This window comes from Falco biarmicus, chromosome 13, assembly GCF_023638135.1.
Source record: "Falco biarmicus isolate bFalBia1 chromosome 13, bFalBia1.pri, whole genome shotgun sequence".
Classification (NCBI taxonomy): Eukaryota; Metazoa; Chordata; class Aves; order Falconiformes; family Falconidae; genus Falco; species Falco biarmicus.
The window spans coordinates 23363643-23632462 of NC_079300.1; the positions used below are offsets into that span (position 1 = coordinate 23363643).

At 41.4% G+C, this 268820-nt stretch overlaps 4 protein-coding genes and 2 long non-coding RNA genes across 25 annotated transcripts; 4 read left to right on the forward strand and 2 right to left on the reverse strand.

The window, feature by feature from the left end:
* The first annotated feature begins 5634 nt into the window (after positions 1-5634).
* PIK3CB (phosphatidylinositol-4,5-bisphosphate 3-kinase catalytic subunit beta) lies at positions 5635-106692 on the forward strand. 12 transcript variants are annotated; one of them, XM_056358191.1, is made up of 27 exons: positions 5635-5722; positions 8974-9176; positions 26383-26551; positions 32151-32207; positions 49019-49138; positions 63650-63835; positions 65573-65798; positions 67398-67621; positions 70276-70458; positions 70719-70889; positions 71807-71884; positions 74321-74572; positions 75140-75236; positions 76113-76243; positions 79758-79811; positions 81321-81509; positions 86733-86854; positions 88696-88839; positions 89807-89906; positions 92309-92487; positions 93115-93224; positions 93546-93624; positions 100990-101157; positions 101619-101742; positions 102771-102916; positions 104509-104641; positions 105153-106692. In XM_056358191.1, exons 6-27 carry the CDS (start codon positions 63683-63685, stop codon positions 105288-105290), a joined length of 3201 nt encoding a protein of 1066 aa, XP_056214166.1. In that variant the 5' UTR covers positions 5635-5722; positions 8974-9176; positions 26383-26551; positions 32151-32207; positions 49019-49138; positions 63650-63682; the 3' UTR covers positions 105291-106692. The 12 variants fall into 12 exon arrangements, with proteins under 12 accessions (XP_056214166.1, XP_056214176.1, XP_056214170.1 ...); XM_056358201.1 differs by lacking the exons at positions 5635-5722; positions 49019-49138; XM_056358195.1 differs by lacking the exons at positions 5635-5722; positions 32151-32207.
* On the reverse strand, positions 26340-27399 carry LOC130158000 (uncharacterized). Its single transcript, XR_008825132.1, has 2 exons — positions 27078-27399; positions 26340-26845 (listed from the first exon to the last, which is right to left on the reverse strand). It is a non-coding gene; the product is annotated as an uncharacterized LOC130158000 (long non-coding RNA).
* Positions 106693-119266: 12574 nt separating the features above from the next.
* On the forward strand, positions 119267-167087 carry LOC130158284 (vesicle-associated membrane protein 2-like). The gene is made up of 5 exons (XM_056358893.1): positions 119267-119451; positions 156282-156396; positions 160012-160170; positions 162160-162211; positions 164385-167087. Coding segments are annotated over exons 1-5 (345 nt in total). The 5' UTR covers positions 119267-119449; the 3' UTR covers positions 164402-167087.
* LOC130158285 (uncharacterized) lies at positions 119648-120399 on the forward strand. The gene is made up of 2 exons (XR_008825230.1): positions 119648-120119; positions 120219-120399. It is a non-coding gene; the product is annotated as an uncharacterized LOC130158285 (long non-coding RNA).
* A 22054-nt stretch (positions 167088-189141) lies between the features above and the next one.
* PER2 (period circadian regulator 2) lies at positions 189142-240512 on the forward strand. Of its 9 annotated transcripts, none has more exons than XM_056358407.1 (27): positions 189142-189229; positions 196942-196998; positions 198038-198091; positions 200117-200369; positions 205689-205790; positions 207077-207551; positions 208102-208170; positions 211314-211468; positions 211997-212118; positions 213727-213928; positions 215548-215599; positions 216997-217139; positions 217478-217556; positions 222252-222358; positions 222969-223122; positions 223547-223655; positions 224034-224165; positions 226032-226128; positions 227073-227229; positions 227312-227439; positions 229100-229273; positions 229528-229788; positions 231151-231998; positions 234473-234659; positions 235175-235367; positions 237015-237165; positions 238057-240512. In XM_056358407.1, exons 6-27 carry the CDS (start codon positions 207178-207180, stop codon positions 238204-238206), a joined length of 4044 nt encoding a protein of 1347 aa, XP_056214382.1. In that variant the 5' UTR covers positions 189142-189229; positions 196942-196998; positions 198038-198091; positions 200117-200369; positions 205689-205790; positions 207077-207177; the 3' UTR covers positions 238207-240512. The 9 variants fall into 9 exon arrangements, with proteins under 9 accessions (XP_056214382.1, XP_056214384.1, XP_056214390.1 ...); XM_056358409.1 differs by having other exon boundaries at positions 200203-200369; XM_056358415.1 differs by having other exon boundaries at positions 198038-200369; positions 207284-207551.
* Positions 240513-254991: 14479 nt separating this feature from the next.
* LOC130158327 (transcription cofactor HES-6-like) lies at positions 254992-256710 on the reverse strand. The gene is given in 5 exon segments (XM_056358986.1): positions 254992-255882; positions 255884-256175; positions 256260-256341; positions 256417-256503; positions 256583-256710. Coding segments are annotated over 5 exon segments (690 nt in total). The 5' UTR covers positions 256664-256710; the 3' UTR covers positions 254992-255734.
* Positions 256711-268820: the final 12110 nt, after the last annotated feature.

Here is a 268820-nt window from a genome sequence, read left to right on the forward strand (position 1 = left end):
GTGCAGTACCTAGTACACTGAAATACTGCTTTCCTCAGCATTTGCAACCTGCCTAGGAGCTGCACAGTTCGTGTGCATTTTGTGCAGCTGTAAGCCCTGCTGCCTGTCCCCCAGGGTCCCCAGGAGGGCAGCTGGGCTACCCCAGGTACCGTTCACAGGGGGCAGCTGGGGGGATCAAAGCCAGCTTCTGGGGCTTCCTTCACCAGCCCTTCCCTTTCGCAGGGAGCACACAGCCTCGAGCAGTGCCAGCACGCAGAACCACTTTTGGCCCCCGTACCCAGCCCTGAGGTCTCTCTGTCAGCACTTCTTTCTCCCTCACTTGTTCTTTCATCTCCTGCCCCTGTAGCAGAGGATGCCCCGCTACTGTCTCAGGTCCCTTGCCCTGTTCTGTGGAGATGTGTCTTCCCTTTCCAGCGCTACTTGAGTCACGTACAGCAAGGTGAAGGAACAGCAACGTTTAGCCAAATAAAATATCACACACAGAACTGCACAGAACTTGCACCGTTTCCATCAGCAACTTCTCAGAATATGAATATGATTGTTCAAAAGCCACGTTAGGGATTTTCACAAGTAAGCATTTGGACCAAGATTTGGGACGGTGGCAGATAGCTGTGTGGTTTAGGTCTCTACTGTCTTCAAGGTACTGCACTAGTGTCAGGCTCATCTGGGCCGAAATGGTGGAATTTGCTCCTTGGAAGGAAACCTGCCATCTGATTGCTTCATGTTGTTTTTCATGCACATGGTGTATCTGGAGTGCTTCAAAGTCAGTGTTGTGCCCAAACTGCCCCTAGAGAAGCCTTGTCAAACTTCAGGAAATGTGTCCATAGCAGGATTTTATTTTAATGATTAAAAGGACCAAAAGTTAATAGATATCCCTTAATCTGCTTGCAAGGAACACTGCACCAGGTGAGTGTTAGACACAGGAGGAGTGGGACTGTTAAGGACTGATAGGTGACCAACTTTAGTTGACCAGATTGGTGGGTTTTAAATTGTAATTTAAATTGAGGTTCAAAGCAGGTGTGTTAGAGGTATTTGCTAAGTGCTAGGGCTCAGTAAGTGCTGTTAGTAAGATGAAACTTTGAGTTACACACTTTGAAAGTCGTAACAGGTCAAGTGGCTAAAGAAAAACTAAAGAATGAAGTTAGTGGGGACAAGAGAGCTCCCACCAGAGCAATAACCCAGTCCCTGAAAGCAGCCAGCAGCCTCTGTGGAGGGAGTCAGCGTGCTCTCTTCCCGCTGTGGAAGCTGTGGCTTGCCTTAATTTTCATTTTGTTTGTTGTCAGCACAGGCTGATTTGAATATGGCCCAAGTAAAAACAGTTAAAATCTGAAGATCTGCCTCTGAGAGAGTTTCAGCTGTGTTTGCAGAAGTGGCCGTGCACAAGGGTTCTTCACTTAGTAGTCTTTTATTGCGTAGCCTTGTCTTACTTTTGTACCTCTTACTTACAGAGCAAGAAACGCTGAGAAATCCACTGCGTTCATCGTAGACAAAGATCACTTACTGAAAGGGAAATGTTTGGGAGTAACGTGCCAGTTTTCCCCAGCGTTTCCTTACCTAGGGCTTGGGACTACCAGGAGTTACTGCAAGCTCGCTCTGCCTCTCAGCCTGCTGTCTCCTTCCCTTTGCTCCCCTGGATCAGCTCCTGGGTTACTCTGAACGCTTCTTACAGGGCTGCTCGCTCCCTGAGGCTCACTGCTGTGCTGCTGCTTTACATGGACGGTTGGGTTTGGCTGCCTTCTCTTCCCCCAGGGAAAGCGAAATGCTGGGCACCCCCATTGCCCATTGACACAGGGCCCCACGCCAGGGCAGTGGGACCTCTTGGTGGTGGTGCCAGACACTGACTCGAGCACATCTTCTGGTGGGGGTATGTGGGGGTGTGCGTGTGCTGGTTTGGGGTTTTCTTGAAAGATGCTTGACCTTTAAAGTTATGGTAATAAAAGAAAGTGTCAACCCAAAAAACAAAACCCCACCCCCCATCCCCCCCACATACCAAACCCCCATTTGTAGTCCTTATAAAAAAGAAAAGAATTTAAATGAATAATATATTATAAAATATAATTTTTGTCCTAATGGTTGCATGAAAAACATTTGAGATGCAGCTGTAACCTAATAGTTCATGCAGAAATTAACTGATAATTAATATGAAAATGTCAAACCTTTAAATTCATTTGCATGATTTTTAAATGCTAACTATTGGCAATATCATCTTTTTAATGGCTAAATTCAAGACTACGATACTGTTTTTCCTCCAAATAATGTAAATATGTAAAAGTATGTTTAGTACTGTTAGTATGTTTAATACTGTTCGTTGATTAGAATTGGGTGAACATATGCAGGCAAAAAATACGGAACTACACAAAGTCATTTCCTTGCAGACTTTACAGGACCATCAGGACATTCTCACTGCTTATCAGAAAATATGTAAATAGCTCCTGGCTCCCTTACTTCCTCAGATAGTGAGGCAAGATCTTTTTCTGTAAGCCTTCTTCCAGGAAACTCACCCTCCTCAAGGTGTGTAATGAGATAGGACAGTAAAAAGAAAAAACAAGAATAAAAGGCAAGGCTGGATAATGACAAGAATACAAAGATCCTGGGAAGTGGTGAGGGAGAGGCATGGATTGCCAGGATCTGAAGAATGCTAAATGTGCTGATAAGTGATAGTTGAAGGAGATGAAACTGTGGTCAGGAGTATTTAAGTTAAGCCAGGCAGACAAGCTGTCTGTGGGCTGAAAAATTCAACTAGGCTAGTGGACATTCAAAGTAAGATTTCTTCACAGCAAGGGCAAGAACCTGAGCAAGTCAGTCTTGCTCTGCAGTACCTTAGGACTTATTTTTACCCTTTCAGGTGATGCTTGGGTGCTGCAGCTGTGTTCTGTGCATGGGGAACAGCCTTGGGGAGAACCATCTGTGCAGGGGTGGCTGGTGGAGGGTGGAAGAAGTGAAGCATTAAGCTTGCTCTGGGGGAGGGAATTGGAGATTTGGATTAAGGAGCTGTCTGAGGGACACTGAGTGAAGAATTGGAGCCAGCAGTGCCTTTGCTGCTGGTAGTTCTCTTGGATTTTTAAGTTGACACATTAGCTTCCATGGCGTAGGTGTTCATACCGGCATGTCAAAAGGAAGAGGAATCCTTTCAACATGTGGTTTAACCTACAGATGCCATAAGAGCTGCTGGTAAAGTGCTGTCAAAAGTCAGTCATGGAGATCTATACTTCACTCAAAATCTGCCAGTTCTGATGCAGATATAAATTCAAAACCACCAGTAGCCTCTGAGACTTAGTGGTGGAAAACACTTCATAAGGTCCTGACCAAGATTATTTCTCCTAGTTGTTCCTTCTCGGCTGCTTATAGGGTTTTCAACACATCTGCTGTCGATTTATGTAGGTGTTAGGGTAGGTACCTGAAATTAGATTATTAAACAACCACTTCCAGATACGGAAATGAATACTGGCACTTCTATGCTGAAAGAAACCAGCAGAATATGTTCTTTTTCCTTTAAGAAGGCAGTTGTTAAGGAGAAATCACAAGTACATTGGGAAAAGAAGCAATAAGCTCTGCTTTAGCCTGGGTTAGTTCACTCAGCCCATTTGCCCAGTGGCAAAGAAGCTTGCAACAGTGGAAAGGAGGTGGCAATGCAGAGAGCATCAGTAGTGGGCAAGGGAAGGTGGTGTCTTCTTGTGGTGTGGGTTTATGCCAGATGAAATTTTGACTAAACTCTGGCTTTACTCTTTCTGCAACTCCAGAAGGAAGCTGCATGTCCAGAGCGCCCTGAAGCACTTCTCTGTAGGGAGGGTGAGTTGCAGTGTGGTAAGGTAGTGATGGTAGGCAGTGATGTTTGTTCAAGGGGAGGGGAACCAGCACCCTGCAAGAAATGGCAAGGAGGCTACTGCTAGCTGGATTTTGTTCTCTGTCGGTGAAGAGGGAGGGTTTTGCTCATTCCAGGGGATGGGGAGGCAAGACCTGTGGCACTGAGGATCTGCAAAGCAAACCCATGAGCATGGGCTCCAGAGAAGCCTGGAAAAGGAAACTCCAGGTGGAGGCTGCTTTGCGTTCTTTTGTTCTGTGCCGCTGGCTTTCCTGCCCTGCTCAGACCCTTCTTTGTGACCAACACAGCTGTAGAAGGGAGTTTGGAGTTGCTATTGTTCACTGCAGACTATTGCCCATACCAAGCATTAAAAGAATGTCAGGCTTCACAAATATGTTGCCGCATTTTTAGTGTGTGTTCCAACTTTGTAGGCTTGAAAATTCTCATTAAAGCTTTCTGCAAGTACTAAAATTTGCAAAAGACCATTGCCTCAAGTTCCTCTGCTGATGAACACTATTCTTGCTGCTTATGACAGCCGATAAAACAGGAATATGATGTTCAGCTTGCCCTGCGGGATGTTCCAGGCCTCCTGCTAGGGCACTTTTTTGGATTCATACTTTTCTTAGAAGCCACATTCGCGTTTGCTCCCAGTGATTGAGGCCACCCCTTCTGTGGGGGCTGCTTACTGTCCTTTTCGCTCTAACAGTTGTCTCCTGTCTCCTACAGCAGACACCCCCCGCGGCCTTCCCACCAAACACAACCTGCAGCTCACAGCAGCAAACGTTTTGTGCTCGACTGTCCTCAACCTGACATATTGCCAAACGTGGCGACTGCATCTGCGCATCCGTGAGCCCCACACCCGACGTTACAGGTTTGGACTTATTAAAATACCATTTCCCAAGCGGTGGCCTGAAACCCGGTGGCTGCATGGCTGGTGAAGGTTGGCACAAGATGCTACTGAAGTGCAGAGGAGGGTGCTTTGTGTTCAGGCGTTTTGAGGGCCAGAGGCTAGCAAGATGTGTGTATTTGGCTGTGGGTAGCTGGTTTCTGCTGATGAAAGACATGCAGCAGTACTGGGCTGCCTCGGGCAAGCTGGAGCGTCCCCTGGTCTTGCAGGAGTGTCCTTGCAGGATGGCGTGTGTCAGTCTGAGGGGCTGACAAGGGGCTTCTGCATGAGTTTCTCTGGTAGGCAGAGGCCTGTGGCACGTGTGACATTTGCGAGGAAGGCGGGTACCGTGGGTGGCTGGCTGGATGCACCACCCTGAGACACGGCTGGGAGGAGGAGGAGGAGGAGTGAGATGGCAGGGATGCAGTGCCCTGGGCTGGCCATGGCAGAGCTGGGGCCTGTGTCCCCCATCGGTGTCACCTATTACCTGGTCCTTTCCAGGCCGTTCCTCCGGAGGAATTGCAGACTGGGGTGCGACCAACCGGCAGTTTTTATAGCAATAATCACCTTTCCTGCGGGAAGGAGATAAAGGGGGAGAGAGAGCAAGGAATAGCTGGGCAGCATTTGCATGACTCCGTATTTCACTACCAAGTGTAAAGTCATGGCTGAATAAAACCGTGCTTGAAAACCTTGAGGGCTGGCCCGTTGTCCTGCCCGGGGGAAGGCCAGCCACTGTCCCGGGCGGTCGCCCGGTGGCCGCCTGAGCGGGGCTCCCTTCGGCGGTGCTGACCCGGGCGGGGAGCCAAGCCGGACCGTGCCGAAGCCCCGGGGGGAGCAGGGTGCCGGGAGCCCAGCCCGGTGCACCCGGGTGCGATAACCCCGCGGTCCGGCTGTGCCTGGCTGCGGGGCCGGGCCGAGCAGCAGGAGGAGGAGGAAGAGGCGGCGGCCGGCCCCGGGGTGGGGCGGGCGGCCGGTGCCGGTGCCGCCGTGTGGGTGCGAGCCTGCGGCAGACGGGTCCCCGCCAGCACAGCCGGGTAGGGCCGCGGCGCTTGTTCCTCCTTTCCTTCGTGTCCTGCCTCCCCCCGACCCCTTCCCAGGACCGGGAGCCCCGGGGCGGGCTGCGGGTGCCGGGGGCTGGCAGGGCGGGACACGGGCTCGGCTTCCCTCGGAGCGCGGCTCCGCTCCGGGTGGCTGGCATGGCACGGCACGGCTCCGGGTGGCTGGCACGGCTCGGCTCTGCTCCGGGTGGGTGGCTGGCACGGCACGGCACGGCTCCGGGTGGGTGGCTGGCACGGCTCGGCTTAGCTCTGGGTGGGTGGCTGGCACGGCTCGGCTCGGCTGGGGGTGGCTGGCACGGCGCGGCTCGGCCTCGGGTGGCTGGCACGGCTCAGCCCTGGGTGGCTGGCACGGCTCGGCTCCGCTCCGGGTGGTTGGCACGGCTCGGCTCGGCTCCGGGCGGCTGGCACGTCTCAGCCCCGGGTGGCTGGCACGGCCACGGCACAGCTCCGGGTGGCTGGCATGGCACGGCACGGCTCGGCCTCGGGTGGCTGGCACGGCTCTGCTCGGCCCCGGGTGGCTGGCACGGCACGGCTCGGCTCCGGGAGGCCGAGGGGGAGCACATCCCGCCCCGCTGCCGCGCCAGCCCGGCCGCTGCGGTGGGGGAGCGGAGCTGGCGCTGCCCCACCGCGGGTGCCCCCCGCCCCGGAGGTGCTGCTGGCGGCCCAGCCCGGGCTCGGGGGTGCGATGGGGGGCTGAGACTGGAACAGACGGGGGGATGCTGATGCTGCTCAGAAAGAAACCGGGGGTGGGGTGGGGTGTGGAATTAAAACCGCCGCGGAGAGGTGGCTGCAGAGGCGAGCTCGGCAGCGAGCAGCGGGAGCAGGGCCTCCAGCAGGGGAACCTGGCAGCTGCCGGAGCGGGACGTGTGGCTGGCAGCGTGGCTGAGGCTCACACCTCCTGCCTGCCAGCGTGTGTCAGGCTGCTAGGGTGTTAATGGGAAGAATTCACCGATTGAACATTTCATCTTTTTTCCCTTAAATGTTTTCCATGTGTGCTGTCTTGAAGAGTAACCTCAATTTTTTGTAACGATGTAAAGCATTAGTGTCACCTGTCTTCTGCAGCAAGGTGTTTTCCTTAGCGGTGATTAATCACCCTGTTTTGCTGTTCTAATTAAGCTGCTCACTTGGAGCACCGAGACCATCACTGTCTCATCGGCTAAGCTGGTCTCAGAACCACCAGCAGGTTTGTGCCTCAGATTGAACTCTTGGTAGGCCGGAGGTATTTTCAGTTTCAGGTTGTTGTATTTTACTGGCAATTGTAACGTGCGGGAGGTTGCTGGTGTCGGTGACCTGTTCCAGCATGAGCAGGCTGGGAGGGGTGTGATAAGAGCAGCGCTTGATTGCACACCCATGGGTGCGCTGGGGCTGGCTGACACCCTGCGAGGGCGCAGGCAGCTGCTGCGGCGCCATGGGCCACTCATTGCCCTCAGATCAGAACCTGTGTGAACCGATTGAACGTGATGTTCCAGGAGTAGCTTTTGTGCATTAAACACAGAGCCCAGCCAGTTAATCTTTGACATCGTCAGGGTGATGGGCAAGCTTTCCTGGTGAGCTTAGTCCCCTTTGGCAGTACGAGTGGACCGGTGCTGGAACCCAGTTGCTTGCAGAGGGGACGAAGTGGAGGAGGAGGAGGAGGTAACTCCTTGCAATTCCCAAGCATGGGAAGAGTCTGGCAGTGGCTCCCATTGATGGGGCCTCCTCCATCCTGGTGTAATTGGCTCCATCTTTAGCAGTGGCAGCTTCAAGGGTCCCCAGAAACGGTGAGGAGCACACCTGATCACCAAATATATTATTTTGCATAAAATTTTGAAGTGAGACAAATTACTTTTACTGACACTAGTGGTATATATATATATTTTTTTATTTTTTTTTTAAGTTTTGAATATTTTTGATTGGCAGGTTTGACTCAGCTGCAGACCGACTTCCCTGGCTGGGCTGTATCTCCCTGGTGGTGTCACCACCCCCCTTTGGGTGCTGTCATGCTGCCCGGTGGGAGGTGTGCTCTGGTGGGTGCTGAGCCGCAGCCCCTGTGAGGCACCACTTCAAACCCTAGTTTTTGTTGGAAAACAAAAGGTAGCAGGTCTTGTGGGTTTAGAAATGAGATACTAGCCAGAGTGAATGCTTTTAGTGGAAAGTTTTGGGTTTGGTTTTCATTTGTTTTGGGTTTTTTTGTTTTTTTTTTTTCCCCTGAAGAAAGCCACAATTTCCAGTAGAAAAACATAGTGAAGGGAGTTTTTGGAGCAGCTTCGGGCAGCGGTTATTCAGATCCAATATTAATGGAGGGATGGGAAATGAATGCAGTTGATCTTGTCCGTTTCTTGCCTTGACAGCAACTATGAGTGAAACGCTGACTGCCACGTCATCCCAGTGTGGCACTTTCTTCCCGAAGAGTAGGTGGCCTGTGTAAATCTTTACACTTCGGTCCCAAAGCCTGTGTGGAGTGTGTGGCAATACTAGTCCCTTTCATGCCTTGCTGAATTTTGTACTGTTTGTGCACCAGTTGCCTCCTTCCTAGGCTAACAGAGCAGTGAGTAGCCAGGTTTATTTTCCATGCTTTTAAGGCATAGATGAAAGTTTTTAGGACCTGAGAGTTCTGCTGGGATGCTGTGTGCTGTACCAAGTGTTGTTTTCAGGGAAAAAAGTTCTAAACTTTATGACCATGCATGTCACGTTCCAAGCAGTGGATCTTGTTTTCTACCTTGCATAATATTTCTCTAACTTGGTAGTGAATTTTAGCAGAACTTCTTTGGCCTGTCCTGCAGGAATCACATTTAAGTCTGTCAAACACTGTGGCTGGGAACTTTCCTCTGCAACATCTGGATATGAGCAGTGCTGGAAACAGGATCCTTGGCAAAAGCGAACCTTGCCTCTGAGCCATTGTGGTTTTTTTAATGAGATCAGTTTGCCACCTGCATCTCACTGGGTTGTGACTTAATTTTAGAGATACTGTAAATGTATAAACAACCTTCTGACCTTCCTCACTTCCATCTTTTGCTTTATTCTCCATTTCCTTCTCTTCCTCTTCATCCTCTCTCACAGCCCTGTGTCCTGGCAGGCGTTCCTTATTGCTGGCTTGAGACACGTTGCCAATTGACCATTGTTTCACAGCTACTTCAAACAAGAGGAGGAAGGAGCTTGTGCTGTGGAACAGATTGCCTTCAGCATTTAATGAGCACCCCCTGAGTAGCACAATCAGCTAAGCTCTGGTGTTTTTGGTTTTTTCGAAGGCATCACAGTACCCTGGTCCTCGCCCTCTGACTCCTGACCATTTGCAGTGGCTCGGCAGAGCTCAGTGGTGGAACCCCTGCGTGTATACATCAAATTAGCTTCTTCATTTCTGGATAGAACGGACTTTAAAAAAAGTTGTGAACAGTGTGACCAGAATTCCCCAGTGGCACTGTGATCCAGGAACTCAATTACCCTGTGAGAGGTAGGTTTATTATTATTTTTAATGGAAGTTTTTCAGATATAAGGAATTTATGTGCAAGGCCTAAATATTTGGGATTATATTTTTTTATTAATTGTCATCAGTCAAAACAACATTGGCACTGAAGCTTCTGTGGGAAGGTTTTTTGTGAACTATTAATTCTTTTCAGTCTACCTGGCATAATGTGAAGGGTTATTAACATAACCAGTCTTGCAGGTGATGAGAAATTCAACAAGCATTACTTCTACTTTTTAAAGAGCTTGGGTTTCATTATTATGAATCTTTCACATAGATGCCCTCTTCCAGCTGACACAAAATCCTTTCAGAGCTGACCTAAACCTTGTAATTTGCCAGGAATATGAGATAACTTTTTATTTAAAAGACAATTTCCTCCCTTAACGTAGCGACCAAACCCAGGGCTTTCATTTCATCTTGTTGAAAGCAAAACACCATGACATTATCTCAACATTGCGAAGTTACCTTACCTTCAACTCTGTGTCTTACCAATTAATCTTAAAAGGAATAAATGTCTGTTAAACCACAGGGTAATTTTTGTCATTTTTGTCAATTAAATACCTTCCCTCACCAATATGGTCAGGAGGAAAGTTGTTTTCGGTTGTTCCTGTATATTTACTTTCAATACCGAGTGTATCAGCTTGAATGGCAGAGGTCAGGCTGAGAACGGCCGTGATGCTGGTGAGGAGGATCTGTGCATTTTGGACCAGCTTGTACTTCTGATCTACCTACAGCCTCCTTTGTGGGGTTACTCACAGCTCTGCCTGCCATAGTACTGTCAGCACATGCGTAAGCATTAAATTGCTTTTGTGGCTTTGATGGACATTTGTTTGGGTGAATATATATTAGTTTCTTGCTGCAACTAGTATCCAGGTTGAAATGAAAGACCAGTGATGTAATCTTACTCCTTTTACTGCATGTGTTCAGGTCATTTCTAAGCATGCGTTTGCTGTGCGGTACCATAGTATATTGAACCCATGGGACACCTTAGTAGTCAACGACTTTTGAAAATGCAGCAATAAAACATAAATTCATAAGAAAGTAACAGATAGGCATTCACATTATATATTGACTGAAATGTATGTGTGAGAAAAGTTAGCCTTCTGATAGCCTAAATACAGAGCTACTCGTGTGCATCTGTAGGAAAGAAAAAAAGTTGTTTCCCCCCGCAGTCTTATTTTTATTAATAGTAAATACTTTTACCTTTTCCCTTATTGAGCAGGTGTAGTAATGCTATATCTGTAGTTAAAGGAAATTAATCTGTTCTTGGTTTAGTCGCTTGCTTGTTTTGGGGCATCAGATGAGTGAAGGTCACTTCCCATGGTTAGAAGTACTCTGGTTCTGATGTGACGACAGCATGACTCTTCTGATGAAAACATACCTTTTGGTATCCCACCCTTACAGCTCTTTTATCAGTGACTTACTGAACTGTCCCTAGCCTAAAAAAAGCTTTGGTGCTGCTGTTTGCGTTAGTCATTTCATTGTAGACACAAGTACTTTTTTTTTTTTTTGATTTTTTCAGTTCCACTGAAATCTGCCCTGTGTTGTTCTTTTGATACAGATGGCTTTGTGGAACTTGAATTAAGCTGTCATGAGAAATATTGGTTTTAAACAGAGCCTTAGTGCTTAGAGCGGAGAGTGCAGGCATACCCTACAAGCAGTGATGACATGTGTCATCTCCATATGTCCTTAAGTCTTTTTGCTTCCAGTTAGAGACAGAAATGTGTAGCAATGTACATAATTGCTTATATCCCTCTTTTCTATGTGCCTCCACAATTAAAATGCTGTAGACAAGTAAATATTAAAAAAGAATCTCTATTTCTTGTCTTACTTTTAACTCAAGTAACATTTCAATGGCAAATTTCTATCCTGCCGTTCTCCTTTTGTGACATGGTCCAGCAAGTAAGTGTAAACTGTATTTAAAAATACCAATTCTAAAGAACAAAGAGACGGCTGGGAGAAGCTGGTATTGCCAGTACACATTTCAGGGCTCCTTCAGGAGTACAGGTGACACCAGAAGTCAGCAAAGTGTCCTCTCAACTTTGTTTCCTCAAATACAGATTCAGCTGAATTTCCTTTGCCCGATAACTGAGCTCTCAAGGCGATGGCCGCTTCCTCAGAAGGGCTCCAACCTGAGTTAATACTGTGGGGAACTTTCTTATGAATGACCTAAGTGACTTTTATAGTCCTCCTTTCAATTTTTTTACTTGCTTTTCCCAGCTTTTTCAGCTGCGTGTTTTACACTATTTGCACTCTGGTTTTGGTGAGCAAGGTGGGAACACGGAAACGCCATTTTTCATGTTCCCCAGCTGCACAGCCGGTGTATTACAGTTCCACCTGTGTTGGCAGGAATTTCCTGTTTTAGAAGCTTAATTAGAGTTGAGTAACTCTGAGTTCCTCTGAAAGAAATGGTTTTCCTTGCCTATATGGCAAGGGAGATCACAATCTTCTGAGGCTGTAAACTTGTTCATACCTACCAATGACGCAGCTGTACTGTTTGGAGATGCCTGCCTGCCTGGCTTCAGTTCTGTTCTGGTACATGGATGTAAATCTGAGTAGCTGCTGGGGCTTCTTTTACCTCTTTTAGAGGTTGTTGTCCTCGTAGCCAGATTTTTTTCATCCAGCTAGAAGTTTTCCTCTCACTCTCTCTTTTTTCCAAGGCAAAGGCTGCTCTATCTGTATTTTTCTACATCTTAGAAAACTACTGTCCTGGTTGGCTTCATAACTTTAATTCAGCAAGCGGCACAAAAATGGTTTCTAACATAGCTTCCCAATTTGGATGTCCCGCTGGAGGTACTCATGGGAAACAGTTTCACTTGTGTTTTGGGTTGGGGTTTTTTTGTTTGATTTGTTTTGTTTCTGTTTTTTTCCTTTTCCACTCCCCGCCCCCACTGGTTGAATGGCTAGTGCTTCTGCCTCACCCAGCAGCTTGTCCTGGTCTAGTTCCAAAAGTCAGAGGGTGAGGAAATGGCCTTTTTCCTGGTGAATTTGGCCTGTGACAATTTTTCTCATTCATGTCTACCGCATTAAATTGGCATATTTCTTACCTTGTTATGAAATATACTTGAACATAGCTTGCTTAAGAGAGCTAGATTCTGGCTTTGTACCCATTTTGTTGGGCTGTCGTTGGGTGTGTGGTACCATTTGGTTTGAATATCGACATTTGGGTGCACATCCTCATCCCCTAGAGATGTGCTGCCAGAACCACAGTACAATTAGCCTTGATGTACTGATGTCTGAGGAAGCTGAAGGAGCTGGTAGTGGCTGTGCTCCTGCAAGGCTGCCTGCCTTTCACAGTGGGGTGAGGGCAGAATGTATAAAGAAGGCAGCGCCGAAGCCTTCTGATCCAAGCCTGGACCCAGCAGACAGATGAGACGCATGCAAAGTGAAGCAGCAGGGATGTATGCTGGGCTTGTTTTCTGAAACATGTTGTGGTGATAAGTGAACCAGAAAGAAGGCTCTTTCCACATGGTTCTCCCCAAAGCCCAGCTGTCTACCTTTGCTAGCCTGAGCTGCAACAGAGGTGCTCGGCTTCTCGGGCAGCGGCCGGTGGCAGAGGTGCTGCAGGCAGCCGGCGCTTGGGCTGCCGACCAAAAGTTCCTTCTCTGATGCTCTACAGATCTGTGAAACCACACTGCAGCAACAGAAGCACATGGCATGCATGGCGTGGTCTTATTTTCTTCACCTCTATAATACAAGCAAGTAGGAGTCCTATTGTTGAATATTCCATTACTACAGTTACTATAAGGCTGTTACGGGGAAACATAGGCAGCTTGGTTAAGGTAAAACAACTGTGCCAGAACCTGCAGCCAGGCTGCTGAGTTCAGATGTGCCCTGAGAAGGCGGCCCTGCCCCTCAGGATTTCTGGCATAGTTGTGTAATTATGGTTTCTGCATACTTCCTGGAATAAAAATATTAAAAATAATCTTAGACAGTTTAAGCTGCATCTGCTGCTGGCCTCTGCCAGTGTAACTTCATCATTTTGATCGAAACTGGGAACACTCGGGAAAGATAACACCATAATTTTAAGGAGTTTTAGATTTTACTGTTTGTTTTTGGCTGGTTTTTTTCCCTTCTGTGCTTTTTATTAATGGCTTATTTGGGGGAGGCAAGATGAGAAGGTCTCTTCATAGCTGGAAATTGCCAGATTTCCAAAATGCCAGAACTTGGTGCATCACATCTCTGAATCCAGTATGTGGTTACAAGTGAACATGAAGTCAAGATGCAGTAGGATGGGAAGTGTGGAGAGACAAGGGACAAGAAAGGATGAGAGGAAGAAAAAAAATAATAAAGGGCACAGTGTGTCATCCAAAATGAATAGGAGAATGTGGAGAGAAGGGAAGGAGTTCATGAGGGACGTTGAGATTTTAAATCTTGTTTCTAATTTAGGCACTAGATATAAAAATATATGTATTCATATCTCTCTCATGTGACTTGCTTTGAAGGCTAGTAACATTTTCCATGAATAAAACTCTTTGTTCCTCTCTCTGACCTGCCATGCTTAATCTGTTAAAATAGTTGGGATTTAAAGAAGATATTTGAACTAGTCTCCTGATTCCACCCGAGCATCCAGAACCAACACACCAACCAGTGACTTAGCTGTAAGAAACAAGCAACTTGGTCTGCATGTGCTGTGGGCACACAACTTACTGGAGATGGCAGGGCAGCAGGATGGGATGTTGTCCTGTACTATTTTCAACAGATCTCATCGAGCCCAGATCTAGCACTGTTGATTTGAGACTACTGTTGATGTGAGATTAAGAAAGAAAATGATTCTTAACAAACACTTGGGAAATACTGTTCAAGAGATGTAGTTTTTCTCCCACTCCTGCTCTGTGTCTAGGTGGAATTTTGGCCACAAACCAGGCTTTTGTGTGTTTTTTTCCACCATGCACTTCATTTGTCTCATGCAGTTTGAAGGAGTTAGATTAAAAGATGTTAGCTGGGCTAGAGAGCATTTTTTTGATCTGATGTAACAAAAATAATTTGATACTGATTTTAAAACTCACACTGACAAAAACTGGAAAAATAACTTGACAAATGACAGGCCTGTGCCAAATCCTTTTGAAAAGGTCACACTCAGCCAGCCGGTTTGGAGAAACACTATGGAAAGAAATTGAGTCAAGCTAGTTCTTGAATAAATTTCCCCTTAATTTCATTACAATGTACATCAGATAGGAAAAACTGAAAGGAAAAAGGTGAATCTGAAACCTTGGAAAATCATAGTCAAATGGATGGAAAGGCTATAAACAGATGGGATGAACTGGAAAAGGGCAAAATGTACAGAACCAGACATGCACTGAGCGCAGGCTGGTTTGGAAAGGTGGTTGAACTCGGCAGGATTGCTCGTGTGTGTAAGGTTACGTGTGCGGGTATGTGGAATCGATCACTACAGACCCAGAGTGCAAAACAAATTATGATTTTCTGTCCATTAAGAAGGCAGATTGCTAATTAAGATACTCAGTATCTGTCAAGGAACTCGAATGAAGCAACGCAGTAATGCAGATCTGGCAATAAACTTGCTATACAGAAGTTTGTTGGTCATCTTCTGGCTTTAGTAACCTTAAATCTAATCCTAATGTGTTTGTGTGCTATCAATTGCAAAGTACTCGGCTAATCTGCAGGTTAGTTACTTGCTACTGAGTGAATTGGTCATGTGTATCAGCTGCAAGTGCATATTCCCATCAGTGTGAGCTGCAGGTGGGAGCGAGAGCTGATTTTTAGCGTAAGGACTGGGAGGAGCTGCTGTCAGGATCGCTGAGGTTGGTGACAGTCTGCAGGCAATGCCACGGGTGCCCCCACTGCGCCGTACACTTTGCACGTGCTCTCTGCGCCGGCGTGCTTGAACGTGGTGTTCAGGGCTACCTTACTGGGCAGGTGATTTATTCAGACTTTGCCCAGCAGGATTTATTTCAAAATTCTTAGTTTCAGGCAAGATGTGTAGCACGGGACACCAGCTTGTCCTTTTCAAATACACTACAAAAGCGCCTTTCAGGTATATCTTAGCAGGGCGTGGAAAAAATCAGATGATGGCATTCAGCCTGCTTGCAGTGCTGGAAGGGGCGGGCGTGCGGAGGAGCCCGTACCAGCTCCGGTGGGAAACACAAAGCATCTTTTGTTGAGTCTCCCTATATTATTAGTCTAATTCAGGGTTTACACAGTGCAACAGCCCCACTTCTTTATCAGATACTAATTAAGATCTGTTCATATTTTTTTATCTTTTGAAGGAGGTTATCACCTGATCTTTTAACAACTTGAAATAATCAGTTTTTTAATAGAGTTCAGGTGGCCAAGCCGCTGTAGAACTGCATGTCTGTTCCCTCAGCTGTTGTCATGCGGAAGGAGAGAAAACAACAAAAGAAAATCATGCTGTTTTTCAAGGTATGTTTATGGTAAACAACAATTTAGCTGAGCATCATTAACTCCTAAGTTTGCATAAAATGATTAAGCCACAAAGTGTAACAGCATGTTCTTTGATAGGAAACTTGATATCCTGTTTTTCCATATCTATGTGTATTTCCATACCTATTTTCCATATCTATGTGTATGTCTCTTTAACATATATCTGTGAAAAATGGTAATTTGAGATGTGACTAAGATTAGAAGAGGTGAGGTACATTATTCTCTCTAGTTCTTTACTCAAGACTTTTTCTCAGAAGACTGTTCAGCATTGGAGTCAAGATTTGAAGGTTGACTATAAATTTTTAAGTTAAATTTTTAAAGGAGAGCACTGATGTTAAATTGTAGTGGTTTAAGAGGTTATTTTGGATATGTTATATGAAGAAAATGGCATAGGATGGGTTTTAAGTTTACAGGCCGTATTTCACAGAGACTTTTTTTGCTGCAGTGTGGAGATTTTTTTCTGTGTTGTGGCTGTTCTAGGTATTGGATCCATTTGTTGTTAGTGGTGCTTGAGAGCAAAGATGGCATTTTTGAGGCGCATGAGATCTGATACTTGATACCTTTTGCTGTTGTGAAACACCTCTCTAGTCCACACTATAATTGATTGCCCCTAACTGGAGTTGTACTTGGCAGAAGAAATTTTAAAAATGGTTTAATGACAAGGTAAGGATATGTTTAGAATTTCAGTTTAGACGATTCTGTGTTTGTACCAGTTGTATGGTGACGTTAGAAATGCTGTTGGATTTGCGTGGGAAAATTGAAGGCAGTGTGCTCTCATTTAACGTCATGGCATCACTGCTCTGCTCTAGCAGCTCGCTGCAGTGTCAGGTATGGATCACTGCAGCTGCAACAGGCTTGCCAAAGTCCTCGGCTCGAGGCTCTGTGACTCCGCGTACAGCAGTAAGGATACAGATCTATGGGTAGACAGGGTAAACATCTCAACAGGCCAAATGTGTACGGACTCTTGTTACCGTCCAGTCTTGGCCTTCCGTAGTCATCGTTATCTCCCTGGCGGGCTGCGGTTACGGGACTCATGCGGAGAGGGCACGGAGGCTGCGCAGGGGCTCTGCAGTCTTGCCAGGCACTGCTTTAGAACAAGAAAATGATGGTGGACGTCAGGCTGAGGTCTGTCATTTCTTGCATGTACTGAAAGACAGAAGGCCAAGTTGCGGTGAAGTCGCTGGGAGGTGTGTGTTATCGGGTGGGTGATGTACATCTATGCGTGTGTGCAATGTGCACACCAATAATACCCCTCAGGAAAACCCCTCTCCCCTGTCGGCAGTGCTGCTCCTGCTTTATCCCAGATGCTGCTGGTGCGGAGGCTCCGGCAGAACCTGCCTCTCCCCCGGATCCCTGCAGAGGCATCTCGGGGCACGAGCCATGAACACGCTTCTTGGCTGCAGGTGGTGGTGGGTGATGGGGGAAAAAGGAGAGTGCAAATGCATTTCTTTACCTGTCATCACATTCCTCCTGTATAGGGAGTTTATACCTGAGCTCTGGGGCCCTGGCTGAAAAATCAACAGCTTTTCAGTTAAACAGAATTTCTTGAAAAATCTAGAAGCCACTGGTCTTTCTGAGAGTCCACTTAGCTCTGGCAGTAATGTTCTTAGAAGCCTAGAAAGCTGACATTTTATTAGTCTTTCACCAAAAAAGCTTATTTCATGGTACAAAGAAGGATGAAGAATGCCGTGAGTTACTCTTTCTTAGGAAAGCCGCAGTGGCTAGCCAGCAAAGGTGTTTGTGGGTGGGTTGTTCTTTCCAGTAGTTCCTCTTCTGTGAGGGAACTAAAAGCAGCAGGGAAGTAGCATTCAAAAACCTTTCTTTAAAAAAACACTCCTTACTGAGCACTGGCATTCCTGCGATAGCTGTAATGCAATCATTAACTCATTGCTGTGTTGCTGGAAACAATTTTCTGAGCAAGACAGGCTCATTCTAGCGTGGTTTTTGCTTTGTGCCTGTCCTGATCAGCCCAGACACAGAAATAGGCCCACATCAGGTACTGAGGTGTGCACAACCGTGTTCCTGTTATTGTGATCTGATTTTGTCATGGTGGCCACGCTTTGTTTCCCTGTGCTTTGCTGTCTTTGAACAGCCTGTGATGCCTATGCTGCAGGTACCGTACAGAGGTGGACATCTACTGAGAGCTGGTGGCCTTGGGGTTGGGAGCTGTGACATTCAGCACCATTAACCCATGACTTCTCATCCTGGTGTGACAGATCGGGCAAAAAAAGGCTGCTGCTGTAAGCAGGGGGAAAGAAAGAGCGTGGTAAAGGTTGTCCTCTGGTATGTCTGCTTTCCATATATTGCCCAAACAGAGGCACATTTCTTACTCGGTGCAGTTGGTCTCTGGGAGCAGTCTTGTTGCAACTCCATAATGAAGCCCAAGGAAACTCATCTCACTTTAAGACAGTCTTCCAAAAAGTTGTATTGGAGTTAAATGATTAGTGAACATCAAAACAGGTTATTAATTTTCTGTTCTTTGGGTATTTTTATGTCTTGTTGTGCCAGAAGACTCCACGTGTGTCATTGCTTACAAGCTCCTATAAAAATCACATTGAAACCCAGTGTTAGTTCCAGCTTGGAAGATCAACTGAGCTTTTTCCTTTTCGAGCATCTTTGAGTACTGAGCAAGATTTTATTTTATTTTTTGGGATCAGTGACACCCTTGGTTCTAAGCAATATTTAGCACTGCTGGTGTCATGCCCTCCGCTGGGCTGCAAACTGGATTGCCAGGAAAACGATTCCCTTAGGCAAAGGAGAGCAATCCAGCTTGCCCCACAGCTCTCAGCCCTGTGCAGCTAGCAGGCATTAAAAGACATTTATACTTGGAGAAAGTTGTAGCAAATGCATTATTTTACCTTCCTACTTAACAGCTCTGTTCAAACTTTTCACCCAAACACTTTCCAGAGTGGAATTCGGTGTGTTTCCTAGGAGTTCCTCAGATACATGACCCTAGGTCAGTTTCTCCTACAGAAACCCCTTTGGGAAAGTACAAATTCCAGTGGAAAATCCCAGAAATTTCCTTTGGCAGCTCTCCTTTGGGATTAATGGTTCTCAGTCTCATGAAGGTGATTCGAGAGCCCGTTTTCACCCCAGTGATGCTTTAGCTGTTCAGCATGTCCTGGTGGGGGTAGCTGGCTCTGAGCCACGTTTGCCCCTGTTGCGGAGCGTCGCAGACAGCAAAGGCAAATGAATTACTGGCATATGCTGTACAAACCGTATGTGCCTGGAGCGGGACTAAATTCCAAGGGGATTTCCTCTACCAGATTGAAAAGGGCTGTGGCTTCCCAACACTGTGCTCTCACACCCTTGGGGAAAAATATGTAAAAATACATAATCTCGAAATTGATTGGCCTGGGGAGGGGCACGGAATATTGTTGGACAGTTCATGTTGGGAAGCCAGGCGTTGATAGAAAACATCCTTGGTGGCATGAGAAGAAGCCAACTCGCTTCCAATTGGAATTTGTCATTTGTCCTGGAGTGTATTACCAGAACTGTAATACTTTTGGGACGTCAAATTACCCCATTGCATAGGCTGTAGGGTCAATTAGGGGCTTTCAGAGAAGGACATCTCTGAGTAAGGCATCATTAGATAAGTTTTCGAGGGTTTAAAAGTTTTATTGAGAGATAGGGGAGGAGGAAGATTCCAGTCAGTGACTGGTAGGAAATGCCTCATTAATATTAAGCTTTAGGTGCAGAAGAGCTAAGGAAGTTGTTTTTCCATTATCACAGAGGGAAGCAATACCAGTTAAGCCAAGGTCTGCAGTGGGAACATTTACTGGAAATGTTTACATGTTACTTAATAACTTGACATGCATTATTCAACTTGTGTAATGTCAGCTGGGGTGGAGCAGGGGCGAATGGCTTTGCAGAAGAATTCATTTGCTCCCCATGGAATATTTTCCTGAGCATAGCTACCTTCTTTGGCAATGAGGTACATTCCAGGAATAAAAAAAGAAAAATGCTCTTCAGCCACGTTTTTATGAACTGCTGGAATGTGTTCTCTTGTAAAGGTGACCTAACTGTGTCCAGCTGGCTAGCCCTTCTCTGGGCAGCGATATCCTGTCAGTCTGTCTTCATAGGACAGAACAGTAACGAAAACCTCCTCTGAGCCCCTTCTAAGCAGGAGGGCTAAGCACTAAATGGTGGAGCTGTTTAAATGGATGCACTTCTTGTGTTGGAAATGAACCCCCCCGTTCCCTCTCAGAGGCATACGCAGCAAGCATGCACTCCTGAGCAAACCCCTTAAGCAAGTGCTTCAGTTTTCCTGATGTGTCTAAAGGACTTTCTGAACTGCAGCCAAATGGGCTGCGTGTGCAGGGAAATCAGGCAAGAAGAGTTCGGCTGCTATTAGCAGTGCCACAGTGATACGGCGGGGGAGATGGGAAGGAGGAATAGATTGGGAAGTGTGAACTTCAGCTGGCATCTCCCGGCTTCCCTCTCTTGTTTACTTGGCATCCACAGAGACAGGAATTTCATGATTCACCTGCTGAATGATTTGTTTCGCTGACAAAGCTGTGATAAATAGAGACTTGGCATCATTTGCATAGTTGTTTAATCTAAAGGCGTATGAGTCATATAAACGAAGCTTTCAGACTTGTTGTGATAGATCGCCAGACAGAGTGGGTGAAGCGCACACATATTTTGATTGGGTTTATCAATACCTGGAAAAACTGTTGTAAACAAAAAGTGATTTAGCACAAAGCCTGGAGTTTCCAAAATAGTAAGGCAAGCTTAATTTGTTAGTTTTGAAAGTAATAATAATACACTTTTCCTCTTATGCCACAACAATCTTTTTTTTTTTTTTTAATGGCATCTAGCCAGGTTTAGTAATGTTAACTATTAAGGACTAAAAAAAGATGATGATGCATATGTAGCTTGAAGAAATTGTCTAAAATGTAATTCTTAGAAATAACACGAGTCTTTCTGATTCAGGATGACTGGATTGTCTTGCAACAAAAGGTTGTCTGGAGTATTGCTCCCAGAGATGTACTGGCTTTTTTGGAGTATTCCCAGGATCTCTCCTGCGTTGGTGGTGCAGTGCCCGTTAATAGCACTTTGTGGGCACTGTTCTGGAATGTGTCAGAGTGCTGGATTTTCTGAGGGTGGGACTCATGGCTCCTGATCATGGGAATTTAAATTAATAGAATAGTGAGATGAAAGTGATTTTGTTTGTTCCAGCACAGCACTGAATGTACTTGGTTTTCACTGTGTCTTTAGTGACTGTTTGCACTGATCCTAGTGTAGAAGAACAGTTTTATAGCAAAAGAAACATTGATATGATTAGGTGCTTGTAAATTAATATTGGAGAGGTTTCTAGACACTTGAAACATCCTTAATAAGAAATCTTTAAATGCCTCTCATCTAGGTAGCTGTATTTTTGACAGTTCTTTTAAAAATAGAAAGTCATAAGTAATATTAAAATGGTAACTCATTCACCAGAGGGAAGAAGTTCAAATCTGAGATTTTAAATAGGGATTCAGAATAATTATCCATTTCTAGCTAAGAATTGATATTTTTAGAGGAATGATGTTGCATATAGTATTTGTTATTTTTCTTGTGCTTATTGTTTTTTAAAATATCACATGAACTTTTTCCGTTTGTCTTGATACATAGGTATAGATAGATACAGATGTACTAGCTTTCCAGTAGTGTGTCATAAGCAATGATATTAAAGCAATCATGTTTTCCCGTAGGCTAGTGAAATGTTAATGTGTACCTGTGTTCTATGGTAGCAGCAATATATTGCATTTGCTTTTCTCTCTTTATTTGATTTGCACGTGACTTATAACTTGCGTGAGATAAAGATTTATTTTTGAGCAAGTCTTTCATGGTTCGCAAATGGTACGTGACCAAAATCAGAGGTGATGTTCACTGTGTACTGCAGGTCAGTAAATGTATTTGACTCAAAGGATAACTACATCGGTGTGATTTGGGGCTAAAGACTCGTGTTGTTTTCTCTCTTATGGCAGTTCTATGCAAAATGAAGTCTTGCTAACCCTGACTCACACCGTTGTGACTGGCCAGTGAGGTTCTCTAAGCAAACTTGACAAACCATGAGTTGAAAGTCTTCTGCAAGGCCAAATCCAGAAATAATATAGTGTATTTCATATCCATAGTCATTAAAAAGTGCGGTAGGCTCAATAGTATTCATGATCGTGATTCGTTTTCACAGTTGTTACATCTATTCTGTTATCAGAATAGCCTTAGGAAAAGGCCAGCTATAAAATAAATATGTAAAGGAGGTGGGAGAGATATGGCTTGCTTTAAACCATTTGTGTTCCAGTTCCCATAATGAATCTCTTTCTAGTCTTCGCCTCTGGCTGAGAATAGTAATATACCATTAACCCAAGAGATGTAAAACATGCTGTGCTGTGCTTCGAAGGGTGTCAGAAACTCTTCCTGTAAGGATGAGAAGGTATTTTACTGCCTTTTCAATTGTTGGATAGTCTAATCCTAGTAAGCATTTTAGCAAAATGGAACTACTAAAGTAATTGTGAAGCCTGATGTTTGATCTTCATCATCAGCATCTTGCAAAGACCAACTGGTAATAAAGCTGTATCGAGCCAGGTACGGCAGCTATTACACTTGAAGTGCTTTCTAACACATTACAACCTGCCGGACATTGAGGCCTATTTTTAGTAAAAGAATAAATAAGCCAGCTGTGCCCTACTTTTTGTCAAAATGTGTCATGGGATCTTTATATTTGATTAGAAAAGTCAGCAGAAATAACACAAGGGAACTCAGTGCCTCATCTAAAAACTGGCAGTTCTAACAACCCAATGCTGCTCTTTATTACAGAAATGTGTTAGTATTGGGTGTGTGAGGTCAGACCCATAAAGTGGGCAGAGGAGAGAATAGCTGGTGGGGTACTTGCCTGTGTGGTGAGTGACGTTACATGTGGACAGAAGTCCTGGTTCTATTAGGCACCAGCTATTCACGATGCTTTTGATGAAACAAGTTGTTTTGTATTGATGAATGGAACTATTTTTGCAAAATCTGTATTAGGAAACTGGAAAAATGAAAAACTGTGTGGACGTATTTATATAAAAAGAAAGAACATTGCAGCAAAGTCAGATGGACTCTTCAGGATGCTCTTGATCTTTGTAAAGACCTAACTCTTCCTAATTCTGGGCAATGTTTTTGATCTTCATTGGCTGATACAAGGTGGGTGTCCACATACCTCGGGAACAAGCTGAGGCCGTATGCAGAAACCTCTGTTTGTCATGAGCAGATGCAGAAAATAAGCAACTACATATACAATTGCTGTAGTATAGAATTAGTGACAGCAAAGTGCTTTGAACCCGTTTCTCTACAGATACGTGATATAAAAAATCGGCTGCTTTATTACAATAGATTTGGCATAAAGTGATCAAGAATGTCGCCATGCCTAAGAGCTCCTGATGGTGGAAGCAATATGATGATGTGTCTTCCAGGTGTGGATTTACAGGGTAGGGTAGGCAGGTTCAGCTCCCAGCTCTTACTGGCATGCTTGCAGCCTCCATACAGAGGGACTCTCCAGTTCCCCCAGTCCACAACCCAGATTTAGGGAGCCTGAGAGAAGCAGCCATGCTTGGTGGGATCACAAGCAAAGCTGGTGCTCCAGAAGGAGAGCTTTGGTCAGTTAAGGCCTCTCTTCAGCATGGCCCTGCTGCTGCATGCCAGCTCACACAGCTTGCCTGAGCAGGGAAAAGGGGAAGGAGCTCAGCCCACTCATGCGCAGCAGCGGGGCTCTCTCTGCCCTGACTGGTGAATCAGCTGACGTGCTGGTACTGCTGGTGTGTGCAACGGGCAGCGGAGGTCAGGGAGGCTGAGGAAGAGGCCCTCTATTCCAAGTGGCGTTACGTCATTTACGTTAGGCTTAACATTTTAAAATGAGAGGCCTCAGACACCAAATTCAGTAGGGGGAACGGAACAGTGAAGTGGCAGGGTGCTGAATATTTGGGTATCAGTGCTGCTGGCTGTTTGAGCTGCTGCTGTAGATAACAGGTTTGCCTCTCTGGCTCCTGTACGTATGCCGTAAGTTCTCAGAGAACTTTTCCACTGAATTTTACGCATACCAAATCACTCGGTTTAGCAAAGCACTGTTAAAAGCTGCTTGTTCTTGCTGCAGGCTGTAGCTTCATTAGCCAAATTCAGCATCCGTTTTGTCTGACATCTGCATTTGCAGTCTGGTACTGAATGTCACTCAGTCCATTATTTGCTGCTGCCTCCCCCTTCACCGGAGTCAGTGTGGGAAACAAAGAGAAGCTTATTATAGACACACATGCTGGTGCAAGCGCAGGAAGAGAGACCAACACACTGTACAGGACACGTTTAAGGGAACGTTATGTTTACAAAATTGAGCCAGAGTGACACACCGCTTTTTTCACCATGCCATTAGCACTTTATCAGTGCACCTTGAGAGGCCCTAATGGCAGTGGCCAGCTTTACTTTCACAGCTTGGTCTAACATCTGCAGAGATGGGGAAGGTCCAGTCCAGCAGGCCAGCTTCTATTTATCAGCTGAGACTGTTGTAGTGTCATGCTGTCTGCATACCATATCTTCTCTGTCATATCACTCATGTATGTTGTAGTATTTTAACCTAATGCCTGAAATCATGTATAGACTTAGTAAATGTATTTTTAACAAACAAAATTCCTTGGGAATCTCTTAGTGATTCCTTTTTAGGAGATGAAATACAACTTTGAGGTATAACCTGATTCTTGTGGTTTATTTTTTCTAAACATGTTGGCTTGAAATAGTCACGTCAAAAATATTTGCTTGCTTATTAACACCTCTTAAATTTCAGTGACTAACCAGCGATTCTGTCCCCCAAATGGTAACAACTGACACCTTAGGCAATGGGACATTTTTTTTCTTCTAGTACAGATAAAGGAGGGACTTCTTCATCTATGTGAAGATGAAAGTTTTGTTAATTCTAGATAAGCTATTTTTTGAAAGTTATAATCCAAACCGGCTTTCCTTTAGTGACTGCTTAGGAGGCTGTCATGTTATTTTTCATACACAAGATGTTCTAAAGCCTTTTATTCGGATGACAGTAGGCAGCGTGCTGACAAAGGAATGACTGCATGGTGTAAAGTGGCCATTCTTCTTTCTACCATTGCTCACACAGTTTTCATGTATTTTTTTTTTTTTTTAAGAAAGAAAAGAAAGACTCATGAGAGATTCTCATCTTATTTTGTATTCACCACAAAACATTCCTGTGCATTAACTACTCCAAGCTGATTTGGTTTGTAGATGTTGCCATTGTATCACTGTATCAGACACTAGCAAGTTGCTACGAACATTTACATTTTGTAATAAATGATTTCTAAGTATCTCCTCCCCAGTATTCAGCTGTGCTCTGGATCACTGTGTTTTAGATTTACGAACTTTAATTTTTCTCAGACCAGCTTTTTCTATTTTAGGCCAAACATCCTTCATGTGGCATTTCACTTGAATTTTCTTTCTCCCTCTGTCCGGGTCTGCTGCCACAGTTCTGTGATGTCTGCAGATACGCAGACAACTTGAGCGTTAGTTCCTTTCTTCTGATCACTGCAGTGACACAGGGCTGAAATAATGTAAACCCAGAATGCTGAAAATGACACATTTTCAAGTGACCAAGAATGTGCCCTAGGTGTACAGCTGTTTCACATGCAAAGACATGACTCAGATACAGCCTTACAGCCTTTTTAGACAAAACCCTTTTGTTACACTGAGAACACATGTAACAATAGCCGGGGGAGGAGGGGAGAGAGAGAATAATAGAACATTGGTTGTTTTGTGAAGGGAGGTAGGAAGAGAATCTAAAGATAAGGAAATTGAAAATTAAAATTTTATCTAAAGTCTGTTGTTTTTTTTTTCATTGCCACGTAGGTATCAAAACATTTAAGATGTTTCAAGACAAGTTCCTTATCCCTATTGCACACACTGTCCATAGTAACTCCATGTGTGACAAGAACATGAATATATCATGCAAGTGGGTCAACTATAATATGAAGTATCTTGATAACTACTGATTGAGATCTCTTTACTTCCACTGCTAAATACTGATATTGTTGTTGCAGGCATTAAGACACAAAATGGAAAGGAAGTTTGAAGCCAGGGATTACAACCCTACAGGAAAACTCTGTGTGGGCAGATTTTGTTGAAGTGCATTCATAGATATAGCAGAAGTTGTTTATACAAGACAATTTTTAAGCGCTTGGGGCTTTATGCATGACAGACACTTCAAAGTATCATTATTAAATTGAAAAGATGGCAGCACAGACAGATTTTCAAGTTTCTGGATTGTAGCCCTCTGCTCTGTCTAGTAAATCACTCACATCATAGTTAACCTACACTTCACAAAGACTGCACTGGATCTAGTAGAACAGCAACATAATGTTGCAAGATCCAGAGTCAGTACCTCTTTTTCTAAAAACAAACCCATTATCTAGCCTTTCCAGGCACAGACACATTTGTCATCAGTGAGGCCACCTAGCAAGCCAAGGCTTGAATGTCTAGGCCCAGACTATCTGGAATATTTAATGTCAAACCCACAAGTATTAGGATGGTTTGAAAAGTTACATATCTGGGTCTTTTTGCACTACTGGATTTCATTAATACCTTATTTTTTCATATATATATATTTCAGTAGCAATAAACTCTAAACAAAAAGAGACAAGTAGTTCAATGTGTTGAACTGAACTTCACTATATAGGACATGATCCACAGAGATGATACTGTCTTTGTATGATCTGTACGCTTGCCTGAGAAACCGGTTACTTTCATTTGAAATCAATTGGCTTTATTTTTATTTTTTTTCCAGGAATAAGGGAAATCAAGTGAAGTTACCACACTCCTGCGGTATGAAGCAGCAGCATGACGTTCAGCAACAATGCCTGTAGTACTGAGTGGCCTTAAAAGAACTGGCTAAAAGCAGGAAGGCGAGCTGTTAATTGAAACAGGCAACAGGCGGGCTGTGGAGGCAACTGGCGGTAGGCAAGGTTTCTCATTAACTTCTGCCCTTCCACTGAGATTTGCCTAGATGCTCTATCCCGTGCTCACCGTTCCTGAAAAAATCCCATTTGCTGAAGTAAGTGGGGAGATAGCTGTCCTTCCCACGGATCCAGTCAGTCCACGTTGTAGTTGTTTGGAACAAACAGCTAAATATTCTCTAGATGTTGTCTAATTCAAATTTAATGAATTTTTAGTGCCTTGAGAATCGGCAGGCAGATGAAGTTGATGAGGAAGTAGATCTATCCATCTTTCTATTGTCAGAACTGGAATAACTGGGAAAAGGAACAGAGTACAATAGACAAGAGTAATAACACAGCAGGATTATTAGCAGAGGGATGTTAAAATAGGCATAACGTGATCACAGTCCCCCGGAGCGCGGGCAGGGATGGGGCGCTGGGCCCCGTTCCCTCACGGGCGGTGGGGACGCTGCTGGTTTCAGCCGGGGGGGGGGGGGGGGGGGGGTGTGCGGGGCCAGCTGCACCCCAAAGTCAGTGGCTTCATTACCGGTTACATTCCGCCTTCCTTTTCCTTGATTGCTACTTTTAACCCCTGGAAACCCGCCTGTTTTTCACGCGTGCTGGTTTCGCTGCAGTCACTCCCGACAGCTCAGCGCCGAGGCCTCCCCGCGAGGGCGCAGCACAGCGGCCGCGGGCCACGCTGCTGCCTTCCCACCGCCGCTCCTGTGCGCACAGGCAGCTCGTCAACCGGCGGGGCTGGGCGGCAGCCGGCCGGGCCCCGCTGGCGGCGCTCCGCGGCACGGCCCCTAGGGCGCACGGCGGGACGGGCCACTGGCCAGAGGCGCAGCGGGTGCCCGGGGCAGGGCCCCTCGCGGGCCAGGGGGCGGGGCCGCGCGGCGCGATTGGCCGCCGCCCGCGATTTGATACCGAAAGCCGCACTCGGGTTGGCGGCCCGCGGCGAGGGGGCGGGGCGAGACCCGGGGGTGGGGGGCGAAGCTATTGCCTAGGTAACGCGCGGCACCCCCCCGCGGAGAGCCGGCGGAGGAGGCGGCAGCGCGCGGCGCGGCGCGGCCGTGGCCGGTGGCGGCGTGAGGGAGCGGGTCCCCGCTGGCGCCGGCGCCGCCGCTCTGGCTGGGGGCGGCGCAGGGGACGGCGCAGGGGACGGCGCAGGGGACGGCGGCGACCGCTGCCCGGGCAGGTGGGTGTGCGCGGGCGCGTTGGGCGGCCCGAGCTGGTGGTGCGGCGGCGTGCGCGCCGCGCTCTGAGGGGGACGCGACGGGGCGGGCGGGTCTGCGTGGCGATGGGGGGTGCGGCGGGGCTTCCCCTCGGCCAGCGGCGGCGGCCCGGTTTGGTCCCTCCCCGCCCCGCGGCGCCGAGCCCCGCAGGAAGAGGGTACTTCTCGGCTGCCGCCCGTTGCGACACGGGCAGTTGCTCAACGGGGCGGGAGGCTCTGCCCGCTCCCCGGCGCGGGGGAAGGGCCCGGCAGGGGCGGCCGTTCTGTCAGCGGAGAGGGGCGAGGGGCCGGGGGCGGCGGGGGCCGCGCTCCGGTCACCGGCCGCCTCGGCGGAGCGGGCGGGAGCCTTTGTGCCGCCCTGCCGCCCGCCGGCGCTGCGCAGAGTGCGCGGCGGGAGCGGCCACCGCAACAAGTGGCCGGCGCGACCCCGGGGCTCGGCAGGCGATGGGCCGGGGCTGGCCGGGCGGGCGGCGGGCGGCTCGCAGGGCGGCCCCTGGGCCCCGCGGGTCGGGTGCGGGCTGTGTCCCCTTGTCAGAGCCCCGCGGGGCCCCCCGCGCGGCCCGGCCCGGCGGCACCTGGCAGGGCTCGGCGGGCCCGCGGTGCCCCTCCGGGGGGCTTCCCCGGGCAGCCTGGGTCCCTGCGCTGTGCCTGGCGATCTTTACGTTTCTTTTTCCGAGGTGAGAGCTCTTAGCGATAGCTTTGTGATCTTTGTGACGTTTGCATTTACTCCTGGCTGTTTTCAGCCAAGTTTCGAGCCCTGTTTTCCTCCCGAACCGCAGGAATGTCCGCGGCGAGGCAGCGCGCCCGAGAGCGGAGGCTCCAGCCCGCTGCGCCGTCCCTGCAGCCCAGGGGCAGCGCGGAGCCGCCTTGGCAGGCAGCTGTCATCGTGTGCTTTCCAAAGGGACAGCTAAACCCTTCCCCAGATGAGGGACCTGTGTCTGTGTTAGGGGGGAATCAATCTTCATTAGTCTCAAAGAGTTCCTAAAAGAGAATCGGAAACTTTTTGTGCCAGAATCGCTGGTTTGTCTAGCTCCAACGCATGTGTGCTTACAGACTGGTGTTGGATACCTTCCAAAATCAAGAAAGCTTTCAGTTTGGTTTTTTTCTTTTTTTTTTTTTTTTCCTCCCAGAGCTTTCTGCGTTTACAGACTTTTCTTGTCACCAGATAGGTTGATGAGTTTTGTTCATTTGGAACTGACGGCTGTAGCCAAAGCAAATGTTGTGCACTCTCTTAAGTCAACACTGCTGTTATGCTGTTGATACTGAACTTTATTCAGGCTTAAGGAAGTTTTTGAAGCTGGGCATTACTAGAGACCCCAGTAACACACCATTTATGTTTTCAGGACTGTAGTTTAGCATTTCAAGTTATGTGAATACATGAAGGGTGTCTTAGAAATTCGATCAGCCTGTGGTTTGCAGTATTGTCCAGGGACTCCCACAACTATAGGTCTTCAAAGGTTAATTAAAAGGCAAAATAAAACTTTATAATACACTTGCTTTTAGGAAAATTGCATATAAAGAAATACTGAATATCCATGCACTTGCTGAAGCGTTGTGAAGCCTAGTGGAATGCATTAAGGTGGCTGGGGAATCAAATCACCAGGTCACTTGGAAACTTCCATCTAGAAGCTTCAGTTCAGACTGATGGTTTTCCAGACTTGGGAAGTTTCATGCCAGCAAGCAGCGCTTCCCAGACAAGTGAGAGGAAGAAAAGGTTTATTGAACAGAAATTCTTTGGTAACTGGTTTTTTTTTTTAGCCTTTTAAAAAATAATGTTAGGGATATTGGTAATGTTAAAAATGTTTTGTTGTGGATTGATTTGGAAACATGTTTGGGTGGGGTTTCAGCTTGTAATTCAAAGTTTTTGAAAAAGTTTTTTAAAAGGAGCTTCCTTCATATGTGGTCTTAAAACATTTTTGTTGATGCCATTTAAATACATGTTTTTTTTGAATAAAATTCACTTCCGTTAAATCAGGTTTCACTTCCTTGGAATATCTGTTGTCATAAATTCACCAGTTCTCCAATTGTCTGTAGACTTGGCAGAACTCCAAATTCTAGTGTAGGAAAGCCTTCTTAAAAAAAAAATAAAATTCTTTGATTCTTGTGATACAGTAAAGAGAGAATGTATCCTGCCTCTTCTACTCTACAACTCCTTTCACTTTCTTGGAAGTTGAAGGTAGAGTCAATAGGCTTGTGAAATGTGCACGCTTTTTTAAAAGTTCGCAACTGACTGCAATATGTTCTGTTTTGCAAATGTGAAATTTAAAACCAAAATCCAGTAAAAATGCAAGCCGTCGTAATGTTATATGTACAAGAAGGCTACAGGAAAAATACTAACCGTTGTAATTTAGAACTCGGGTGGAAATGCATGCTCGTGTTTTGGCTGTTCAGCTGGAAAGTTGGTATTGTGTTTCAGTGACAAGAGCCACAGAGCTCAAGTAGCTTCAGTGTTTTTTCATAGATCTAGAGATACATATGGAAGCTTTGCCCTTGGTTCTTGAAAAGGTGCCACCAGTTAACTTATCTGAAAATAAATACTTGGGTTGTTGGGCAGTGGAATGTGGCGCATTGTATTTTATGCAAAGTCCATAGGGTTGCTTCGGTTTGAGGTGGGCTTTCTGAATTGCCACACTTGGTAGCAGCAGACCATTAAGTTATGAAGTTAACCCTTCTTCACAACTGGCGGTCTCTGTGAAAGCAGTCCAGGAGCAAAAAATCTGAAATAAGTACTATTTAAAAAAATTACATAGAAGAGCTTGCTTGTTTAGTTTTTTTTTTTTAGTAAATGCGTGTTTGTACTCAGACTGATACCCTTGGAGCATTGACACAGTGTTGCGTACTACATCTCAGTTATTTGCCTCAGAAAATGAGGACTTTGAATCATGGAGGGCTAAAAAAAGTTCAGTTTCAGCATCTGAGTTCATTAAACACTTTGTTTTGTGGCAGTGCTGTTACTCCTCACAATCACTCAGCATGTGAAACTTTCAGTGTGTTTTGTTTTGGTAACTGAATGCTATCTGGTGGTAGAAATTATCATGCATTAGAAATGTAAGGGGTTTTTAAAAATTAATTCTTAGAAATCACAGTAGTAACTTGTCAGCAGCCGGTTTTGCTTCAGGTTGTTGAGGTGTATACTTAGGGTCCAGAGTTAACAGCAGGTAAGATGGTTCTGTCAAAAATCACAAATCTGAGATTCTGCAAGGTTAAGGTTACATGTATTGTATTTGTATAATACCTGAAGTACCGGTTAGTTATGTGCAACATTGACCAATCTGTATTACAATCTGTCAAATTTACATGGGTAAATTTTTGTATCTCAGCCTTTGGTGGAAGTAACTTCAGGAATGGGGTTTCATTTACATGTATTAGAGCTGCAGAGTGAGGCCTTCATGTGCAAATGCTTGTGGATATGTAGCTACCAAAATAATTGAATTTACATACTGGCTTCAGAAGATTAAAGAAACAAATAGTGACACTGATGTGTCAAAAAAAGCTTCCTTGGAAAAGTAGGATTGGAGCAATTATACTGTCTGCCACTGATGATTTTTTTGGGGGGGCTGGGGCATGCACATTGTTTATTTGTTTTGGTTTTGGCAGTTTTAGGTAGCCAAAGTTTAATTGCTAGTGTGCTACAAAATACAGCCTTTTGTAGATTTGGTTGTGCGCAAATAGAGAACCCAGACTGTCCTCAGGTACCATCTTTGCTACTTCCACTTCAGAGCTTTGGCTGTTGGCCATGGGGGCGGGAAATGCCCCAAATCTTTTTCACTTGTATTAAAAAGAGAAGGGAGGGGAAAAACCCAAACAAACCAACCAGGGAGAGGGCAGCTCTGAGAACTCTGATTATTCAGTTTCTGACCTTAGACACTCTTGACTTAAAATTGTGAATTAATTGAACTCAGGAGTAATTTTGTATCTTTGGAACTAAATCTAGATATATAGAAATACTTTTTTGTATTTACTTTAAAAAGAACAAAAGAATTATGAGTACTATAATTTTTCTCTTGATGCAAAATATAATTAATACAAATTTGCTACTCACAGCTTGCTTTTGTTTCTTTCAAAATTGTCAAACTTGCATGTTTTTGATAGGTGCTGTTGCATTCCATTATGAAGCTCAATTTAAGGAGTGCTCTTTTGTTTCCTGAATATTTTGCTGCTATTTGCAGTAGTTATTCTGATTTTTAGAATAGCTCTGTGAATTCTGCATCAAAATATCTTACAGGAGCTCCATCGTATATATCAGTGTCTATAGTTTTATGTTTGTGTAACTTAACTCTCTCTGTTGCTGTAATACTGAACTGTTTTACTTCCCATGTTAAGTAAATGAACGATCCCCAGATTTTTTACTACTTCACTTTATTTTTTCCTTCTTTTTTAAAACAGAAAATTTGAAGAAGTGAGGTACAGTTCCTTGGGGCAGCGGTGGACTGAGTTGACCAGGTGGGATAGATCTGTCTCTAAAAATAAAGTACTTCTAAGAGATCATGAAGTATTGTGAATATTGCACATTAAAAAAAGCTGTATAAATACACTTTTTTTTTCTTCTTCTGGAAACGATGATGATTGAATGGGAAAGATATGCCCTGTAATGGAAAAAAAAATTGCGTTGTGGGTTTAATTTTTGTGCCAGTATGTGATGGTATCTTTCTTTGCATGAGTTTACATGTAAGAGGGGAGGAGGCGACCATCCTGTGATTTCTAATTTGTTTTTACAAGACCCAAGTAATCAGTGTCTGCGTGGTACTGTCTTTTGAAGTTCACTTTTGGGGATTACTTAAGGTTTGGACTGGAGAGTTTAAACTTCCTTTCACAATGTTCTTCTGAGGCTTTTGTTCCCAGATTTCTTGTATCCAGAGCAGAGGCTTTTGTTCATGTGTTAATTTTGAACCAATGAACATTTTTGTCCATTAGGAGCTTGCACTGTTTGCTCTCCCTTTGGGTCATTCCTGTCCTCCGCTTGCCCCCAGTTTATTTTATTTTAATCCACTGGATTAAAAAAACCTGAGGGGATTCAGAGATGAGTTAGATGATGTAAGTTTTGAGTTCACATCAACTGGCAGCATGTGTGCAGTAGCTTGTTTGGTTAATAGAGGTAGATAAATGTTTTTGTGGAAGTCATGGGAGTGTTTGTCAGCTTTGTGTTGTCACTTTTATGAAAAATAATAGTGTGCCTTTGGTTTTATGATGTGGTATTGTTATGAAGTGTTTGCTGATATTCAGTGTTTCTGAGAGTCCTTTGTTGTCTGAATGCACAGAAGGTATCTTTAAGAAGGCAATGAAATATTTAAAAAATAAGCATAAGAATAGTCAGTTGTTCCTAAAAACTTTTGTGTGGAATGTGCAATAGATGGTGTTCTGTAAGACTTGACCTGAGATGGCAACAGGCTCACAGCCCTGCTGTCAAGTGGTTTTGTGACAGATTTAATGTGGAAGACTTGTGCTTGTATGCAGCTACAGAGTACTAGAAGCAGTTTTAAAAACAGAGTAGGTAGATGGTTTTGAGAATCTTGTAAAAAATCTCTAAAAAATAGAGTAACTGGTAACATTTGTAGTGTTCTTGAGGTTCCTGTGGTAGTTATGTATTGAGCAATGCCTTTTTTATCTTTTGTAAATAAGGTGCTTGAGAGATGGATTTTGATGTTGTTGCATCATTTTATTTTCTGAGATTGAAAGGTGATGTTTCAAAATGTGCTAGGGTCAGTTAACAATTTGACGTTTATCAGCGTAGAATGTTAATAACAGAATAATCTACAGCATATCTGGTTTTGAAAACTGATTAAATCTGTGTCACTACAAATAACCCCCAGAAAGACTGCTTTCGGGTGCTACAGTATGATGGTTTGTGTCAGTGGTGTAGTGCTGTGCCCTCCAGAAGGCTGTAAGTTAACCTGTGGTCTGTGTATATGCACACAGGTACGTACGCACAGAAGAGAACCAGGTAAACAAAGGTAAATGTTGTCAGTAGAAACTCAAAGCTGAGTACAAAGTTGATGCGGTAGAAAGAAACACATAAAATGTTATTTAAAAATTGTGTCACCTTCCTGATAGGCTTCATGCCTCAAATTCCTCTGGTTTTGAAAAGCCCTTTGGTCCTTACTCCTGTACTTTTTTCCACTTTGCCTACCTTTCAGTATTCCTGCGCTTTTACTTTTTTCCCCTCCTCCATCTTCTTGCAGTCAATCAATAAATTTACTGCTCTTGGCTTATTCCTTCTCCCCAGATCCCCCATTATTTCCCTCCCAACCCACAATGAAACTAAGACCTGTGTGTTAACCAAGTGTGAGTCTTCACTCTGAGTGTCCTGTCTTTTTAGAGTGCTGTTCCCGGAGGCATAGGTTAAGGTTCCTTACAGTGCTCTGTGGAGTTCTGTGGTGAGGGGGTGTATTGGAAATAATTTATGCTTTACAAAGTGTAATATTCTGTAAAATGGAATCTGCAGAAGCAAGGACTCTGGTGACAGCTGTAGGAGGGAAGGGAAGCAGTAGTCACAGATGATGTCCAGACTGGGAAACCAGTGGACTGCTATGGTAAGGGCTCAGCAGTCTGAGGCTAGAGGTATACTGGGGAGGTGCAGGGGCTGGTGTGGTGGGAATTGTGATACTGGGTGACCTGCTTTTGGATCCTCTATGTTTCAGTGTTTAAAGATGGCTGGCAGTAATGTATGTTTTCTGCTGGCATGTTGTATGGTTTCTTTTTATTTATTTATTATTTTTTTTTTTTGTCCCTTTTGGACTTAAATGGGTGTTGCTAAGGTAGCCAAAGTCTTTGGGATTCTCCATTGTGTGTGGTGCTCTGAAAATCGTGTGGGTTTGGAGTGTTTGTATTTCCAGCCTTTGGTGCTTTTGTTTCAGCTGATACAGAGGAGGACCTCGGAATTTACTGTCTAGTTACCTATATGCCCTCCTAAGGATGTAACTCAACACATCTGTGAAGATATTTAAGGAGGATTGTCTGAGTAATAACTGGGGATCCTCTAGGCAAAGAACAGTTAGTAGGTGGTATATAGACAGCAGTAAACCACAGATATATGTGTGTATATGTGTATGTCGTATCCATATAGGCACATGAAATGGCTGGATATCAATGAGACACAGTAGGATGTAAGTCCTGTTACTAATGTATGGAAATCGGCAAGAACAAGAAATGCAATAATGAGTTCAAACCTAGTAGGAAATAAAGTTGGAAATGTAGCTTTGCAAGTACCTGACGGGAGGTTGTAGTGAGGTGCATGTTGGTCTCTCTCCCAAGTAACAAGCGATAGGACAAGACAAAACAGCCTCAAGTTGTGCCAGGGGAGATTGAGATTGGATACTAGGAAAAATTTCTTCACCGAAAGGGTTGTCAAGCATTGGAATGAGCTGCCCGGGGAAGTGGTTGAGTCACCATCCCTGGAGGAATTTGAATGACATGTAGACGTGGCACTTAGGGACATGGTTTAGTGGTGGACTTGGCAGTGCTGGGTTAATGGTTGGGCCCTTTGTCTTTTCCAACCTAAACAATTCTATGATTTTATTCTTTCAGTTTTCTTATGTCAGGTTTGCATGGAAGTTTCGTGTGCACCATGACATTAGGATTAAGCCATAATATCAGGAGGTGAAGAATGCTTGTCTGTGTCTGTTGAAGTATTTTGAATTATTTACTTCTAGTAGTAATTTAAATGTGAAGAGTCATGTGTATGTGGGTGTGGAGAGGAGCTGTCTTGTTTTTCTTTTCATGGGAGGACTGTATTCCAGAATCTGTAATAAATGCTGACTGGAAAGTGAGTAGCAGTTTCTGAACCCTCTTGAGTGAAGAAAAGCATCATTAGTCTGGCAGGTTGTCAGCAGCAAATGATACATTAATTTTTGGCCCGAAACTCATGGTAGCAAAAGAAGAGAATTTCCTTGCTGCTGTTAATAATAAAAATAAGAAGGAACTGATTCTCAGCAGGCAGGTATTGTTCAGCTTCTTTCTAATATCCACGTAAGAGAGACAATGCTTTTGATAAAGTCCTTTTATATTTTAAAAAATACTTCCTAGTATACTGATAATCTGCATCCATCTACATAACTAAACTTTTCTTTAAATAATAAATCTATTATGACATAAACTATTACAAACTATGTATAAACTATTGCAAAATTTCAAGTGTTATTAAAAGATAAAAGAGATACCACTATTAAGATGTGTATTAAACTGTATGGAATATGGTAAGCTGTTATCCTGGGAGCAATTTTACTTCCCCAGTGCTTCAGAAGTACTGTTTTATGTCTACTAGTAGTGGAAATAATATAAGGAAGTCATATTTTTAATAAAAAAATAATTGTTTACCCTTGAATTAGGTGATCTCTAGCTATGTCAAGTTTTACAAAGCTTGATGATTTAACTTTATTTTTTTATCTGAGTAATAATAAAAGCATTTGTCTTTAGTGAATTGTTGTTTTAAGTGTTAGGGTACCATTTTCTACTACTAAATGTGACTCTGCCTAAGTTCTTAGAGCTCTGATAGCACAAGTACATAAAGATTGTTTATTTTTATATGGCAGTCTGTTTTGATAACTATAGTAAATTCTGCTTCCTTTAAGTGCTATAAATAAATCTGGTGTATGAAGAGCTACAGTGATTAAGAATAGCGATAAAGTATTGCAATAAAAAGGAGAAGTTATTAAATAGGAATTGAGTTCTTCAGTAAAAACAAGATTTGCAAGAATGTGAAGATGAAATTTTAAAGTTAGAAGTGATGTTAAGGCCACAGTCAAGCCTTTTCCTCCTAATTTCTGGTCTGAATTTCTAGTGCTTTCATCAAGATTTGCAGGAGCTCCGTATCTTTTGAAACTGAATGTGCATATTGTATGCTTTTATAATTTCTGACACTGCAAATGTGCTGGTTTACAACAAACTTTGTTTGATTTGCTGTTCACCACAGAATGACAAAAGGCCTTATCTGTTTCTGCTTTTTAAATAAAGAACTTCTATTTTTCCTTTACTCCATTTTCTTAAACTTGAAAGCTTCAACTTAATTTATTTGGGTGAGAAGTACTGTGGGTAGAGCACTGGCTGGGGATTTCTAATAATTAGATCCTGTTTCCAAGTGTGTCACACGACTGCTGTTTGAGTTTAGCCAAGTTTGATTATCATGATATATCTATGTGTTGGGGATGGGGTGGTTACTTTTTTGTTCATCGGTGTCTTTGCTGGATAAACTTTTGTGTTTATGTCATTGAATGTCTATAATGTCATCTGTCATCCCTGGAGGTATTTAAAAGATGTGTAGATGCCATGCTTAGGGACGTGGTTTAGTGGTGGACTTGGCAGTGCTGGGTTAACAGTTGGACTCAATTACCTTTAAAGGTCTTTTCCAACCTAAACAAATCTATGATTCTATGCTAATTCAGGATAAATGCAAATGCTTAATTGAAAAATACTTTGTAGCAGCTATGGTTGTTGAAATGAATAGCAGATAGGTTTTATGTGCTTTATATTAGGATGGAGAAAAAGCAAATGTATTTTTAAGTGGCCTCATTTAAAAAGATCCATTTAAATGGCCACATACAATCGTCCCAGCTGATGTACAGCCTTGTGTTGCCTAGTATCTGTGAAAATGCTTCTGTTGAAAGAAAATCTCCGTTACTGTGTTTTAAAAAAAGAAATAAGAGAAATTACTCATAAAAAGTAGGTAGCAGCAGACTGTAGTACAGCTGCTAAAGTATTTTCAAAGCATCACATTAAAAGATTAGCAAGTTAGAATCTTTAGTGTATTGTTGTCATGGGAAAAGAACTTTGAATGATTAACCCCCTTCTATTTATAGCTGTTTTCTCTGAGTTAATATTCCCATTGCAGTTAACTTCTAGGTAAATTTTATGAGAAGGCAGAACAATTCTTGCCTTAGTCTATCACTGCAGCTAATCATTTTAGTGTCCTCAAGTTACTTTTTTTAATGTGAATTTCAGAAATCATGTCGCTGTATTTTCAGATTTGTAGTTTGGTAACTTGTCAACTTTTATTGCATGCAAGTACAGAATTTAAAGAGGCCTTCAGCATTTGGTGGCTCCTTTGGTCCTCCCATCACTGCTTGATGGTTTTTAAAATACTGGTGTATCACCGCTTAAGACTGATCTTGTGGGGTTATTGGCTGATGAGAACGAGAGGTGCAGGCTATGTGTGCTATACTAATATGGATCGAAAGAGCCAGACCTAATATATACCAGTTATTATGAAAATTTTCCACCCTCTTGATGCCAAAAGTTCCTTCTTCATTGTTAATTTAGTTGGGGCTTGTTGGCCAGGAAAGTAGCATGCTACTTTTACACTGGTTTTTAACACTTCTTTGTGGGGTAATAAAGTGTTTCTGCCTGTGTAATGGTGATTTGCTTGAAAAACAGGCAGTGAGATTGGTCAGACCCCTCCTGTAAGAAGTCTTCAGAAAGAGCAGCTTTCCTGAAACTTTCAGCTCAAGCTTCTACAGTTTGGGGATTAACAGTTAACGTGAAGAAAGATTTTTTTTGGGATGTGCTGGCAAATGAAACTGTCTCAGTGTTGTTTAATTTTCTGTAATTCTGTGATGTATTATTTTTTCCTGTAATTTACTTGTGAGAAGTAAAATAGGATTATAGAGGGCCTTTGTTTTCTTTCTGGCTTATCATGGGAGAGAATTTGAAAGGAGTTAAGGCAAGTATTTTTTGAGTCTTTACTCAAGATTGCACCCCTTGGCCAATCACACTTTTGTTGTCAGAGGTGATGGTGAGAAATACTGAAAAAAAGCCTTTGCTTTCATTTGCAAGAGCCACCTTTCTGATTTTATGGCATGATTTTAAGAATAGTTTTCTTAACTACAGATGATGCTGCTCCAGTGCTCTTCTATGTGCCCAGGTTTATATACCTTGTATACTATCACTGCTGTTATTTGGAGGTGAAGCAACATGCAAAAGAAAGTTGTTCTGATGTGAAGTGGTTGTCAAGGTCTGTAGTGGTTCACTGTGGAAGGAGGAGGAGCTTATTCTCATTTATCAGAAGAGCTGTTTTTAGGTGCATGCTGCCAGAAACTGATGTAAATATTGATCTTGTAATTCAGTGGTAGCAGGGGGATAAAAGCATTCTCCAGAATGCATCTGCTCCTCATCTCCTCAGTCCTTCCACACCTTGCCTGGGAAAATATCAGAAAATGTATGATTTTCAGTCCAGCCTTTGTCAGGTTCCTCTTTTGTGGTTTAAGAGGTGTTACACAGAAGGCTGACGGCTGTATTTTATTGTCCGTCTTGCTGTTCATGGTTCATCTCCGTGTCAGGAATCGCTTTGCAATGTGAACATGTTGAATACAGAATGAAGCTGGTTAGAGCAGTTCTGTTCACCATGGCATCTACAATACTATGGGTAAAAAGGCGTTCATCTATGTTAGAGATCTGCCAAGCAGATTGCTCTCTTTATGGAGGAAGCGTATTCCCCAAGTATTTCTGTGCTCTGCCAGTGCTGCTATCACACGGGGTCATAGCTGTTGCTACTCTTTGTGCAAAATTGGCTGAGGGGAATACACATGGCAATGCACCCAAAAGGGCACTTAGAGCGAAGTTTCAACTCTAGTAGTACTTAGCTCTGTTCCCTCTCAGCATATAGAGGTGAATTTCTCATTGCGTTGTTCCCTGATGCCACAAAAAGCTTTTACTTCTGCCAGAAATAAGCCTGTAGAAAAGAGAGTTCTTCAATGTACTGAAACCTTTTCGTTAATGAAGGAAGCTGAAAAAGGTCATATAGTCTAAATTACCATGTTGAGCATTGCAGCTGATGAAAACCGGGGTTGGTTGGTTGGTTTGTTTCTTACATCAAGTGTTATAATTTTAGGTGATATGTCTAAAGGCAATGTAAAACACATGAATGCTATTCAAACCTGGTCTTTGGATCCAAATCCAGATTTGAACTGTTGATTTGATGAGAGGAAGGTTGTCTTTTGTGGTTGGTTGGTTTGTTTTGCTTTTTAAATCAAATACTCCCCTGCTCCTAGCCTGGGAGTAGTGCAGATTTAGGGTTCTTAAATTATGCAGTATTATGAATGGTCATGCTGAAATTACACTTGATATTTTTACATATTTTTTTTCCTGAAAAACACCCAACAACCAAACAACACCCAAACCTCAAAATACCCACCCAAACCCCAGCTAAACTTCCACGAGCAGAGCTGGGTAGCTGCATACTTGTTGAGTTATTCTTCCTGTTCTTGATACGTAGTGACTTTAATGAAAAAACACAATTAAGCTTAATATGGAGGGGATTTTTTTTTAAATAAAATTTGTTGGTGATGCTAGGGATTATCAGCTCTAAGAAGACAAATCTTTGATCACCACACACTTTTTCTTGTTAAATAATGGATGTACCAGATGATTGAGAAGGTTGTGGAACTTTTATGTAAAGACGCGTTTAAGAAGGCGGTCTACCAATATGTATCAGATTGCAGCTTTTATTATATTGAAGAAAAAGTAGTTAATTAAAGGGATGAAATAGTGTTGCTATAACTATAGATATTAATGTGAGAGGTTATATTACAACCTGGGAATATCATTGTTTAATTTTATATTAGAAAATTTGCTCCCAAATTACTCCCAGGTACATTCTATATTGTAAACTGTGCACTGATGGCCATTGCACCGCCAATCTTAAATTCATACATAAGGACTAGAAGGAATAGGGATATCATAAAGCTTCTGTCATTTCAATGTTTCAGAGGAAGTGTAAGAATTGAACCAAAAGCCCAAACTTTCATTCAGGCTTGCTATTAGTTTTCTGTTCAGTTTCCTTGTTTCCCCCCCCACCGTTTAAATGCGTATCAGGCTTGCTGTTGAGCAGCTAGTAGGAGCAGGAGCGCGGCTGCCCTTGCTTTCTTCTAACTGCTCATCTTGCTTCCACGTTCCCCTAGTGATACTCTCCCTTTCTGTTTTGTAACACAGTTGAGGTTCTTGAAGGGTTTCCATACACACACTGAGAACCTGAATTTGTACGTTCTGGCACAGAACATGCAACTTCTTTGCTAATACCCTGAGTTTTCAGCACTGGAGCATGAGGCCATAGAAGTCTCACTACCTGAGAAAGAGGGAAAAGAGGAGCAAGAGCAAATTAAGATGCAGTGTTTCATTACCTAGAAGAGCTTAATAGATTTGCTTTTGAGTGTTGGATATAGCTGAAGGTAAACTGCTTTTGTTAAATGCCTGAATTTTTCCTTCTCCAGCACAAGGAATAGTGATTACTTTTAGTTTCAGATGGTATTTACTGTATACATGATGTTAATGATGAAATACTGTTGATGCTTATCATGTGGTGATACTTGGAATCAAACCAAGTGGGTAAGTGGGACCACAGCAGCATGTCTTTGAAGTACACTTAGCTGGATGCTGTTGTGTTTGTTCATATTCTTTTGCAATCCATGCTTTGGAGTTCATTTTTTTTGTAAAGAACAAAGCCTTTATACTGGTACCTGGAGCGGAGTGGGAAGCAGCTTTGCAAAATGGTTCGTAACAATTAATTACTGAAAAATTGTTTATTAAACTCCACTAATAGTTCTCATTTATATAAAATTAAATGTGCACACAACAAAAAGCAGAATTTGAGAACTAACTAGAAGTAAATTGGTGTAGTTTCACCATATTCGGCATCTAACAGAATGTAAATGGGAAGTGAAACATCAGCATGTGAAAGTAGCGAAGAAAATAGACTACACAGAAGGGATCACAAGAAACAGAAATCACGAGTAATCCTATTAGTAATGTTTTGAGTAACTAATTAATTGTGATGAGATCTTTGCAGAGCCGAGATGAAGACTCACTGTTTTATTTCTGTACTTTAAATACAAGGAAATATTTATTCATTTAGTAACTTTTGGGTGGAACCAGTAGGGTTTTTTTGCAGTGTTTTTGCATCTGACACACTAGTGAGTAGTAAATGCATCAGCAATAAGGGCCATATTCATGTATCCTGAGTTCTGAGGAAATGCCTGGTCAGTGAGAGCTATGCACCTTAAGGCTTTCAGAGTTTGAGCCAGAGGGAGATCGTGGAGAAGGACTTCTTCATAAACTTCAGCATGTCTGAAAATGGCCCTGAGCTCATTAAATCAATATAAGATTTCTTTATCAAAAAATAATGGCATGGAGGTAATTTTATTCCTTAGCAATTCCTGGTGTTCTGTGTTATGCTGAATAGTTAACTTAGCTTTGAAAGTAGGCTTTAAAAACAAAGTATGGCGCATAATTGTGGTGTGATACAGGACCAAAAGAGCCAGTGCCTAACTGACATTTCCCAGGTACAGCAAATGCTGTGCTGCTGGTAATCAATGCCCCCCTCCCTGAGGCTTCTGTTTTGAAATACTGTGTTAGATGTAGTGAAAACCCATGCAGAATCAAATTCTTTATTATTGCTTGCAATCCATTTCAGTATTCAGAAAGGTGAATTGCAGTAGTGTGACTGCTGAGGGAGCACAGTGCTTGCTGACCAGCTGAGTGGCCGTTCATTAACTGTTGCAAACATCTCTGTAGATATCACAAGGTCTTGTGCGGGGTGGTGGGTTTGTTTGCACCTGCCTGAACTACTGTGCAGCGGTTGTTAGCTCAGCCTCCAGCCTTTGAGCTTCACGCTGTGTGTGTGTGTGCATGTGCATGCACGTCTAGGTATGGATTTCTTGGGAGAGGAGCACTGCTCTGTGACCATGGCTTCTAATTCTTTACTTCTGTGAACCAAGTGTAGAAAAACTGCAGCACTGCCTGGAGGTGCAAGTGATCTGTGGGCTCTGAGACAAGGTGGACAACTATCTATCTACAAATCAACCTTAGCTGTTGATTTCTTTGTCACCAGCTTTGGAGTTTCTGAACCAGTTGGGTAATTGCTTATGCACCCAACGGGAAATGAGTTGGAAAGTGCTACTCATTTGACTCCATGTTTATGAATCAATGTAAAGCAAATCTAAGCACTTGTTTGTGAGTCATCCGAAATAATAAAAACACTGCTGTTTTTAGAAAATAGTCACATGCAGCCTAGAACTTTGTGCTTTTTGAACTATAGAGCAGCCTCGGATCTAGTACATTCTCCAGCCTGGAATCTCTTCTAGGATGTGTGGTATTTTGCAGTTGTCACTGTAAGTTATCAGCATGGCAGCCAGCTCTCTAATGCTGAGCACATTTGCAGGGTTTCCCCACTTACAGAGACTTTGCTAATCTTGATTTCAGCACACTACTCTCAAATCGGGGAATGTTTGTTTGACCAACAGAGTGAGAGGAAAAATTTGCCATCTACTAGAGTCTTTTTTTGTTGTTAAGCTTCATGAACAGTGATGTCTTTCCGTTCTGCTTTGCCCAGAGGCATTTCTTTTGAAGGTGGCAGAGTGGAAGAAACATGGCTGAATCATTTGGGGAAAATAAACATGAATTATTTTTGTTTAGGTTTTTGTTGTTTGATCCTGACTTGTGGAGGTGATGATGCCTTGTCATCTGGAAGCATCTGTGCTTTGCTCCTTTAGTTGCAAGTCCTTTATTTTCCAGTGCCAGTAAGAACTGTAAGATTGTCATTTGCCTCACAGTTTCAACGATACCGAGATCTAAACTACAGTGGGTAGGAGGATTAGTGGGTTACTTAACCCTGAGCACCATCAAGATACATCACTGTGAAAGAGCGATTTGCTTTCCCCACACCCTCCCCTTAAATTTCCATGTCAGTAACTGACACGCTGTTAGAAATCAGTGTCAAAATAAAGAGTTGATGAAAACCTGCAATGTCTTTTTAGTATTGTCTTACAGTTCTAAAGTGAAAGGAATTCAGCAGCGTGTGTAACAAAGTAAAAAAATTTATTGTAAAATTGATTTATTGTAAAGCATATTAGTATGTGCTTGTGTGGAGTATAAATTTCTTTTAAACAAGCCTGTTGGACACTGCAGGGGATTTCACAGAGGTGAGCCATAGCTTGGTGGGGCTGGCTCTCTGGGAAGAGTGGGCACGGCTTCGTTAGAGGGCAACTCATTGCAGTGGAGTAAAGAGCTCCTACTCTGAATCACTGACTGGATAAATGTAATTATGATATAGAGTTCTTAATGAAGACGTGACTGAATTTACATGTTTCTAACTGTTACCTGTTTAACTTAAAAGATGTGGGTCAGTGTTATTCTTTAGTTATTCATGAAAATGCTCTGTGGTCTTTGTTTTGTCCATCTTGAGAAAAAAGAAAGGCTGTAATTTGACTTGTAGTTCTGACGTCGATCTCTCTTTGCAACTCATTTGGCTTAGAGCTTGGTTTTCAGCAGTTTCTGTCTCTGCTGGGGTTTTCTTTGGTGGTGTGGTTTTTTTTTTGTTTTTTTTTTTTTTTTTTTTTTTAAATTTTCTGTGGGTATTTGTACGTGATGAGAGCTTGTAGCTATATGCCTGATTTGTTTTGGTTGAAAAGATTTTATACGAGATACGTAGGTTTTGTAGAGCAATTGTGTTCTGCATTTTAAAGTGACACATTTCAGAAAAGGTTGAGGCTTTTTTTTAAAAAGGGTATTACTGGTTTTTGACCAACCACCAACACCTGTGAAAGTAGAACGTAAGGAAGAACACTGCTGTGCGTACACTGTGCATTAGCAATAAAATATTTTGTCGCTTGATATTACTGCAGAAATATATGCCACCTTTAAAAGGTTAAAACTGGTCTCTGTTGTTGATGAGATTATGGACACTGCATAATTAGGGTGGTGCTTATGTATAGTTCTACTGTTTGGATCAGTTTGCATGCAACACTGCAATATATAGGAAATAATTTTTTCAGATTCAGGGTTTAACTTGCATTTTCAACATTTACGCCAAGATGTACAGTATGTGGAAGTCAGAAGTTGCTGTGATTTAGTCAAATGTGCATGGCGGCAAGTTCTTTTTCTCACTGTTTTCTGTTTCTTTCTCACTGTTTCTCACAGGCTTAGTTACTGACAGTGAAAATTCTTGGAGAATTTTGTGCCTATTATTGTTGAAACTTAAGACTGTAGAAGGAGGGAAAAGAACGTTGCTTTATATTTCTCAGTATTTTTTTCATTTGAAGATATTTAGTGTATTTACTGACGGTTAATCCTCGTCTTGTCTCGGACTTGGTGAAATGGTGAGTTTCTTCATTGCTGAGTGGATGCTACAGCAGCTAATTCAGCTTGACATTTGCTTGTCCATTCTTCAGTGCTATTGAGAGCATGAAATGCATGAGACAACTTTGAGGTAGCTGAAGAGGTGAACCAAAAGCTGTGAAATACCCTAGCTATACGTTTCTCTATGTGTCGCTGTCCAAAACATCTGCTAGTGTTCTCAGTGCTGTTCCTGATGTCTTCCTCAATGCATTCTTCCAGAGTAGATTTATTTGCAGAGAGGAAGATACTCAAGAAACTGCTCTATCATGTCATTCAACCCACTCAGAGTTCCTTATCCTAAAGCAAACCCAGAGCATCCTCTCTAACGAACGGTTTCTTTGTCTGCTTTGGCAGAATTCACAGAGGAGCCTGGCTGATGCATCTGGGACTTGTTATAGAGCAGAAGACCACAGGGCCACAATTAGCCCAGTAATTTCTATGTGGCACCTTTATATTGTTTATTTTTCTTTTTTGTTCCCGCCCCCCCCCTTTTCTTTGCAAGTGGCCTACTTCCCTGGCTTATAACTGTTCCTGTTTTACATTAGATGCCACACAGGAATTTCAGGCAAAGTTTGTTGTACGTTTTCCCCCTTTCTTCCCTTGTGGTACAGTATTTTTGGTCATACATTCATAACTGTTTTTGGGGCCAGAAAGAAGTATAGAGGGTGTAGAAAGTTTTACTGTATTGCCACAGCCATTTTGATTGCCAGCAAACGATTTTATGATTCCTGAATTACTTTGTAGGACTTGTTCCCCCCCCCCCAACAGTTATGATTTGCATGAAAACGGTATCTAAGTAATAAAGGTGTACTGAAAGGAGTCACGAAAATGATTATTCTGCACAATACAACTTCTTATGCAGAAGTTGCAAGTTGAAATGGAATAGAATTTCTGTTAGGTCCCTGGTGGCACTTTCTGCAGTAAGTGGTATGGCTGTGGACCCAGGGGCAGGGGCCCAAGGTGGTTCTGTGTGATGCTTTTGGCTGAGCTCACTGTCAAGAGAGACCCATGAAGGAGGCCCTGCTGGTACCATCCAGGTGACAGTTCTGCTTTTCCCGTGTTGCCCAGAAAGATGCAGTGGGGAAAAGGTGTGTGCTGTTTGTGTTCCCTGCTTGAGGCAGTTGCTTCAGGTCTTTCTGATCTTTATTCTGTTCCCAGAGGTTATTCTTCTGTATTTCTTGTAGTTGGGCGTTCTCACTACCTGTTTATGGTAGTTAAAGGGCCAGCAGAGTTTGTACCTTGGTCTGTTAGTCAATATAGCTGCCAGCCTTGGAAAAATGTTCCACTCGTGCTTTGAAGGCAGCAAGTGTACTGGCATATGAAAGGTTGACCGTGATGTGATCTGCAGTTACATGATAACCATCTCTCCTAACCTCTCTTCTGCTGGTTTGAAAAACAAGAAGTGTTGATTAGCTGGAAAATAAAGCTGCACACTGTCATCCTGTAATTATTTGTTTCTAATGCTTGAATACAGTAGCAGGTAGTTTGTATGCATCAGAAACGTTTGAAGGTCTGGAGGGCTAGCCATTCCCCTGGCTATCCCCAGTGTACAGTCGGTTGCAGAGGACCAGCAGGAAGCCTGTTGTCAATGTCACGTTGGAATTGCAGTGGAAATGCAAACTACTGTGAGAATAGAGGGGGGGAAAAGGACAGAGAGCTGTAGGGAAGCGAGCAGAAATCTGGCAGGAAAGAGACTGTGGAGAACACAGGAACTGATAAACTGTGACAGGAGCTGTTCACGATGTACTGACTTGTTAAACATGTACAATTTAGGGACCCTGAGTATTTTCTGGGCTTTATGCTTGTGCCCAGCTCTTGTATCAGACACCAGTGCATTGACCACTGTGCTAATACACGTTTCTTTTATTTCTTAACCAAATTCTGAGTAAGGCATGAGGACCATTAGCTCTCCTTGCCTTGCTAATGTCTTGGAGATGCATACAGCGCAGGAGGTTGACTGTTTAAGATGGGGGTGATTTGAAGCACGATGGGAACCAAGCAGCTGTCTCCTGTTCCAGGTCACAGTTCGCCCTATGTGGTGTGAAGAGAAAGGAAAGAATGAGACAGAAGAAGGCTCGGAGCAGAAATTTCAGTGCTAATGTGACTGCCTGCTTTCTCCTCTGGTATTTACTTCACCAAGTGCATTTCATTTTTTCTAGTGCCAACTCTGTGTGTGTGTTTCAAATGCACTTTTAGTCAAGAAATCTGACAACACATCTGTGTTACATTTTTCCCATTTATGAACTTAATAAAAAGGATAGATAGTATGGTATAGGGAAGGAATAGGGTCACAGTTTTTTCCAGTGTATCAGTGCTGACATTACAAAATTAGCATTGTACATTTTGCCTGTGATTCCCGTGTTTCATTTGGGAGGGTCCTCTGTGGTTTGCCAACCTCTATGGATGTGGTTGACTGGTGAGTGGGAGAGTAAGTTCATATTGTAATACCAGCAGTGGCATATATGCACTTTCAAAACGCTGTTCTTTGCTGTGCTGGTAGGTTTCTCGTGAAAGGTTTCCTGTGAATTTAGAGTGGTGTGTTAGGCTCCCACCATCTGACTTGTCATCACATGACTAGTTAGCCACAGACCTCTAGAAGATTGGGATGTCCAGTGTTGCGTTAAAATAACATCCTGCTTCTGCCCCATGTTATGGTACTTCAGACATACACTGTGTCTCCCTCCCTCCCCTCTCCTCCTTTGAGGGGCCACAGATCATAAAAGATTGCTTCCGCAGGTGGAAGTTCTGGAAGCAATGACTATTTATCTTCTATCTATATAGTATGATGCGTTTCACACCCTGTCCCAAGCGCCTGCCTTCTGGCCACTAGCTTTTGATTCTGATTTTTCTGACTCCATAAGCACAAGTTTGACATGGCTGTCAACATTAATGCCAGACTGGTACTTCAGCATTGGTTCTAAGAAATTCACACTGTTCCTTTGTCCTTGCAATTTCTAAATTGTGTAAGGCTGCCTTCATTTTTCTCTAGTCTTTCATTTTGTCTGTTGCCTGCTGTAGGCTCCTGGGCTTTAATCGTGAGAGGTTTCTGAACTGGTTCATACCTTTATGTACCACATTGTTGTTTTCAAAAGGTTGTGCGTGGTGCGGTAACAATTCTTTCAGACTTAAACAGATGGGGCAGCAACTATTTTCCCCTCAAAGCCACTGAATAAATATAAGTTGCTTCACAGTGCTCTACATGCTGATCCACAGAGAGGTTCTGCTCCGTGTGGGACGGAGGGAATGATAGTTCCTGATCGCTGTATGGAATTGTGTCCCTACAAGCACTGTGTGGACTGCTTGGTGTGGTTTAGAAAAAGAATTGTTTGTAGGAGGAGGAATGTAGTTACATGCCTTGTGTTTTGTGGCTTAGCCTACAAACCTGTAGATAATATCAGTGCAAACTGATAGCACTACTTTGTTCTCAATGGGGTTTTAAATTATTTTTTGTTTATTTCAGTTTGGTGAGAGTCTGGTTTGCAAGGTAGAGTTAAATGGAGATGATACCTTGGCTTTGTGGCTGCATTTTGTCCTGTACATCTGCAGGATGTTGGTAGGGGGAGATGTGTTGAACCTTTCTCCTGCTGCTTCACAAGTTGAAATCTGAATAGGAAGATGGGATCACTTGTGTCATCAACTCAGATTCTCCACAATAGAACTACAGATGGCATTACACTTAAAAACCCACACCAACAAACAACCAACAAAACAAAAACCACCAAAAAACCCTCACCAGCTTACAGCCAAGTGTAAAAGAAAAGATGTGGTTAGGAGAGCAAAGGCAACTCTGATTCCCTTTCTTTTGTCTTTAATTACAGTGGATGTCTGTTGATCTCATCGACATTGAGCATACAAAAATTTACAAATATTTGTGGCAACTAAAAAATGTTTTTGGCTACGTAATTCATGATTATGATGCCTGTATTGTTAAAATTACATATTTTTTTCCTTTTTTTACTTTCTGGTAACTGAGTGAGTATTTGACATTCGTTTGTTAGATTGTGTAATGTGAATATGGTACTGTAGTATCCAAAGATTAGATATTAGAGTTAATTAGACACTTCTGCACGAAAAAGTTTATGGAGCTATTAAACCAACTATAAATTGCTGGTTTTCTTATTTGGTTAATTACATTATGTTGTGTTTTGCTTCTTTAGGTCACATTTAGGTCACCTTGCAGAACCTTCCGAGAAAACAAGGGTTATAGTAAGAAAGCGATGTTTAATAGCACTATCTTCACTACACAGTCAGACTGAAACAGGAACAGGTTGTCTGGAGTAAGTATTACGGGTTGTGGTTGGCTGTTTTGGTGGGTTTTTGTTTGTTCTGGGTTTTTTTTTTTTCTTCCTGTAAACTCAGTAGCATAGTTATTAGGCTATTATTGTATTTAAATTTGTTATAATTGCTTTTAAAATAAATCCATCAGTGACTCCATACTTATTTCAGTTGATCAGCTGGTAATGGACACTCTTTTGGACTCTTAGTGAAGCGTCTCCCATCTTGAAAGCAATTGTGTTTTATGAAATTTAGATGGGCTTAGGATTTTTCTCTGACTCCTGTGTATTCTGGGTATGGTTTTGAGCGGGAAGCAGCCTAGTGTCGATGTACTTACATATAACCCCAGATTTGCTGGGAAAAGTTAAAGCCCTGCCTGTATCTTCCAGGGAATTTGAAAATATAGTTGTTTTTTTGTCAGTAACTTTTCCCTCCTGGCTCTTCCTGTGTGACATTCATATTTTTGTTGTCTGTTTGTCTTGTATTGCAGTTTCATCATCCATCAAACTAGGATAAGTCTTTAGTTATGGATCTCAGATGTGTCTTTTCTTTGCTGTTTGTAGGTAACTTGTAGCTTTTGTAAATTCTAGACTGTGACATGTCTGTCTCATTTATGCTACATGAAGCTTAACTACCTAACTCGGGGACTGTGGATTGCATCTTTTGGTAGTAGATACCTAAACATTTATATACTGACGCAGTGTAATTCTTAATTTCTTTGTGCTTCACTTGCTTGAGATGGGATATGTTATCATTTTTCTGTCACCTAGTTTGCATCAGATTGTAAAATGTTTAAACATTCTCGTAGGGGTTAGAAACTGGGAAAAATCTGCAGCATTTTCTGTCTGATGCAGATTTTACCCATGCTGTGTGATACATTCATGTAATTCTGCAGGAGTCATTGGAAATGTACTTGAATGCATAGTTAGGAATGAAAAATATCTGGCCATTAGAACTGAAGGGGAGTGGAAGATGGTTTTAGTGTGCAAGAAGTATATTTTGACATATTGCTTTATTGCCAAGAGGAAATGACTCTTCTTAGCTTCTTCTTTAAAAAGGGATGTGTACATGGTGTCATAATTTGGGCAGAAAAATGTCTGTGAAACCTAGTCAGACAAGCTAAACTTCCTACTTGGTATTTTTCCAAGGTGTTTTTAACTGGCAGGTTTGGATTTATAACTTTTTTTAAAGGCAGGAAATTTTTATAAAATTTTAATTAAATGTGGATTTGAAGAGGTCAATGTGTGTGCTAGTTCCCTTTCTGTAAGTACTTGAAGCAAATGCTCCAATTTTAAGTCAGCACATGTAAATTTGTATCGGTTCCTGATCTAGGCCATATGTCAAGTGACAGGTAAATATACCGGTGAGAGGTTCTTGTAGCACCTGATATTTGAATTCTGGCTTCTGAAGTTTTCAGAAACTGTGTTTTGTGAAGTTATTTGTCTTTAACTGACTCACCAGACAACACAGTAGAAATACAGGCACCTGTTACAATGTCCTAATAAAATAACACCTATTTGCTCCTTACACACTATTTTGAAAAGTTAATTCTTGACTCCAGTAATCAAGTTACTGAAATGGTTGGGCAATAGAGTTGAAACTGAGCTATTCAAACAAAGGAAATTAAAAATGTCTACTGGAGGCAGCATTAGTCATATTAAATAGTCATATGCAGGCTTATTGCAGGCACAAAACTTGCTCATGGTTTTAGCGGCCAGTGAACTTTTCAGATGCTGTAACCTAAGATTGATTCTAATTTTTCCTTTTTGCGGAAATATTTTTGAACCCTTTTTGTTTGTTTGTTTGGATTTGGACATTTGAGTATGCTTGTACAGGTTTCAGTCATCACAAAGTATTTTGCGATTGACATCTTTCATTGAAGTAGTAAAACAATTAAAATAAAGTCTGAGTAGTGTCTATATTCAAGATAAAAAGCCAAGTGGAGTTCTCACAGTGTTTTAAAAGAAGGAAAGGAGACAAAGATCTTTTACTAGAGATTTCCACTGCCTGAAGGAGGCTGATTATAGAGAAGATATGGCCACGTGTCTGCAAGGTGGAGGGAAAGATAGAATGCAAGTGGCAGAATGTGCAAGTTGCAACAAAAGAAATTCCAGTTGCACAGGAGGAAAAAAAAAAAAATCACTATGAAGGTGGTTAAGCACTGGAGTGGGTTGCTCATGGAGACTTTTAAAAATTAACTGTGCGAACTCTTAAGCAATGTGCTTTAACTTCAGTGTTGAAACTGATCTTGGGAGCAGATGAGTCCCACAGGTCCCTTCCGACCTAAATTAGTCTGTGATTCTTAGATAATCTTAATTATTTTTGGTCCTTATGATGAATCGCCAGGACTACTTTTGACTTTATTACCATTAACTTCATGACAAAAGCATTGTTTGTGTGCAGTTTTTAGGATTGTTCTTTTCTACCAAATGGCATTGTATTTCAAGTTGACTTATAAATAAGTGTAATTAAAAAGGTGTATAAAATATGTTTAAATATTTGCATTAGACTTGAATTGTTGGCTTTCTTTCAATGCTTGTTCAGCATTAAACAGTCCTGTTCATATAACAAACAGCTGTGAAACAGCCACCTCTGAATCTGTATAGTGGGTGACATTGAAGCTGGTGTTGGAAGAAAACTAAGTGCAAAAATACAGACCAGATTGCTCTGTGTAAGAAACCAGCCCGGTCAGGAAGAATGTCTGATGGAGGATGTAAATTATTATTTTATTTTTTCCTTAAAGGGCATCTTTTTAGCTTTTAATATCCATAGCATCTCTGTATATGAGACTTAAGCACAGTCTGCTTATGTGACGGCTCTGTGTTTTGGTCTGTGTGCTCTCCTTTTTGGACAAAATTTCACTCCTCGTTAGTTTTCCACTCTTTAATTATTTCACTTTTTTACCTCTCTTTCTAGATGCATACAATCTGTCTGCTGGAGAATAACCCTCTTTCCTAGAGGTTTTGATTGAAATATCAGAAATAATTGAAAAGTGAATCTTTTAGTCCCTGTGTGAAGAAGTATCTATATATAGGAAAACCTCAATTTCTAGTCTTAACTTTTTTTATAGTAGAAAGTCATTAGCTCATAATTTAGAGACTTAACATTTTGAGAGCTGAAAGAAATAGTGAGCTGCTGGTAACACTTAATGGTCTAAGTCCCTTTGTACAATTCAAAAGGAGAGGAAATACTAACCATACATTTATGTATTTGAATGTATTGTGAATGGAATATTTCCTTGTCTTTTCCTCTGTGTTTACAGTGGGACAAGTAATTACTCTTGAGTGGTAGAACAGATGAGAAAATACTGGGGAGCAGAACTAATACTTATTTAGTATTTCCTAGTTTTTTTGTTAAGACTATTAAGAATTCCTGTATAATTATTTCATAGCAATGTGGGGAGAGAGACCCTACAGTTTACTTAATACAGTAAATCAATAAGAGCACAACTCCAGATAATTAATGCATCTTTTCAAATTCATGACAGACACATTACATGCTTGAATAATAGCTTGAGCTGTTATAATGCCAGGCCTTTAGGCTGTAGTTTTACCTGCATTTGTTAGAATGAGCTTAAGAACTGTAAAGTGGCAACCCAGCCCTGGGGGCTGGAAGAAGCTGTCACTCTTCCTCCACCACTCATCCTGCTTCTATTTACATCTTCACTTTGCTGGCACAAGCAGTTATGCAGCTTTGTAGGAAATTGTCTGACTCACCTGTGTTAAAATGACATCTTTATTTTTGGTTAAAAGGTTCTTCTGGGCTGAGGTTGAGCTCTTTGTCCTCCTTTCCCTTGCAGTCTGACTGTCCAGTCCTCTTTCTTCCCTTGTGCCAGCTACATTCACCTTTTTTGTTAAGCTTGATTTTTTTTTTATTGTTTAAAATATCCATGTGAGCATTCCATCATTGAAATGTTTAGTAGAACCTTTTTCTAATATTAGAACTCAACATATCCTAAGATTTCATGCTAACTTTCCCCTAGTACATAAAATTATCTACAGTGATCTGGATTATCAAAAGCGAATTATCTAGGTTGTGAACTAACCCGGTCTAATCTTCTCTCAAATCATCATCAGTCTCACTTTACTCTCCTGGAGCATGCTATACAGAATGCATTGGCCTTCACGTGAGATCCCACTCTGCCTGCTGCTATTTAAAACCTGCCAAAATATCTAAGAGAGCTGTTGACACATTTTCCTAGAGGTGAGCATATGAGATGTTCTCACAGCCCAGTTGACGTAGAATGCTGAATTACTTGACTTCTGCTTCATTTGAGCTTCTTTCCTTCTTGTCTCCCTGACTCTGTTGGTTGAGGTGTCAAATTAACTGTTACTTACATGACAGTGCTCTTATAATCTGCTGTTTTCTTCCATTTCTTTATATTCTTTATATTCAGAACTGGAATCCATTGAGCTGAAAGGGGATGTTTTCTTATAGTGGCCCCAGCTTCAGTGTGATCCCTGATCAAAAGCTTCTAAAGACAATTTCAGGCAGTAGCATTTAAATGTGAAAGAAGTCTTTATTTCTCCTTGCCACTCACTTTAACAGTACAATACAAAAAGATGACCTGAACTCCTTATTTTTATGTATGTATTTCAGGATAGAGCAAAGGATAGTCATGAACTGGCTGTGAGAAGCTGTTATGTTACTTTCGTATTTTGTGTTCCTTGTGAATGATGTGCTGTCTGAAGCCTATCAGAAGCCTGAGCTTAAGTTTTATTAGTTTGGTTCATTGAGAATAATATCTGGAGGGAGCAGGAACTGTGTTTAGTTGCCTGAGTATAAAGTAATGAAGAGTAATAATTTCCTTTTATCCTTGTTGTTCAAACCAGTTCTGATAAGTCTTCTGAGCCTGGACTACCAGTTTAATAGTGTTGTTTCCTACCTGTAGACTTGTTTTGCAGGAAATTTTTTTCTGAAGACGATAATCTCATTTACAGCTAGTTTTAAAATTACACTTTAATTGAATCATAGAATAATTTCCATAAGAAGGGATGACCAGAGGTAATCTAATCTAACCATGTGCTCAAATCAAGTTGCTTAAAATTGAATTAAATTTTAATTTGAAACCAGTTAATGTTGGCATTCTTTTCATATCTCTTTTTAGTGGCATTAATATCAAAGTAGAAACTCCATTTATTGTGGTTTTAAAATTCTGGCTTTAGTTTTTAAAACTTACTCTGCAATTCTATAGGTACAGCAGAGGAATAAAGCTACAGAAGATGAACAGGCAAAGTAATCGGGGACCATGGAAAAAACCGTAATTTAATTCTTTGTGGAAAATTAGCTGTATTTCATGAGGAACATGAGAGAATTGAGATTTGAATGGCTGAGAGACCACTCTTGGTACCAGTCTGAGCGTTGTGAGGGATTCACATTTAAATAAGTACTTTCATGTTTCCTATGCATAGATATTTTTAGAAAAATAAACAGCGATATTTTTATTCTGATTTCTGCAGGAATCCTGACTAAATGGACACTTAATCTTCCATTCCATAGGGCCAGCTCATGTGGCAGTTGAACTAAACTGCTGGGAAATATTTATAGTACCACATGATCTTTAAAAATAACTTTCCAGGCTACACTGTAGATGTCTTGAATTCTTAAAATCTTTGCTATTGTAGATAGATAACTGTGACATTTCTGGAGTGGGAAAACCTTAGCTTTGCTGATATAGGCATTTGTATTTATAATCAAGTTGTTTGTATTTATTTTTAAATTAGTAAGCAGTTTAGATTGAAATTCACCTGTGCAGCTGTAGAAGGCCTTGAGTGGGTTCATTTTTTAGGACAAAACAGGAATTTCAGTGGCATGGTATGAAATGACATACAGCATAAACTTCAAGTGTCATCATCATACACTAAAGTGTATCAGATCCCATGTTTAGAAGAGGGTCAGTACTGATCCTGTGTGAACTGTGAGGTCCAGTGAACAGAAAATACAGTTTTTAGTAGTACGTGTGTTGCTTAGCATAGGTGCTTTCTCTTGTCATGCTAAACCTTTAAACAAAACCTAGGTTGTAATTCTGCTTTACACCTGACTTCATCCCTGTGACTGGTGCTGGAGGGTAACGGCAGTGTTGTCACCTCAGCAGCGTTTTAGATAGGATACCTGCTTGTCACAGGGTGAGGCAGATCGAGGCCCGAGTTGGTGGAAGACTAGTAATATTTGTTCGTGCTGGTTTTCCGTTGTGTGGCTAGGCAAGTGGGGACCAGCCAGGAAGGGGAAAATCGTAACAGTGCTGCTTCTCCCTGTGGGCTGCCCTCAAAGCGAGCTACGGAGAAGGTGAAACGGCACGCAGGGAGCGGTGTGGCTTACGAGGGTCAAGCCAGTGTCTGAAGTGATGCTGTTGCAGATTATTATATGTATAAATAGAGCAGCGTCAGCAGAGTGGGAGCCCCTTGCAACCCTGAGGCTGCTGCCAGTGTGCTGACTGCAGAGCGGTCCTGGGCCTGCGAGCGCACGGGGGTGCCAGCAGCTCTGAATTTGTCACAGGTTTGGGAACAGAAGAGGATGCAGCTCTACAAAGCCATGAACTGGCACACAGATTTTAGTGTATGTACTCTTGAATTCAGAGCCTTCAGAAGTCTTTTCAGATACTATGAAGGAGGAATTTTTCCTTTGATGTTTTTTTCAAGTGTCTGCTAAGTTGCATAGGACATAAACCTGCCTGCGTATTTTGACTCCTTTTCCATCTTTGCTGCTAGATTCTTTTCCCTTATTTGTTCTCAAATATTTCCTTTATAGCTCGCTCATCTTTTTATAGTTCTGGATGTTTGCGTAGTTAGAAAAACGATTACAATGATTTTATTGTGTAAGTGCTTAGTGTTTCTCCTACTTACACGATGTGATATGCTGCTGCTGTTTCCTAGAAAATTACTGTGGTCAGATTGTCATCTAGTCTGTTCTGGACAGTGAGATATTGTTTAAACAGTGTTCTTGTGTGCCTGGATAGGGTGGCCTTTTTCAACTGCTTTCACTGCTACAAGACTTTTTTTTTTTTTTTTTTTTTTTAGCCCCTTGACTGCCACATGACAGAGCAAGCAGTAGATAAAGAGCTGTATTGATCACAGTGATGATCTCCTCGAATGTGGTGCTTAACAGTTGTATTAACTTATTATATAAAGCAAAAATCTGGATAAGCAGAATACTCTTAGGTTTTGCATAATCAAAACAAGCTAGTTTCTGAATATTTGTCCTTTATGTAAATATTCATGTTTTTAGTGAAAAGAAAAATAAACCCAGGTTTGTATTTAACATGCAGAGCTGTAGATACTTCTGTGCCCTTAAAATGCAACTTTGCTTGAAAGAGGTCGTGTAAAATAAACTTAATTCTTAAGGAAATGGACTTTTTCATACACATAATCCTGCCCCCCCCCCCCCCCCCCCCCCCAATTTTGCCATCTATTTGGGATAGCATGCTTACTTCATCCTGTGGATTGTGACCACATTTCAGGGATAAGTGACAATTTCAGATGTCTGAAGACTGGATTTCCTTGGTGCTATGAGGCAGCCCAGGAGATGCTATGAGAGGTAACAGGGCATCAGAGTTTTCCTCTAACACTTTATTATATGGGTATTCATATTCACCAGCTTCCTTGCAGCTTCTTTTACTTGTCTTTTATTAGATTCTTTTTAATTATGCTTCAGGATAATAGGTTGAATGTTCCATTGGATTTTACATTGACATTCTTTTAATAACAGAAAAATACACCTCAGAGGATGAGTGTTAGGAGATTTGTGGTGAGTTCACAAGTAAAGGAGAATTTCTAACTTAATGACACAGTGTGAGATTTCAGAGTTGGTGCATTCTTCAAAATAATGTTTGTTTCGGAAGAACTTACCTGACAGGGATTAATGTTGGGTATTGATAACAATCTATGCATATTTGTGAGTACTTTTTAACGTCTAAGTCTTTTGCTGAGATGATAAATTAGTTTCAAAGGGAACTTCATTGCATTGTTATTCCACGTCTTAATATTTTGCAGTACCTCCAGACAGGCTCGCTTTCTCTGCGCATATTCTTGTTGAGCTCTTAATTTGAGGATAACCTTATAAAATCTCTCCTGCGCTTCGTTTCATCCTTCATACCTTCTTGGTCAGTACTGTTTCATGTCAGATATTTGCACCTTCTGGATTTAATTCCTTTACATGAGCAAGTTAACTACTCGACGCAGGTAAAACTGAGTTTACCAGCTCTTGTAGCAGTGGTGTTGAAGCCTGTGCAGCTGGGTGGACTTTCATACTGCCTTGTCCTCAAGTAGTCGTGATGGAATTGAGTGTGCCACAAACTGGTCTTGCCTGCCTTCTTGGCAAAACGGGATTAGCTTCTGAGTGGATGGCTTAGTAAGGCAACTCGGCCCCAGCTTGTAACCACAGCTTCTGAAACCCTCCTGATCCTTTAGTCTAAAAGAAGTCTTGTAACTCTTGGGAATGTTGTGAATGCCTGGGTTCTGTAAATTTATACCGTGTAATGTTCTGGTGGTTCTGCTAGTAACTGGCACTGGCTGGAAGTGTTGCCTATATTGTTTTACAAGCTGCTTTTGTACCTGCACTGTACAGCCCAGGCACGCATGGTTCTAGTTCCATGTTTTGGTTAGGGGAAAAAAAATGAGTGGGCTGCAATTCACAGAAAAACTTCTATAGCTTACTTTTGACTTGTCATCTTTCCTGAAACCCTTTTAGGAATCAATGAAGAAGCAGCCTGCGCCTGGTAGTCCTTTTTTTTTTTTCTCCTGTTTGGTTAGTTTTTTTCTGTTTTTCCTTTATTAGTGGTCTCTTTGGCTAGATGATGAGAGATACTTTTGTTGGGGGATGGAGAGGAAGCTACAAGGTCTCTTTTCTTCTGGAATAAGGCTGCTGGAACTAGAGCAAATTTTTCTGTCTGCCTAGAGATGGTTAAGTCCTTTAAAAAACAAAACGCCCCCCAACAAAACAAGAACAATAAAGAACTCTGCACCTGGGAACACATAGCTGTTCTCAGTAGCTGTTCAGGGGCTGTGGCCTGTTGGCTGGTCTCTTCTGCTTAAAATATCTGATTATTTTATGATCAAGGTCACAACACAGAGGAAAGATGAAAGTTAAATTCTGTAACTTTCACATTGGTTTCACAGAGGAAATTCTCACTCTCTGCAGGAATCCATAATGGAGACAAAAATATGGTACAACAGGCTGGTCCGTTGGTGAAGCAGTTTCAAGACAAGTGAATGTTTATGGAAGACACCAGTGATGAAAATCTATGTAACTTATTGTATGGTTCACAAGATTCCTCCCTCCCCTTTTACCGAGCTGGAACTGTGTTATTATGTGAAGTACGCATTTTGGTTTAGGCATTTAGAGTTTTAATTGTCTTTTATTTGGGCATTCTTTCTTTCTGGTGAAAGCAAATGAAAGTGTTATTTCATGTGTCGCTTCAGTTGTTCAGAATGCAGACTGCTGTCCGAAGGGATGCTCCTGCCCTGCTCCCAGCTAAGTGTTACCACCACCTTCTTTCTGTGTTCATGCAGCCTGCCTGCTTGGAAAGCTGTTTACTGAAAACTGTTTTTAAAGAAGAGAAATACCTAAAGTCTCAGTTGGATCAGTACTCTTACCACGCTGACAGGAAGAGCAGTGTGATCTGCTATCAGTTTTAGCCCACTGTAGAGCTGCGTTTGAGGCCCTAGTTACCTGAAGCGCAGTGACACAACCTGGGGCCTTGCTGCTGATGGGAAAGTCCTGCTTCCATTCCTCTCCTTTCAGAGGCTCTGGCACTCTTCAGATCCTTCTGTGATTTACTTCAACTAGATAACGTGAAGGAAAATTACTCATTGACTCCACCTGGATGATAGGCTGATACTGTTTGTGAGGTGTGCTGGGGCAGGACGGGGCAGCCTGGAGTAGAGGGAGCAGAAGGGGGGAGGTGGGCATTCCCCTCTAGCTGTCGGTGGGCCGGGCGTTGGATTGCGTGGCTCGCTTGGGAATGTGTTAGGAAAACCGTATTATGGTGCAGTGTGGAGGCTTACAACCTAGATGTTGACAGCTTGTAGTGATAGTTGTTCCACTTCAGTCTTAACACTTGGTGCACACCAGATGTACGGGTTTATAGACGTAAAAATTGCAGGCAGTTGTCTTGGTTTGAGAAATCTTGTAGGGCTTCTTGTCTGTGTATATTAAATATAAAGATGAGTGTTAAAATTTTCTTTCTGTCTTTCTTGTTCTGCAGATGTTTTGTTTCTTTCCATTAGTCTAAGCAGCTCTTTTGGACCTGATAAATTGAGCAGTTTTGAGATTGTGTGTGTGTGTCACATACATATATATGAATCTGAAAATAATAAGTCAAAGTTTAGAGAGAATTTACAGCTTACATGGGAATGTTTGAATGCTGTCTGTCAATATTACATACCTGTGACTTAGAAGAGCATTTAATATTTGGCTTAACTGCTATTAAATGCAAATAATCATTGATTAGATACTTGAGTAGCCAAGATTAAGTACTCTTTTAATTACTTCCTCCTTTTGTATGAGAAGTTGTTTTTACCATGACAGTAGGCAAGAATAGCTATGAGGTTAACAGCCTGAAATAGCTTTTTATTATTATTTTGATTGTTCGTTTTTTCCTTTAGCTGGAAGTTGTTTAAAATGTCTCCGGTGCTATTGCTCCCAATCCAGATGGCTTTCTGCCTTTGTTTCAGTTACTAGATGTCAGATTGTTAGTCACTAGTGCCACCACACATTTTACAGTTTGGCCCGTGACTCATTCTCACAGCCGTCTTATGTTGGCAATCAGTGTTATTCTCAGTATAAATACTTGTTCTCTCTTGACCCCTGTGATGTCAGCTACTGGTGGAAACTGGGTGATGACTGTGTAAGACAGTAACCTGTTTCCTTGAGGAAGGAAATATTGAGTAAGTGTCTGAAAGCAAGAATAGTTTCCCAGCATGCTCAGATTGATGTGATGATTTCTCTTCCCTTTTTAGTTGAAAATGGAAATGTAATTTTAAAAGATTCTGATGTTTGTTTTGGAAATCCATAATTATAAACAAGTGTCTTACAAGAAGTTTATAACTCTGTGCGTTGCGGTGCCTAGGTTATAGGGTATGTAACAGCATTTTTGTGTTTTGTTTCTTAGAACGTTTTAAAATTTTGCTGATGCGCTAAAGTGGTTTCAACAATTGCAAATGTGCTGGAAAAACATCCAAAAGAGGATGAAAATAGAAAAGGTCTTGTGCTGAATTAAAACAGAAATGATAAACAAAATATATTCACCTGTTCCTTGTAGTTTTTCCTTGCTGCTGTACCTGTTAAAATAATGCTTTATAACGGTGATACTGCTTTATTTTACCATGATGACCACAGATAACTGAAAATATAGTATGTCCAAGTATGAAAAATTTTTAGTTTTAGATAATTCACATGATTTTTTCTGTGACTACTGTTGTCAGTTACAACAAAATTGCAGCCAAGATGTCACGGGTAGAAGTAGCTGGATGAAAGAAAAGAAATAGTTTCATATTTAAGTAGTAGCTTGTTAAAGGTATACTGATTGATAGTGAGGAACTATGCGTTTTCTCTGGACTTTTTGGGTAGATGCTATGTTATTCTAATAGTGTAGCCTGTGTTGCATGATGGGGTTAAATTTTATTTCTTTTAGACAATTTAAAGGGATCATACACCATGCTAAACTTTCCATGCCCATTGATGGGTGAAGGATGGATGGATTTGTAAAGATCTGGTAATTAAGAAAAAATATTTCCATATCTGATCTGTTGTTTTTACCAGGGCCGCAGTCTCACCTCCAGTTCTTGTTTTGATTCAGTCTGGTGCAGTGTAGTAGATTTTATTTTTGGGGGTGAGGACCCAATGGTGATAAACTATTATTCAATAATGACAAAGATTGGAGCTCCCTAATTGTTGCTTCTATTGAGTAAAAATATTTCTCCTTATTTTATGCTTTCTGAAAGTTAGAGGGGGTTTGTTTGCACTTCATTAAATTTCTACTGTATTTTTATCTAGTACAGGCAAAAAATTAAGTGAATGCATATTTAGTGTGGTAACAAGTTGTGTTGGCAGCAGTCATGCTTGTGTGGGTCCTCACAACCTTGCTAAGACTGTATGGAAAGGTTTTGAAATGACTTGGGTCTCATTATTCGGTGTATTTACGTGGCAGTTAGAGGTGAGACTTAAACATGTTCTCTCATACCTAAGGCAGCTTTGGACTAGCAAGCCAATAGTAGCACAGCTGTGGTACCGAGTAGCTGCTTTGAGTATTTAGCTGGGTTCCATGGGCGTGTTGGACTTGCTGTGCCTGGTAAGCCTTAGGACATTTCAGTCCTTTGTAGCCAACCTTCTTTCTCTACTGAAGATTTTAATCATCTGAATTTTTCTAAATGTCAGGTGAGCGATTTTATATATTTATGGTAACTGGAGGTTGGAAACCAGTACTTAGGAAGCAGAGATGGACTGTGAATATTTTTAAATGGTCATTTAAATGATACTGTTTGTTTAACAATGATGATCATTAAAAGTTGGCACTGAACAGCTCTTTTTAATATGCACAAAATGTCAATAGCTTGTTTGTCAATAAAAAATTAGTAATTGATTTTTGTGCTGCTGGCATATTCTGTTACTCATTGTAGGCACATTTAGCTTTCCGCTATGCTTTCTTGTTTATTTATTTCATTGCAAGCTGTCGGTATCGAGCAAGGGATTACAAAGAGACTTTCTGAAGTACCACTTCTGCATTGCTGTTGTCAGTTAAGGACAACGATGCATATGACAGTGAATTGTTTGGTTTAAAAGCCTACCAATTTACAGAGTTGAATTTTTGTGAAATAGGAGTATCAAATAAATTTAACTCAAAATAAATGATGCATTAACTCCTGCATATCGTAAAGTTTGGATTTAGTAACTGGCAGTGTGATTTTTTTCCTAAACTAAGCTGTTCTTTATAAAGAAAAAATGTAAGCTGGAGATGAATGAAACATCTTTCTTATGATGATGTAGTTGGTTTCCTGCAGTTTTGTGGGCGGTTCAACTATGGTGCACTATAAAAAATTTCCTCATTGCTTGTTTTGGGGACAAATAGTAATAAAGTGCTTTGGGATTGAACAGCTGTGTTCATAAATGCATATAAATTTGGAAAGTTTGCATACAGTACTAATTGCCTGTAATTCAATGGCATGACCAATTTAAGCAACGTAGTGCAGTATACCCTTATAAGTTTAGCATCTGTAGAAAGCATTAACCTTTGAGAAGGGATTTTGCCTAGTGTCTTAACAAAGGGGAAAATACTGTGTGTCAAACATTTTTTTTTTAAACCACGTACCCAGCAGTAGCAACTGGATTTCAGAAGGCTGTTGTGCTACATCTTTTTCTTTTTCTTGTTTGAACCTGCTCTGTGATGTATAAAGCATCCTACAATACAGCAGCCCTGTGTATTGGTTATATCCTGCTTTTTCTACTGGTGCTGTAATAGGGGAAATACATTCAGTTAAGCAGAACAGGCCTATTTCAGAGCAGGAAGGGCATCTAAAAGAGAAGGGAAAGAGTGGTAAATGTGGTGGAAAGCTGTAGCAGTCGTGGAGTTGCACATACTGGCTTTTTTTTTTTTTTTTTTTACAAATGGTGACTTCCCACATCTTGTGATGTCTTAGAAGAATTAAAAAGGTGTAGGGATAATGTGTCCTTAGTGGAGGAGTGCTTTACAATAGTGTTTTACAACACTTCCTAGCCCTTTGTCAGATGAAGAGGAAGGTAAATACTTCAGTGAACAGTGAAGACACATCTTTAGAGAGTGGTAATCAAAAAATAAGTCTTGGAAGGTCAGAAAGCCTAGTGGTAGAATGAAGAGTAAATAAAAAAGTCTTGAAATACAAGGAAAAGTAATCGGGAAGCCAGTGTAGTGAGTTGAGGTAAATCACACAAAGGGTTTCCTCCTACCCTGCAGTGGATGTAGTTTACACAGTGCGTTGAATTCATAGGAGGTGATCTTTATTTAAGGGTGAAAGCAAATTGCAATGAATGTCACTTTGTAATAGAGTTGAAGATGATTTTCCTGTGTTAATCTAGACTTTCAAGTTGAATATGTCACTTTGGCCACATTTATGGAAAACTAATGGGAAATATGCAAAAACAAAATTAGGAAATTCATCATGTGTTTTCATATTAAATGTTGCCATGCTTCATCCAAGAAGGTTGTTTTGATTGTATTTTATGAAGATAAATTGTTTTAGAGAAAATCTAAAATGAATTTCAGCTAACCTCTAATTAATTATTTCTGTTCTCATATCACTTTATCTTAATGACATAAGCATCTCAACAATAGTGCTTTACCAGGCAAGTGCTTTTATTACGCATTAATTCCATTTAGTATAAAAACTATGCTTATGTGTTTGCAGTATTGGCATTTGAGACCCCAGACTTGCAAGCTGAGCTGTACAAGCAGGCTTATGTAATCTTTCCAAAGGCTTTAAAATGTGTGTCTAATTATCGAAGGTTAAATATACTGAATTTTAGTATTTTTTTTTCCCCCTAAGGCCATGTGGTTATGATATTATTGAGATTCCATAATGCCTCCTGCCGTGACAGACAGCCTTGACATCTGGGCGGTGGATTCGCAGATTGGTGCTGATGGCTCAATATCTGTGGACTTCCTGTTGCCCACTGGAATCTACATCAACCTGGATGTCCCTCGAGATGCCACCATATCTCATATTAAACAGGTAATACCAAATGGTCAATTAACTTTGAAGTTAAACTTATATTTGGAATGAGTGCTGTTTCTGACTTTTACGTGCTTTTTGGAAAATCAAGTGTATTGAATGTGCACGCATAGCAGATTGATTAATAAAGGTGTATATGACTCTGGGGGTTTGGAATGTTTTTGGGCAGATGGCAAGGTTTGGAGAAATTGCTTCTTGCTGTTGGTTACACTTCAGCAGAAACTGTTCTAATAGCCCTGTATTAATACTGTGTTGCTACATCTAAGCCTTATTTTAACACATTGATAGTATGTTGTACATTGATTTAACATGTCTCTAATTAGTGTGCAAAGAGAAGACACTGTGCCTGATTTGATTTTTAATGGAGAAGTCACAGGTTGTGCTCCTGCTTCTTTTAATTGACACCAAAGATGGGTACTTTAATAAAAACGGCGTATGCCACTTCTTACAAGTTGTGCACAAGTGCCTTGTTAGGGCATCACTTAAAAAGTGAGGGAATACTCAAAGCAAAGGAAGGGGAGCAGGAGGTAAGGAAATAACCACAGATACTAAAGAGTAATCTACTGACCTTTCATCAAATAATGGCCATGTGAGAGCATTTAACGAGGGTACTGTGGAATTATGTACTGGGTGAAGTACAACACAAAGTAATCTGCTCCTTAAGCATAATAAACTTCTAAAAGAACATAAAGCGTGATTTACTTGCATTGCCTGGTAAATAAATACATTGTTTTTAATTCCTATTCAATCTGACAGTATTCACTTGTTTATAGAAATTTTCTTTGTACCAGTAGTATAATTTATTGTACTGTAATTTGAAACTTTCTAGACACTGAAGTATTATTTTTTTTTTTTATTCCGTGGACCACTTAGTGTTTTAGAAGAAGTGAGAGTGCCACTAGAAATTGAAGTGATCCAAGAAATAAGTTATGTGCTATACGCAAATACTTGAAATGATTCTAACTGGAAAAATGTTAATTGTTCTTTTAGTAAAAGGGTAACCTAGGCAACTACAGGTTAATTGGTGGGTAAGATAATGGAATAGCTGATTGTGATTTCACATGATAAAGAATTTAAAAAAACAAGTGTGTAAGTGACAACAATAAGGGACTTGAACTAAGCTGTTTGGTTTTCTTGATGGTTTTGGCACATTAAAACTTAATGTGCTATAAACAGGTACTGTTGATATTTAGCTCTTTTTCAAAGAAAAGGGATGTTGATTATAACTACAGAGGTCTTTCACAGAAATCACTGTATTTGAAAACAAAACAATAATGAAGACTTTGAGGGCAATACCGGATTAGTAGCTTTGCTCCCACCACGTTACTGTGACAAGCCCAAATTGGATGTATAAAAAGATGACTTGATAAACTTGTTACTGTAGGGACAGCCGCAGTCCTGCAACTTTTGCTGCAAGTAGGACTATGTTGGGTCAATCCCAGGATAAGCATCAGGTTGAGGGTTAGTGCTGCCCTTCTCTCATCACCTCATAGTACTTGTCCCTATGTATTTTTTACCCCTGGGATATTTATGCACACAAGTTGCTGCTTAAAAGTAACCTCAAGGTAGGGCCTCCAAACAAGAAAAAGTAAATATGTAACCATATATAGGGATAAAAATGAACCAAATTAGGCAAACATGTTATTCTTACATTCTATTGGGAATGTAAATAGAAATTGATGTTACCTTCAGTGCCATAAGATATGTCCATGCTTTCTTTATGTACTTTCTTTGCAGCTGTTATGGAAGCAGGCACATTCCTATCCGCTCTTTCATCTCCTCATGGAGATTGACTCTTACATGTTCTCATGCGTGAATCAGACTGCTGTACATGAAGAATTAGAGGATGAATCACGGAGACTTTGTGATGTTAGACCCTTTCTTCCTGTCCTTAAACTAGTGACGAGGAATTGTGATCCAGGAGAAAAGTTGGATTCCAAAATAGGTGTCCTTATAGGCAAAGGTAATTACATTTGATTATTTTGAAAAACAAAGGTAAACTTTGTTTTGTATTGAGGGTCTTAATAATTGGGCAGGGAACATTAAGTATTTCCCTGACAGAATTTCCCTTTCTTTATCTGATACTGATGTAGTTTAAAAGAATTTAAATACTCAGGATGAAACATTTGAAAGTTGTTGAAAACTACTTTCTCTATTGTGTTTTGGCACTGAATTGTATTACTACATCAGACAAGAGCAAATTTTATCTTACTAGTTGAGGGAGAAATCTGTACTGTTATTACCAGGTGAAGGAAAGCATAATCCCTGAAAAGTGTTGTCATAAATAGCCTAATAGCAAACTGAAGGCACAGAAGAAACTAGAAATTATTGTGGGTTTGTTGTACATGGTTTCTGAGTTGGTTAACAATATGATTCTTGTTTTTACTCTCAATTGTGGTGCTGATTTTCAGCAAACAATGAAAAGCTATTTTTAAAAGTTTCACAGTAACTTGTTTTTGATGTTATTACAGAATTTTTAGCTTCTAAATCTACTCTGCTTGGTTATACAATCAAGATTGACAGGGTCGTGTGAGGTCATACCTCTTGTTTTAAAACAATGAACCATTGTTAGCTCTTTTATAAAGACTGCAGGTTTTGTTTAGATTTCAGTAGTACACTGTCTGCCTATTTGTTAAAACTGACAATGGAAACAGTTAGCCAGTTTAACCATTCAAACATATTCTGACAGATTCTGAGAAATTCACGTACTTTAATTGAGTATTTTGCTTATTATAGCTGTGCGAGATCCTTCCTTAGGCAGCCCCTCTTTTGTACCTTAGGAGTGGAAAAAGTGGGTTCCTGTCTAAGCTTCTGAACTTAGCGGTTTGTTCTCAAAAGGTGTTCAGTGCTTTGTGTAATTTGGACGATGTCCTTCAAATTTCAAGAGAAAAGCAAGAAACAGCCACTTGCAGGCCATATACTCCCTTAAGTGCCAAAGAATTGCAGCTGTGTGGACTCTCCACTGTGTATTCTCTCTTGATGTGTTTTGGAAAAGGAACTTGACTGGTCTTGAATTGGTTGAATTTTCAATCCTGTCATTTTGCCTTGAGTAGAAGATTTTAGTCACAAGGAATATTCAAGAACAAACGTATCTATTTACAGTCCCACTATTGCCCTTTTTTGTCTTTTAAACAAATCAAAAAAGATTGTTGGCTTTCTGTGGAATTAAAAAAAACCCTCGTTTGCAAACACTTAGTCCCCTCTATGGTCTTTATGATGCATTTGCTCGTGTGAGGAGAGGCTTAAAACTTTCCAAACTGTCTTGAACTCAGGGTGGGGTTGGCTTTTCCGTTTAATAGTCCCTAAGAGAGGCATTGGTTCTTGCTATTTGAACTAAACTCTCGTGCCAGGTTGCATGGGAATTGTGCAAATAACTTTGCAAGTCCACTGATGTACAGGACACCATAGAACCCAGCTCACTTTTGAGCACCCATTTTGGATGTGATATCTGAAGAAAGCCACTTCTGTAACCTTAAAGATAATAAAAGTTTGAGTGGGGTGGTAAATAAATGGGCAGTGTTTGTCTAGGTAGGTATCCTTTTGCTTGCTTGAATTCTTTCAGGTCTCCATGAGTTTGATGCCTTACAAGATCCCGAGGTGAATGACTTCCGAGCTAAAATGCGGAGAATCAGTGAGGAAAAGATTCAGTCGCTTGTGGGTCTCTCCTGGATGGACTGGTTAAAACACACTTACCCACCAGAACAGGAGCCTGTTATTCCAGAGAGCTTCCAAGATAAGCTCTATAGTGGAAATCTTGTAGTGGCTGTTCATTTTGATAACTGCCAGGTAGGAGCGGTTGTTCATCACATTTCCTGTGCTGTTCTTGATCCTGATCTGAATTAGCATGTGATCGATCAAGGACGTAATGAAATAAAATACTAACATTAATGGTGTTTGCTTTAAAATGCAAATTCTTTCATCAGGATCCTTGACTCTTGAAAGAAAGTGAGGACACAAACCTACAGTTGTGAACTGAACTTCTAAAGTCAAATTACAGTTCTGCTTCTAAAGTCAAAATGTGTAACCTGTATATTCTATATTATTTCACATTTGTTTAAATGTAAAGTGTAATTCAAAATTGTCAGGACTTTTTTTGCCAGCTGTTACTGTGTTGCTTCGTTAGCATTCAGTTTTAGGCTCAGGGGATGCCGGTGAATTGGGAGGCACCATATTCAATGCACTTTCTGTGATGCATTGTTGAACATCTTTGGAGTTGATCTGCTAATGAGGTTGAGGAATACATTTTAAAAAAAGAGGAATTAGTATTCCCTAGACTAGACATGCACATAGACAGATAAAACAGTAGCTAAAACTTAGAGGTACCTTTTTGTTTTAGCTAACAAATTCCTAGTGTATTTTTAAAATAAAAACACCTGTGGTTTCCACCTGGAATTATTTAGTCTCAGGTTTTTGGTATTGAAGAGGCTATAATTCAGCACCAGTCCAGATTCCCAGTACTCATTTTCGCACTGTATTCTTTTGGGTAATGGTGAGGGCTTAGCATTGGAAACCTTAACATCTCACAGGTGTGTTAATATCTCAGTCTATATTTGGTGTCCATTTTGACCCAGGTGCTAGATACTGATTTACTAATGATTCAGCTGATTTTATTTACAAAACTTTATTATTTCTGATACTATCTTTTTTAAAAATTAAAAAATAAAAAATTCCAAATAGTAAAATCATACCTGACTCTGGAGACACTTAATGCAGAGGTGAATGCTGAATTTGGTCCAGTACCACTAGCTGATGTTGGATGCATAGGTGTTTTTCTGACAAAACCTTTTTCCAGTCCTCTTGGGTTAACAGAGGACTTGTAGCTGTTCTGGAGTGAGAATATCTGTGTTTGTCAGCTTTAGATTAAAGTATTTAATGTGTATATATATGCATATGATAACAGTACAAAAGCAGTGAAAAAGTTCGTGCTGGTGCAGAATGTATTTGCCTGCCGCTGTAATAGTTTAGGCTGCTGACATTTCAAATGTTTCGAATGCTTCTGCTGCCAGTTCTGACCTTCAAAGCTATTAACAGTTCAAATCTGAGCTGCTTTTTAGAGCAGTAAACTCCGTTCCAGAGTATTAGAATCATCTGAGTATCAGAATAGTCTCACAAGAATTAAATAGGAAGGTATGGGGGACTGTTGTGTTCTTTCAGTAGGAACGCTGCAAGATTGAGAGAAGGGAATATTAAAATATTTTTTATCTAGGATGCATGAGTGAGCTATAAAAGCTACCTGATCGTCTCTGGAGCAAGAGAAAGAGACTGATCCCCATTTCTGTGACCTAAGTGCAAAGACCTACAGTTTGGAAGTAAGGCAGCCGTCATAGCTGTCCCCAGCTTCCTGGGAAGGAAAAATGTCATTCCCTGTCTACCCACTACCAGTTATGACAGGAGAAGAAAGCCTTCGCGGTTTGGCAGCTTTCTGAAAGGGGGAAGCTGTTGTGAACCATGCAGAACCTGAGAAAATAACATACAAAGTTAGATTTTTCCATTAGGGCAGCTTGGCTTCTTACTAGTAAACTTCTATATAAATAAAGCACAAGTCAAAAGAATGTAAGCCAGACAACACTTCACGTTTGTAAATGATTGCTTTTAGAATACTTACATCTTCAGGAGTGTGTCTGTGTGTAAACAAAAAACCAAAATCAAAACAAAACCCCAGAACTTGCTGGATCAACCTTTGCAAATAAGCATGTGCAGAGCATAATGTGGTAGATTAAGGGAGATAAGTTTTCACAGAAGAGCTTTTACATTAGAAACTTCAAATTAATTTAAAGCTTTTTAAAAAAAATTAAAGAAGAATGTAACTTCTTACCTTTATCTTTTTAGAACACATCAAAATTAGAGATACTTCTGGAAATATTTAGATAGTCTCTAAAGGTCTGATTAAAAATTTTCATTGAAAATGCAGCACCTTTCCATGCTGTATTTGGAATGCTACAGGTATTGGCTGCTACCCCTCTTTTCACAAATCTCCAAATAAGATGGTGGTTTTGTACATAAATCACATTAACGGTTTCTTCTGCTTTATTACCTGAAGCTTTCTTTTTCTTCTGAGTACAGGGGTACCTAGAAAGAGGATAACTTGCTAGTAGCGAGAAGGAAGAAAAATTTACACATCTAGTACAGCTAAATACCTTGACATATATGCATGGTTTATTGTCTCACTCATGCTCATTGTAAAATACAGGCTCCTAGATCAAAATTAAGTTCTGTTTTCTTTGAAGTACTTCTGATACCATAAAAGTTTGGGAATTTACCCTTTTGCAGCTTTTAGGGTGTCTGTTGCTCTGATTGCACTGAAGACGTAGACATTAACTGTGAGTGTTAAAATAGACTTTTTAAGTTAACTACTTCTGCCTATTTTATTGTGTGTGCTAGAATTTAAGCCTTGTACATCTGACTACGGATATTCAGTATTCCTGTTTGTGTTTTGTTAGGATGTATTTAGTTTTCAGGTGTCTCCTAACATGAATCCCATCAAGCTGAATGAGCTGGCAATCCGAAAACGTTTGACTATCCATGGAAAAGAAGATGAGGAGGTTGATCCTGCTGACTATGTGCTGCAAGTTAGCGGACGACTGGAATATGTTTTTGGTGATCACCCATTAATTCAGTTTCAGGTAAATAAAGGTCTTTGAAACTTATCATAACAGTTCTCTGGTGCCTTGGCCAAAATTGGACCTTGCTTCTTGTGCCACTGAATGGTCACCTGTGCTGAACAGTAGTATACTTCCTTCTCATGTCTGCAGCCGTCTCCAATTGTAAAATACATATACACGATTTCCTTTGTATCTTTGTAATACATTATGTTTCTTTGACTTGAAAGTTGCCATAAAAATAGTCTACTAACTGATAACAACTGTTTCCCATGGGCTTTTAGTATATACGCAACTGTGTGATGAACAGGACTCTTCCTCAGCTGACTCTAGTGGAGTGTTGCACCATAAAGAAAATGTGTGAGCAGGAGATGATTGCTGTAGAAGCTGCCATAAACCGCAAATCATCCAACCTTCCTCTTCCTCTGCCACCAAAAAAAACAAGAACAACAACTGTAAGTTGATATACGGAGAATATCTAATACCCCAAAGAAACAGTGACTTGTGGAATATAAATCACAGTGCCTGGGATTTATGCTACTACTGCTGTTTTCCAGTGTAGGTCTCCTGGGTCTCCTTGGAGCTTTCTGTTGCTTGTGAGGTTTGCGTCAGAAATAGCAGAACTTGAGGCTTTTTGGAAACTTCTTACCTTCCCTCACCTCATCCATTCTCCTTCTCCCCGCACAGTCTCCTTTCCTATTGATTCTGCTTTTAATCACAACCCAGAAGAGCTGATCAATGTAACTGATCAATGTAACAATGATCTGTTACCACCAACTGGAGAAGTTATTGCAGAGAACCTGGATTCTGCAGCCTCCCTGCAATGTGTAGGCTCCACTAGCTTGGGTAGTAGTGGTCCGATCTTACACGTTGTGCCAGATACCTTGCATGGTGTTGCGACTTCAGTGATGGCAGCTTTTGCCATAATACACATCTAACATCTTTTAACATAGTGCTTCCTTTATTGCTAGACTTATGGCCTTACAGCACAGTTAGGTTTTATGTACTGTCACTCGTAAGAAATGTGGACAGACTTGGCTCTGTTGTGCACGCTGTATATATTCACAATGAATAATAAACTTGAAGAGTTATTCAGAATTGTCAGCCAGTAGTACTCAATGTAATTTGCCAGCCCCACCCCACTCACCTTTCAGCTGAGCGTTTTCTCCAACTTTTTTCCCCATTAGGGCATCTTGTATACTCTTGTATTTATGATAACTGATTTATTTTTTAACATTCCAAACTTATATTTTTAAAAATGCATCTTCTTTTAGTTGGTTTATGGCTTTTGCTTAAAACACTTGGCTTATAAAATAGGTCTGAATATGTGGCATTGATTAATGATGAACTTGTATCTTTGTTTCTTTCTCAGAGTGTATGGGATATTTCCAACCCTTTCAAGATTATCCTATTAAAGGGTAATAAACTAAATACAGAAGAAAATGCCAAAGTAAGTAACTATGCCTAGTATCAGAAGATATTTTGTTCACCATTTTAATGATTCATAATTTTAATGATTTTCAATGTTTAGCGAACTCAAAATCATAGATTTCAATTTGAACAGGTATAAGCTTTTTTAGTTATTCACAGTTATATTGGTCGCATTGGTTAAAGACTTGCTTTATTGCTAAAGTTTTGCTTTTTTGTCTGAAGTTGGGTATGTGTATTAGAACATTATCAATAATTATGGACAGTGTGATGTGAATGTTCATATGGTACTGGATCTTATTAAGATGGTATCTGTAAAGTACTGATATTGGTGTGAAATAAGTTTATTTTAACTGAACTGCTGTAAACATCTGACAAACAGATGTAGATTAAGTACTAAACATTTTTCAATGGAACATAAAGTATTTTTGTAGTCCAGAATACACTCTGTGTCTGTCTAAGATTGGACTGCATGCCTCTATACAATCTGTCTTTTATTTTCTAAACATGCTGAACACACACAAAAAAAGCTGTAGTATCGCTTCCTGTAAAAATGTACATGACTGGGCTTCTGACTGTTTCACAGACCACAGGTTGTTAACACATGGGAATTTGTTACACAATTACTTTAAGACCTTGCAGGACACTTGCTTGTGAGGTAGCACATTAATTTCCTTTATTTTGTTTGGCGATCAATGAGCTATATAGCTTGTCATGTAGATTAGGAAGAAATTTAATTAGCCATTGAGGTTTGCTGTTCTGATGCTTTATTTGGGATACTCAGTGCGTTTTTTTGCTTTCAAAACTGTTGTTACAACCTCCTTGTATATTAGCAGTACTACATTTTACTGTCTAGCTAAATGAGCCGTAGTTACAATTTTACTACCCGAGACATCATGACTGTGGAAATGGATGCCTGCAAAACCAGCTGTTTCCCTTTTCTTTGTCTAAACCATTATTTAGCTAGGTGTAATATCTTCTTAAGCCTACATTCTGTAGACTCTTAAAGTTTTCAAAAGAAAAGGGAAGGGAAAAAAGAAGGTGAATTCCAGAAGCTTTCAAGTTTGTGGGTTTTTCTTCTCCCATATTTACAAAAAGTGAAGTTTGGTTAATTGCAGTATGCTTCTAGAAGAAAAAGAAAATATGTTGATTGTAAGCTGGAGGAGAAACAGGAAAACCTGACAGTTCTTTGGTATTGGTGCCAGTGGACACTATCTAAATATTATTTAATATTTTGAATGCTTTTTAATCTTGAAAACTTTAAAGTCCTGTAGTTACCAAGAATGCGTGTAGTAACCTTCCAAGCTTGTGCATGTTTCCCTGCATTGTCTGTCTACGCTATTATGGAATTGTCACTATTGAGAACGTATTTGTTTCCTAGTCCTGACTCTAAGGCTGTTTAATTCACTGCCATTGTTCTTTTAGTTTCATTGTGCTTTGGGTCAAGCCAATATTCATCCATTTTTGCTGAAACCACCAACAGGGTTCATAAATGCAGTGTTTGTAGTAGGAAACAAAACATTTGTCAGATGGATAGCACTCCACTGATGTGAGCTCAATTGAGTATTTTCACCTAGAGCACAAGTGACTTCATTCAGCTGTCTAACACCCAACCATATACATGACATTTGAAATTGCTTTTCCTTTTGTCTTGCTCTTTGGCTGCACCGTTGGTACATACCATTTCATTAGTAAAAGTGGAGTGTCAGAGTGAAAAGAATAACAATAGGATCCAATCTCTGACATGAACAGGATGGGAAAACATAGAGTTAGAACTAGCCAAAAGGCAAGCAAACCAGCGATGTGTTCCAACAATACGATGCTTTTTTTACTGTCAAATTTTACTTGATCACTTACGCTTTTTGTATTAATGAAGTATGAGAAAAGTCAGGGAAGTGTGGTGGCGTATAAAGTTATATTATGAGATGAGAGCAAGTCAAAGAACAGTAATCAAAATTATGCAAGTGTGAATAAACCCCTGATTTAAAAAGAGGAATCAACAGGCAGAGTTTAGAAATCGGTTCTACCTGAAGATATGAATTTGTATCCAGAAAACTAGTCTTATCTTTTTCATTCTGCTTAGTTCTTTGTTTCCTACAATTTCATTTCCTTCTGTGTTAAGTACGTTGTCAGAAGCAATTGTGTATTCTATTTATTACTACAAATGAGTTGTTGTTATTATTAGTCATATGTGATAGTGTAAGTAATTCAGTACTGAAAAAATTGGTAGCCAACATTATTTAAACAAATATGTTTCGCTTTGGCCAGGAACATGAATAGCAAAGTAACAAGAATTTGTTCTCAAGAATTGTTTTGTTAATTTTAAAACCTAAAAATTAGTATTTCTTTTCAGAAAGAAACATTGATGTAATGCATATATGTATGTTCTGTATAATATTCTGTGCAGAATTCTGTAAGTTCTGTGGCAAGCTTAAAACTTCTCATTTCTTTATTGCAGGTTCACGTTAGGGCTGGTCTTTTCCATGGTACAGAGCTCCTTTGTAAAACAATTGTAAGCACAGAAATATCTGGAAGAAGTGACCACATTTGGAATGAAGTACTAGAGTTTGAAATAAACGTCTGTGATCTGCCGAGAATGGCAAGGCTCTGCTTTGCAGTTTATGCTGTGATGGATAAGATGAAAACTAAAAAGTCAACTAAGGCAATGAATCCTTCCAAATACCAAACCATTAGGAAAGCAGGAAAAGTGGTAATTATTTAATTTTTTTTTTTCTTGAGCGTACCTCTGAAGTATATTGAAACGAGTATTTGGAAACCTTCAATTGACCTCACTTTAGTGTTCAAGAATGCAAAATGAAAAAAAAAATAGCAAAAAGAGTTATGTATCAAGAATTGCATGTCTTTGTTCGAAAAAAAACTTCATACTTCTCAGACACTGAAAAAGGCATGAAAATTTGGGTTGTAAGCCAGTTGGCAAACGGCTATTTAAAAAACTGTGTTTTAAAAGCTTGGGTTTGTTCTGAACCATAGATGAGTTGTAATTGTGAAAAGATGAAAAAATTGGCATCTTGGCACACATTCAGGGAACTATGTATTTTTACCCTGGCAGAGTGACACCCTTAAAATGAAGTTTTACTCTCCTCAGTAGTACTGGAGTACATACTGAAAACTATGGATGTGTTTAGCTGCTTTTCTGAAAGGTATCACCATCTAAAAAAACCCACCCCTCTCAATTGTACTTAACATTGTAGTGCTTGCTGCATAGTAATGTTCACTGGCATCTTAATTTTCATGTAAAAATTCTTGCCTTTAACAGCATTATCCTGTAGCCTGGGTAAATACCATGGTATTCGATTATAAAGGACAGTTGAAGAATGGAGAACTGGTGCTGCACAGCTGGTCATCATTTCCTGGTAAACTTCAACTTTTAAGATTTAGACTTTTAAATAGTTATAAGACTGAAGAGGAGAATATATACTGTATGCATGTCCAGTTCTTCTGTCATAATCTCTTTACTGCTTGTACTTTTTATGTGGATGAATATATATCGTCTTAATCTCTTTTCTGAAAGTATTGAGTGTCGGGAAAGAGGAAGGGCAAGAGTCTGCTTGGAAATAGTACTCTAAAAGTTTCATCTCTTATGGAAAGAAGATGACATAAAAGTAGATGACACGTTTATATCTGGTGTACCCATTTTTAAGATGCAGTTTAGGTTTCATTTGATTTCCCGTACTATGCATCCTAAACTAAATAGGTAAGCTATAATGTTTTGCCAATGCAAATATTGTCACATACAAATAAATTAATTTTTTTTTTCAAGTCTTTCTTCCCTGGCATTCAGATTTATTAGTAGCAGTGTCTGAAATCTCCATTTCACTCTTCATTCCATCGTGAGAAACACTGTATCGGCTTGCCTGTAGTGCTTAAAGAAATCTGGCTCAAAACTAATTTTTTTTTCCCGTACTATTTGATACAGAGGCAGTGTGTGTACTGGTTTACAGGAGCTGCAGATCTTACTGGGATTTGGTTCATTATAGGGATATCCTGGCTTCCCTTGACTGTTACATTTGTTTTGGAAAGAGAAACAGTTTCTCACTGAGTGATAATCCAACACTTGTGAATGTAGGTAGCATGGTAGTTTATGCTGGAAATGCAGTGTGGTGCAGCAAAACATGTTATCTGTCCGTTGTATACAGTAAGCAGTTTCTTATTGTGTCTTTGCCTTTCAGATTTTTTAATTTTAATGCATGCCTAGCCTATGGTATTAATTTCTCTGTCTGATGTTTCAGATGAACTTGAAGAAATGTTGAATCCAATGGGAACTGTCCAGACTAACCCTTACACTGAAAATGCAACGGCTTTGCACATTCGATTTCAAGAATATTCAAAGCAGCCTATTAATTACCCTCCCTTTGATAAGGTAAGGCATGACATAAAGAGCAGTCATGAAAGCTTATGTGTAAATAGCTATTTCTTCTTTCCTTTCAACACTGGTTTTCCTGCTGAATTCCCCATTTCCTGCCTTTTAGTTAACACGCTGCAGTTTTTTAAACGTGCATTGCATGAGAGTGCCAGTGCCCTGACTTGAGGGTCTTCAGATAGTGTTTTGAAAATGTATGCTTTTAAAATACTCTATACATAGTCTCTTGAGGGTCAGAAGCATGATCATTTTCCCACATCAGTGGACTTAAAAAAGCTAAATTTATCTTCCATTCTGGAAACCTTAAAGCTGTGCTTGCCTGTGATCTAGAAAGATCTGTTAAGCCTTTGTACAAATGTATCTTACCTATCTTTGGGACACTTCTTTCCTCTATGAGGTAAAATCCTTTTAAGGATAAACAGACTTGTAATAATATACGAAAAGGGATTTCTGAAGGTCTGCTCTTGAACTAAATCCACTTTAAGTTGTCCTGCACTTTTCTACAGATATGGATAAGCATATCTGTCTAGAAAGGAAGTATATATTTGGAATGCACATGGTAATGTCTGTAGTGTGAACGCTAGACAGCAAGTTGTTCACAAACCAGCAAATAAAGCTAAGACCAGGAAGCAAGTAGGAAAGTAAGTGTTAAAACAGACAGCTAATGATGCATCAGAAAACCAAAGTTTTAACTTGTAGATACATTAGTCTGAATTTTGTTTTGGGGAAAGGTAATAGCCACTTAGAGAATTTACACACACACACCCCCTACTTTTTTTCTTTGAGGGTTTTGCACCTTTGTGGGGCGTGAACAAAAAGACAGAAACCACCAAGCTTTCAGTTTGATCAAAGAGGGATTTTGGATTTAAGGTTCATCAAAATGAAATCAAATAACAAGACACGTTTTTCAGTTTTGAATTTTTGGTGTTCTGGGCCTCGTCAGCATAGTGCTTGTTCTTCTATTAAAAGAGGGTTGGAAATGCCTTAAGAGCTAAAACAGTGCTGACTAATTGCTGCCTTAACTATGGTTGAACCAGCTGACTCTTCATACGGGACATTAGTTAGGTTTTTTTACTGGTTTATTTGTAATGCTTGTAAGTTTTTTACTCATTACACTATATGTGTTTAATTTCTAAAGAAAAACACTGCTTTTATGTGCATATTACAAACATGAAAGTATGCTTCTTAAGTAATTGTCTATTTGTTCTAGCTCTATTGTTCCTTTTATTTGTACCTGTAATACCAAGTTTGCAGTATGTTAAAAGCTGGGGTGAATACAGACAAAAGATTTTACCGGGTAGTCACTTGATATATTGACATTAAGGTAGTGTCTGATGGTCTTTACCATCCCTTGTAACTTTAGTTTGGCTGCTAGCTTTTTCTATTTTGTGGCTTTGCCCCCTTCTTGAACTGTACCTGAGAACATCCTGTGTATCAGATAGAGGAAAATCCCAGAGCATCTTTATAAAGTGATTGCAGAGCTGACGGTGAAAGCACTGAAAGCATTCAACTTTGAGGAAATGCCACAAAATATGCTTTTTTTTCAGCAGTTCTTAGTTTTTCCCAGTAACTTTTGCTACTTGTTATTCCCTAGAGTTAAGAAACTGTTTTGCAGTATCACTGGGAAAATTGGAACTCTAAACTCTCTGATAATTTGTTTCATATATGTGAAACTGGCATTTCTCTCCCAGAAGAGTCAGATACCTGATCTCTGAAAGATTCTCTTGTTGAAGGTCTTGTTGAATCAGGAGTAACATGGTAGCTGCTTGAATTCTATCAGCTGAGAATCTTGTTTCTCAACATTGTCCAGCTGAGATGTGCTTAGTGTACGGCTGCTTCTAATTTTCCCAGTGTTTTAGCTTGTTTCTGCCAAGAAAATGGACAATTGGATGCCAAATCTTTTATTTTAAGAAACATAATGTGCAAAAAGATTAATCTTTTCAATCATAGCATCAATCTACTGGCAGAGAACAGCTGTTTGGGGCTGAGTGGGCAAAAGTGCTTTCACAGTCAATAAGAAAACTGTTGTCTAATGCAGGAGCTGTATATTGGGCTGGTTAATGATCAGTGCTGGTTAATGATCAGTGCTGCTGACACTGAACGGCTTGTGGTTCATTTGAACAAAGCTGGACACTGACAGTTTATTTGCAAACCAGTAACTCTAAAAAGCACAAGGAGGCAAGCATCAAACATATAATTGGGACATACTTGTTTTGTTCATGCATGTTTTTCATGCACAGTATGAAACAAACTTTGTAGCCAGGCAGCAGATGTGATACATCATATTAATAAGTATTTCATACAGACAAAGAAATAAAACAAGTTAGCATACCTTTTTAAGGATTTTAGCTGCTGGGTATTTATGGTCTGATTATTGTAGTCTTTTGTTGTTTCTCATATTGCCTTAGTAAAGACAATACAAGCCTTGCTGGATCTGTGTCTGAAGGTGGTGGTATATTCCTGAGTGATGAGGGAGGTGGACCTCTAAGGGAAAGGATGTGGTGAAGTTCCTTTGATGACTTTCTTATTTGATATTTCATTTTATGAATTGTTTCTCAAAGCAGCAGCATCTCACAGCTATGGGTATACCTACTTGACAAGTTCAGCTGGTCTAATTAGCTTAGGCGCTCACCATTCTAACACATCTCTGTTGGTTGAAATTGTGTGCAGAATAAAGAACTGTATTTACACCTGTACTTAACTACCTATCGTGATTTATTACATGAGCTTCGAAAAAGCAGCAGAATGTTCAAAAGGGGAAAAAAAAAAGGGCAAGCGTAACTTGGAGCTAAGGAAATGTTGCCTTGCTGTTAACAAAAGTAGCAGTCCTTGTTGCTGAGGGTTACGATGTATTAATTGCTGGCAGCTTGTTGGTGGAATATTCATGTTACCATTAGAAGTTCTTGTTGGAAGCTGATTGTTCATGGTGTTACACAAGGGAAGATCCTAGATTTAGAGAAGTGACTGGAAATGGAAACGCTAATTGAGTTCATATCAGCGATCTAAGGGGATGGTGTAAGGAGTAAGTTTATGGATTTGTAGTGAAATAGAGAGCTGGAAGTATGGATCTGTGCATAACAGGTATGACTTTTGGAAGCAGTGCCATGAGAAACAGCAGAAGGAGAGATGAGAAAGCAAAGGATGATTTATTATTGAGGAATTGGTTTGCTGTACTGAAAAATCTGGAGGAAACAAAAACAGAAACAGAAAACTGTGCTATAGGGAAGACCATTTAGCCCTAGCCCAGGAGTGGTGAAAAGGAAGAAAACTGAGGTAATCATGAGTGCTCCTGTTCTTGATATCCACAGTCCTGCAGATTAGAAAAGGGACACAGTGTAGAAAGTTCATGTTCTTATACCACTGTATATACAGTGCTGTATATATATAAATAGTGCTGTAATTACCTAGAAGATAGCAAAATTTCCTTATCTGGTTCATTTATATAGTATTTGTTTTTTTCAAAGCTGTCAGCTTTGTTTTTAAATCTTATGTATTTAAAAACATCTTTTTGCAGATACTTGAAAAGGCAGCTGAGATTGCAAGGAACAGTGACAATGCTGCAATGGCGGTAAGCATCTGCTAAACACCATATAAACAAAAAAAACCCCAGAGAATATTTATTAAATCTTCTACATCAATCTTTAAATAAATAAATCACTGCTCCGATAATGACAGTTCTATTGACTCTGTTTTTTAATCGGTGACCCACCTTACAAATCAGGTATATATCCTCCTTTTCCAGTATATTTTGGACTTAATGGCTTTTTATGTTAAAAAGCACAGTTGCAGATGTGGAAGCCGGGTAAGATTTATATTTGACCTGGAAAACATTCCTAGGGTCCATAAAATATTGCTGGAAAATTGCACGGTTTTATTAACTGTGATCATTTGCTTGTCAGATATTTCCAAATAAGCGCTCTCAAAAATGGTCATTGATCTGTAAGATGTTGTTTCTTATTTAAGAAATGATTATATGCACTTATTGAGGAGAGGGATAGTTCTAAATAGATAGGACAAGTTTTGAAAAAATCACCAAAATCTGAAGGTGTTTTCTTTGTATTATGTACAAAAATACAGAAGATTGCAATTTAAGATGGTGAAAGCCCATTGGGATCAACAGTAATAACTGCATTTGAGAATAATTGAAATTGCCAATTGAAAAATGTGTGAGTTATAAAACCAAGTGCCTAAAGTGCTCAGGAAAAGTAGAAACTCGCTGCTACTTTGGGTGCAAATAATCGGAAATGTTAAATAGCAGCATGCCAACTTGACACTATTGTGAATTTGAAAGCTTAACACTTTCAAATACAAGAATCACCTTATTGTCCAGACTGTTCACTTATTTTGGTACAGAAACAGAGCATGTGCATAGTTGTTATAACTAATTATTCCCTGCAACTACTGCCTCCTTACCCAAAAGCAGCAGTTTCTTTTGCCTCCCTTTAATTTATGGAATGCTATTGTTGCCGGTATCGTTGCTTTAATTTCTGCCCTTGCAGTTTGCATAGGGGTGTGGCTGGGAACGGAAGGCTTATTCATGCAAACTGATTTACAGAATCAGTGCTAGTGTTAATGTTTCAGAGGTATACAATGGAGCAAAGTGTCTGGAAAAGACAAGTCTGGATTAATAGACAAAAAAAATAGGTGTTTGTATATTCGGCAAACGTACTTCCCTTTGGTTATTGTTGGAAAAGTACTTTTTGGCTTTTAATAATTAAAAAAAGTATTTGTATGTGTAACTATTAAATCTGATCACCTGAAAAACAAAAAGAGAAAGTATATGCATCATAAATGAAAGTTCTCCATGGTAGTTGGAAAATAGAATGTTGCCATCTAGTGTCATTAACTCTGAAGTTTAGTTACTTTTTCAGAAAATTCTATACACTCAGTTTTGAATCTGTTAGTTGCAGTTCTTACAGCGTAAGAAATCTGAAAGAAAGGCATGGTAGTCATTCCCCCTGTGTTTCATGAGTTTTAGATGGTATTCTTCCTGGTGTAGAATTTCTAGTATTTGAGCTAAAATGCAAGAGCCTTACTACTGAATATATCAAAACAGTATACGTTTCTTATTTTCTAGGGTCGAGGTGGTAAGAAGTTTCATGCTGTGCTAAAAGAAATAATGGAAAGAGATCCTTTGTCTCAACTCTGTGAAAATGAAATGGATCTTATTTGGACTTTGCGCTATGACTGCCGTGAAAATTTCCCACAATCATTGCCAAAACTGCTGCTGTCTTTAAAATGGAACAAACTTGAAGATGTTGCTCAGGTAAGGGAAAACGCAGTGATGGTGGGGAAAAACACTGGAGCTGAACCACGAGTAAACAGGGTTTCTTTCCCAAGTATAGACATTCTGAAATGGTACTATCTTATAAACCAACGTTCATTGTATACCTTCTGTGGCCTGGACATATAAGCAAGAACTTACTGTCTTAAAAAACCTGCAAAACAAAAACAGAATCCAAAATACCTATCAGAGTTCTCTGAATGATGAGAAAATCACAACAATTACTTATGCAGGTTAATTTTAAAATGTTGTGCTCAACTTCTAAATGCAAGGAATTTCACAGTCATTTGCGTTGGAAGGGTGTTCCTGAGATCTAGTCGAATGCCTGTGTTCAAGCACAGTCAGCTAGAGCAGGACTGTCCCGCTGAGTTTTGAGTATCTCCATTGATGGAGACTCCACAATCTCTCTGGACAACAGGTTCCAGTGTTTGACCACCCTCACAGTAAGAACTTCTTCTATAAGGTTATTTTTAAAAAAAATAATAAAAGTTTTAAGTTTGTAAATCAAGATCTGAAATAAAGCTTCTTATAAAAAATGTTAAACTGTTCAAATACTGTAAAAAAAACCCCCACATCTCAGGCTGGGTATTTAAACCTCGTTGAGTCAAACCATTTTCAAAGAGCTATGATACCCACTAGTGCTACAAGATACTTTATTCTCATCATGTTGACTGAGCAATTAGTATCTTTTTAAAGTAACTGTAAGTAGTTAAGGACTTGAAGACTGGTGCTGTGATACAAGATTACATTTTCATTAAAATTGTATCATTTGTTTGCTGTATTGTTATGCAAGGTTATTTCATTATACAGTAAAGTAGTTGGTGTAGCTCCCTTTTTCTGTACTTACCCAAATAGAATCCAACTGTTGTGATGCTTTTTGGCAATAGGTGCAACTTTGATATAGGAAAACTTATATGAGTTTATAGTGAGACCATTCGTGCTCCGTAGGCTCACTTACAGGTAACAAAATGACAGATTAGTATTGAAACTTTTTAGTCTGATTGTGTACGGAGCAGATGGGCAAAACTATGAAGTCCAGCCGGTGTTAACGAGCACACAGTACTCTGAGGGCTGAACCCAGACATTACTGTGTTCATCTGCTTATCCTGACAGAATTGCATATTTAAATGACACTCAACTTCTTGCAGACTGTTACACTGAGATAAGATTTATGTCTTTCCATGACACTCATTTTTTAAATTGAGAGCTATTTTTTTTTTCATTTCATTTTTAAAAAACTTTGAGCTAAAAAGCATTTGCTGTGAAGGATTATGATGGATAGTATAAATTTCTATTCTGGCTTAGTATTCTGACCTTTGCATGTTACAGGCTAGGTGTTCTTGGAAGAAAAGGAAACCACTCCATGAAAACTCAACTTCCATCTAGTCATCGTGTGATTTGTGTGTGTGTGTGTGTGTGATTATCCAGCTAGTCAGAATCTTGGTTTGTCTCCAGCACAGGTTATTTTCTATTATATCCTTCCTACCAGCTAGATGTATATGTTCTGTGAACTTGTAAAAATAAATGCTCATCCTAGCTCATTCTCCATGCCATGAATGCTACATAACAAAATGTAGCACCCACACATTCCTTGCTCACTTGTATTTTCACATGCAAGAATCCTCGTTCCTTAGTATTTCCATTGTGTGCTTCTGAATTTAATTTTAAAAAGTTATCTGGAAATCCAAACTGTAGAAATATAAGCAGGTATTTGTTTACTTATTAAAATATGTGAAGGTAAAGGCATTCTGATTGCTTGCTAGGGGCTTTGAAATATGGCCTTTGGTAGCAGAGTTTTGGGAAGGTGTGTGGAGTATGGATATTAGCTGACAGCTCAAAATCCTTTAAATTTGGAAATAGTAAAAAATATGTATAAAGCATAATATTTGGACAGATGGTTGAAAATACAGTCATCTTGCTTGTTACTGTGTACTTTTTGGAAGGAATGTAGTATTTATGTTTGCTTATGTATAGAAAATAACGTGGTTTATATTTTAATACTGTTTTTGGCAGCAAGAATAGTCTATTTGAAAAACGAGATCTTATTCTTAGCCATGCCAAATATTTCTTTAGTACATACACATGTAAGTATTTCCAATGACTTACCTTTGCAGATAAGGCAAGACAGCATCATGAACTTTATGAATCCCAAAATTAGCAGGGCTCATAATTTACTTCTCATTAAAATTAAATATATATAGTGCTAGCTGTATGGTGCAATATTTGTGCTGGTACAACATGCATGCTGTGTGCCAGACATTTTTTTAAGGCCTATTGTTAGCTGTGTTTTGGTAAGTCTTGACACTTAAGGCAAATGTTTTTAAAAAACCAACCAACCAAACAAAAAAACCCCAAACCAAAAACGCCCCCCAAACAACCACACACCCAGCTATTTATAAGAAAAATGAAGTAAATAACTGTATTCCTGTTTCTATTAATGCAGCTCCAAAGTAGTAAGGTTTTTTTTGGAAATGGGGTATTAGACCATCTTTAATCTATTAGTTCAGTGGTCTGTAAAGTAGTGTACAATGGATTAAAGCAGCTTTCTTGTATTATTTACCATATAGATTTTGTCCAGGCTCTCATTGCAATATATTAGTAGAAATTTGCACTGAAGGGATTCTGAGGTGTTTGCCTTTACTGCTGCCATAACCTCCGCGCTCAGCAGAATAGTGGGGGGGGCAGAACTTGTTAGCAGGAATCACAACAAGTATTTATTCTCAAAGCAGAACTTAGCCATTATTTTTTTTTTTTAAAAAAAATCCACCCACTTTCAAGTGAAGTGATACCATCACTAATGAGAACTAGAGAAAGGACAGCTAATCTAAATACTTGAAGTAACAAAGGGGGGAAAAATAGTGTTCTTTGCTGAATTGCATCATCTCTTATAGTAAACTTGTTTTGTTAATTATAGTTATTTCTTTAATGGAAAAATATTGATACACTGAGACCAAACTTGAGTTTTCTCTGATAAACTTTTAGATGGTTGTTGAGATTGCAGTTTCTTTTCTCACTGCTTCTCAGGAGCTGCAAACCATGTGAGAGAAATACGCAATATTTCACGTGTGTGGCATTTTATCATGTTTGATATTGCAGATAAATTTTAAGAACCGGAAATGCCTCTTTGAAATGTAAAATTTCGTCACAAAAGAGAGGTACTTGGAAGTTCTTCTTGGCCACTTGGAGTGACCTTTCTGTTGCCAAAGCAGATGAGGGCATTTCATGATGCATGTTTCTTTGGTCCAAATGCAACAAGTATCTCTGAGACCCTCTCCTCCTCACTTTGAGAAGCATGCAGTGCGCCGGGGGTGCGCAGCTGGCTGGACTGTAGGCACTTGGGGAAACTTTCTTGGCTGTGTTCATTGGTCATTTAGATCTTGCTTTCTCTAAGCTCATACCGCTTAACATTTTCTCGTTGTAATAACCTCTGAAATAATTTCAGCAGTTAAAGTGAGGAGGTCTGTATCTTCAAATACAAACTTCACAGTTGATGTGCAGATTCATTGCCTGATATGTGGGGTATGTAAGGCCACTTTGACTCGCCTTTTCAGACTGTATTTCAGGCTCTACGTACATTTTGATCATTCATTAGTAAAAAAGTTTCTATATTTTTGTTGGTTTCTGCACCTGATTTGAAGTAGGTTGTCTAGAAGTTCTGATATATTTGTTTTGAAGTTTCTTACTGTGCCTGACAAGCATCGTGGCCGCTTGCATTTTCAACATCTGTTTTATGGTATTAAGTATCTGCTCAGTATTTCTTTCAGAATTTCATGATTATGTGTTTAAGCATTCATGATACGTAAATGTGGATGGCTGTAGTTCTTCTTGACGTAAGGATGGGTGTCATTGACCCTTACTGGGCTATGGATTGGATAGATTTTTGCCTGTGTATTTTTTGTGGGATTATGACATCTACATTTAAAAACATATTTAATTTTATTTCATATCATTATGAATCTTGTATATGTCATACCAGTATTTGCCCGTGAAAACCGTTTAATTGATTCTCCGGCTTCTGGAATTGCAGCATGGCCACTGGCCTTGCATTGTGATTGATCTGTGCCCGTTTCTTGCTTTCTGAATTTCACAAAACTGCACAGATGAACTAGTTCAGAATATGACCCCCTAGGTGTTTAAGTAGTGTTATGACCATGCCTGTTAAATGCAGGCTGAGACTGTGAACTCAGATGTGTTTGTCATACTTGAGCTGGATGCATTAGTTGAACTATGACATATAGTAGAAATACAGATTTTTCACCGTCGGTGTAAAATGATTACGAAATCAGGAGGACAATAAGGTCTTCCTAATCATTCAAATTTTCTAAGTTGTTATTTAGATACGAAATACCTGTATTATCTAATTTGTGGGAAAGGGTATTTTTATCGTGACTTGTGACTTGTTCCTGTAGAGAGGAAAAATTTTGTGTTGTCAATACACTGCATTTATGCATTCAAGTTGGTTTATTTTGAATAATAGTGTACTGTTTTAGTCGTACAACTATATACATATTATAAAAAATATACTCTCAGTGGGTAGCTTCATTAAAATGCAGTAAAACTAGTTTATATTGTGAGACCTTTAGATGTTGTTCTTCCTTGGTAGTCCTAAATAATACACTAGTGTTTTCTCAAATTTTTTTTCCAGCACATCACTACCTTCAGTATTGGGATTTTTTTTTTTTTTTTTATATCTAACCTGAATAATTCTTTTTGCAATTTAAGCTCATTACTATTCACAGTGCGTGTGAGAAAAGGCTCCCTCAGTTGAGCTGGATAAATACTTTTGGTAAAGATCTCTTTCAACAATGTGTTTTAATGGAAAACTTTTATCATTACCAAAGTGTTTATGTATTTATGAGAGCACTTAGAAAACAACGTCTCAATTTTATTGGAACCCTTTCTAAACCATACATTTCTGGGGCTAGCTAATTGTTTCCTGTGCACTGTGTCTGTATGTGAAGAAATAGATTTTTCACACTAAGTGTAAACGAGATCTGGTGCTAAAAAACCAATCTGGATCATTGTAAAGGGTAAGAAACTTAATCGGGAGTGGGCCCATTTTCCAGAATTACTTTTCGCTCTTTCCCCCTCCCCAAGCAGCCTGTAACCTCCTTCTGTTAGTATGAACACTTTCATGAGCAGTTATACCCATCTGTTTTCTTCAGTTACTTTATCTGTAACTTAATAGTTGTCTTTTTGGAACAGCTTCAGGCTCTCCTGCAGATATGGCCCAAGCTGCTGCCTAGGGAAGCGTTGGAATTGTTGGATTTCAATTATCCAGACCAGTACGTCAGAGAATACGCAGTGGGCTGTTTAAAGCAAATGAGGTGAGTATATTATATTAAGTGTGCATGGGTTTTTGAGATGAAAAACTGCGTTCTGTTTGTTTATAGTTATAACAGAGGGAGAATTTAACAATAGTTGTATACTATAAAAACTGACGTCCAGCTACCTCATGTTCTATGTCAGGTATCGGCTCTATTACTTAACAGAAATGTAAACTGTAGCATACAATAAACGCCCAGTTTTTCACAGTAGGCTTTGTTATCTGCAGTTCTTCCTTTATAGGCTATAATTTTGCTTTTCACTGTAACCTAGGGCAGGATTTGTATAACATTATCATTTGCAGCATTATTGCATATTTCCTGTCCTTGAATGCGAAATTCTCTGTGGTGAATAGTTTAATGATTAATTTTTTTAAACGGTCAAGGCTAGACTTTTGGGGTAAAAAAAAAAAAAAAAAAAAAAGAATATTTTGACTTCTTTCAAATGCAAACAAGCAATTTAGCTGCTGGGCTATCCTAATATTACTGAATTGCTGCATCTGGAATTATGTTGAGAATTCTCAGTTCTGGCTCTGAAGCAAAATAGTGTTGGGCTGGATGTCAGAAATCAACTTTCAGCCTTTTTTAAGTCTGATGAAGGCAGCTGGTAAAAACTGTAACTTAAAGGTGATCCTGTTAGCTGAAATAAAAAAAATAGGTGAAAATAAATACAACACGGCATAATTGAAAGTTTTTACCTAGTTACTGAAGTTTTCCAGAGTAAGAGAGAAAGAATTAAAAGAGTTCAGTAGTTGCATCTCTGAAGTCTTCAAGTGATGGACAGAAGAATTTCTACTCTTTTCCTTCTATCTTAGACAAAGAATTTGAATTCTGCAGGCCTTTCATAGGAGAAAAGATACTAAAATGTGTATAAAAGATACTAAAAAGTCAGGGAACATTCACATTTGTTCTAGAGTAACATAATTGTCAAGCGTGAGAGGGTTTTGTTGGGAGATGAATACAGGATTTTATAGAAGATTATTCGGAGTTTTTTTTATTATGTCAGAATATTACTTGAAGTAGTTAATTAGCATAGAGGCTTTTCAGAGGTACGTTTATGAACTGTGGCTAAATACTTAAATTGGCACTTTGAAGTAGATGTAATTTGGGCACTGTTTGGTTTCTCTGAGATGGTGTGTTTTCCCTTATCTTCTCAAAACCTTCATGTTGTTGGTATGATTTAAAGAAAGAAAACAAACACAAAACCTCAATCAAAACATTTTGGCTAAATGGATCACTTTGTAGCTGTTTCTTAATAAATTAACACCTATTAACCGACAGGTAGTAACTTTTAAAGACAGGTCAATTGAATTGCTTTTGGTGGAACTTCTCCCCCTTTGTAAGCTGAGTGACTTTGATAGGTATATGCAATTAGTGACTTTGATAGGTATATGCAATTAATCACTGTTCTTGTCCATGCCCACCCAGCTGCCTGCCAGGTTACAGGCGTTCTTTATGTGGTTCCAAAGATCCAGCACATCAGTCAGAGGCTGAGCGGTCAGAGGGAGCCAATATCCACTTGGAAATAATTGAAAATAATTAATCTCCCAGATACTTCACTCAGACTGAGATCTTGATCTTGTAAAAGCCTGTGACAGAACAGCAGGTTTTTATTCACAGGTTTGAGGGCCTTAAGTTCTGTTAGAGATGTAACTTATGAATTGATCAACCTGGCATTTGCACTAAATTGTGTATTATTGTCCTCCTCTGTGTGACTGAAAAATTGGGGGACACTCTTGCTGTTGAAACAAATCTGTCATCGTTGGATTTGTCCTGCGTCTGAATTTCTGGAATATCACGATCTAGTTACTCTGTTGCTGACTGCTTTTATGACCTCATTCTAGTGATGAAGAGCTCTCTCAGTATCTTCTTCAACTTGTGCAAGTCCTGAAATACGAACCTTTTCTCGATTGTGCGCTCTCCAGATTTCTTTTAGAGAGAGCACTCGCTAACAGGAGAATAGGACAGATGTTGTTTTGGCATCTAAGGTAGGAGGTTTTTTCCTATGTCTTTTTGAAACGATTGAGCCTGATTGGACTTTCAAATATGATTTCTTGAGGGTTCTTCTAAATGAGCCATCATTGTAGTCCCCTACAAGTCCTCTCTGTTTCTTCAACTTTGGCATTTATACATCAGAGCAATCAAAAGATATAATCAAAAGATATATTACAATGGGTTTTAATCTACTGTTAGAGCTGAAGTCAGTTTGGAATACTTTCATCAATCTGTTAAGTTAGGTTTGAACATAACCTTAGTGTTTGTTTTGGCTGTGTGTGCAGTAAAAGTACAGTGTTTATACCTCACAGTTGGGAAAAATGTATATTGCTGAGAGTAACACAAAATAAAAGCAATTCTGTGTGTGGTTGCTACTTTTGATGACCAGTTCCATGAATTGCAGAAACCTTGCAGAATGGGCTGTAGGCTGATTCTGTGTCTTCAAAGCACAGTTTATTTTAATATTTCTAAATAAAAAGAGCAAGTATGTTATATAAAAACTGTTTTGGAGGGTAATTGGCTCTGATATAAGGTTCAGTGGTTTGCTTCAAAGTGTTCCCCCCTCAGGCAAATACTGGCTTTTCCCTTACAAAGGTTGAGAACACATGGTTTAACATCAGCCCTGACTGTCAATATCATCTTCTATGACTTAGCAATACTACTTTCTTGTATAGGAGGAGTTTTTGAAAACAGATAACAAATTGCTACCTTTCAACATTGCTTCAGAAGTGACAGAACATTCTGGGACTGTTCTGAGGAAGTAATCTGGCTTTTTGTTTTATCTACATGACCACGAGGTGTTTTGGTGTTTGGGTTTTTCAGTTTGTTCTTTGGGTTTTTTGTGGGTGTGAGGGTTTTTTGGTGTTTGGTTTTGTTTTTTTTTTAAAGTTTAATTTTAATGACTTGGAGAATGCTAATCTGTAAATGCTGTGGTCTGATGAGAAGCTTTTCTCCATATAGGTCGGAGGTTCACATACCTGCCGTGTCTGTACAGTTCGGTTTGATACTTGAAGCTTACTGCCGAGGAAGTGTTGCTCATATGAAAGTGCTTGCTAAACAGGTATAGACTTCCCTTTTTCTTTAAATCTTGACCTGTCCTAGCTTGTAACTCAGATACTTATTCCATTGCTCCTATGGGGCATGTTGGTTACTTTGACAAAGTCCATCTGTTGGGGAGCAGGGTTTGGAAGGAAGGATGGGGCAGAGAAATAAAAGGGCTAAATGGAATGATGATGGAGCAGTCCTCCCTGGCACGGAAAGCAGCTCATGCTGAGGGCTCAGAGGTAGGGAGCTGTTTTTTCATGGAGTTGTGAGATGTGTGAGATACTTTCAGCAGTACACATACGTTCTGAATGGAACAGTACAGTATCTGGATTATTAACTGAAAAAGGGTTTCTGTGCACTTAAAACTTGTGACCATTTTTCCCCAGTAAGGGTGGCTTGTTTGATACAAACTATTACCTTTCTATCCAAACTTTATCTAGATGACTCCAGGACTACTTTCTGCAGCTTTGGCTTTTGGTAAAAGGTGATGCACAACCCCCTGAAGTTGTAGTATAATGTAGTACTCCCTGGAAACAGAGGTGTTGAAGTAAACCAAACACTGGTTTTTGTGTTAATATAGGTATGCCATTTGAAAAAAAAAAAAAAAAAAAAGTTTACTTTTACATACCCTAGTGAGAGGTTTACCTTTAAATACACTAAATCTATAAGCAGATCTTCAACAGACACTCACAAAACATGTTTGAAGTCTCTAATGCAGTTTTAGCAAGTTAATTCAGATTATGACCATCGAAATCTCTGAAAAATGATCTCTGGAATGAATGTATTTGCTGTATCAGGCTACAGACTAACTCAGTAGGTGTCTGTTTGATGAGTGTTATTTCTAACAGTTTTGATACGGTCTACATTGAAACTACGCTTTGAGAGGCACATGGAACAGGAATGTACTGTTGTGCTCTATTCCTGCAGTTCACAGGACATTGAAAAAGACCCATCTCTTACACATGTGTGCTTGTTAGCGTTGTCAAAATCATAAAAAGATTAGGTGATGAAATGCTTTAAGCAATAGACCTAAGGTCAGTAAAGTTTTTGCGCACTTCACAGGAAACAAATGTCAGTACAATCAAAGAAGGGGCAAAAAAATTCCCAACTGTGCAAACACGGAAGAAATTCATAGTAGAAATACTTCAAAAAGTTCCTGTTTGTACAACACAGGTTCCATTTTGTTCCCTTGTCAGTTATGTTTGTACAGCTCCTAGAATAGTGGAAAAGCAGAGCGCTTTTGGTTTTGACAGATGGCTGACCTGGCAGGTCTCCATTGCCTCGGTTTTATAATCAAACTGCATACAGTTTCCCCAGCATCCTGCCTGACGGGGTTCTGTCTGTCTGCAGAAGTGCTAAGTTTTGACTCAGCACCTTGTAAGTTAGACTGAAGCTTCCTTCTATAGAAATCAACTTTTGTAATTATTAAATTGATGCTGTTTGCTAGAGAATATGTGTGTTACTGAGTGTAGTAACGGTGGCTAGTGCAAATACAGGTGATCGTTATAACAACTATTTTATACCTGGCTAACAAGTTGCTTAGATGTAGATGTAGAAATTCGTATTTGTTGTATGTACTATCTAGGTTTGTTACTGAAGGTGTTATGTACATTCATTCACATCACTAGTTTACTTGTTTTCTTAGAAATTGTGCCAATAGAAAACTTTCCAAAACCGGAAAAGGGAGAGAAAAAGGGTTAAACCCACCTGTATTGATTGCAAATAATTGCCTTGCCTTTTTACACATTTTTAAGGTAACTATTGCTTAGATGAGAGATGATTTGGAACCTCTTCATTGATTAGAGCATTTACCTCACACCTAACTTCAGCAGGATTTTAATGAGCAAACTCTGCTCTGTAAAAGTTGACGATGTCTAGTTAAGTATATGAAAATTCTCTGCAAGTAGTCACGTGGCCATTTCATATTGTATGCAATTAAGTGAACATGTGCAATGGAAGTATCTGCATCCATAGCTCGTCTCGAATAATGTTTGATTTTGTTAGCAGTATGAAGCACTCCTGTTGACTTCTGTATAGATAGAGGCACCTATGTTAGGTGCTTTGTTGAATTAGCAGACAAAAGTTGTGTTTTAAAGAAGGAATTTATGTAAACCCATCATACATTTAAATGCCTCATTAATTTTTGGAGATTTTAAGTCATGCTTTAAAAAGTGATTCGACGCTTAGGAGCTTTCATCCCATCAATGGCTTTGTTACTTATGACAGTGGGATTTCTGGGACATGAGCAAATTAAAAAAAGGCTATTCTCATATTTTTTCAGGAATGCCATCTTAATTGGCATTTTCCAGTTCTAGAAAGTTGTAGAGTTATTTGTTACTTTGTTGTGTTTTGAAATGGGATTTTGCATTATGTATAAAATCGGAGCAATAACTTCTAAAGATAAAATATCTCTTTCAGGTGGAAGCCCTTAATAAAATGAAGACTTTAAATAGCTTAATTAAGCTGAATGCCATGAAGCAAAGCAAAGCAAAAGGAAAAGATGCAATGCATACGTGTTTGAAACAAAATGCTTACAGAGAAGCACTTTCTGACCTCCAGTCTCCTCTGAATCCTTCTGTTATACTTTCAGAACTACAGTAAGTTGAGAATGAGTGAATAGAATGTCACTGTAGCTTTTGCACAGAAACAGTAAAGCAGAAATGCATACTTGCTTTGACTTCCTTTGGCTGTATTGTTCAGCAGGTATGCTGTCAGAGGGAACTTTTCCTATAGCGAGAGAAGGTCTGTTGGGAATCTTCCTAAGGTTAAGGTATCGGTTAAGTCAGAAGATTCTTGTGATCTGCCATGAAACTTAATACTCTCTTAGCCAATGCATTACCATAGCTTAATATGTTCAATTGTAAGCCTAAAAGTGAGTTAGACTGCATTCCTGGCTTCTGTTTGTAACTGTAAGCACAAAAGCCATTAGAACCTTTAACAGCACTTAGATGATGGGAAAGTATATAAAGAAAACTTTTCCCTGAAAATGCAGGTGCTTAAATTAAGTATTACATATGTGCATGCTAATCACGGTGTCTGTAACAGGTTTGTTCATAACTTGGTATGTGTTCATAGCGTAGTAGCAGGACAAAAGCAGAGATAACTTCAGAAGTTTTAAGTACTTCCAAACTGAAGCGTATGTGTTCTGTTGTGTTTTGAACAATGTTTAGACCTTTCCAGTTGGATTATTCTTATTTGACTAAAACTTTTGTATTTTCTTCTAGCGTTGAGAAGTGTAGATACATGGATTCTAAAATGAAGCCCCTATGGATAGTATACAACAATAAAATGTTTGGAGGAGATCTTGTAGGGATCATCTTTAAAAATGGTGATGGTAAGCAATGCTAAAAATTTTTTAATATTTCCTTTCCTTTCTTCACTCCCACGCTTGCACTTAAGCTATGTTGCTCTGTATTGCCACAATACAAATGTGGTTTACTCTAACATCGGTAAACAAATTGAGCATCATCTTCTAACTAGGTTTCAAATTATAGACATTATCAGCCATGAGGATGCAATTATGGTTAATTCCACTTTAATCTTTAGGCTTGACAAATACTTTTAGATACCTTTTCCTGAAGGCCTTTTAAACATTATAAAGTTTGTCTACAATACCCTGAGAAATTGAAGTAGCAGTTTCATCCTTTCATTACAGATCTGCGACAAGACATGTTGACGCTCCAGATTTTGCGTTTGATGGACATACTTTGGAAAGAAGCTGGTCTGGATCTCCGGTAAGGATCTTGAGGGCTACTTTATTTGGGTGGAGAGTCCACTTTTAGCAGTAAAGCTTTCCTGTTTTTTAAATACCTACCCTGCTGTCCCCTTTCTAAACATCTATATCGAAGCCCAGAAGTTTCAGTTGTCACAGCCAAGGTGAACAGGCTGTAGAAGGCAGTTGCTTTAACTAATTAGATGGCTTCTCTTTGCACTTCATTCCTTAGATGGCCCACAGTCCAAAAGAATTTAGCCTTAAAAAGAAATAATGGAAGAGGTGAAACTTTGAGATTATTTTTTTTTATTATCAAGCAGCATCTTTTTCCTGGTGCCCCCTGTCTCTTGTTGTTTAAGTCGGCATGCTGATTATAAATTCCACTCTTCTCTTACATAGTTTACTGTTTTCATCCTTTGGAAAGCATCTAGATAAAAAGCATCTATGAGGTCGGGAACCAGTTCTTGAGTTAAGGCTCCAGCAGGCAGGTTTTGTGCCTTTTTATGTTTGTGTCTGTGACCTTCCCAAACGGAGGCGTTTCATAAATTCCTCATGTAACCAACTTACCTATTAATGGTCACTGATTTTCCAGGCATGTGCAAAAATGGGACTTTAATGATTATGGGAATTACAACTCTTAAGGTCTAAGATACACATGTGCAAGTGAGGTACAAACATAGAACATGTATCTGCTGGTCAGGTATTAGCTGCTGAGGATTGCACCTGGAATGCACCATCAAGACTCTCCAATAGGTAGAACTAATAGGCAAAACTTCTGTAGAAATTAGTACTGGTAATTTGGGGGTTGGGGAATAGAGGGCTTGAGGTTCTTTATAATAGAATTTCATTGTATGGTTGAGAATAATCAGATTTGTGGAATGCACAAACACAGGTTCTTCTTGTTAACATTTTCTTATTTCTCTTGATCTTACTTGTTAAGGGCATGCATGGTTTGTGCTGCCATAGCCACAAATTAACGTATTAACTCTCCAAATAAATTTTACACTTGTGATCTATTTCCTACAAAATTTAACAGAAGAATATCTGTCTTGTATTAATTAGATGACAAGCCTCATGAAGATGAGGGTCTTGGGAGAGAAGTTAGTTACTTGTGCTTCTCTTCTAGGAGAGCTGTTGTGCAAAGAAAATGATGGTGATTGAGAACAGTCGCTATGGATTTACCAAGGGTGAACCATGCCTGACTAATCCAATGGCCATCTTTGAGGGGAGGGAAGAGTAGTGAATGTCCTTACCTTGACTTTAGCGAGGCTTTTGAGTCTGACTCCCATAATAGTCTTGCCTCTTGAGTTAGGATGTTACAGTCTGGAAGGGTGGACAATTACAGGCTCTTCTACCTGGAAGCTGTTGCCAAGTGGCTTATCACTGGATTCTATGTGGAATTTTGAATGAAATTCATCTATATGTGAAAATCTTAGCCTTGTCAGTATTCTGCGGTGGAAGACTTTTATTATTGAAGTATGTATGTAAGAAAAAGTACTGCCATCTGTTTTATGCTTACCACCCACTAATGTTAATAACACTGCACGGTTTCAGTTGTATTTTTGAATCATGATAAACGGTGCATAGTCAGCAGCAAGACAAGATTCTGTAGTAAGATGAGGTTGACAGGAAAGGTGTTATATTTAGAATCAATACTATAGCGGGGGGGGGGGGAAATATGTTGCAGTTCCCTTGAAATTTTCAATGCCATTGCAATGAAGTAGTTCTAACCAAGCCATTATAAAGACAGTGGAGAAAAAGCATGATGTTCTGGCGCATTTGTACTGAAGTACTAAAGACGTGTTTATGGTGTTGAACTCACTTGTGTTTCATGCTAAAACTTCCATTTCTGCTTCCTTTAGGCAGGTTTTGTGAGGTTGTCGAGTGCCTGATTTGTTTTCTGTTAAGACAGAAATCCTGTGTTTAGAAAGAGTCTTCTCATTTGCTCTGCTGCTTCTGCAAAGCCACTTCTTTCAAAATGAAGTAATAAAACCTTTCCAAGATGCCATGAGCACAGGAGTTTCCAGCATGTGGAAAACTTGTTTCATAATGATGAGGAGGGTTGTGGGATTTTCGTTTGTTACTAGTTTATCAGTCAAGTCTCCAGGGTGATATCTCTTCCTATGTAAACTAGTCACTTTTAAATCAGCAAGTAGCAATGAACTCAGCTATTCTTTGTAGTAGCCATTTTTCCTTCCTTCCGCGAGCAGCCCACTGGTTACACCGAGACTGACGGTCATTGTGAACATCAACGTACACTCTGAAGTCCCACTTTGCATTTTTTTTCTTGATAAGACACTATTTGGATGTCAGAAAACATTCTTCAGACCAGAAATACCTTAGTATCTTCCAAAGTCTGTTGCAAAGCTGAGATAAACATGACTTCTTTCTAGGAATAGGAGAGCATTCCAAAGAGCAACAGTATTGGGCATTGTTCAGTGTTACCATGCAACCCTCTGGTTCTATGTAGGGAATTTTCCCAGCCAAATCATGTGCCAGTTTTAGCTGATACAATTCTCAAATTCTAATTGTTTTTAGGAGAATAGTTCTAAAGAAGATACTGGGTGTCACATTATTATAAGCCATTAGGAAGCCATAAATTCAGTCTTGTATGCCTGTGAAAGAGCTGTAATCCTTTGTGTTTAAGTGTTGTTTATAAGGTTAAAAGTACTTATTTAAATATTACTTGAAATGCTTCATTTGGATTCTTTGAGCTAGTTTCAAATTTTTTGTGGTTCGAATGTAATAGTGGGAGCTTCGTATCAGCCTGCACAGATAAGTAAAAGTATAAATTTGCTACTTACGTTGCTTAAGGAAAGATTCCTCTGAGTGAAATATGGGATGAGGGAATTAGGAATGTGAATAATAAATTGTTTCTGGAAGTGTATGTTTGTGATGAGGTGGCTGAGTGTGTGTTAAGTTGAACGATGATTGGAAGAAACTTCAGATAATTTATGTCATTATAAACAGACTGCGAGGAGACTGATCCAGCATTTAGGAGCAAGGACAACCTCTGGCAGCTGTGGAATCCCAGATGAGGCATACTTGTGCTGCTGCCTTCCCAGAAGCTTAGGTTGTGGTTCTAGCCTGGGCCACACACTGTGCCTAGCAAACAGGAATAGTGATAAGGAGACACCAAATACGCTTTTCTTGACTAAGGCATTTTTTTAAACTCAGCAAAGGAAACCAAAAAAATAGCTTGTCATGCCCAAGATTTCTCTTAAAACTCTCAGAAGAAAAAAAAAAAGTAGAAAGGGGAAGTTCCTGGTGAGACTTGAAGTTCTATAATTGGCCTCTTCCATTTATCTACTTAAGTGGCAGCATTTTCCTTCCATTCATCCTTTCATAGTTATGATTATGAAATAAAATGCTGGGATTGAGGCAGGTTTATAATTCCATATCTGACAGAGAGGTGAACCAAGAGAGATTGCCAAGAGAAGGCTTGAAATGGCCTTAATTGAAAGGAAAATTTGACAGAACCACCACTCTGCACACCTGGAGCACGAGGATGCAGCTAAGAGGGTACAACTTTGTGATCTCTGTGTTTACGGTCTACTTGCCTCTCGGGAAGAGATAACTTCAACATCTATGAATTAGCAGCAGTGTTAATGAGTTCTGTTGCCGTGTGTGAGTCGGGACTTGTTGGCTTGCTTCTTTCTGCTTGGGTAAGAGGCATGGTGTCAGACAAAAAGGTAGTGTCAAATCGATGTGCCTTCCTGAAAAATACAACTTCATACGTCCATACCAATGAGTGAATTCTTTTCTTCTCACCCCGTGTCGTCCTTGGAGGCTTTAGTTTCCCTGAAGCTGTTGCTTCCTTTTATCCACGACAGAAAGTCTGATAACTCCATTCAGGCTTCTCACTTGTTTCACCGGTGTAAGAGCGGAAGCAGTTGCTGTTTGCCTCTCTCTTCAATCAATAATACCTAGCCACCAGCAAATCGTACAGCTTCTGTGAAGCACGGATCAAATGGCAACCAGTATGCTGCCATTGAGGAGTTTGGGGTGGGATCGGTTTCCTTATAATTGCACTGCAATCTGCAGTTAGTTATTTAGTAGTAATTTAAAATGAAATCTTAGCCCAGTCCGTGCCTAAAGCAAGCACAATATTCCCAGTGGCATTCCTCTGCTCTGGAGAGGAACACAAAATATATATTGCTTTTGAGATCTCCAAAGCTGAAGAAGGAGAAAGCTTGGTTGGTTGGTTTGTTCGTTTAATTGTCAACTGATTTGTCTCCTGGGTAAATCACACATGCTGTGTTTTGTTGTCTAGGTTCCCATGTGTGCGTTCTGACTAAATACCAGAACAAGATCAGGATTTGTATCAGAAAAGTAAATATGTGTAGATGAGAGGACACAGCCTTGAACTGCAGTAGGTCCTTCGTCCTGGGCTATCGCTGGATGGACTGTGGAGTGCTCGACTGGGTAGAACTCCAGATGTAAATTGCATCTGCTTCTCGGTGCAGACCCGGCCGTTAGACAGCGGACGGTCACCCAAGACGAACACAGCTCTGTCATTTAGAGAAGTCTCATTCAGAGTCAGGTTCCTTAGACATCAGTTGTTCAAGTACCAGAGAGAAATGAGAAAACCAAAAAAGGATATTCTTTAATTAATCCCCATACCTATTCATTTCTAAGACAAACTACTATCTGAAAATTGAGCAGGAAATAGTTGGCCTAAGACATTACTAAGTACACGCAGGCAAACTTCCTCAGTTCTTTCTGTAGTTTATCTCTAGTTGTTCCTTCAAATATGGGCAATTGTGGAACAAACTTAAGTCAAATGGTATTTATATTGAGGTTGCATCTGCAGAGAAACAAAAAGCCTTTCAGAGATTCAAATTCCCACTCTTCAAGTTAATTTGCTTTAAAAAATTCTACCTCCGAAGTAATGTGTATGGACATACTCCTAGTAGATTAAATAACTTTCTGTTATTTCAGTGAGGACTGTTTAGATATTACAAATACGTGTCACAGCAGAGAAGCATAACATCTGTCTTCCTAAGCATGCTGCGGGGTCTGCAGCGTTGCACCTCTTAGGAGAGCGATCCCGGCATCAAAAAGAATTTCCACTGCTTTACTGATGTTATAGCATTGAGATGGTGTTAAGGGAGAAATTAGTGAAGTAACAGAGCAACAGAAAATCCCAAGTCAGAGGAGTTTAATCTGTGTTGAGTGACCTCTGCTGTGGTAAATTGTCATAAAAGTATTTAGTACATGGGTACTTTTTGAACAGATGGGGGGAGTTCCCCAAACTATTTAATTTCACTGCCTATTTATAGTGAGTTTTCATTTTCACCTCCCTTAATACGTGTGAAGTTTGATGGTAAGCGGCTGTGTATGAATGAAGTCTGAGTTCACAAACACACTGAAAAATGTATTCGTTACAAGTCTAAGAGATGCCATTATTTTTCATTAATGCCTGAAGTTACAGAGAAGATGTTGATAAATTGCTAGAGCTTGGTGTTGTATTTGGAAAGATACTACTTTGGAGAATTAAAACTCTTGAAATCAAGAACAGTATTAAATGGAGCAAAGAAGAAAACTCCCTGTCCTGCCCAGGACTGCCGGTTTGATCTGTCTGTGGTCTTTACTGGCATTACAAAGCAGGGAGCATATCGTGCTGACAGATGTTGAAGTCAGAAAGACCAGGATGAGATGGAAAGGGCCCAGAGGATTTGTCCCTAACTTGACTCCTGTCAAACTGTCTCTCTGACAAGGATGTTTTTTCCTGCGGTTGTAAGCACACGGCCCTCAAGGGGCTGAGTGCTTTCATCATTGCTTGCTTTTGAAGGGGAAGTTGTTGGACATGTGCCCAGTTAAGCTGTGAGTAGGGTGGGTTGAAATGCCATGGAAGAAGGCCAGCGTGCACTTTAACCTAGCAATATTTGGCTTACATTTGTCGTGTCGTGATAAGGATGGGCAGTGCTTCCTTCTATCATGAACGCTGGTGCTCGGTAATTGCAGATACCTTTGTGGTCATTGTGAGGAGCCTCTGCTCTGGATTTTAATCGGGGAAGTAGATTAGAATAGACGTGGGAAGAAGGTTCCAAATTTTCGCTTCTTTTTTTGTTTTGAAGTTGAGTGTTCTCTAAATACTCTGTTGAATCTGGGTTTGAGTTTGCTTTGTGGCCAGTAGAGAAGAATCCCCAACTATACAGTTACTACTGCCTGTGCTGCTTCAGTTGTGTGTTATCACTGAGGTGGAGAAACTGTCCAGTTATCTAGTAGCTGTTATGTCAAAGAGCTTGTCTGCAATCTCATTTATTTTTCTTCTGTGGCTTGGGATAATAGGCTGTGTCAGTAAAGAGATGTGGTTCTGCTTTGTAACAATCAAGACTTAATACCTGGTTTATGTATAAATAACTAACTACTCCACCAGCAGTGGGGTTTTATATATCTATGTCCATATATCTATACACATGCACAAACACGCAATTTTTTAGTATGTCCTGCAATTTTTTTGTACAGCTTTATAAGTTAATGAGTGCTAGTCTATAGCTTGTGTACCGCAGTTAGATTTGCACAGGCATCCATTCTTTAGTACGTGAATTCATGCCCAGAGTTGAGGTAACATTCCTGACCTGAGATGCCTGGCGTGAGGGTAGGCACCTCCCGTTGTGGTGCAATGCCTTTGAAGAGTTTGCTTTAAGTTCCCATTGCATACGTTGAGCTCCCATCTAAGTTGCCATTCTGTTTAGCATCTGGAGTGAGGAAATGTGTTGGAAAAACACTTACCTATTTAAACATCTCTCTCCTTCATTCCTGTCTTTAACTGTGTCTTATTTTAATGTAGTGATACTGGTGTATATGTTTTTACTAGGCTTAGTGTATGAATGCACAGGAATATTCTTAAATATCAGGTGGGTTAAAAGATGTACTCCTGGTTTTCATTAGGTTTCAATGCTTAAAATCAGTGAGAGTTGGAAAATGTTATCTCATGCTTATATTTATAAGGTTTGCTAGCTTTTTAAGTTGAAATAGGAAGAGTGGGGGAAAAGGATAAGATCCTTTTTCTCATTTACACAGATAATTTAGTCCACAGTGAACATTAGTGTCACTTAGTGTCTGTTTAGCCAGTAAATTAACAAATGAAAACAAAGGGCTCCATCTACGGTTTCTCTTGTAAAATTACAAGTAAATGTGTTAGTAAAAGGGAAAAATTAGGATTGCTTGTAAGTTCTTTTTTTTACATAGATAATAGGAAAAATCAATGTTTTAAATGTATTGCTGCTATTTGGACTTTGCAAGCATTATCTGTGTGTTAACCTTTGAGAGTTTAATGTTCACGTTAGCACGAGTATTCAGCCTGCTCAACATATTGCTACACTGAAGAAACATTCTTAGTGTTTTTTTGGTTTTAACCTAAATCTGCGTTTTGTTTCAGGATATTGCCCTACGGCTGTTTAGCAACTGGGGATCACGCTGGCCTTATCGAGGCTGTGTCTAGCTCAGAAACCATTGCTGACATTCAGTTAAATAGTAGCAACGTTGCTGCTGCTGCTGCCTTCAACAAAGATGCTCTCTTGAACTGGCTGAAGGAATACAATTTAGGGTAATTTCTACAGTTATTTGCTCGTAGTGTAAGCTACAACGTTCCTGTAACTTTCCTTTTCAGTTTTGAGGAATGTGTGCCTCTTCTGGCTGGTTTGTTACTAGTTATTTTTCTAGTATGTCACATTCTGACTCAGTTTCATGGTGCCAGTAGAATTCAAACAATGATTGAGCTGAAATTCTGCCATTTGCAGCATTTTGACTGCATGTTGTTAAGTTTTACTAGATTTGGCAAAACAAAGGAACCCAAGAAAAATTTCATAACATTTGCATTTCTCCTATTCTCCCTTGTATAATAATAATAAAAAGAGTATTATTTTTTTTACAGTATTTTCTCTCAAATAAGTCTAGTTTTACAGCATCCTAATGGGTTTCTGGTTTAAACAAGCAAAAAATCCTTATTGAGGCACGACATGAATTACCAGTAGCGTGCACTAATCTTGTTTGTCTTTGTGGTTATAGAGATGACTTGGATCGAGCCATTGAAGAATTTACTCTGTCTTGTGCTGGCTACTGTGTAGCTACTTATGTATTGGGGATTGGTGACAGACACAGTGACAATATCATGGTCAGAAAAAATGGTCAGGTAAAAATCTCTTCTGTAAGCAAAATGACTGCCGTATCTGTTGTGCAAGAATTATTTTGAGAACTTTTGATTTCTTTAGTGTCTTGGTAAAATCAAATCAACATGTTGCAACTGATGTCTTTGTTTACTGAGAATTGGAGGGAGCTTCAAAGAAAGGGAATGTAAGACTAGTGGAAGGTCCAACCAATGCCTGTTTCGTAAGCACTTTGATATCAAGTGAGGCTGTTCTGTAGAACTCTTTTCAGAACATCCAGATGGCCTGTTAATGGTTTGGATTCCTTGAGTAAAAGTAGTCATTTGAGCAGTGTAGTTTTCCTGGAGTGAGTCTTTGCAGCCCACCTGTGCAGGCATTTTCGATACAGAGCTCAGTACCAGCGTGATGCTGTGACTGAGTTTCAATGCCTAGAACCTAGGTAAACTTAGAAATGTATTTTCCTGTTTAATTGTTACTTTCTACTGTAACTTGTCTCATTTTACTTAAATTATTCTGCCTATTAAACTAGCAAAGATTATGAAAGTGAGAGGTTTATAGATATTTGCATTATTCTTTTAAGTTTTTACCTACTAGAAGAAAGCTGAAGTGCTCTTTGACTGTAAAATGGGAGAACTCTCACAAGTTTCTTGAGCTTAACTTAATTTCTGCTAGCTTTGTTCCTGTCTTTTATGTAGGAAGCCCTTGGATATGATGTTGAGCCTCAGGGGCTTATTGTTGGGCTCATTGTTGCTCATTTTTCTACCTAATGTTACCAGCAAAGATGTCTGTTGGCAGACATCAAAAGCTTAAACCTGAGATAATCTTTTGCATGCAGATTTGTAGCAGTGGTCCTTGTAAGACTGTGAATGTTATCACTGATTTAAAATAAATTTTGAAATGTTTTAAAACTAAACACTCCCAAGGGGTTGAAACCATGGGCTACGGAGAGTAGCATTGTGAATTAACTGTTCTTGATACCAGTATCAAATGGAGAAATTAGAAAAGTGAAGCATTTTACAGAGGAAATTAATTTTCACTTCTGGTTGCTTTTTAGCTTTTTCATATAGATTTTGGGCATATTCTTGGAAACTTCAAGTCCAAGTTTGGAATTAAAAGGGAACGGGTACCTTTCATACTCACCTATGATTTCATTCATGTTATTCAACAAGGGAAGACAGGGAACACTGAAAAATTTGGTCGGTGAGTGTTATTTCAATCTCTTCCTTTTGTAACCAAGATGATCTCTGGTGATAAATTCCAGCCCACCCAGGAACCTGTCTGGGTTTGGTTTGACCATTTGTACTGGTGTGGGAGTGCGCTAATAGGCGTTTAGAATCTACTGATTGCATAGACATATGCATATACAGATGCATGAACGTGCATTTGGAATTTACTATCTGCTTCTCTGCCTGAGCTAGAGTATATACACAAATTACTTCGTACAACAGAGGTTGCAGCTCTGCAGTGGAAACATAGAGTTCCTTTTTATCTCCTCTGGCAGGGGATGGCACGTTCTTCTGGGCTCATCTTGTTTTACCTTCAGCAGCACTGGGCACTAGGGAGGGATTCCGCAGACTGTTGTTCAGGCGAGATGAAGCACTGGAGCTGGGAACAGGCTCCCTTCTGCCCTTTCTGCACATCGGTGCACATCCAGTCTGCTGATGGATCCCAGCCTTACTTGGATGCTTTGGCACATAGAGCCATGTGCTCGTAGTCCAACACTTTGACATGCCCCTTCCCATCTTGGGTTAGAGAGCTGCAACAGAACACGAAAGGGAAAACTACCCTCTGTGATCCCGCCTGTCGGGGCAGATTTTTCTATTTCCTTTCTGTGTCATTCTCACCAATGACGGGAGGGGCATTCTGAATGTTTTGCTCTCACTTTGCTATCATTTGCACAGGAAGAATTTATTAACAGACATATGGAATGAAGTACCTGGGTATGGCTTGATAAATCTTACAGCTGCTTCTGGTGGAAGAAGCCTTACGTTCGTTTGTAACGGTGTGCCTAGTAAGAATGGAAAGCAACTGCCAGTGACTGTGTCTCTCCTGGAGAGTAAGGAAATGACCCTGTGGCTCCATTTTTAAAACCATGAAGTAAAAGCTCTTAGGTGACTGTGCTGCTGCAAGAGCTGTGGAATACGGAGTACTTTAAATGGCAGTAGGATTCCACTTTCACTTGAAAAATTCCTCAGAAGATAGTTGATTCTTTGAAGTATAACTTGTCATCTTAGTCTGAAGGGGTTTTCCCATTTCCTGTGGAAATCTACGGATCTGACAGTGGACGATGGCACATTTGGGGGCACGGAGCAAGTTTTCAAATGTCTGCACAATGGGTCTTTGCGCTAGATGTGGCTGTCGGTTCGATTGTGACCATGTTTGCAGGAAGGAATTACATTACAGAGACAGGCTGGATTGGTAGGGACTGCTGGAGGTTTTCCTTCTTCCACTGTAGATCCACCATATGGAATCATCGGGGCATTTCACCTAACAAATTCTCAGGGAGGCAGGACACTGGCATTACCTTTGCTATTTTTTTGTTCCTTCTGAAGAACAGTGGGGTTTTTGGTCTCGAGTGCTGATGCTTTAAGGACTTGTTGGAGAGGCAAGGGATATTTTGGTGAGAATACACTGGAGGTTCCAGAGACATCTCTGTCCCTTCTGTTACTGGGTTCCTATGATGTATGTGTTAGACCAGATAAGAGTTGTTGGAAATAATTATATGTGTTTGTCAGCTCTGTAAGTTCTCATGTGTTGTCTTCATTGCATGTGCTTTGTGGGTGAACGTGAAGGTTCCGCCAGTATTGTGAAGAAGCATACTTGATTCTGCGAAAACATGGAAACCTATTTATTACACTCTTTGCACTGATGTTAACTGCAGGGCTTCCGGAGCTAACCTCTGTCAAGGACATCCAGTATCTCAAGGTAAAGTAAGATGTACAGCTCAGCAGGACCTGGCATCTCTCCAGTATGTGAAATTTGATTCTAAGACGAATACGTTTTTATTGTTGCCCATTTCTGTCAAGATTTTCCCATAGTTCTCAAAGCTTTCAGCTCTATAGAACAAGGTCTGTGGTCAGTCCTGGTGGTCAAAGGAAACTATGAATGTATGTTCCTCTGAGCCATTCTGTAATGAGTTTAGCATTCCTGCATCTATGCTATGACTGTGCTATGACTATAGTCATTTCAGGGTGTCTTATGTCCTGGCTCATGCACAAGCACAGACCTGTAAAGATGAAATTTATTTGCTTAACTCTTTAGTTTTATATTAAACCCAGAAAATACCACTGATGTATCGCTTGATGAATAATAAGTGAAAAAGTGTCAAAAACAAAAAACCCCAACAAAACAGAATGTGGTTTATGTGGAAAGGTGAAGGAGACCTTAACTGTGGCTTTCAGAATTCCTAACAGTACTTGTTTTCCTGTCATCTTAGGACTCTCTCGCCTTAGGGAAGAGTGAGGAAGAAGCACTAAAACAATTTAAGCAAAAATTTGATGAAGCACTCCGTGAAAGTTGGACTACTAAAGTAAACTGGATGGCTCACACTGTTCGAAAAGATTACAGATCCTAGAAGATTTTTGCATTTGCACTAAGCTGAATGTTACCTTGATAAGTGTTTTTAAGGGGGGTCTGTAGCATGGACCAACAAAACTTATTTTAAACAAGAAAGAAAACAAAAGATCAGCAGAAAGAAATAGGCTGAAATAATTCCTGAGTCTTTTGCACTCTGCTTCTGAATGCTTCATTCCAAGACTGTCTCTACAAATATTGAACATCCTGGATAATCAGTTCCTGCTGACTTTGCACGCTGAGAGCTACTAGGCATTTTTAAAAATTCTCTGGTACTTTATGGAGGTGTAAATATTTGGTTTTATACGTTAGGGTAATGTGCTCTAACATACTCGGGAGGTTTGAAGACCTCGAACAAAACTGTTGTTCGTTTGAAGTTGGGACTTGAAGAGTAAATTTTTTTTATATCCTAATCTGGCTAAAAATGACCATATTGTGTATATTTTTCATACGAACCCTGCCCTACTGGCACAGATGCATTAATTCTACTGTAAATAGCAACCACAGTATTGTTGTACTGCAGGGAGCTGCTTAATGTCTTACGCTGCTGCCAAAAGAAGGGTGGGTGTTCGGAAGATGTGAGCGGGGGACGATGTCACCACCAACACACCTTTGAACATGATGCAGCGTCCAGATGTTCAGGGTTGTGGGATTTTGTTCCTGTGACACACACACACACAAGAAGCCCTTCAGTGAGAGGAAAATTAGGCCAATTCCAAATATGCCTGAGAATCCCTCATCGGTAACACTCTCCCGTTTGGCCTCTGGGGCTTTGTTTTCAACTCCTGAAGAGACACAATTATTTTGGGTTCAGCAAGAAGCTCCTTACAACCTTACGTTGGAATTCATATCTCAGATTAGTTGTGCCATGCAAATGTACTGACTTATGTATGGACAAACTTTCATTAAATGTACCACACAGAGTGATTTTTAGAGCAAACATACCAAAACCCCCAATTGTTTGGAAAATGAAGTGTTTATGGAAAAAAGATCATTCTATAAAACACCAGTGAGAAGTTAATTTTTTCTTTCTGTATTTATTAAAAACTTGCAGTAATGTTGCTTTACCAAGATATATATGTTGAAGATGGTTGCTGAAGAAACTGGATTTGTTTTAATTTATTTAGTGAGGTACCAGGCTTTTAGGTGCTTAAATGGAGAGCAAATTTGTGACGTGCAATAGGGAACTGCTGGTTAAAAGATGTAACATACTGTTTCTGAACATCAGCAAGGCAGACTTTAACTACTGCTTGTTCTCCAAGGAACACTGGTAGCTCTCAATTCTTGTTGACGTTTGAAAGAGAATTAAACATATATATTTACTTTTTGACTAAACAGTTGTTTTGCATAGAGATGTTGTTTTATGTAGGAATTTAATTAAACGTGGTTTTACTTTGTTGAAAGTGATTTATTTTTGTTGTTTCTTTTAAAGGTCAAGAACCTTATCTGGAGCCAGGAAAGCATTTTATGCAGTGGTTTGGTTCTTTTGTCCTCAGCCTTTGGGCTAATCTCTCTGAAAAGATCTCTGCTTCTAGAATATTGTGAAAGAGGTTTGATTTTGGGTTCTGGTTTGTGGCTTGTTTGCGTTTTCTTTAAAAAATAATACAGTGGCATTTAAGGTGTGGCATGTCCCCCTTTTTAATTTTTGTATTTTCCATTTTTAAAGCAGGTGGGAGGAAGGGTAAAGAAACCTGCCTTGCAGGTGACAACTCAGAATGCTTTTCCAGGTTCACCTCTCAGGGATGAGCCTTACACGAAGCAGTGTTTATAAGGTCACGAGGGTTAATTTTGTGATAACTTCATGTTGGAGTACTGGTTTGCTGAATTGTATTAGTAAACAGATCACCACTTTCCCTGGGTTTCTATCATCTGTGCTACAGCTTATGGCACACAGGGTTTCATTCAGAAAATAAATAAATAAATAAACTGCTCTGTGTAAAGTAGGAGGGAAGGCCTGTTCTCCGCAGTGTCTCCTCCAAGAGGAGAACGCTGGAATTCTGTCATGTGAGCCCGTTAATTATTTCTGTACTTACTTCCCAATATCCAGCTATACTGTTAAAATGGTAAGTTAATTTGGGCTGAGTGGGATTGTACTTTTTTTCTTTTAAGCCATTAGTTTAGACAGTTTGCAGAATTCAGAAGGCATCAAATGGTCAGATTGTAATATGAGAGTTTAAAGACTTTCTTCGTAACGGTGAGTAGAAACATAACCTTTTTAAATGTGGAAAGGATGTAGCTTTATGCAGGTGTAGAAAAGAAACAAAAGTTATAACTTTGGTCTAAAATACCTTCAGTTGAGAAGGTCTTGCATTACATTAATTACTTCTAATCTAGACTGCGCATTTCCTTGGAAAAATTACCTTTCTTAAACCAACTCTGCTCCTCAAGGCCACCATTGTACAGGACAGGGGGAAAAGATACCTAGACTGCTTTAGAAACAACAACCGAAATTTGGTATATGTAGTGTGTATATCGTATACATTATTTTATTAGTTTTTTCTTTTGATTGCATGATTACTTGATGGGTTTGCTTTCTTTACCTTGTGTCGTGTGATTTGTGACAAATGGTGATGACTGCTGCTTTTACAGTCCTGCTTGTCCTGTATTTGATTTCCAGGGAAAGAGCTCCTTGTGAATGTGCCCCTCACCACTGGAGCGGCTTGCTTTCCCTTTGATGCTTTTATCAGTTTTATTGATGATGTACAGATTGCCAAGTCATTCACGTTGTAGCGAATGCCTTTGACAGAGCCTATTCATATATTTTATATAATAGAGTCCAATATTCCTCTTTAATCTCCTAGAGCTATTGAAATTGGTTAATTAAATAGTACAGGCTCTTAATAATTAATATGTCAGGCTATGATCATAGCTTTATTCTTTAGGAATGATTTCAAGCCTAAATCTTTCAAGTATGTAATCAGTATTTCTATTACTTTTTCACAATATATTGTATTAATATAATAATTATGTGTCTGGGCTGGCTTTAAAATCTAAAACTGAAATTCTTTGCTCACAAAATGCCCTCCAGTTGGCAAGTTTTCTTAAAATAGTTTGTCTGGCATAATACTGCTGAGAGGCAGGGGAGTGGAGCTGTCCTGATGGAAAGCAAGTTTTATGAAGTGCTGCCATACGAGACGGCAGGGCTGCGTTGCTGTTGGACCTCACGGTTTGTATGTGCCTGTGGTGGTTGGTGGTTTTGGTTTTTTTTTTAATAGACAAATGTGCCTCATTCTGGCTTGGCTCACGATAAAAGTCAGATTGAGCTCAAGGTAGTGGTTTATTGCCTGATTACAGCACTCACTGATGACTATTTAATCGCTTGAGGCACATCTGCCTGCTGTTGGCTGGGTGGGTATCATCTGGGCTTGCGGTTAGTAGTGAAATTGTTTCTCTAACTGGAGTATCTTTGCAGATCAGTCACGGTAAGATCATAATTGTAGACTCTCCAGTGGTTAAATGGACATAGGAACTGCTAGTCATTCATGTTTTGGCCTGTCAGTTTGGAAAACCAGCCTTGCCTTTCCTTAGAGAATCCGTTCAGGTGGCATGGATGCGAGAGCTGACGCCGTCTGTGGGAGCAGCGTGTGTAACCGTGCCCACACGGGTCACTGCCCTCGGGGGCACAGCCCCGTACCCCTTAGTTCAGGGGCTGGTGACTCAGCAGAGCTGGGGTTTCTAACGTTCCCATGGGGACGTTGAGGATTTTTTTTTTGTGTAAAACCGAGTGCACAGGTGGAGCAAGAGTGGTCTCAGGAATACGCAGGACCAACCAAATTTTGTTAGCTAGCCCAGGAAAGATGCAGTAATTTCAACAGCTAATGCTACTGAGGAGACCTGAGTACTGCGCTGCTTGCGCTGCCTCCGCGCATAATAAAAATCTTGTCGTTATTCCTTCCAGGCCTGGCTCCACGACTGACCAAGAAAAGGGTATGTGCTCCTGCTGGTGCTGAGCAGGGAACTGAGGTGCCTTGCCCACGTTACTAGCTGTGCTTCAAACAGCATTACGGCAAAATAGCACGAGCTGTTGGTGAAGCCAGAGGAGAAGGGTTTCCCTTTATGAGCTGGGTGTCCATGCTACGATTATTTGGGTGCCTCTCCAGCCCAACAGCCCACATGAGGAACTTGCTGTCTGTCCTCTTGCAAACCACAGGAGGGAATTCTGCCCGTTGGATGCTGTTAGAACCGTGCTTGTGAAGTCACCTCTAGAACACTTGGCTAAAAGCCGTCTCAACTGTGTAACCTGTTTTAGCAGGATTTACTGGATTGGACTGTCAGATGTAAAATAATGCTACTGTGATGAGTCCTTTGTCCTTTCGGTCTGTCACCTTGCTTTTCCTCAGGGGGGTATCTGGGGAAATTTCCCTTGGATTGCTTGATGAAGAGGGATGGGAATGAATATGTATTTATTAATTCTTATTTCTTAATTTTTATATCTAAGAAATATACATTTCTTAATTTCTTATTCTTGGGAAACCTGTGAAGGGTCACAATTTCAGAATAGCAGTCAGAGAGAAATGAAAAAGGTTAATTCTGATTTGCCAGGCATCTTTTGGCTTTTATGAAGCAAATGAGTGGAAGCCACAGTCAAGCCCCATGGAAACGTAGCGCAAGGATGTTGGTGAGAGGTAATGTTAATGTTTGGCTTTAGAAGTCTGTGTTTGGGCAGGGCAACTGGGCACGTGCTGCGGGTGCCCAGAACCACCCAGTCTGGGCAGAAGTGGGGAACCTGGTAGTGGTTTCCGATGGTGAATCCTGCGTGAGGTTTTCTTCTATGGGTCTGACCTGACGGGCTTTGCCCCGTGAGCCCTCTCTGAGCGTGCATTTGCCATCTGACCGCCTGTGTGACATGGGCAAAGCAGCTCATTCTTGTTTCTGAAATTGTCTCTTCATCTCCCTTGCATAAGGAGCACTGGGTGTCCTTTTGACATCCCACGGGGGGAGCTGGTATTGCTTAGGATACTGCGGAGTGTGGGAATGTTGTGTGCACAGCTCTGGGTTCCTCCTGTCGAAACCCTTTTCCAAGGGGAAGTGCAAAACCGCCACACAAGAATGGATGGCGGAGTTGAGTTAAAGTGCTCTCTAGGGACAGAAAAAATACAATTTGGATTCCAGTTCCCTTACCAAACATTCATTGGAACAAAAATGGAACAGCGCCAAAAGGGGAGTGGGGAGGACAGAGTCCTTTCCGTTGTGGACTAGTGGATTGGGAACATAGGAAAAGGAGTGGTGAAACAGAGGTCCAGACTCCCCGGCACATGTTCTGTCTGCTTGGCTAAATAAAAGAACCGTTAATATTAATGTCTGTGTGAGATCAAGTCTGTTTAGCCTGTTCCTTACCAAGTAAGTAGCCAGGAATTCACCCTGCGTACGGAGTCGGGCCGGTTGGCCTGGGAGGAGAAGATGCGTGCTGCTAGGCTTGGGGTGACCCGCTGCAGCGGCTACTTCCACCCTTACCCTTTATGGATTTTATATGGAATTTATGGATTCTATAAAGGCAAATAGTCTTGTGTATGCCTGGACCTTAATGCCACCTACCGCTGCGTGTTGGCTACTCACCGTGCTGGGCAGGTCCTTCCATGCGTTGGGAAGGGAGTGGGGACAGACACCTCAAGGTGTGGGTTCCACTGGTACGCTTCGACTTCCAGCGCTGTTCTGCTTGGTGCTGTACTACACAGACCTTAAACCCAAAGAAAGCTTAAATACTTTGTGAGCTGTGATCGTTACTGCTCCTTTTAAGGAGAGGTGCTGGATCGTAAGTTAGGAGTTGAAAGTCTGTAAAAGTTCAGAAGTTCTAGAAGGGAATTTGAATGTAATCTACAATTTTTGTGGCTAGGATAGCCTTTAAAAGCCCCCTTCTCCCATCAAATGCCATACCAGTGTTAGTTCATTTAAAAATAAACAGTTTAATGTTCCAGAACACAAACAACAGCAAAACGTACCTAGACATCACAAATAAGCGTAATGACCCAGTGGTTCTGCATTTAATACTCACTTTCTCTGTTGCAGCTCAATGGGATAATCTTGTTTCCTCAAGAGGAAAAACAAAACTCTGGAAATGTTTCTGAAACAATTCCCTGTTCCTAATAGCTCAGAAACTTCTAGCTCCTACTTACAGATCTTTGTTTGCAGAGTTTAAGCTAGCTGAATTAGTGATGGTACATCTGCTACATAACTACAGCATCGTTGTAAGTGCTGACGCACACAGGTTGCACAGACCAACGATCCAGTCAGCCTGAACGGATCCCAGCTGTAGCATTTTGGATGTGGTCAGGGACCAGCAAGACACGCGCAGCAAACCTTTAATCGCCTCTGCATACTCGACTCTCTGCAACCAACATACTGGAGCCAGCGTTGTCTCCTCTGTCATAATGGTCGAGCAGGCTGTGGGCAATGAAGCTGCTTTCTGAATGCAGCGTCTCGCATTTCTGGCAGACGAGGATTTCACATTTCGGACACATTTTCCCAGAGGGCGGGTGCCTTAAAGAACATATTTCCTCCCGTGCTGGCTTCAGCTTTTTGGAACCTTTCCTGTGTAAACATCTCCTCTTGTCTTCAAAGAGCGGACTTCTTCCCTGAGGCCTAGAACAGTCGGAAAGGTGAGGGGTTTAACCTGTGCGCTCCCTAGATGGATGAGATCAGCAGGAGCAGCTGGTGTGTGAAGTGTGAGCCCTTCCCGAGGCTTTTCCTGGGACAGGAGGAGCAGGTGCAGCCTGTGGGCACCCCCAGAAAATGGGAACAGACAGGAAAAGGAGAGTCTGGCTCTGGTGCTCTGATGGCAGTGACAGGGCATTAGTTTCAGAACAGGGTTAAAAGGATTGTCACCGTTTAAACAAAACAGTAAAAAAAAATTTAAAAAAAGTCATCTAGCTAGGTAGGAGCTTTCTACTCTGTTCTTTAATGTACAGCTTTTCTCTGGCTGATCGTGGCATGAGCCTCGTGTGTTTGCATGAAGACAAATTTCATACAGCTCTGTGTGTCTGAATTACAGGCTTCTGACCAAGTAGGCTTCACCTATGCGATCATAAAGGTTCTTTTTATACTTGTCATGCGCTAATAATTATGCTGGCTAGTAGATAAAACCCTGTATTACACTATCCTTGAATAGAGATGGAAGGGTTGAAAGGAAAGCACTCTGGATAGAGTTATTTACCATTATATTATATAAAATCACAGAATGGTCAGGGTTGGAAGGGACCTCTGGAGATCATCTAGTTCAACTCCCTGCTAAAGCAGGTTCACCTAGAGCAGCCTGCAAAATAGTATGTCAAAATCAGACACTAACCTACATAATCCCTTACAAGAGCTCACAAATTGGTGCTGAACTGTAGAGATTATCTGATTTGGCTACAGCACTGTGAAAGTTGTAGGCCCTGATGACTTAATGTTTATAAAAAACAACTGCTATGCAACATCTGTGGAAATACATCCAGCAAAGTCTGAAGACTGGCTGACTTTCCATTAATGTGAGTGTACCATGGGACAAGGATGCTATGTTACTGTTTTGATTTTTATTTTTTTTTAATCAAACTGGGGAAAACCTGCATTCATCACTTAAGACTAAGGATCAAGGCCTAGAAAGCATGATTTTACTGCTTTGTTTGCACTTGGCTGTCTCCCAAATGTGTGCTTCAGTAAAGTTATGGACAACAGGGAAAATTCACAGCTGTAATTCACTAATTCCTTGGATGTTTGACTATGTTTCCAGTCCAGTTCCTCAGCAGTGCAGCAAGATAAATCCCAAAGCAAAGCCCTTGGTATTGGTTGTTCTGCAATTGGATCAGTCTGAGAGAAGAATGTGGCGCTCAGGATCATTTCTGGCTAGCGTATTTTAATCTTATGTTGAGCTTGTAACCAGCTGCTGTGGCTATCAAGCTTAATGTAGTTAGCTGAGTAATTGCTGAGACTTGCATGTACTTCCTGCTAAGACAGTAATTTCATGATAATTATCAAAGACAGACTCCTTTTTAGGAGATCTGTGCAGAAAACTGCTCTTGTAATGGATGAAAAAAGGCATTTACTGGAAAACTACTCCTGATCTTAGCATGATGCACACACCAAGTTTACCTAACGTTAGGGAAGAATAATATTAAGTACAAAGACCCAAGAAAAGAATTTCAAATCCCGTAAGAGTGATGGTGATAGCTCAAAGCTAATACATGCACAAAGTAGTTAGCTCAAACTCATTTTTGCTTTGCTTCATCTGGTTAAAAAATGAATAGTTTTGAATTGCTTGTGTCTCGTCCATCCCCCCATCCCTGGTCCCCCTTCTTCATCTATCTGAAAAGTAGTAAGCATAAAGGCACTATTACAGGAACATAAGCAATAATTATGTTCTGGTTCAAGAGAATTGGTAGTACTAACTTTGTCAAACAGTGATTTTTGGCTGCTGCCCATATGTTGCTACTGCCTGTTACACCCTGGAGCTGGGTGTACTGGTGCCACTAACTGCGGCAATGTTGTTCCTAGAAAATTGTCCTGGGTTGTCACACCTGGCAGCGCCTGTGTGTATGCGGAGGAATAGAGATGCTGCCCCTCCAGATTTCTCTTGCTGGGTGGGAGAAAGCATAGGGAATTGGTTACATGATAAAGATGTAGACACACAAGGTCTGGAGACCTGGATTTCATACCTACTTCTGCCAGTGACTTGCTAGTTTTTTAGGTTAAGTTATTTAATTTGCCTGTAACTGTCCCCTTGTGTGTGGGACAGCTAATCCAGCCTGGGTGACAAAGGGATCTGTGGCTCTTTGAAAGGTGCTCTGGGAATACTTACAAAATTTTTGTTAAAAATGTATACAAAACTTAGCCTTGGGTGTACTTACAGTTTATTCTTAGGAGACCCAGAGAAGAGGCTCAGTCCAGAAAATCTCTTCTTAAATAGCCGTGCTCGCTTTTTTTGGCTGTGCTTCCCATCTCCTGTGCTTTCTTCTGGGAGTCCCTTCTTTCCCTTGCGCCAGCTCGTTTCATCTGCCATAACAGCAGCACCTGCTCAGATGAGAGCAGAAGTCCGAGTAGCTTTTCGAAAGCCTCTTTCTAACTGTGTTGCGCCTGGTGACGTTTGGATCTGTTCCTCTCCAAACCTGGAAGTGTCCAGAGTTACGCAGAAGGTTTAGTCAAGATCAGTGAGCAGCCGCTTTCTGTCAGATGGAGCAAATACCAGCTTTGGAAAATCCTGCAGATACAAGGCGACTCTGGATATTCTTTCTCAACCACTGTTCCACGTAATTGGAGAAAGTAGGCTTGGACATTAAATACAATAAATATTTCCCTCTACGCGCTCACTTTCATGATCAGGCTGGTTGCTGAAAACGAACAGAGGCGGTGGCTCATTTGGGAAAAGCAAAGAACCAGGAGCCAGTGAAACAGTTTTGTGCAGAAAACAGAAGCAGTAAAACAAATGTGAGATGAAGCAAACACTGCAAAGCAAAAACCAGAACCCTTGAAAGATGAAGAACCAACAGGGGATTTTAGTTAAGGCTTGGAAATTATTTCCTTTTTCTTTTGATAAAGCAGTTGATTAGTCTGCATTTCCGCCTTGCATTGCTTTGTCTCCAAGAATTAGCCCGTTGGCCTCTCTGATTGAATTAGTCTCTCTGCTCTACATTCGATACTTGCTAATTGCATTAACTTTTGGTTGCTTGAGGTGGAGGGTCACGTTCGCCCCCTCCTAATGACTGGAAGTGGTTCTCTGTTGCTACCTGTTCAAAATATTTTCCACAAATCATCCAAAACAAGTCACACAGTGTTGGTATGCTTAAAAACAAAATTGGCAACCGTTCTGAACTATGCACTCTTCTGATTTTACTCTTCATATCCTCCTCCCCTCCCCAGCCTTTTAAGAACAGTTCTCTGACCAGTTCTTACAGCGGGACATACAGAGGCCGTAGGGACTCGCTGTGCAAATGCTTTGCAGGATCAACATGTTTTGCATGAAACAGTTTCTCATTGTGTTAAAATAATTTACCAAAACCGTATGTTGACACCTATTAAACAGAAACTAAAATACCTCGAAGGAACGGAGTGACACACCTTGCTACTCCTGCTTGGTAACAGGACAGCCAGCTTTTTAAGAGAACCTAGGTAAGCTGGACCTGTTTATCCCACAGAAATGCCAGAAAAAGGCTATTTATGAAAGAAATTACAAACAGTTCATTGACCTGTAAAAGGAAGCTGTCACTAAAGAATGGCTGTGCTATTAGAGAACGAATAAAAGTTGTGAATGAAAGAAAATGACACGCCTCACGATGCTAGACTTCAGATTTTAATTTGTGACGAAACGATCTGCAAGTTCAGGACCCATTTTAGGCACACAGTGGTGCTGAGGTGAAGCTTTGCAGAACAGAGCAACCTGTAGCTAATAAACCCTGCAACCGGGGAGGCAGGAATCCTCCTTGCCTCTGCCAAGTGAGCTTCAAAGGCGTCTCCTCACAGATCTTCCAGCAGTAATTCTGCTTGTCTAAAAGATCAAGAGAGGAAAATGTAATGCTGAAAGTACATGTGTACATACGCGGAAACTGGTGACAAAGAATTGAAGGTACACAGAAGGGGTTGTTTATGCAGCCATTTAGTCAATTTTTTTTTCCAAAAAATTGTACTTTGGACATATATTGTATAGTATTTCATTTCTCTTCTTTTAAAGCTGAAGTTGTCTGGCTACGTTGGGTTTCCAGCATAATTAATTCTAATGACATAGGGGGAATTCCTCCTGTACTTGAACCCTATGCTTAAATGTGTTGCCAGATCAAAAGATTTGAATATCCAATATTTGAATAATTAATTTATTTGCCTTGCTTTTCTTCTGTGCTTGAATCTGGTGAAATGTGACTACTGTTGCTTTCAGTGCACCAATTAATTGCCCTCACCTTTCTCACTTAACAACAGCAATAGTGCTTTTTTGTTTTGTGAGCCAGGTTAACCAGTAACTGTTGGTGTGGTTAGCCTTGAGATTTATTGTATGGTCAGTCTGTTAAATTTACAGATTACATAACAGGTCTTTAAAACAGGAATCCTACTTGTAGATCTGGGACAAAACAAGTTTCCTTCAGATGAAGATTGCACAGAAGCATTTTCAGGAACCTCAGCGTTGTACATGCAGGTTGTCGCTAGTTAATTTTAAGCAAAATCTAGTACCTGCAAGACTTCAGATGTCAAAACTGATTTGCACTGATGCTTGCTGTTGACGGCTTTTATCCCTGGACTATCTGAGCAGTGTATTGGTGTCTCTGTGACTGCCGTTATATTTATAAAGATGACTTCAGGACAAAGTATGAATTGTGGATGGGGTTAGAAACACCCAACAATTTACAGATGGGACTCACAGGCTAAAGATGCAGGAAACTTTTTCAGAAACGGACCGTTTCCACAGCCATCCCTCCAACTGCAGCAGCACACAGCAGCCCTGGCCGGGCTGATACCCCTGGGGTAAAAGAACCAAACAGAACAAGAGGTAAAATCTTTGTGGCAGGGACTGTCATGCAAACACACAGGGTAAAAGATGTCAGACAGGACAGGAGGTCTGGAGGGAGGAAATGACATGACTAGCAACTTGGGAAAGATTTCTTTGTCCCCAGGATGCAGTTTTTCTGATCCAGTTCTGTGTCTTAATTAAATAAAATTTGTTTGAACTAATTCTGATTATATTATTTTTCCCACCACAGGGTGTCTCTGCATCTCTTCTTACACCAAAGGCTTTGGTAGCCTTTCATGGCAAGCCGTGATCTCAAGGGAATGTAGGGTTAAAGGGAAATGTCCCCCACTTTAACTGTGGACTGACTTCAGGATCGTGAGCCGCCTTGGATCGGAATGGTGATGCCTTCATTAGCCGGCAGGAAATTCTTCAGCAAGTAAGGTCTTAGTCCAGTGATGTTATTTAATTTGGTTTTGAGTGCTCTCCTGTATCAGATCAAGGCTGTGGCCATATGATGTGGTGCACTGATCTAGCTTAAGTTTGTTCTGCATTACATTCACAACATTTGAAGCATTATCCCTGCACTGGCACACTTTCACTAAAGCAGGCGATGCCTGTCTGCCACGTTACCTTTATGCTTACGTGGGTATTTTTTGTTCTCCTTCAACTGGGATAAAGCTGGCATGAAGCCAGCATGAACACTGGATCGTGTGCTCTGGATAGTTTGTATATTTAAACCGTTTCATGTTGGGTTTGGGGGTTTTTAGGACTTCCTTCAGTCTTACAAGCTTTGGGCTGGCATCAGTAGTTACTTGTTCCACTCTCCATATAGCAGGGACGTGAAGCCACACCGCAGGAAGGTCTGGGCAGTGGGTGCTGCTGTCCCAGCAGCTCCTGGCCACACCAGCCAGCCATGGCTCTTCACTTCCTCGGGATTCCAATGTGGTTTGGGTTTGAGGAGTAAGGAGATAGTAAGTAAGGAGTAGCAGGTGCTCCCAACGTTGGGGTTAAGTCTGTGTGTGGTTGTTGGCGTGGCTGTATGCTATAGGCACATTATGTAAACATATCTTTGTCTGGGAGGTCTGAAAAGTAAACCATCCTCAGGAGGGAAGAGTTACGGAGGAATTCCAGATGGGAAGTGCTGAGCTAAGCGGTCTGTGGATGGGTATAGCTTAAAGCTAGTCAGGAATCTTCCGATTGTCATCAGGGCATGTCAGCTGGTTGAAACTCCAGCTTTTTGTAGAGAAAATCCAGTTTGAAGTGTTTTTTACTGCCATTGGGAAACGTTTCCCAGGGCCAGGCTGTTATGAGTGCAATATGTGAGCAAGCCCTCAGCGATGTGGTCGAATGTAGAAAACTAGAGCTCAAAGTGCTGCCCTAAGTGATATTTATTTATTCATGCAAATAATTAGCTTCAGTGGAAGAGACAGAATCTCACCCTCCAGTGGCAGTAGGTATGATGAGTCTTCAACGCAGTGAGCAAGCTCTGAGTTGGCAGAGGCAGAAGGTCCTTGTGGCCCCGCTGCTCTGGGGTGTTGCACCGCTCCAAGGGGCTGCTTCCCCGTCTGCGCTGGTGGCTGGGGGCTCGCACCTGAACCAGGCCGCGACAGCACCTCAGCCTGGATTTAGGTAATAACCAAGTGTCTGGTGGCTGGGCTGTGTGCCACTGCTGTGGGTGCTGTCACACGCGCTGGCTACTTTCTTTTTCCATGAAAATACTCAGCTGGTTGATGATACCCAGTTTGGAAACCGGGGCTGATGCGCCGCTCACCCCTAACGCCTGCACCTTTGCCTGTTGCTTTGAGGAGTCATTGCACGCAGAAGACACAGATTTGATGTGATAACGCAGATGCATTTATCCCCAACAGGAATCCCAGGATCTGAGGTCCAGATACTTGCAGAAGCATCTGTTCTGGCTGTGTTCTGGGTAAGCTCTCGCCCTGCTTGGGTGGATGCCTGGTTTTAAAGTCTTGTGCTAGCTGTCACTGAGGCTGGCGGAAAGTTGGGGACAGCGGTGACCGGTGGAGTGTCTTTTTACAATTAAACCGAAGCAAGGTGTCACTGCGGACAGCAACAGCAAGGTCCCACTTCTTGAGAAAATGACGGCGTAGGCTTGCTGCGTCCTTGGTGTCTGGCTGGAGCCCGTGATGGCCGCAGAGGGGCACGTTCTGCCTCGGGTGTTCGGCCCCGCACCGGGCCGGGGGCGAGCGAGAGCAGCGCTGCGCTAGCCAGGGGGCTCGGGGGAGCTGGGACGTGGGGGCTGCGAGGAGCCCGAGCCAGGAGCGCCGGGCCGGGGCCAGGGCGCGGTTCCGCCCGAGGGACGCCCCTGCCGAAGCACCCACGGCTGCCCTCGCTGCCCACCCGCCGCCGGCTCTGCCCCGCGGTACCCCCCGTCACGGCCCCCCCGCCCTCCCCCATCCCGCGGGGGGACCGGGCCGGTGGCTGCAGGCACGCACGAAGGTCTCCAGCTGGGACCCCCGGCGGGATGGCCCCGCCGCCCCGGGACAGCTCCCGCCCGCGGGGGGGGGGGGAGGGGAGGGGGAGGGGCGGCGGCGGCGCCCGTCCCTCCCGGACCTGCCGGGGGTGGGGAGGGGGCCCCGCCGCTCCCCGCTCCGTGATGTGCGGCGCAGGCATGCTCAGTAGCCGGTGCCTACCCCTCCTCTCTCCGCCGCCGCGCCGACGGTGCTAGGAGGCTGCCGGCAGCGGCGCCGAAAGCCATCTTTGCCGGAGCCGCCCGGCGCCCCTCGGTCGCCGCCATGTGAGTAGCGGGGCGGCCCGGCCCCCCCCCCGGGGCGCGGGCGGCCGCGGGGCTGTAGGGCTCGGGGGGCGCCGCGGGGCGCTGCCCTGCTGCTCCCGCAGCCGGGGGGGCGGCTCCGTGCGGCGGGGGGCTGGGGCTGGGGGCGGGAGGGGGCTGCGGCGCCCTGAGCGGGGGTCCCGGGCGGGGCCGGGGGTGTGCGGTGCCCGCAGCCCCGAAGTCCGGTGTGGTGCTGCTGCTGCCAGCAACCTGCGAGCCTCGGCGGGTCTGCGGGGCGTACCCGCCCGCCGGGCAGCGGGAGGGGGTGGCTGGCACGGTACTGACCCGGGTCGGCCCGAGGGGCAGCGCGGGGCCGAGACCCTCGACAGGTCCGAGGCAGCGATGCAGAACTGCCTGAGTCACCCGGCGGAGCCACGGCCAGCGGGTCCTGCCTGTCCTCGCTGTTCCGTGAGACGTTCCCTCCCCAGGACTGGCAGCCTGAGCAGCTCAGCCCCATCCCCAGCACCCACGGCCTCCTGTCAGCAGCGCCGGATAATAATCCGTTTCTTCTTGCTTGCATCTCTTCAAATACCTCTCCCGAGCCCTTACGTTGAGCATCAACGCTTTAATTAACGCTCTCTGCTAGGCAGTGCTGAACCCCCCAAAGTCAGTGCTGAAACAAGTGTGCTGAGGTAAGTAGGGGCGGATCAGCCCCCTGTTCATTCACAAAAGAATTCAGGTGGCTTGAACGCATCATTTCACTATTGTCTCAATTCACTGTGCATTCCCAGTGACTCCTAAGGGACCGCCAGAGAAGATGGCTAAAGCAAAGAGTCACTCATGTGCTGGTGTATGGGACCAAATATCTGCTGGTTTTGGGTGCTCTTGGAAGAACTGGAGCTTGGTTGATTCAGAGAAGATAAGGAGTGGAAACAGTCCTGGCAATCTGTGATTAAATTACTATTAAAATATTGCCAGTAACTAACTGTTCTTCACGAGGGTTTTTCAGAATAGTCTACCATCACATATTGTGAAATGTTTGCTTTTTTCTTTAATGTTATTTCCTATATAATATCTCAGACAATAAGCTTTTGTCTATGTTGTCTAAAATGTTTCCAAAGCAAGGAACTCCTTGGAAGGAAAAAAAAATAACTTATCTAAAAGAAGATTCCTTAGGTAAACACTGAACTCCATCTAGCAAAAGGCAGTTCATTGTAAGCTTCTGTTGCCTAGTTGTGCTTATATCAGGAGCCAGATGATGACATCAAATACTTTTATTTATATGTGAGATTTTTTTCTGTGATTAATACAAGAGTTTGCTGCTGCGGTATTATACGATCGAAGCTGTTAAGACACAAAGCAATAATTCAGATAATGTTTAACTCAATCGGTATAGGTTTTGGTTTTGGCGTGTCTAGGTCTTCAAGAGAGCATTTCTAAATAAAGCAGAAAGGGTGACACTAGTAGAACTTGGTCATACCTCTTCTATAGGGGACTTGCATCAGACTTCTGACAAAAATCAGAAGAAAAGAAGGCAGTTTTTGCCTACTTTGGCCATATAGACTTCCAGTCTGATAATTGAAACGAAGCCAAGACAAATAAGCAGCTTGTCATTGTCAGTTGGCTTCTGTTTCATTGCCAGATATTGTAATGAAAACTTTTTTTTTTTAACATCTGCATGAATATCATGTCCCAGTACCTTCTGAGTTACTGATGAACAACAGAGATAATTGTGTATTAGCTACTGACTTGTAGCAGCAGCTACAGTTGTAGTTCACAGGGCTGTAGAAGCCAATTGCTAGTGAGCACCAAATACTCTGCAGAGGTTACTTCTAATCTTACACCGATAGAGTATTGCAAACACGGACTCTTCTTGCGTGTATACAGACATGCGCATGAGACATGACGCTGTGTCTTCAGCGTGTGGGATCTAGTGTCAGTGAAGAACTCCTTTGCTGGGTCAAGTGACAGATCCATCTCTCCTGGTGTGCTGTCCTCTGAAGTAGCTAGCAGGGAGTGCTTAGGGGAGAGTACAAGAAAGCAGTGGGTATGCAGTGGTATTCCCAGAATTCTTCCCCAGCTGCCAGGCATGTAAGGCTTGGGGAGTGTCCAAACCTGAGGAGAGTTCTTTATCGTTCCTGACTCGCACTGGGTTTTGTTGTTCTTTCAGGAAGGTGTCCAGTTGCTCCATTTGCAGCGTACTGTGGCACAGAGCTCCACAGCTGGACTGGGCCGGTGCGAAAGCCACGTCCTATTGTTTCTGAGCTAGCAGGTAGCAGGTTCTGCCTGACCTTACTCTCATGTTGGAGATCAGAGAACAGTATTCCTTATTCACCGTCTTCTCTGGGGTTCATGATTGTGTGTCACCCCAGCAAACCTGCACTGATTTACGTGAGGTGGGAATCTGTGGTCTCTGTTGCAGTGAGTACGATCCAGGGCAGGTAAGACACGTTCAGGTAACAGACATCTTTCACCTTGGTGCAGGCAGAGGAGAGGATGCTGTGGCATAAGAAGGTTGAATGAAAAGATATAAGAGGGATCTAAAGCAAGAATGGAGATGGGTTGGACCATACCAGTGCTGCTAGGAAGATTGTTCCAGGTGTAAGGGAGAGCACGCAAACTTACTTAGAGGAGATATGAGGAGCAGTGAAGGGAGATGAGGAGAAGAAAACGGTGCTTAAAGTTGGGGCACTTATAGGCTTTGTTCCTCTCTGGAAAACAGACTGACAGCGGCAGGTGAAGTATATTGGTTTGTTTCTTTTACAATGGTCACATCTCAATAGGTAATTATATATAGTAGAAGTTCATGACATCATGGCATCTGTTGTTTACAGATAGGTCAGTGAGCAGACAGCAGGGTGCCTTTGATTACATTAATCCAATACAAATGTGCTCTATGGCAGGGTACAACTTTTGTGAGACAAGGAGCAAAGCAAAGCACCTGGCTCTCCCCCCGGTGGAATTGCCTTGCTGTATCTCATTCCTCGGGTAGCAGTTAGAGCTTTCTGAAAAAAAAAAAAACCAAACCACCCAACCCTTCTGCCTATTTTAGAGCAGCAAGGAGTAACATCCTGGTGGGGATGGATAGGATTAAAATGGTTCCAGCAATTGTAATGAGTCTGTTCTGGTTGAATGTCTATTTGGTTTCTCTGAAAAGAATGGCATGGCCATGGTCTCCTGCTGTTAGTAGAGCAGTACTTAGCCCTGGTTTTGTGGGCATAATTTTATGAAACTCAGCAAAATCTCCCTACCTTGCCCTTCTCTTGTACTGATCAGCGGAGACAAACCAATTTAGTACAGCTCTCTACCCAGTCCTGACCCCCTGCTTTTGGGGAGCTCGGTGGCTTACAAAAGCGAGTGCAGCCAGTGCATGTCCTAGGGAAGTATAACTAGCGTAAAATGGAGGGGTACATTTTCTAAATGGTACATCTGTTCTGTGCTGCTAAGTGTCTGTGTTCCCTTAGAAATATGTTCTAAAAGAGCTCCGAAAATCCACGGTCGCAAGAAGATTGGCATCCACTGGAGCTCTCAGGGTTTTACATCTGGTGGCCAGCTGCCTCGGACCCGGACAAGCTACAGTCAGTCTTGACGTTTTCTGACTGCCTCCCCCATCAGCCAGAGGGACCAGTGGTTTTGAGAGTCCTGTAGTATTGGTTCACACAAGCATAGTTGTGACCGAGTGGGTGGTTGTTCTCATTTAAAGGATGTAGTGGAGCTTGTAGTGAAAATAACCAGGCTGTACTCGGTGGAGCACAGCTGTGTGCAGGAGAAGAGGATGCTGAGGGGTGAAAGGGCCCCGTTTTCAGCATGGTTCTATTCTGACCCTTGTTTGCTGGTTCTAAGACTCACAGCTCTGAGTAAGAGCCTTGAAGTAAGGGCGTTAGGAATAGGAGCTGTTGTTGTTTGCCACTTTAAGACCTCAACAGAGGGATGTATGTGTTGTGTTCATTGGTTTTTTCCCTTCACTGGCTCTTTTGTGGCATCATGCACACAGGCATCTTCTTTCTGTCTTGCATTAGAAATAGATGCTTCCAGCCACATGTTAAGTGTTATTCCTTATACGCTTGCCGTTTGAAAGAAGGGTGGCCCAAGCAGGTCATAAATCTTTTGGATATTTGGGTAATGAGTCTTTTAAAATGTAGAGATCAAACTGAATGGTGTCTTGAGGACCTCAGTGAAGAAAATAATCCCAGAATGGGCGCAACTGGGAATTACGTGTGACAAGTACAGACAAAGTGAATGTCACAATAAACATTCTTCAAAACAGGCTAACAATGAGGTGCATGAAACCCAAATATATTTAGTCCAGTGGTCCCTTTCCTTGTGACTTGGCGCTCATTCATTGTGTTATGCATCAGCCATAACTTGTTGCTGTTGACTTCCAGGCATTTTGCATGGATAGTTCCAGCTGTGGGGTGACTTACAGGACACTTAATGTGGCTGTAGTGGAAGCTGAACTGGTTAACCAGATGAGCATTTCCCCTTTTTAGATGCTATTTAGATAATCAATGTCTTCTTGAAAAATCAGTAATTAGGCTGTAGAGCACCAGGCACACCCATGTTTGTGTGGACGGCTTGGGGTGAAGAGGCATGGCTGAAGAAAGGAAAGCGATGTATGAAACATGTTTTCCCCTTCCGCTGCTGTTCTGCCACCGTTTGTAGGATGCAGAACACATGGAGGTTTCTCACTGACAGCTTTAGCCAAATGCCAGCGGTGCCCTGGAAGGGCCAGTACAGGCTGTCCCAAATAAGTTCAAATTGACTGAACTGCTCATTTTAGGCAATTACGACTTAAAGAGAATATGCTCCCACCTACGTCATTCAGTGCTCTCTACTGTCATTATTTGTAGTCATTACCAGCAGTTAACTAGGCTGGTGTTTTGTAATGATGCAATTCCTTTTTCCCTGATGTTTGTACTTGAGCCCTCTAAACTCTTTTCCATTATCCACTGAACACCCACCAAATGATTGCAAGGTGGTGTTTTGGTTTTTTTTAACTGCTAAGTTATGGCAACCTGATGTTTTTTCTGTGTAAAGTAGTAACTCATTGAAAAAGATCTGTCTGTACATTTGCAAGTAAGTGTTTTGTCAGTTGCAATTATATTGTAGCTTCTTGTACTGGGTGAAATAATTAGAATGAAAGTTCCTGACCAAATGATCTGAATTATCTGATCAAGTTCCTTTATCTCTTCAGATGCAAAATTCAATGAGAAATATGCAGGAAAATGCAAGTATTTCTATTTCAGAGTAAATGAGAAAGAAATTTAATTTATCATGTGTTACCTTACAGCTGCTTGAATCAGTATCGCAGGGTCAAAAGGAACTCTTCTAGAAAACAGACATTCTCCTACGATGGCCTTTTAGAAGATAAACCCCACATTGTTTCAGGAATTGGGGTGGTGGGGTGTTTGTTGTTTCTTTTTTTTTTAAAGTACATTCTCATCTATTGCAGCAGTCTCTAAATGTAAACTGGTAAATGTATTGGAATCAAGTGCTTTCACTGCATGTTTATGTATCAGAGCCATAGCTTGCTTGCATGTTGGAAGCACCAACTAGCTGACAATTTGTGTTTGTGAGGAGTCAGTGCTTCACCAGAGTTTTTATTATTATGAAACACGTCAATACCATGCAGAATTGAGACAGCCTTTGCAAGAAGCTGGAGACAGAAACAGCACTGGTGGGAATACACCGAAGGCTGTGATGTGTCCTGCTTCATCAAATGATGTCCTTGTGCTGGAGTCTAAGTAGGAAAGGAAGTGTCCACAGATTCTACAAAACTCCTTACATGGTCCAGAAAAGAGATTAAGAGAGGAAACAGACAGCAATAAGTGCTGTACTGAAGTGTTGTTAGTGCCTGATACTGGATAGATGCTGATTTTCTTTTAAGATGCTCACACTAGATCCAGATGGGAATTTATATAATGAAATTGAAAAATTGAACAGTATTAAAAATGCAGTCATTGTAAGGAAATGCTTCTTATGTCCCGTTCAGGATGCAGCAAAATGTGTGTTATATTACAAAATTATCAAGACTACTTTGCATTGTTTGAAGTTCAGTTGCAAAATTTTGTTTTTAAATAGCTTCTTAAAGGACTGTATTGCATCTCCTGAACAAGGAGAGATGTTTTGTGAAATGTTTTTGGAGGGATTAAAAAATCTGACTGGACAATGTCCTAAGCAACTTCATCTAGTGGGCCCTGCTCTGAGCAGAGGGCTAGACTAGATGATCTCCAGAGGTTCCTTCCAACCTCAGTGCTCCTGTGCTACCATTTGAAAAGGTCAGACAAAACTGAATATGTTGAAGTTAATTAAACTAATGTTTGGCTGTATTCCAAGCGTCCAAGATACTGACTTTTCATCCATGATAACTTGGTAGCACTTTTATCTTCAACCTGTTGGTAGTGTATGCCACAGGAATACCTGTAATAGAAGGCGAAAACATGGTATTTGGGAAGGGAGGAAATGTGGGAGTTAAAAAAAAAAATGCAGATCCCTGGAATGCATTATTAAATTTGGCTTGAATGCAAAAGTTTGTATTTCTCCCACAGGGAACAAAAACCAGGTTTCTTGCAAGTGAGCTTTCTCATCTTTCATATTCCATGCAATCTTCTCTAGCTTGGTGTCTGCTCCCATCTCTCTACACCATGTCTTGCAGTAGCTTGGTAGTTTGCAAAAAGCTATTGTTCTGTTGCCCTGTAAATGCTGTTCTCAGCAGTGCAGAGCGCACATTTTAATAAAACCATATGTGCTTACATAAAGTTAGAGGAGAATCTCACAGTCGCATGCAGTGGACTGGAAGAGAGAGGAATTGCTGGTAGTAGGCAAGGTTACGGATTTGTGGTGTGCTGACCAAGACAGGAGTTCTGACCCACTGCTACAGAGCTGTGGCTTTTTCAACTCAGTTTGTAACTTCTGGAAATGGTTGGTTTAATCCCTGGTGTATCTACCAGAATGGTAGCTGATGAGTTAGCACAAAAGACTGTGTTGCTTCAGGGCATGGCTGTGGCGGGGGATCCTTCAGCTGTGGAGCGCTCCTTATATCCATGCTGGCAGCAGGTATCTCTTGGGTTTGGGCTGTCAGAAGCAGGACAGATCCTTAGCCCAGCATCCTCCCTGCCTCTCCAGATCTCCTTCCTCAGTCTAGATTTCACGTACCTCTGGAGAAGAGCGAGGAGTGAGCTTTCCCAGTAAGCCCTGTGAACTGCAGTTCTTGCTGGAATCAGTCTCTGAACTTCCAAGTGAGCCCCAAAGTACTCTGCTCTACTGAAACATCGTTGCCTCTGTAAGAGCAAGCGTGGACCTGTGAAGGAAAGGACTTAAGAATTGGCTCTACAGGCTTCCCAGCATCTCCTCTGTACCTGCAGAAGGGCAGGGGTCTGGCTCTGGGAGGTGGGGGTGTTGTAACGCACTGGTTGCCCTTTTAGACACCAAGGTCCTGAGTCAGGCAATGTGCCAGTGTTTTAGAAATATATGGGTTCTGGTAAAGCTTTCCTAGAAACAAAGAAAATCATTAATTATCCCTAAACCCACTTGTTACCTGCTTCAGGAGGTTAATGGTTAGAAATTACATTTGTTCATTTGAATTCATATACAAAAATAGCTCCTCTTTATCATGCTAGTGAATATGGCCCTGCTCAGGGCCCTAATTACCGTGTGCTGCAGGAAGGTGAAGGGCACGGCTGCTTCAGAGCATAAACCTGCAGCTGTTGGCACAGGCTGTTGCATGGGATAGTGCTTTTTTGTGATAGTTTGGGGTTTAGAGGGGAATTCTAAGACTGGACATTTCTTCTTGTGCACTCACTCTCTCCTTAAGTCGATCTGTGGGAAAGCTTGCTGAACTCCAGCAAGGTTTGCCAATAGCTCTTATAGAGAATGGTCCCCCCCTTCTCTTTCTTGTGTCTCCAGCAGTATCCATTTCCAGTGTGTGCACAGAGAGAATAGTTGCACTTAACAGCTGTCACCTATGGTGACAATTCAGCAGGGGAAAGGGGAGGGGAAGCAAAGAAACAAAGAGCTTTAATCAATAGCAGCAAACCCAAAGTTGTCACCTAACCCTGAAAAGCATGGAGCACTTTGTGCTATCACCGAGCAGCTAAACTGACTGGCATGGCACTTCGTGCTGCCAAACATCCTGAGTGGGGTCGGAACTTACCAAACAGTTGCCACAAGATAGTTGGAGCTACCTCTTGGTAAAGATGCCAAGATTCCTAAATCAGCATCAGATCGAGCATCAATAAGCAAAGCTCTGGCAGAATGACCTTGCACCCCTCGTTCAGGGTGAGGGCGGTGGGTGCTGCAAGCTGGATTTGCTAGTCCTGGTTCTGGGCAAGTACTCGTATTTGCAGAGGACAGTTCTGTATAAATATAGCTTTGTTTGTTTTCCATCACAACTGCACCGAGTGACCAAACAGTCCTTCCAGAAGGCTTTGGGTAGCTGGTTGCTTCCTACACTTCAAAAGCTGACCGAGATTTGATGATGACTTATAGCCCATCAGCTTACTTGAGAATTTCAAGGCAGAATTCTCTGGGCTGGTGTCAGCACTGCGGTTGAGAGCCTTTCTGCTGACTGGGATCCAGGGAGAGCTCAGCTTGAGAGCAGGTACTGCCAGGATGAATCAGCAGATATCTTCCTGGAAGCAGTCAACAGTCTGGATATCCCAAGTGTTTAGCAGAGATCCCACCAGGCTATAAAAGTCTGCTTCTGAAATGTATGACTACTTGTTTCCAGCAAGGAGGTGTACAGTCATTCCCTGACAGCTGTGATACTGTCTCCCACACATACATGAAGATCACACGGTGACATTTTTCAGCAACTTTGTTTACTAGATGATATAAACACAAAAATATTTCAAGCCACTGAACGCTTTGATGCTTTTTTCCGTTGAATGTTTCAGGGAGACGAGGAGAAGGGAATGGAAAGGTGGAGTGTGCCCTGTGTGTCTTGGCGTGTTGACACTGACCTGCATGTTTTGCATGTCAGTTCTCAATTGTTTCACGTATGTGAAGCAACATGGTCTCTTGTATTTCGTCTTTGTAACTGATTCATGGCCACAGCAGCAATGTTAAAGCGAAGAACCTTGCATTAGCATGTTTGTTGCCCTTGTGACAATTCTGTGCAGTTAACCCTAGGAGAGAATGAGGCGGATTTGATTTTAAGTTCTGTGCAGACACTGAAATGCTTTAGCGGTAGAATGATCTCCTTCAGAAACCACAGCTGACAGGTGCTCTTCTTGTTCAACTCCGACCTGACAAAGCCAGTTACGAACTATGCAAGTTAGTATTTTTCTGGTTGCTGACTCCCAGATAGCTGTTTGAGGATCTCCTTCACCACCACAGTTCTGGAAATAAAGCCTGTTGTCAGTCCCGAGCCCCTCTCCCAGCCCTTCCTATTTCCTGAGCAGTCTGGATGGTGAAACTTGTTAGGCAGGAAGAAGGCACTTAGACTTAAAACATAACAATTACAGAATCAAACACTCTCTATACCTGGACAGAGGAAAGAGCTGAACCGGTCGGATAGTGTGTGTGTATGAAACGAGGGGGCCTGCACCTTGGGGAAGGGAGCATTGTGCCCAGAGGGAAGAGCAGAGTTCCTGTCTCAGAAATACCTCGTTCCTGTGTGTTGTCAGTGAACAAGAGGTACCCAGATTTCCAGGTAACTTGCCGTAGTCTTGGAGGAATCCGTAGTGCTTGTAGCAAGGGCAAGAACTTCAGAAAACCTGAGTTTGATTGCACTGAATGGTTGCTGGTATTGAAGTCCCTTAGAAGATGAAGTGCTACCCAGCAACGAGAAGAGGAGTCTAAGAGGTCCTATCTGTTTAGGAAGTTAAATCCAAAATCCTCAGAGGCACCGTGGCTAATGGCTCTAGATCAGGCTCAGCTCAGAGCTAAATCACTCTGTACAAGGTACTTTCACTCCAAGATGCTGCAGTAGCATTGCACAGCTTGAAGGAAAACATTTTAAAAAGTAGAAAACATGTAGTTCAGAAGGTAATGCCTAGCAAACCAAGCATTATGTACTTTGCTGAGTGAAACTGAAAAATCCCCAAATATTGTAAAACATTTAACAAAACTTAGCCAGTGACTACCTACATGTTCATTTAATGTAAAAGTGCGCCTTTTGGTTTTGATGTTTTTTTTTAATAGTTTGGTGATGGTGCTTGTCTCTGGGTTTGTTCTAGCATTGTTTGTCTATAGGACTGAATCTGTTTTACAGCAAAGGCAGCTGTTCCCCCAACCTGGACCAGAGTAGCTGTGCTTCAGTGTTTGGATATACACAACCATTTGCAAAGCTCCTCCAGTTGAAAGGACTTTTTTTTTTTTTCCCAAGGGTTTATGTTTATTTCTATAGTCTTTGGTTTGCTTTGAAACTGATTGTGCATGTTGCTTATAGGATTATGCATGTAAATAGCAAAGGAAGGTACTTGATAAAGATTTTTCAGATCTTTAAAAAACTTGTCATCTGGGATTTAGGATAGAAACTGAGAAACTCCTCTTATTTGGAGGGTGGTGGGGAAGTATTGTGAGTAACAGGCAAGGGATAGCAACTTGGTGAGTGATGGGGAAGAGGAGACAAGTGTAGGTGTTTACCCTTGCGGCTTGCTGTGCCGAGCCGCTGTTAGTCCCTTGGCAGCTCAGACACAGAGCAGTGGCGGCAGCCAGGTGTCTCCGGCGGTGACTCATATGCCCAGTACAGGTTTCTGTTGTTTTCACTGTGGTCCCTTGTTAACCTGCAGCTGGTCTCTCTTGGAATCTGCCTTCCCCTGCAACTTCCCAGTGGTGAATGTGAATGTCCACCCGTATTTGAGACATCTCCCTTCCTGAGGTGGCTTGGTTACAGGTAGGTTATAGATTCACCAGCCAGCAAGCGCCAACTACAGCTCCACGTGCCAGAGGCTCCTAGCCTGACTGCCCGTGGAAATGGCCTTCCTCTGAATCTCTGCTGGGACGGTAGAGTGTGTTGTGGGGCTCTAGCAGCACAAACACATCAAACAGGCTGTCAGTGGTGATAGAAGACAGAATTGCAGAAATTCCCTTGTGTTGTTAAATAAACAAAGGGAATCCCTCTGCTCTGAGCCACAATTTCCTTTAATTTGGTCAACGTAGAATAATCTGAGTTTATTCTTCTTGGCTGTCTCTTTGAGCGAATAAACTAGGCAAACTTGGTTGCATTCTTTCGTAGCAGAAAAGACTTGTAGGCTGAGGACAAAAGAAGATTAATTTAGAATATGTAAGGAGTTAAGGTGGGGGCCTTGACTCCTTATGCCAAATAGAGCTTTTGCATTTTCTGTTCTGCCAAGCGCCAACCTTGTAAATCCTTTTCTCAGGAGCAGTATAGAAAAATGAGAATTGTCAGGAATGGAGAAGGCTTCTTTTACTTTAATCTTACATCTCAAACAGCAGCATCGTGGATGCCTCAGACATTTGCAAAAACACTAGGCACACGAGAGATGGTGAGACCTCTGAGCAGATCAGCCCAACAGTCCAATAGTGTTTCGTAATGGAGACTTGGCATTTTAAGCAAAGCTTTCTCTCTCCCAAACTCTTCTAATTAGCTAGTAGAATTCTAGGTATTCTTGCTATGTACGTGCAGAAGTAGAGAGGTGGTCGTGCTAAGCCATCCTTTCCCTGTTTCCAGTTAAAGAGCTTTTTGGACAAAGGCTGACTGGCTTTATACTGAACACATAGGCTGGGAGTAGAGTGAAAAGAAATAGGATCTCTGTCCTGCTAAAAACGAAGAAACAAGATAAATCTCCCTACGTAGTATCCATGCAGGAACTACTATCTGGGCAATACCATTGCTTCTACTGCTAACCCGTGTCTGTCAATATAGCAGGGCTGAATCAGGATCATGTGTCTTTGGGATGGAAGAAATTGCTTCTGATTTCTTTCTATTATAGCTACAGAGAGACTGAGCAAAGAGGACACAAGGACAGGCTGGGGGGCATAGCCCACTGCTACATTAGACATCACACCGCCTCACTGTTGCACAGTGAAAAAAATTGCTGCTGTCTCTGTCCTCCTGTCTTCAAAGTGGAACAAAGGGAAGATATTGTGCTTCTCCCTTTTAAGTCTTTTTGGACTTAAGGACTTTGTTTAGTTATCTTTAGTTACTAGACCTCTGCCCAAGTAATGAGGGGTGTCTGGAACTGGGAATTCCTTGTAGTTACTGCCGTAACCAAAATAGGGCTGTTCTTGAGAAGCTTTTACTTTTCCAGAATGTAGTGTATTTTGTATTTCCAAGTACAATATAGATTTTATATAGAACTTTTTCTTGGGCATATTCAGGTAAGTGCTCAAGATGCTTAACTCAGAGATCAAAAAGCCAAGTAAACTGACCTTTTTGTAGGATCAACTTGGGGATATTAATGCTCCACAAGTGTGAGATTTTGAGGTGAGAAGATATTCAGCACAGGAACAAACACCTCTGACTAGGAGCATGCAGAATTTTTTCAAATTGCAAGTGTTTTAAATGACAGCTGCGTTGTGCAAATGTGTGTAGAGAATGCTCAATTTAGGTGTTTCCATGATGCTGTGCAAGAGCTATTCTGCATATAAGCATAATGATGCAAAGCATGTTCTGTTTGACATCTCAGTGTTTTGCTCTGTCTTTAGAAGTAAAATCCTGAGAGGCTGGTATTTTTTGCATATGTGTGCATTAGATGGGTTGTTTTGGGATAGGCAATTAGTTTTGTTTGGGTTTGAAACTATCTGAAATGGAGAAGTTGTTTGACAAATTAAAATGTTGGAATTCAGCCTCTTGTTTTGGGGGCCTCATCTCCGGTCCACTGAGGCAGCTGCTGTCCCAGTTCAGGCAATCTGCCTTGGAAGAGTATTTGTTTCTTCCGAGTAGTACTTTGCTTTAGACAGGATGTGTTGGTGCTTATCTTCTCTACGTGGAGGTCTCCGTTACAGCAAGTTTAATGACAACAAGACAGCAAGAACTATTCGAAGTTATGTCCATAGCATCAGAGTAATAGAGAATACATTTCATAGAGGGACAGCGTGTGGCTGTTGACTGCACAAGAACTAGCCCTGTTCATAAAAGCCAAAGGTTGTGGACTGTGTAATACCATACTCGGTAGAAGAGGATGCATCCAGCATCTTGCTCATTCCTCCTTGTCCCCAGTCTGCAACATACATGTAAGTAAAGCAAACTGATTCTTGGCATATAGCAATAGTCCTGTCTTAGCCATATACAATTGGCTGAAATAAAGAGGAATGTGTAAATAGCTCCTAGGCCCTGGCTGTCTTACATCTGGTACCCCAGGGCTGAGCAACAACATGGAGCAGACAAGCTGGCAGCGATTCGAAAGTTCAAGAGAATGCATAAAGCTGAAAACTCCTTGAAGAGATGGGTGAGAGATTTCCCTCTAAAACTACTTTTTTTTAAGTGGGGGAACAAACAATGAATTTTAATTAGGATAATGGTTTTAATAGGCTAAAACCAATCAAAATACCCCTCTGTGTCTTAAAGACAGTGGTACTGGCAACCTCGGCACTGCACAGATTTACACTATATAAACACTGACAAATGAACCAAAGAATTCAAATTTTGTTGAAAAGCTAAGACAAATACAGCCTTTTTATATATTATATATGCCATTTTTTATATATGTATGGATTTTTTTCCTTCAGAATTAGCAACTGTTAATGGGAATTGGGAGAGAAGATAGAATATCCTGGTTTAAATGTAGTAGCGTGAATAAAAGTGATTTATATAGTTCTCTTACATGCTTATGATTGTCCCAGAGCTTTAATGAACATTTGCTGATGTCCTCCAAATTTGTCTCACAGGATTGAGTTAGTGTGGGATTTTGTCTGCATCACAATGCTCCAGAAATTGACATTTTAAAAGATTTTAAGACTTCAGTCCTCTTCCTTTGAGAGTAACTTCTCTCAAAGTACTAGGAAATAAAACAGCCTGCCACAACCCTTACTGTTTGGCTGGGAAGGTGGCTTTTGGGGTGTTGGCTTCTGCTATTCATGGTTCTTTGTATCCCCTGCAATGTGCTGGTGTTTGGTGATACATATGATAGTAAGTACCAGTGAAGTGATGAGTGAAATAGAGGAATAACAGGCTGTAATAGCACGCTGCTGGTAGAAGGAAAGATGTTCTGGTCCAGTCAGCCTCATGTGAAGTGGGTTACTGGGTAAAACATAACCATCCCTGCCTTGCCCTTTCTTTTTTGCCTCTTTCCTCACCTTTGATCTATGACTAGCTCTGACTACCTTTGACTATCTTCTGCTCCGCCTTGCAAAACCTTTTGTGGAGCGCATTTGCTCCAGCAGTGTGTGAACAATGTCTGTCTCTTAGGTTTTTTTCATCAGAGGCCACATCTTGTACCATCAGGAATAAAATTGCCTGGCTCACTTCTGATTTGAAATTTGATTTCTTAAATGTCATTAAATTTAAAAAAAAAGGGGGGGGGGGAAGCAGTCAGGCTGTGACATGTGAAGGGAACAGAAGTTATGGACTGGGGAAAATATCTTCTCACTAGAAAAGATCTTTGAAGAGAGAAAATAAATTCCTTATGGAAAGATCAAAGCACATGAAGGTGATGGATTATGACAAGATAAAAAAAAACACCTGGAGAAAATGGTAGGTTCAAACATAAAAGAGGGAAATAGGACAGTGTGTTTTTTTGTTGGAGATAAAGGATAGTTAGATGGCTAGCTAAGGACTTGAGATTATATGTTGTAGCTAAAGGACTACTAGCACAGGAATAGGGATTTCTTTCTTCATGCCTGGCACAGCCTCCACTTAGGTGGCGTTGAGGTAACCTTGGAGTTGCAGTCCTGGATTCCTGCTCTGCTGTGGTGCTCTGTGCTGGGGACTACAGCCTAATGCACTCTGTAGTGCAACCAGACCTTCTCAGACTGATGTAATCATAATAATTCTTAAAGTCACTTGAATAGTCTGATTAGGTCCTGCTACGGTCAAAAAATAGGAGGAGTTAAAGAAAAAAAAAAAAGGCAGAAACCCTTCTGGTGAGCTAGGAAATGTTCACAGGTGAATAACTCTGGGAAAACTTTTGTTCAGGTTGTTGTTATCAAAGGTCATCTGTACTGCTATAGGTATCTATGTGCTTTCTTCATTGCTGCAGTGTGTGATGCCTCACAATCATACAGAAACAGACAACTACAGCTAAGGCACAAAGACAGATCCTCAAGTATCTTGCTCTGTGGCATACACATCTGTGGGAATCGGACGTTTGAAATGCCTCTCGAGAAGCTAGGATCAGGTGACTTTACCCAAGGCTGTGCTGGGTTTCTGTGGGAAAGCAGAGGCTGCACCTCGCTTCTCTTATTTCATCACCCATCCTTCCCCCAGTCCCACCACAAAGCAGAAGTCCCAGGGGACTTGTGCTGGTGCTTTACATGCACCACGAGGTTCACCTGCACTAATTGCAAAGTTAAGTGTTGGACCTACTGAGAGTTACTTAGCCACCCACAGCTATCTCTAGGTGTTGCTGTTTGTCCTTCTGGTTTATTTCTTGGTATGTTTGAGTAGTTGGATCTCCACAAACCTGCCAGTTGTTTCCTGGATCAACAGTGATGTCTACGTTGAGTGAGAACCCGGCGTTTGTTGCCTGCCCCTCTTAGCAACACCCACTATACCCTCTGGGTCAGTTCCTCATTTTCTTTTTCACAGTTCTTAAGAAACAACCTGCCTCTCCAGTGACTGGAGGCAAGAAACGTTTGTGTATGTGAGACACCTGCGTACTGATGATCTGGTGGAGAGCTGATCAATACTGGAGTGTATTTAGAAGTGCAGTGTCTTGCCTGTGACTACATGCTATGGGAGAGGTGTTGTTACCAGACGGGGCAAGGGAGGGATTAAGACCCGGGTAAATCCTCGTGTCCCTGACCTCCCTCCTTATTAATACTGCCTCTGCTCTATGATATTTATTATTTTTTAAACTTCCAAGAAGTGGTTGAACTGTGTTGCTTCCAGCTCACAGGCAACTTCAAATTAAATATATTTAACTTAATTAAAAATAAAATTGTCAGCTTTTTGTTTTGTTAGACAGCTTCACATTAAACTAGAAATACTTTTTCCGTTTCTAGCAGCTGTGAGAACAGTAGTCTTTCTTGTCTGTCCCTATGATGAGAAACAATTACAAAAAGGCATAAATTCTAGTGGGTGAATACTCCAGAAAGAGTAGAGCAACATGAGTACAAAATTCAGTTATTACTGGCAAAACACTTGTTTCATCTATTCTCTTAAGATCTTGTTCAGTGTAGTATAGGCCAGAGAAACAAAAAACTAGGTGCAGCAAAGCTGGGTTGGATAGAACAAAGGGGGTTTGATTAGAAATGTTATTACTGTACCCAGCAAGAAATGAGAAAACAAGAGACCTAGACCTGAATATCTGATATTAAGAATTCTTGATAATAGGACAATAATAAAATATAGAAGCAGTAATTGGACAGCTACCATTGAGTAACTTATGCAATATGTCAGTAACTGTTACAGTATTGAGGCCTTTGCCAGCTCCGAGTACGATGTCCATGTTCCATTCTCCTAGAAAAGGTGAGAGAGTCTGTTGTATTCTTTTCTGTGTCATGAGAAAATTGTGCACTTTATGTTATGGCTGGCACCACAGTTGTATCTTTTGCTTTTATTATCTAAAATAGATGTTTGGAGTTGTGGATCTTAACCAAACTCTGCAGCAATTGCGGCTTACCACTTACATTCTGGGCCTACACAGATGTTTGTATATAAGGGCTAGTAGCTTGGCACCTCATAATTTGCAAATTCCTTAATTTCTTCAAAAGCAATAAACAAGGATGTTGAACAAAGGCTTTTTTTTTTTTTTTTTTTTTTTTTTTTTCCTCTTTCTATTTTCTTAATCATGGTGGTGCCCTTCTGGCATGTGGTGTTCCAAGTCCAGAGCCAACTGACCTGCTCTGTGTAGTAAATGGGGTGCTATTCCCAAAGATCATTCACGGGTATAAATGTGCAATGCCGCTTCCTCTTCCATCTCTTCATTTCCCAAAGTTATGTATGGCTTCTCTTCTGTACATTGGCAATTTTACCACTAATCATTTCTGTTTCAGTGCTGAAGTATGATAGATGATAACATACAAAAATTGCTGCAGTAGGGTACTACTATGAGATGATGCTGGCAACACATGCAATTAGCTATATTAATCTCTTATCTTTTAATAGCTGGGAAGAAAACGTATGGAATTAGTGAGCAACAAAACCTCAGTTTTCATTTGAAAAAGGAAATAGAGAATGATTCATTCTAAAACCATACGCTCCAAAGGAGGAAGGCTTGAATTATTAACAACATCTCTAAACATGATGGGTGCTGACACCTTTTATTTTTACTGCCATGGTTTTTCTTCACATGCAGTGAAAGAATTTACACTACAGGAAGTGTTAATGGTCTCATGCTTCCTACCCATTTTTAGCTGCCTAATTTATGGAAAGCCATTACTAGGTGAGTCACTGCTTTCACAGGATTAGTGTGGCTGAGATAGAGCATTAGGTGTTGCTTTAATTTTCATATTTTCTTGAAAGGAACAACAGATCCACATTAAAACTGTTAGTGTTTGGTATTACAGTAGCGTTCAGAGTCTCTGCTTTTCTTGATCATGTACAAATATTGCAAGAGATGCTCCCTCTCCCTATAAGCTAACAAGCTAAACAAAGATACTTATCTGTGTTACAGATGCCATGAACCAGAGGGTTTCATTGTTCAGAAATTGTGCCTAATTGGATGGGAGTTAAATACTTGCAAAGACTGCAAACAGAAGCAATACTAGGACTCTCACTACAAAGAACTGTTCATCCTGCAATAGCTGTTGCAGAAGCACATTTATTCTCTTGTTGATCTTAAGAGGCTTTGGTTAGACATTCACAAGTTCCAAAAACTAACAGCCAAGCCTGAGAGGACCAAGGTTTGCCCCTAACAGTAAATGAACCATGGGTCAAAATACATTTGGGCTGTCTTTATCATGAATGTAACAGTAGAAATGGTGTGTAAAATATTCAAGCACTGAATAAGGTATAGCTTTCATAGCCAATACTCTTTGTAATAAATAATTCAGAAAGATTTGCTCAATTTAGAGAATGGTCTCCAGCAGGCAGTTACAGATGAAATTTGAAAAAAATCCTGAACTGATTTTTTAAACTAGTTTATTTTTCTATAAACCTCTTGTCACAAAAGACATGTGTTGATCTGTTATGAGTATTTCACCCAATTAAAAGTACTTAAACATCTACAAAGTTTTTTTTCCACTACAGATTTTCTGTACAGGTCTACCTCCAGAGGCTGTTTGTGCCAGTTACGTGTAGGCTGCTTCGTTAAGGAGCCCATATCTCACTGTACAGCACATACCAGGGAGTGCAACTACCCATCTGTAGCTTCCACATTTGCCTTGCTCAGAAGTCCGTTGTGCAATTGACTCAATGTGGACCTGCGGCTGGGATAACTCTGAACTACTGTCCTAAAGAAATTATAGTTTTTGGATGCTATCTGTAGATAACAATGAAATGAGGCATCACTAGTTCTCCCCCTTTGTTTTCCACTGAGAGTCTGTGGGGGATGAAACTAGAGAAATGATGTTACAAGTAATTTATTGCTCAGGGTTCTTTTTCTCTCCCTAATTTCTTTCTATTCTGTCAGCTTCTTTCTTTTCTCATACCAATTACTTTGACTTAAGAAATTACAAAGCTTTTCTTAATAGTGCTTGAAGATTGCTATGTTTTCTGTATAAATTCTGAGGCAGATCTCCAGTTGCTACAAAGTGAAGTAACTCTGAAGCCACAACCTTTTTTTTCCAGCTAAAAATCTTCTGTATATGAGCTATCCACTTCTTTCTAGGCTGGAAAGGTTTGAAAAAGGAAAGGAAAAAAGTAAAATAGAGAGTGATACATATAAGGTTGGGAGACAATACTGGTGGCTTGTTAAATGCCAAGTTGCAGAAACTAAATATAGATTACATTAATGGATTGGTGTATGCACATGTCTATGCGTGTACCCCTATGTTTAACACTTTTGAAAGAAGTGATAGAAAATAAATCCTAAATGACACTTAAAATCTGTCATCAAAGTGATCATATGAGAATGGTTAATAAGTAATGTAGGCAAGTACAATACAACATTCTTCAACTACTGTTCTGCAGAATGGGTCTGTGGTTGAGACAGAAGGCAATTGGAGTTGACTTTTCTAAGAAGATTTTTAAAGTACTTTGAGTATTTAGAACTGAACTGTTCCGTCACGCTCTTCCAGAAGGATTTTTCTTAATGGATATGTCTTTGGACTACGTATTATTATTCACTGGCCAAGTATGTGGATTTTCAGACAAAAAATATTTTTAATTTTATTCTGAACTGAAATCAATACAGACATTTGTGGTGGATGCTTTTATTTCTAGTTTCAAAACACTCCACATTTTTCATATTGTTCTACTCAGGGCAGTTGAGTGACCGAATACAGAAGAAAAGAAGAAAAGTGAAAGCTGTATGATAGCCTGCTCATTTGTTATATAACTTCTACATAAAATGAACAGTGTCTTCCTCTACTGGAGAGCCACTGACGTGACCGAGGCACAACACATGTTTGAATAACAGTAACAAAAGTAGAGGTTAAAAAGAGGTGTCTACATGCAAGGCTTTTAAACGGTGCTGGCTTTGTTCTGCCTTTCCAAGGAAACGCAGTTTGTGTCGTTGCCTCTGTATTATTCTGCTAAACTTGGTAGCGTGGTTGGGAAAATATAAAATCTAAAACCTCAAAGCTGTTGGGAAATCAGTGGTTAGGTGGAGATGAGGCCCAAGTTATTGTTGCCAGCTGAGGAAAAGTTGGTAAGAGAAGCACAGGAGCCGTTAGTTACTGTGGTTGGCTGAATGCAGGGATGGTCCAGAATTCACCACACCAGCAAATGCTCTGATGCTCAGTAGAAGGGGAAAGGGTGGAGGAGAGCTAGTGGATGGGGCAGGAACTGGAAGTATTACGAGGTAGCAAGTCTTGCAAGATGGTAAGGGAGGTAAGTTCAAGGTATTTTGGCTACTGGGGAGTCATGTAGCAATTTCAGGTATGAGGCCAGGCTTTATTGGTTTGGTTACTCATGGAATAATTCATCATGCAGTCTGCAAAGGTTGCTTTTTAATGAATGACGTCATAAACCAGGGAATAAATGGAGTAATTCTGAATGTTGCTGGTGTTTTAGACGAGTAGAAGGTCTAAGACTCAGTCTTGGTATCAATAAAACTCGTTGGGGACCCTAACCACAGAAAAGGCAGAAACTGTATACAAAGTGTAGTAGTCTGATAAGATACTGTGAGCATTTGTTCTGTAAATAAATAAGCTAGTGGACTGAGTATTTCTTCTGTTTTGATGCATTTAATTTCCAAGCAAACTAACACACAAATGATAAAAATAAGGCAAGCCATTACTAATACACTTCTTTTGGCACCTTTACTGAAATCTATGTTTCATTCTGTGGTGTGTACCACGGAGAAATTTCTGAGTGAGTCCAATACATATCTTCAAAGTAATAGCTGACAAATCAATAAAAGAAAGGATTAGCAGACCCAGACCTGCCTCTTCTTTCTTTTGACTCAATACATTCATACAAGGTTATACATTCTGGAAAGTGTGTTTAATGGATACAGTCAGAATAGTTTAATGCCTACGTATTTGCTGCTTCTTGTAACTGAACCAAGCAAAAATATTCTTTCCTTTTGGACGTTGACAATTGTCCCCAGTTGTACCACAGGACATCCAAAATGGTAAGATGGAGCTATACCCTACGATTAAAAGCTCCTTGGACATTGCCTGATACATTGTGGAGTTGTGACAGTAATATTTTACTATAATTGCTTTCTTAAGATGATGACAGAGTGCTGCAAGTGCAATCATTTTTTTCAGTATGAGTTAAACCAAATACGTGTGATTCAGGCATATTCACTTGACAGAATGCTCTGAATTTACATGATTAGAAAGCTCTTCAGATTAAATGCAATTCATCAAGGCATTTCTCACAACTAAAATACCTGTGTCAGATTGGCCATTTTTCCTTTATGATGGTAGGAGAGTAATCTTACTGAATTCAAGAAAAACCTCTGAACTACCTGCAGATGCCATCAGGTAGGCAGGTAAAAAATGTCTCTAATTAGTTTCAGGTGTAAAACTGCATGTGCAAGATTGATGGCTGAATTGAAGTTCTTACAAAAAAAGGAAAAAAAATCCAAACCAGTACAAAGTAGTACTGCAAACTTCTGAAATAGTCTTTTCCAGAAAATCAGGCTCTGCAAATCTACTGAATCTCATAAAATTTTAGTCAAAATATTAATAAGAAAAAATGCTTAGCAAAGAGTGTTAGAAGGTTCTCTATCGTTGCAGTATTGTTCAGAAAGATTACATATAGAAGTATGCAGCAGGTTTTCTGGAATGTTGCCATAAAACATAGTTATGTGGTCTCAAGATATCGATAACCACTTACAAACTGTTCTCTTACACTAGTTTCGGGCTCCTTGCAGAAATACTGGTATTAATCCACATATGCACAGGTAGTGCGTTACTTACAATGGCTGCTGGTAACCATGTAAATGCAGCACGACTGTTGCAACCAGTAAGAACTTGCATTCATTTTTAAAAAAAGCTGTTGTGCTGTGCAACAACTCAGATGTTTCAACATTTTTGAGGTCCTGATTCTGCAGAAAACTTACTGGAGAGAAACAATGAGTTTGGTACAGCTTTGTCCAGAGAACATTATGATAGAGTGCAAGAGTGGAGTCAAAAACTATCAGGTTCACCCTCGATAAAAGAAGGTGGATCATCTTTTTTTGTTGCATTTACTTTCCTATATGAGCACAAAGCAAAAAATAGATCTGCTTTAACTACGCTTGGTTGGATGAGTGTTGCTGAGATTGTGATGATCACTGGTTCATTATTGGATACTGTGCTGTTCTTTTGACTCATGAAAGACTTAAGAATCTCTGTTAGTGTTTAGTGACTTTATATAAAGAGTATATGAGCAAAATAAATAGAAAGAAAACCTTTAAAATAAGCAATGCCCCAGAAGATGACATTGTTAACAAAATTGGTTTTTCTGCATGTTACAGATTAAATTTAATTTTTCTTAGATAACTTGGCTGTAGCAGTATGGTGAGATTAGCATAATCACCAAACATATGCATATACTTTATGCTAAATTTGATTTAGCAGTTATTGGTAAAAATAAAATTAATTGAAATAGAGGGTTGTTGGTTTTTTTTCAAATGAACTGCAGCTTGGAGCACAAACTAAAGCCAAAATTAAATTTTGACTTCTTGTGTCATATGGCTATACTATTTCACAGTTTACTTTTTTAATCCATTAAGAGTTTGAATTACAGCAAGGATTGGTTTGATGATGTTCAGGTTTTTAATTTGGAATCTACCTTTCATTTAACCATTTGAATTGATAACCCTCTAATCTTAGACCATTATATTTTGGTTTGCTAGACTGAAGAATTTAGCATCTTCTCCCTGAGCTTGGATGGTACGTGGTTTTGATGTTTTGAGATACGTACACACATAATATACACATGTGGAATTACTTCAGTTTCTTTTAAATAGCCTGCATAACAAAGTCTTGCACTAGTAACTTTTATGGTTTTTGAAGTGAATCAATACTTCACATGTTATTATTTCTTTGATTTTTCCATTTGGAATTGCCTATGAGAAATCTGAGCATCTAACAATTTTTCTTAAAAATAATTTGAAAGTAATCTCTGAGAATTTTTATTCAGTGGATAACTCACATGCTGTATAGTTGTTTTTGCTTGAAATCTGATGGAAAAAACTGAAATGATTTGTTCATTTAGACTAGACTAATTCTGTAATTTTATCTTCAATTTGAACACTAGAATCAGGCTTCAAAATCTGCTTTTGCAATAACATTGTAGTTTATCTTTCTGATAACATTTGTCTCAGTTAACTCATCTAAATATTCAGAGACAGCAGGTACTGAAAATTTTATTTTTATGAGTATATTAATATTTTTAGGAAGTTACCCAATTCTAATTAAGACTAGGAAACTGAAATAACCCAGTTTTAAAGAGATCAGGCAATGAGAGAGCTCTGCTTTGACTTAAACAGGTCCCTTTACAGTTTAAAATGTATTTTGCAAAAAGATTTTGTAGATGCTTCCTCCACAGCCAATGTGATTTCTGCCAAACTTAGCAAGGAAAATTATTTCTGTTCATTTCTTGTACTGAATTGCTCTGTAGATGTTCAGCCACTCTAGGACTTCACGGATAAAATAAAGAGCTTGCTGTTAAGGTTTCCATGCAGGCACACAGATTCTTCATATTCACAGCTTCCAGCTCTTTCTTCTCTAAATCTTCTAGTCCATCAGCTGATTCACGATTGAGGGACCTATGCTACAGGTACGTTTTGGCCAGCCTTTACTTAGGGGCCCTAAGACTAAATATTGCAAAGCCTACTTGCAGGGATTAATGGCTCTGTCTGGTGTCCTAGGAGCTTTGCTTGAGGTAAAAGCACTAAATGAACCATGAAAATATCTGATACAAATATTACTGGGGGGGAAACCAGACAAGGCTGAGGCAGATGGACCTGTTTCAGACCTGAAGGAGAAGTCCGTCCTGCCTGGAGATAAGGCAACGGTCAAGATAACTCCCGAGGCCTTTTCCAGATAAATTTTCTATTTTTTGTTATTCTGCTAGGGTTTGGGGGGGAAGGTAAAACTTCAGTCAAAAGGATGTCTCCTGCCAGAGACACTCCCAGTTATGTCAAAATCTGTTGTTTACATTGGGAACTGACTGATCTTGTGTGATTGTGCCCCACTTCCCTTTTTCTTAGTTCCCAACATTTTTACTATCTGTCCAAAGCCTAAGGATTTCATATTGCAATCTAAATAAATCTAATGTAATTATTGGCTAATTAACTTTAAGGGAATACTTTATTGGTATGGAATGCTTAATGCTACATGTTGACTGTGCATCTAACATAGCAGTCTTACTTCTAGGCTAACACATCTATTTCTGAGAATGATAAGACATGACTCCTAATTGTATCCCTTTCAAGCACTTATCATTTATTAAATTTTGCTGCATTCAGGGACCACGTTGGTTATCTGGAAGCACAATGATTCTGGGGCTGTGCATTGTCAGGTCACTAATCTCCATCCTGCGCTCAGCCTTTCAGCCACACGAGGATGACTCACTCCCTGCAAACCTCCTGTTGCTTAGTAGCTGTTCGTAATGTGAAAGAGTTGGGCGAGTAGCAGTGAGGTAAGAGGAAAAGGGCTGGGAGGCAGTGTGTTCCTGGCCGCCCAAAAGGAATTTGTGAATGAGGGTATTATTTGACCTTCTAATTGGTGAGGAATGTTTCTGTTTCCGCACAGATACAAGGTGCATGAATTTACATGCTGTGCCCCTTTCTATTCTCTGTAGGATCTAGGAAAGTTAGTCATGCTGGTGGGCCCTTATTGTATGCATTTATTTATTTACCACTCTGGTGCCACTTTCTCTTTTAATAGTATCTCTTTGTTACCTAGGGAACTGGTTACAGCCCTGCACATTTCTTCCTGTTTGGTGCATCATCGTGCTCCCGTATGCCATACACAAGGTTCCCGACACTGCCTGAAGAACTGTATGTCTGAAACCTGTTGTGCCAGGCCTGCGTTGCAGCACTGGCACCAGCGTGATGACTCAACTAGGAAAGGATACAGGAGCCAAAGAGGAAGGGGGGGGGGGAAAGAAAGAAATTAAAAAAAAGCAATAGCTCTATCAATGCATTGAATCTTGTTGTAGGTAGGCTGAATTTGGGGTGGACAGGTGGATTTAATTCCTAGTGTTTAGCTGGGATAGCTGTAGAAAGTTATTTAGCTTTTTTTATAGAAAAACCCTGCACTAATAATATTTCCTTCTAAACTAAAGTATGTGTTTGTATCCCAGTCACAATAGCAGGAGGTAATACTTTGCCCTTCAAGGGATGTAACACAGGTGGAAGACTGAGAGCGCTTGGAGAATAGCTTTGAGGGCAGGAAACATTAGCTATGGGAATGCTTCAGTGATCTGGCTTTTTCTTTGTTAATATAAACAGGACTTTATGGTTGATTTTAAATGGATTGCTTTGTCCAAATATGATTCTCACCAATTTCTTCTTCTCACTTGAATAACATGGACAGTTCAAATTTTGATTAAGTCTTTGACTTTTAAAGCATAGCAGGTTTAAATTTCAAACATTTCTCTTCAGTCCTAATGACTTTGTTGTTTTCAAAAAGGAGATGAGGAAAAAGTGGTTACTTTTGAAGTATTGTAAAAATAATTGACTTCCAAGTTTCAGATGAATGCTAAGCACAATAGCAATACGCACTCGGTAGACATGGAGGAGAGTGTTTCCATTTATCTAGCGAGCCCCAAGGGCTGCTTATAATGATGCAACTCACAACAGATTCTCAGGAAAGCGTCTAAGCAATTTAATAAACAGCAAAAGACAGTCTCTTGAGTGTAACAAGACTAAAAGATAAAACCAAGATAAACTGGTCTTTACTGAATTAGTAGAAGTTTATGGATTTATTTGGGGAAAAAACCACAAAATCGAAGTTCAGTTTCTGGACTGTAGCAATTTGCAAGTGTACAGGTGTGCACAATGTTGATTTAAATACCTCAACTAAATTAGAAAATCAGATGCCGTATCTCAGCCTCAGCATTGATCTACAGAGTATGTCTGTAAGCTTCTGAAATCACACTAAGGGTTCTGGAAATGTGATTTAAACATAGGTCTTTCCATAAAGTAGAGACAGTCATTAAAAATTTTTGAGGAAAAGACAGATGGTAAGATAAAGATGGGAGCACTGTCTAAGGGGAAACTATGAGGTATGCTCAATGATTGCATCAGGATAGGGAGTTTGAAGAGTTTAGGAGAGATGGCTGTGATGACATAGACAAATGTTATTTTACATGATTAAAGTGCTCAAAACATGTTTCAGTATAGTTTGTATAATTTTGTGTTAGGCAGTATTTAATGAATTCGCATTAGTTTCCCAAGTGCTGTATTTGGCAAAGTAGTCTTCAAGAGTTTCTTTTAAAAGTTCTTGAAAATTCTGGTTTTGTTTGATTTCAAAATGTTCTGGGATTTTGGATATTTTTCATTCAATCAGAGTATGAAATGAGAAGTTGCCTTTTATTACTTTGATTGGTTAAATGGAATCTAGTTTCTTTGATGGATGTTGGAACTGGGAGAAAATATTTTGCATATGAATCATAATGATGTGGGAAGGTGGAGCACCTGTGATAAGGGCATGGTCACTTGCAGGCAGTAGCTGCGTTTCATGGAAGCTTTTCAAGAACTGAACATGATACTTCGTGAGAAATAAGGATGAAAGTTTGGCTTTCTGTAGTTACTTTTGCTATTCTCTCTTTAACACGTGTACATACTGTGTGACTGCTGTTTAAGTAATGAATAGGTGGGATAAAATGTTCACTGTAGTTCTCTTGGCCAAGTAGTTAGAGAAGATTTAAGCTTAATAAGCCTTCTGATAATTAAGTTTAAATATAGGTAAGGGTGACAATTATCCTATAAAATTCAGTTGTGATGAAACCACCAATGAATAGATGTATATAGCAAGGCTACAAGACCATTTCACTACTGATGGAAATGTAGCTTTCAGCTGGTTTCTTGTTGCTGGGACTTTTCTAAACAAACAAACAAATAAATAAATAAATCATGTTAATAGCTGATTTCCTTCTGAAGTGCAACAAGAATGCTGGAAAGTGAATTACAGGCAAATGGAAATCCCCCAAGCCTCCTAGGTTTTCATTTGGGTTTCTCAAAAGACAGGTACAGAAAACATCTTTGATCCAAAAAATGTTACTTAAAAGCAGGGAGAGCACATCAATTCAATCCTGCCGTTCCTTTGAGAGTCTTCCTTGCTCCTCTGTATCAGAGTTAACTTTTAACTGACTGCAACCAGCAACAAATTACAGCAGTTTCTTCTGCACCCGTACATGAGTCAGTGAGTAGGGGATGGCTGAGTCAAACTCTGCCCTCCCACTCCCTGCCCAGCTGTTGCCTGTTTACTCTTTTGGTTTAGCCCATGATCCTGGAAGCCTACACAGAAAGAAGCTGGACATAGTGGACGCTCTTACTCCTCCGCATGAGAAATATAGGTGAAGTCTAACCACAACATACCATGTGAGCATGAACTTGAAGTACGTCATCTCCTGTTCAGAAGTAGGACTTGGGACCTTAGTTAAAGCTGACCATTTCCACTGAACTGTGTCCTTAGTGATTGCTCTAAATGTCAGAAGCAGAGGTTTGTGAATCTGAAATACGTACCCGACCAGGTTGTTCAACATCATTGGCCTGTTCAAATGTGCTCTGGCTTTAGAGTACTGAATTTTTGAAACATTTCTCTAGCAACATATTTGGTATTTACATATATTTCCCCTATAGTTTCCAAGACAGATTGTGTTTCTTCTTTTTCTTCCAATATGGAGAGGAAAATGACAGCAATGATACTGACTGCATTTTCAGTGTCTGTATTGATTTATTCTTGAGCTGTTTCAAACATATCTTACTAAGGCACTGCGTGAAGTTTTATTCTGTTGGGCTTCCTCTCTCCCACAGCCTGGTGTGCTTTGGTGACTTTCTGCTTTAATCCAGTGTTGTTTCAGTTGGCGACTGTTTTTTTTCTCTCCCTAATTTCAGGTCAGTAACTTAGAATAGGAAAAATAAATGCTTTGTGTTATCCAGGATTTGATTTCTCTGCTGAATCTCTTTTTTGTGTGTTTTTATTTATTTATTTACTTTTATGCCCCGTAAAAGCACTCTCCTATTTATAAATTAAATTCCTTTAATTAAGTTTTCTAGGGAGAAAAATGCAACTCTTCCTGTAATGGTCAGTCTTTGTGTTATTTTTCCAGATGTGTAAAGTAACTTCCAAATGTGTAAGACAGAGTTGTAGTAACTGGAGAAAGGCTGCTACCAATGCACCTTGCAACGTCAAGAGCTGTCAGGGTTGGATTTGAAGATGACATCAGCTCAAATAGGCTAATTAAGATAAAAACATACGGGACTGATGGAGCATAAGGAACTTTTTAAAAGTGAAATTCTGGTATTTTCTTGTAATGGTATGTACATTAACCTACCCCTTTGAATTTATTTGAAATTGGCAACCCATGCTGAGTGCTAGATTTAATCTGTATTCAACTAACTTGAAATAGTGACCATTCTGTGACAAAATCAGATCACAGAACTGATCTTTGTGCCAGTTTGATTGCTGTTAGTCCACATCGTAACCCGGACACTCAAAGTTAATAGATTGAGAAATGTCAAAAAAACCCCCCAAACAACCCTCAAAACACCCCAGCAGCTTGTATTCTCTCAGTTAATGAAATTACTGTAAGAGCCTGAAACCTGCTAATTCTGAAATTTTGTAAGAAGCAACAGAAGGTAGTCAACACTACCTAGGAAGCAGAGATAATACTTTCTTTTAAAAACTGACTTGAAGTGCAATACAGTGGTTTGGTATTTTTCTGTGTAGACATTGCACTGAAGATATTTTTTTAGTTATTAACTGCCACGACTATTTCACATGACAGGTTTACAACATTTTTTTACTAAACTGTAATTTTTATCCAAAACCAGCCTGATGCAAATTAAGAATTTAAACAAAAACAAATTAGAAAACAATAAATTACATTTCCCTTTTTTTCACAACAGTGTTAATGTCAATATAAACATGAAGAGAAAGATTTTATAATTGCTTACGCTTGTATTTACTTTCATCCTCTAATTAAAATAAACCTCATTTAGTAGAAAGATTGCAGTTAGTTTCAAATCAGCAACTAGTAAGAATTAACCCTTTTCTAAGAAAAAAAACACCAACATGGGACTAAAATTAGCTGAAGTCACTGATCAGTCTGATGAAATGACCTCAAAAGGAGATTATTTACTTTAGAGTTATTTAAGTGTTTCAGTTCTCTGTGTTTAAGTATATTGATTTGCTGTCACTGTAGTTGCAAAAAAAAAAAACCAAAACCCAAAAACCCAGAAGTTACCCAGATCTGTAGCTAGTGTAATGCAGAGGTTTGTTAGGGGCAACGTCCGCTGCTGCTATGAGCAGGGCAGCAGAGATTCCACATGCAGCGAGGTGCTGTGGGCTGCCCCACCAGCTAACCAGCTCCCTTGGGTGCTCAGTAATACGGGGGTTTTCCTTCCCTCCTGCAGTTGTTCCCAGAGTGACCTAATTTGCTGCTTTGCTCCTCTGGGAAGAGATGAGGAACCCTCATCACTGCCGCTGCTTTTGGAGAGGCAAGTGCTATGGTGCAAAAATTAAAACCCGTATCACATGGTGTTAGAGCTCAGATTTGGTTAGTGTGGTCTGGGTCAACACAATTCCTAGCTGTGATGTAAGTAGCAGACTGAGCTTTTTTAAGTGGATCAGGTATGTTAAGGTTATAATGGTAACTGTCTACTTGGTTGTCTGCTTTGTTAGTTCCATATGTTTTTGTTAAACCTTTCTTCTGTCCAGTTAAATGTGGAGATGAGACTGGTCAACTGGGATCTAAATACACAATAGAATGAGTATGTACATGCAGGTACGTTTTGGATAGGTGATCACTTAACACTAGCATATGTTAGACGATTGACTTCTAGAGCGTAGTTCTGAGTTCTTAATCTGTGAATATAAAATGCGTACGCTAACGCCCGGAGTCATCTAACCCTTCATCCTCCAAGCAAATCCATGGAGTACTCTGCAAAGTGGGGTCAGTGGTGAACACAGGAATCAATATCCCTGCGTTGTGTTGACTTGATCTTACACCGCAGCCTTTGCAAAAGATGACAGCAAGGGGAAAGAAGGACCTAAAAAGATCTGTAGTGCTGATATTTCAGAAAAGGAATCCTGCCTCGTGTTCCTTTTCTGACTAACAGAAACCCTGCCTGAGTCACTGCAACTGGTTGTTGTGAAGAGTACAATTTAGAGAAATTACAGAAATAATGCAACTCTTTCTGGCAAATTCTTATGTTTGTCACAAAAATAATTTGGCTGAACTAATTGGCTTGATTTAGAATTCAGGTGCTTTAGGCCTTGTAAGTAATACTTATTTGGCTTGAATAGAAGATAATGGAGAAGATAAATCAGTCAGTCATTACTAGCATAAAAAACGATGATCAAATTAAAGATGATGTCTTAAGGTTCCTGTATTTTTCCTCTGTGTGCATATTTAGCACACCAGATGGTTAATGCAGCCATAATAAACTGGTGGGAATATTTAATTAAATGTGTTCCCAGGACATTAAATGTAGGGTATTATTCTTTGGCTGATGATCAGAGTAAATATTTTGTAATAAGGGTGAGTCCTTGCAGAATATTGCTAGTAGTATATGAAAATCACATTTGGGAACAGAAATGTGTTCAAAGCAGAACTTTCTTTACAAAATTAAGACATCTGAAATGCTAATTCCTTTTATATTTTTTCTACCACGAATTCACTATTACTCATTACTACCCAATTATTACAAATGGCATGAGAAATCGTTTTAAAATTGATAGTAGTAGAATGGAATGAGCCTAAATTAAAGTCTGTAGCCATTTAATTGGCAATAGTCACATTTTTACTGAATACTGGCGGGCTCGGATAGAATGCTGGAAAGCACAGCGCAGAAGATCTGTTAAAACGGTGATAGTTCCCTGGTACTGAAGGAAGCCTGTTTGCTCTTATTGGGAGTTAATTCTGCTCCCTCAGTGAAATCTCAGAAGACCGAAAACATCTTTCTATAGTCTGAAAACCACTCCTCCCAAGTAGGCAAATGTCCACTAGCCCAGCAGTGATACTCTTTTTGTCAGTAACCTAATTATCTTTTCACCCTAATTATTATATCATCATTACTTTCTTTACTGTCATAGAGGAGCCAATTTTTTTCCCAATGAAAGTGACATTAGTAGAACGAAACCAAGGATAATCTTGTTAAAACTTAACTAACTTATAATAGGTTAGTTAATAACTGGAGAGGGGAAGATCAGCTAGAAATCTGAAATACGTACAATTAGTGGGCAACTGAATTGAAAAGCAAATTACCTTACTGAGTGCATCTGTCTCAGAACTGGGTAGGTCATGCTCTCTAGCCAGGGTTTTCTTTTGAAGAGGTCCTCTCGCTTTACAGGCAGAGAATATAATTATCTACTTGTAAGAAGGCTGAGAACCTAGTTCTGAAGGCCACTCAATTTTATGGGGACATTGGAAGGAAGTCATCTTTTCTCTGAAGCTCTCCTGACACAATTAGTGTGTGGCTTTGAAAAAGTAACAGGATCTGCTGTTTGACACTATCCCATTTCACTATGGGGAAAAGCAAAAATTTGGGTAGGAGGTGTTGGGATGGATGGCTAATGTCTCTTGATTTCTAGATGTACACATCTATATGTTCCCAAACAGAAACATCATTGTCCACACACAACTGTGTTTAGGCCTGTACTATTGCTAAGTTTGTACACTTGCACACAGAAGTCTGGAAGGCCCAGAACTTTAAGGAATTTAGATATCAAAGGTATCAATTTCTTTGAGAAATAGCATGTAAACAGGCTAGCACACAGTTTTAGCCTGGCCTCTTTAGTTAGACTGGATTTTGTTAGGACTGTGTCAAACTGCCTATAGCTAGACTGATTGTTAAGAAAGCTTTTGTGCTACTTTAGCTAAACTGACTTTCTAACAGAAATAAAATCCTATGTGGTAGAATCCAATTAACAGGAAACTGGGACCTAGCAAATCCCTCCAGAAAGCAGACGACTCTACGTGTTATCAGTAAAAGTCCCCCTTTGCAAATTAGCAGTAGAAACATTGTTTTAGCTATTACTGCATAGGTATAAACAAAGCAAGTTCAAAACTAAGAGCAAACCCCCAGTGCTATAAAGCTCCTTTATTTCCTTAGAGATCCTCTCTGCCTCAAAGTTTTCAGATGCGTCTAAATCCACATTTATTTGTGAGAGATGAACACTCTCAGCACCAGGGATAATGTGAAAGTGGTTTGTTTCTACAGATACTGTTAGGTCCAGAATCTTCACTGACATCCATAGTCACCAAAGTAGTATACGAGTTTGCATTTTTAGCTAATTTTAATAATTGTTTTAGAGTTAAATCCCAAGAGTACAAAGGTATGGAAGCGTTCTAATTTATTCTATAATGAAATAAAATTTTGTGATAGTAGGGGTTTTTCTAATGCCTTTGGAACCACAGACTGTCAAACCTCACTTAAGCATTGAAGCCCAAATAGGTAGCGTAAGGGTCCAAATGAAAGAACAGTGTCTTAAATGTACATGCTTGGTTACAACGGTAGATATTTACTACATAAATATTTACCTGGACAGTAAAAGAATGAAGGGGAAGAGAGGCAGTGCAATTTTATGTTATGTTAGAACAACAGGGAAAGGGTTTGAGGAAGGAGGAATCAAACTGGGATTTGTAGAAAATTGCCTCCTTCATTTCACTGTTTATAGAGATCATTAGTCAAATCTGCTGCTGCATTGATGCACTTTCACTTTCCCCTCCCCTGAGCTTTGCCAGCTGATACCAGCTAAAGCTGTCTGATGTAATTCTCACTTTCCTCATGCTGTAACCTTTAACTGTGTGTTTCTCGCTATTTAAGTCTGAGGGTTAGAAAATAACTCCTGCTATTAGAAATAGGTTGTGAGCTTTGATTTGGAGTCAGTAGCTGAAGAAAAGGGGAGCAGAAGGTTGACAATGAAGAGGCCTGGGCTGCTTTGCCACAGGCTTTCTGTGCCACTGAGCAAGTCACTTAATCTCTCTGTACCTGTTGCCCAGCCATATGCTGGGATAATAGCTTTTCCTTAGCTTATTGCAGTATTGTCAGGATAAAGACTTTGAAGGGATTAGGTCCTGTAGCTGGAGGCTTTAAAGAGCACTTCGAATGGATAAAACAAGCTGCTGAAAGCAGCTATTGAAGCCCTAATGTAAACTGTACCAAAGTCGCGGTGGTGGCCTGGCATCCTCCTGGTATTCACATGTGCATCTCCCTTCCCTAGCCTGACTAACACGAAGTACGTGTCAGGCAGCTTCCCAAAACATTAGATACACAGTCATCCTTAATGTTCTTTCAGCCAGTGCTGCAAAGGAAACAGTAACACTGGATCTCTCTAATTCTCTCTTAATTAGAGTTGCAGCTCCCTTTAACTGTCAGAGCTAGGTAAATTGCTTCCAAAATAATCCAGTTGAGATGAAAAATCTCTTAGTCATGATTTTGACCTACCAGTTTCAGGCTCAGCAAGTAACCAGAACAACTGAGGACATCTGACTCAGCTGAGACCATTTTACTAAATTACTAGGACAGTCCCCAAATGTTTCTTTCTAGGTGGCTGCATACATACACAGGTCTAGCACCTGCTTTCAATCAGCCAGATTGCTCATGTGCTAACTGAAACAAAATCTGATATGGTGGGGAGTGAGGATGTCACCAATGTTATATGAAGAATGGCCTAACTACTGAGACTCTAAAGGTGTGGTACAGTTGTCCTGAAGTAAGTGTACTCATCACTTTCCCAGAGTGTACCCCAGTGCTCTGATACTGCAGCGTGGCTGCTATTTAGGAAGAGTTGCTAGGGTTTTATAACCTTTGTCACGACCGATAACGGAGCTTTGTTCCCCTTCAAAATTAATTTGACCTGTTCTTAGGGGTGAAGATTCTCAGCATCAGTGGTAACTTTTTTCTTTTTCCTATTAACAAAACAAAAACAAACAAAAAAAGCACGGGTACACAAGTCTGATGGCTAGAGGCCTAGTGATGGAGTTTTTATATTGATTTTGCATTCTTTCGTAGGTCACCAAAATCTTGCCAGACTGTGAGAAATTGGACTATAAAGTTATGTTGCTTCATGTATTTCAAAAGAAGGCCTTTCTAATATAGTGCTAATGTTTTGCATGACTTTCTTTGAATAATGCTTCTGAGAAATTGTAAGCTGATATGACGTAGTGCAGAGGCAATAATAGAAGAATTATGTAAATGTAAGTTGGACTTCCATTCTAGCATTTTTGCACCAAGATGTTCCAGAGAATACTGGTGCTTTCCAGTGATGTAGGTCTTCAATTCTCTTTACTAGAAAACTTATGTTCAAAGACAAACTCTTTAACAGATGCCTTGTGGCACTGGAGTCATATTAGCTCACAGAGGTACTACCTTCTGCCCAGCCAGGATGCTTTCTGTAGAGCTCAGACATGGGGTAGGGCTGAGCCAGAAGCATGGAGACCCCTCTGTCCTGTTCTGAAGTGCCTTGGGAAGCTGGAAGGGGGAGAGGTGATGCAGGTATCTTAGCGCTGGTTTTGGATATTACACGCTGCCTAATGACAAGAAAGGGCTCGTGCCTTGTTAACCTGCAAGAGCTGCTGGTGGCATTAAAGTCATGTGCTTAAGGACTGACTTCCTAGAGCCTCTCTGGGAACCTGTGCGGTCCCCTCTGTAGCAGGTGCTGCATCTCTTCTGGCGAGCGCTCTGCTTGTGGCAGCTCATTGCTCTGACCCATGAGGCCATCAGCAAGGCAGCTGCTGTTGCTGTGTAAAGAAAGCGCAACTGCAGAGACAAAAGGTTTTGAGAGAGTAGCGCTGCACTGCAGGCAGCAACCAGCTCTGGTTACTTTTATATTAGATTTTATTTAATTAATTAAGATGGGTGTGTTAATTACAAGCTTGCTGTACCTTGCCATAAAGATTGCCATTTCTCTTTGGTAGTTACTGTAACTCCTGCTGGATGGTCAGGGCAGCTGTAAAAACAGTCATTCTTCCCATCCATTCCCTCCTCACGCAGGGAGCAGAGAAGCCCCAGGAAACACAGTTGAAATCAAATTAGATGGCAGCAAGGATGCTTGAAGAGAACAAACTGGGAAGTATCTACTTTATGCCAGATCATTTTAAGGACAGTTTGGGAGGTGCAAAAAAAAAAAAGAGGAAAATTACTGGGCGGAAAAGGTATATGGCAGAGCACTGACCTTCTGAGTTAGCACATAGCTTTGACCAGGAATACTGCTGCACTTAGAAGCGATACTTACCAACGAAAACATGTGGCCAGGAAAAACACTTCTCACCTGCTTCCCTTCTGTAGGTCTGGGATGCTAACAGTACATAGCTCAAGTGGGGGAGCTCTGTTGAGGTTTGTAGTAGCGAACAGTGTGACACAATGTTTCCACAGAAAAAATTCTGTTCGTGTTGACTGGGAAAAAGAGTGTTTCCTGACTGCAAAGAAATTTTACAATTTCAGTTTTAGCTCAGTTGTTGTACCAGGAACTCCTTCTGAAGTCGTTCATGCTCTAGGGAGATCTTGCTTTGCTTTGAGTCTGGAGTGATATCCTTTGTGATAACAGCGTAAACTCGGAATAAATCCTGTTGGGATTCTAGCCCATGGCCCTTCAGTGAAGTAATTCCATTGCAGGTGGCAGCATCACCTGGTCTTTTATGTAATCAGTAGTGGCTGTGAGGTCCTCAAAGGATGAGCAATTTGTGTATTGCCCAAGTTCTTTCCTTTTAACTAAAATTTGATAATGACATTTCACCCACAGTTGAAAAACAAAACAAAACAGAAGGGTAAGATAGAGCAGTGCTCCGGGTCTGCGACCAGCTGCTCCATCACTGGAGTCTGTGAGGGTCAGTGTTATCTGTAGGGATCTCAGCCCACAGGCAATACTGTCAGACTGCATTTTGCAGCTTAAGGTACTTTCAGGGAATTCACTTTAGTGCCCCTAGGCGGTTTGACAATGTATTAATGAGCCCATAATTCCAGCAGTATTAATCAGACCCCAGGATGTAAAAGGGAGTGATTCACAGAGAAACACTGTGTTCTTTCAGTCTGTCACTGTGGGAAGGCATTGGTAATGCATGAGTAGGATTGGTGATATTTTTCAGTTTACATGCTTAGGGATTTCCTCTGCAGCTTCAGGAAGGGGTTTATTTCTCTGCAGGAAGAAGTGACAGGGGTCCTTTGAAAGGAAAGGTAAAGTTTCACAGGTTAAAGTATGGGTGTGAAGAACGACTGGCTAAGGTTGAGGGATACTGTTCAGGCCAGCAGGGCGACTTGTTTGCGCAAGCTTGTGCACTGAGACAGACTGAATTTGTTGTTGGATTTTAAGAAACTTTTGTTTTGTCTTTTGTTTTAGAGCAAGCTGGGGAAAGCCAGTGTTGATGCTTAAGAGAAGAGCTAATGTGCAGGAGATCAGGGCTCTGTTCGCAGCATTGGTGCAAATATTCATCCAGGGTCTATAGCAGATGTTTGACCCTGGCCAGCTGCTCCGGTCGGCCATTTGGTGGCCATCAGTGGGGTGGTTAAGCATTGCTGAATACCTGAGATGACAAACCCTGTGCTGTGTGCAGTTCTCACCCCCATATCCTCCTCTATTTCTTTCTCTTCTCCTTTTGTTTATCTTTACTCGGTTAACTTCCAGCCAAACTCCGAGAAGCGGGGAGTGTGTCACTCAGCACACAAGAGGAAGGTAGCGTCACAGCCCTGGCTCCTATAGCATCCCCACAAAATACCCAGAGCAGTCTGTTTCCTTAGTAGGACATAAACTTTGCCCTGCTAGTCAGGCCTGAGATTGATCAGTTTTACTATTGGCCTAATTTAGGGTAGATAACTGGAATTGCTTGCTGTTTAAAAAGGCAGCAAGGGAGGGAAAGAGTTAATATGGTTCTATCAAAAAACAGCATGAAAACTAATTGCAGAATGGGAGGGAGTGGGACACTAGGATTGTGATTCAGGAATGGAAGATGTGGACTTTGAGACAATGGAAAACTCCTTTTAAGAGACAGGTACTTTTGACTTGTTCCAGAAAGGAAGTAGTGAACAAATAAGGATGGTTTCAGTCACTTCTTATGTTCTCTGGTTTTGATCTAGGTCTGCTCCAGTTCCTACCCAAGGTCCCCCCAGTGCTGGGGCTGCAGGGCCATCTCCTGCTACCAATGTGTCAAGCAACAAACGGCTGCAGCAGACACAAGCCCAGGTGGATGAAGTAAGTGGCTCCAAGTGATTTGTTGCTCACCACAAGAGTGTTGATGTGTTGGGTCTTTTGTTTTAGTATTTTTGCTCCCAAGTGATCCAGCAACTCCTGCTCATCTGAAGGTAGCGGATCTAGGAAACAAGGCTTACCAAAGGATAGCATTTATGAGGTGGCAGATGGTACAAGAGAGATTCTGGGTATGAATGTCTTCACATCAGTAACACTTCTGCAGGATAAACATGGGCATTAGTGCCAGTTCAGGAATTCATCCTAATCAGTCAGGTTAGGAGGAAATGTCGTAGTGGAACGAACTCTTTTAACATGTTCTCTGCATTTCTAAAGGTTAGACACTGATCTTGCAGGCTGTTTCACGGGGACAGACCATTGGCTTCTCATAGATAGATTCGAGCCATGAGAATTGCACAGCTGAGGGCTGTGTTCAGTAGCCAGAGCTCTATTGATTATCATTATAATTTATCCCCAAAGAAAGGCACCCACACATGACGTCATAGCAGCAGCATCAATAAATCCACACTCCTTTCATTGGTCTTGTTCCAGCTTGGATTCTTAAATTCTTGTAACATACAGACTACTCTGCCACCTCAGCTGTAATGCCAGTGTCCGTCTAACTGCTGCGATAATGGGAGTAAGCGGGCATGCCACTGTTCATGGATGTAGTCCCTGAGCACACCGGCAGTACAGTAGCAGCTGCAGCGTCCTTGCACACCTGCTGTGCAGATTTGTGTGCTGGGTATTTATGTATAGTTTCGCTAACCCCCTACAAAGACTTAAGTAACTAGTTGCTTACTGTCCTTGAGGGAGTGCCCAGGCTTGTGTGATTCTTTAATGCCAATTCAATAAAATACACATAGGAAACAGCTATTTACATGCATGAAGACCGCTCTTTTCAAAAGCTCCAGGAATACTTTAAAAATAATAGAGAAGACCTCACAAAATCAAACTCAAATGCATTTTTTTAAGATGAATTAAATACACCTGTCAAATCGAGATTTGTCTTTTTGAGAACTTTTTCTTTGCTGAAGATCTGAAATGAGTCTTTCTGGCCTCCCCATTGCTGATGCTTGGAGCTGATCACAAGAACATCCTCTGGCTGCAGAAATGTCTGCAGAAATTTCTAGGCTGAGTTCTCTCATTACCGCTGATTTTCACATCACACTAACTTCATTGACATTAGTGGAGTGTCTCTTGCAGTGGGGAAAGGAATATTACATTTCAGCTTTTATCTTGGGTCAGAACAATGAAATAAACTTATTGTCCTGAACATATTACATCATGATGGTGCTGTAATTGTTTATGTGAGCTACAGCAAAAGTAATTCTCCCTAGAAGATGAAAAATAATTGCTAGTTATTGTCTAAAACGAGCAATGCAGGTCAGATACATAGGGCTCTTTGAGCAGATCAATGGAGATGGCTCCAGTGAGGCTAGTGAACCCCCACTTTATGTTTAAGATACTCTGTATTCTGAGACTTTTCATCAAGCCTATGCAAGTTTATCATTCTGTGAAGCATGATGGTGTAATTTTTGCAGAAACCCTTACCAGTATGAGGGGAAAGCCAGTAGCTCTTGGATTTAAGATTTATGTGGGTGATAATCAGGATCTAAGTTTTTTTCACCTCCTGTTTGAGGGGGAGGCTGAGGTTGGTATGGGTTTGAGAGGATAGCACATGGTCAGCGGATCCTTGTTTACCAGGGAAATCACAGTACGAGAATAGCCATGGGAGAAAAACACCACTGGTCTTTCAGCACGGTGAAGCCACTTGGGTGAAAGTGGTTTCTAGCACCTAAGGATTTGATCTGTTAAGCATTGCTTTGACCTTCCCACAAGCATTACTTCGTCCTTCCGACTAGATCTTTGGTTGTTTTTCTTCCGTGTCTTGCGGGAAAGCAATCTGTAGGTGGCACCAAACACCGCGGCACAGCACCGCGGTCCCCTGGCCGCTCTGCTCCCAGCGCTGCTCTGCGCAGCACTTCACACTCAAACCCGAACCTCGGCCACACCATCACCGCTTTGCTTCCGAGACAATTTTTGGTCTGAGTAAAACAACTTCACTTAGTATTTTACTATACAATACAATATTATTTTTAATATTTTAATATTTATATTTTTAATACTATGTCAATGCTGATGTAGTATTTCAGCTATATCCATGTTGGGTTTTCCCCTCTGACTTCTCTAGGCACGCTAGAGCTTATTTCCTAAGGCCCAGATTCTGGGTTTAGTCTAGACAAACATTGATTTCTTTGAAAGAAATGCAGTCTTATCAGGACAAGTGTTGACTGCAGTCAGGTTAAATTCAATAAATAGTTCTGGGGAAAAAATGAGAGAATGGGTAGGAAATGTTGCAGTATTTTGTTTCAGCATTTTCAAACAGTTTCAAATTTTCACTATGAAACATTGTACCAAGACAAAATTCAGCTAAATACTAGCTGAAAAATTAAAACAAAAGGTTTATTTATTTATGTAATATGAATTTAAATGCTTGGAAGGTTTTTAGTTTGGAAAAGCAACCAAGAAAATTTGGGTTGCCAAAACATTTGATTTTGTTTTAGGTTTGGTAAACAAATAAAACAAATCTTTTGAGTTTTGGAACACTATTTAGCCTTCTGCCAGATTTAACCTTATGCCAGTCCTTTCAAAGATTCGTTCATTACCAGTTTCACCTCACTGTGTTTAAATACTGTATGTTTGTAATAACTCTGGTTTTTTGCAGGCTGTAGTTAAATTACATTAAATACAAATAACATGGACTTCCTTATTACAGAGTATGAGAAGTAACAGACCATATTCACTGCTAGTATAAGTGGACACAACTTTACTGAGATTGGTGTACTGTTCAATTTTTACATTAGTGATGAATTTGAACAGGATTTCTATTTAGAGTTACTGGCTTGCTAGAAGAGGATTTTTTGCCTAATGCAATGTGTAAAATATATGCACAGATGGGCCTTACCTCGTGTGTAACACTTTTTCACTGAGGCTGTGCAATGGAGTGGCATGAGCCCCCTGCTACACTTTCTCAGGTAAAATTTTCTCCTCCTCCACTTACAAGCAGGACTTTAAACTATGGCTGGGAAGTCATCTTGTCCAAGAAAGATCTGCAGAATGAGTAAATTCCTTGGTCAGGAAATACGTGCAGTTCCCTTTAGAATGGCCTTTACCTAGCCAATTTCTCTAGTTCAAGTAAGGAAGTTATAGTAAACGTATAAGAAAAATAATGGCTTGGTCTTAGTGATGACTGGACGAATGTCAACCAAATTGTAGTATAGAGGTACTGGTCTCCATCATTTTTTTGTATCTATAGTAAGTAGCTAGTTGTAGGCTAGAAGAAATCAAAAGCTTTAATGTAACTAATTATGGTATTTCATAATGTCCCTTTTTCCCTTTAAGGGCATCTAAGCACAGTATAGCTATGTTCATCTTGTTCTTATTGTGTCTGTTTCCATAGGCATGGGTTTTTGAGGCACTGGCCGGGTAATTGCTACCACATACCAAAATGGCAAATGGCTGGTTCCAGTATGATATGTGATATTCCAGAGTGTGGACGTATGGGTGGCCTTCACCTTTCCTGTGTGTGTCATCTGACGTGAGGCTGTACCTCTGCAGGTGGTAGACATCATGAGAATGAACGTGGACAAGGTGCTAGAAAGAGACCAGAAGCTATCAGAGCTTGACAACCGGGCAGATGCATTGCAAGCAGGTGCCTCACAGTTTGAAACCAGTGCAGCCAAACTGAAAAGAAAATACTGGTGGAAAAATTGCAAGGTAAGGGTTATAAATTCTTGTTAAGAATCGCTTCATGGCACACATTACTTTCACTTGCATTTAATGGGACTTTGCTTGCAGGATGGCATCTGCAAGTGGTATCTTCTTGTCAAGGGGAGAAAGAGATGCCTTGCCCTCTAGGTTCCAGGATAATAAGTCAAGCAACTATGATATTTACCGGAATCTGTTCTTTAGATAATTTCTGCACTACATAAAACGTAGATACAAATTTTGATGCTTCAGTCAGTGCCTGCAGATAGGATTGGGATAGCATTCCGTGTTAACTAATGTCAGTTCCCTGGGTGAATCACAAAACCTGAACAGGTGTAGTGAATATTAGTAGTGGGAGAAAATAAGCTTTTTCCTTGTGGGAGATCATCAGCCTCTGGACCTTTCTTTAGGATGGTAAGCTACCAAAAAAAAATCTTGGTTTCACAGACCACTGTGAGAAGTGAGGAAGTTATGGTAGCTTTTAAAGAGGGGCAGATTAGGATAGAGGAGGACTTCAATCCACCAGCTTTCTCCTCTTCTGTCTTCAGTCTTATTCTTCTCCACAAGCAGATGGAACCTTGCTCTCCTTTGCTTTTTCAGACCTCCTCCAAGATTGTCTTTTCTGGACCCAGAAACTTCATCTCCTCTCATGCATAAAAGACCACATATCCTTGCTTCTTTCTACTTGTGCACCACCACCATGAACACTGTACTAAAAGTTCAGCTCCATTTCCATTTCTCTTCAATACCATCTTTGCTGTTGCCCATTCATGTCCACCCAAATAAAACCACCTGCTCCCAAAGGAGAATCCCACATATATCCCTCACCAGTTTGTTGCCTGCTTTGCCTCTTCAGTTTGCAGTGCCATGAAATGTAAAGCAAGGCAAAAATATTCTGGGTAAACTACATATACAAACACTCCAGAAATAAGTGGATGTAGGTTAGAATCTCAACCGAGCAGTTCCTCTGTGCCTCTTCTAGCTGTTGCCCGGTTGCTTTGCCTGACAGCGCAGGAAGCAGGGCTTTTGGGAGCTACAGACACAAATTTTGAGTTCGGTTCATGCACGCTGACTGCAGGTACCATAGCAACCTACACAACATTAGACTTTCAGACCTACTCTCATTTTCCTTTCCTCATTGTCCCTTCCTGCTTTACCCTGGCAAACAGAATTGCCCTGTTCTTCCTCTGGCTCCCAAACCATGGAAGGAGGGGGAAAAATAAATATATCTCCTGCAAGCCCGTGGCTGGCTCTGTCCTCCAACATATGTTGGGAGGAATGACGTGTCCACGTTTGTTGTTTTTCAGTCTTTCCATTCTCACTGGGGTAGTGATAGGAATTGGACTGCAACATCTCTGGTGGCCTCATTAGCATTCAGCAGGTCTCATGTGGGGGCCTCTACCCCACACAACTCCATACTGGTATGGACTGTGCACAGCTGGCTCTGATGTATCTGTTCCTGTGGGAACAGACTTCAGCTTTGCAATGAGCTATTTCCAGGCTAACATGTTAGAAACCGTGCTGGCTAGCATGGGCTACGTAGCTCTCTCAACAGCACAGGTTCACAAAGCCAGCACAAGTAGCTGCTAGGCATTAGACATCCCCAGCTGCCTCTTCCCTTACTATGGGAACGTGGTGAAAAGTGATTAAGTCACTCCAGTATAAAGTGGTACATGGCCATGTGTGAATCCAGCCACTTCAATCACCTCTGGAGTTGTTTTACTTTGGAAGTTTACTTTTTCTTTGCTGGAAATGGGTGAGGCCATCTTAGCTGATGGGCAAGAACTTGCTGGCTTTGACAAGAGGTTTGACAAGCCCATTGCAGGTTGTCAGCCGTTCCTAAAACTGACACTAAATCTGGGGCCTTAACATGTCTGTTCAGTGAGTCTTTGCAAGGACTAAAGTGCACTAAGTAAAAGCAAAAAAAAGAGGGGTTAATGTCTTTCATGTGAAAACCTGACTTTCTCTTTTTTTTTTCTCATAACTTTCTTTTTATAGATGATGATCATCCTTGGTGTAGTATGCGCAGTCATTCTCATTATAATTATAAGTGAGTAATTATTTTTTTCTTTTGTTTCTGATCTCAATAGCTCTGTGACTTATAAAGTGCTGATATATTAGAAAAACAAAAAAAAAAAAGGCTGTAAAATATTTCAACTGATTAATTTGTGAAATTCCCCTTCTAGTGTCATGCTGTTATAGTGAGAATTACTGCAAACTCTCTTGACACTTCTATAGGTAGATTTGTTGACATTTAATGTATTTCACATTAGCACATTACATAACTTTCCCTAGGATTAAAGAATTCTCCCTTTTCATATTTATATAAATTTTTGTGCAGTCTAATATATCTTCCTTTCATTGCAACCAGTGCCACAGTCCTGGTGTTTTCTAGTGAGAACAGCAATGCCTGCATTACCTTATGCCTATAAAAAGAGGGTGAAGGCCCACATGCAAATGGACATCCAGTTAATTTTTTAAAAGCATGTAGATGCCCTCTTCCCACCAAATCAGCTGGAATTTGAGATGGTGCTTCTGAAAATCCCTTTGCATCCTGAATCCCTAAAAATTGTTAAAAGATGGCCCAAAGTCTTACTGATTCTTGTCTCAAAAGATCATCTCATTCCAAACGTTTCTTACAGAAAAGACAGCATATGAATGAATAATAGCAGTCCTGCTGGTTGGGAGCCAGGGATCTTGTAATGACAGGAACTGAACATTTTATTTATGTAACCTCTGTGTTAACAACAGCCATTATGTGACATAACTGTAACATGGCATTAACTGCTGAAAGGGAGATTTCTTGAGTTAGACAATCCCGCTAGTAACCCAGAAGAGATTCACCAGGAGGCTAGACAGTAGATGTGAATTAATTCCCAGCTCTCAAATTACATGCCTTGCATTTGGCATGTTTCCATTTTCCTCTGTTGCTTCTGTAAAGAAGGCTTACAGAATCACCTGTAAACATGACTAAATGGATTGAGATATACATGCGGCAGTTTATTAGTCTTATGAATGCTGGCACCAGAGTGACCCAGAATAATTCTAGGGTTTCGTAACACTGATACGGCAAGAGTGGGAAATGGCTAGATATTAATTAACTATATTAACTGGCTTCAAGGGAAAGATGGGCCTTTGTTCTGCAGCCTGGGAAGACAGATGTGCAGCCATTGAACTGATTGCTGTGTATATATGCATCATTGAGCATTATGTGTATCTTAACATGAAAGTAAAAAAGCAGACAAGATAGCTTATAATTTCTCCTTAGAAGTTAATTCTGAAATTGTATATATTATATAATATATTCAAAACAATGAAACACTGTTTCCCTCCTGGTTTTAAATGCTGAGAGCCTGTACTGGTAAGTTTAGAAAAAAACATAGCAGGTTTGACATGGCTCAGGTTGGGTTTAGGGTATTTAACCACAAACTGAGTGTCACATCATCAAACCGAGGTCATGGCTCACCACAGTGAGATCTAGTGCAAATTTAGTGAGATTTAAATGTGTCTGGATCTTATATTATTTTTTCAGTCTATTTGATCCTTCTGTAACACTACCTAAAGGTTGCAGCTTCAGGAAGGACCTTGTGTATTGAACTCGAGGATATATTTATTTACAGTAGCTCTGAAGTATATGTATAAATTCTGTTGACATCAAGCGTCCACGTGCTGTCACAGACAAGGCCTGCATGGCTTCTCCAGTTGCTGATTTGAATGGGAACAAGGTCGTACCCTCTATGCAGGGCTGGCTACAGATGCAGATAAATTGGGTTGTTCCCTACAGCAACAAGCTGCTATGGGTGCTGAAATGGCCCATGCCAGGCTATCATCCTGCTAGTGGGGCCCTGGAAAAGCAGGCTGGCTTCCTGCTGAAGGAAGAGTTAAAACATGTAGGACTGCAGGTATTGCTGGAGCTGGGGATAGTGGCTAACACCACTATCAGCCCTTGCCCTTTCCATCTTTTGAGCTGCAGTCTCCCCTGTTTTCCACTCCGGTTTCCCCCTCCAAACTCCTTTTGACACAGGAGGAGCATCACCATTCCAGCTAGGAAGGCATACCTTGTGCAAGACATGTCACACTCTTTCAGCAAAGATGTGTGAAAGGTGTTTGCCATTCTCTGACAGCACATGCTTCTGTGAGATAAAAATGCAATGGTAACTCTGTAATAACTGTTGGTTTATGTATTTTTTTTTCTCCCCTCCACCTTCTGCTTCCTTTCCCAGTTTATTTCTCCACTTGAAAAAGCAAAGAAGGAAGACTTGGCACAACTTTGTTCATATCAACCAACAATATCAGTGTTCCTTTGTTGAACTCCGCTTTTTAATTCCCAGTGTTTTGGGATTTTTGCTTGTAATAATCCATAAGCATTCAGTGTGGTGTGTTTTGGAATTCTGTTGTTTCCACAAGAAACTGTACCAGCTAAATACTGCCAAGTAGTTCCATACACTGTCTTATCACTGTGTCTTAAAATATGTACGCACTGACCTTCAGAAACTGTAGTATATGAAAAGTATCCTAAACATCTGAGAATCAGAGAACGCAGTTATGGGGAAACTCCTGCTTAAAGGGACACTGTCAGGTGGATTGGACCCAAACCTAAGGTTGCAGCAAACATTAGGGCCAAAATTCTCAATCTGAGCACCTAAAGTTAGATGGCAAATCCACTATCAGATCTAACTTTTTGAGGTAGTAGCTGCTACTCCCATCGAAGAAAGCGGTACCTACAAGTATTCATGTAATACATCTTAATTCAACTTAGCCAACAAAACACAGATTTTTTGAGATTAGTTGTAGTATCTGAGTCTAAAAACATTGCCTGCAGAAAATAAATAGGGCTGGATTATAATTCTTTATGGATTTAATTTTTTCCTTATGAGGTGTTCTGTACAACCAGGATGGCGCGGTATGAAAGCCTGAAAGAAACTGTATGACAACCAAAAAAGCATTAGCTAGCACAATCTTGAAAAAGCCAAGTGAAATGCAAAAATGGTAATACAAGCATCATAAGTAACCAAGATACAGACTCTTGCTAAAACTCAACGCCTGTTTGTCAGATTTCATGGATCTCTCTTGAATGCCAATCCCCAATACTTATGGCCCTAACTTAAAGCACATGAACAACTTTGATGATGTCTGTGGCTTCCCAACACAATTGTAGGAAGCTACTTCTGCATCATTTTGCAGAAATGGTCCCCACTGTGAGGATCGTTTAAAAATAGGAAGAAGCAGGTATGGGTAAATAGAGGGAACAGTGGAGAGAGGCTGAGAAGGGGAAGGGTGCCTAGCAAAGCTTTCCTGGAGTAGAGGAAGGCAGAGAAACACTGTTCCAAAGTGGTGGCATTAAAATGCTTTTAAAAAATTTAAGTTGTGTATGTGCGTGTGTATAGTTCATAAACTATAGTGTAGTCTTTGTAAAGTGTTCAGCTGAGATATTTTTCATACTCAACTAGTTTAACATTTGATGTAATTAAGAGAATTTATGTATTGTGGTTTGAGAGAAAGTTCTTGTACGCTGTTGTTGTATGGTTTCTCCCAAATGTTAAATTCCTTGGTTTTTCTTATTTAAACATTGAATAGTTTAATCATAGTTAACCAATCTAAAAATGAATTATCAAATTTTGAGTCAGGAAATTCTGAAAGTGTCTTTGTAGTATAACTCCTTCAGAATTTCTAAGAAGAATTCACAGAATTAAAAAAAAAAACACATTTTTTTTTTTGTTTGCAATTTCATTAGGGCATGGAAATGGTGATAATAGTAGTGTAAATATTCCCACTGTGGAGCATCTCTCTTGATACGGTTTTAGATGAAAAAAACAGAGACCCAGACCAGTTTGTTGCAATGGATGTATATATAAATTGTGTTTAAGTAGAATTTTGCAGAGACAATAAGCAATGATCATTTGAAAGGTTCCACTTGCATTTCCCCCCCTATTTATTTCTTTATATTCACATGTACTGTTTCATTATCATTAAGTAGTAAGTGGCCACAGTCTTAATGAACTTATCTTTCAAAGTTACTAATGTGCTACTGAACTCCCCGTTATGCCCTGTTCACTTCAGTCCTTCAGCTGAGTGGGTACATAAACAGTTCTTAAATCCTCACGGGCCAGACACAAAACTCTGCTGTCATAATGGGCCCGACTCCATGAGGTGCCACAACCGAATGCTCTGTATAACTGAGCCTATGCTGGAAGAGGAATGAGCCATCCAACTTCAGGACCCTTTTTAAACTGCTAAGATATCTGGCTAGCTGACATGAAAGAATTATCTCCTAAGAGTGAGACCCTGCCACCCATACCCGTGTTGAGCGTGGCTTGATCCTCGCAGGGCTTTTCTGCAGGAATGCTGAAAGGACTCAGGAAACGAAGACAGCTTTCACTGGAGATGGTACAGTCAGTAAGGTTATACGCTGATACAGATCAGATCTAGAACAGATCTACAGTGTAGATAGTGCCTTCTGCTATGGGAGTCTGAACTGACTACTTCACTTTGAACAACTGCAAACACACAGCAGAGTTTGAGTCCTTGAGCTACAAAGATGCAAAGCTTCCAGATGAAACTGCTGTAAAGATGCAAAGCTTACATCCTCCTAGCTAACATATCTCAAGCAAGTTAATAAAGTTGGGAGCTTTAGGGGAGAGTGGAGAAGAGAAACTGCTGGTTGTGGAAGCGTACTCATTCTCTCTCAAAACAGTAACTAGTGGGGAATACTGCTAAAATAATAGTGAGAATTTGCAAGGAAGAGTTTAGTCAAGAAACCTAGCCTCTAGTGGGTAGCCAAATGTTTGTGAAGAGGCAGTTTCCTCCCTGTGTAATGAAATATGCTAAATTAATGTGTTTAACTCTGAAGTTGTTTGCATAGAGTGTGTTTGTGAATGCTCAGTGTTTGCTAGTTGTGCTGTGCTGGTTGGTTGCAATTGGCAAGATAAGCCATGTAACATTTTTAATTCAGCTGGGGAAGCATGAACAAATATGTCCTTCCCTGATGCACAGACCCAGAGTTGAACTGCTCCTGCAGAAGGTTAATTCTTCTGCAAGGAGCACATGGTAATACAGGACTGTGCAGGATCATCGATTGTGCAACATCATCACATATAGGTAGACTGAGGATGATCTATATAAACACAGTTGGAGATCTTATTTGTGTTGAAGCCAAGATCGATTGTTTTCCATTCACTGCCTCTACGTTTAAAATGTCCATGTAGTTACAACTGTCTACTTGTAATAGTACATTTCCCATGAAAAGGTTAACTCATTCTTGTTTATTTAGCAATGTTTAAAGATTCAGTTACTGGGTAGGATTTCAACTACTACTCTTCATCACTAGCTACTGCCTAGGCTTTTACCTGGGGCTGCTGAAAAGGCACAGAAGGGCTGCAGGTCCAGCAAACCCTTGGGGAACTGCAAGGCTGATTGCTTTCTGACTGATATCCTGGGGACAGAATGGAAGAAGAGATTTCAGTATCTTTAGCTAGAGTTAGACATTGTTTGAGGCTTGCATATTCTATCCTTGTAAGAAGCGCTTACTCTTTTTCTGCTTTCTGGGCTCCAGCTGTGCAGCTGGGATGCTAGCATGGCATGCCATTCAGGAACAGCATCGCTGAAATGGGATTGTTAGGAGCTGGTCTGTGCTCATACCACGGCTGCTGTTTGGCTTGCCAATGAGTGCACGTCAGCTTCTGAGGCTGAGGAAATATTATTCGCAGCCACTATCTACAGGCTGGTAAGGTCCTGCTTAGGCACTACAAATCCTTCCCTCTAATTTTTGCAATAATATAAATGTGGCTTGAAACCTAAACACATTGGTACACAGAACTTGGCAGGAGCAAGTAGCATGGAAGTCCAAATGGGGCACTCGACCTGATTTTCACTTGACAATATTATGTAACAGCACAGTCAATCCAACATAGTCCAACATAATCCAATATTATTAGAAGGAGGAGGGGAGAATCTGATAGAGATTCTGAATATAACCTAGGCTCTGTAAGACTAGAAGTGATTTAGAAATGTAGTTAGTTTGATTTTAAAGCTGGCACTGTAATTCTATTGGAACCTGCAGGAGGTTAGCCCCAGGAACAGTTCAGGCAAGTAAATTACTTGGCTTTTTTCTTTTAAAATAGTGATCTGCAATAAGTGACTTAAACACAGACAATGATGGAAGAACAGGACAGTATTAACTGTGCAAGGAATTAATTAAATAGCCACAATCTGCTATGTTTTTGTCTGGGTAGCAAGACCTTTTGAAATTCTTCTGTTTCTGTGTCTCATTTCTGTCACTGCTCCTCCGACAGGGCTTCACATACCTTCAACTTTATGAACAGCTGAGCTACTTCTTTTCTGAGCACAATAGGCTTTAGCCCTTAAAAGCAAATTCATGACTTAACATCTGAGTTAAAGCATACCTGTAAAACTTTCTCAGAAGTGCAACTACCATGGAAGAATATGACTTAAGGAACTTTTAAAAGCTCAGATGTTACTCAGTTCTTTTTCATGCTTTTACAGAGCGAATTTTTCTCTATTCCGTGGGAGGTTATCCACCCAGTGGGAGTATGTATAATCTACCATTTTTTAATGACATCGCCTTGATCGCACTCGTCGCTCTAGACCTTTGCAAGAAAACTAGAGAGTGCTTGGGTGTGATCCAGGATTTAGATCACAACCCTGCTTCTCCTGCCCTTTAAACAGGGAAGAGGGCTAAACCAGTAGCCATGTAAGGCACTGGGCTTGCTCCCAATATACACAGTAAGTATTGGAGAAAGACCTCGAAGAGACCAAAGTCTCTTTGGTCTTGATTTGTGTCCTGACCTGAACTGTAGACCCGTAACAGATCATAACCTTTGGGCTTGCTGTGTAGTCAGAAGACTGAGATGCTCTTCCAGCCAGTTCTTCCTCTCACCCAATTTATGTTCCTCTTGTTAGACAAGATACATTTAAGCATGTAAGCATGTGTTTCTTCATGCAAGAGAAAGCACAATCACCCTCAAATCACCTTCTTTAAAAGCAAAACTGAAAAGGCTGAAGAATGTAGTTTGAAAAAAATGAATTGTATCTAGAGAAATTATTGGCTGAAGATTTCTCTGAGGGTGATATTAATTTCAGGAGAGATACTAGATTGGAATGTATGAAACAATCAAACCAGAACCTCACATCAATTTTTCTTTCTCCATCTGGTCTCCTTTAGAAACACTTCTGTATTCTGCTTCAAGAAAGGATTTTGTTTTCCTCTTCAACTACTTTCTCTTCCTTATTTCATTAATGTATGTCTCCAATGATGTGCTCAGTAGCCTTTTTTTTCCGTTAAGACCGTCTGCCTTTAAACACATGCGTAAAAAGAGATTTGAGCCATCCAAGGAGTTTACCTTTCTTCCTGATGCACTGACATTTAAAAGCTACATCTTACAATAAAGCAGAAAAACTGTGGCAGTCCGGTTACATGCAGTTTTGGTGGAGTAAACACTTGATTATTCAACAATGAGTCATTTCTGCAGTAACCTCATTCTGTCATGACTGTATCACATCTACTAACTCTCCAAAGCAAAAATCATAACCTGTACTGGTTTAAAACATGAATACAGCCTCGTGGTTCATACATAACACTCTATTCAACCAAAGAAACCATGCACTATAAGTTTAAAAGGGCAAAGTACTTGTTCTCAAAGAGAAAATATCATCGAGAACAACAAAGGTATTTATGAAAAAAGCTTCTCCATTCTTCAGTTCTTCTCACAGTGTCTGGCTTCTCCATTATTCTTGAAGTCTCTCTTCATTCTCTTAGAAAGCCTTTTTGTTTTGGAGCGTAGTGTATTTGGAACATAGCATATTGGGGCTAGGGTTGTTCTGCTGCCCTCTGAGCTGACCCCTGCCTTCTGCCGTATGGTTCTTGTTAACCCCAATCAGAGCTGAGGCAGGCCTGAGTGGAGCTGAATCTCCTCCCCGTAATGCCCTGCTGTCCACAAACCAGCCTCCACCGATGGGACGAGAACACTGGAGGCAGGATATAGCTCCTGGATCTTCAGTTGTTTCAAAATGATGTAATACAAAAGAAGGCTCCTTGACTGCTAGACAACAGCATTTTTGCTACACTACTTCAGCTGCAACACTGGACTTTTAAAGTATTTAGCATTTCTTGTAAAAGATGTTTCATCAAATTTGATGGAAAAGAGAGGATGTGACAAATAAGGATAAGCGTGATAATGACAAGATAGTAAATTGGGAAACAGTTTATGTGAAATGTAGCCAACATCCAGTAAACTAATTTTTATAAGTGTCTATACCTAAGAGCACTTTTCGTACATTAAAACTAAGCAGTGCTAGTGTATTGAAGTGCATATGGACTACTACTTAAAATGAACTATGACAAACAGCTGAATTTACTTCCTTTCACTTTTCTCTTGGAAACACAGGAGAGAGATGCAGGAAGGATGAGCTAGTATTTTTTGCGGAGTGCACCATTTGGGGTATACCATCCAAAGACATTCTGCTGTTGTCAGCTGCAGAAGTGGTCGAGGACTTCAAGTCAAATACGGGCTCCAGCATGCTTGCTGCAGTAAAGATATATGCCAAATGCTGGCTTTCTTGTATAGCATTTTGGTCTCAGTAACAAAATCTTGACGCAGCATCATTGTTTCACTTACCCTTGTTCCACTCTAGCATCTAAGTATCTCATATCTGAATGGTCTAAGGAGAGGATGGAAAATCCATTACATTCCTGTCGTGTATATGTGAACACACGGTGGTGGTCTGAGCTTTTATAATGAAAATAGTTTAAAAGAATTGAGGTCTCAGTATTTTAGTCTATTCTTTAAAATTAGTTTCTCCCCCTGATAAGCTGTTTAAAGGGTCTATTTTAAATAAGAGTAAATAATGGCAGCTGCTGCTGTTTTCTCTGTAACATCAGCGTTTGAGATAGTGCATGTAATGGAGCTATAAATTCATAGATGCACAATGCATAACTAATTTCAGAAGTTCAGCTATTAATACTTACAGTTTGACCTGACCGTTTGCAACAATTTCTCCATTAGTCATACTAGTGTTGGCTGAACCTGAAATTCAGTGGTCAGCGTGGCTACCGTGCAGCCAGCAAGATACAGTGTACTAAATAATGAAAGTTCAGCCTTTCATGAAACTTAAATGGAAAAAAGATTCTGAATAGCAGTAGAAATATATAGTAAGGGCCATGGGTATACAGTTTAACCATTCCTTATTAAAGTATTATTTATCTATTATTTAAGTGATTAGCAGCTATACAAATAGTTGAATAATTAGCTTCCAAAGCCTATTTATTGATGAAAGAATGTTTTTTTCTCATTAGAAATGCTAAGTTCAATCTATGTTCCATTTGCTTTTTCCCCAGATTGGAAATAAAATAAAATGCTATTGTAGCTAAGACACACAGGTCTGCACAATAAAATGTTACTGATAGCCCACCACTTGTCATGAAAAATATCATTACTTTGTCATGGAAATGAAAAGTCTTCCCTCCCCCAACCACATACGTGGTAAAATATTAGTCACATTATGTATATCAGCAGCACTGAAAGATTAGAAATTAGTACCTCCTACTTAAGAGCGGGGCTTAAAAACATCCTTTGTTGCAAAAATACATTTTGAGGGGGAAACACCAACTGTTGTAGAGGTTAGATTTTTATTTGACAATTCCTGTTCTCTTTTCTTCCCCCTTTCCAAAAGAAGTGATTATATACATAGACATTCATTTGCCATTTGGGTGATACGTTCTATTTCCAAGTATGAAAGAGATAAAACATAGCCAGTATCTACTGTGAGCAACCTTTAGTTTGTTTTGCAGCATAAGAAGTTCTCTTACTGGCAACATATGAACTCTTATTATAAACTTGTTTTAGTCATTGCAGGAAATGAGTTTGTAGCCAGGTAGTTAGTACTTTCCTTAATGACTTATGCTTGCGTCTTAACACAGAAGACCAGCCTCTGGAGGTGCTATCCAATCAGTTCAGCACTGTAGACTTAAAATGAACAGATGGTTAAGTATTTCACACTCTCCAGCCCAGAGTGAAGAGCAAAGCACACCCTGTTCGGGAAGCGACTTCAACATGTGCCTAAGTATATAGAGAATTTCCATTTTCTGAGTAGAACAACAAAACCCTCCTCATTTGTCCTTACTAAATCCAGGCCCGATATGGAATCTGTGCTGTGTTCTAATTCAAGAAAGGAAAAGCCTTTTCTTTGAATGACACAAAAATTAGGTTGAAAAGAACTCCTGGGGTTTATCTAGCCCAATCTCCTGCACAAAGCAGGGCCACCTTTGATGTTGGATCAGGTTGCACATCATTTGTTTCGATGAATTTTGAAAATCACCAAGGCTGGTGATTCCACAGTGAATTTTGCCATTGGATATATTCTCTGCCCTACCAAGGCTGATAAAAGTGCATTGCATCTTCATAAATGCATGCAGTTTATGGTTTTGCCTTTATTTTTTTCATTCACTGATCTTAGAGTCAAATTAAGAGCTAGTGGGATTATGTGCAACCCCCATTTTTCAAAGAGCTTCCTTGACATCAAGAATTTTTCTTTCTTTCTTATTTACACTGGAGTAAGCCAGATCTGATCAAGCTGAGGGTATCAGTGCATTCTCTCCCCTCTGTGCATGTGAAACTGGCTCCTCTGACACTGAAGACTGGTACAGGATCAGATTCAGGACATCTAGTAAAGTCTAGTTCTGAGGTGAGTGTCAAAATCTTGATTGGCTACTAAGTTACTAGACTGGCCCCAAATAAAGAAGCGGATTTACTGAGATCACTATTTCTCCTCACAAGCAATGCCACCCCTCTTTCAAAAGGTGCTGGAATGGCAATACAAACAAAACTCTTCCCTCTACCTCTTTCCTTTTAATTCTTTAAGCTTTACTTCCTCTAATAGGAATAACCAGAAGTAAGTTTTCAGTTGCCCTTTTAAAAAGTAAACTCCAGATCAAGTCTTTAATTGCATCCTTTTAAAGGCCACACAACAGTGTTAAGCTATGTAGTAATGCACTCAGGACCTGAAAGTCTGTGCTGAGAACAGCACCTCTCACCTCATAGACTCAGCTGTACTAAGCAAGAAATCGTGAGTTGTGCCTCTACAGGAAACATTCCATTTGTATCATATTAGAGATACCTGGGGAGGAAAAATAATGTGGAGACCAGGAAATTTCTTCAAGTGCTTTCTTTACCTGGAGGTCAGTGGAATTCCATTTATAAATAATGAATGCATGCATTTTGATGCGAAAATTGTGATGACTTACACAGTTTGATATTTCTGTACTTTTCTGTGGACAGTGATTTTTTTTGAAGTGGTGAACATATTTTCCAAGAATATCATAGACATTTGTAACATGTATGTTTGTGCCAATAAATCTTGTTTTAAGAAGTTGCTTTTTGTATCATATCTGTTCCCAATACACACAGTTTAAGGACAGTGAAGTAGCTTTCATTCCCTCTCTGTGTAACGTGCTAAAGACTTCTGGAAAAAAAAAGATTTTCTAATTCACACTGAGTTTTTACATATTCAGTCCAATAGAACAGAAAAAAACCACTTCAGTTGTATAAACAACAATGAACTCCCTACAAAAAGGCAAGAGGAGACAGTGGTACAACGATTAAAGAACTATGAAGAGGAGCAGATGGGAGAATGTTTAGTGCATTTGACCTTATTTTTAACTTTCCTAATGGTAACACAGGAAAGGAAATTTTCCGTTTAATAGGGCACAGTTAACTCAGGGAACTCATCGCCACAAGATACTGTTAAGTCACAAATTTGGTGTACTTTGGACACATCTTTTAAATGAAGAAGGATTCTTTGTGAGAGGGGATACAGACTCTCTTGTGGAGTCATCTGCCTCAACTTTAAACAGCTGATACTGGCCACTGGTGTCATGGCTTAATGGGGCTTGGTAACTGCTGTGAACATTATTCCTAATAAGTAATTAAGCTCACCGAAGGGACAAGGGTTGGAAGCTGCTTTTCTTCCCCTCCTAGTGACTACACCTACATTTTTAAATACATAAGCATCACAGTAACTCCTGACTAGCTCTGCACCTTCATGTATATGAGGTTTCATACATTTCAACAGCTCTTCTAATTTTGTTGCAAATCAACTCTTGGCACATATAAAGGGTGCTATATCATATCTCCCCACCCAAGCACACCAAAACCAGGTAATGTCAAGATACTTTCTTGTATGACAGTGCTTTATTAGTAAGAGTATAGATTTTTCCTTGGTAATTCTTAGCATACTTGGCAATAAACTGGGGGCAATTTGAGTCTATAAGGAGAAGCTGGGAAAAAGCAATTATTGATTTAATACAGTGCATATTCTGGTCTATGTAAAATAGCAAATAAAAGACTAAGTGAGAGGGTGAATTAGGTTGATAGGCGCATATGAATGTGATATTGAAGAACACAGGAAACTGATCAAAGCCAAAATGAGGCTTATGCTAATAATTAAGAGAGCACAATGGGCTAATACGCTGTTGGCACTCTTACAGCCAGGTTGCGTAGTTAGCTCTGTTTTGTTGAAACAGAATGTCCTGGTTCCTGACTTTCAAGCTTACAAAGAATTCTAGCAAATTATAAAACCAAGTTAAAAAGAAATTATGTGTAATGTAATGGAGAGATTAACGTGGACATGGCAGAATCGGTAAGATTACATGACAAAACTAATGTATTTTTGCATGCTGTTCAGATAGCAGATTTGCATAATTCATGGAAGTTCAGGGAGCAAAAAGAAGGACGGCTGCTTAGGAGTTACCAGATTATGTGGAGTGAAGAGCTCTGGGAATATGCTTTGGAAAATCAACAGGAGATAGTTCAAAGACAAAAAACCTTGACGTGGCTGTCTATATACTTTGCTTTGTGAGCTGAAGTACACAGAGGTAAGTGAATGAATAAGATGCTTTTAAGTGCTCCTGACAGATGTAAAATTTCAAAAAAATGTCTCGGATGACTGAAGATGGTCAGAACTGCATTCTGAGAAGCAAAGCAGGTAATCTTGAGACTGCTAGAGCTCTACATGAGAGAGAGCTAGGCAGTGATGATGACTACTATAAAACCAAACCACCATTTTTTGCTTTCCCAGTTATTTCAAATCTAGAGGAACACAACTTTGTAACACCACCTGTGGTTTGAGCAGCTATCATCAAAAGCTCTTACCATGAAGTGGTAGACAAATGCATGTTACTATAGAATCATTCAGGTTGGAGTGAGAATTTCCTGGTACCAAATGCACTGAGTTATTACACATTTAAGCAGCTTTTAGAATGATCCTGCAGAAATAACACCCTTGCCTTCTCCCTTAGCATCTGAACAGTCTTAATTATAATTTAACAGCCATTAGCTGAACTGCTTTACAAAGGCAAGTAAGCCTGGCTTTTCTACCTTCTGTTGGCCGTAATGCAGCTTTACTATGTTGAATGTAGTAAGTGGATTTGATAATTAAAGTTGTAGTGCTTATCTAGTAACTGGCAGGTTGTTCTTTTTACTAGAAGATGTACAATATAGCCATGTTATTTACATATTCTCTGAGTTAGCCTAGAAAACACCTGCTCTATAGTCCAGCTTCACCAGGGACCTGGAAAGGCTTCCCAACACCACACAGTGCATGCTCCTGTGATATAATCTGTAGTGAGCCATAAAGACAGTGCACTGAAAGAGCTGGATGGATCAAGGGTGTCACCAGCATCATACAGCCCTGCAGCAGCCCAGGCTTTGTTAAACTTCCTTCCTAGTGATCCAAGAAAACTACAGAGGAGAAAAAAACCCCAAAATTCTCCCTAGTTTATGTCAAATGACCAGGGGGGTGGGGAGGAGTTCCTTTTCTCAGCTCAGAATCCAGTGAGTTAGTGTGAATAGGATGCAGAAAGGAAGCGTCTGAAATTAATGCCACAGGGAATACTAGGTTAATAGCACCTGAGTAGCTGGAAAAGTAAACCAGTTTTATATAGCTTTCTAGACAAAGGAAGCCTTGAAATACAGGGTTATTAAAGTGTGCATGTTGTACTGGCAAAGAACTCCTTTCAAACCACTTTGGAGACACCTACACATTCCAGTGACACAGTGCAATTTGGTTTTTGTCACCAGGAACTGTCTGGATTAGTTTTGCCATCCTTTTGCCTGCTTCTCAGGCACCATGTGATAACTGCATACACTCTTGGCCCCCCTTCAGTCCTCTAGAAAGCTCGATCTGAACTTCATTCCTGAGCTGGCTAGAAAACCCTTTCTCATGTCCTGGTTACTATTTGGGAACCATGTATAGTTCTTACTCTTTTGTTTGCTATTTTTATTCAGTTTGAGTAGCCCATGTCCTCCTTAATCATCCTGACAGTCCATCTCTGCACAGTTTCCCCATTCCATTGCTTATGACCAGAGTGGCAGCCAATGCTCGGGTCCACGTAAAGGCTTGCCAAATGCTGAATGTGGTGGCACGAACATATTGTTGTCTGTATTAAAGAAACCTGAAACATCCTACTACCATATTAGTATTTCTCACAACTGCATTTACCCTCCCATCCCCACAGCAGTCATGCAACATCATCCTGTGTTACACCTTTTGCTTTTTTTGATCATTCTCTTATCTCTATAGTTTAGGACCCAAAATATTATCATTGGTGCAACAATAGTAAGGAATATCCTCAAGGATGAATTTGATCCAAATTCTCCTGCCTCTACCACCAAAACAAATCCTATTGATACCTCCAGTGCCTAGCCAGATGACAGCTAGGTGGCCTGAGACACCGCCTATGTCAGGCAATCAATAGTTTCATGTCAGAGTCTTGTTTAAATTAGAATTCTCAAAGTTTGAGTATTTTTCCCCCCCAGAGGTGTTAATATACCAAAATAAAACTCTTGCTTACTGCACTCACCAGCTTAAGCATTTTTTGACTACCCAGACATCTCTGTTCTCGTTGAACACAAATACCAGTTGAAAGCCTATTATTTTTGAGATGCCTAGGGTTGGCAGCTAGGTGGAAAAAATATAGTAGCCGTCTTTGCTGAGGAGAAAAGGTGTCTGTGGGGAGCTGTAAGCAAAAGCAGTATTCTCAAGGTCTGTCTTTAGATGAAGAGCCAGCCCTCACGTTCTTCTACAGCTGAGCCTAGAACTTGAAGCCCTATGGAGTGAGAAAGCCAAGCTGGCTTTATAAAGCAGCATTGCTGCATTTTGGTGATGCTGTGCCCATTATGAGCTTCCCTTGGCTATATGTAGACTTATCAGCCCTCATGTAAGATATTGAAGTGATTTCTGATGCCATTAAGACAATGCCATCTTACAGGTATCCCTGTGTCTGGATATTATTTAAAAAATGGTCTTTGGGCAGTTAGGTCATTAATACATGATTAAGTGCAGTGTGAACTCTTCTTCAGCCTTGTATAGCTGTACAACATATCAGAGACCATGATACGTCTCTGAAAGAGAGAAGAAGCAAAAAGACACAGAATCATTGAAAGGGAGCCTGTCAGCATGTAACTTGTCTGCTCCTATTTGACCCAGACACAAGGGAAGAATCAAACCTCAGCCCACTCAAACTAGCAGCTTCTATTCCTGATTTGTTTTCTCTTTGCAGACCATTGCAGAACCTGTGGGAGCTTCTAGTAGAGATTTGCGAAACCACTCTCCCCTCCTGAAAATGTGTTGACAAGAGTGGGCACATGCCAAAGTATCTGTGATGCCAGAAAGCAGGTTGTCTTTTGAACTTTGTTTTCTCTTAAATCAATAAGTAAATACTTGAAAAGAAATCTTGCCTTGCTTTTAAAACCACCTTAATCGGGGTGGTGAAGACATGTTTTCAGGTTTTAGGTCGCCAGCCCTGCAGCTGCCTGCCTGCTGCAGTGCCTGGAAGTGAGGTTGTGCCAGGCTCAGGAGGCATCTGGCCAGCTGAGCTGCGACCACCCTGCGGTATGCAGCCTGGGGAATGTCAAACAATGGCAGCCGATGTAGGAGGCATCATCCTGCAACAGCATGGGCACCATCAGTCAATGCTTATCATTCTAGTGAATTTATTCCACAAATGATGCTAACATAGACCAAGTGTCAGACTCAACCTCAAATGTAAAACAAATTTGGTGACAATTTGTCTACATGGGGTTAAACTGCATTGTCCATCCTTCGGGTTAGCCATTCTGCTGTAACTGGCATTCATTTTAACAGTTTCTCAGATCTCTTTTTTTTTTTTTTGTCTCCTGTACATCAGTTACTTTAGCCCAGGCTTCAAATTTCTCAGGCATTCTCAACACATTTCTTGTTGTGGTTTTGGCGTTGTCTCATTCTCCCTCTCTGCTTCATCCCACCTGTTCTCTGTTTCATGGTGCTGAATGAAATATTGTTCTCCCTCTTGTCTACAAGGGCTATTACTTCTCAAGTAATTTCATTGAACTCTTACGTTCCCCACTTTCTCTATGGAAAAAAAGAAATGAGAAGATTTGTGTCTAGCCACAACAGTTGTGCACTTGGACTAAGCCACTAAGGTCTTTGTATTCTCCTGATGCTTCCAGGGCTGCTTCCCACACACTGGCATTCTCCAGTTTGGCGTTGCTCAGAGCGGCTGATCACGTTGTCTCATTTGTCCCTAATAAACTCTTACAACTCTTGTTTAAAAAACAAGTATACAATAGAAATGCACCTTTGTCTTAGAAGGAAAGGCTCTAAGTTTCTCATGTGTTTTAGGTCTTTGTTGTACTTTTGCAAGTATCAGAACACACGGCATCAATGTGGAGAAGTCCCTGTTGATGCCTCCATGGAACATCTCTTAAGTCAGGAGCCTACATGAAGCACGTTGCCTGCAGCTGTCTGTACAAAGGCTCTCTGTGTCATGTGCTGCATGGGAATGACCTCACCGGTTGAATAGAGCTACTGAACCAGTTACAGATGTAGTCTGACAGTCATAGAACAAACATGACTCATTTAAGAACATTCCCTACCTTTCCTTTTAATAACTGGTTTTACCAAAGTCAGTAAACTAGAACTGAAGGGAGAACAAAGAGTTCTTCAGTCTGCTCTGCACAGCGTTCTCACACACTACTTGCTCTGCTGCAGGAGCATGTTTGAAACAACTGTCCCTCCACAATTAAGTCTTCTCTGATGATGTCCGAGCTCTCACAATGAAATCACCTCCAGCAGCAGATACCGACATGCCAATACTAACAATACTAATACCAGTACTAACAAACGAACAGTTCTATGTCCTGGACTTAAAACCAAAAAGCTTTAAAAATGCAAAATGTCGGTGTGCTGAGACATCATCATCTGTGATTATGATAATAGTAATTGTGTTGAGATGAGCACAGGGTTCCGCAAATAGGAGATTTATGTGGAGTTTGACCAAGCCATCAAGGCTTGGTTGTGTGACGTCACACCCAAGAATGCTCAACTTCCACACTCAGTTTTCTTAACAAGGTGCTAAGAAATTAATTCCTGCTATGCCTTTTCTTCTCTGCTTTGTGGTATATCAATACTCACTTCGATAAAGCTCTTTTTGAGAAAGTAGATAATAGAAATTATAACATGTCAGTGTTATATTGAAAATATTGAAAATGTGAACTTTTTTTGTGAAATATGTTTAGTATTACTAAATCCTAACTCCACTGATAACAACAAGATCTCAATCATACAAGTGGAACTGAGGCTTCACCTCAGATTAAGCTATTGCAGCATGCAAAAAGCAGCATAATTTTGTGAATGTACAATACATTAGTTTTCATACTAAGTCTTCTCCTGTTGTTTCAATTTGATTGTAGTGGACTGACCCTACATAATTAACTTGCAGTGGCATCCTAAGCTGGAAATAATGGAGTGCATTCACTTATTCAAAAGCCACCAGTAATGGCTGTGTCCAGATGGGCACAGTGCAATTTTCAAGTATATTTTGTTACTGGTCTCCCTATACAATTTGTTGTACTGTAATCCACCACATGGCTGGGGAAAAAGTTTGTCTAAATAGATTTGGCTCCTGTAACTGACATTCACATGAACTCAGTGTGAACTACAAGATGCTCCACCTCAAGATCTAAGGCACGGTTACTTCTAACAGCCTCATGACGTTGTGGAGTGCCATGTCTCTGGTCTGGAGCACTGATCTGCATTTCTGAGGGACCTGAGTCCAAGCTCTAATGATCAAAGCTTGCAGTGAGATAATGGCTTTTAGATAGTGACACAATGCACTTTGACTGTGTTTTAGAGCTTGAGGAGATGTTGTCTCAGCAGCCAGTTAGTGTATGACAAGAACAGTTGATTCATTGGTTATTGGGTTCCAGTGAAGTATAAAATCTGTCATTTTTAAAACTCCCTTTTTTGGTTTGCTTTCTGAAGTGCCTTGAAGAGTAGCACATGTCCTCTCTGACTAGGCCAAAACACCTCAAATTCTGCTGGTGTTCAGACCTACCTTGCTCCTTCTACAGGTAAAGCAAGCAAAGGCTTAAATTGGCCTGACTGATTTTTACATTCTTTGACTTGCAGGTAAGGGCAAACTGATGGCTTGGTTTGAAAATTATTCATTTTTTAGTTTTGATAAAGTTGCTTGAATGTCACAGGAGGAAAATTACCATATATATACTATGCAGGGGGGGTGGTGGTGGTGGTAGGAATTCTGCTGAAACTCAGATTTGCCTTCCATGCTGTAAGAAGAGATGTGCACATGCCTTGGGCTAATTCAGGTTGAGAGCAGCGATGATAAAACTTAGCAACTAACTTTGGTTAACAGTTGAAGTAGATAAGTAGATGAGCCTAGTGTTTAAATACAAGCTATTAAGTTTAGTCAAAACATGTTTTATCACTCTTCTTGACACAGTGAGGTAACTCTGCTAGTGAATCTCAGTTAGGACCATATGCAGACTAAAAAAGGCATGACGTTTTTTTGCAGAGGGAAATTATGCTCCTTCTAGTAGTCACATGAGCAGGAGAACACATAAGGAAATACTTCAGCAAACTTGTTAGGCAGCAGCACTCAGAAGGATACCAGCTGCAAGGGCTGCAGTAGAGAGCAGTCTGCTCAAACCTGCTATGTGCTAACCAGCTGGAGGAACGCCCTAGCAGAATGGGTTAAGTGCCTCGGCACTGACTAGGCCCCTTGGGTGGGCTTTGCATCCACAGAGCCCTGGATCTATCCAGGGAGTTTCCACGATTTTAAAGCTGGCTTGAATATGCCTCCATAGGCTATCCCTACAGTGCAGATGTACTCTAAGGCTGCCCCAAGTCACTGTTTTCCCTGCACTGTGTTCATTTAAAAAAGAACAAGAATGCTATTACTGCATGAGAGGAATTGGCCTCCCTAACTAAGCGCTGCTTTCTGCAGTGTTAAATGAAGCCAGCAAAAGCTACTAGCATTATTAACAACAATAGCTGGTTAGTAAAGCACAGTGAAAGAGCAGGGCTGGGGACACAAAATAATAATTGTAAATTACCCAGATCGATAAAAGGGCTGAAAGGCAGCTAGATATGTTTTTCAGACCCACTAGAAAAAAAGAAACCCTGATGCTTACCCAGCTTTCTACCCAGACACCAAGGAAACCATGAGCCATACAGCATTGTCATAATTGCTTACAGGAGGCATATCTCATGGCTCTGTTTTTTGGCAAGGTAAGATTTCTTTCAAAATTGTTGTTTTGCTTTAACTAACCTTTTTTTTTTTTTTTCATCAAATGTATTTCCTTACCTTTCCGGTAGCACAGTTCTTTAAGATGACAACAGCTTTTCCTCTAATGAGCCACAATTAGCTAATATTACTTAGGATTACTAGTTCCTGCTTCCCTTTTATGCCCTTTAACCTTTCTCTTTTAAGGAGTGTAAGGGGTGTTTTTTCCCCCTTTTGACTGAATTAAATCACTTGTTTATTTTATTGTGTAGTTACACAACAGAAGCATTGAATTCCAAAGTTCTCCTACCACAGTATCGCATGTTACAAGTGGATAGAATGTGTCTCATTATGACAATAAGTACTATATTTTAGTGGTTTTCTATGGAAGTAAGGCTTATGTGATCACTTCGATTCTTTCTGCTGGCATGCTGCTCCCCATTCACCTAATAATTTTAAATTTATTGGCTGCTGTCTACAGATGTGACAGACAGGTAGAAGTCCCAAGGATATTTCAGCTACACAATTTCCAAGAAATTATATACCTGGGAAACCAGGTGGATGAGGAAAGTCTTCCTAGAGCTGCACTGAGGAAAGAGCTGTAGTTAAGCTCATACCAATTAAATACCAGCTAATGCACAAAGATGGGAAAGATTTCTGCCCTCTTTGTTTCAGTCACTGTCTCCTTTAGAGCAAGTTCCCAAAGGTATTTAAATCAAAGGGAGTTATCCTAATAGAATTTGTATCAATCCTTCACTCTTTGGTGCGGTGTATCAACAAAGTGAGCTTCCTTTCTCTTTTTCTTTTATTAAAATTAGAAGAATTTCTGATTGCTTATCAGAAATTTCTAATTTATTTATGAACAATCTGTGAAACTTTATTTACTGAAATATCTTGAATTGACTTAGTCTACAGGGGACTTCTGCAGTGCCTGAAAGACTTATTAAAATCCCTACTTTGTTTTCCAGTAGTGTAGCCGGGTATGTCAGGCTTCTCTTGCTGAAGCAAACTCAGCCGGTCAGCATACACCCTCTCCTGAAAACAAGACCAAGCTTCCACTGACTTCAGTAGCAGCAATGTTCAGTTCAGAACAGCTTATGTGTGAACTAACGCTGGAAAACTAATTGAGGCAGAACAGTAATGGGAAACTGAATCTGAAAATGAAGTGGTTTTAATTAAGAGACACTTCAGAATTATACAGAAAGAGGCTCTTTCTCATTTAAAATTTAGCTCTTCCTTCCTTACCAACTATAAATCACTGATCTATAATTAGTATTCTTGGTAGAAGCAATGCCTGATTGTCTGGCTTAAGTTAGGCCTATGGCTGCGATGGGGAGAGCTGTAGGTGTGCTGGAACAGATTCTAGCTAGTCTGCTACTTAGCATCCAATTTCTTACGAATGTTTCTGTTATAATCTGTTAATGTTATAATCCGTTTCTTAAAAATGAGAACAAATTAAGGCAAAAGTATGCCTCTAGATTCCTAGTAGCTAAGACCAGCAGTATGACTCTGTGGCACGATGACTGGGAGCTTAACTGGAAGGAAGAAAAGAGTCCAGCTCAAATCCCATGCCAAGACCTAGTGCAACATTTTATGTACTGACTGTTTAATAAAAAAAGCATAAATGCTCACTGGTGGGGAAGCCAGTACCCAGATCTTCTCTCTCCGTCCTTATTCTATTTTTAAAGGAAGGTGTGACTCTTACTCCATTTTGTAAGAGACTGATAACACTTCACCGAAGTAGGTCTAAAAGGAGATCATAAATGCAATGGAGGACAGTAAACTGACTCTGGTCAGCGAATATGGAGCTTAAACCAATACCAAAAGCATGCATTGGTGGTTGTGGGGAGTCAAGGGGTGGGATACATAGTGTTACTGGCCCAGCACGAGGTCATAGGCCCGGCTGCTTAGGTGCTTGAGGAGTCCGGGCGTCTCAAGCTATGTGTGGCCATGTTTAATCCAGAAAGCAGTGGAATCCATCAAAAGGTGTGGAAATATTATTCATTGTATCATTGCCTTCAAAAGAGCTTTCCCATGCCCTGTCCATGCTATGCATGGACTTGGAAGCGTACTTTCTCACCAAGGGATCATTCAGTTGCTTGGCAGGCAGGAAACGAACTCAGAAAGCTTTCTGACAGATTGACAAATCAAACTGCTGACCGAGAGGCCAAGTAACTAGCAGCGTGGGCAAAAGGGAGGATTGAGACCATGTAACCATGAGTATGTGGTAGCAAGGTGGTAGTGGTGGCAGGGATAGTGTCCCTGAGCAGCACTGCCCCCCTCTTGATGAAAGCAAAATGTTAGATCAGCTCAGAAGCCTTGTGAAAGCTGCCTTTGTCCTCTAAGTCTGGATAGTTTTGAAATGTGAACCACTTTCTTTCAGGGCAGAAGAGGTTGTATAAATCCAACGCAGGAGGCAGGAATGAAGATGTAATTTTCCACTTGGCACCTTTACCAGCTCTCTTATGCTAGTCTAATGACATGCAAATTTCATTTTAAATGACTGTCATTCCATGTACAACAGGTCATGGACCCTTGCTGCAACCCAAAACCTATTCTTCCATCCTATTTTGTTTTGACTTCTGTGCTCCTGCAGCTGTGATGTGATCCAACCAAAAACTTATTTCATGGGATGTTTTCACTCAAATCAGTTTCCTAATCTGGTTGACAGTACAGTTGCATAATCTCAAGTTTTTAACCTGGTGGACGTGGTAGGACTGTTCCTTTTGGTGAATGTTTAAGGTCTTTGATCACCTTAGGTAGGCTGCAAAATCACAAACTAGCACTCTCCGAGTTATACAAGAAGCTTAAAATCCCTTTTCAGCACTGTGGATTCAACTTCAGGCTCTCTTCAGCCTTCCATGAGGCTGACTGTAGAAAATGAGTTGCTAATAACATTAAACAGCAGGATCCCGGATCTGGAGTGCTTAGAGCTGTATTTTGCTTCTGAATGGACTTGAGGATCAGCATGTGTAGTTACAGTGATGAGATACACCCCTTCCATTTGTATCCTTCTAGTTGTTTTAAAACAGAGCAATTTAGGGCTCCTTTATGTGTCACTTTTCAAGACATTTAGAACTTAAAATTACCTTGAAGTTGCCAACAGAAACTGAATTTAATAAAAATAACTCGAAAACAGTAAGAACAAGGACAGAATGAAAAACTACATTCCCCAGAACGCCTTATAGAAGGTTTTCTGGCTGGGCACAGCTGTACACTTTTGCAAAGGTCACCTGAGCTGCAGCATTCTTCAAGAACTTGCTACTTGAGTTGGAGTTCTTTATCATGTTTCCTACGCTCCTTTACATTCAAATTTTTCAAGACTGTATGGATACTGCTATCTTTCTGCTTTTTTATAGTTGGTTCCTACACTTCGTAATGCTTTTAGAAAAACCTGTCCATATAGTCACTGGTAATGAGGAAAGTGGTTTATTTCTTTCCCTCATGCTTTGCCTCTACAGAGAGTAACAGTGATGCCTTTTGCTCATTAGCAAAAAAGCCTTTCCGGATCTTTGCAAGAATCAATGACTGTCAGCGTCACTCTAAGTGATGAGTAATTAGACTCAGGAAATGAAAAATTAGATGTGGGCTCCAGCTGCAAAATATTGATTTTTTAAATTTTTTTTAAACAATATACAGTTCCATCAGTGCTGTGATACAACTTACAACAGGTAACTTCTGCAAGAGGACAAGTGGGTAGGGAAGCATAGTTACTTGAAAAACATGAGCCCTATTTCTTTAACAGTAGCAAACCCAAGCAAGCAGTCCTCAGGTAGCTCTTCAGGAAGTCTCAAATTCTCATTTTTTTTTCTTTACATTAAAAGACTTGATTATTTTTTTCTCCCCAAGAAAATGTTGATACTGCCAATATGTTGCTGCTTATGAGAACTGATTGAAATACTTTTGTTAAGCAAAACCTCTTTTTTTTCCAAGTATGCTGGGAAAAGTTTTAGCATTTTCTCTGTGCGGGGATGAAGTCTCATAATATTGGAAAGTGGAAGAAGCAGGGGGAGTTTCATAGAAAAAGCTTTTCTAAATGACTTTTCCCCATGTAAAATCCTTGCAGTAAAAAAAAAAACCAAGAAAAAGAAAAAAAGACAGGAAAAGGCCTAGTTCTACCAATTCATCTTTTGTGATTTCAGAAAGATACTGTGCTGGAAAAAAAGCTAGGCAAGGAGGATATTCAATAGCACGTGGAAACTACATATTAGCAGTGCAGTTTGAGCAATGCTAGTTGTGCAGTTAAGAGAAAACAGCAAGGCCCAAACCTGCCTGCTTATGGATGGACTCTACCTAACAAGGCCTGCTATCTTCCATGGTGTTTCATGGAAACCTTTGCCTTGCAAAACCAAATAAGGGAGCCAAGTACAACTTAAAGCAAGCCAGTGCCCCACATCACCAACCGCTTTGGATGAAGGTTAGTGTGAGATGTGATGTTACATGGTGAAACAGATGTATATAAAGGGCTTTGCCTTATATATGAATGACTTGTTCTCACCATGCTCCAAGAGCTACAACTGAACACAAACCCGTAAACAAAGCTGGAAAAAAACCCCACAACCACGTTGTTTTTGTTACAGTCTTTGTGTTCTTTAAAACTTTTTGTCTACGCACACAAAAATGCCTTTTACTCATGCTGCTATTAAAATCCTTATGCCACATCCACTTTACTAGAGTGACCTTAAAATCAAAACAAACAATATTGTCCTGTAGTGTTTTGCAACCGTTTTCTTTTGTCTTGTTTCTTAGCAGATGAGCCACTGAGTCAGTAGTAATAATCACTCCTCTAGAAGCCAAGTGCCTGCCGCCTTCTTATTTCATATTGGTGTTGCCTGGAGTAACTTGAGTCTCTATACACAATTGCAACTTTCAGAAAATGGGCATAACAGTAAAATTAGGACTGAACTGGTTCAAGATGTGCAATCCAATTTGAATAACACTTGCTTCTCTTGTTTTCTAGAAAATTAAATAGAAAGTTGTAAACACTAAAAGGTGGCAGGAATAGAACTTTAAAATTATTCCTGTAAGCTTGATGAAAATAAATGTTTAGTATCCCTTTAAAAGAAGCAGAACTCAAGTAATGCCTCTGGTAGTTACTAGGAAGGAAAAGGCTGTTTCTGGTGGTGGTGATTACTGTTTGCCTGCTAGAACTGGCATGCTCTGCTACAGTGATGAATGTGTCTCCTCTTCTGTTTGTTCTGGAAACTCATCCAGCTCTAGTGCAGTGCCATAGTTTGCATCCAGCTCCTCGTGCTTGTGCTCTGATGGGGCGGGGTGGTGGTGGAAATCCTCAAACTTTTGCCTTGGTTGAAGTGTCTTATTTCTAATCTGTGGTAAGAGGTATAGATAGCCCTTAGCACACAGCCAGAGACTATTTCTGGCACATAAGGTAACAAAAAACATCCCATGGAAACCAAGAATGTCATTTTATGTCCTTCCAACCCAATCAACCCTAAAGCAGAGAACTTAAACAGAAAAGATGATGAAATTTTGGATGTGAAGTCCTAACAGCAACAGCAAGTTGACCAAACTGTACCAAGAATATCTAATTAGGATTAGCCTTTAAATTAGACCCCTCAGAGGAGCGCAAACTAAGAATGGGATCCTGATAAGCTGACTTGTGCATCACAACAAATCCAGTTGAAGAATCTGGTCCTAATGCTTCCGCTGCCCACCCCCTCTCCTCTCCAGCAGTTAAATACTCCACCGTACTTCACTTACGGGCTGTTTCTGTAACAGTCATAGCTTAAATATCTATGTACCTAATGGACTTATCCCTAACACCACAGAGAGGGAGGCAAGCGGCATTAACCTCATTTTGCAGATAAACAGTGGAAGCCCTGATGGCTCTCTACTGCGTTACATCCTATGGAACAATTGCACATACGCAGCAAGTGTAAAAACGCTGTTACACCAGGCTGCTGTATTCACACCAAGACTGGCTGAGCTTCAGCATGTCCTCTGTTCCTTCTTTGCACAGCCACGTATGACTATGAAGATAAATGAAGTTCAGAAGGTGGATAAGTTATCATAAATTTCTCAGCTACTGATTGCTCAGCTTTGGAAGATGTGGAGACTAGGAGAGTGCCACTCGAGGTGCTGAACTGTTCACAGTGGGTAATCTCACTGCTGAACTGGAGCAACTCGAATCTCAGGTTCTCTCCCACCACAAGTCAGGATGGCACAGGGGGCTGAGCAAAACGCTGTGTGACCAATGTGACAAGAAATGTAAAAAGAAGTATTTTTTTTTACTGTAAGAGGGAAACGTCAATACTCTGAATATTCTCCCTGAACAGATGGGGAAAGGGTTGGGGTTTTTTTGAATAAATATGAAAAATTGTTTCTTATACATTTGGAATGGGAAATAATCGTATGGTAACGAGCTTGTCAGAAGCTGGTTTTCGACAAGAGAACAGTACATACCTGCAATGCCTTGGAAACTCAGTCTAACCCTTTTTGCAGTTACTCAGGCTGATGCTAACTGGAGGGTGCTGGCGGGAGGTGGGGCGCCGCTCGCCTCGCCTGCCCTTTGCTTTGTGACCCGGCAACCCCCGAACCTACACGGGAGCAGTTTCGAAACTTCGGGGCGTGCACCCAGCGCGGGCGGCGACACCAGGAAACGGGATACGGCCGCTCCTGCCTTATGTAAGCGAGCCGGGCCCCCGCAGGCCACGGGCCGGCCCCAGCACGGCAGGCTCCGGCGGGCCCAGCTGCGGCCACCGCCAGCGCGTCGATGGCCCCTCAGCGGGGGCGCGGGGCTGCCCCATTTCCCCTTTGCCGCGCTCCGGGCCCCACCCGCCGGTGGCGGCGCTCAGGCCGCGCAAGAGCCTCTGCCCGAGCGGCCTTTTCCTGCCGGCGGGGGCGGCCGCCCCTCACCGGGGCCACGGGCCACGCGCCCCGCCCGGCCCTCGCTCCCCTCAGCGGGGCCGAGCGCGCGCCCCGAGCCGTTGGCGCCCGGGCCGCGCGCACGCTGGCTCGCTAGCTGAGGCGGGGCGGGGCGCGCGGCCGGCCGCCAACGCTCACCCGCGCGCCGAGCCAGCGGGCGGGCGCGCGCTGACGTCACGGGCGGCTCCGAGGGGGAGGGGCGGGAGCCGCTTCCCTCAGGCGTGATGTAACCTCTGCCCTCCCGGCCCGGCGGCGGAGGGGCAGCGGGGCGGCGGGCGGCGGTGAGCGCTCCGGTGGCCGCGCGCGGCCGCGGCCGCATCGGCGGTGGGGCGGGGGAGGGGCGGGCCGGGCCGGCGGGGCAGGCTCGGAGGCGATCGTGGCTGCCGGTGGAAACATGGTGCCACACGTGAGGCTTATGTAAAATGAGCGGCGTCCGGCGCCGCCAATGGGGGACGCGCGCGCCCCGCCCCCGCCCCCGTCCCCCGCCGGCGTCACGCGGCCGCGGCCAATGGCCGTGCGGGCGGGGCGGGCGCTCCGGGCTCAGTCACGTTTCTGCCTGTATGAAGTCGGTGCCGGGCTGCGCCGGGCTGGGCGGACGCGGTGCGCGCGGTGAGTGGGGCTCCGCCGGGCGCTCTCCCCGCGGCCGGCCGGGGCTGGGGGGTGCTCCGCGAGCGCACCGGCGGGGATGGCGCGGGGCGGCGAGCGGCGGCCGCGGGGGGCAGGGGGGCTCCTCGTCCTCCCCCTCCTCCCCCGCCCGCTGGGCCGAGGTTACGTAACCCCCGCGCGCCGGGGCTCTCCCGTTGCCGGGGAGACGGGACGGGGCCGCCGGTGGGGCGGGCGGCACTGCGGGGGTCCGGCCCTCTGCCCCCGCTGGGCAGGGGGGCGAGGGGGGCTCCCTTCAAACCGGGGAGGGGGCGGCCGTGACACGCCTCCCCCCCCCCGCCCCCATCTCAGACCGTAGCGGGGGAAGGGGGTGCCGGCGGCTCGGACTCGCTGCTCGGAGCGGGGCGGGGGGCTCCGGGGGCGCGTGTGGTACGGCTCCCGCCCGCCTCGGAGCTCGAGGGGGCGTCCGGGGGTGGTGGGGGCACACGCACCCCCCGTCCCGCAGCCGAGGCCGGGGCGGGAGCTGGGGGCTCCGAGGGGTGCTGTCCCGCGTTCCCCCAGCCGTGCGGAGCTGGGGCAGCGGGTCCCCGCTCAGCGCGGGGCGGCAGTGCCCCCGCGGGCCGGGGCGGGGGGGCCACCGCTTCCCCGCCCCGCGGCCGGTGGGGGCCCGGGGGCGGCGGGGCCGGGCCCGCGGGGCTCCGGTCGGGCGGCCCTGGCGGTTGCGGGGCGCGGGCTGCGGCCGCGTCTGTGCCAAAGGTCAGCGGCGGGGCCCGGCGGGAGCGCGGAGCAGCGCGGGCAGCTCGCCTGTCCCGCCCGCTGCGCATGGGCCGCCGCCCCCTCCGAGGGGACCGCGCTGTCCGCGGCTGGAGGGTGGCTTTTCTCACGTGCGGGGCGGCGTGGCACCAAGTAACAGCCTCAGCTCGCTGCTGGCTGTGAGCGCTACAGGTAGAGTGGGCAACAGGTGCCTTGGATTTCTTTTTTTTTTGCTTTGCCTGTAGTTGCAAGGACACTTTGTTCCTTGAGACCTTGTGGTTGTGCTGCTGTTGACATTAGTAGTGTGCTATTACATGCGTGATTACAAAACACTTTATGTAAGTACAGTTTCATGCAAATAAGTGAGCAGTATGGTAACAGTGAAGCTGACACTTAGTGACGTTTTGTAATAGGTTAGGGTGGGATATGGCATTTCTCTGGGTACCGCGGGAGCTCAAAAAGCCCCCGGTGAGGCTAGCGTGAGGCCTCTGGTACTTGGAAATTGAAGCACTTTGAAATTGTATTCCAGTAAAACAGTAACTAGCTTTGAGATTGTGCATATGCCTTCATGTTGGTTTATGATTTTAGGCTGTGAGATGTCTGTTGTCTTTTCGAAATGTAAGACTCCGAGGTTTACAGTGTTGTACGTCAGAGACTGAATAGCTGCAGCTCATATACTTGCAAGGGGGAAAGGTGGAAATTCTGTAATGATTCTAGTGGTAAGATTGTCTGGTCAAGTCAAAAGTAGAGTAAAAAAACCCTGATTTAGTATAGTGAGAAACTGTTTCAAGTTGTCAGTATTGTTTTAACCACAGAATTTGTTTGCTGGTAGCAGTTAATGTCAGTTAACATTTTTCAAAACTGCAGCTATGTTTTGGAGAGTTGCCTTTTGGTGGTTTTTAAATTAAAATCTACATTAATCTCGGTGATGGCAGAGAGGAATATCTACTTGAATGCGAATGGTTGGTTTTGATAATGCAGGGTTGTTGGTAAAACTTAAGGATGTCAAGGTGACAGCTAAGGCCTCGATGGTGTGGCCCCATTCCGCAAACAGATCCTATTCTATATTAGTTAGTTTTGGGGCGTTGAACTTCATGCAACTTAAACTTCTCATACCTTCTAGGGTGCCTCAGTGTCTGTGTGTGTCCTTGATCTTCTCAGCCTTGGGCACCGTGTTGTGTTTGCACTTTACACAGTGGCTCTTAAATACAAAATCTGGGAGCAGGGCCTAGAATTTGATTCACGTTAGGGAGGGTGCCCGCATCGTTGTGCTGTAACTTCATCCCTTCTTGCTTATGCTTGTGTGTGTTTGCATGTTCTTGTGATCTTTCTTTTTGCTCTTTCTTGCTGAAACTTGCATTATTTCTGTGAAGTGAGGAAGTTTCAGTGGAGAAGTGGGCCATGTCCTTGCTACATCCAAGGCTTGCTGTTAGCCTTGTGATTAGGACACTGTTCTGAAGTGTAGAGTCCTTATTCTGGACTGTGGAGGGTTCTTGCCTACCTCTCTAGTAAGGCCTGAGGGAAAGAGAGGGCTTTTGGCCTAGAGTAGAAGAAAAAAAGTAATATCCTTCAGTTTTGATAGATTTTTGTCTGTTTCAGTTGTTTATGTCAAGGTAGAAAGGAGAATGCTTTAGTTGGGTAGTTGGTATAAGTGTCCAACACTGCGCAGTGAAGCAGCGTGGCCTGTCCTGTGCTGTGAAGAAACGTACTTTGACTTGATCTAGTCCAGAAGGTAAAGGTATGGAAAGCAGGATTGTGGCTTTCGTGCACTTTCTGGTTTCGTTTATGATCCAGAGACTACATGGTTTTGGTGGGCTTTTTGTGTATTTGTTAGTTGGTAGGACTTGTCGTAGGCTTCCTATACTTGTCTTAACACATGAATGTTATCTGTGAAAATCCAAGTAATCTTAATTTGTACAGTTTACTCTTGCTCCTTTTAGATTTCCGTACAGAGGTTTTAAAGAGAGCATATTGTGGCAGCTCTTGGCGTAATACCCTACTTCACTCTTGCTTCCCTCTGCCCGCTGGTCATAAGGTTAAAATATGGAATGACTTAGTTTATCAAGTAAACTTACTTGAGCCTGTCCCTGGAAGAATCACCCTGTGAAGAATCGTGTTTTTCACATAAACTGAGATTTTGATGGTGTTTAGCCATAGTATGGGAATAGAGAGAAAAGTGGAAACTGATTGGAAGTAAAGTTACAGATTTTCCTTCTATCTCAGACTTTATTATGACCAGGAAGTGTTTGGTTTAGATAGACTGATAAACCAAGTTTCTTTTTCCTGGGGTCTTTCCTCACCTGTATTTCTCCAACGTCTTTACAATATTAAAACGTGTTTTATGGCTTTCTTTAAGAAAAGCTTTTTTTAACCCCTTAAAGTTGCTCATGAGCAAGTGACAGTGGGATGAGGTACAATTGGTGTGGTTTAAAAGCAAGTAGAGTGCTAATAGCCAGTAGAACAAGTAAATTATCACTAGCCTAGATCAACTGTAGTGTTTTATGTAGGGTTGCTATGGCTGGCCTATGTTAAAAGGGAACATCGTGTTCTTAGTAAGGCGTTGTGTAATATTTGGCATGAATGTCCTGTAGACACTTTATTATAATGTTACCACATCATAATTACTAGGTGATCAGGTGTTCTGAAAAGGAATTTTTGTGTCCGGTTTTGGTTGCGTGGCCTAAAATTCCTCTATGAGGATGGTGGGTTACAGCAATTTTTAGCAGGGTTGTCTTGCTGCATTCATACTTTCTGCATCCAGTTATATCCCTGTTGTGCAAGTTTTTAAACTGCTTGAATATTTATTATGTTAACCTAGCTTGTCAAGCATGGAACAGCAAATGGCTCAATATCTGTATTATTATTTGTGATTTAGTTTTATTACTCTGAAGGGCTTCAACTTGCACTTTTGGGTACACATGAAGTTGGATGCAGAAAATGTTGGTCTTGAAAGTAATACCACTGATGTTTTGTGTACTGTGCAAAAGGAGTCTGTCCCCTCCTGCTTTAACTGCTGCCTTAAACTTAACCACTGCTGTAGTCATGGGCTAGGCTGTTAATGTTTCATGTGTTGCTGTAGTAAGGCAAAACTTCTGCTTGCTAGTTGTTGGTTAGTAAAGAATGACCTCGCCTTCTGATGTTTTAGAAGAGGTTTTTGGGGGTTGTTTCTTTTTTAGCTACAGGTGACATACTTCCTTCTGTGAAATATGTTTAAAGGGCATGGGAAAAGAGAAGGCAGCATTCAAAAACACACTTCATGGGCTAATGGTTTTGTGATCTGTTGCTGAGATTTCTTGTGGCCCCAGGCCACTTTTGCAAAATAATATTGCAGAGAAGACCAAAATGAGGAAGGGTCAGATGGTTTGGGGATGTCTGCAAAGGCTACGGAGAGGCTCTGAAGCTGCTCTTTAGAGCACGTTCTGTTCAGGCTGACAGTGAGCTAGCAGCCATATGTAGTAGGAAAGCCCCGAACACATGGGAATCCACATGCCTGAGCATATGCACAGTGATCTGGCACTCTAGTAAGTGGCTTAGTAGATCACCAGGCGTGCTCGTGCAGCCTGCTTGTACTCTGCCTGCCAGCAGGGCTGGAACATGGGCAGATCAGGCTTCTGTGCTTCTATTTTGTATTTCTGAAGTTACCCTTTATGTGTAGACAGGGTCTTTATATCTGAATGCCTGCACTGGACCTGTATGAAGTCCAGTAGAGTCCTCTTACTTGGTTCTCTGGCCTTGAAGATTATGCTGCTACAGTCCTGCAGGGCCTAAGTTTCATGTGAGTTGCACAGGCAGTGGTTTTGAAGAGTGTGCTTTTCCTTGCTTATCCACATATGTGAGAAATTTTTGTGTGTGTGAAAGCTATTGTAAGGTCAAGAAAAGATTTTGTACAGGTGTTTTCAGCTGTGGCTGAAGTACTGTCTGGTGGTCCTAGAGGAGCCTTCTGATTTCACTGACTTTTTTTTGGTAGTCTGATTTAGACATCTTTGCTGGTAGGACACAGTAAAAAGTGAGGCTAAACGTATCATCCTCGAGATACGTAATTGTGGAGTATGATCCCCCTGCCCCCTTCATTTTCTTCCAATAGAAAGCAAAATTTTATTGGGGGTGCTGAAGGGGTAGAGACTCAACGTGCTGCTTACATGACAAAGTGAACTGAAATACACAGGGAATGTGTTTCTTGGGGCAAAAGTACAAGGTTATTCTGAGAATTATGTGAGCAGGCTGCAGAAATTCAGTGCAAGCCGTACTGATGTTCATCCTGAATAGATGTGATAGTGGGAGAGAGTGCTCTTTTGAACATCAAAATCTCTGGGAGACACTTTGGGGTTTGGCTTCCAGCTGTTTTGAGTGTTGGCTTCCAGCTGTTTGGAGTGTACTATAGTAATTCTTAATGCTTGATTTTTTCCTATAGATATAATTGTTAGATATTTCCTTACCTAGATGGCTTTTAAAAGTAGAACTGGCTTTTTGAAAGTAGAACCAAAGCTGTACTGGCTTTCAAGCATCCTGTCCTAAAACAGAGGCACTTGACTGTTAATTAACACCTGTAATTTTTCATAATTGAAGCTTAGGGAGACAAGATGAAGTGGTGAGGATGTCCAGTACTTCTCCTTTTGTTGACCTTGCTTCCTGTGCTCCTTATTCCTTGCAGCTTTTGTATCTTAGTATGCTTTTTGTGCTTGACCTTATTACATGTGCTTTTATGTTTCTGCTACTTAGTGTCTTTAATTGTACAAAGATCTTCACTACAGAAAGCGCTTCTTTGATTTTAATTACATCTCTACCATGGGTTCCTCTTGTGACTTCAGCTCTTATTTCAGTACTAATATAGCCAATTCACAGGGCAAGTACGCTGTGTTTGTTAGGTTGCCACACTTTGTGGAGTGTATTACTGAAGGCAGTGGGGCTGTATTAGTAATAGTCAGAGAATTAACTTGGCATAGAGCCTTCCAGAATGGGACTTTCATTCTGACTGAAATCGTTAACTGGGTATGAACTGCAGCGATGTCTAAAGAGCAGCATTAGCGTGGAACTTTGGTAAATGTAATACCCCATGGTGAAATTCTGCCCCTTTTTTAAGGGAAGGGAACAGTAGGTGTGCAAATATACTCTTTAATGGAGATATCAACAAATATTAAAAGTTGAAATACAATGTTGTAGATATCTTAGATCTAGTTTCACATATAATAAAGGTCAAATATGTGACTGCATGGTGGGGTGTGACAATTTTTCCCTCCTTTTTGTGACAACACTTCCTCAAATGTATCCTTTTTGTTACTTAAAAGGACAGGAGTTCGCATATGCAAATATTAAAAGAGTTCTGACTACTGATCTCCTGCTCAGTAATTTCTCCAGTTCCACTTAAGAGGAGAATAGTGTTTTCTGTTTACAATCAAATGTCTTTTTAAATTCACACTTAATACAAAGAATTTTAGTTCATGTTTAGGAAGGGACCTGTTGTAAGACTGGAAGGAAGTACATCTAGAAGTTTTCATGGGGCAGGTAAAGGAGACAGTGTTTAGTTTCTTCACAAGATGTTTTGGCACAGGCTGTAATAATCTTGTCTGTCAGGGGTGGTTTTTTTCCTCTATGGCAAGTACCCAGCCTGCTGGCAATTAAACTTGGCTCTGGACCATGGCTTATTATTCAAGGTGAAGGAATAAACTTGAGAGAGACAGTTTCTCTTGGCTCCTGGGGGTGATCAGTCCACATCCACTGTGGAGATGTGAGCCCAGGTGGTGGGCTTAGCAGAACAAGGAATAATATACATGAAAGGGTAAAATAAGTGCTTCTAATCTGGCAGAAAAGAGAACAATTCCTGCCAGATAATGGAGGGGTGGCTCTGATTGCTTTTTTTGTGGTGGTGGTGTGGCAAGAGGCTACACTAGTACGTGGCTTCTTATGGTTACAGGAAAGCAAATGATGAATCAGGAGCTAGCCCAGGTTGGTCAGCACAGCACAGGTGAGACTGACCCTCCACGAAGTGAGGTTAAGTTCAACCATGTGCTGGTACTGTGCTATTCATAGTAGAACTGAGTTGACTTTGTCCTGTTACCTCGGGCTAACTTACAGCTATTAGTTACTCCACAGGGAGAATAAGCTGCTTTAAAAACAACAAAACCAATCTAAAACCGGAAATTAAATCATAGCGGTGCCATGGCTGCTTCAGGAATAGAAGTGACTGGTGACATAAGCTTAGGTCCATTTAGGAATCATCGCTTGAGGACCGAGGGATTTATTTTTTCCTGTTTGGCCCTCTGGGACATAGCTAAGGAAGCTTCTTTCTGTGATTTTTTTTTTTTTTCTTTTCTTTTTCTTCTTTAAACAGATGAAAGAAGCATAAGTTTCAGTAAGCTGCAAACACCTTTTGCTTTAAGAGTGCATACTTGTATTTTGGAATATGGAACTAGTCTTGGTCATTATGTCAGTACTTTAACTCAGTTGACTTAGCTGTCTGGGGAGTTTTTTCATCTCCGAAGGCTAATTTGGAATTTGTGTTTTGGTGGTGAAATGTTTTAAGATTGTAATCTGTGGAAAAAGAAACATAACTTGAATTCAAACATGTGATCTCAAATTTTGTGCTAGATAATACTCATTCTTCTGCTTGGATGTGTTCAGTTGAGTGAGTGGTTGATTTTGAAATACTGTGTTCATCTTGGTATTATCTAAATGTTCTAACAATAAATGAAGATCATGGAGATGGAATTTTGGGGGGTGTCATGTTTATAAAGGGAACAGAATTCAGTGAACAGTTATTCTGTGCATTGCTCAAGGAACCAATTTAGAAGTAATGTTTTTAATCAGTAAGATTTCTTGCATTTCCTCCCATTTTGTATTTGTAGTATTTATAACTGTTCTTCATCTGCATTTTACAAGACGAGACTTGTATTGCATTGTTAGATGGACTTGATTGATGTTTCATAAATTTTTGTCTTATAAAACTTGGTGTGTTTTTTTTTTAATAGGAATATATTGATGACACTTTCAGACTTGGAAAGATAACGATTAGTACCTTCATTAAGGTGAGTGTCTGATGCTGTCCCCAAGAAAGTGATTTATAGTGTCGGTTCTTTCTCAGTGAGTCTGAACTGTTTTTTTGTTTTTACTTTGTATGCTTCCTTTGAGCTGTAATGTCAGAGTGACGAAAAATAAAAGATGTTCAGAGCATTAAATTTGTAATGACCTGTTGTACAACTCATGGAAGCACATGGAAGTTCTGCTAAATCTCTAAATCTTCAGGAAACAAATTTAGTGTAGCATCCAGTATCAGGTGCTACATCTGCATTGCTTGCTGTGCAGAAGTTTTTAATACCTTCCCGTCTTTTGATTGCTCTTGCAGGTGTCATCAGAAATTTGAATGATGGTGAAAATGTTGGGGTCCAGAAAACAAAGTAGCTGGTGTTAGATAATCAGGGTGATAGCTCAGGAGAGAAAGGAAAATGTTATGCTTCTAAGGTTTGATTTAGAAAGCAGGTCATAGGTCCAACGGTATTTTTTGGTCAGTTGTGCTCTACTTTCTAACAGGCTGATACTATTCTAATCTCTGAGAAGTTGGACACGGCATCAGAGATACTGACTTATGCATGTTTGTGTGATGTGTGAGAAGCTGACAAAGAAAAAGCTCACTACAACTCAGGTGGGATGTGTGGTGGATTAAGAAAGCAGAATAGATAGTCAGAATTATGGACATATTTTGAAAAGGAAGAGAAGTTGATGGTTATTGGAGCAAAAAAAGGAAACAGCTGAGAGCTTAAAGGAGATCAGTGGAGGCAAATAATCTGTGATGCAAAGAAAACCTATTAAATAGATTTTGTTACGTATGTGATCTGATGATGGGACAACATTGGCCCAAGAGAGGAAAGGAAAGCATAGCAGTTCTGGACAGTACTGTAATACTGCACAAAGATGAAATTCTGACTGAGATTTTGAGGGTTAATACTGTACTGTCTGATTAGTCTAAATGATTGGGGGGAAAAAAACCCCATACTGTGTTTCTAAAGCTACAAAATGTGATCTGAATAGGTTGTTAAAGCTGACAACATTCTCTTTTCAACGGTGTAGGTGTGACTTCAGTTCTCTACAGAAAATGAACTTGGTTGGGCTCCTGTTACACAGGTGTGTTCCCTAAAGCACCTTATTTATTCTTTTCTAATATTTGAAGTCTTCAATGCTTAGAATAGATATATTTCAATATCAAAGGAAATGTTGTTACGAGCTCTATATTCTTTGTATACTGATGAAATTAAACTTCCTTTTGTGGAAAAGACCTCCTTGAGATGCCATACACGAATAAATTCTTCTGGTTCTTTGGGATTTGGGCACACTCAGTTACCTGTAAGTTTCCTCTGATAACTAATAGAAAACCAGAAGATTAGATTTAACTGACTCTAATTCTAATCAAACTGATAAAATACCTGGTTTGAAGGACTTGTATTTAGTTTCAGATAAAAATCCTTTTGTAGTAGATTTGTTTTAGCTTTCAGTTAAAATGTAGAAAGGCTTACGAGAATTTTAAGTAGTTTGCAAGAAGTTTTTTTTTCTTAATGTTTTCCAAAATGCCTAAGTAGGTGAAGCCAATGTAACACCCAATTAAAATGGTACATACTGCTGCTGCAAATATCCTCTTCAAACCTAGACTCTGTTAAAACTTTTTTCACCTATGAAAATGTCATGATGGAGGTCAGCAAACTAGAGAAGTGCTATGTCACTTCATAAATAGTCAGGCAAGACGTTGTGGCTAATTACTTGTAGATCTTGATTAGCGAAGGCAGAAACTTTACACTATTGAGGAAATACAGACTACAGGGAGATGATGTAGTGTAAGGGAATTGGAAGAGCTGTCTTTAAATCAGGATTTAACTAGTGTTGAAAGACATTCCACATTTTCAGTGTCTAAGCTCAAAACTGAAATCTGCAAATAGCTCCAGATATGGCAATTTCTAACAGCTCTTGTGGTCAGAGATAGAGAGCTTATAATTTAAATCCTGTTTTATCAATTTATGATAAAGATTGGTTCTTTAAATGTTTTGCCTCTATGTACACAGATTTTTATCATAATCTGAGACTTGTAGAACTTGTAGCAGCTCTGCAACATTATACAGAATGGAATGTTGTGAATAAATTCTTCCTTAGGTCTGGCCAACACAAATGTACTTTTAACAGTTGGTAGACGTGCAGCATTTTAAATTAAGGCATGTTAACATGGGCTGTCTTCCAAAATGGTTAGCTTGGGATTTGAACACTGTTCCAAACATTTTTGTTCCAAACATTCCTTCTGCCTATTCAAATGAAGCATTTAAACTGACATAATTGTTTGCCACACAAATGTTGATCTTCTGGTTTTTGTTCTACTGTTTCTTTGTGTTACATGTCAGTGGCATGTACCAACAGACTTAGTTTCCTAGACTTAATAAAATAGGTTTCAGATTTTCTTTCTCCTGTTGAAGTTCCCAGTGTCTTTCTTGGGAAAGTTTATTAGGAAGAATAGTAATGTTGATGGACATTGCTAGTACAGACTTCTAAATGTAGTCACTTTTTTTTAAACTGTGAAGGTGACTGAGCATTAGCACAGGTTGCCCAGAGAGGCTGTGGAACCTCCATCCTTGGAGGTATTCAGAAGTCATCTGGAGGTGATCCTGGGCAGGCTGCTCTTGCTCAGTGACCCTGCCTGAACAGGGCATTGGACAAGATGACTTGCAGAGGTCCCTTGGGACCTCAACTTTCTGTGAATTTAAACTTTGTAACTGCCTAGTAAACTCCTTAATGCTCGTACCAAGCCTACAGCTATGTAGATGAGTTTAGATCAGGTGTTAAAATGGTGTTCTAACGAAACTTCTTAAGCACTTGGAGCTCCTATTGACCACATGAGGCATTTTGCTCTATTATCTACTGGAGAGGTTGGCCCTTCGTTCTTGGTGGCTGTGTCAACCCATGCAGACTATGTACATACTACACATGTACACAGCATGATACCATACCGACAGTGAATCGGAAGGGTTATTTTTTTCTGGTGTAGAAGATTCTGTTATTTTAAAGCTCTGTAAGACCTTATTTTAGAACAAAAGTGTTTAAAATGTAGACTTGTATCTGATTCTTCTGCTGGCTGACAGTTTCATGTTTAACCAACATTTATCTGCATAGGCATGGCATAACTCTGAGCATCTCTCTGGTATCTGTTTGAAGAGGACACTGTTGGGGGGCCCAGGTATTTCTTTTATATTTTATAGTTGTAGAGGTGTCCGGACTCTGTAATGGTCAAAGATTTCCAGTGGAAGAGGATGAGACAAGAATTAAATGCATGTGGGAGACTCTGGACCTAGAGACTTCATGCTTTTGATGCTAGCTGGGAGGGAGCTTGATAAACACTTTAACCAACTTTTCATAGAAAAAACAGGTAAGAAACATGCATAACTGTTAAAATTCACGTTAGTAGAAAGGTGCTTTCCCTCCTGCCCCCTCCTAGAGCTTATGTAGAAAACAGATTGTTCTGTGTTTATCTTAGAACTGTGGTTTCAGTCATATATACAAATTCAGAACTATTTTTTGGGTATAAACTGGGAGTTACCTGATTTAAAGGTGAAACATTTTTAGTCTAAAACCGTACTTATTTTATAATTCAGATTTGTTTTTTGTTTGTGTGGGGGTTTTTGTGGTGGTTTTTTTTTTTTTTTTTCTTACTGAGGTAACAATCTGGTTGGAAGTATCCTGACTTATGGATGCAATGGCCCTGGCCTGGTGCTTATGCTGACCTCTTCCTGTATAGGTCTGCTGTAAATTCAGGATGGTGCTTGGATGGCTCTGGACCAGGGCTATGTTTTGATCAGTTCCTCTTGTAAAGTGGCAGCTGTAAGCAGTGGTTAATTAGGATCACCATTATAAAGATATGGCTAACTTTTACTTAAATAAGAGTCCTGTGCTCAGGATTGAACTGAATGGTAAATCCTTATCAAAAATTGTGAAATCAATGCTGCAAAATTCACATTTTATGGAAGCACTGGTGATATTCTAGGTGTTATTGATAGAAAACTGAGTTATACCTCATGCCTTGTTAAGAAAAAGAACAAAACCTGTTTATGATGATTTGCAGTGAGATGAGGACTCTATTAAAAAAACCTTTCTTTTTTCATCCAAAAAGTCTTGCAGGAAATTAAGCATCTTTTGTGGTGCTTTTTTTTTGTTTTTTATTTTTTTTCCTCCCCCTTAAAGTGAAGTCTGGGAATACTGCCACACTCCCCCCCCCCCCCCCCCCCCCCCCCCCCCCCCCCCAAACATGTCTTAGCGAAGATACTCCGTTAATTGTTCCATCTCCTGCCACAAAGCAAAGCTCTCTGTTATTGCTGGTGAAGTTGTGCAGTTAGACAAGTCACTTCTTGGGTTATTGTTTGTTTTTCCACATTTTTTTCCTAATGTTTTGCTACTACCAAGCATTTAATTATTGTCTAATTGCACAGGGAGCGTACATTCATTGTAGATGTTAATTTTCAGTTTCTCTGAAATTGCATGATATGATTAAACCCCTGCTAGTTGTTTGTCATACAAATGAGAAAACTTGTACCATTTTTTAAAGCAACCATCCAGAGGACATGTGGAAAGTCTTATTGTTAATAAGATCTTTAGTAAAATTGAATCCTGACCCTTAGGAGTGGCACCTATTCATGCTAGTACAGTTAAGAGTCCCCAAATATTCACCTGTCTAGAGTCATAAACTGTGGTGTGCCTCTTGCTTAATTTGGGAATATTATTAAGTTCATATTAGTTGCAGATTTAGACTTAAATCTTCAGATGTTCACCTGTTATTCAGTTATTGAACTAGGTAATTTTCACTCTGGATTAGTTTTTCATTCTTTAAATGCCAATACTAGGCATATTTTTTTGGTATGAAATCTGGAGAAATATCTGTTTTCTGAATGTAACCAGATCTCTGATGAAATAAGATTTTTGAGTTTAAATACTGTAATTTCAAAAGAAATTTGCCTCCTTGGTATTCTCAGTCCTTCTTAAGAGGGTTTTTCAAAAGCATAAACTTGTTAGTTCTTCAAAAGTTTGTCCATACATATTTTGGTGTGTTTTTTCTGGGGATGCTGAAGTTCAGGCATTTAGGAATTAAAGTTCCATTGTTTTACGGCAGGATAAAGGAGCTGCTGTAGCTAATGAATAACCAGAAGACATTTTCTGCGTATCTAACCCGGCATATTAATGCCTACTTTTGTCCTTCGTGCTCAGTGGAAATACGTCGCCTTTTTCTTACACTGCATCAGGATCTTAAAGGTTTCTGGTCTTTGCCAGAGTGACTTTGGGAGGCTTGCTCTGTCTAGAAGAGCAGAATGGCTTTTGTGAGCCAGTTGCCTTAAAATCAAGTTTAACTGGTGCCAGTTTAAGATTTAAAAGGAAGTTTTTATTTACAGAGTCAAAATAGGCAACATCCCTTAAAAATTTGGAAAGATGGAGCAGAAAATAAAGACAGACTGGCTTAATGGACTTCTCTGAAGATCAAACCTAAAAGAGCTAGCTCTTCCTTTGTTTCCACGTGACTGTCTGCACTTGCTTATTGAACTTGGTATACAATGCAGTTACCTTCCTCAGACTGTGGTCACAGGAGAGAACCTCAGACTGGGAAAGCATGCTAGCTTTTACCTTTTCATTCTTGATTGGAAATTTATTCATGCGTATAAGTGAGATGAATATTTGCAATTTATTATGGCATTTTGACTCGCATTAGTTTCAATGCTAATGAATTTCTCTGGGATGACTGACCCTCTGTGCTCCTGAAGTGTTTGCATGGTGCTTGCATATGCATGCAGATGTTCCACTTAAGGTTGTCTTCTGTTTGAGAGTAAAGTCTAGCTAGATGCATTCGTTCTTATCTAAAATTACAGACGCAGAGCATGGTGTAGGGTAATTGCCAGTCTGTTCTTTTTCCACAGTTATTCCAATCTCTTCCTAGAAAAATCTCTCTGAACTTATGGCATGTCTTAATAATATTGCTGCTTTGGGAGACCTTGGGTTTTTTATTTATTATACAAGCTCTCGTTTTAGAAATGCTCCTCTTCCTTCTTTTCCTAGAAGCTCTTAGAAGTCTGCCATAATGTTTTCCCTATTCCTTCCTATTTATTCTTCCTGTATTCCTTACTCTGGTATGTGCCTCTGAGGCTTTTGAGATTTTGAAACAGAAGACATTTTGTGCAAGACCGACTTTCAGTGACATTAATCTTCCAGTCCTGCCTAAGAACACCATTCCATCTCAAGGAGTTGAGGCAATTGTTTTTGAAATATACCTTTAAAAAGGTCAAAATTGTGTCATCTCCATTACTGGGATACTTATTTTTGGTTTTGGCATTGTTGTCTTTGGGCTCCAAATTGTAGTCACTGTAACGTAGTTATGTAGGAACCGCATAGATGCTTACTGCGGGCAAAGCTGCAGAAGCACTGGCATGTTGCTAGAGACAGAAATAATGCAACTTAAGCATTTTGTGGGCACAAGTTCCTGCCAGGTATCAAGAGGAAGAAAATTTACATGGTATCTTCTGTAGGTCAGTACATATTTCTCTTCCGTTGGCAATTCTCTTAATTTGAACTCACTGCTTAATATAAAAATAATTTTAACCTCCCTGAAATCTTGACTGTTGTTGAGTTACTCAACTGTTGTTCAAGGAGGCACAGGGAAGCCCTGAAAAGTTATTGGACAGTTTATATATCTGTCTATATATATATATATATATGAAATTATTCTTTCCCACATAAGGAAGCACTCTTGAACTTTCCTACAAATACCTGGTAGAAGCTACCCTAGGTGCCAGGGAAAGAACAGAGGAGACAATAAGTGATAGTTGGAGGTGGAAAAAATTCCTCATTAGTTGTTCAGAATTTCAAACTCTAAGACTCTACGTGCTAGCAATGGCACAATTTCAATGACACTTAAATTTTCAAAGTTTACAAAAAAGACTGGGGAAATAATTTCCCAAGTAAACATTGTTCCAAACAATATTTGTTGACAACTCTTGAGGCTAAAAAATACTATGGCATATGTCATACTCTTTGGCTTCAGAATTCAGCAGAAGAGGTTTCTCACACTTACAGACTGAAATAAGAAATGTTTGCATTCAAAGTAAGAAAGCTGTGGAGCTGTTAATTGCTCCTCCCATAAATAGCACAATTTTCCTGATACATGTGTTACTGCAATGTTGGGCTAATTATTTAGAGAATTCAGGGCTACGCTAAGAGTCTGTCTTCTGCCAGTTAATGCTTATGATCCTATCAATAGTGATTTATATGATTTTCTTTAAGGGATTTAAGTATAGCAGCCTAGAGTTGGTCTGTGGGTTTTTTGGTTTGGGTCTGTTTGGTTTTTGTGGGTTTTCTTGAGAGCTTTTTCTTTACCTCTAAGGAAATTATATAGCATAGTTTACTAGCAGATAATGTTGTTTCAGTTATGGCAGTATGTTTTTCTCTTGTATCTAAAGCTCTTTGAGTAGCATTTGGTTAGAAAAATAGGAGGAAACCCCTGCCTTGGGCACAGAATATAGCATGAAGAATATTAATTTTCACCTTAAAATTCCTACATGTCAGACTTCCTTTTCAGGTGGCTGTCTTTTTTTTCCCAAAAGCTTCATTTTAATCGTAATGGGGTTAATTGGTGTAATTTTGGTATGCATAGGATATTTATTTGAAGTGGGTAAAATGCTGTAGATGATCTCCAAGGTTAGCTTTAACCTTCTAAGGGTAGGTAAAAAGCCGTCCTGTTGCTAGCTGAGTAGTTTGCTGGAGTACCTTTACTCACTGAATCCTCTATACAATACTATAATCTCAGTGCCCTCTCGAGAAACAATAGTGCAGATGACATGAGAAATGGCTTCTTGAGGGTGGGCTCAGTTATTTAACTAGATAGATGTTCTTATTTCTGCAATACTTGAAGTAGTGGTAAGAGCCTTTCCTGTGTGAGAATGTATTACATTTTAAAAATGCTCCTTACCTTTACAGTAACAGGAGGCTTGTCTCATATGCTGTCCGTGTAGGTATTCCCAGTGCCACCTTGAGTCTCCTGAGCCCTTTGATGTTTTTGGTCACTGTCAGACAGAATGAGATGTGGCTAGTCCAGCGTTGTTAAGCACGGGCCATGATGCTGCAGATAGTAGCATGGGTACCACTAACCAGTTGGGCTCGTTAGGAGCATGTGTGGTGAGAGTAGACTATATGCAGGGACAGAGCTTCATTAAAATGTCTCACTAAGTAAAGCAAGTGAAAGTGCAAGCTCTATCTGCCAGAGAGATTAAATTGGAGATGAACTGTCTGATCTAGTTAATCCTTGGCCGCCAGAGTATGTGCCATTATGAAATAATACTATAATTTCATCTAAAAGTAAATATTTTGTTGCATGTTCCAGTTATGTAATTTTAAAGACACAAGTGGCTTCCTTAGTGCAGAAAAAAACGTCATTAGAGCTACTAAAGTGTAATTTACTGCCTTTATACTGCTGTTCAATACAACAGCGTAACAGGAGGTCTGTTTAGTCTGGATTAGACTACTTGAAGTGAATACATGCAGAAGTGAAATGTTGTTACTTTTTACTCTTCCCAAAGGGGTATTTTTTATGATTACCTATAGTGAATTACTAGTGAATAATCTTGTAAGGAAAACAAATATTTATTTATATACCATTACTGATGGCTTTAAATGAATGTCCTTAAACTACACTTCCTCTTTCAAATGAAAACAGATATCTTGCGTATTACTCTGGCCAAACGAGGAGACGAGTAGTATTTTCTTCTGAAAAACTCAAAATAAATGTAAAATGTCTGGAAAAACAGCAATTAGGAGGGTAAGAAAATAGTTTCAATGTTTTTTCTGGAGGGGGGGAAGTTGAATCATAGTGTGTTTTAAATGAGTATTAAGTTAATGTTTTCTGTTACAGGCTTTGTAAAAAAATTTCTAAAAAAAATTGTGTTTAAAAGGAAGCTGTTGCAGTTAATATTAGCTGAACTTAGTTGCAGACTTTCTCATTGACTTTGTCATTCCAGTCAGGGGTTTATTAGTCAACAATTGTGATCTTGAATATTTTAAAGGAACAAAGAAGGAAGAACAAACATGGTACTGTTCTTTTACGAACAATCCTTTTTTTTTTTCCTGATGATGCATTAAATTGTTCGAGAGTCTTGATTCATGGTTTTGAGGTATTGGTGTCTGTGGATTGCTGAAATATAGAGCAAATGAGTCAGATTGAGTATCTCTTTTTTTTATTTATGAAGTTGAACTGCTCTCTAGTACTTCTCCTTTGATGGGTCTTCATTATTAGTCTGTTCTTAGTTCATTTCTGTATACACTGATTTTTTGGGGGCCTGGTGCATTGGAATTTGCTTTAAAAGCAGGGGTATTTTTGTTTTGTTTTAAGATTACTTTTTTAAACAATGCAGAATATCCCCCCACAATTAGTGGTAATCAGTAGATAAAATTATTCTTAGGCTTATTTGTTGATAAATAGGTGGGTTTGTGTACTTAGTTTCCCTGTTCCTGATATGTGTTCAGTCTACCTACCTATGTAGCATACAAAAAAGAAAGTGAAGAATTTGGTCAAAATGGCAGAACAGCTCTTAAAAGAAAAAAAATCAAGACTATGTATTAAAAAAAAGACAACAAAAAACTCCAAAAAGCCCCCCCCCCCAAAAAAAAAACCCAAACAAAAAACCTCCAAACCAAGTAAGAAATCCTCTGATGTCTGAACGGAATTTTTTTGTTTGTCAGGGTAAACTGGAAGACAGGGGAATACTTTCGCTGAAAGTAATAATAGCTATTGTTCAAATTGAGGCAGTAAAATTGTCAAGTATTAAGTAGGAGAATAGAAGACAAGGATTTAACTTTTAAGGAGTTATTCATGTTTATTCCACTTTTTGTGTGGGTTTTTACCAAAAAATAAATACCTTTTCTACGGTAAAACACTATTAGGTGTGCAATTATGTTTAACTTAAACTTTTCACTGTTCAAATGCTGAATATATTAACCATGAATATCACTTATGACTCTTAATTTCATCAGTCAGTGAGAATTCCAGTTTGTCAGCAAAAGCAAACAAGGAAATTAATTTTTTCCCCTCCTTTCCTTCTTCCTCAGATTCGTGGGTCTCTATGTCCAAACAGAATTTGTAGAGAGAGAAAATTCTGAATATGGCTTGATTTGCTCTTGATCTTCGTGGTGTTTCTAATGAGTCTCCCATGGACTCTATCAAGTTCAGGGGGTTCTACTCTAGCACTGAGGAGCAGAACCCTGAGCAGCAACCTGGTATCAGTGAAAACATTTCTTTGTCGTTCTCTTTAAAAGAGCAACAGAAAATGAGCGATTATTCTGGACTTGCAAAAAGCCATAGCCAGATGATTGCAGAAGATTCAGAAATTCAGACAAAGCCTGAACACTCTCACGAAGTTCTTCAGGAAGATATTGAAATGAGCAGTGGATCCAGTGGAAATGACTTCAGTGGAAATGACACAAATGAAAACTACTCAAGTGGGCACGATTCTCATGGCCATGAATCTGATGAAAATGGGAAAGATTCAGCGATGCTCATGGAAACTTCAGACTGTCATAAGAGGTAGTAGCTAATATTAAATAAATTTCACTTATTTTTGTCATAAAAGTGTTTTCCATTTGAATATAATTTTTGAGTAGTAACTATGCTATAAAGCATATCTTCAGATTGAAGCTGAGTGTTCTAGTTAACTTGTAGTCTTGTATGGTGTAAATTGTGTAATACGTTATAATTCATAAAGAATTACAGTGTTCTGCAGGGCCACTCAATTTGAATCTTCTCATCATTTCGTAGTTAAGTGGCCTTACTTATATACTTTGTTGTAAACCAACTTCTATAATTGTATATAAAAAGTGTCAGTCTAATCTTATACATAAGGATGCAATTGTGCTATTTAATCTTCTAAATAATAGCTTAGTGTACAGAGCAAAGCTGCAACAAGAAGAATCTTAGACAAACATGTAACAACTATAGTTCCTATTGTGCCAGGCAGCTTTTAAAGTAGTCTTTTCTTCTGGATAGCCAGTCATGAATAGGAAAATACAAAGCTAAAATGAACCAGAAGTTGTTAGGTTTACTAATATTAATCTCTTTCTATTTTTCCTTATTCTAGTTCAAGCTCAAACGCATTCAGTCTGATGATTGCAAACTCTGAACACAATCAGTCTAGCAGTGGGTGCAGGTAAACTAATGCGCATATACTTTCAGTAATTTGCATGTATGTAATGCTAAATGCTGAAAACTAAATAGTGTTGTATTTTGATTTTTTTGTTTTGTTTTGGCTAAACCTGGAGGAGTATGCAAGAAATGCTATTTTTGACTCTCTTCCTGTCCATAATCAGTAGTGTGTCCTATTAACCACTTGCATGGAACAGCAACAAAAAGCTCTAATTCAATCAAGTTATGTGATAACCTTTCAAGTCATCTTACTTTGATTTGGTAGCTTAACTCCGTAGTTTTGTGTCATTCACTTTGAATATTGCTTCAGCCCTAGTGGTTCGTGGTTTGGTTTGTTTGTTGTTGTTTGGTTGTTTGGTTTTTTTTTTTGAAGCTTTGCTTCAAATTTTCTGCTCTTCAGAATTTAGTCTGAAGACCTTGCCTGGGGACAACCTTAGTAGTGTGTTTAACATCAGAATTCACCCATTGATTTGGATGTGTTCTGATGTCCAGCAGCCATATCATCTACCTCTCCTGTGTTCCATTCGCCAGGATTCAAGCCTCAAGTCTAAGGATAAACCAGCATCAGCTGCAGGAAACCCTCTGTATGAACTCTGCTTCTGACCCTGATAGCCTTGAGAAACCTGGTGGCACTGAAGGCTCAAATCTGGACACTTCAGAGTGCCCTACTGTACTTGTTGGGTTTTTTTTAAGTCAGCTTTTGATCAGGAGACCAAAACCTGATCCTGAGCAGATCAGGGATATTTAGCTATAGCATACTGATGTTAAGACCTCTATCTACATGTACCTACCTGAAAGTGTTTCTACCTGATGCCATTCCTAGAGAAGTGGTAAAATAAAATTACGCCTTTGCACCATTTGGTGCTTGGTGAACTTTTTTTCTGTCTGCCTTGCAGGCACCTGGAGATTTTGGTCTATGCTGTATTTTTCGATTGGAAATTGTGTTCTGGATTTCGTGTTGCTTAGTGTGAAAGACAGAGTGAACCAAAGGCGTTTCTTAATCTTCCTCTCCCATTGATGCAGTATTGTTCACTGCAGGATTTTTGGGGGATTACTTATTACAGTTTTTCTGATGCCTCTTTATTTTAAATTTCATTAATAGCTCTCTGCTCAGAAATGAAGAAGAACCCAGATAGTACAGTGTCTTCCCCAACTGTCAGGCACAGTGCTGGAGGGTTACAGAGCAGAATTTGATCATCTTTTGGGAATGAGGGTATCTAGAGAACGATCTTCAAAGACAAGGCTAAAATAGGTTGATAAGCTATAGGTTTAGTCTTTAATTCAAAGACTACTGGGCTTTGGATTCACTATTGGTACCAACTGCCTATCAGTTTAGTATCTGTAGGTACTTTCCTAGTTAACTCTCCATATAAAGCATAATGGAATGCTCCTCTCTTTATAGAACTGGCTTATTCTGTCCTCTGCAAGTCATGCCTTGCCTGTAGTTTTGGCTACTGTGCCTGATGCTACTGACCTTTGGAAAAACATTTTGGAGTTGTATAACCTATTTTCCAAGGAGGCCCATCTTCTATATTTGCGGCTGCTGTAGACTAATTTGGAAAGGTTTCTTTTCTTGCACGAGTCCGCTTTCAGGAAGCATACTCCGAGAGTACAAAGACAGCAGTATGCTTGGTTACTTCATAATCTTTTTCTTCTCTCTTTTTCCCTACTGCCAGCATAGGGGGTTCTTTGTTAACAAGGCCCTGTTAGATTGCATCAGTCCAAACTGTCAAGCCACATTGTAGATGTGGTTTTAATATACAGCATGAACATAATGTTTCCCCAGGGAGTACTATACTCTTTTTGTCTTATCCCTGGCCATTATTTCTCAGTACAAAATGACCACTGATGAAGTGAATGCTAGGTTTCGCGTAGTAAGTTGTGATGTAAGCAAGAACAATGTGTATTCTCTAGTACAAGCCAGCTTTGTCACTTTGCAAGCATTTTTGGTGAAATATGCCCAACACCTGTCAGATGATTGATCTACCAGAAGAACTTTTCAAACTTGTCAGAAAAATGTTCAGAATCAGTCTTGAAAATTACCTGCAAGTGGAAGCCACTTTACTGAGCACTTCAGACAGTACAGAGCAGTTTCCAAATTTATTGTTTCTACAGTGGTTCTTAGGGTTGCAGCTTAAGAGACTAACAGCTATGACAATCAGGTGGTAAGAGAAAACCTGCCTTTTGATGGAAAAGAATTTATTTTCAGGAAGGTTTATGTAAAGCTCTAGAACCCTTTTGATTGTTGGGACTGATTAGCTTTTAAAATCTACTACAATGAGAAAGACGAGGTGATTTTTCCATTTTAACTGCTTCCTACCCACCTGCCACCCATCTTTGTCATCCTCCTCCTCCCTTCACTCCTTTTCTCTTCCTCTTTGGTTTTGTCAGTGCCTCTTAATAATGGGGAGAGATACAAGGAACTGCAAAGGCAGGCAATAATTCTCTGATGTTGGCACTAATAATCTCTGTAGTTTGACCTTCTACACTGAGATAACGCTCCTGAACATGCGCCTGGGAAATGTCAATGTAGTTTGTCTCCAGCCTCCTCTGATTTATCCCCACCCCACCCCCACCCCATATTTAGTCAAGTTTCTTTATCCTTTCTAATGTATTGCCATGCTTAACTGGGATACGTTGTTCCAAGGATTTCTCCATTTGTTTTGTTAACTTGATGCTCTCCCACTGCCATTCCCTTTTCAGGGACCTTTCTTATGAGAACCTGCTTGAACAGGAGGTGAAGACTTGAATGGACCTCCTGCTTCTCTCCTTTGAAGTCCATGAACATTTCTATTCGTTTGAATTTGAAAGAAACTAAGGAAAATACCACTAAAAAGGGAGGCGGGAGACTGGCAAAAACCCCTAAATATTATCTGGTGCTTGGATATATGTACTGTTGTACATGCAGAGTACATTTTACAATAAGACTTCAGGTGGTGGTAAATCTTTCATTTCAAATGGTTCTAGCTAATTTAAGAATGATTGTAAGTTCTGAATATTGATATGAAGTGCTGGAAGGGTTAATGTGGCTAGCTGTATGAATTTAGGTATGTGACAAGTGTCAGAGTATATTTGGGTTTCTATGAGGATTGTATGTCTCTTCAAGCATTCAAGTGACATTTTTGTTTTTTGTCTTTAATCTTACAGTAGTGAGCAGTCCACGAAAGCCAAAACACAAAAGGAATTGATGAAAACATTACAAGAGCTGAAAGCTCACCTTCCTTCTGAGAAGAGAATTAAAGGCAAATCTAGTGTCCTAACGACATTGAAATATGCCCTTAAAAGCATTAAACAAGTTAAAGGTAATCAAGTATGATACTACCTTAGATAATGCCAACCACGATAAAATTAAATTTAAAATAGGAATCTAAATGTGGTTGTCTGTGTAAAGCTACATTTGTTATGCTTGAAAACATCTCTAAACAGATGTTTTCATGGTGTTCCCATTTGTTGGCTCTGTTAACTTGTGTTCCTTTGGGAATTAAAGCAGCTCTCTAGTTGCTTGACGTTTTACTGATTTTTTTTTTTTTTTTTTTTTAGTTAGAAAATTAATTTGAAAACAATTTACAATTTCATATTATTTGAACTGTCAAACAGACCAAAATTTACAATCGTGCACATATGGGTTTATTAAGATGAGTTGATTTGTTTGGCTTACTGATGAGAAAACTCTACCAAGGAAAAACTAATTTGGAGTGCTACCTAGATTTACAAGCTCCCTGTTCTGTGCTCATGCCAGAAAAGATTGTGACCATTTACTACTCCCAGGCTGGATGTTTATTGATGAAATTTTTAATTCTGAATATAATTTGTTTAATGTTCACATGTAGCCAATGAGGAGTATTACCAATTGCTGATGATAAATGAATCTCAGCCTGCTGGACTCAATGTGTCATCTTACACGGTGGAAGAGGTTGAGACTATAACCTCAGAATACATCATGAAAAATGCGGTGAGTATGGTGACCCAAGTCTACAGTGTGTATTGAAAATGTTTTCTAGAACTGGAATTCTTAGACATGTCTTAAACTTTCTTACCCAAGGTAAGGGTTGGTAGCTAGGCCAACAAGCTGAAGAAGTTGGCTTTTGCCTTCCAGGGGGTGTTGAAACTGAGCCTTTGCAGACTTTGCCAATAGCAGCTGGCTCTAAACATTTTTTTCTGACAGTTAGGTAGAAAATAAGTAGTCTAAACTCCTTGGTCCTCTGAATTTTATTTTGTGTGTAGAGACAATGGTGTGACGTATCTCAACATCTGTGTGAAATAATGCACTGAGAGACAGTTTTCATTTTAGAATAACCTCTAAAGTTTGAGAGTAACTCTTTACAAATTTTAGTTGAGGCATGCTGTGAATCGCTTCAGCTTGCCATTATCAGAAGGGGTTATTTGATGTTTCACTAGTTCGTTGTGTTAGTGTGACTAAAAAGTGATGAAAGTGTTGGAATTAGTGTTGTGCCTTCTTCTATGGTATTTGTCTAGTTCTTGTAGCTGGTATAGGCTTACTGTGTGATCCAGTGATACTGTGTCTTCTTGCCCAGATAAGAATAGCTGTGATGATCAGCATAGTTTTTAGCAGTAAAATGTTATGGTGAATGATTTTTTTTACTTATTCTCCACATTCCTGGTACTTTAGGTATATATTATGGAGTATTCAAAAAATAATTGCATCCAAATTTATTAGACTACCTTCCACTGTTTGGTTTGGGTTTTTTTTTTCCCTGAAGCCTCTGCCTGAATGTATGAAGTTCTGAAATCAATAACATAATGTCATGATGGGGGGTGTTCCTTAGCTTGAAGTAGGTGGGTTTTGTTGTATCTGTGAATAGTAAACGTTGCCCATAAGGTAAAACAAGTAAGAAGTCTAGAGTACAACTGAGAACTTCAGCCACATATCATAAACGTTGCTCAGTTGATTTGAAGCATCTGAGTGTTTCAAACTGGTGTTCTGATGACAGCTCCTAAGTTTGTCTATATGGTTGTGTTAGTGGATGGAGCACTAAAGGTTATGACGCAGGAATCTCTTTTGTGTCAAGAAGAAAACCAACATGAAACAACACAGGTGGGAGCGTGTATGGTAGTGTGGGACTTCTCCCCACCCCCACCTGCCTAGTCATTATTTTACCAAGTGGTTTAGAGCACTTTTTTGATTTTTGCAGTGGATGAACAACGTAAACAGCCTTTCACAAAACAGTTGAATTGCATAAATGTAAAATATGCCTGTAACAAGCACAAGGAAAATGGGCAGTTTTATAGCTAGAAGCTCTTTAGTTCTTAATTTGTTAATTCGTTCTGCATCATAAAATTTTAGGCAGTGATATTTAGGGCTTGTAACCTGGTAAGGTGCTAGTGTGTTATTGCATATTTCAAAAAGTGTACTGTCTCTGTCTACTTCAAAACCAGATTAATTTTATTGCTCCCTAAACAGATGCAATTTAACACTATTTCCTTAAAATTTGTTTTAAACTTATTAATGCTTTTACATCTTCAGTGCTTTTCTAATACATACATACATACTGGATTGAAGAATGTTTTCAACTAAGTAACTTGAGATTTTTGTTTTTAGGATATGTTTGCTGTAGCTGTTTCTTTGATTACTGGGAAAATTTTGTACATCTCTGATCAAGCTGCTTCTATTCTCCGCTGTAAGAAGGGTTATTTTAAAAATGCCAAATTTGTGGAGTTCTTGGCACCTCAGGATGTCAGTGTGTTCTATACTTCTACTACACCATACAGGCTACCATCATGGAATATTTGCAATAGAGCTGGTGAGTAGTCTCAACAGCAGATATTCTCTGACCTTCTTTCAGTCATGCAAATAATTGAAGATTTTTTTTTTAAATATTCTATCCTTCTCCATCACTTTTTGAGGGTATAACGCAGATGCATTATTAGAACATCTCTGAACCATACATGTACACTTCTATAAATCAGCAAGGATTGTCTGTTGGCTAAAAGCCTATGAATGTCATTGTTTGTTGGTTCTCATGCCCCTTTCATCCAGATAATGAATGAAAACCAAGTAGGTATTCATGATGAATAGTGGGTTTGCTTTCCACTTTTACAAGCAATCAAATGACCACCGTTTTTCTTTAGAATGTCTTTCCTTCAGTTGTAAGGGGGATAATTTTCTGCCTCCTTCCTTTTAAACAGGTTATGATTTGAATACTGGACACCTTGAATACAGTGTAGAAAGATGTACTTCAGCCACCACTACTGTGCACTCACCAAGTGTAATCATGTCTCTGTTCTTTTAGCCTTAGAAAAATTGTTAGGCATGCTAATGGTGAGAATCAAATGTCTTGGGGCTCTTGACATTTGTTTGTGGAAGGATTGTTTTACTAGTGTAGCTACAGCTGTTAGGAATTAAGAGGTAGCTGCCAACTATTTTAACTAAACACTTGAAATCTGAGGTCTGCTCTAAATATTTGAAATTCCAATCCATTGTATACTAAGTCTATAAAGTCAGTGTGAACCATATTTAATCTGAAAAAAGAATTAGCAATTAGTATATACTAAGTAGTGTGTGTATCGAGCAGATCGGAAGGGATCTTGTGAGGTCTGTAGTCCAACCTCTGGCTCAAAGCAGGGTCAGTGGTGTGAATTCTGACCATGTGGTCCAAATTACAGGTACTATTCAGTTATGCATTTTTTTCTGAAATATTTTCCGTAGTTTAATTATGTTTCTGTATAGCTTCAAACTTCAAAAATGCAGTCATTAGAGCCATGTACGCTGTTCCATATATCAGGTGCCATAGATTATAATATCCAAAAGTATTGCGTGCTGAGGCCTTTTGAAAGACCAGAGCTTGCCTTGAAAATCAGCCAGTGGCTACTCTGGAAAAGGAGGGAAATAAGCTTAAAAGGTGAGGGGCAGCCTTCATGAAAAATACTACTTTATTTTTTCTTTTTTTTTTTTTTCCTGGAGGTAGGTGAAGGGATGGGAAGTGGATTTGATGGTCTAGCTGTCCTAGTGCCTTTCTAGGGAAAAGGTCAGATTTTGAGGTCCCAGATAATAAAACATTTTTGGTCAACATGGTCAACACTATAGAGTACACTTGGGAAAAACTACTAAGACTGAACAGCTCAAACTGAAGAACTGTTTAGGTATGTTTTTGGCAAAAGGCTGCCATGTTTAGATATGTTTTTGCCAAAAAGGCAAAAGGCAAAAAATCATAAGCAAGCAGCTGTGATTCACATGCCAGCCTCGGAATCTGAGTGGTATTCAGATTTAGTTGCCTCTGAAATATATGGTTTAGTAAATAAATGTGGAGACTTCAGGGATCACAAAGAATTCAGCCTTATCATCAAGGAAGAATTCCTGTTTTAAATATCATATTCTCATCGCAATTTGTAACTTGTTATGAAATATGTTTAATATTTCTAGAGTCTTCCACCCAGGATTGCATGGAAGAGAAATCTTTTTTCTGTCGCATCAGGTAAGACAACAATATTGTAAAGCTTAGTATTGTATTATGAAAGCATGCGTTACAAAATATTTGACTTTTATAAGAACCATATGGTGTGTAAGTTTCTTACTTATCCATAATGTGAACGTAAGGCAAAACATATGCATGTCCTCTAGTTGATTAACTCCTAGAAGCTACAGAGAAAACTGCGAAGTGATCTCGGGAAGCTGCACCTTGGAAGTTAATCAGTGTGAATGTTGACCTTTGCGCCATAGAGGAAGCTGATTTGTTGTCTCCCACTGCTAAGGAAAGACTTCAGTCCATGCTAACTGGACTGTGCTGTTCAGCACCTGCTAGCATCCCTTTCCTTCTAGAAGACAAATGTCTAATCTTTCTCTATGGGACACTTGAGATGAATTTACATGAGGGTAGCTTGACTTGTCTCTCTTGCAGTTACTAGATGACACACTTCCTTTGGTTTTGTGTTTTTTCCCTTCTTTGCCTGCCCCCACACCCTGTAGTTGCTTTTGTTTAGGAAACGCTGGCAACTTATTCCATGTTCTTTCTTGCGCAATTTGTTCTTGCTGCTATATTACCTCTGCAAGCATATCTGAAAACAAAATATCATGGATCCTATTACTTAACTACTTCTGGAGTAAATGAATATTTATCATTAAGGTAGTATGAGTGGCCTTAAACCAAAATAAAGACAATGTGCTCACCACTCCAAAGCGCTGAATTGAATGTACTGTAAAAGTGCTGCTGATGTTATTGCAGACTTTTCTTTTAAATCCAACTAACATTGGTTCCAAAAGCTTTAGTTTTGTAAAGCTTTGCTGTTATAAACTTAGTACAACTGAAATATATATATATTTATATTTTTTTGGTCATTGTGTGAATGGTGGTTATTTTCATTACGATGCTTTTGATTCTTAAGCAAACAGCTATTACTTTAGTCAAGAATTTCTGAGTTGTCTTTCTTTTTAAATCAGGATAAAAATTGAGTAAAAAAAGGTCTTTATGTTAACTGAGGGCATAGAGCAGTTCATAAAATACAACTTTAAATTCATCCATCTAAAGGGTCTAATATCACAAATTAAGGTTATAGGATCAACAAAATAACTTAGTCTGTCATAGGAGGTGGGTTTTTCTTTTTCCATCAGATTTCCATTTAAAGCAATTGTGGATCTTTTTATTTCAGGCAGTTGAGAGGACAATGTATTCTTTATTGCACTTAGTATGCAAAGGATGCCATCAGAATTGGCTTCTCTTCTACCAAAAAAAAAAAAAGAAATCAGAAATTTAAGTTCTTGGGTGCTATTTTAGGAGCTATCATGCAGTTATTGTCATGAGGGAATTACAATAGATAAAACTTCGTTTAGCATAAGATGAATCTGTTGAAACAATTAACTCTGTTTAATTATTAGTGCGGGAAAGGAGCGTGAAAATGAGATTTGCTATCACCCATTTCGGATGACTCCTTACCTTATCAAAGTGCAAGATCCGGAAATTGCAGAGGACCAGCTTTGCTGTGTGCTGCTTGCAGAAAAAGTACATTCTGGTTATGAAGGTAATCCTTTGAATGCACAAAAATCACTTTGGTTTCCTGAAAGTAGGACCTGTTCTATGTTCTGCTACAGGAAATTCCATGTGGTGTAGCGCAAGTGAATTTCAGACTAAGAAAGCCAACTATATGAATTACTGTCAGTGATCTCAAGTTTTATTAAAGTGAAGGATAATTGGTTCTGTTCTCTGCCCTTGCTGAGGAGCTGTGGGCTGGCAAGCTATTCTGTATGCTCTTAGGCAGACTTCTAGGCTTTGCTCAGTATTGAACAGGAACATGTAGCTTGAAGTGCTTTATATATGCAAAAACCCCAACTTGTTGATCTGCTTTTATCTTTCTCTCAGCACCCAGAATTCCTCCTGACAAAAGAATTTTTACAACTACGCACACACCAACCTGTCTGTTCCAGGATGTAGATGAAAGGTAACTTAAAAAAATACTTTTTTTTTTTCAATTTGCTGATAAGCAAGCTATCCAGTATCTTCACAGGTATTTTTAGAACTTAAGATATCTGTGTAGGGTTAAAAAATTATGTGACTCCGGAAGAGGGTTTAACCCAAGCAAAGTACATCCCCCAATATTGACTAAGCATGAAGACACATTGTGGTATTTTAAGTGGAAAACTATCTGTCTGCTAACAACTTCTTCCATTTTCCTCCCATCTGGGGCAAATCTAGACATAAACTCAATGAATGAAACCCATGGTCAGGAAAATTCAGGTGTTAACAACCATTACCAGCATGAGATTTATAGTTTTTAAAGTTCGATCTGATTAATAAGAAACAATATGCTGCTTTCCCAGATACAACTAGAGGTGTGTCTTTTAAATGCAACATTAGGTCTTAAAAAAAAAAAAAAAAATTGTGTTCTCAGTTCAAACCACACTCTTCATAGTTCTTGCTGTTGTTTGTATACCAAAACTGCTCAAATTCTACTTGCTGAAGACTTCGCATGGCTTTGACAGTCGTGGAAGCTGATTAAGTGTTCACATTTCAGATCTGCTGCCTGTGATCTTGCTTCAAGAACTAAGGTGTAAACCAAGCTTTCCTTTAGTCTTCTGGACTGCTTTCGCCTGAGGCCTTTCAGGGAGTGTTAGGTGATGAAGAGGCGAAGTCTATGGAAAGGAGGGAAGATAATCCTTCAGAGTTAGGAGTGTACTTGACTAAGGAGGATTTAATAATCTCAACAACAGGAATGCACTCTGGAATATCGCCGGATTTTGAAGACTTGACTTAACAAGAGAATTCACTTATTCCTGAGTTGAAAACAAAGGCTACCTTTTCCCAGTCTTTCTTTTCCCTTGTTTTACTTGATATTTTCTTCATAATATTTTCTGATGTGCCATATGTGGCATTTTTTTCTTTTTTTTTTTTTCCCTCCTTAGTGAAAACTAAGTTTGCTGCAATAGCAGCATCTGTATTCTGAGATTCTCCACGCCTCTTGTTTTTAAGCATTCTAAGAATGCTAGAATTTTCTTTGTAGGTCTAGACGGGGGGAGGGTGTCTGCAGATAGAGTGGCGATACAATGAATAATTTTGGAATTCTGTAGTATCTTTTGTGAAGGAATCTTCTTGTTTCTGAAGAAACATGCTGTTCATGGCAAAATCTTTGCAGAAGAGAAAGGGATTAGGGGAAAGGAGGTTACTGGGAAGCTTGGCTAAGCTGAAGTTCATAAGGCAAAAAAAATTACTGTTGCTTCTGAGGCAGTTTATCTGCAGAGAGGTCAGACACATCAGTGTTACTGCAGCAAACATTTTTTTTTATTAAATGAGAATTGCAAAAGGTAGCTGTTGGAGATCACTATAGAAGAAGACTATGGCTAATCAGTGAGGGGTAAATTTGGACTTTAAGGTACAGCTGGTTTGGGCTAACTTGTGTGGACATTGTAGCTTGGCATGAAGAGTTCCCACAGGATAGAAGACAATGTAATGCTGACAAACAGAATTTCCATGGTGTAATTTATACAGTCTCTCTAAACAGTTTCAGTTGACAAAAGAAGTGCTTAGTCCAGTATAGTTCTGTCATCTTCACGGATTTTTCTCCCTCCCTCATTCTCACACGTGCTCCAAGCCAACTGCTGCTTTGCAGGGTAGGTTTATAGTCTCAGATAGGCTAACGGCACAATGCAAAGCTTCCCTTCCTCCATGCAGCCCAGTGTGTTTATTTCCAGTAGTCACTTAACAGAAATGGCAAGATTACTGAACGGAAAACTTTGCCCTTATTCTTGGGCTTGAGTGGAGTGAGTACAGTAAATCCTTTCTCGATGACTACTATGGAAGCTTCTTTCCAGTTAGGCTGGTGTTGTCACTTATTCTCAGATATGATTTTTGAACATTCACAGTGAGGGTTGATTACATCTTGGTCTGATATTAGGACTTTCTTTCATCTGTTTCTGTCTTCTGATATATGTGGTTGATTTTGCTTATTTAACTCCTGAGAGCATTGGCAGCCAGATAAACGTTTACCGAGATAGGCATATGTAGTTTATTACTCTTAAGCTCTCCAGGGTTAGGTGGAATACACAAAAATAGATTCTTGGAGAAAGTGGAGTCTAATATTTAAAAATATACAACTGAACACCTGCTGCCGAGTGAGAATTGTTCATAATACAACACTGAAACTGTTGCCTGACTTGCATAAAATAAATTCTGTAATCTGTATGTGTTAATGGGTTGGAAAACTGTTTATTTGTCCTAAGTCTGCAAGTGGATCTCTGCATAGAGTATGTTAAGTACAAATAATTTCCCCAAAATTAAATGGATCATTCCTGTATATATTTGTCTTTGAAATGTATTTGATACTTGATGTGCATGATGGGTGTAAGGAGTTCTCTATAGTTCACAGTGGAGTGAGTGATCTTAGTAAATGAATTTAAAGCAGTTTCCTGTTTAACTTGCAATCATATAAAGAGACTTCCTATTCATGTTGTTTTGACACTTAAAATGTAATTGTATAAAACACTAACCAAACTTGCTGCCTCTCCTCATCAGCTGTTCTTTTGCCATATGTGCATTTGCCTTCATAATATGAGTTTAACAACTTAAACTCTTGAGTTATTTTTCAGTTATTCATTATGAGGAAGCATAATGATGCTGAAGTACTGCCACTAGTAGATAGTAAATTAAGTATTCTCAAATACAATACTGTATAATCACAAAAATGCTGGTTGGAAGGGACTGCTGGAGGTCACTGTTCCATCCTTGTGCTTGAGATGGAACCATTGCCCAGTTCTAGGTTAGGGCAGCTGTGACCTTGTCTCAGTAATGCCTGAAAACCTCTTAAGGACGGAGATCACACAACCTGTATGGGAAACTGTTCCTGTGTTGAACTTCTTGTTCTGTTAAGAAACTCTTCCTAACATCCAACATAAGCTTTCTGGGCTGCAGTCTGAGGCTGCTGCCCATAGTTTTATTGGCTGGCATCACCAAGAAAACTTAACTCCATCTTTGTAAGTCCTCTTTCCAGTAGATGTGGGAAGCTCCTGGATCATTCATTGTTCTCCTCTGCGTCAGAACAGATGAGCCCAGCTCAGTGTCTACTCATTGGTCTTATATTCTAGATGCTTGACTCTTCCAGTGATCTTCATATCTGTATAAAAATGCATAGGGGACTTCTTACTTTTAATAGAAGTGACTGAATTTGCATCTTTCTTTACAGCTAGGTTAATAAATAACAGTTTAAAGTTTTATCCCTTTTACGGTAGGTGTTCTGTCGAAACTCAAACGTAAAGTTTGCCAGGCTTTAATTAAGCAGGTGGCAAAGAATAGGAACAGTGCTGAACAAAACATCATGTTTTCTTCTACTTCTTACAATGTTATTTGAAGTCCTAATTGAAGTCGTTCAGAGCTGATTTGTTATTTGTAGCTATTGCTACTCCTCTAGTAGCATAACTTTCCTTATGCGCTTTGAATTGGGCAGCTTTTCTAAATGTCGGTGTGTCAAAATTATATCAATTGGTATTTCAGCTTTGTGAAGTCATTTGCTTTAGATCATCCACAAGCTTTTAAGACTCCTTAACTAGTTGATAGCAACCGATGCCTTACTGAAGGATCATTTCCCCCTGAATATCTCAGCCTCTTTGCCAGAAGGGGATGTTTGGGGAGCTGATCTAATTCCAGTGGGTTGTTTGGAAGTGCGATATTGAAGCATTTGTCCCATAACGCTTTAGAGTTGCAATGCGACACAGGTTCTGTGTCTGTGGTGCACTGCAGCCAAGTTCTTTGTTAAAGCTGGTCAGACACTTGCTTTCTGCTCCTGGGTGGGCCTTTGTCATTGAATGGGGCTGTGGGGGAAGTTGTACCGCACTCTGAGTTTACAAGGTGACTTGGTGGCATCTGGCAACTTCTCAAACATTACTGAGTGGTGTTGGCTTACACCTCGGAAAAAAATAATGCATTGGTTTTGGCAGTTAGCTTGCAGGGTAAGGTGCAAGCTAACACTCGTGAACTTTCACTCTTTCTACTTTAGTGTGAATGCTTTAAGTGATCAATGAAAATCACTTCATCACAAAAATTAGTCATTCACATTGTTAGAGGTAATAATGTGCAGGAATTTGGTAACATTATTTTTAATTCACTGTTTTAATTAATAAGCTTGCTTCCTTGCAGCTCCGTTATGAGTTGAACTCTTAACCTGCCTGTGAGAGAGTTTTCTGGAGTCCTAGTCAGCTGTCCTGTTGCTAGTTCAGCTGTAGTAATCCTGTGATCCTTAGCCTTGGCTTGCAGCCCGTAGATTGGGGTACTATTTCCCTTCACAGGAGCTTTAACAGATTAAACTTTATTAATGCTCTTTTAAAATTAGGGTAAGTATTTATCCTGTAGAGCTAGGTAGCATAGAAAAGACAGAACTGCTGTAGCAGACTCCTTGATTTGGTCTGGTGGTGTACTTTTGTAAAATTACTAAAAAATCACAACCATGCCACAAACAAACAAAACCCCTCTTCTTCAAAGAGTACTACTGATATCAAGTTGGCCCTGCTATTTCCCCAAATTTAAGCTTAAACTTACTCATTCTCTTTTTCCTGTAAAGAGCAAATAAACTGAATGGAAACATTTTAAAGTTTAAATATGCTTTTATTCAATTTGATTTTAATTTTTTTTCATTTTTTTCTTTCTCCAGAGCAGTACCTCTGTTGGGATACCTACCTCAGGACTTAATAGGAACACCAGTCTTGGTGCATCTTCACCCAAATGACAGACCCTTAATGCTAGCAATTCACAAAAAAAGTATGTAATCTCTTACTGTGCAGAAATATAATTTTTCTAAAAGAGGAAAGTGACTACAAAGACCTCAGCAAGTAGGAGGTGAAAATTAATTGTGACTGAATTTTTCTGCAAGTAAATAATGAGTCCTTTATTCTACAACTTGGTTCTTGATGCAAGTAGATGAAAATGAGAAATCGCTCAATGTCATTTTTCATAGGAAGCTTATGTGTCTGCTGTAAACAAATTGACTGTAAATGAATATTTGAGACATAAAGAAAATTTTCTTGGGAATGCAGTGATAGAAGTTGTCATACGTTAAACGTAGTTTTCTTATTTCATAAAGGAGAAAATAGGAGCGATCCTGGCAATGTTCATTTATTAAACTTTGCAAATGTAAAGGTGTTTCTTCAGTCATCGTTAGCTTGTATTCTGAAGGTGATTTTCTTAACGTAGTCCAGTAAATAATGAAGGTCCGCTTATTCTGGTAGCACAGTATTTCTAAATGTACAGACACGTCTGGTATTTTTTCCTTCAAATATCATTTTCCTTTGCAATGCATTGTGAAATCCTGAATCATTAAGTAGCGTTGTGCAAACATTGATCTGACTCTTTTTTTAACTGTTCCCTGCAGTACTGCAGTATGGAGGACAGCCTTTTGACTATTCGCCAATCAGGTTTTGCACTAGAAATGGAGATTATATAACCATGGATACTAGCTGGTCCAGTTTCATCAACCCTTGGAGTCGAAAAGTTTCATTTATTATCGGAAGACACAAAGTTAGGACGTAAGTCAACAAACTGTTGGACTTTAACATCTTTCTTTATTATATTTTCCCTCTCCTTGAGTTTATATAGTGATCCTTAGGAAAGACATAAAGGATTGCCGGGGGGGGCAGGGCAGGAACTACACATAAAAATTACATCCTTTTAAAATTGGATTTTGTGATGTACTCACTGATTTAAAAAAAAATTAAAGTCCTTCAAATGCTGCTAGTACTGTGAAGAGTTGCTTCAGAAGAGGGAAGTCATGGTCAAAGTGAGTTAAGGGTATGTATTCTAGATATGTATTTTATATAAAGGTTGTAGATGCAATAGAATCAGAATCAGTTTCTGTTGACTGTATATAGAGATGGTAACTTGAAGTTGTCGTCTCTCTGTGATGGAAGTACTTGCATTGGTAATGAATTGGCTTATGTTTGGTTTATGCAGTGGTCCCTTGAACGAAGATGTCTTTGCCGCTCCCAACTATACAGAGGATAGAATCCTTCATCCCAGCGTTCAGGAAATCACTGAGCAAATATATCGGCTATTATTGCAGGTACAGCATGTGCTTTAATGTTACCCTTTTCATTTCCCACTGAAGAAAGGTCATTTATCTTTGTGTGATGTTTTGGTTAGCTCTCCACTCCTGTAGTCGAATTTGTGGCTATAATCCTGGAAATTACTTTACACTCGTGATAACCAGACAAGACTTAATGAAGTATCTTAAAGCTCCAGTTATTATTTTAAGGATTTTATGCAGCTATGGAGTCCTCACAAAATAAATAAATAAAAAAAAAACCCAAACAATTAAAAATATCCTAAAATAAATCTTTTTTTTTTTCCTCAGATGGAATTGCTGGTAACAATTTCAGTTTTGTTTAAAGCTGGTTTGCTGAGAAATATGTGTTTATATATATTTTGTTGTTGTTAACAGCCTGTACACAACAGTGGATCCAGTGGCTATGGAAGTCTAGGTAGCAATGGTTCACATGAGCACTTAATGAGCGTGGCATCCTCCAGTGACAGCACAGGAAATAATAATGAAGACACTCATAAGGATAAACCAGTAGGTTTGGTTTTTCTTATTCAAGTGTGTGGCACAAAACAAATGTGTAAAAGTGGGCTTTTTTTACTTTTAGCATAACTCTTTCAAATTAGAGATGGAAGACTGTATAAGGAAAAAGTGATCTATTTTTCGCTTAATATGGACAAAATCTGTCTAGGGGAATAAACACTTCTGATGTAGATGAAGTCTCAGGATACTGAAGCATAGTTATAGGTGTGAGAGTTGGTGTGCCTAAAGAATTTAAACCTGTACAGTATGTTAACTTACTCTTATGTCCATTATATGCGATATGCTGTGTTTCTGGGAAAAACAGCTGGATATTTGAAAGAAGTTCCTTTTGGGAGGGGAAAGTCTAATTACTACTTTCCCACATGAAACTAAAGATAAAATAGAGTCATACATGCATAGCCAAGTGATAGCTTGACCTTGATTGCTTTTTATGTTGCAAAATCACACTATATAATATGGAATTAAATAAATGGAATGCAATAAAATAAGGGTTTTTTTCCAGCTTAAAACTTACCTTTACCATAGATTGGGCCATTGCTACATGTAGTTGATACGGAGATGTAACTTTTTTAGCTCCATTAGTCTGAACTAAAGAGCAGCGTTAAATTTGTGCCTGCGCTTAACAGAACTATTCCATAGGCAAAGTAAATCAGATGGATGGTAACGTACTGAATGTGGATGTAGTCAAAGGAACCGCACCTTTTAACATCTCGAGTCATTTTGGCTTTCCTGTCGTTCTTGGCAGATTTGCTGTAAGCTCATTGAGTTGCATTTAATTCTGAAAACCAGAATTCCTTTACTTAGTTATATTGCTTGTAGGATAATTCTCCAAAATCTGTTTTCTGCTTTTGTGATCAGGCATGGCAGACTGCTGCTCTTGCCAAGGTGGTCATCTTCCTGGCTTTCAGTCCCTAAACACTGGTGGCTTAAGCAGATGAAACGTCTGGATTTTTTGTTTAACAGATAACTCGTTGGATTTCAGAGCTATGCAGAAAAGTAATGTTTAAGGAGATCTTGGTTTTGAGGAAAATAGTGAAGATGGTTATCTATACAGACAGTGAATACTGTTACAGTATAGTTCTATTAACATCCTGTCAGTGCTTGGTTAAACTTCTAGCACAAAAAGTTCTGGGTCTTAGGAGCAGGTTTTTTTTTTTACCAAGCGATGCTCCTTTTTTTTTTTTTTTTTTTTTTTCCTCTTGGAGTCTTCTTTGTAGTGTATCCTTATATTTTCCTATCCAAGCTATTCAACCATATGAAACAAAATACCGAGTAATTGTCTACAAAGAACATGCTTTAAATTTATTCTTTCCAATTCCTGAAATTCTGCTGCTGCACAATAAAATTCTATACATCAGGATTTCTCCCATGATCAGACTAATTGTAAAATAAGAGATTAACTAAGACTAGATTTAGTCTACTGAGGAATCACTATGCATGAAGAGAAGGCTCTGGGGAGACCTTGTAGCAGCCTCCCGGTACCTAAAGGGGACCTACAAGAAAGCTGGGGAAGGACTTTTCACAAGGGTGTGTAGCAATAGGACAAGGGGGAATGGCTGGAAGCTGAAGGAGGGCACATTTACATTAGATATGAGGAAGAAATTCTTCCCTGTGAGGGTGGTGAGACACTGGCACAGATTGCCCAGAGCAGCTGTGGGTGCCCCATCCCTGGAAGCGTTCAGGGCCAGGCTGGATGGGGCTGGGAGCAACCTGGTCTAGTGGATGGTGTCCCTGCCCATGGCAGGGGGGTTGGAACTCTATGATCTTTAAGGTCTTTTCCAACCCAAACCATTCTATGATTCTATGATGATTTATGTCAGAATTTTGTAATAACTCTTTTCAATTATCTGCTTTCAGGAAGTTTGTCAAGATGCGCGTAAGGTAAAAAATAAAGGACAGCGTATTTTTACCGACAATAGAGCAAAACTGGAACATAAGAGAGAGTCTTTTGCAGGTAAGACATTAGGAAGTTAATTATTAGTTTGTTGTGCTGGTGTCTCGTAGAATATGATAGTAGGATTTCTTCTAGTTTAGTTCTATTCAATGCATAAAGACAGCATTTTTATGAATTAAAACTATAGACTTGTGTGTCTCCACTGTGTTCAGGAAAATATTGTGCTCAGCTATATCTGAATTGGTAACGGTGTAATACAGAGTTAAGGCATGTCCTAAAGCTGTTGTTCTGAAGTACCTTAACTGTAGTTTGTTTGACTTTGAAAACATTTTTCTTTACTGTGAGGATGGCAAGATGCTGGCGCAGGTTGCCCAGAGCAGCTGTGGGTGCCCCATCCCTGGCAGTGCCCAAGGCCAGGCTGGACGGGGCTGGGAGCAACCTGGGCTCGTGCGGGGTGTCCCTGCCCATGGCAGGGGGGCTGGGAATGGATGATCTTTATTTTCCTCCATCTAACAGAAAATCCTAGAATCGTAGAACGATTTGGGTTGGAAAGGACCTTAAAGTTATGTATGTCATCTTTCCTGTTTGTTGTAACCTCAGGAATTTTTAAGTTCATAAATGAAAATCTTGCTAATGAGATTTTAATTCTGCATACATTAATGTATTGTTCTAATAACTTTTTATAACTTAATGCACTGGAGTTGTCCTCATAATGAGTGTGTTTCAACTCTAATGATATCTATTCTGTTATAGCTGTAACGTCTGTTCCCTTTGAACCCATATGCATCAACTGAATTAAACTTCACGCCTCCAAGAATCCATAAGGACAGGAAAATATTTACAGAATATTCATCTGTTAGTGTGGAAACCTCTCACTTGCTTTACAGTGGTTAACTTGTGACTGTTAAGAAATATGTTTAAATGAGAAATTTTACTGTTGCTCTTAGGGGAATTTGCAAGGTTTTAACGCCTTAATTGCATAATAGCCGTGTTTCTCTTCACAGAAAAACAAAGTGTTCCTGGTGGTCAGGTGAAAGACGTAGTGGGAAAAGATACTGCAGTAACAGCCGCTCCTAAAAACGTGACTACTGAAGAGTTGGCTTGGAAAGAACAACCTGTATATTCTTATCAACAGATTAGCTGTTTGGACAGTGTCATCAGGTAAGCAACAAGTGTGTAAATTACTCTTGATCTCCGGACTTAAGACTTCTGTATCTAACATTACTAAATTATTATGTTTTAGGTACTTGGAGAGTTGTAATGTGCCTGGTACAGCAAAAAGAAAATGTGAACCTTCATCAAGTGTTGCATCACTGAATTCTGGAGTTCATGAACAAAAACCAGCTGATAACGCTGTACAGCCCTTGGGAGGTATCTCTACATCACAGCTTTTTTCTTGATTTTTGCTAGCAGCCGGTTGGGTTTTATTTCTTTGCAGAATAATGATAAGTGTAGCTTAAGCATGACCTCATAGCCCATTGCTCAGTGTTAGATGTTGGGGATCTAACTCTTACAATAAAAATCTTCCCTACAATCAAACTACTGAGTAGTTGATACAATATCAACATTGATACAAAAGTTGATACAAAATCAAAAATTGTAGATGCAATAAGTTTATTTGTACTATACAAAATACAGCAGAATTTTGAGTTCTAGGACTTGAATTATTATAAAACATAACAAGTTTGCTTCACAGTTGGGATTTTTAAGAACAACCAGATGAGGAACTTGGTTGAACCTGAAGAACCTAGACAGCTAATTAATTGCAACAAAAATATGCATATGACACTTCTGTTTCTTTTTGTGGACATTAAAAAAATATAAGGGAACAAGAGAGGGTAAAATGCAGCATCGGACTGCTCTGTGCTGTGTTAGGCACAAGAACCCATAGGAAAGCAATGTCCAGCCATGAAAATAAAAGATGGGGATTACTGGGGATAGCTATCTAAAAAGTCTGCTGTAGGCAAAACCATTAACTTGATTTGTTAGGACTTAAGTGTAGCATTTGACAGTCCCTGTCTGGGTGGGGAGCTAAGGTGAAGAACATAACTGTTTTGTTTTTTTCAGTACAAGAACTGAGAGATTGTTAAATTGGATATGCAAATGAGAGACATGCTGATTCAGCCTTGCCGTTGTATGAGGCTGAAGGGGAAGCGTGTAGTGGAGTTGCTCAAAAATTGGTTTTGGGAATGATCTTGTCTATATTTCCTTTTGATGAGCTTCAAGAAAAAGTTCGAATGCAGCTTTTAGAATCAAAGTGTAAGGTATCAGCATAGATAGGAACAATGTCCTGTAGAAGGAACTGAAAATGCCTCGAGAACTAGAGAGGAAGAAATGGTGGAGCTAGCATCATGCAGTTGGGAACATAATTTCTGCTGTCATTTGGAGTCCATGCAGTTATAGTTGACAGGAGGAGGTGTGGAGTCACTAGCTTTTTGGTGCAGTCATGACTGACAACGACAAAACTACCAGCATACTCTAGTCAGGAAAACACGAAACTTTAGGTCTTAGATATGTATTATGCCAAGTATTCCTACTAGAGAAGGAATGTTTTAATACTGTTTTGTGAGGCAGTGGTATGATCTCTGGTAGATTGTTGTGTTTAGCTTTCAGGTGAGAGAATTAAGTAGAAGGATGCTTAGAAGCAAAGCTGTTAGGATGAGCAGCTAATGACATAGATTAGTGTACAACAACATGGGAGCTAGGTGGGACTTAATCTTAGGCTGGAAGAGGCTAGAAACTTCTTTCCAAAATTGTGCCATGAAAGAAGAGTGAAGACCAGAAAAGAGCAAGAAGTCCTTCGTTGGAAAGATTTGGTTTGGCTCTGTGTGAAAGTAGAGGATTGGATTTGGTTGCTTAGAAGTCATTCTATTCCTAAAATGTTCTTGGTGGAATGCATTAAGTAAAGTAGCATGTTAATCTTGTGTCTTGTCAAGCACAGTTTAGCCTCTACTGTTTTGCAACCATAGCAGCATATAACTTGTATTTGCTCTTGTTTATGTTCATAAACTACAACTTTGTCATTTAATAGATCCTGCTGTGTTGAAGGCATCTGGTAAATCAAGTGGTCCCCCAGTGGTTGGTGCTCACTTAACATCTTTGGCTTTACCTGGCAAGCCTGAAAGTGTTGTGTCTCTCACAAGTCAATGCAGCTACAGTAGCACCATTGTTCACGTTGGAGACAAAAAACCACAACCTGAATTGGGTATGATTTTTTTTTTTTGCTAAAATTTTCTCCAAAATGGCGATTGCAAGCAAGTGTAAACTTCAGACATGTGAACAGCTAGCTTCTGCTTGTAATCTGTATTTTTCTTACAGCTAAAATGTTCCTATGGAAATGGAATAAATAGGGACAGAATGTATATCTTAAACTTGCAGCAGAATTATTACAGGATTGTCATAGCTTAAATGCATATACAGAGCTTTCTTCACTTTATTTTTTTCCTCCTGTTTCTGTAGAAATGATAGAAGATGGTCCAAGTGGAGCAGAACTCTTAGATGGCCAACTTCTTGCCCCTCCATCCAGCTCTGCACATGTAAATCAAGAAAAGGAGCCATTTAAAAAACTGGGACTTACAAAGGAAGTCCTTGCAGTGCATACACAAAAAGAAGAGCAGAGCTTTTTGAATAAGTTTAAACAAATAAAGAGCTTTAATATTTTTCAGTCCCACTGCAGTTACTACTTGCAAGATAAACCAAAAGGACGGCCTGGTGAACGAGGTACTGCAATAGTTTTCACAATAAAACTTTTATTTATATAGGAAGTAAATCCTGTTGAGAGAGCATTTCCATAGTGACAGTTGCATGCTATTTTTAAAGTCCACAGAAGAATTCTTTCTGATAAGTTTTGCTCGAAGATTGAGAGTAGAACATAGCTTTTAATGTAATAACTGACACTTTAGTTACTAATGTTCTGATTTTTCTGTTTACTATATTATTACTGTTATGCATCCATTTTCAAGAGACAAAAACCATGCTTTAGCATGTTTGCTTTATTGCATCTATGCTTTATTCCCCTGCTTTTCTTTCTGTCTTTCCATCTGTTTTTTCAGGTTTGTGATTTTGTTTGTTTTCAGCCCCTTCACTTTACATCCAGCGTCCCCCATTCCACTATTATGTAACTGGTGAAACAATCTAATAGTTGTTTGGCTGCCTTTAAGTTAATAATGTGATCAGTGGGATGGAAATGGCACAGGCTAGCTGTAATGGTGAGGTGGTTTTGTTAATTAGGACTAGGAGCTCCGGTGGCATTTTCAGAAGTGCTTGATACTGATCTGACTTTGTTCCTGTTTCAGTCTTGACCTGACTTGGGACAGAAGTTAGACACTGCTAAGCATTTTTTGCAGACTCTTATCTTTCATTTTTTATTTAAATATTTATGCAGGTCCTTGATTTAGGAAACCTGTTCTGGAACCCTTTAGTCCCCTTGCATTCTTTATACTCTATAAGCTTTCAGCCTATCTAAATAAGCTTTAGACAAACTAAAAATTTGAGCAGCTTTTGGTGCCAGAGGTATTTTATGGATTTTTGTCATATCTGTAATCAGATGAACTGACAGGCCTTTACCTAGGGAGGAGTCATTTGGTGAAGGTTTCTCCTAAAATAAGGTTGCAAAGGTAGCATGCTTTTTGCCCCTCAGATTTTTTTTTCTTTCAGTACTTCATCTCCTTCTGCTTTTTTTTACTCACCTTCTTCAATTACAGACCTGCATGACCTTAACACTCTAGAAATGCTTTCAGTCATGGCCCATACTGCTTTCGTTGTAATTGCTGGAGTAATTAGAAGTCTGACCCTCTGGGAGCCACTGTTTTGCAGCTTTGTGCTGTTTGGGTGACACACATTTGAGCCTGAATTGATCCGTTGCTGCTGTCTTCCACGGTGTGTCAGCGTGGTTTTGATTGCCCAGTTAGCTCAGCTCTTGTGCTAGAGGTAAAATGAACCTGACCCCTTCCCAAATGCTTCCATTTAGGTCCAGAGCTGCAGTTCTGAGCAACTTCTATGGTTGACAAGGTAAAAGGAATCCAGACTGCAAGTAGAATCCTTCCTGATGCCTGCATTTATTTTTATTTTTTTTTTCCACAGGTGGCCGTGGACAGAGAAACGGCACTTCTGGAATGGATCAGCCTTGGAAGAAAAGTGGAAAGAACAGGAAATCCAAGCGCATTAAACCACAGGAGTCTTCAGACAGTACAACTTCTGGAACTAAACTCCCCCATCGGTTCCCCCTTCAAGGTTTAAATACTACTGCCTGGTCACCATCAGACACTTCGCAAGCGAGCTATTCCGCGATGTCTTTTCCCACGGTTATGCCTGCATACCCGCTTCCTGTTTTTCCAGCAACAGGGACTGTGCCACCAGCTCCTGAGACTTCACTGTCTGGTTTTAATCAGTTGCCAGAATCTGGAAATACTTGCCCTATGCAACCACCCCAATTCTCTGCGCCCCTCATGACACCTCTTGTAGCTCTTGTGCTCCCCAACTATGTCTACCCAGAGATGAACCATAACTTACCTCAGACGCTTTACCACAGCCAGCCCACCTTCCCTGCCCATTCCACGTTCTCTTCACAGACAGTATTTCCGACACAGCCAACATTTGCTACACCCAGCCCTTTCCCACAACAGGCGTTTTTTCCAACGCAGCCATTCCATTATAATCCGCCAGCAGAGTGTGAAAAGGTTCCTGTCGCAGAGCCACGAAATGAGCCATCCCGTTCTTGCACTCCACAGTCAGTGGGTCCTCAAGAGCAGGCTTCACCACCTCTGTTCCAGTCAAGGTGCAGTTCTCCTCTGAATCTTCTACAGTTAGAAGAAACCACAAAAACGGCAGAAAGTGGAGTTCCTGCAGGTTTACATGGAGCTTTAAGTGAAGAAGGAGCCATAGGCAAAATCGTGACAACTGATAACTGTAGTGGAAAGGGATCCTTACCAGTAAGTGTGCTGATGGGTTCGGTGGTGTTTGGTTTTTTTAAGTATTCACATTCTTGAATGTATCTGAAGTTGTTAATATGCATAGATACCTAAAATAGATAACTTCCCCCCCCACCCCACCCCTCAACCTTTCCTGTCTCTGCTACATCATCTTCAGTTCTTTCACTTGTGGGACCTGCTTATTAATGATAGACAGTAATTGGTCAATATAATGCCAGGAGATGGACTCACAACTGTAGTTAGTAAATTCAAACTTGAGCAGCCTGAATAAACCATTAAATCCAATCCTTAGAATGGTCTTAACTTTCAAAAAATTAAAACCACCTTGTTCTTCTAAAGTTACTTTAGGAAGCTTGGAAATACATCCTGAGACAGTTTTGTTCCAGTTTTTAAAAAAACTATGGATAAGCCCATTGAAAAGCAGTGAAATAGCTTTAAAATAATAAGACCATTTTAATTTTTAGCAAAAAGTTTTGGGGTAGTGAATTCGTGTGGAAGGAGGAAATAATCCTTAAGTGGTCTGAAAGAAGCTGACTTAAAATAAAATCACATCTTTGTTTACAAGCAAGCAAGCAAAGTAAAGGAAGAATGGATTGTTACTTGCAGACCATAACTTTTTTGTTTGGTGCACTAAAACTGTGCCGAGCTATTTGGTAACTTCAGGGTTTTTTAATTTTCTGGCTCATTCAAATTTGTGGAATCCGTTCAACAGATAACCTTACAGAACCTTCAGCTGGAGCAATGTGTCCTAAAGGTTAATGTGACAGAAATATATAGTCTAATATTAGTGTTTTTTAAAGGCAATACAGCATGTCTTTATAAACGCCAAGTCACTGATGGGATGGAGTTGTCTAAACCTTTTAGACTGGCTCCTTTCTCCCTCCTGCTTTTCTTGTGCTGTGGTTTGTAACTGGTCTCTGCACCTAATGGTGCAGTTACAAAGTAAAACTTGCATTTACTGATGATTTTTAAAAAAAAAAAAAAAAAGGCAGGCGTTGGAAGGTGGGGGTGGCTTTTACTTTTAGGAGTGCCTGAGAACTAAGTTAATCTTAAGTAATCAGTAAAAAGCATTGTTAGTGTTGATGCTAGCAGCTGATTAGATTACTTTCTTTGCGCAGTGAGTTATAAGCATGTATCTACATTAGAAGTTATAAAGGAAGAGGAAGGAAAAAATTCTGAAAAAGCTTGTTCCTCACGCTATGGGGAGCATTTAATCTCCATGTTAAACTTTTCTCCCAGGATATTTTCCAGATTATTTATTTTACCTATTATTCTTGATAGTGATCCTTAAGGAGGACGAATAGAGGGAGAACAGAGAGAAATGGATTTTTGTTATATCTATACTTTGCTAGAGAAGCTTCCAAACTTGTTTGATACAGTACAAAACCTTGTCATATTCTGTTATTACAAGCTTGTTATCTTATGATCTTGAGAGCAAATACATCTGGCTTTCATTTTAAAAAATTCTCTAGCATACTAGTTGTGCAAATGTCACTTATGGAGAAATTTCCAAGGATATATGCCTCCGGTGCCATATTTGGACTAATGTGTTCTGTGCCCTACGTAACAGCTCTGGAATCTTGACTAAAAAAACTTCTGACTTGCCCTGTGGTATCGCAGTGTGTCTGTGACAGCCTGTAACTTATCTGAGATGCCTCAGCTGGAATAAAAAGAGGCTTGATAACAAAACTTAACAGTAACAGTTTTGCTGGCAATTTCTTTTGAATTTCCTTGAACTGTTAGTTCCCATAATTTACAATCCTGCAAAATGTAGCTTTCTCCAATTTCCTCATCACTTACTGGAAAATGAAGACAATATGGGTATTTGTTCAGGAATGTGTTAAGGGTAAAGCTAGTGCTTTCCATTATTATGTATTTTGCTAAGTTCTGTCAAGCTTAATTTCTAATATTTAGTCTTCAAACTGACTTGCAGTGGAGGTTTTGCTTGTGTTAGAAGTCAGTGTAGTTAATGCTTTTTCCCTTAAAAACATATAAATATATTATCTTGCCTAGGAAGCTTGCATCTGGGAACACCTTCCTTCTCATCATGCTTTGAGAGTAGTAACAGTGATGCATCGCTGGTGCAGATCTCTTTGAAGTAGATTATAGTAGGAGCAACTGCTTGTCTTGGGTGGCTTGGATAAATTCTGACTTGTCCAGGGTAGCAGGGGCTGTCAAAACTGAATAGCAAACACCTTCCTTACATCCTCACTAAATGATTTTTTTTTTCTTATTTTAAGATAAATTGAATTCAAATCTCGTTATTAGTGGAAGACCACTTGTCTGCCTATCAGTCCACTTCATTATTTCTCAGTTGGTCTTAGCACATGTTATTGGTGACAGTCTTTGAATAACTGTGTAAATATATTAGAATATAAAGTGAATTGGATTAAAACTAAGTGTAAATGATTAGTAACGAAATAGCCTTGATATTTTTTTCATTATTTCCCCCCCCCCCTCCTCCTCACTACTAGGCTGAATCTCCAATGGATGCTCAAAATAGTGATGAACTCTCAATGTCTAGTGTCCTGCTTGACATTTTACTTCAAGAAGATGCGTGTTCAGGCACTGGTTCAGCTTCTTCAGGGAGTGGTGTGTCTGCAGCTGCTGAATCTCTGGGGTCTGGATCCAATGGCTGTGGCATGTCAGGGAGCAGAACAGGTAACACTGGCAGCAAGTACCGTCTTTGGAAGAGTTGGAGCGTGAGGGATTGCAGACACCACTTGAATATCAAGTGCTTTATGAAAAAACTTCATTATCTTTAATCTTCATTGTATAGTTTATTCTTTCTTTTTTATTACATAACAGGAAAATGTTTGTTGTTGCACTTGATTTACAATATAGAACCATTAAGTGTGTGTAAAATAGCCATTAATATATTATTATTCTGCCATACCTAAATGAAAATAGCTTACTCCATGTCTCACTTCAGAGTTTTTAATTAAGCAAGCTAATCATTCTGTTGAAATGTAGTGCAGACTTATCTAGAGGATTTGAGTTTTAAAAATATTAGTGCAGTTACTTAGGGTTAGAAATTCCCTCTGATTAAAAAGCGAAATAAAATAGTGGTTGTATTTACACTTTCAGTTTTCTTTAATCATATTTACTTTCAAAAGCATTCAGATCATTTATGTATTTGACAGTTTATAATGAAACTTTGAATTTCCTTTTTAAAGGTAGTAGTGAAACTAGTCATACCAGCAAATACTTTGGGAGTATTGATTCCTCAGAAAATCATCATAAAACCAAAATGAAGGCAGAAATGGAAGAAAGTGAGCACTTCATTAAATATGTCCTTCAGGATCCTATATGGCTTTTGATGGCAAACACAGATGACACTGTTATGATGACTTACCAGATACCTTCACGGTAATTCCAATGTTGTAGTCCTTCATGAACTGCATTTGTGTTGGGGGGAGCAGGGTGAACAGAAATAAAAATATATTTGAACCTCTGTCTCAATAGAAGTAAATAGGTTTTAATGTTCAGCTTGGTGTCAAGAAGAGCTCTTGCTTTCTTTGTATCTTTTGTATATTACACAAGAAGCTTGCAAAAAGTAAAAATTATTTCATTAAGCTTACCCGTATTTTTAGATCAATTACCTGAGTTGAAATTAACTGTGTATATTTTTTGAAGCTGTTTTACAATTAGTGATTTGTAACTGCTTGCCTAGAAATCCTTGTAGCCTGATTAATAGATCCTGGCAAGTCTGCCTAGATCTCATGATGGTCTGTAGTGTGGAAAATCTGTACACCCTGGCAGTTGTCCTTGAGATGCCACGTTCAGTTGCACGCTGCTTTCTGTGCCTTGTGGCTTGGTGGTTTTTTTCCCCTGAGTTATTAACATGTTCATTCTTCTCCATAATTTCCCATCCAAATATAATAGGGAAGCAGAAGGTAAAAATCGTAAGGCTTCTAATAGGAAAAACTTTATTAAAAAAAAGTTATTCCTTGCTTCAGTAGCGAAGACAGATAGGGGGAGAGGTGGTGACAAGTATGCATATTTTTTTAATAATCTTGTTTATATTTCTTGGGAGCAGTGAATGGTATTTTGGAAGGAATAGGAAGTTTCAGTGAAGATGCCTTTTGGAAGGGAAGGAAAACAAGCTTTTGAAATACGGAAGCACAGGAATGATGGGGGAAAAAATAAAGAACATGTAAGAACTTCAGAACTTTTCCCTAGACTTAAAAATACCTTGGCATTTCTAGGTTTTTGAAGCCTTAATAGTTGACAGCTATAGATGGAAATTCCAGTAGACTGTAAGAGTAGCAAAGCCTGCCAAGGAGAAAATAATGAAAACAGGATATTGTGATAAGAAGAGTTAAGCTTACTGTCAGTGTGATGCCCAAGGAGAGAGGTGGAAAGCCAACCTGTCTTAGGTCTGTTGTAAGGAGCAGAAATAGTACTGGGTTTCTTGGAACATGCTTTTTATTGTCATCTTTTGTAGAGGTATACAGCTTGTAAATATTTTGTGTGGTGTGGGTGGTTTTTTTTAACTTTCTGAATCAAGGTGTGGCACCAAGGGGGGAAGAGAGCTTTGACTACTGAAATAGAGCAGTATTTTGTAAATCTCTCCCTCTCAGTCCTGAAATTTAATCCTTTCTTGATGACCTTCTTAAACATATCTTATTACTTCTGCTTTATTATCTCATACGTGCGTATAGCGTCCATTTTGGGTTGTCCTCCTAGTGAGAGGGAACTTGGAACTTGGTGCAGCAGCAGCAGAGGGAAACAAGTTCATGGTTTCACCAGTGGCGCTGCCTGAAGAGCTCTAAGGAAACTGTTTTCACTGATGGGATTTGAAAAGACAAGGAGCCAACAGATGTGTTAAAGCTGTCTGCAAATGCAGAAAGCTGCTGAAATAACCACACTTAATTTTCTTCCAATATGATTTGTAAGCTTAACATTCCAGAACAAAAATAGTCTTTAAAAATGTCAGTGTTTGACTGTGTAACCTTATATAGGCATAAAGCCCAGAAACTGTTGAACTCAATTTCTAAATACATTTCATTTTAGAGATTTGGAAACAGTTTTAAAAGAAGATAAGCAGAAATTAAAGCAAATGCAGAAACTACAGCCAAAATTTACAGAAGAACAAAAAAGAGAGCTTATTGAAGTTCATCCATGGATACAGCAAGGTGGACTGCCAAAAACTGTTGCTAATTCCGTAAGTTTAAATGAGTTGGTTATTTTGCGTTGCTTAAATTATTAGCTGCCTATGTTAGATTTTTCCACTCCTGTTTCTATGAAAGCTTGGTCAATTATGCAGAGAAAAAAAATTAATTCAAGCTTCCATGCAGTGTTTTCTGGCTTGATTTAATTTACCATAAGCCTTCTTTCCAATAGGAGTTTAAAGTAGTGATGAATACAACACAAGAAATTTCCTTCCTATTTCTAAATTTTTGTGTATGTTTGAAATCCTTTATCAACACAGCCAGAAATTTCACTACATAAAAATCTGTATTTTGTGCACAGAAATTTATGCCTGTTGCTTTCTAGGAAGTACAAAATTAATGGGAATATGCTGGTCCTTTTTTATATCAGACTTCTCACGTAGGATCATCTCTTGCTTTAATTCTAGAAATAGATTAATGGCTAGAAAATAAAAAAAGAAAAGAGAAAACCAAACCAAAACAAAGCCTCCTGGCAGTTTTATTTGTTGTCTGTTTTACTTATTCACACACAAACACCTGATGGCATCAGTCTCTTCAGCACTGCAACTGACATGAGCATAGTACTGCAGGGTTAGTAATCAAATGGAGGAAAAGGTGATTGGAAGTGCATGTAAAATGTCAGCGCTGTAAATGCTCTCCGACAGAACTGCTTCCAGTAGAGTTCTCAAGTACTTGCATTGATTCACTACACGTTATAAAATGATTTTGTGGGGGAAAAGTCGGGGAGTGGAATATATCTGGTAGTTGCAGCATGGATGTAAAGGCTCCCTTGGAATCGGGGATCATATGCAAGTGGGCTGTTGTTTGGAAAAGCTTTCTTGCTTTTTTTTTTTTTTTCCTTTGACTTATGAGTGTCTTTTTTTTTTTTTTTTTCTTCTTTTTAGGAATGTATTTTTTGTGAGGACAATATACAGAACAATTTTTATACATCGTATGATGAAGAAATCCATGAAATGGACCTTAATGAAATGATTGAAGACAGTGGGGAAAACAACTTGGTTTCCCTGAGTCAAGTCAGCGAAGAACAAGCATAGCCTTGGAGCCTGTTGTTTTCAAAGCTGCTTCAAAACTACAGTGATGATCCATAAAGGTTTTAATCTTGCGTCCAGCGAGATGAATCCGGTTCATAAAAACAAATGTGTGTTTTTTCTTGCTCTAGAAGAGTCACTTGTGAATGAATCTCTTCTTAAATGGTGGCAATCTCTTCCCAGTAAGGACATTGTTGAAGATGGTATAGCTTTTCTTTAAAAAAGACTCATATTTTGCACTTATATGCCTCAAGTATTTCTTTATAAACTATAGAAACTGTCATTGATGCCTACTGGTTTTTGCAGAGTGGGTTAATGAGTACTGAAAATCCCCCTACATACATACAGTTCTTCAATTCTCCTTTTGATAATGATTCAGCATTATAAATTGTTCTAGCAGTTTTGCTTAGTGGCTCTTTAGCATTGTTCTTTAATATTTGAAGTGGTCCAGTGTAGTTGTAGAAATAACCTTCAAACAAATCAATTCACATTTTGCCCTTCTCATACCAGTTGATCTCATCCTCTTTGTTTGTTTCCTGTATAGTTTTGAATGTAAGAACCTTTTCTGTCCAAGAGAAATGTTGAACTAATTTTGAAAGATGGTCTTGGGTTAAAATACTTAATGTGAATGTGTAAGTATAGATGAGTGCTGACAACTTTGTAGCCTTTTATTTAAATGGACGCTGCAATACTATGAACTGTTTATTACCTTGAAGCATCATTTCTGAGAATTTATACACAAGAAATCTTTATGCTTAAAGATTTTAAAAACTAAGACCACAGAGGATGACTGCATATGCTCCAGTGACTGTTAAACAAAGCTTGGTACAACTTTAACCTTTATTTCTGATTTGTTCTGTCAGGAGATTGGCCATCAGTTTTTCCTGTGTAGCTAAGCAAGCATCAAACTTGCATGTGGCAAGAGAAGGTTAGACATTTCTTGTCACTTGAAGATAGTTCTTATGAAAAAGTGATTTTGAGAATAGTGTTGACTTTCACTATATTTGAATTGCATAATCTAAAAAACTTAGCGTGGCTGGAATCCTTTGCTGTCAAGGATTTAATTTTAATGCCTCTGAGATTGTATTGACTTGAGTATGTGTACTTCATGTTCTTGTGCTGTTTATATGTGTTGGATGTGGGAAGAGAACACAAAAGAGCAACTTTTAATATATTGGTTAGTTAAAGGACATTTAGTTGCAGTAGTGCTAGATGTCAGCTGTAGGTCTTGGGGTGAAAAACATACGGAGAAATTCAAATAACTTTGATCTGTTTGTCTTGAAATATTTTTCATGGAAAGCATTTCCTTTTTTTATTGAGGTAAAATTTCTATTCACTGAAACTTAAGGTTATTTTCATTCTATAAAAATACTTCTCTTTGCATACAAAGAGGATGCAAAGTTAGATCGGACACCACCAAAAACATGCAGAAGTGGCTGGTATTTGCTTAGTGAAAGAAATAATTTGTGTAAAGCAATTAGTTATTAATTGGACAGTGTCATGACAAAATTTCCATTGGAGACAGGTTCTGCAGATAGCAGAGTGTGTGAACTTGTGAAACAAGTAGAATCACAATGTAAAAAGTATCTTAAATGTAGTGTGAAGCACTACCCAGCAAGATCTGATTCCTGTCTTTAATAGCTTAGCAAAGTCAAACTTAAATATATGTAAATATAAACTGAATGAGAAATTTTAAAATGTTGGTGTTCAAGTATGATGTATTAAATGTTTTAATCATAAATGGAACAGTGCAGCTATACCAACATTAAACATATTCCGTTTTTACATGTAAACACGAATAGTTTTAATTGGACCAGGGTTTGGGAAAAGTAAAAGCTTTATATAAAAGGAGTGCATCACAATTATACAAATTATTTTCAGGGACTTCTCAACCACTTTGAACTTCTTTGCTTTAGCATGCTTTTTTATTTGTTCTCATTTCATATTTTTTTTTTTTGATGACCATCTTGTAACCATAACTTAGTGAAAGGAAGAGAAAAGTATATTTAGAGCATTTTGTGGATGTGCTTACCTACAGACTTAATCTTGCATCCTTAAAGTGTTTGCATTTACAGGGTGGTATTAAAATATTTTCCTGTAACTTTAAATCTACATGCCTCCATTTATAGATAAGATTCTGAAGCTGTAATTTTTCCAAACTGTTGTAAAAGGATTTATTTGTGATGACACTTTGTCAACATGTCAACAATGTTTTCTGTACACTGTGCAATATATTTTGGTTTTGCCACTTGTGACTAATTTTTATGACTTTGCTTTTTAGAAAACTGGTAAATAAAACAGATATATTTTTAGTTGCCTTTTTGTTCCTTGAGGCTTCTACTCCATATAAGAAGCAAAAAATATATGCATTACTGGAAAACATGTGCAAATGTACTACCTGAAAGAGCATATGTAGCTGGTTTCTCTGTGTGTGTTGTTCAAAACCACCAGAAGATGTGTCGTCCTTTTTGTTTTGTTTATTGTCAGTTATGGATACCTTTTCTCCTGCAGCTCTCTGGTTTTATACTGGTAGATTAGAGGTAGAGAATTCCAGTTATTGCCCTTGAATTTGCTTTGTATGATGATGATTACTCCTCTGTTGTGAAGTGTCGTGTCTTCTGAAGGTTGCTGAAACTCATCAAGCTAGTGTACTTTCTTGTTGATGTTCTTGTTTCATACTCTGATGAGTGGAGAAAGCAGGGAGGCTTATTGCTGTTCTCTCACTTTGAGCAGAGATGTAGTTTAGTGGATATGGGATGCTACTACTTTGGACCACCCCTCCAGTTTAGGATACTCAAGTTATGAGACCCTCATTTGGTCTTTTCTTCCATGACTCTGTTTTGAGAGGTTTGAGGTTTTTTTAAAACAGAACAAGCTGGTGTAAACCCTAGTTTTTGGTCATGGGGCGGGGTACCCAGGTATTTGTGAGCTGCAAAATCGAGGCGTTTCTGTACTGCAAAACAGTTCACCACACAGGTGAATTGCCTTCACACCGAGGGTAGAATTGTAGTGTTGTGCACGCTGTTGCAGAGAGATGCATTTTAAAGCATGCTTGTTCAACACATCATCCAAGCGCCTTTGAAGTCTTCCGAATGGACCCTAAATACATGAGCAGTTCTGTGTATGTGAAGTCTGAAAACACTTTTGCCCTAACAGCACCTTGGTTCCTTGCTTAGCCAAACATGCAGGGGAGAGATGTTTTGATGAAGCAGTTTACAGAACTGCCAATCTGAGCATCATGCACGTACACGTACTACCTGTGCAGCTCAGCAGAGAAGATACGGCGCTAGCATTTGGATGTAAGCTTTGGTAAGGAACATGTAACGTTGGGAGAGCTGAAGTGCTGCTGATGCAATAAATTACCAGGTGATATTTCACAGTTATTTCTGTTTCTGGTAATTTTTTTGTAATTGTAAATGTAATAAGAGCACGAGTTAAATGTGACTTCAGGTGTTCATGTTCTCCTCCTTGCTGATGTGCGTATGTCAGCACTCGGACAATGCTTGCTTTATTTACACTGCAGAGCTTGTTGGGTGTTGGCTTCGTCAGAGTTTCTCACAGCTCAGTAGCCCCTAGGTGTCACTGGTGTCCTGTGATTGTAGTTGCCAGGTTGGCCACCCTATTTTTACTCTTCATGTATTTGGGGGGTGTAGAGTTTACTGTGACATTGTTTGATGTAAAGGGAAAGATCTGTAGCTTGAATTTCAAATAAGGTGATGAGAAAATTCACAGGGAAGAGTTGTTGGCCCAATGATAGTGAATGTAAATACAGGCCCTTTGCTTGGAAAAGGGGAATGGGCTATGGAAAAGCATCAGATTTTAGTCCGCTTAAGAGTTGTCATGAATTTGGAGGGGGAGGGGGGAAAAAACTCTCCTTCCTGAAAACCAAGATCCTTGATTGTTCTTTCGTCTCTCTGACAAGGTTGGAAAGAACGTAACGCATTGACAAGCCTCTGACTCAAAGAACATGGTGAAATGAGTTGCGTGCGTCTGGCGAAGTGACAGACAGATGGCTTAAAAGGAGATTAATGTTTGTAGGAAGTTCCAGAAATTCCAGTGTTTACTTGTTCACAAGTGGCTAGGAACATGATTCAATCTACGAGGTAATGAACAACTTATCAGCTCTTTATTTTTTTTTCTTGAGGCTGTGGAAGAGGACAGTATTTTTAGGGGTGGTATGCAAGGCTGTAATAACTTTGTCGGTGTGCTTCGTTGGTGCGACTTTAAAAATAACCCACAAAACCCCAACTTATTCTAAGTTTCTACCCAGTATTAACCTTCTTTTTCCACTTAGGAAGCCAACACAACTGAACTCTTAATCACGTGTATTTCGCTTGGAATCTGCTGAAAGATCTGAGGTGCATCAGGCTACTACGTGCAATAGGAGTGTGTGTGATGGGGCTTCATTGTAGTGTATTTCTGGCTCTGGATTATAGCTAGTAGTTGCAGACAAAAAGAAGCTGCTGTGGCAGCACATGGATACTGGTTAAACCTTAGTGGATAAACGAAAGCATGGTAACACTTGCTGTTCATTAATAAAGTGAGTTTTAGCTGAGGCACTGGGTTTTGTGAGGCACTGGGAAAGAGCAGTTCAGGTGGCAGGCCCTTTGCTTCTGGTGTTGCTCACAGGACATGTGTTTACATCTTTTAAAAAAAACCCAAACAAACAAACCAACCAGAAACCCCCCAACAAAACAACCCAAACCAACCAAAAAACCCACACACGACACCCCCACAACAACACCACCACAAACCAACCCCCTGAACAGCTGTTGTCAGCACTGGATTTACCCAGCTGAGCAGGTGCGTGGCATGGCTGTGATGCGTTTCCAGTGGTGGGTACAATGATTTCTGTGTAATACAGGGTGGGGAAATGCAGTAATGAGACAGTTCTTGAGCACCTGCCATGGCTGGGGGGTGGCTCAGTGGGGGAGCCCTCACGCCATCAGCCTGAGGGCTGTGCTGCTTTGCTCTGAACTGGGTAAAAAGAGACAAATCTAAGGATGGATCAAAGTTCCTGGGTATTCCAGGGTCTGTCAAGGTGTACTCTCTGTGGTCTGTGTATTAATACAGTAAGACAGAATATAGTGACTTTATTACCTTCTCTACACTGTTACAATGGTCTTAAAAGTAAATGGCTCGCGTTGCTGTTGCACTGTCAATTTCAAAATTTGTACTTCCATCCAAGAAAAATACTGGCTGTATTTTTTTTAAATTTATTTGGCCATTGCTTATCTAAAGTAAGGTCTGCTGCTTTCCCTTCTGTTGTCACCAGCTGACTCCCTTTGGAATCTCCTGTGGCCTTTTTGCCTAAGGCAAACAAAAGAAAACCAGACCTAGAAACCAGAAAACCCAGGAACCCGTTCATAAAAGTGCTGGATAAATTTAGGAAATGCATTTCTCTAGTTGGCTTTAATCTTTTAATTTTCTGAGCTGCAGGAAGCAGAAGAAGGTTTGAGTGCCCTGCCCTTCACTCTGTTCCAGTTTAGATGAGCGGTAGGACTGGAGCGGCCGGCGCCCTGGCGAGACAGACTCCCTCCTTTCAACTTTCCAGGTAAGAGCCACGTCCGTGGTGTGGGTTGGACACAGGTATTTATACTAATAATTTAATGTGAACCATCTGTCTGTTCTGTGTGCTGTGACTTGGGCTCCTGCCGACTGCACCTCTCTGGCTTTGAAGTGTTTGCAGTTTTGTTGGGGGCATATACAGAATTCCTGCAGCGTATAAAGACTGAAGCTGATACTTAAATTGGCCTCAGCACTGTTCTTATGCTGGTGTTAATAAACTTCTCCCACCTCTCTTTAACTTTCGGTTTGAATTTTGAACACTGAGAAATCTGCCTTGCCGTATTTTGGAAAACTCTTTTTCTCGTGGTTTCTAAATTTAATTAGATTGCAGACCAGCTTCTTTGTGCGAAGCAATTAAGAGTGAAAACACCTGCAATGCAGAGGTACTATTGCTTCTAGAGTCCTAAAATACGTAGTTTGTTTCTGGAGCAATAGAGAATCCTAAGAAATAATGTCTTATTTTAATTTTGCAGTGACAGAACATGTGAATTTGTTATGCTAACTAGTATAGTTTAGTATTAGGTGGTATTTAAGTGAACTTTGTTGCGTTCTTTTTGTTGTGTTACGTAACAGCTATCTGCTAGAATTATTTCTATTCTTGTTTGGGTGAAATGAGGTTTTAAAAAATAAAAATCTCCAGGAAATAATGGAGCTGAAGAAAAATACGTGTCAGCATCAGGGCATGGAAAACCCAAGAATGACCTGAAACTACTCTGGCTGTAAGGTGGTCTCTGGAGCGGTGTAAAGGACCAGCCCTCCAGCTGAGCTCTGCGAGCCTTCAGGCCCTCCTGCAGAGCCTGGCTTACCAGCCTGGGGCCAGCAGTAGCCTCTGAAGGATTGCAATTTGTGCGTTGAAACAAGCATATGGTGTGACACAATGCAGAAGGAAGGGACAATGTGAAGAAGGTGGCCACCGGGAGTTCTTCCCAATGTCTATACGCAGTTGTCTTTGCAAGCCCCTCCTGGTTTTGTGTTCTGAAGAGCTGCTGCCTGCCTGTGAATAGAGCAGACTTTGACCCAGCTGCTGAGGGCAGGGGAGAGGGGAGGATGAGGAGGAGTGAGTGCCTTCTGTTGTGGTCTGATGCCTAGGAAGATGCATACCTCTTCGGAAACCCCACCTCCCTGCGGCGGCTGAAGGCTGGGAGACTTTTGTTCACTGTTAGTTGCTTTGAAGTTCTCTTTTGCCTCCCCTCCTTTCAGAGGCAAATCCAAATATAAATACATATATTTTACCATTTGTAAATTTGTGACAGCTGATATCGCACGACAACAATAAAGGATTGCTGCATCGCGTAAGGAAATGGGAAATTCCTCCATTGCCTTTAGCTACATGTGTACAGAAAGATGGTTACCAAACCACTTCAAATGAAGGCTCCTAAAGCTGTGGATGTAGTCAGGAAGTGTATTTAATGTTCTTTTAATAATAACTACAATAATATGATAATAATTTAAATGAGATCAACTACAAAGACCTGATTACAAAAGCACACACAGTGTTGTGCTGTCAGTCCTGCCAGTCCACCAAAAATCCCTTCCCTGTCCGTGCTCTGCCGCTGTGGGGTGATGCTCAAGTCTTAACGAACAGAAGTTTCAGGGATTTCTGAGGAAAATCTGCTTGCTTGTTTGTTTTTTGGTTTTTTTAATAAAGTTTGTCTGATAGTCTGCTAGCTAATAGATTAGCAAAATAAAGGTGTCGGTATCCTTATCTGAGCAAACAGCTTATAGCCTTGGATCGATTTCACAGCAGAATGATACAAATGGAACTAGGCTGTGTACTGTAAATGGTTTTACAGATTTCGCTTACTGACAGAATTAGTTTGACGAAGTGATATATGACTACCTTTGTCACCTAATTTAGCATTCATAGGCCTGTGAAGTTTATGGCGTTAACTTTTACTCATTACGCTGCCAGCAGTGGCTTTACAGGTAGGGTCTTTTTGAATGTATTTGACAGGATCAAAGGGTCCAAATGCTCAGGAAGTTGTTGAGCAGCGAGGCTGCCCGTAGTGCCTCCGAGGGGACAAACTGAAGCCATGCAGGGGAAGGCTGGGGTATCTTGGCCACCGTAATGTAAATCCTCCCTGTGTCTGAATGAGCCAGCAGTGCATTAGGTCCGGGAAGCGTAGCGCTGTGTTCAGATTTGTTTTAAGAAAGGTCTCTAAATGGAGATGGTATTTATCACCTAGTCGATTTATACAGTCTTACTCAGCCTTCTCCAAAGAAGACTCTTCAAACATTCTGATATATAGAATTTGTTTCTCAATGGAGAGAGAAAAATCCCCGTTGTTCTGCAGGGCTCTCCTCACGTGGATGGATGCGAACAGCCTTCCCCAGGCTTTGCAGGCTTTACCGACTGGCATAGTGACGGCAGGCTGACTGCCAGAACTTACTGCGAGTCAATTGCTGCAATTAAACGTACCCACAGCCTTCCAAGCGTTGTGTGTTGCCATACCTCTGAGCCTGTTAGATAAGGCTGGGGTTGAACGGCGACACCTGGGCTATATATAGAAGGTGACAGTTTGCTGCTCTGGAAACATTTGGGTGGTTGCGCTCTGGTTTGTGACTTTCGCGAAAGAATTGGAGGAAGAGGATACTAACGCGGTTCCAAAGGGCACTGCCTCTTCTTTGAAATCACGTAATGCTACTTTCTTAAAACTAGTTTTATCAACGGCAAAACACAATTTTATCTTTCTCTGGGCGAGATGTAGCAGTTCCTTCTCAGAGAGAGAATTTGAGAAAGAGACGAAGCCAAATGTCTCTTGAGCCACGTGGATATTTGGACCTTTAGAAACAGTTTAGTTGAACGGAGATGGGGAGTTGTTAAAATACAGAGACAAAAGGCAGGCACAGGGTTAAACCTGTGTGCCCCCATGAGCTGCGACCACAGCAAATGAGAAAGTTGTCAAAACGGGGAAGGTTGGAATTGCCCTGTCTAGACAAAAAGAAGGAGATTTTTATTTTTTTTTTCAGGAGGAGAGAGAAAAGTGATGTTTAGAGCTTTTGGTAAAAGAAGCTCCAGCTGCAGAACCCAACCCCACAAAGGGCTGTGTCCACCCGGGTTCTCTGCTAAGCTACGTTCCCAATTTGTCAGAATCTCAATACAGATCTGGGCTCAAAGGTAACGTTTATAAACTGAGCTAAATCAAAATGATGTGTCTGGACACTTCAGGTGTCTTTGAAAACCAAACCCCAAATAAGTAATTGGGCCACTCGGATCCGTGTATGGCTTTAATCAGAGCAACGTGTAAGATAATTTTGTCTGAACAGTTTCTGAGTGTTGAATGTTCTCTAAAACCAAGACCAGTAAGTACAAAACATGTAAAAAATTACACTCTTCTTGTTTCAGGGGAAGCGCAGGGGAAGTGGAAGCCCTTCCGCTTTTGAAGGTGTGCGGTTTTTATTTCTCGCTGCTCAGATGCCATGGTTACAAGCACTACGGAAAACAGGCTGCTGATACCAGGTGGGCTCCCCTGCTATTCTCCAGCAGTCAGGATTTTTTTTTTCTGCCCATTAGTGGGTTTCTAACAGCAAATGGAGCGAGGCTGGACACTGATGCATTTCAGCAATGGAAAGGGCCAGATGTCAAAAACTTCTGATTCGGGCCAGAGCGCCGAACCCTCCCCATTGCCCTGTTGGATTCTGCTACATTTCTAAGGGATGTGTCTTGTGAGCAACAGTTTTGTTTGGGTTTTTCCCCAATGAGAAATGAAGGAAAGGTGAAGGCAACACACTTAGCTGGAGGCTTGCCCACAAACTGATGGCTTTTCCCAGAAGTGGTGAAATGAACTGGGATCCACAGCTGAATTCCTTACTTCTTGCTTGGCCAGGACCTGTTTGTTACAGGTGATTAATGTGTTGAATGACTCTGTTCTGGCGCTGGCTATATATGCTGGACTGTAAAAGTAACTAACAGAAGGATCGCCAGACTAAAGAGGCCACCTGTGTGCATAGACAAGATGTAAAAGTACTCGGTGTAGCATCTAATGTATTCAAGGAAAGGGGGGTAATGCTTGAGAATTCCCTTGGTGTCACCAGCGCTGCGGGGATCCATTTTCCCAAAGCAGGCAGGCAATATGCTGCAAGCACACTATTCGGGGGCAAAAAGGGAAGAATAAAAAATGCACAACCAAACCAAACAACGCTTGAATGCACGGAGCATTTATTCATTCCTGATCTACTGATTTTACACCACGCTGATTATGTTTGCTTGCATATTTCATTTCTCATCTGGCCTGTGTCACTTACATCTATTTTACATGCACGTGTGTGGCAGAGTCAGAGTGGTCAGTGCAAGGATGGCCCGGGAGAACTTGTCTCTGAAGTGTTCAGGGTTGGATGGGACTTCCAAAACCTGTTTGGATGACCAAACACAGCAAGAAGATGGAGTGTATGCATCTGTCATGCCCCCTAGATATGACAACACTTGCTATTTATGCAAAGGCTAAAGGTTTTTTGCCCAATACCCGAGTCTTACAATATTATAGTCATAGGAGACTTCAGAACATAACTTTTTAGGAGGCTTTTTTCAGCTGAATTGGCTAGTTAGGCAATAAAAGCCCTACCTTGAGAAAGAGGTGAGCAATTTTTCATTCATTAGTTCTGGAGTTAAATCCAAACCACATGAATAGAGAATAGAGGGGAGGAGTGTCCGGCAGCAGACTCCATCCTAGGAAATGGAGAAGCCTTTGCTTGCTTTGAGTGTATTTACTTGAATTTCATGCATAAGACAAATTAAAGCACAAGAAGTCGTTGACTACATTCAACAGCAGTCACTGCTGTGACTGGCAGGAAGAACCTTTATTTCAGGGACGACTTGACAGTTTTTAGAGATGAGGAAACGCTCTGGCCTTGCAGGTTCGATCTCCCTCTTCATCTAAATAGAGAGTCCTTCACTGTAGCCCCCTTCCCTTGTTCCTCTGGCAAATAAGAAAGCTTTCTCATCAGCACCTTTGCAGGGTTTCTCCTCTTGTAGCTGTGCTATAAAATCATTGATTGTAACAGCTGTAAATTGGTGTGTAACTGTATAAGCCCACGAAAGACACAGGTTGGCAAATTCTCTTTTTATTTCCTCTTTCCCCCTCAAAAAGCCCTGAGATAATACTTCTCCCTTCTTTGTGAAGCCTTGCTAGAACTGTACAAGAGCAAAATGTCATTGGTGGTTGCAGCAACTGGCATATCAGTATAATATTTTTGCTGCATCTTTTAAACTTCAAAAGAATTAAATAAATCCCAAGGTGTTAAGGCAAGCAGATGGATATTACTACTTGTCCTCTTTGGAAGTGCAGCTAATAGACCTTCTAGCAAAAAGCCAAGAGGTAAGAATCTGGCTGGTGTTCTTTGGTTTGGGTTTGTTCTGTTTTGTTTTATAAAGGGGTTCAGGGAGTAGATTATAATTTCACAAATAGAGGAGTGGTGCTTCTGGGAAGGAACCGGGGTGGGAACAGACTCCTGAGTAAGCACAGAGCATCAGGATCTTGGGATTTTGCATTGTATTTTGAAGAATCCCCTTGTCACTGGAGTTTTCTAGCCTTGCAGTGACACTCTGGTTTGGTGTTGGCTGGAAGGATGTGAATCATTTTTCCTGCTTCCTGCAGCAGCTGAAAGCACGGTCTGTCCGGGTGTTCTTGAGTCACCCCAGCTGGTGTGCTCCGTGGCAGCCTGCGTGGCCACCACTACGCAGTGAGGTGCTGCTGGTAGCACACACAGCAGAGGGGTAGCTGCACGGGCCTGTGGGTTGCCGTGGTTGTCCCTCCTGTGCATGGGACAGTGCTGCCCTGGTGTGGTTGTCCCTCCTGTGCATGGGACAGTGCTGCCCTGGGCAGCTGCTCCTGTGCACCCCCCTATGATGTGGGGAGTACATGTGCCTGTTGGGTCTTAACCTTCTTTTTAAGACCAAGCACATTCAGGAGCTTTGCAAATTATGTGCCACTTCATATGAAGCTTTCCAGGAACTAGAGGATGTCCTGGGTGCTCGGTACAGGCACCCCAAAGCTCCTGAGGAGCATGTCATTGCTCACTTGTAGGCTGCGGTTGTGGAATTCACTGAGAACCTGGGTCAACTTATTAAGAAACTGCTGGTTGAATGGAGGGGTAACAAGGCTTGCAGCTGCTGTGAGAGTAGCAACTACTCGGTGGAGTTTTACTCCAGAATCCCAGATTTTGGTAAGAAGCTGTGCACTCCCTCTGCCTGGACGAGGGGGGTCACAGTTGTTTTCTGCCCGGTTCATCTGCCTCTGTGAAGGACAGAAGGAACCTGGACAAGCCTCAGGTGTGTGTAACGCAGTCATAGACTCCTGGTACTCTGCAGGCATCTCTTGAGGGTCCGTTGGGTGGGAAAGGAACCTGTGCATGTTGTTTTGGAAAGGGGCGATGTGTAGGTAGGTACCACCCATGTTAGGGGTCAGCTGCGAGTAATGAAGACACCCTTGCTTTATGAAAGCTGGTCACAAACACCAAATAGCATCTGCAGGCCCAAAGGAGGTGAATTTGCTAGAAACTGGTGTGATTCAGACCTTGGTGAGGCACGTGGGTGCTGTGAAGAACCTCTGCCAGTTGGTGGAAAAGCTTGATGGGGCTGGTGGAAGAGCTGATGTGTGTCTTCTGGGCTTTCCCCCCCTTCTCAGCCTGTGGAACACCAACTGCAAGGGCTGTTGCATGGTGACAGTGGAAGGTGTTTTATAGTGACTGCTTGGCACGGGTTGGTTCTGGTGAGCTCGGTTTAGGGTGAGGAGAATGAAATTCCGAAGCTATACTGGTGTGCCCGAGTCACGGACGGTGCAAAGCCCAACACACAGCGAGGCTTCCACAGTGGGGGCCGCTGGCAGCTGAACCCCGTTTGGAAACCCACCTCTGGGTGGGTGTTCGGGCTCTGCCTGGTGCCCGGGAGTTTCCTCTCAACAGGCACATCATTTTGAAGGATACTTGCCTCTTGGGTGATTTTTCCATGAGGCTGCTTTACTTTGTACTTAGATGGCCCAGGAAAGCAGAGTTCAGCTGAGGGTGAACAAACCTGGGCAATTCCTGAAGCTGTCTGCAAACACGTGCTTGAAGATACCTTAGCTCTGCACTTCCTCAGGGGCAAAGAAAACTACTCGCTGTGCTTTCAACCTATATTTTAGCCTGAGATCAATGTAAAAACCAAAAAACCACAAACTGAGGTAATTTTAGACTTAAGAACTAAGGCCAGGAGGGATCATCTAATGTAATTGCCCTATGTTGTTGTTTTACTAAGGAGTTTTTGTTTGCAACCAAAGCAACTTGTATTTGCTCCTAGAAGGATGTTCTTCTGTCTCACTTGACCTGATGACACTAAGAGAAGGGAAATTCATGGCTTCTTCCAGTGTCTGATTTAAACCTTTTCCCTTCTCATCTCAAACAGCTTGGACCCACTACCTAGCTCTTGGCATTCCAGGCTCTACTTTGTTGAATTAAAAGACTTTTTGAACCCATGGCTTCCTCGGCTGGTAAGTGAACAATATAACATACGTATATGCAGTATAACTAATCATATCACCCTCAGTCACCAGCTTGTAAGCTTAAAGTCTCTTGCTGTAAGGTGTATTTTCATGTTTGAATATTTTCTGTGCAGGCTTTGATTTTAATTTTTTTTTAACCTTCTTTAAGTGCGGTGCAATGAATTGCACTTGCTGAGAACAATAATGAAATGCTGTTGTTGTTTGGGGAGCTAAAAATCCCATGGAAGGAGGGAGACTATTTTTTTTTCCCCTCTTTAGCTTAGCTCATGCAGAACCTGAGAGGCTTGGAGTGCATAGTTTAGTGACATTATCCATTTAGGTAACTGTGGCCTCAGGAAATCTCTATCAGAAAGAGTGTAAATGCAACTTGGAACCAGGCATCTCATGCAAGAAAGTTCATTGTCTTATTCAAGACTTCCGAAGTATGTCTTAGGAAGCGGAGGTAGGATAGGCTTCTGTTAAGACAGCTGGATGAGTGGGTTCTTTGGATCCTTGGGTTTTCCATGACCTGGTTCAAACCATTGTGCCCACCTGTGGAGCAAGAAGCTGGCGATGTCAAGACGGGACGGCCCCTTGGGGATGTTATCTGTGGAGAGTTTACCTGATAATACTGGAGGGCCAGGATTAACCAACACTCATCCCACCACGCCTCTTTGAGAAAGACATTCTTTTTTATGCCTTTTTTCAATAACTTACTGCTACTGACGGCATCTCCAAGGGTAAGAACTGTTAAGCTGTCTGTCACAGGCAAGAATGAGCTGCCTGCTGGGCAGAAATTTCCCTCATTCCCGGATTCCCTAACCCTACTGCTAAGGGCTGGGCTGAATTATGAATAACATTCTTCTGGTTTATTTTTTTAATTGGAATAGAGACTGAAACGTGTTTATTTGGAGATGAAGACTCTCTAGAGACCTACGTGATACTTGGTGGTGGGAGACAAAGGAAGATGTAAGTTGATTTGGGCAGTTGGAAAGCTTGATTTTTGCCTCCTGGCCAGAGGGCTCCAACAAAAGCCCTGGTGGTGTTGCCAGGAGGTCAGGAGAAGGTTTGAACCGTAAGTCCTCCCAGCTGACCTGGTCTAACAAGGAGCAGTTTTTCGCTGCAACAGGTGTGAATGACTGACATGCAAAGAGAAGGGAAAACGAGCCCTTCTTTCTGTTCTTCCACTGCATATCAAACGAGAGTCCTCCTGTTAGTGCACTGCCCCTGTCTCCTTTTACAAGGCGGTGCACTGTCAGATCAGGTAGTCTGTTTGTATTACTTTGGAATGGAAAAGAATAAAGGCAGTTTTTATAAAGAAGAACTTGAAAAGGCTTCGCTGGTTTTTCATCAGAGCTGCTGGAAACCACCTTTTCCTCCCACTGCCCCTTCCCCAGTCCCGCCCCTGAAATGCTCACCTCTTCCTGCCTTTGTCAGGGAAGTGTCAGATTTGACACCTTTGCAGTAAGGTACAGAAATGCAAATGGAGAAATCCAGCAACACCTAATCAGAGGATGTAAACTTTCTGTGAACCTAATTTGTGGATTTTAAAAAAAATATAAATATTGCTAGCACATTTCTAAAATGCTTTTGATGCTTAAAAAAATTTCCTAATAGTACTGCTTTGACCTGACTTTTTCTTTTCAGCTAATAAAGGGCGGAGAAAGTGCACAGGGGAAAGGGGCTATTAGCCCTCTGCTGTGGCTCTTCCTAGCCATCCTGGCTTTGGGAGAGCTGCTGGCTCTGGCCAGCAAGCTCACAGCCCCTCTGCCCATTTCTTTCTGCAGCGGTGTGGATGTGGTGAGCCCGAGTCTCCAGCTGCTGTGGCAGATGTGCAGGGAGCTGTGTGTGTTACCCCAGGTGTGGGAAGTGCAGCAGCACTAGCAGTGATATACATAGGAAAAGGAGCAGCAGATAAATGGGGAAGGCCAGCTTCAGCTCGGATTCTCCAGGGTCAATATAGGAGGAGTTAAGCAAAACGGTGGCGATGCTGCTTTAGCAGAGCTGACTCTGCTGCTACCCCTCACCCCCGTATACACTGCTGAGCCAAAGCTGCCACTTTTATGTTGACTCTTGGCTGTGTTTCTGTCACCAAAGTGTCAGGATTTGCACTTGCTTTCACAGGAGCGTTATAGAAGAGCCCTAACCTGGGGGTCTTTCATCTTGTGGAAATGAAGCCAAGGCAAGCCGCCTCCGGTGTTCCCGCAGCTGCGGAGGGGCTGGAGTGGCTGCACCAGCTCAGGATCAGCCCTGGCTGTCACACACAGCCAGCTCTGGCAAGTGTCCGCAGCGTTAAGGCTGCTGTGTGTGTGTGCTGCTGCTGCGAGCCTGGGCTGGGCTGTGTTACTGTGTCAAGGAAGGAGGCTGTGGCTTCACCTCCTCTCCAGTGCCTTACAGCAAGGAGTGTTTTCTAGATGTTAAAAGCAAGGGGCTCAGTCTTAGTGGTGTGGTAAAAGCAAGGGGTTCTGTCTTAGCGTAGCAGGGTAACATACTGCAACATGTATTTAATGTGTGAACTTCCCCTGGTGATTGTGGCAAGGTAATGAGAGAAGTGCAGAGCCGAGTATTGAACATGTGATACCTAAGGGAAGTAGCTTTATAAAAGTAAACCCGGCCCTAAGCTGGGGAGAGAGAGGTGCAGGGTCAGTCTAAGAGGTCATCTTGTCTGTAGGGTGTTACTTTTAGTGCAAGTGGCTCAGGCTCCTTTTTCATTTACACTTCAAAATGCTAACCTCCCTCCCTAAAGCAGAGAGGTCACTAGAGGAGCTCTCACCTCTCTCTGCTCAGCTGGTTTTTTTGCCCTTCTCCCCCCAGTTCAAAGGCAATTTAGCACAAAAGGGAACAAGAAGGCCCCAAAAAAACTGATGGCCATCTGAATAAGAACACCCACCTCAGGTAACTTAAAGAAAATTACAAAGGAGAGGTCTTACTGGTATCTTAAGTTTCCATTTTTATTATTCCATAGGGTTTGTTAACAAAAGAAAGTTACACGTCTAGTCCCTTGGTAGTTAGGTTGTTTCCTTTCTTGCTTGTTCTGTGTTTGGGAACTTCCACATATTAAGCAACTTCACAATCCTTTTTGTTTTAACTCTGTACAATGACAGCTCTCTGAAAGGCATTATCACAGCATAAGTAACCTAGCATCTCCCAAAGGTAGTAACAGGGGAGGTGTCAAACCTCACGTACAAGAATGCTGGGTGTCCCTCCCCAGCCTCCTGGAAACTTTTTTTTTTTAATTTCAAAGAATACTTTCCAAATCCATTGCACGCTCTTCAACTCCGCATTCAAGAGAAAAAAAAAAAATAATCACCAAACAAAAACAACCCCAACTGCAAACAACCAAAACAAAAGAAAACCACCGAACCCCAAAAGCCTGTGAAGTCATGCCCCAGGACACGGTTTGCCTAGCACTTCTGAAGTTAGAACTGCAGCTGGGTATGAGCAACACCTTCAGACGGCAGATCCAGTAGTGTAGGGTTGAGGCTGGCAGCCAGAGAAAGCCAGCCCAGCGCTCTGTGGCCCAAGATCAACCTCACAGCAGTGTGACCTTGCTCCCTGCGACAACTTAAGTGTCCTCCAGTATTAAACAAAAGAAACATTTGAATTCCAATAGCCGAGCTAACAATGCTTAGTACAAGAATTAAGTGCTTAATTACCAGCATTGTTTCCACAACCTATACATATTTTTGTTAATTAAGTTAACAACAGGGAACCATATTCTTCATTTAAAAACCGGCCACAAGCGCTTCATGCTCAGCAACACATGCCATCAGTTGTGAATTCAGTATTTTTTATTAAAGATTAAAAATAAAAAGCATTTGACACCCTAATATACACAAAGTCACAATAAACTCAAATGTGCTAAAAGCAAAATGTGCATGAAGACAGTCATTTCTAAAAGGCACCCTGCCACCAACATCTTTTAAATGTTTTCCTAATTCCACCAGGTTTCTAGTTTTTTCTTCCTTCACTGAAGGCGAGACTCTAGAGTGCTACGGAGCTCGGATGCTAACCCCGCCAACCCCTTTCAGGGATCTTTTTGCTATCACTAGAACACCGAAAACAGACTTCACTCGAGCTTCTCACGGAGTTAACCCTTACGGTTTCAAAATGCACCAGGGCTTTTTCTTAAAAAGGAAAAGGTAGGGCTAGTCGCACCATTTATAAGGGCCAAGAGAAAGAGTTATAAAATAACTGCTGTGTCCCCACCGAATAGCTTTGCTAATAAAAACCCAACTCCCTCCTCCCACCCGTCCCCTCCCAACCTCTCATAAAAACAGCCCCTAAAGTTACAAAATGCCACACACGCACACAGAGGGATGCAATGTTACCGCGCTCAGCTATTAGCCTGTCAGGGCGTGACAGTGTGTGGGTACCAGGGATGCCGTGCCACGGATGCAGCAGTCCCGCAGCCACGCATGCAGTCCCGCAGCAGGCGATGCCTGCAGCGCTCAGGGGGGTCCCCGCTGTCCCCACTAGGTAGGTCTGCGTCGACTCCCGCCTGCTCCACCGTTACCAGGGTCTCCACATGGATTTGGGGAAGCTAGGCGATGGCAGGCCACGGGTCTGTGAAGCGTCCAGCCCATCGGTGGCCGTCTGGCCCGGCTCGGCCTCCGCCTCATCCGAGTCGGAGCAGGTGTCCTCGCTGGGGCAGGGTGAGGGGGCAGCGGGGGGGCAGCGCCAGCCCCAGCCCCGGGGGGGGCCGCACCGCCGGGGGCAGCGCCTCGCCGCCGGGCCAGGGCCCCATGGCAGCATCCGCCACAACGTCCGCGATGGAGTCCGGGCAGCCGCCCTCGTTGAGGGGCATGGACTCCAGCAGGTGGTTCAGCAGCTCGGCGGCCGTGGTGGCGTCGATGCCGGGGCAGCTGGAGACGAAGGTGTGCACCTCGTGCATGCACTGGATGTAGCCGGCGGCGAAGCGCTCGCTGGCCTCGCGGTGCAGCCGCCCGCCCTCTGCGCCGCGGGAGACAGAGAGGGGCGCGGGGTGAGGCGCGGCCGGGCCCCGCCGGCCCCTACCGCCGCCCCGCCGGCACTCACCGAGCGAGCGGCGCTCCAGCACGGCCTGCACCCGCCGCACCGTCAGCTCCAGCACCTCCGCGTTCTCCAGCTTCGCCTGAAACTGACCGGGGCGCCGCGGGCCGTCAGCGCGGCCCCGGGCCCCGCCGCCCGGCCGGTCCCCGCCCCGCCGCCTCACCTCGCTGTCGGCCAGCAGCAGCCGCAGCTCCTGCAGGCTCTCATTGATCCGCGCCCGGCGCTTCTTCTCCACCAGCGGCTTCCTCGTCTGCGGGGGGGACAACACCGCCCGTCAGCCCGCCGCCCGCCCGCCCGCCCCCGCCCGCCGCAGCGCCCCCACCGCTCACCCGCCGGTCGGCCCTGGCCTCCGCGCAGTCCTCGTCGCCCCGCGGCGGGCGGCCCTTCCCGGGCCGGAAGGAGGGCGCCATGGCGCGCCCGCCCGCCCCGCGCTGCCGCCCTCCGCTCCCCCCAGCGGCTCCGCTCCGCTCTCCGCCCCGCGCCGCCCTACTTATACCCTCTCATTTGCATGTCAATGAGCCCATTGGCCGCGACGCGCGGGCAGCCGCCGGAGCGTTGGCCGAACGGGCCAATGGAGAGCGGCCGCTTTGTCTGCGCCGGGGTGGGGCGGGGTGGGGCGGGGCGGGGCGGGGCGGGGGGAGCGCGCGCCGCCAGCCTTTGGTTGCCGTCGGCCGCCGCGCTGCCCCCGGCATTGTTGGCCCGGCCCGGCGCGGGCTCCCCGTGGGCTGGGCAGCAGCGCGGGGGGGGGCGCCCGGGGAGCGGCGGCGGGGGGCGTCGGTCACCGGCAGCGGGTGCCCCGGCAGCGGCGGGTGCACAGCCTTGGGAACGGGGAGGGTGCTGGGGCGTGGGGGCTGGTGGGCCCGGGCCCCGTGCCAGCGGGCCGGGGGGGGGGCGGCTGGGCTGCCCGTCCCATCCCCTTCCCCCGCCGGGGGGCCGCCGGGCCCGGGGCGCACCGCCGCCCTCCGCCTGGCGCTGCTGCCGGGCCGGGCCGCGCTGTGCGGTAACCCGATGCCGCCGGCAGTTGGCAGCTGCGCTCCCCCGGCAGGCCGAGGCGCATAAAGGCGCCGGGGCTCGTCTCCGAGGAGAGCGACAGGTGTTCGCTCCCGCTCCCTTTGTTCCTCCTTTTATTCTCCCCCCTCACGCATGTCGCGGTTTTACCGCCCCAGGAGACGGGAGCCGCGGCCTGAGGGGGCCTGGGGGGCCGGGCCCCCGCCTCCGCGCTCCCCCCTTATGCCATCTAACCGGGGAAAACCCTCTGGTTCGGGGGGTGCTGGGCCCCGGGGACCCTCACCTCTGTGGCTTTGTACTGCTGGCTTACGCCGGTGTTGGGCCCGGTGGCCCAGCAGCTAGTGGCCTGGTGGTCCAGTGGCCAGCAGCCCGGTAGCCCGGTGGCCACGCGCTCCAGGAAAGGCCACGGTAGCTCTCCATCGGTCCCGCCGTTCCGTAATGCCGCTCTTCATCTCCAGCGCGCCTGTGCCAGCAGCCGTGCCAGCCACATGCTGATCCGTGGCTGGTGGAAGAGCAAACTGGGATGGAGATGTTCTGTGGGGTCCACAGCCAGCATGGGGGGCACCCAGCTGCGGGCCCAAGCCCAGGTCACCCTGCTCTGCATATCACAGCAGACCGGACATTTCCCAAAAGGTGCCCCCCTTAGGTTTCATCCTTTTATTTGAAAGTTTGCTCTGCGGGTGACGTGCCAGGCCGGAGCAGAGCGGCATGTACCTGGGGCTGGGTGATGGTCCTGCTGCTCCTGATGGTGCCGGCACCCCACGCATCGCGCCCTGGAAACTGGCTCATCCTTCTCATTGATGCCATTAACACAGAGTAAGCAGAAATGCTATTTAGGCCAGGCCAGGCAGGTAACATTGTTGTCTTTTAAGCAAGCAGAGACACTTGTGACTGTGTTTTGTGTCTAGTTTATTCCTGGTTAGCCTAAATGGGAGAGGAAAAAAAGGCAATTGTCCAGGCTGCAACTACAGCGAAGTAAGGGGTGTCACAATTTTGGAGTCATCTGCTCTGAACCAAAACTAGGCACGTAAGGTCAGCAGACATGAAAACACACACACTTTATAAAAATGTGCAGTACCACACTGAAGGTACGGTAATCACATGGTAAAAACAAAGTCCCAGAGCCTGTGACCTTGTTTTCTTTGCAGAGACAGCTCAGCTTTTCCTGGTGTATGTAACGAGCGATGCTCAGGCAGTGGGTTTTACACTGGTGTAAATTCTGCTGATTTGCATGAGAAACATTGCACTGCTGTGGTTGCAGGTGCAGTCCCCAAATCCATCAGGCCACTTTACTGCAGTTGTCTTTATCTGTTGTGTTTCAGATTCAGGTTAGAGATGCTGCAGTGCTAATCTGGGAAAACGGGAAGTGAAGGAGCTCCTGAATTCCCCTCGGTCATGGTTTGGATGTGTCAGGACTTGGGTGATAAAATGCTGGCGGCTGCTGAATGGCACTGATTTCTCACCAGCCTCCAATGTGCATGTTTTTGAGCAGTAAGGAGCCACAGGTGCAGGGTGTGAGGACTTCTGGATGCACGAGAAGAGGAGGATACTGCAGCAGTGGGCTAGCAAATCTTGGCCAAGAATAGCCAAAGAGCTGGCCGTGGCTGTAACATCCTATTTCTGTTCTGACTTGGTGGGTGCTGATGGCAAGGTATTTTATACGTTGCTCGCTCTTGCTCTGCAGTGTGTCTTTTTGTATTTTCTTTGAAAAGTTGCAGGTCAAATAAGTTGACAAATGCTGGAGCCGTTTGTGCTGGGCATTAAAAACGTATGCGCCATAAATATCAATGCATTGCTAGAGCTGCCGGTCTGGAGGAGGGAGTCACTGCAGGCTATCTGCTCCAGCCCACAGGGATAATGTGACATTTTTGTGCCACTTTAAACAAGTTCTGTCACATCAGGTGAAGCGAATCATGGTAACCTCATGCATTTTAATGGAAATGTCAGCAGCAATCTAGTAAAAGAAAATGTTCTTTAGATACCTTGTCCAATACCTCAGTGCTTGCCCATGCATGGTGGTTTCTGGAGATTTCACTAAACCCGTTGGCTTACCCGTATCATTCTTTCCAGGTTAAACCCATCCTGCTGTCTGCTGATGGGAATGTGTACGGGCCCTGCTTTCTGCTCAGCTGGAGGGTGGAAGTTTAACCTCTGCTGGAGCAGGGAGCTCTGCCTGGGGCTGGTGCTCCCACACATGATATAAATTACAGTTTAGCCAAGGAGCAGCACAGTTTTAGCGGTGGTAACTGGACCGGTGCCTCACTGCACGTGTTTTCCTGCAAGTCTGTGTGTAGAGCAGCATGTAATAACGGGGTTTAATTCTTTGTAGATCACATACGACCACTAATGCAGCTACAGGGACGGTGGCCGAGGCAGCTGTGGGAGGCAATCGTGCAGCCTCAGCTACTTGCCGCATGTTTTGGGGACGCGGGTAAGTGGCAAATCCTCATGAGATGGGAGAGTCTGCCACGTAATGCCTCATGCACTCCTGTCTGAGCTCTCGGGTGTGTTTGAAAGGCCTCAGGCTCCCAGATGAACATCCACAGAGCCATAATGCAACTCTGAAAAGTTTTAAGGGCTCTACAGGCAAGCGTGCTGTCATCCGTGTCCCTGGGCCTGAGCCAGTAGTCACCCAGGCTCGCCGTGGGTCACAGAATCAGAGCATGGGATAAAGACATGATGAGCGTGGACAAGGTCCATTGGAAATGGTTGAGTAGCTTCTTTCATGAATGGTATAACATCTGTTGTCGGAGGCACAAGTTCCTGTCAAAGAGACACGTCATCCTCATAAATATTAATGGTGCATCTAAATGGTGGTGGGTGTGAGCTGTGGCGGATGTTAGGTTAATGGGTGAACTGCTTCTTAGGCACCAGTTTGCTGTCAGCACACCTACTTCTGCACTAACAGATACAAACCGTTTAGGTGACAGAGCCAGCACAGAGCCATCTTCCCCCTCCTCCTCTCCCTGGTGTCCCTTCACAAACGAAATGTGTACTGTAATTAGTTCCTGCCTTGTCTCTGATGAAAATTAGTCCTGCTCGCAGAACCGAGGTGGAGGGAGCATGCCTGGAGCTGGAGAGCTGGTGGCTGTAGATGATAAATGAAGCGAGTAAGGAAGGCTGTTGGAAGTTTACAGCATTTGCTGTCGGTTTGGTCCTAGTTGCCTTTAGTGCTATCGATTTCTCTGCTGTTAAAAGCAGATGTTTAAGAGGGAAATTGGGTTGACTATCACCACTGAGCTGCTTTTGGGCTTGGATCTGTTTGTTACTGCAAACTGTGTTTGCTGCCTTGAGCGTTGAGTTTCCGTTGCCCCTTTCAAAAACCATAAGGCTTTTCCTATCCTTTTTTATTTATCAGCAGACTTGGCAGTGGTGCTCGTGTTCATCAGCTGGGGCACAGAAGAACAGTTCATGCCAGCCACGACGCTAATGAGTACCATTCAAAAGGGTCTTATGTCCGTTCACAGAAGAGCCCCACGCCTGCCTGTGCCGCCTGTGAAGGCTCGGGGTCCCCTTTGGCTGGGAGGCTGGGAGCTCTCTGCCGTTTCGGAGGTACTTGTGGTGATGCCCAAATGCACTGTGCTGAGCAGGTGGTGAGGACGGCAGAGCCTCCCCCCATGGGGGAGCGATGGATGGGGGTTGTGCGCTGGGGGGGCTTCCCCCAGCAAAACCCAGTGTGCCACTTCAATTACCTTGTCGTTCTTTCCCCTCAGCCCGCTGGGCTCTGGTAGGGAGATGTCTGAGCTCGTGCATCATTGCCAGCTGCTCCAACTTGTGCCATTTAGCCTCTCGTCCCTTGTCAGTGGCTGTTGCAGGGCCCCAGGTCTTGTGAGGCTGGAGAGAGCGGCACTTGGTCACGTTGTGTTTGTGGAAGTTATTTCAGGGAGGTGAGGACAACTGTCTGAAACAGGTAAAGAGGTTTTTTTTCCAGTTGGATTAAAAAAAAAAAAATAAAATCTGCCTGTGGCACTTCAGGGAGAATTTTTTTGGTGTTTCCAGGGAAGCGCCTTGTGTTTGGTTTCTCTAATATTTTTGGTATTTGAAAGTTACCCCAACTGCAGGGCTGACTTCATCATAGGCTTTGTCCTATCTTTGTAGCACTGATGCATATATCACTGGTCCTCCTCTGCAAGATATTTTTATTAATTCCTAAATGACTTACAGGCATCCTCGTTAAAGTACATTTTCTTCAGAGAAGACGCTGAATCCCTTAAACACAGTCCTGACTAAGGCTGAAAGCTTTTTTAGAGTGTGTGCCCTTCAGAGCGTATTTATTCTGACATGCAGTGCATGGCCAGGGTAACTCCCAGTCCGTACCTCTGGCAATGACACTCTGAGTTTGTTGACAGGACACAGGTTTTATTTTTATCAGATTAACATGTACATAATCAGGCTCTGAACTTTGCTCCCCTGTGTTTTGTGAAATGCTCTAGAAAATGCCTGCTTTCACAGCCTCTCACGGGTTTGCATTCACATTGCAAATTACATGTCTGTAGGTGGGAGAAAAAAACAACCCTGTGCTCTCAAGGGAATGTTTGTGAGACCCTTTTTGGCGATGACAGAATACGTTTTACAGTCAGTTTTGACGAATGCTGGTCCTTTCTAAATCCAAATGAGAAATATTTTACAGGGAGAGACTAATCCCCTTTACTTGAGAGTCCTGGCACCCATTTTTGTGTTTTGTGTAAATATTGGGTTTGACCCTGTTGCAGGAGATGCCTGATGCAGTTTGACTGCACAGACGAGTTTCCTGGAGGTACCCATGGACAACCTGGGACCCAACCACAGTAACAGGTATTTGTGGATCTTGCCTTATCCGTGCCATGCTCCCACTCCGGACTGGTTGTTTCTCCAAGGAGGTGACGCTTCATACCTGAGACTCCCTTTAATGATATGGAAAAGGACCTTCCCGAGGACTTGGTCTGTTGTGTACTATCGAAGAGGATGTCTTTTAACTACTCTAAGTTTAGAACGGATTTTAGCCTTGCTGTCCTGCACAGCGCACACTGCTCAGCTGATTTATGTTGGTGGCTGTGTCCCTTAATCTGCTGCAGAAGCTTCTTACGTCCATTTTGGTGAGGAGCCATCATTTGGAGGGATGCTGGAAGGCATTGATAGGAGGTTGCGTGAAGAAAGCATAGCAAGCAGACTTAAAAGAGGTGACGAATGCTGTCATTCCTTCCTTTCTGTATGTGTTTGCCCTTCTTTCTGGAGAAGCTTAGCATAGTTTAAGAGGAACGTAATGTTTTGGAATACTTGGACTGAGAAATAGCTCTGGAGCTTCAGCACAGAGCAACATAAGCTCTGCAAGGTGCTTCTTCACAGCTTTCCGATGCAGGCAATGCACAGTTGAACGCAGCCAGCTACAGAGCAAGGGGCTGCTGCTGGCTGGAAACCTGCTGCCTCCAGTTCAACTGGGAGACTGGCAAGTCAGTTCCAGTAAATGTCGTTTGGCCTACTTGTCGGTGTCAGAAATGGGGTGGAAGCAAAAGCATTCAAAGACATTGTAAACTATGGGTAGACGTATTCTCTCTGGATGGGGCCGGTGTATGGTACCTGCCTGGGTCTCCCATTCCCAGAGGCTTGATGGGTTCCCAAGGCTCGTGAACGTGATGCAGGATTACAGCTTGCAGAGAAGATAATTCCTCGGCTTGGGTAGTCATTTTCCTTCGTGTCTTTTTCTAGTGGGACATAGGTGTTCGCAGGAAAATGCGGAACGCCTTCCTGCTGCGTTTCGTGCGCTGGCTTTGGCCGTTTGGGACTGCTCCACGCTTCAGCTCACCTCTCTGCAGTCGTTGGGACCTTCGGGGGGCTGTGCCTCCAAAATCTGTAAGAGACGCCTGCCGTTCCCATGTTATGCCTGCGGCAGTAGGCACAGGGCACTGCAGCTGGCTCGTGTGCCTAGGCACAAATCATGTAAGCAACGAAACTCAGGGAAGAGCAATGGAATCACAGGAAGTCAGGAGCATCACATGGAGTCTTATTTGTGCTGTGCAGGGTGACTTAAAAGAGGAAAAAAATGCTAGTTGGTGTAAAACAACATTGTTTTTTCTGGAGAATTAAAATGCCTTTATTCTATTTTGGGGGTTAGCTTGGTTTTTTACGCTCTGGAGGAGGGGCAGCGCTGTCCTCTGCAGCTTGCCTTGTTTCGTGGAGCATGTGAGGGAGGAGTTCATTTACTCAATGAATTCAGGATCCAGTTAACTGGACTCTGAAATGGCCAGTTTTGGGGGGAAGCCATTTTATGGGCTTCTGGGGATTCCTTGATGTTCTCTCAACTCCAGTAAAAGTGTCTTAGCACAGCCGTAGCTTCTGTGTCCTTGCAATTAATAGACAGAGCAAACACCGAATGTGCACACATGCACAATCTGGGACTTCTGAGCAAAGTGGTAGGACTAGATCCACTAGAGGCCAGTGCGTGTTGCTGTGTCAAATAAAAATCCCAATGATGTACAGACTAAAACTGTAATTAGAGGGCAGCTCTGAAAAACGATACACAAACTGAAAACGCAAGCAACTTTGGTACGCTGTCTGAGTTACTCTTCGTGGTTTCCTACCCTCCAACCCCTTCCAGACGTGTGGTATGTGATCTGCCAGGGCTGCATGAGAGCAGGGGTGGCTCGTCCCCAGAGTTGCCGAGCTGCCTGCACCCCAGCCAGCTCATCTGACAACACTGTGCCATCTAAACCGTGTATGGATAAAAGTAGGGCAAGGAGAGGTAGAAGACCAGGCGTTTGAAGAGCTGCTTGTCCCTGGTTAAGTATTTGGTGAGTAACAAGGAATTCAAAGAGCAAGATGTTGGGGAGCAAGAGCGCTGAGGTTGTGGCTGGTGACTTCCTAAACACATTTGTGTCACAAGTGGAGCATGCTGGAGAAGGTGCAGAAGGTGGCCCTTGCTCCAGGTGGTCCTTAAAATGCCCTGGGCTTATAGGGGTACATAGCACAAACTTTGTTAGGGATGTGGTTTCAGGCCATAGGAGGGAAATCAGTAAAGCTTGGCTTCAGAGATGCTTCTAGCCCCTGCTCTGCTGGCCACCTACTCTGACGCCTCCCTTAGCTTTGCTCTTGGAGGTTTTCTGGCACAGCTTGGCTAGACTTCAGAATCTGAGAAGAAATCATCTTGGTCCCACGCCTCCATGCTGTGTGCCTGGGATCAAACCATTCACCTGCAAGATGCAAGCTCAGTTGGCCGACACCAAACCCACAGTTGCCTGGTCTTTGAGCAGAGCCCGCTTCTGGTCTCTGGCACCTGTAATTAGAGGCAAGCCCAGAAGGAGAAACAGGACTGATTCCTTGAAGATCTCATCTGGAGGATCAGGAAGGACAGAGCAGATGGCTTCTGTACAGGCTCTGAGGTAGGCTTAAGCTGGGTGGTGTCAACCCTCAGGCTTGACCCTAGTTGTTGGTGTAAACAGTTCCTCTGGGGACTTTCATTATGGAAAGCATGGGCAAAACTGCAAGTCCCTACCTGTCAGTGCTTGGAATCCAAACGGATTGGGCAGGTAGGGCTGAGCTGCCTCCCGCCGTGCCGGGGCACAGCAGCCTTGGCCTCGCCTCACCAGGAGTGGGGAGCTGGCTCAGCCCTGGGCCAGGGGGGACCAGTGCAGCGCGGCATCAAATGTGCCTCTGCCGGGCAGGGGATCAACAGGTCACAGCATCCTCCAGGAGAGAGTCCTCAGAGATGTTGGTGCTGTTTCTTACGGAGCAAGAAGGCAGGCCCTTTGGCTTGGCACCGGGCTCCACAAGATTAGAGCCCTTCTGTCCGAGCGGGATGTGTGCCTGCCCCGCTGCGCACCAGCTTTTTCTCCTTGTGAGGAGCAGGAAGCCCAGGAGGGCCGGCGATGACACGTGGTGGTGGCAGATGCCTATTGAACATGTTTCTGCCTGGTGCTGTGATTACGGTCTCTGTTGTGGGCATGCCATGTGTTGTGGCATCCTCAGCTCCTTCAGCTTCTCACCTTTCTTCCTCCTGCCTCTCCTGGACAGCTTTGCACCCGCTGGAGCTGGGTTAGATGGAGGCATGGAGGTTCTAGCCACACTCTTCTGCGGCTTTGCCTCCATCAGCTGATAGTCATGCATTCCTTAGAATTCTCTATACTGCTCACAGCATGTAATGTTTTTTTGGGAAACTCCTTTGGTAATAAATGCAATCCAAAGGGCAGCCAGGAGAAGCTGTCACAGGTTCCTGCTGGCTGTCGTGTGGGTTGTTTAGCAGGTACTGTGGGTGCAAGAGCGTGTGGTTTCCTTCAGTGTCTCCCCACAGCTCTGCTGACACAGTCCTCTCTCCAAAAAACCTTCTTCTCCAGGATTTTCTCTTCTAGGAAAAGTTCCTTTATTATGATGAGTGTTTCGGGTTTACATATTCATTTATATCTTATGGCTTTATATAGAATGAAAGAGTTGCAAAGACAAGAGTTGAGCTCCAAGAAGAAACTTAAACATCTACCATCCAAACATTGTCTGAGAGTTAAGTCTCTTGAAAGGGACGTTTGACAAATCTATGTGCTTAGCAAGAAGCTGCTTGGGAATTGTTGGTAGGAGACATTGTTTGGATGTATCTGAAGCCCCCCTGACCCCTGGAGTTGATTTAGGGCTTCAGACGGGCACTTGGCCATTTTGTATCTAGACCCATCTTGTAAAGGGTGGGCACGCACCGCGCTCACGAGCAGTACTGCTCCCGTCGGGATAGCTACTGCCTTCGCTGTCGTTGTCTCTAGCCGAGCCCAGTCCTGCATCAAGCAGGAGACTGGCTTTCAATTTCTCCTTTCTGGCCAGGCAACCCACCCCCCCAGGGTCTGTGAAGGCAAGGATGGAAGGGCAACGTGGGCTGTGGGCTGGGTTGAGGCGAGGGGAGCTGTGGGTTTGGGTCCTGACTCTGATGCCTACTTTTATTTTTTTTTTTGTGTTGTGTTTCCCAGGAAAAGGCTTTATGATGCTTGTGTTCAGGCCCACGTAGGGAGGGCAACTGGCTGATTTACTCCGGTGCCATCTGTCACTTTGTTGTATCAATGGAGTTATTTGCATGGAATTCACCTGAAGGAGGAAGTGATCTTGAAAGCTTCTGGTCTAAATCAGAATTTCCTGCTCCTTTTCCAAACTAAGCCTCTACCTAAGGCTCCCCAAGGCCAGAGGGGCCCCATCATGGTCTGTGGTGAGTCCCTGGGGAGAGCAGGAGAAGGACCCGTTGGTCCTTGAAGCAGATGCTGTCCCAGCGCAGCAGCATGAGCAAGGCTGACATCATGGACCCACACACTTTGCATTGGAGCAGCTCATCGCTAGGTGATGGAGCAACCCTCAGTGATCCTATTCTCTTTATTTAACCATTAGAAGTTCTCTTTTCACCCTAGGCTGCCCAGTATTTCACTGCAACACCTCTTCACTTGCGCTGGATGGAAACTGCCTGTGTGAGACTACCCAGCGTCGGGCTGCTTCTGAGCTCCAGAAGTGCTGAGTGCTGGACTATGGGCAGGACTGTGGGATTTGTGCCAGCGGTGAGTGCAGCAGTGTCCAATTTTGGGACCCTGGGGTGAGAAGGGTTGTGAGAACATGGAGGGGGGGCCGTTAGGGAATTACCAACATGGTCAGGACCTGGGGGAGGTGGGCTTGTTCAGTCTGCTCAAGAGGAGGCTGAGGGGGATCTAGCAACATCCCACAAGTGCTGGAAGAACGGTTACAGAGTTGGTGGAGTCAGGCTCTTCGCATCAGTGGCAGGTGATAAACCAAGGGCCAGTGGCCACACAGTGCAGCTTGCAAGGTTCAGGCCAGATATTGGGAAGCCCTCTGTCCCACGGGGGTGGTGCAGCACTTGGACAGGTTGCCCAGAGAGGTCGGGGAATCTCCCTCCTGGACAGCTTTTGAGTGTCAGCTAGACAAAGCTACAGTCCCTCTCGTCTCCTGTTGGCGATGGCCATGCTTCAAGGAGGTTTGGACTGGAGACCTCCAACAAGCATTTTGGTCACTCTCTGCATTCTGGTAAGACCATCAGCATGCTGTCAGAGTTTCAAGGAGAATTTTGGATCTCAATATCTGACATTTTTTGTTTGACACAGTAACCCAGATCTAGACAGATGCTGTCTGCTCCAGCTTACTAGGGTAGCATGATCTCTGTATGAAGAACATTGGTTTGGGAAGTGGGGTAGATGTGGAAAGGAGTCACTTTTGCCCCCTGACCAGGAGGTGGGTGCGAGGGAAGGGAGCTGTTCTAGGCCCCTTCCAGGTGGCTGGAATTCCATTTGAACCCACTCTGAATTTTGGAATAGGAGCAAGGAAAAGTCTACTGTGGCAGCAGACCTCCTGTCGTGTGTGTGCAGTGGTACATGCAGGAGTCACTGGGGCAGTTACCAGCTGCCTCTTTAGCACTGGTGCAGCACAAGTAGCCAGTGAAGGCGAGGAGGGGTGACATGGAGCTGTCTAGTAGCTTTCTTGATGTACTGTGAGCCTCCAGGAGAAAGTCTCCTTCCACAGTTGCCAGCTAGCAAGCTTTTCTGGGAGCAATGAAGCCTGATTCCCCATGGCTTTGTGTTGTGCTTGCACCCCCTCTCCTTTGTGCCCATACTTTGTTCCTCTGCATCCCAGCAAAAGGCCAAGTCCTGCTGCAGGACCTCTCATCTCAGCCCAGATGCCCACGTGCACAGATTTTGCAGGAGCTTTGTTTCCTCATAGTTTTTTTCTTCCTTGGTCCTTTGTTAAACTTAGCTAGAGAAGCTGTACATTGTGGGGGGGATGGACTGACTGGGGCTTGCAGCAGGATTGTTTCCTTAGGGCAGGAGAGGAGAGCAGAGGTAAAAAGAGAGTCCAGGGAACCCAGCAGCTTACCCATGTCCTCTTATCTGCAGATCTTGAACATAATCATCACAAATATGTCATCATGGCTGAAGTCATAATTAAGTTCAGCATTTTGCTGTCAGCATAATTGCATGAACCATCTTCCTTTCTTGCTATGTCTTGAAACACAGCCTGTTTTATAGACTCTTTGCCAAGTTATTCCATTTTAATGCCGTCGGACTCAGGTTTTGAAAACGCACCTCAGACACAGTGAATACATTGAGTTCCCAGGCCCTGCCTTGTTTTTGTGTATGAATGAGATCAACCGACCAAGCCAAGCATGAAGATGTGCGGTTGAGCCCTACGGAGCGGCTGTGTGCTTGGCGGCACCAAGCCGTCCCGCCGTCCCCTGGCTGTCCTGCAAACAGCTGGTGACACTCCAGCTTTTCCAGGAAGACCTGCAAAAATCTCCTTTTTCCTTCTTAAAATCCAGGCTGCCAAAAGAAGCTTGCCCTCTAGTGAATTGCATTCCTTCAGCCTAAATATGTTTTCACAGCATAGCCTGGTCTTTGGGGAGTTAAAATGAAATGGCAGCTGGCCCTGCAGGGTGTCTGGGGGGAGGGTGGCACCAGGGGCACCCCGAAGAGAACCCTTTTGCCCCTCTGCGCTGGTAAGCTGTGCTGGGATGTGATCTGTCTGGACAGACAGCCAGCTCCCTTTGCCAGGATAAGCTGTAGCTCAGCAGGGGGCTTTTCTGGCAAACACTGTAGAGTTCTAATTAGCCTTTGGTTGGCC

What these genes read in the sequence shown, in the direction of transcription:
- LOC130158284 (XM_056358893.1), top strand. An exon ending in CACAAGCCCAGGTGGATGAA is followed by an intron (nt 156,397 to 160,011) that starts GTAAGTGGCTCC and finishes GTACCTCTGCAG; the next exon opens with GTGGTAGACATCATGAGAAT. An exon ending in ACTGGTGGAAAAATTGCAAG is followed by an intron (nt 160,171 to 162,159) that starts GTAAGGGTTATA and finishes TTCTTTTTATAG; the next exon opens with ATGATGATCATCCTTGGTGT.
- PER2 (XM_056358410.1), top strand. Translation starts at nt 207,178, where the DNA reads ATGGACTCTATCAAGTTCAGGGGGTTCTACTCTAGCACTGAGGAGCAG. An exon ending in GAATATTTGCAATAGAGCTG is followed by an intron (nt 213,929 to 215,547) that starts GTGAGTAGTCTC and finishes TAATATTTCTAG; the next exon opens with AGTCTTCCACCCAGGATTGC. An exon ending in TCTTTTTTCTGTCGCATCAG is followed by an intron (nt 215,600 to 216,996) that starts GTAAGACAACAA and finishes TTTAATTATTAG; the next exon opens with TGCGGGAAAGGAGCGTGAAA.
- PIK3CB (XM_056358191.1), top strand. Translation starts at nt 63,683, where the DNA reads ATGCCTCCTGCCGTGACAGACAGCCTTGACATCTGGGCGGTGGATTCG. An exon ending in TTAGGAAAGCAGGAAAAGTG is followed by an intron (nt 74,573 to 75,139) that starts GTAATTATTTAA and finishes TGCCTTTAACAG; the next exon opens with CATTATCCTGTAGCCTGGGT. An exon ending in AGGACATCCAGTATCTCAAG is followed by an intron (nt 104,642 to 105,152) that starts GTAAAGTAAGAT and finishes CTGTCATCTTAG; the next exon opens with GACTCTCTCGCCTTAGGGAA.